This window comes from Podarcis erhardii (assembly GCF_964252035.2).
Source record: "Podarcis erhardii genome assembly, chromosome: 13".
NCBI lineage: Eukaryota > Metazoa > Chordata > Lepidosauria > Squamata > Lacertidae > Podarcis > Podarcis erhardii.
In genome coordinates, this window is record NC_138502.1 from 45,547,646 (window position 1) to 45,832,839 (window position 285,194).

At 44.8% G+C, this 285,194-nt stretch overlaps 7 protein-coding genes across 19 annotated transcripts; 3 read left to right on the top strand and 4 right to left on the bottom strand.

Moving 5' to 3' along the window:
* The first annotated feature begins 1,752 nt into the window (after window positions 1-1,752).
* LOC309327212 (uncharacterized protein) lies at window positions 1,753-8,761 on the top strand. The gene is made up of 4 exons (XM_081836385.1): window positions 1,753-1,936; window positions 5,620-5,736; window positions 7,833-8,206; window positions 8,681-8,761. The coding sequence occupies exons 1-3, from the start codon at window positions 1,864-1,866 to the stop codon at window positions 8,177-8,179; spliced, it is 537 nt and encodes a 178-aa protein (XP_081692511.1). The 5' UTR covers window positions 1,753-1,863; the 3' UTR covers window positions 8,180-8,206; window positions 8,681-8,761.
* Window positions 8,762-16,497: 7,736 nt separating this feature from the next.
* CDKL2 (cyclin dependent kinase like 2) lies at window positions 16,498-45,795 on the bottom strand. 3 transcript variants are annotated; one of them, XM_081836318.1, is made up of 14 exons: window positions 45,708-45,795; window positions 43,570-43,666; window positions 41,012-41,209; window positions 38,575-38,769; window positions 37,061-37,239; window positions 36,311-36,423; window positions 35,628-35,767; window positions 34,042-34,130; window positions 32,870-32,993; window positions 30,319-30,611; window positions 25,685-25,778; window positions 21,390-21,507; window positions 19,901-20,007; window positions 16,498-17,235 (listed from the first exon to the last, which is right to left on the bottom strand). In XM_081836318.1, the coding sequence occupies exons 3-14, from the start codon at window positions 41,177-41,179 to the stop codon at window positions 17,176-17,178; spliced, it is 1,680 nt and encodes a 559-aa protein (XP_081692444.1). In that variant the 5' UTR covers window positions 41,180-41,209; window positions 43,570-43,666; window positions 45,708-45,795; the 3' UTR covers window positions 16,498-17,175. The 3 variants fall into 3 exon arrangements, with proteins under 3 accessions (XP_081692444.1, XP_081692445.1, XP_081692443.1); XM_081836319.1 differs by having other exon boundaries at window positions 21,399-21,507; window positions 43,570-43,718; XM_081836317.1 differs by having other exon boundaries at window positions 43,570-43,718.
* A 6,589-nt stretch (window positions 45,796-52,384) lies between these two features.
* G3BP2 (G3BP stress granule assembly factor 2) lies at window positions 52,385-95,311 on the bottom strand. Of its 2 annotated transcripts, XM_081836336.1 has the most exons (12): window positions 95,102-95,308; window positions 85,127-85,245; window positions 76,538-76,619; window positions 72,672-72,845; window positions 72,109-72,199; window positions 68,261-68,363; window positions 65,976-66,156; window positions 64,009-64,107; window positions 60,841-60,943; window positions 59,167-59,295; window positions 58,883-59,001; window positions 52,385-55,299 (listed from the first exon to the last, which is right to left on the bottom strand). In XM_081836336.1, exons 2-12 carry the CDS (start codon window positions 85,219-85,221, stop codon window positions 55,027-55,029), a joined length of 1,449 nt encoding a protein of 482 aa, XP_081692462.1. In that variant the 5' UTR covers window positions 85,222-85,245; window positions 95,102-95,308; the 3' UTR covers window positions 52,385-55,026. The 2 variants fall into 2 exon arrangements, with proteins under 2 accessions (XP_081692462.1, XP_081692463.1); XM_081836337.1 differs by lacking the exon at window positions 64,009-64,107 and having other exon boundaries at window positions 95,102-95,311.
* A 2,688-nt stretch (window positions 95,312-97,999) lies between these two features.
* Window positions 98,000-152,179, top strand: USO1 (USO1 vesicle transport factor). Of its 4 annotated transcripts, XM_081836276.1 has the most exons (26): window positions 98,000-98,190; window positions 102,561-102,647; window positions 102,771-102,835; window positions 103,585-103,664; window positions 106,025-106,036; window positions 112,984-113,084; window positions 114,278-114,380; window positions 118,056-118,111; window positions 119,866-119,986; window positions 121,125-121,303; window positions 121,496-121,636; window positions 122,357-122,445; window positions 124,788-124,942; window positions 125,497-125,708; window positions 127,461-127,481; window positions 132,441-132,551; window positions 134,422-134,540; window positions 135,963-136,144; window positions 137,327-137,448; window positions 139,398-139,536; window positions 142,859-143,022; window positions 144,629-144,721; window positions 146,763-146,852; window positions 147,129-147,239; window positions 150,040-150,255; window positions 150,847-152,179. In XM_081836276.1, the coding sequence occupies exons 1-26, from the start codon at window positions 98,125-98,127 to the stop codon at window positions 150,931-150,933; spliced, it is 2,922 nt and encodes a 973-aa protein (XP_081692402.1). In that variant the 5' UTR covers window positions 98,000-98,124; the 3' UTR covers window positions 150,934-152,179. The 4 variants fall into 4 exon arrangements, with proteins under 4 accessions (XP_081692402.1, XP_081692404.1, XP_081692403.1 ...); XM_081836278.1 differs by lacking the exon at window positions 127,461-127,481 and having other exon boundaries at window positions 98,001-98,190; XM_081836277.1 differs by lacking the exon at window positions 106,025-106,036 and having other exon boundaries at window positions 98,001-98,190.
* A 3,840-nt stretch (window positions 152,180-156,019) lies between these two features.
* On the bottom strand, window positions 156,020-175,630 carry LOC309327211 (uncharacterized protein). Of its 3 annotated transcripts, none has more exons than XM_081836384.1 (7): window positions 174,133-174,546; window positions 166,540-166,602; window positions 164,622-164,672; window positions 162,822-162,860; window positions 162,040-162,063; window positions 161,406-161,492; window positions 156,020-157,364 (listed from the first exon to the last, which is right to left on the bottom strand). In XM_081836384.1, the coding sequence occupies exons 2-7, from the start codon at window positions 166,591-166,593 to the stop codon at window positions 157,017-157,019; spliced, it is 603 nt and encodes a 200-aa protein (XP_081692510.1). In that variant the 5' UTR covers window positions 166,594-166,602; window positions 174,133-174,546; the 3' UTR covers window positions 156,020-157,016. The 3 variants fall into 3 exon arrangements, with proteins under 3 accessions (XP_081692510.1, XP_081692508.1, XP_081692509.1); XM_081836382.1 differs by lacking the exon at window positions 174,133-174,546 and adding an exon at window positions 172,678-172,765; XM_081836383.1 differs by lacking the exon at window positions 174,133-174,546 and adding an exon at window positions 175,540-175,630 and having other exon boundaries at window positions 156,026-157,364.
* SH2D4A (SH2 domain containing 4A) lies at window positions 161,442-209,636 on the top strand. 2 transcript variants are annotated; one of them, XM_081836340.1, is made up of 10 exons: window positions 161,442-161,584; window positions 176,091-176,306; window positions 181,205-181,364; window positions 184,109-184,289; window positions 187,863-187,943; window positions 190,317-190,437; window positions 201,523-201,742; window positions 203,274-203,404; window positions 205,136-205,356; window positions 207,746-209,636. In XM_081836340.1, exons 2-10 carry the CDS (start codon window positions 176,141-176,143, stop codon window positions 207,836-207,838), a joined length of 1,374 nt encoding a protein of 457 aa, XP_081692466.1. In that variant the 5' UTR covers window positions 161,442-161,584; window positions 176,091-176,140; the 3' UTR covers window positions 207,839-209,636. The 2 variants fall into 2 exon arrangements, with proteins under 2 accessions (XP_081692466.1, XP_081692467.1); XM_081836341.1 differs by lacking the exon at window positions 161,442-161,584 and adding an exon at window positions 175,553-175,683.
* Window positions 209,637-210,021: 385 nt separating this feature from the next.
* Window positions 210,022-245,568, bottom strand: CSGALNACT1 (chondroitin sulfate N-acetylgalactosaminyltransferase 1). Of its 4 annotated transcripts, none has more exons than XM_081836330.1 (9): window positions 245,002-245,568; window positions 229,819-229,930; window positions 226,380-227,282; window positions 222,860-223,076; window positions 218,901-219,002; window positions 215,211-215,389; window positions 214,046-214,140; window positions 211,632-211,713; window positions 210,022-211,090 (listed from the first exon to the last, which is right to left on the bottom strand). In XM_081836330.1, exons 3-9 carry the CDS (start codon window positions 227,002-227,004, stop codon window positions 210,807-210,809), a joined length of 1,584 nt encoding a protein of 527 aa, XP_081692456.1. In that variant the 5' UTR covers window positions 227,005-227,282; window positions 229,819-229,930; window positions 245,002-245,568; the 3' UTR covers window positions 210,022-210,806. The 4 variants fall into 4 exon arrangements, with proteins under 4 accessions (XP_081692456.1, XP_081692455.1, XP_081692458.1 ...); XM_081836329.1 differs by having other exon boundaries at window positions 244,779-245,568; XM_081836332.1 differs by lacking the exon at window positions 229,819-229,930 and having other exon boundaries at window positions 245,199-245,568.
* Between the last annotated feature and the right edge of the window lie 39,626 nt (window positions 245,569-285,194).

Genomic DNA, 285,194 nt, shown 5'->3' on the forward strand with positions numbered 1-285,194 from the left:
TAAGGGATAACTTGTGAAGATTTTTTATGGTAAAAGTAAGTGTGATAAAAAAAAATGGTTAAAAATTATGTTATATGTAAACTGCTAAAGATGAGGTAAAATGAAAATCAGATACGGGGGACTTGGGGAAGCCCACCTAACAATGTTTAGAAGAAATAAGGATAAGACAAGAATTTGTTTGTATTGTTTGTTTTTCTGTTTATGTTGTTTATTTGTGTTATAAAATAAATAAATTTTTTTGGGGGGAAAGAGTTGCACAGTATTTTAGACACAATCCTGGGTGCCTGCTTGCCTGGGTGCAGGCTCATTAAATACAGAGGTGCATACTTCTGGGTAAACAATTTAAGGAGGATATTGAGAAACTGGTGTGTGTGTGCAGAGGAGGGTGACAAAGATTGAAGGGCCATAAGGAACCCCCCCCCCCCAACGGCCTTTCTGAGAAAGGAGAGGTCCGCTGGCATTGCCAATGTTATGTACTGAAGTTCTCACCCTGGGCCAGCAGGGGGATACTGTAGATAGTTATGCAAATTAGGGATCGAAAGTAACGTTCAGTGATTGGATAGTTTTAGAAAGTTGTTACAGTTACGCTGTACTGGAGCTTTATATAAGCAGGCTGGCTGAACCCTTCAGTTCAGTTCTGTTCTGGGCCTGTGAATAAACAAGAGTTGTCTGAAGAATCTCTACGTTGTCTGATATGTTCACCCACAACCTAACAGCCAATGCTGGCATGGAGGGGCCTCTCAAATGTTTATTCAAGGTTGTAAAGAGATAAGGAGGACTCAGGAATCCACATGGCGTGGTGGAGCTGGTGGGGCCATTGCAGGAAGGAGGGGGGCAATGCCCATGTAAGGACATAGAAACTTACTATAATTTTCGATTTCCCAGGAATCAGGTGGTTTACAAGAAATCAGGTGGTATTGTATTCTGAAAATGTATAAAAAGCTGGCATGCTCAGAACTGAGAGAGCAGATTGCGAGCTTATTGCGCTGCACCTTTGCTATGCATATGCATTTCAAATAAACCCTGTTGTATCCTGCAAGGTCGTTTGTGTGAATCTGTGCTCCGGGGACCCGATAGCAGATATGGAACAGGTCCATCAAGAGGATTAAGGGTCTGGAAACCAAGGCTTATGAGAAATGGTTGAGGGAGTTGGGTATGTATTAAAACACAAAAAACCCACAAACATTAAAAACTTCCCTGTACAGGCCTGCCTTCAGATGTCAAGTACTGTATTTTTTGCTCTATAAGACTCACTTTTTCCCTTCTAAAAAGTAAGGGGAAAGTGTGCTTTCATTGCGCAGCGATCCCTCTTGCTGTTCTGGCTTCTGAGATGCAGAATATTTTTTTTCTTGTTTTCCTCCTCCAAAAATTAGGTGCGTCTTGTGGTCTGGTGCATCTTATAGAGTGAAAAATACGGTAGATTTTTATTTCTTCACATCTGATGGGAAGGCATTCCACGGGGCAGGCGCCTCCTGAATGGAGTTGAGGAAACTTGCTGCCCCAGGTTACAGACTCCCCTTGACCTAAACTGTAACTGGCTGGTGGAGCCTCAAATTAAGCTGTCAGCCATTTGCCCTCTTTCTGTAGAGCGTCCCATTCTCTGTTACCAAGGTGAAAACAGAGGTATTCAATAAATGTAAACATTGCTCCTGGAACACGCTTCAAAAAAAAATTTCTATCCAGACAAAACTGGTGGGGTGGGGTTGCTCTTTAAGACTCTGATTCAAAGCAGGAAGGCAGCGCTCTTTACCTTGTGGTCCACTTTGCAAACTTTGCAAACTAATCCAGCACAGAGCTGTGCCAGGCCCTGACTCATCCCCTCTTCTTAAAGGCAGGGTTGCTGAGATGCTCAGAGCGTAGAAAATGTCTCTCAAGCAAACCGGTGGCTTCTCCTGCAGGTGGTTGACTTTCTGGATAGCTCTGTCCATTGTGGAAGGTAAGTCTTCTGTGGTTTGTGATATTTTTTCAGTTGCAGTTCAGAATTCAAGAGCGTATGTGTGTACAGTGATGCATGAGGGACAGCTGTACAGCAAATGTTGTTATGGTCCAGCTCTCACTTCCATACATCACTACTGGAAAAACCATAGCTTTAACTATACGGTCTGTTGCTGGCAAGGTGTTGTCTCTGCTTTTTAAGATGCTGTCTAGGTTTGTCATTGCTTTTCTCCCAAGAAGCAGGCGTCTTTTAATTTCGTGGCTGCTGTCACCATCTGCAGTGATCATGGAGCCCAAGAAAGTAAAATCTCTCACTGCCTCCATTTCTTTCCAGATATTAAACAGTCAAATATCAGTAGTTACAGGTAGGTAGCCGTGTTGGTCTGCCATAGTCAAAAAAAAAATATTAAAAAAAATCCTTCCAGTAGCACCTTAGAGACCAACTAAGTTTGTTATTGGACACTGTGTTACACTGGCTTTTCATATGCTTATTATGGAAATAGATGTTTGCAATGGATCTCAAGAAATGACAGTGGGACATAGATAGCTGCACAAAATGGCATATGAGTCTGGGACCAAGAGCAAAACTTGATGAAGTGTTCATTGTCTGAATGCAATTGACATGCATTTTGGGGGTTATATAAATTAGCAGCTAATGGAGAAGCCGAGACAATCTCTGGGCTCCACAAGGTGGGAATGCTTAACTTATTGCCCTTGCCATGACCCTGACAAAAACTGGCCCCCCAAAACTACCTGAATTTTTATAGCAGCTCCCATCGGTACCAGTGGAGACTTGCCCAAAACTGGAAATAGCAGCCTGGGAAAGATGGTTTTTATCCCCCTTCCCCACCCCTCTAGTCCTAAGGCTGCTCAGGCTTCCTCACAGCTGGTATTTACATAACATGTGTATACTATTTATTTACCACAGTATTTCAAATGTATAACCCACCCTTCCTGCCCAAAGGGAGCCCAGTGCATTTCGTGATAATAAAATCACATAAAAGCAATTTAAAGCAGTACAGTAACATATTGCAGACAACAGTTAAAACGAGCAGTGCAAAAAACTTAATACAGCTTGCAGCCAAAAGTCATCCATGCAATTTACCTCATGCCTCAGTTTACTCAGTTTAGCAGTTTACTGGTGGATGCATGAATTTGGGTGTTTCTGTTGTCACCTGGTCACCCTCAGAGCAGCTACAGGTGCTGTTCATAATCAGCCTATTATGTTTCTTAAAGGCTGTTTGTTTCCCAGGTATTTACAATCTGTGCGTCAAAATTCATTCTGCAAAGTTTCAAACAACAAAATTGGTGTGCTTCGCTGATTCAGGCAAATCCACATTATTTCATGCATTTGAAGTGAGCTTGCTTCAAGGAAGTAAATTTTAAATGCTCTTAACATCTTTCTTTCTAGTTTTTGGCACATACTTTTTATCCACATAATTATAATTGAGTGTTACTTCCGTGGACTGGTAAATAGCAGGTTATACCCAACTACTGCGGCATCAGGAGTCTGTGTTTAGCATACAGTGTAGCTGAGCGACTTAAATACAAATTCCACGAAGAAAACAGATACTGAAGCACTATAGAAATGTTGGTAGCTTTGGAGAGCTTTGCCCGAAAGCTATATTCTGTAATGTACCATCTTCTATGAAAACGCTGTAGCAGAATGGACAATGTGATCACAAGACACATCTTCCCTTTGAAATACCGGGATGAAGGGATTAGAGCAGCCTTTCTCAACCGGTGGGTCCCCAGATGTTGTTGAACTACAACTCCCATCACCCCTCGCTAGCAAGGCCAGAGCTCAGGGATGATGGGAGTTGTAGTCCAACAACAACTGGGGGCCCACAAGTTGAGAACCACTGGATTAGTGCGTCCACCGCAATTCCATGCAGGCTAGACACCTAATTGCTCCTGGCATAGCTCAGTTCTTAATCAGAGAGCACCAAAAACACATGGGTGTAACCAGGATTTTTGGAGGGGGGGCAGAACCTGTTACCTATTGATTTTTATTGATTTGGGGGGGGGAGTAGATGCCCCTCACTGCCCCCCCCCCGCAGCTATGCACATGCTTCTGCGTGTGGTAAATTTTGCAAGTCAGCCGCTTCTGGTGACAGCCCTTACCCTGAAGAGAGTCAACAGCCAGACTGCTATAGAGAATTTGTAAATGCATGAATACAGTGTTATTATGTTCAGTTCAGTTCCTAAGCTTATTGTTCCAGCAAAAGGCCAGGGCAAACACGTAGCAATAGTATTCATAAAATAATACAGAACATACTGTACATCCATAATGTACCGTATTTTTCGCCCTATAAGACGCACTTTTCCCCCTCCAAAAATGAAGGGGAAATGTGTGTGCGTCTTATGGGGCGAATGCAGGCTCCTTGGCTTCAGCAATAGCAACGCGAAGCCTCCGAAGCCTGCGCTCCGGAGGCTTCGTGTTGCTTCTGCTGCAGCCAGGAGAGTCTGCTCTTTGAGGCTGGCGGTGGGGGAAAGCAGCGCTTCCCCCATCGCCAGCCCCAGAGGATGGAGGGCAGTGGGAAGGCGCACGAAGCCTTCCTGCTACTCTCCAACCCGGCTTGGAGTCTGGCGGTGGGGAAAGCAGGCTTTTCCCCAAGGAGGGAGAAGGGATGGACTGGCGGAGTCCGTCCCTTCTCCCTCCTGTGGGCTTTTGCGGGAGATGGGGGAATTCCCCCACCTCCCGCAAAAGCAGGCAAAAGCCGGGCGCTCTTTAAAGCGGCTGTGTAGCTTCTGCTGGCTTTTCTACAAGGTGGGGGAATTCCCCCACCTCGCAGAAAAGCCGGCAAGAGTCGCGCAGCCTTTAAAGAGCGCGCAGCTCTTGGGGGCTTTTCCCCAAGGAGGGAGAAGGGACGGACTGGCCATTTCAGTCCCTTCTCCCTCCTGGTCGAAAAGCCCGCAGGAGTCGCGTGCGGCTCCTGTGGGCTTTTGCGGGAGGTGGGGGAATTCCGCCACCTCCCGCAAAAGCAGGGAGAAGGTCTTGGAGTAGCGCACAGGCTGCGTGCAGCCTGTCCGCTGCTCCCAGAGCTGCGGGGTGGAAATCATATTTTTTCCCTTGATTTCCCCCCCTGAAAACTAGGTGCGTCCTACGGGCTGGTGCGTCCTATAGGGCGAAAAATACGGTAAGTCGACATCCATCAGCTAGCTACTGTCTGAGCCTAGCCTACCTAAAAAAAGGAAAGTATCGTGTCACAGCCCAGGTCTGTCCTCTTTGCCCCATGCTTACAACACTCTTGCAGATAAATCTAATTTCTGCTCCTGCTGGGGGGCAAAATACTGGGATGGCACAATTCCTGACTCATTGCACCACTGTGTATGACTGAGAAGCAGGCACCTCTTACTCCTTGTAGAAGCATGGGTAGGCAAACTAAGGCCCGGGGGCCAGATCCGGCCCAATCGCCTTCTAAATCCGGCCCACGGATGGTCTGGGAATCAGCGTGTTTTTACATCAGAATGTGTCCTTTTATTTAAAATGTATCTCTGGGTTATTTGTGGGGCCTGCCTGGTGTTTTTACATGAGTAGACAGTGGACCGGCCCCCTGCTGAAAAAGTTTGCTGACCCCTGTTGTAGAGTCTGAGGCTAAATGCACTGGCAAAATGGGCACGTCATGGTGTCTGCGTGCTTTTCCTGGCACAGTAAACTAGTTTAGGCTCTAATCTTTCTAGGGAAATATTCAAGTCATTTCTCTGGTGAAGAAAACCAGGATGTCACTGTTGAGCTGCCCACGGCAGATGATGAGCGCATTGACAATACTGAGTTCCCAGTGGGATGTGGCCCAAGAAGTAAGTATGAGAATGAAATAAGGAAAACGTGTGGATGTCCTTTACAGGCCAACAACAAGGGCTTCGGGGAAATTTATAGGCTAAGTCTACCCTACAGACTATGAGGGACGCGAGTGGCGCTATGGATTAAACCACAGAGCCTAGGGCTTGCCGATCAGAAGGTCGGCGGTTCGAATCCCCGTGACGGGGTGAGCTCCCATTGCTCGGTCCCTGCTCCTGCCAACCTAGCAGTTCGAAAGCACACCAAAAAGTGCAAGTAGATAAATAGGTACTGCTCCAGTGGGAAGGTAAACGGCGTTTTCAATGCACTGCTCTGGTTTGCCAGAAGCGGCTTAGTCATGCTGGCCACATGACCCGGAAGCTGTACACCGGCTCCCTCGGCCAATAAAGCAAGATGAGCACCGCAACCCCAGAGTCGGTCATGACTGGACCTAATGGTCAGGGGTCCCTTTACCTTTACCTTTACCCTACAGACTGCACAGGCTAAGTCTACTCTAGAATGTTACATACAGTTTCAGGTTTCAGGTGCAGTGGTACCTCGGGTTAAGTACTTAATTCGTTCCGGAGGTCCGTTCTTAACCTGAAGCACCACTTTAGCTAATGGGGCCTCCTGCTGCTGCCGCGTCACCGGAGCACGATTTCTGTTCTCATCCTGAAACAAAGTTCTTAACCTGAGGTACTATTTCTGGGTTAGTGGAATCTGTATCCTGGAGCGTATGTAATTCGAGGTACCACTGTATCTGGTAAAATTCTACATCTAACACACGTGCATCACAATTAAATTTAAATAAATGGGAGTTATTTTCCATATAACTGGACTGGATCATAAATATCATATATATATTAAAGATCTCCATACAAAGAGTGAAATCCCATTATCTCAAGGATGTGAGCACACATCCAATTTGGAACAAGAGACAGTGGACGTAAATGCACTCTCTGGGGGATTAGAGCACCTTTCCTGTCACAAAAAGGTGTGCTTTGAGGGTTTGGAATAAGACACCCCTGAAATGGAAGCACAGCCTTCAAGGGCAACAAAAAGGAGCTTCCACCCTAAGCCTCACTTCTTCCTTAACATCATCCAGGTGGCGTTAGACAAGCCGCTATCCCTCAGCCTCCTTGCAAACTCCAGCAGGGGCACATGGATGTTGGCTTGCCTTTCAACAGGGATGGAGAAGCTGGTTTTGGACTACAGCTCCCATCATCCCTGACCACTGGCCATGATAGATGGGGAAGATGGATCCGATGATCTCTATCCCTGCCTTGTTGTAAGCAAAAGCATATATGAAATTCTTGCATCGCTCTGAAGTGCAATATAAATATGATTATGTTACTATTAAAATGCAGGCACCATGTGCAACGATTTGGCGCCTGACCTAAACCACTCCTCCCTAGTTGTGCAGGAAGGCCTTAACAAGGTCCTAGGGCTTGTGCTCGGTCCCTGCTCCTGCCAACCTAGCAGTTCAAAAGCACGTCAAAGTCCAAGTAGATAAATAGGTAATGCTCTGGTGGGAAGGTAAATGGTGTTTCCGTGCGCTGCTCTGGTTCACCAGAAGCGGCTTAGTCATGCTGGCCACATGACCCGGAAGCTGTCCGCCAGCTCCCTCGGCCAGTAAAGCAAGAAGAGCACTGCAACCCCAGAGTCATCTGTGACTGGACCTAACGGTCAGGGGTCCCTTTACCTTTTCCAGTGGTACCTCAGGTTGCATACGCTTCAGTTTACACATTCCGCTAACCTCGGGTTAAGAACTTTGCTTCAGGTTGAGAACAGAAAATGTGCTCCGGCGGCGTGGCAGCAGCAGGAGGCCCAATTAGCTAAAGTGGTGCTTCAGGTTAAGAACAGTTTCAGGTTAAGAATGGACCTCCGGAACGAATTAAGTACTTAACCCGAGGTACCACTGCATGTATATATATATATTATAATATATAATATTATTGATATCTTTCTATCATCTATATCTATCTATCTATCTATCTATCTATCTATCATCTATCTATCTGTCTGTCTGTCTGTCTGTTGTTGGCTCAATCTGCAAGAAATGTTCCTATATAATCAAATAGGATCAGACTTTCCTAACTAACTCCATTTGCAACAGGGTTGACAAAACGGTCCAGGGCCTTTGGTGTGCCGCGGCTCAGCAGGCTGGAGAGGGAGGAAACCGACTGCCAAATTTTCCCCTTAACAACACCAACATCGCCGACCACCAAAGCAAGAACCACAACCCCAAAAACCAGGAAGGTGAATACTCACCGTATTGTGGCGGCGGCCGCCGCACCTCGGCTGATATATTGGAGGCCTTTTTACCTACCCAGACAGCCCACTTTCTATCGCGCTTTCGTTCCCTTTAACAGACATGCCCGTCATTGGAATGGCAAATCCGTCTTTGGAATGCCCTTGTGGAATGGCAGATTCCAAAGTGAGGACTCCTCGGAAGAGAAGTGAAGGAAAAGAGACACACAACAGAGCGATGTAGGGATGATCGCGGAGTGGGCAGTGGGGTCCAGAGGGAGCACACTCCCCACCAGCAGGCAGCCTCAGCCTGCCTGCACACATGACCTTGGGGTGCGGAGCACACACACCCCTCACAGACAAAGCCACAGCTGTCTGAACATTGTTCCCTCTGTCTGACCTTTTGCAGTCTCAGTAGTCTGCGGTGTCCTGTATGTAACCTTTGTCTCTGAGACCTTTTGTCTCCTTCGTCATACACTGTGCAAGGGGAAAATGACGCGGTGGAAACAGCTGCCAAAATAACTTTGCACCATCCCACGATCTCGGGACCGGAAGATGTGTAAAGGCCATAGCCCAAAATGTATCTGCCTGGTTTGCATATTTGTCTCAATAAAAGGAGGCTCCACAGGGCTGGCCGGCAGCTTGCATGCAGCTCACCTGTGTGCAGCTCACCTGATGATCAACACCTGTCTTGTGCCTTCACTTCAGAGCAAGGACGCCCTGTGGGATTGAGCAGTACTAAGTCCCCCCACCCCTTAGCCACAACAGAGAACACTTTAAAGCAACAAATTTAAATCCTGGGTTAGCAGAAAAGGGCAAATCTGCAGGTGGGCTTGCCCAGTTTCTGAATCTAGGATAAAGATCTACTTGTGAACAAGTAGGTGAGCAAGATTCCTTTCGGATGGAGTTGGGAAAGGGTCTTCGTAGCAAACGGTTATGTTTCTCCCAAAAATCTGAAATTCTATAAGGAAACTACCTGGGATTCTGTAAGGTTTGATCTCTGGTAAAGAGGCAAATATAACGAGTTTGTTTTTTCGCTACTGGCTTCTCTCGTGCTGAATTTCACTGATTCTGCCCCCTGGTCTTGCCCAGTTTCAGAATTTCTGAAATCAGAAGTTGGCAACGAGACCACAACAATTTATTTGAGGCTTGGGTTTGCATACATGGGCAACTCCTTGCCAGAGGAAGAACTGAGATGCTTGTCCAAACCTATCAGGACTTTTAGACACTGTATCATTACACGGAAATAGTCTTCTGAAAATACTTGCGGTTTTGAAATCTACACATTCTTATCATGTAGAGCTGATGTCAAAACAGCCGCTGCCAAATCACCGTGCTGCGTATTCTAACAGAAGGGACTGCAAGCTGCTCAAATAAATGGATTCTGTTACACAGGTTCTTTTAGATAAATTATCCAAATAGTGATCAAAGCCAGACAGAAATTTGATTAAGGCTTTTATTTACAAGAATGAGATGTACATGTCTGAACATTGCAAAGCCACAGCGCTCAGAAATTACAGGTTATTAAGCAAGCGTTGAAATCAAAATGGTATTTTTGTGGTAACACTTTTGAGGGGAGAGGTATATATTTGTATAAAGATGATGCTACTTCATGTATGGGACGTGGGTGGCGCTGTGGGTTAAACCACAGAGCCTAGGACTTGCTGATCAGAAGGTCAGCGGTTCGAATCCCCACGACGGGGTGAGCTCCCGTTGCTCAGTCCCAGCTCCTGCCAACCTAGCAGTTCGAAAGCACGTCAAAGTGCAAGTAGATAAATAGGTACCGCTCCGGCGGGAAGGTAAACGGCGTTTCCGTGCGCTGCTCTGGTTCGCCAGAAGCGGCTTAGTCATGCTGGCCACATGACCCGCAAGCTGTACGCCGGCTCCCTCGGCCAATAAAGCGAGATGAGCGCCGCAACCCCAGAGTCGGCCACGACTGGACCTAATGGTCAGGGGTCCCTTTACCTTTACCTTTACTTCATGTCACCTTGGAGAGGGTTCAGGTGTAGAATAAGCACATCTTACAATCCACAAAGGAGTTAAACAGAATTTATTACATATATACTGAAGGTTTCACCATAAATCCTGACAGACGTTTCACCTGGCAAAGGAAGTTTCCTCCCACTCCACAAGGAAGGCAGAGTTATTTCTGGCACAAATAGTATTGATTTTTATTAGCTATGAGCTGTAACGGCAGCATCAAAAACAAACATCCAGCACATGTAAAAAGCATGTTGCCATCAGTAATTTAAAACAACAACAACCACCACCACCTCGAAACAAAATTCAGTATAAAAAGGTTCCTGTGACAGGAGATTACATTTAAAAATATACACCCATTTTAACAGACCAGTGACAAAAGTTTTTCAAAATACAGTGGTGCCCCGCAAGACGAATGCCTCGCAAGACGAAAAACCCGCTAGACGAAAGGGTTTTCCGTTTTGGAGGCGCTTCGCAAAACGAATTTCCTATGGGCTTGCTTCGCAAGACGAAATGTCTTGCGAGTTTTTCCGACTCCCCCCCCCCTTTTTCTAAGCCGCTAAGCCGCTTATCTGCTTATCCGCTAAGCCGCTAATAGTGCTAATCCGCTAAGCCGTCAATGGCCATCGCGGAACGGATTATTTTCGTCTTGTGAGGCACCACTGTAAGAGGCAATAGCTCATGTCAGTTAAAGGGGCCAGGACTGAAGATAAGACTTCCTAGAACAGGCTTCCTCAACCTCGGCCCTCCAGATGGTTTGAGACTACAATTCCCATCATTCCTGACCACTGGTCCTGCTAGCTAGGGATGATGGGAGTTGTAGGCCAAAAACATCTGGAGGGCCAAGTTTGAGGAAGCCTGCCCTAGAAGGTAGGAAGAATTCCAATAAACATGCTAGTACTTAACATTTGCCTTTATTTGTTCTTAGGTAAAGGTAAAGGGACCCCTGACCATTAGGTCCAGTCATGACCGACTCTGGGGTTGCGGCGCTCATCTCGCTTTATTGGCCAAGGGAGCTGGCGTACAGCTTCTGGGTCATGTAGCCAGCATGACTAAGCCGCTTCTGGCGAACCAGAGCCACGCACGGAAACGCCATTTACCTTCCCGCCAGAGCGGTACCTACTTATCTGCTTGCACTTGGTGTGCTTTCGAACTGCTAGGCTGGCAGGAGCTGGGACTGAGCAACGGGAGCTCACCCCGTTGCGGGGATTCGAACTGCCGACCTTCTGATCAGCAAGTCCTAGGCTCTGTGGTTTAACCCACAGCGCCACCCGCGTTCCCTTATTTGTTCTTAGCACTGCACAAATAATCTGGCTACAATCCTTACAACCCTGCAAAGTAGTTCAGTATTACTGCCCCATATTGCGGATGGAAGCTGAGTGAAACAATCTAGCGAGTTCATGTCAGAGGTGGGATATGAACGGGGGTTTTGTAGTATCAGTTTTCTAGTTTTCCTAGTCCTACTACAGCAGCTCTTTATCCACCCTAAACATTATTTAGCTCCCATTTTTTATCATTCTAGTTTCCATTGGTGTAGTTTCCATGCAGACTCCATGAATTTCTCCTACTTGTTCTTGCCGCCTGCTAACTTGGGATATTTAGTGATTCAGGGGCAATGGTGCCCCCTTCTATTTCAGCTCCTAAAATATGGACCCGAACCTTCATCATGAACTCGAGTCCTTGCTCTTACGTCAACCCCATCTCTAGACCCCCACATAATGGGATATCCAGCATAATTGTTATTTTCCTATCCTAGTTGCTTGAAAGGGTGAGCGGAGAGACGCACAATCGCTGGTTTAGGCTGCTGTTCTGTGTTCACATTTAGCTTAAAACCATTGATCAGGGTTCGTCTTACCTTCACATTGCCACACTTTTGACAAAGCAGGCTAGGTCGAAAGAGAGTGATTTGCCCAAAGTCCACTTTCTTCCAAAAAACAGGCTGCTGGTACTTATGAGCAGTAATAATAATAATAATAATTTATTATTTATACCCCGCCCATCTGACTGGGTTTCCCCAGCCACTCTGGACGGCTTCCAAGAGAATATTAAAATAGAATAATCCTTCAAACATTAAAAGCTTCCCTAAACAGGGCTGCCTTCAGATGTCTTCTAAAAGTCTGGTAGTTATTTTTCTCTTTGACATCTGGTGGGAGGGCGTTCCACAGGGCGGGTGCCACTACCGAGAAGGCCCTCTGCCTGGTTCCCTGTAACTTGGCTTCTCTCAGTGAGCGAACTGCCAGAAGGCCCTCGGTGCTGGACCTCAGTGTCCAGGCTGAACGATGGGGGTGGAGACGCTCCTTCAGGTATACTGGGCCGAGGCCGTTTAGGGCTTTAGAGGTTAGTACCAACACTTTGAATTGTGCTTGGAAACGTACTGGGAGCCAGTGTAGGTCTTTTTTCTGGGGGAACACATGGGTACGCACACCCCTAAACATTTTGTGAATCTAAGATTGGCCTCACTGAGGGGCAGTATTTCAATGCGAGTAGGAAAATGAGAGTACCCCTAAACTTTTTTTTCAGAAAAAAAGCACTGCTTATGAGTGCAAGTTGTTGATTAAAGAGTTGGTCACAAGTTGAACAGGTCAAGTGTGGTGACTTGCAACTCTTGCAACCCTTTCTTTTGGTAAAGCAATTCCACTCAACCAGCATAATATCAACCACACTGGCACTCTGGGTACCATTCTTGCAATACGTCCAATAAACAAACCTTGACATGCATTATTCCAATTTCCCTGTCACGTCTGAAGGAATGCACATAGCAAAACAATAGTTCCTGGTGGGCAAAGCCTATAGACACTGACACACAGATCAAAGTTGCTTTATAAAACCAAATGCTACCGCAGATTCATCAATCGTTTAAAATTTGCAATAAAAAGTGAGTTTGATAATGGAGACAATTACTCTAAGAAGACAAAATAAAGTAGCAGAAATGTAGAACAAGGGACATATTGCATGGTGATGTGTGCTTTCCAAGCCATATTTGTTTCAATTCTACCAAGAGCGGCCAATTAGGAATTATGTTAAGAAAGCTGGGTTTATGACTTGGCTGCACCACGATAGTCCTTGTTTATTATTTAAAAATGTTGTTTCCATCCTATCTTTTCAATAAAACAGTTGGGAACACACCGTTAACAATGTAATACTGAGAACAAATGAGGTACAATTTTGTTTTTCCAAATTTGCTGCCTTGAAAGTAGTCAAGCAAGCAGCTTCCATGATTAAGATCCTAAGAAGCTTTAGAAAATAAAACACCGCTTGCTCATTTAAAGCTAGCCTTGTTAGCTGCATTGCCGAATGACTTGACTGCATAGCAATATGATCCACATGTTTTTTTGTTTCTCCTAAAAGTGGAGACCAGATCACTCCAACAGGAAACACAAATGACATTTCTGTACTGTAAAAATGTATTGGTTTTATACCAGTTTAACCATCACAGCTTCCCCCAAAGAACCTGGAAACTGCAGCTTGTGTACAGCGTTGAGAATTCGCTCTAAAGAATTCTAGTTCCCAATTTATCTGGTGGTGAGAAGGAATCACTATCAAACCAGTTTAAATTTGTGTTGTAGATATAAAATGCTACATGTTCTGTTATTATTGTCCCACCAATGTATACAGTGCTTTATAGCATCACATATCTATACACTTAAAACGTCAACAGCGCCCAGAGCTTGCAAACGTGCTAAGAAGGGTGAGCTACAAAGAAAAGCACTTGCAGATACAGATTATTTACAGACAAGAGTTTTCCAACTTCATGGATGAGGTTTCTCAGATAAGCTTTTTAGAAAGGCCTATTGTCAATTCACATTATCCGGGACAGGGGACGGGGGCGGGTGTACATTCACCAGAACTCATGTAGAATGTGCACATAATCCAGCCATAAAGCAGGAGCTCTGCACATTTCCTGGTCGATCATACATAATCTCCAACAGGCCTTGGGAAATGTGCATATAATCAACTGAATTTTTATACGTTCTTCAGCCATCATACATAATCTCTAACAGGCTTCGGGGAAAGTGAATATCTCAAATGCATTTTGTGCATTCGCTGGGTTATAAACACATTCTCCAGTCAGTATGCAGATTCTCCAAGAAGCATGACCTATAAAGCCTTAAAAGGCTCCAACCTGCCATACCTCAAGAATCGCCTCTCCCCATATGAACCTACCCGGACCCTGAGATCATCCTTTGAGGCCCTTCTTTGTGTGCCTCCTCCATGAGAGGTCCGGAGGGTGGCAACACAAGAGCAGGGCCTTTCCTGCAGTGGCTCCCCACTTGTGGAATACTCTCCCCAGGGTCGCTGAGCTGGTGTCTTCGTCACCTATCTTTAGGCGCTAGGCAAAAACATTCCTCTTCTCCCAGGCCTTAGCCAATCTATGGCCTTTTAAATTATGGAGCGGGGTAATTTTTGTTTGTTTGCTACTGTTATCTATTTTTGTGTTTTTATATTGTAAATCGCCCTGTGATCCTCAGATGAAGCGTGGTATAGAAATTCAATAAAAATTAATAATAATAAATAAAAACATGCCTTTCCTCCCTACATCTCTTGTCCAGAAGCGTGTAATCTGCACCCTGAAGTGTAATTTGGTGTGTGATCTGGCCCCCTGTCTAACCTTACATTCTTATAATCGTACCCTCCAACTGAGCAATAAGAAGGGGTGGGGTTCCAGCTAAATATTAATCCCACCCCCGAAGTCGAGCTCTCTTTTCAGCACAGCTTCTAAACCTTCCCTCCTTCTTTCACAATTGTGATGGAAATCTCCCCCGCCCGCCCCCCCAATGCCTCTATTAAGAAAAGGGCTGTTGGAAGATTATGCATACAGACCAGGAAATGTGCACAATTCCCTCTATATGGCTGGATTATGTCACACGGATGGCATTTATTTCAATTTACACAAAAATATCCATGAGAAAAATCAGGACCAGGATAAAATAGGCATCATGCTTGAGCTACAAGCCTAGGATGAGTGAAGGGGAAAATGAGGAACAAGGCCGACTCCATATGTTTTTATTTATCTAACAAAATGTATATACCGCTTGATTATAATGAAACGTCTAAGCGGTCCACAAGAAGTGTGGAATTGAATTGAATCTATGCAATATTACCAGGAAACATAGATGTACGTATACAGTGTTAGGATTCATTCCCCGTGTTGCAGTCATGGGATTATTTTTATCACATGACCGTGTATGTTTTCATTCTACATTGTGGGAAGTGACGGAGACAGGATGTTTTTATGACTGTGTTTCCGTGATGTAGGACATTTGTCCTTTGTTCTTTCTCTTTGCTGTCTGATGCTGAAGAGGAAGGAGCTGTGTTACGAATTATTATAATAATAATTTATTATTTATAATATATATTATTATTATATTATAATAATAATTTATTATTTCTACCCCGCCCATCTGGCTGGGCTTCCCCACCCACTCTGGGCGGCTTCCCAAAAAATATTAAAATACTGTAATACATTAAACATGAAAAGCTTCCCTAAACATAGGGAAATAAACGTATACGTAAATAAACGTAGTTGAGCCAAAATGCTGTGCTACTGAGTCTGAACGCTGACTGCCTATACTCTGTTGATCCTGAAGTGTGCTGATGCCTCTGAGGCATAGCTGTCAACTTTCCTTTTCTTGCGAGGAATCCTATTCGGAATAAAGGAATTCCCCTTTAAAAAAGGGAAACGTTGACAGCTATGCTCTGAGGTATCAGTCGCTGTGATGTTTGGGCTGGAGAAAGCTTTTGAATCTCCCGAACAACCAACCAGGAGGAAGAGAACATGCCAGTCGGGCATGTGTCTCTGCCAGGGTCCTACTCGTGTGTAGGAACTCCTGACATACATAACTGCTACAGAAGATTTCAGGTACTCTTACTATCTGAGCAGCAATCAGTATACACATCTTATTATGGTTAGTGGGAACCCGAGGAGAACTACTTAGAAGTAGTTACAGATAGGTAGCCGTGTTGGTCTGCCATGGTCAAAACAAAATAAAAAAATTCCTTCCAGTAGCACCTTAAAGACCAACTGAGTTAGTTCTAGGTATGAGCTTTCGTGTGCATGCACACTTCTTCAGATACACTGAAACAGAAGTCACCGGACCTTTCTATATAGTGAGAAGGTGGGGAGGGGTATTACTCAGAAGGGTGGTGGGAATGGGTGATTGGCAGATAGCTGCGATGAGCCTGTTGACGACTCTTAACGACTGCAATAGGTCTAACAGGAAAAAGCAAGGGGTGAGAAGGTGAAAAATGGCTTTGTCATGTATAATGAGATAAGAATCCAATGTCTTTGTTCAAACCAGGTCTCTCCATAGTTTTAAGTTTGGTGATAAGTTGCTTAGAAGTAATCTGTTTTGTAGCCATCACATGCACAAGTCAGCACTGACAACAGTTAAAATCCTTTCTTTCCTTTAGAGATTGCAAAAACTATATGATCTAACATTGCAGCGTCATGCAAGCTGTTTCTGACAAAACTACTCCTGTACCACTGGCCTCACGGATGAATATATCTATACTGCAGGTATGAAATATTCATTTCTCGTAAGATGAAAGAGGAATTTGCAAAGGCCGTTTTTAATATTGCGGAGTTCTTAGGGCTTTGATCTGCACATTATACAGAAAGGGAGTTTGCTGTGTACGCAGTGGGATTCTAGAATTGAAGCAAGAAATGCACGTTTGCAAAACACCAAAGCAGACTCCCCATGAGGGAGTTGAGGCAGGATACCAGCACATCATGCTTAGCAGTTTACAAACACACATTTCCACCTCTCACTTGACAATATTTGCATGTGACAAAAGATTCTTTCCTGGAGAAAGTGTAACGAGTGCCAGGGAGTCGTTCAAGTACTGAAGCGTTTCACATTTGTACTAGGATTCTGAAAAAATAGCGACGTTACTCCCAGACCTCTTTCGGAAAAAGACGCCGGGCAGTACTTAAAACTCATAAAAGCCCGACACTGCCATGACTGGTATCGTTTCTCCCAGACGCACTGAAATAATTCATTCCAGATGACATTTTATATACATTATAGTCTTATAGCACCTTGGCAACTGTAAAGAAACTGGGAATGTTTGTTTCCTTTTGCTGCCATTACCTAGAATGTGGTGAAAACACACGCCCCTGCTCCCATGTATATCCTCCTCAAAGGGATTCTGTACTTCCCCAAAGGCAACAGGGGTGTAGAAGCATTGCAGACACTTGCAGGATCGAGACCCTTCCGTCTCACTTGACGTTAATGCTCTACTCTGGGGAAAGTGGCGTCTGAAGCGTCTTGCAGAGATATTCCAGATACCTGCAAATTGAGTAAATTTTAATTGGGTTTCCATCAAACCACATCTGTCTGTGGCAACTGATATTCAGAGGTATTTCCATAAACCACTTGGAGGCCCTCTTAAAATATTATCTCTCAATATGGAAGTGCCATACAAGACAGCTAATAGCCATTGAAAGACCTACTCTCTAGATCAGTGGTGGCGAATCTTTTAGAGACCGAGTGCCCAAACTGTAATGCAAAACCCACTTATTTATCACAAAGTGCCAACACCGCAATTTACTGTATTTTTCTGTTGGGGGGGCTCCTAATTAAGATAAGGGGGGGGGGGAAATCACCCAGAGTTCTTGAGGTTTTTTTGGGTGGCCTGGATCCACTCCACCACACACGTGCACAGAGAGTAGCTGACAGGCAGGCAGGCAGGCAGACACTCAGCAGCAGCAGCGACAACACAATCATTTTAAGAAAGGGACTTATGAACTCTGGCACCCTCCTCCATACATCCACATCAAACACACGGGCTCGCACACTCCCTTCCTCCCTCCCTCCCTCACACACGCACACACACATACATACAGAGAGCCGCCCTCTCGCATTCCCTCACGTTATGCACAGCAAAAATCTCAACTACCCGTCTTCATCAGACACACACACACACACACACACTTGCAGTGTGCATGGGCGCAAGCGTCCCCCAGGAGCCTCCTACAGCTCCGTTTCAAGATGGCACAAGGGCTGAGATCGCCATTTCACTCAGTGCTGGGGCGACAGTGCGCGTGCCCACAGAGAGGGCTCTGAGTGCCACCTCTGGCACGCGTGCCATAGGTTCACCACCACAGCTCTAGATGGATGAGAGACAGGGAAATGTTAGTCTCCCAGGGTGAGAGGCTGGGAGGGGAAAGGAGAGACTCCAGGTAAGAACTGGGATCAGCTACTATCCTCTGTGGGTGGCAAGAGCTAATAATTACTTCTGAGAGAGGCCTCAATTTTCTACTTATTTTCTACTTATTCCTAAACATTAGGAAGAACTTCCTGACAGTAAGAGCTGTTCGACAGTGGAATTTGCTGCCAAGGAGTGTGGTGGAGTCTCCTTCTCTGGAGGTCTTGAAGCAGAGGCTTGACAACCATATGTCAGGAGTGCTCTGATGGTGTTTCCTGCTTGGCAGGGGGTTGGACTCAATGGCCCTTGTGGTCTCTTCCAACTCTATGATTCTATTCTATGATTCTATGTATTTTTGGTAGTGGCAATTCTACTGTATTATGGAAATTTTAAAATAAAAATCTCATTCTAAAAACAAAAAGACAGACCTACTCCCTGTGAATTTAAATTTCTTTTACATAACCCCCTTAAAAATAAGAACAATTAATTATTATTTATACCCCACCCATCTGGCTGGGGTTCCCCAGTCACTCTGGGCAGCTCCCAACAAAAGATTAAAAATACAATAAAACACCAGTCATTGAAAACTTCCCTTCAGATGTCTTCTAAATGTCAGGTAGTTGTTTATTTCCTTGACATCTGGTGGGAGGGCATTCCACAGGGTGGGTGCCACTACTGAGAAGGCCCTCTGCCTGGTTCCCTGTAACCTCACTTCTCGCAGTGAGGGAACCGCCAGAAAGCCCCTTCAGGCTGAATTATGGGGGTGGAGAAGCTCCATCAGGTATACAGGGCCAAAGCCTTTTAGGGCTTTACAAGCATGTAGATATGCATGATTCAGTAGAGATTATACACTCTGGCTTCCAAAAAACTTTTGACAAAGTCCCTCCCTCAAAGTCCCTCCCAGTACGTTTCCGAGCACAATTCAAAGTGTTGGTGCTGACCTTTAAAGCCCTAAACGGCCTCGGTCCTCTATACCTGAAGGAGCGTCTCCACCCCCATCGTTCTGCCCGGACACTGAGGTCCAGCACCGAGGGCCTTCTGGCGGTTCCCTCATTACGAGAAGCAAAGCTACAGGGAACCAGGCAGAGGGCCTTCTTGGTAGTGGCACCCGCCTTGTGGAACGCCCTCCCATCAGATGTCAAAGCGATAAATAACTACCTGACATTCAGAAGACATCTTAAGGCAGCCCTGTTCAGGGAAGTTTTTAATCTGTGATATTTTAGTGTATTTCTGGTTTTTATGGAAGCCGCCCAGAGTGGCTGGGGAAAGAGGGCCTTCTCGGTAGTGGCACCAGCCCTGTGGATTGCCCTCCCACCAGATGTCAAAGAGAAAAATAACTACCAAGCTTTTAGAAGACATCTGAAGGCAGCCCTGTTTAGGGAAGCTTTTAATACTTAATGCTGTATTGTTTTTAACACTCGATTGGGAGCCGCCCAGAGTGGCTGGGGAAAGTCAGCCAGATGGGCAGGGTATAAATAATAAATTATTATTATAATTATAGGCTCTGTTGCTTTCTAAAAGGCAGGGCAAGGCGAATGAAAGTTGGCATATCAAAACACTACAAATCACCATCTCTATTCCCAAGAGTCTCTAAGCAGGGGTTTCTCAGAAGCCAACAGGAGTCACATGGCACAAGGGCCAACTGGGTTCAACCTGGACCTCTGTGGTTTGGGCACTTCTCTAAGGCACACCCTGCATCCTACGAGCCCCGTGGACTGCGGGGACAGGCATCTCACAAGAGATGCCTTACTAGCTCAATAGCTGGAGACTTACCCTCTCCTTCCCAAACTCTGAGCAATTTAGTACCTGGTGCAGGGCGAGGCTCGGGTTCTGAAGGTCTATTGTGGTGAGAGACGGCATGCGAGACTCAGAAACAATTTTGTTTTCTTTCTTCAGAAATCTGGGATTCCGAGCTACGGACAAAGGCAACCCAATTTGTTTTCATATCATCTTATCGTCATTCTTTCCTTGCGAAAGTAGTCTCTCCTTCCTGTGGCTTGCAGCGTGACACATTTTCCTTTTGATTTGGCTTATGCAAACATCAAAAGCTATTTTGATATTTATGTTCGGTTATCTGAACGTGGTTCACATCTGCTTAGCTGGTCTCCCCCCCCCCCACTCCGCCCCCAGTTCCACGCCCTTTTTTTTTTTATAGAAGTTTGACCACAAAAAGCAGGGATGGGAAAACATGGACTCTTGCCAGTTAAGCAGGCTGGCACCGTGATTCCTCACAACTGCTGTACAAGCCGATGGGTGGATCATTATGGGCTGAGCATTTGTACACATGCATCAATTAGCGCATTTTTGGAATGAACTTATCTGTGCAAGTTGGAAGCACATCAGTAATTCCAAGAACTATCCCAGGAATGTAAAACATCAAAGCTGAATCTAAGAACATGTTTCTCTCAACTGCTTATTCACAACTTTTGTGTGCCTGGCTAAGGGCATGGCAAAACTTCATACACTTATATACGTACTTTTATTTTCCTATGGGCAGTATAATTTCATAAAGTTCATTCGTGGTTCATGTTTTTCCCATTTCTTTTTTTAAAAAAATTACAGTGGTACCTTGGTTTTCGAAACAGCTTAGTTCAAAAACAACTTGGAACCCGAACGCTGCAAAACCGGAAGTAGGTGTTCCGGTTTCCGAACTATTTTTCAGAAGCCGAACGTGCTCCATTTTGAGTCCCCCTGTGTTTCCTGTTGCGCTGCTAATTTGTGTCCCCCCCCCCCCGCCATTGTAATTCAAGCCTTCTGTTTCTGATTGCAGTGTTCTGAGACGTTATTTGGAGCTTATATTTGGTGCTTTTATTTTTGCTATTTATTTTGCGTTTTTTTGTTTTGAGGCTTTTTCAGTTAATTTGTTTTTGTGACTGTATGGATCCCAGTTCAGTTACTGATTGTGACTGCAGAAATGGATAAAAGCCACCCATCCAGACAATGACTATGATCAGTGCAGGTAAGATTTTTTTTTTAGTTTTTATCATCTACAATACTATTTTATTTATTTTATAGTACAGTACATTGTTTATTGCTTTCATTTATGGATCAATGGTCTCGTTAGATAGTAAAATCCATGTTGAATTGCTGTTTTAGGGGTTGTTTTTAAAAGTCTGCAACGGATTAATCCATTTTGCATTACTTTCTATGGGAAAGCGCACCTTGGTTTTGGAATGCTTTGGTTTTGGAATGGACTTCCGCAACGGATTAAGTTTGAGAACCAAGGTATCACTGTATCATTATTATTTAGCTGCTAGATCCCATAATTGGTTGAATATCCATCATGAACTCTTACCGTCCACACCTTTGAGTTCAGGGAGATAGCCGTAGTTAAGCTCTGGCAAACGTACATCTGTTTTGGAAAACTCCCATCTTTTCTTGTTTGTCTGAAGCACGTTGTTTTCATTCGAGACCTGTTACCAAGCCGTTAATTGGAGAAAACATGAAGAAAAAGTTGCTTTTGAAAAACAACAACCCTAATCCATGGTCTACATTTAGTACTTTTTTAAAGGCCACTTTCCATAACATACAGAGATTATACAAATTACCAACATCCACTATCTCTGGGCTCCCTATCAGCCCTCATCGGACTGGCCAAAGCAGGAATGGTTAAACACAGAGTTTCATTCAGATATGCTAAGCTCCAGACAGGATCTGGACCAAGAGAGATACTATTCAAAAGCATAGCTGTCAACTTACAGATTTGAAAATAAGGGACCAGCGGCCTCGAAAATAAGGGATCAGAAGCCAAAATAAGGGATTTTCAGAGCAAAAGGTATGTTCGACTTCTGAGCCCCTCTGAGCCAAAAGCAGAAAGCCCAGCCAGCAGCCAAACGAAGCCTCAAGCGGTGGTTCCCACAGTGCAGCAACCCAGCAAAGGGGATGCAGCAAGGAAAACCACACCGTCACCTCTCCGCTGGGAAGCGCTGAGCAAAGGCGAGTCCCCAGGCAAGGCGGCCGATTTGATCGGCACAAGGCATGCAAGCTCCACCCCCCAGTCGTTCTTACACTCCTTATTGGGTGAGCAACGCAGCCAAGCAACACAGTTGGAGCCTCCCTCCTCCCTGGCCGGCAGGGAGGGAGGGAGAGGAGCTGCTTCCTTTGAAACCCGGGAAATTTAAGGGACATCATCAATAAGGGACAGCAGCGGGACACGGCGCTGGGATAAGGGAGTTTCCCGCCAAATAAGGGACGGTTGACAGCTATGTTCAAAAGCAGTCTAGATTTTGAAAGCAAATCAGCCCAGTTGGTGCGATGTCTCCTGAGGCTGCGAAGGGGGAAGCGGTGGAGAAGGGAGTCAGTGGAGATATCCAGTACCGTTTCAGATGGGGGTCTCTCCCAGTCCTGCCTGAAAATGCTGGGACCCTCCTACATGCACTCTGACATTGAGCCGTAGTTCTGCCTGTTATAGGAATTCTAAGGTCTCAAATATAGAATAAATGCTGTCTAAATATATACAGTGGTGCCCCACAAGACGAATGCCTCGCAAGACGGAAAACCCGCTAGACGTCTTGCGAGGCACCACTGTATATATATATTAAAAACTGTCCATTTATTTTATTTCTTTTATATATTTCAATTGCGTCAGACCAACCTACTTGAATCCAGAATAAACGCTGGTAATTGCACACACACATACCATATTTTTCTGTGTATAACACACCTCTGTGTATAAGACTTTTGGGGGACTCCAACTTAAGGAAATGGGGGCAGATTGCCCAGAGTTTTTGATCTTTTTGGGGGGGGAGTTGCCGGAAATTGCTCACGCTCACCCATAAAAGCCACCTATTGTCTGTCCCCTCGCCGGCAGAAGCCGCCCATTGCCCACTCAACTGCCGCAGCGACAGCAAATCAACACCAGTCCTTGCCACAGCCACCAATAACATGCCTCTGACAATCTCCGGCTAGCAGAAGCAACCAGTCCCACGTCACCACTATGCACTGATCGTGTATAAGACGCCCCTACCCCAATTTTTTAACGTCATTTTAAAAGAAAAGGCCATCGTCTTATACACGGAAAAGTACAGTAGGTATATAAGCTGCATGTCTAGGCAGAATCCGAGACCAGGGAGAAGAGTTGGTGGAGGAAGATTGGAAGAAATTTAAAGACTATTTACAGAAACATTGTAAAATTAATAACTGTTAGAAGGATGTTGGAATGATATTATATGATTTTAGCAGGAATGATATAAAGGATCTGGGAAACTGACTGTTAATTGGTGAAAGGAGGAAAAGTAAAGTTACATTATATTAAGATAAATTACAGGACTATAACTATAAGAGAGGGAAAGGATTTGCTGAAATGGATAACTGGTCTAGAATACAAAAAAAGGGAGGTGTGAGGAGGTCAAGGAAATAAGCTAATGAAAGACAAGTAATGAGCAAATTTGCTGCATTTTTCTTTGTTTTTTGTTTTTATTTTTTCGTCTTTGTTTAATGGATCTTATTTTTTTGTTTTTTCATATTGTGAAGTGTTGTTTTATGTGGTATTTTTACTTTTTATTTTTTCTTTCTGTAACTTGTAAAACTTTAATAAATATTTTATATATATATATATATATATGCTTTCGTAGATTTTCACGGGTACAGGAATGCAGGTTTTGGTGTCCTCGGGTGTCTTCCCGTGTAAAAGTTGGGGTGTCTAGGCGACGTTTCGACGAGGTCTCACTCGTCATCTTCAGGCTGGTGCTTTCGGCTTCTTGTTACTGGAACAGAGCAGGATCTCAGTGTTTGAGTTCCTATAAATACTGTAGAGGGGGTGTGGTGTATAGCCTCCAATGTTCTGGGCAGAGAGGAAGTTCCCAGGCTTCAAGAAGTTCTCAGGCTTGAAGAAAAGGCACACTAGCCTGGGAACTTCCTCTCTGCCCAGAACATTGGAGGCTATACACCACACCCCCTCTACAGTATTTATAGGAACTCAAACACTGAGATCCTGCTCTGTTCCAGTAACAAGAAGCCGAAAGCACCAGCCTGAAGATGACGAGTGAGACCTCGTTGAAACGTCGCCTAGACACCCCAACTTTTACACGGGAAGACACCCGAGGACACCAAAACCTGCATATATATATATATATATATATATATATATATATATATATATGCCGCATGTCTAAAATAATACAGAGCAATCCAAAGTCATCTTGGCTTTCCTAAAGACTCTCAGTATTTCCTCTGCCTCCTTCTTCCCCCTTGCTTGAGAACACTTAGGCAGAGAGCAACCAGGGGGAATTCCAGAAGGGATTCCTCTCCTATATCTAGGAACCTCCTTTGTATTAATTGTCATTGTTTTCCCAGGTGCTCCTCATTGAGGGATGTCTGAGGGGCATCTCGATGGTCTTATCCAGGGGTCAGCAAACTTTTTCAGCAGAGGGCCAGTCCACTGTCCCTCAGACCTTGTGGGGGGCTGGACTATATTTTGAAAAAATGATAATGAATGAATTCTTATGCCCCACAAATAACCCAGAGATGCATTTTAAATAAAAGCACACATCCTACTCATGTAAAAACACCAGGCAGGCCCCACAAATAACCCAGATATGCATTTTAAATAAAAGGACACATTCCACTCATGTAAAAACACGCTGATTCCCGGACCATCCACGGGCCGGATTTAGAAGGCGACTGGGCTGGATTAGGCCCCCAGACCTTAGTTTGCCTACCCATGGTTTTATCATATGCTAATGTTTTGTGTAAACTGTGTCTGGAACTATGTAAAACTTGCTAAATCCTCAGGAATATCACCCCTTGGCCTGTCTCAGCCATAGTAACCCCACCTTAGGTGTGATGCAATATCTGAATTTTTGTAGACGGGATGTCCTCCTTCTCTACGCCAAAATGAAAACCCTTAAAAGAGAGGTTTTCTTCTGGATTCTGGGTCTCTCTTGCCTCCTTGCCAGGAGGGGAGGGAACTCTGTTGCAACAGAAAAATAAAAATCTGCCTTGCTTTCACTGTCTCCTGCCTCCATCCATTCATATCTGAAGGAGCGTTTCCACCCCCATCGTTCTACCCAGACACTGAGGTCTAGCTTCTGGCGGTTCCCTCGCTGCGAGAAGCCAAGTTACAGGGAACCAGGCAGAGGGCCTTCTCGGTAGTGGCACCCGCCCTGTGGAACGCCCTCCCACCAGATGTCAAAGAGAACAACAACTACCAGACTTTTAGAAGACATCTGAAGGCAGCCCTGTTTAGGGAAGCTTTTAATGTTTGATGCATTACTGTATTTTAATATTCTGTTGAAAGCCGCCCAGAGTGGCTGGGGAAGCCCGGCCAGATGGGCGGGGTATAGGGGTATATTATTATTATTATTATTATTATTATTATTATTATTATTATCTCTAACCGATCATGGACTTAGGGGAATCAGTCCCTTGGGGAGCTGGGGAGCAAAAGCTATTGTTTTTATATCATGCACTTCAAACAGAACACACTTGCTTGCATTAGGACGTTAGCCAAGAATTGCAACACAACCAACTCTCAGACAAAGAGAAAGGAATTGAATTCAAACCTAGGGCTGGCATTAAGAACAAGGCGTCCTGTGACAGAGTCTCTGAAACATTCTTGCTCTCACTAGAATTTTTTTTTTAAGAGCTTACCGATGCAGCCAGGTTGATGCTATAGTGTCCTACTGGTGATTTTTTCCCTTGCTTTAGGAAAGGGTTGAGGTATCTTTTAGACTTCTCATCAATCCTGAAAATGCAACACACACAAAACCCAGAGAAATTATTTAAAAAAACCCATTTCCAAACATTGCATCATGGCTAATAGACAGAACTATTTCTGGGCATGGCTGGGAAACACACATCGTGCAGAAACGCTGCTGAAATTAAATACAGTTGTACCTTGGGCTAAGTACTTAATTCGTTCTGGAAGTCCGTTCTTAACCTGAAGTACCACTTTAAACTAATGGGGCCTCCAGCTGCTGCCGCGCCGCCGGAGCACAATTTCTGTTCTCATCCTGAAGCAAAGTTCTTAACCCGAGGTACTATTTCTGGGTTAGCAGAGTCCAGGGGCGCCGACTTATAAAAAATATTGGGGGGGCGGGGGCCCATACCGACTTATAAAAAATATTGGGGGGGCCCAAGACCTCCAAACCGCTGCTGCTAGGGGAACGAAAGGGGCGAGCCCCGGGCTGCCCCGACCTTAAGTGAACCTGTGAGGGCCCGCCCTTTGCGGCAGCCGATTGGCTGCCGCCGTGGGCGGTGAATATTAATGAGCTAGGGGGAATCCCCGCTGATGGGTCGAGAGCCCGCAACCCCACCCCCTCTCTAGATCGGGAGTGGCTTTGTTTTAACTCATTACTGAATGTATTTTAAAAGGTAACTATCGTCAAACAAGGAAAATAAAAAATACCAACATAATTTTGTGATTTTACAAAGCATAATATAACTAATAATTTTCTTAAATTATTGGGGGGCGGAGCCCCCCCAAACGAATTTTTGAGGGGGCTCGGGCCCCCTCAGGCCCCATGGAGTCGGCGCCTATGGCAGTCTGTCACCTGAAGCATATGTAACCCGAGGTACCACTGTACTAGGCAGAAAGCCCAGGGCAGAGTTATGAAGATAGGGGCTGCAGATAGGGCCTCTGGCTTGGTTCAAAGAGTTGCAGGGCACCTAAAAGACTGGAAGATTTATCGTGGCATAAGCTGTTGTGGGCCACTTCCCTAAAAATCACACGGGTTCCTCAGCCCTTTGTGTCAAAGAGTGGAGCAGGTTGGCTAGGACTGAGGAAGACCTGTTTGTTTGCAAAAGCCTTTAGAGGAGCAAAACGGAAAAAAGAATGAGCTCCACTCTGAATCCAGCATTTACCAATCAAATCAAAAGTCGTATCTCGAGAATACCATCCTGTTTCCCCCAGTGGCCAGCCAGATGCCTCTGGGAAGCGAACAAGCAGGAAGTTATAAGCTTACTTGGGCTTAATTAGGCCACTTAATTAGCAAATGGAAGTTGTGTCAACATGCTACTTTAGCACAGTTAATGGGAAGAACTCACACAAAAAATCCACGATAGTGAATATGGGATACTGTTAAGTACCTATTCAGGACATGTCCTGTGGAAAACAGACCTAACTTTGTGATAAAAAGGTATACTAAGGACTCAGAAATCCTGGAACCCAGAAAAGCCAACCAAAAGCCATGAATCACCGGGATTGATCCATTAAATTCAAAGAAGCTGTGTCAAGCCCTAACTCAAATCTCGCCTCAGTCACAAACGTACCCAGTGGTTTTAGGACCGGCAAACTCAAGCCCTCGATCCCCATTCCCTTTCTGTAACGCAAGGATAATATATTAAGAAGAAGAAGTGAAGAGAAGAGTTTGGCTTTGATATCCTGCTTTATCACTACCCAAAGGAGTCTCAAGCGGCTAACATTCTCCTTTCCCTTCCTGCCCCACAACAAACACTCTGTGAGGTGAGTGGGGCTGAGAGACTTCAGAGAAGTGTGACTGGCCCAAGGTCACCCACCCAGCAGCTGCATGTGGAGGAGCGGGGAATCGAACCCGGTTCCCCAGATTACGAGTCCACTGCTCTTAACCACTACACTACACTGGAGACACTGAAAGCATGCTGACTATTTTATCAGAGCACTGTAGAAAGTGCTAAGCAATATGGACTGTTTCGCACAACAATATCCTCGGCTCCAACCATGCAGGTTGGTGCAGCCAATCACAGCTCCCTAACGAGCTACTCGTTAGGATACTGATGTTCCGTTCCACCTTAAAAGGAACAGGAATGAATGTTGTGTGTCACATGCCTGTTTACAGTCCAGCACAGCTTGCTGGGAACTTCCATTGTGTTTAGCTTTTGTTTTATGCTGTTTGCTTGGACAGGAAGAGTAGCAGACATGCTTTTCATAGAATCATAGAATCACAGAGTTGGAAGAGACCACAAGGGCCATCGAGTCCAACCCCCTGCCAAGCAGGAAACACCATCAGAGCACTCCTGACATATGGTTGTCAAGCCTCTGCTTTCCTTTCTTCTAATGCTGAATAAAGGTAAAGGTACCCCTGACCATTAAGGCCAGTCATGGACGACTCTAGGGTTGCGGCGCTCATCTCGCTCTATAGGCCAAGGGAGCCGGCGTTTGTCCACAGACAGTATCCAGGTCACGTGGCCAGCATGACTAAGCCATTCTGGTGAACCAGAGCAGCGCACGGAAATGCTGTTTACCTTCCTGCCGGAGCGGTACCTATTTATCTACTTGCACTTTGACGTGCTTTTGAACTGCTAGGTGGGCAGGAGCTGGGACTGCGCAAGAGGAGCTCACCCCTTCGCGGGGACTCGAACCGCCGACCTTCTGATTGGCAAGCCCTAGGCTCTGTGGTTTAGACCACTGAATAAAGTAAAGGTAAAGGGACCCCTGACCATTAGGTCCAGTCGTGGCCGACTCTGGGGTTGTGGTGCTTATCTCGCTTTATTGGCTGAGGGAGCCGGCGTACAGCTTCTGGGTCATGTGGGTCATGTGGCCAGCATGACTAAGCTGCTTCTGGCGAACCAGAGCAGCACACAGAAATGCCGTTTACCTTCCCCACGGAATTATTTATCTACTTGCATTTTTTGGCGTGCTTTCTAGGTTGGCAGGAGCTGGGACCGAGCAACGGGAGCTCACCCCGTCGCAGGGATTCGAACTGCCAACCTTCTGATCGGCAAGTCCTAGGCTCCGTGGTTTAACCCACAGCGCCACCCGCATCCCACTGAATAAACGCTTGTAAATATGCTTACATGTGTCTCTGTCCGCTACTTCTGCTGCAAAGAGTTCTTATCTCTGCTGGCTTGCGTGCTCAGTCTCTAATGGTCTCTGAGGCTTGAGTTACAGTTTTGATGCTGTTCTGAGAACTGGACTGCGCCCAGCTGCTGGCCGGTCTGCTTTAGCCAGCTGGGGGCCTGCCAAATGCCCCCACCTCCCCAAACGCATCCCAACACTACTATTCTTGTTAAAATATTTACCGTATTTTTTGCTCTATAAGACTCGCTTTTTCCCTCCTAAAAAGTAAGGGGAAATGTGTGTGCGTCTTACGGAGCGAATGCAGGCTGCGCAGCTATCGCTGAAGCCAGAACAGCAAGAGGGATTGTGTGGACAGGCGGAGTCCCCAGATCCCGAGTGGTCCCCCCCGTCATGTGGAATAACGACTCTAGACAATGTGCTATGGGATTAAATTGGCCACAACTTTATTAAATTTCAAATGTGGGTAGACCTTGGCTCAGGCATTGGGCGTTCTCCCTCCCTAGTCCCCAGCCGGGGACCTAGGGAGCATCAGGGTTATCCAGTGTGTGTGGGGGGGGATGGGCCGGCTCTGGAGAACATATGTTCAAGCAGAGATAGCCGCCCCCGTTACGCCGCCGCAGGGGAGAGCAGTGACGACCTTTCGGCGTACGGCCAAAGCCTCCCTTCAAAAACCCCTTTAATGGGGAACCCTGGTATCGCCGCCGCAAAGAGGAAGATGGACTAAAGGATTCCGCCCAAGGCCTGATACCGCCAAAGTTGTGACGTTTTGCTACGGGAAAGGCGAAACCTGCCAATGCAGGGAAATTCCTTTCCGGCCCTTTAACAGCGACCTTATCGTAGCAGCGCCCGCATACCTGTGGAGACAGGTTAACCTGCAAAACCTATGAAGAAAAGTTAACCTGGAAAAGAAGACATTAACTGAGGGTGGGTAGGGTGGGAGAAGCTCTGGAGCCAAGTGAGGATTAACAATTAAGATCCACCCTCTATTGTGTGGGCAGGTAATCCCTCCCCTTACCTGGGCTGGTTTCCCTGGCAACGCTTCCCCCAGGTGGGATTGGACAACTCACTGGGGTAGGCGGGGACCTCCAGGTATCCCACCTGAGGGAAGGCAAAGCCTATGCTGATGGGGCCACTCCAGATCCAGGGCTGCACGCGTCCACGCAAAAGGCGCCCCCCGTTTTAAGTGGGGAGCGGTCATTGCTGCTTTCGCTGCACAGCGATCCCTCTTGCTGTTCTGGCTTCTGAGATTCAAAATATTTTTTTTCTTGTTTTCCTCCTCCAAAAACTAGGTGCGTCTTGTGGTCTGGAGCGTCTTATAGAGTGAAAAATACGGTACATGGTTAAAAAAGTGTAATTATTCTTGTATAATTATAAATGTAATGTGTGAAGTAGCTCTTAGCTTGAATTAGGCAAGATGCAAGGACATCTGCATGCTCAACACACAGCGCCAGAACTATGCTAGAATGAAGCAGGGAGCCCTGAAAGGTACTTTGTTATTTTACTTTACCTGTAATTATGCATTCCCAGTTTCGACCCCAAACCAGGGTTTCCACCGATGCTGGAGGATATGGTGGAATAATTCTGTGTAATGGGAGGGATCACCGTGCCGGGATTTTTCACATAATCCAGGCTGCTACTGGAATCTTTCAAAGTTGTCGAGGGATTCGCCTTGACCTGCCCAGCTCCACTCTCATAAAGGAAACTCGCATTTGAAGATCTGTCCGATTTCTCGGGGTCGACCTTGGACAACTTCATTCTGAACAGCTTGGAGTCTTTCAGCTTGGATTCCACGCCCAAGTCCTGTTTCAAATCCAAGAATTGTAGTGTTAAATAAATGAATGGCAGGTTGCTTGGGGGAAAGCCCTGGAGAAGAGGGGATGGGGGACTTTGGGGAGAAGGGGAATTTCAGTCTCTGTAACTGATTCATGGGTCCAGAACGACTGGGGATAAGCTGCTCAGGCCTGACAGCTAAGTCTGCGGATATCGTGTTGTTATAAGAATTCTAAGGTCCCAAACATAAATTAAACATTCATAAATGTACAAGGCAAACACATACATAATTAGAAATTACTTATTGTAACCGTTGAGTGGATTTCTGTTTAACTTTTATATGTTGATATTCAACAGTATAAAATAATAATGTTACTTTTTTATGTAGGTTGCTTATTTTAAAGTTCTGTTTCATTATCACATTTTTGAATTGCATTAGATTGTTATAAGATGCACATTTTGTTTCTTCAGCTTGTAAATCACCTTGAGTATTGTTAAGATAGAAAGACGATGATGAAAATGATGAAGTACATAAACCACGTGTCTGAAATAGTACAGGAGAGCAATCCTGAAGCCATTTTGATTCGCCCAAATTGACCTCAAATATTTCTCTGCAAGGAGAAAGGAAATGGGAAAAACCTCCCCGCTGTCTTTTGCTTGCAAATCCTGTCTTTAGGGCATATTTTTGTATGAATAGGGCGAGCCTGTGTCCTGCATTCAGGAACTAAAGCAAGCATAGGCAAGCTTGGCCCTCCAGATGTTTTGGGACTACAATTCCCATCATCCCTGACCCCTGGTCCTGTTAGCTAGGGATGATGGGAGTTGTAGTCCCAAAGCATCCGGAGGGCTGAGTTTGCCACCACCAAAGAATGGCCAGGCTGCCCAGGTAATGCAACCAGCGACCATTAACAGGTATCCTGGCAGACAGGATTTCTGCTGTAGACCCACCTCCTTCTGTGATGCATGTATGATGTTTTAGGGGGGTGGTCTTGGGCTACAGGGTGGGCAATTTCAAAAGTCTATATAAGGGCTTGCACACCATTGTTCTGGGTTACTCTTACCTCCTTCGTGTGATGAGTGGGGACCCTGTTGCAACAGTTTAATAGAGATCAGGCTTACTAGCTGCTTTGCTTCTCAATATTCTCTGGTTGGCCTCTGTTATTTTCTCCTGCCAATAGGGAACCCGCTTAAGGACTCTATACGGGCTCTTGGATACCCCATAAGGGGAAAAGAGCACTTTCCCCCCCTTATACAGTGGTGCCCCGCAAGACGAATGCCTCGCAAGACGGAAAACCCGCTAGACGAAAGGGTTTTCCGTTTTGGAGACGCTTCACAAAACGAATTTCCCTATGGGCTTGCTTCGCAAGACGAAATGTCTTGCGAGTTTTTCCGACTTTCCCCCCCCTTTTTCTAAGCTGCTAAGCCATTTATCAGCTGACCCGCTAAGCTGATAAGCCGCTAAAAGCCGCTAAGCGCGCTAATCCGCTAAGCCGTCAATGGGCTTGTTTCGCAAGACGAAAAAACCGCTAGACGAAGAGAATCGCGGAACGGATTCTTTTTGTCTTGCGAGGCACCACTGTAACAGTGTTTTTGCTAACAAAGAGTTAATTCCAACTTTGAACAGTGTGATTTACTGCCTGCTGGCATCTATCTTATAGAATCATAGAATCATAGAATCATAGAGTTGGAAGAGACCACAAGGGCCATCGAGTCCAACCCCCTGCCAAGCAGGAAACACCATCAGAGCACTCCTGACATATGGTTGTCAAGCCTCTGCTTAAAGACCTCCAAAGAAGGAGACTCCACCACACTCCTTGGCAGCAAATTCCACTGTCGAACAGCTCTTACTGTCAGGAAGTTCTTCCTAATGTTTAGGTGGAATCTTTTTTCTTGTAGTTTGGAACCATTGCTCCGTGTCCGCTTCTCTGGAGCAGCAGAAAACAACCTTTCTCCATCCTCTATGTGACATCCTCTTATATATTTGAACATGGCTATCATATCACCCCTTAACCTCCTCTTCTCCAGGCTAAACATGCCCAGCTCCCTTAGCCGTTCTTCATAAGGCATCGTTTGATAAGACTTCTTGCATGGCATGAATTTGCTAGTGGCATCACCAACAATTCTTCTTCCTAATCAGGAACTATTCTCGTTCCTTCTTGTTCTCCTCCATTCTCAGCAACTTTTAACTTGAGAACTTCATCAGCAGAGACAAGACCAGGGGAGATGGTCTGACTCAGAACATGGCATTACAGATAGGAATACAGAAGAATAAACCAAGTTCCACATACCTGGATTACAAGCGTTTTCTTTTCATCACCGGAATCGTCTTTGTCTTTCCTGCTTATTTTCGATTTCTTGGGCAAAGGGTGGTCTCTTTCTTTCTGGATCTTTGCTTTAAGTTCCTGGGTGAACCTTTATTTTTTGTGTTTGAAGAAGAAGAGCACATGTACAAAATGAAACCTTTTTAAAATTAATTGCTCTGTAGACAAAATTCTGAACACACTGAAGGCAGCCCTGTTTAGGGAAGTTTTTAATGTTTAATGCTGTATTGTGTTTTTAATATTTGGTTGGGAGCCGCCCAGAGTGGCTGGGGAAACCCAGCCAGATGGGCGGGGTATAAATAATAAATTATATTATTATTATTATACTGGAATCCTCTCCCTTGCAACAAGGACTCTGGATAATATGTTCTGCCCCAACCTTAACATCACCACAAACTTGTAAGGTAAATGAACAGCGAAACCCAAAGCGACCCTTGGACATAAAAAAGGAAGAAGAGAAATTTGATAAGACTTCAGCATCTTAGGAGGGGAAGGAAAAGAGATCAGAACAAAAAGCATGCATATAATCTGCAGACCCATGGCATGGGTAGGCAAACTAAGGCCCGGAGGCCGGATACGGCCCAATCGCCTTCTCAATCCGGCCCATGGATGGTGCAGGAATCAGCATGTTTTTACATGAGTAGAATGCGTGCTTTTATTTAAAATGCATCTCTGGGTTATTTGTGGGGCATAGGAATTCGTTCACACACACCCCCAAAAAAATAGTCCGGCCCCCCACAAGGTCTTGAGGAACAGTGGACCGGGCCCCTGCTGAAAAAGTTTGCTGACCCCTGCCTTAGGGGGAACCGCCCTAAATCTGGCAGTGGTACTTCAAAATTTGTGTTCGCTTCCGACAGCAGGGAGTGGGGGTTTGCAGTGAAGTAGTCAAAGGAGAACCAGAGAGTACTAAACCTTTTCTCTGCACCTCTTCCCTGGAAAGCTTTCGTTTCCCAAGATGGGCTCTGAGATCCAGTATGTAAATTTAAAGCCCACTTGAAACACATTCTTCCCCTCAAGGAATTATGGGCACTGACAGAGTTATAGGAAACCCTTAACTGACTGCAATGCCCAAAAATTCTCAGTACTGTTTCCTTTTAAGGCCCAGCCTTAACAAGCCTAAACAAGGAAAAGCCACACACCTTTCAGTGAAGGAATCTTTGTTGAACAGATCACACTGCAGCAGCTCAGTACAGGATGGTCTTTTGTCCGGATCAGTCTGCAGACATTGCTAACATAAGATCAAAATTTTTCTTGTAAATACAGTGGAGGGGGGGGGGGAGGAAAATCCCAAAGGTTGAATTTCATTGATATTTGCCGGGATCCGAAGAACAACGCAAGTAGTTCTGCACCCGCAAGGCAAACCATAGCTACTCTCCCCATACCACATAACAATCAACGTTTGAAATCGTGAGGGCTTTTAAAAACAGTTTTCAATGTTATGGGGTTGTAGGACACTGCAAGGGGAAAAATCAACTAAGCATCTTCAAGCATGCTTAAAATAGCTTTCTGGGTCCTGTCTATTAAGTCATGGAAGGAAGGAAGGAAGGAAGGAAGGAAGGAAGGAAGGAAGGAAAGAGAAATGATTTACCATTGACTTTTAGAGAAAGAAAATGAAGCTTTCTCTAGGCTAGGGTCTCACTATCGGTCACAAACTCTATGGCTGAGACGTAACTACACATACGACATTATGTGCCCACTGGTGAAACTGGTTAGGCCGACAAGCACATGAGATTACGGGGCCTTCTTGATGGTGGCCCTGCAGTTCTGGACCTTTCGGGCCTTAAAACCACAACTTTTTGCTACTACCTCTCCTTAAAGGAACTGTGGCTCTCTAATTCCGCAGCTGTCATGCCCCGGTTTGTCTCCATTCACTCAGTGCTTCATGCGTTGCCTGAAGTTCTGTTGCTTTATTTCTGTCTCTCCACTGCTTTGTGAGGACTTGACCCTGATAAGCAGCTAATAAATAACTGGAATATATAGTGTGTTACATGCGTATCACAGCTTATAATGTGCGTATGCGTGACAGAAGTTTGAGAGCAGCAAACAGAGAGGTACTGCTCTGCTGACCAGGCAAGGAAAGGTTAGGCTTCAGGTATTTATACGAGGGGATGCGGGTGGCCCTGTGGGTTAAACCACAGAGCCTAGGACTTGCTGATCAGAAGGTCTGCGGTTCAAATCCCCGCAATGGAGTGAGCTCCTGTTGCTCCGTCCCTGCTCCTGCCAACCTAGCAGTTCGAAAGCACATCAAAGTGCAAGTAGATAAATAGGTACCGCTCCGGCGGGAAGGTAAACGGCGTTTCCGTGCGCTGCTCTGGTTCGCCAGAAGCGGCTTAGTCCTGCTGGCCACATGACCCGGAAGCTGTACGCCGGCTCCCTCGGCCAGTAAAGCGAGATGAGCGCCGCAACCCCAGAGTCGGTCACGACTGGACCTAATGGTCAGGGGTCCCTTTACCTTTATTTATACAAGGCCTGGCTAATTTAGGGGCTTTATACTTCCTGCCAATCTCAGGGGCTGATACTGGAGAGCTGTATTCCTTTCTGTGTCTGAAAAGGCCTCTAGCCCCTGAACAAAAGCAAATCTGGCTAGCCTGACTCAGCTCCCAGTTAAGTTCCCACTGATTTCAATCTCCCTAACTCATTATCAAGGGCTGGCTGCTGAAAGCAAACAGAAGGCTTTGCCAACAGGAACAAAATGGAAAGCTACGGAATCGGCAAAGGCACGTACCTTAGCAAATTCTATGATGGCAACAGAGAGTCTGGGATATCGTTTCTCAAGAGGTTCAAGTTCCTTGACTTCAGGCAACCGCACTCCAGCAAAAAGAGGGTTTTTGTAGAACAACTCTTGGTGCCTTGGGATTAAGTTACCTGGAATTAATAATCATTTATAAGACTGTTCAGTTTTCAGAATGCAAAACCACAGACAGCGGAAGTCAAATTATTTGATCCCTGATTTTTCTGCTACTTCCCTGCGCTTGGCTTTGAACCTGGTGTTTTAATCCACTGTTTCCGATTACCTTGCTTTAGGATAGCTGTGTAGTTTAACTTTTATTTGCTTTCTTTAATTCTGCAAACCGATTGTGTGTGTCCTGGAGACAAACAGGTTACTGCTGATAATAAATTACTCCTAATCACGAATTATGATTACTAATCATAATCCAGTTGTGCTACATGGATCAGACCTATTGCACTCTGCCATCCTTAATGGCATGCAAAATCTCTTGCTGTCAACTCATAGAAGGGCCATCTGGATTTACAACCCAGGACCCTGAAGGATTTAGGAACTAATCAACATAATCTCATTCAAGAACGCTAAGTATTTCAGGCTCTCTTTCTTCTGCTTTCGCTATCAGCTTGAAGGTTCCAAATCTCTGCTGGCTGCACAGAGGAAAACAAGGGATGCTTTCTCACCCAAACATTTCATAATGTGGTACAACTGGTCAATATCCGAGTCTCCAGGGAAAAGCGCCTCTCCAGTAAGCATTTCTGTTACCAGGCAGCCAATGGCCCACACATCAACAGCCCTGGGGAGGGAAAACAGGCACCATATTTAGAGACAGCTCCACCAAAAATACGTTTTACAACAATGACAGGCAGCTGATTGTGACTGGCTACACCTGAGGCAGCTTATATTCATTATGGTCTCGACCCAGTATACCTGAAGGAGCATCTCCACCCCCATCGTTCAGTCTGGACACTGAGGTCCAGCTCCGAGGGCCCTCTGGCAGTTCCCTCAGTGCGAGAAGTGAGGTTACAGGGAACCAGGCAGTGGGCCTTCTCGGTGGTGGTGCCCGCCCTGTGGAACGCCCTCCCACCAGATGTCAAGGAAATAAACAACTACCAGACTGTTGGAAGACACCTGAAGGCAGCCCTGTTTAGGGAAGTTTTTAATGTTTGATGTTTTATTTTGTTTTTAATATCCTGTTGGAAGCCGCCCAGAGTGGCTGGGGAGGCCACTTGTAATTAATTAATTGTAATTAATAATAATTACAAGGATGGTGCCAAAACCAGCCTCCCCCCAGTGAACAAACCTTGCTTTGGCTGCAATTTATCACCCCCTGAGCTTGAACAGCAACATTTCTGTTGTCATTAATAATAATAATAATGATCTATTTCTGAAAATGTAGGGGAAACCCAATAACGTATTCTACGATTCCTTACTTGCCATATTTGATATCTCCAACAAGCAGCTCAGGAGCCCGATACCATCGCGTTGCCACGTAATCTGTGTAAGCTTCGCCAGGGGCTGCCAGGGTTCGAGCAAATCCAAAATCGCAGAGTTTGATAATTCCAGAATAGGAGACCAATATATTCTCAGGTTTAATATCTCGGTGTATGATCTTAAAAAAAAAGCAGCATGCATGTGTTTAGATTAGCCCAGGTTCTTTGAACTTAAGCACCAAGGTGGCCAGCTAGTCCACATGTAAACACTCATAATTTGATGACTGCAACATCAAGCGATGATTTGCAATTACTGGCAAAAAACCCTCCATCTATATCACATCACACACCATGTTTTAAATATATCAATGCAAATTGAAGCACACTAATAAGATCATAATATAGATTTGCTACAACAAGGCAAAAAAGCTGAAGCAATTCCTTTTTATCCATTAACATGTACGGAATGAAGTAAAATTTCATATGTACTGTCCCTGCACTAAAAGCTCTCTCCACACAATCAGAAATATTGTTTCTCAGGCTTCCCGATTATGCAGAGTGTTTTTAAAACACTGCATTCCTGATCCTAGAAGCAGATTTTTTGAATGTTGAAGAAGAGGAGACTATGAAAACTGTTACCTTACATGACCATAAAACCTACATACAAAAACGTTCATATGCTATCATCTATGCCTATTTTCCAGAGGAATCCATATTGTGCCATAAGGCTGAAGTTATATTGCATCTTAAATTATGAGGCCAAACCATTTTTCCTTGGCAAAAAAGATGGCAAGATATTTAAGAACCCCAGTTTGTTCTATACTGAGGTTATCAGTCTAGACTGTAGTGAAAACCCTGAAATTAGACCACAAAATTCCTAAATTCTCAGAAATTCAAAAGCAAATGTATTTTGAGTAAATGGAATCGGCACATCTAGCAAACATTCTACCCAGCTAACACTCAAAATCAGATTTGTTGCAATGTTAATTCCCATGAACTTGGATAATTTGAACTAACTCTTACTACTGTGACATATAGGTAAAGGTAAAGGGACCCCTGACCATTAGGTCCAGTTGTGATCGACTCTGGGGTTGCGGCGCTCATCTTGCTTTATTGGCCGAGGGAGCCGGCGCACAGCTTCCGGGTCATGTGGCCAGCATGACTAAGCCGCTTCTGGCGAAACAGAGCAGCGCACGGAAACACCATTTACCTTCCCGCCAGAGCGGTACCTATTTATCTACTTGTACTTTGACGTGCTTTCGAACTGCTAGGTGGGCAGGAGCAGGGACCGAGCAACGGGAGCTCACCCCATAACGGGGATTCGAACCGCCAACCTTCTGATTGGCAAGTCCTAGGCTGTGTAGTTTAACCCACAGCGCCACCCGCGTCCCTTACTGTGACATATATTTGAAACTAAAAGCTCAGATCCTTGAATCGATAAATCTGATGTGTTCGACCAAGAACAAACAGCACAGCAACACAAATAACTAAGCAGACATTAACAGCTTACTTACATTATGACTATGGCAAAATCCTATCCCTTTTATAATCTGAAATAAGTATTTCCGAACTCTGTTGTAATCCAGGCCATTTGGAAACATCTCAAGATCATCAAGGACGGTGTGGTCCACGAATTCAAACACCAGATACCATCGTTTCTTCTTCTTACAGACTTCCAGCAGGTTCACCAAGTTCTCGTGCCTTAATTGCTATCAGGAGACAGCAAATGCGTCACAAAACTACAGCAGACAGAGAGTCTGAAAACACTCACTATAATTGCCCCTTGAATACATACAACGCTAAGGAAACAGAGAATAATATTTGCAGCCTGATCCTGTGCATGTTTACTTGGAAGCAAGTCCCTCTGTGTTCCACAGGGCTTACTCCCAAGTAGACATGACTAAAAATTGCAGCTTTTGTTTTCACACGATGCTTTTTAAAATCACTCAAAATGCTTCAGTAATCCTGACAAACGCTCTCATATAGTTTATTCCACGGTACTAGAATTGCAACCTTTAATATGTACAGCTAAATGTAATGGACAAAAGAGGTTGAAAGTTAAGAACTGCCCTGGTTTTGGTTGCTAACTTGTATAAGGGAATTTGGGGAGGGAAGCCTTCTTTGCCTAACAATGTTTATAACATAGTGGCTTCTTTGAATTTAATGCTAAGCAATACTGCGGCTGAACACGAAGAAGCAAATGTGTGGGTAAGGTAAAGGTAAAGGGACCCCTGACCATTAGGTCCAGTCGTGGCCGACTCTGGGTTGCGGCGCTCATCACGCTTTATTGGCTTTATGTGGCCAGCATGACTAAGCTGCTTCTGGCGAACCAGAGCAGTGCACAGAAACACTGCTTACCTTCCCACCAGAGTGGTACCTATTTATCTACTTGCACTTTGACGTGCTTTCGAACTGCTAGGTTGGCAGGAGCAGGGTACTCAAGCGCTAAAATTGTGGCGACTTTGTGCCTGCCCTGGTTCTGTTGCTACCGTGCTACCCAGAGCTAAGCCACAGTTTGCTTTAGTGCTGCATGCAGGCCAAAGCTTATGATGGTTTGTCTCCCCCAGACAACCCACAAGCTGTAAGCCAAGAACAGACCTTGGTTACTTGTGGCTTGCTGGGAGTGAGACAAACCATGAGCCTGGGTTTTCATGGAACGCTGAACCAAACCATGACTTAGTTCTGGGTAGTGCTGCTGCGGCAAAGCATTGCATCAGATCTGGTATAAATGGAAGTTAATGCAAACAAGTTTCATATTAACCACAACAGTCAGTTTCAAAGTCTAATTAAGATGAAACCCTGGTTAGCACTTATTGCAGAAGAACCAATTAACCATGGTTAAGGTGAGCAAGGGGGTTTCGTTCTGGAGAGTGGAGGTGTTGGGGAAAGGGAACACATAATCCTGTACCCAATCTTTCAAGTACAGATTAGAATGCATGCATTTACTGTATTTTCCCACCTATAAGACGCCCCCATGTATAAGACGCTCCCTATTTTGGGGGACTCCAATTTAAGAAAATGGGGAGACATTTATCCGTGTATAAGACGCCCCCAAATTTTGGACACTATTTTTTAGGGAAAAACCTACTATTATACACGGAAACATACGATATATGTGCCCAATATTAGCACTATGATTGCCCAGGCCATGTGGGAAGCTGTATCAAAAAAAATCTTCCCATATGGAGTTACAGAAACCAGCAGTAGCCACCCGTAAAGTTGCCTAAACGTATAAAATCAGAGCCGAGCTGCAGAATGAATGCAGATAAAATGCGTTCCCAGAACAACTTTGCACCTGCCTGCTCCTGTCTACCTTCAAAACGGCATTGCATTCTAGGGGAAAGGGGGACTGTGGGGAAAAAATTCCACCTAATTCTTATTGTGGGGCTAAAGAGAGCTGAGAGCAGAGGCCCATTCAAAAATACCTCCTACGGAAGTTATTTAGAATCATGTTTGTTTCTTAAAACATATATGACATTACTGTTATATAATGCAGTTAGGTAAAGGGACCCCTGACCATTAGGTCCAGTCGTGACCGACTCTGGGGTTGCGGCGCTCATCTCACTTTATTGGCCAAGGGAACCGGTGTACAGCTTCCGGGTCATGTGGCCAGCATGACTAAGCTGCTTCTAGCGAACCAGAGCAGCGCACGGAAACGCCGTTTACCTTCCCGCCGGAGCGGTACCTATTTATCTACTTGCACTTTGTGCTTTCGAACTGCTAGGTTGGCAGGAGCATGGACCGAGCAACAGGAGCTCACCCTGTCATGGGGATTCGAACCACCGACCTTCTGATCGGCAAGTCCTAGGCTCTGTGGTTTAACCCACAGCGCCATCCGCGTCCCATATAATGCAGTCAGATACTGGCAATTGTTCTGCGCGAAGCCAGGAAGCTTATACTCATTAAAGAAAAGATCTACACGTCTCTGAAGATCCCCAGTAGTAAGCTCACCTTGAGAAGCTTGATTTCTCTCATGGCGATTTTTTTAACCATTTTGTCATCCTCGCTTTCCAGAAACTTCTTGACGGCAACGACTCTGCCATTCTCCTTGTTCCGGCATTTCATCACCATTCCGTAGCTTCCTTCTCCCACCAGCCCAAGGATCTCATACTTTTCCATTTGGATTCAAGCAGCTGATGAATCGCTTGGCTACGAGAGAGAAATCAGCGTCACCGTGTGCACAACGAAGCCGCTCGTTATCTTTTTTTAATGAGGCATTTCAGCTTGACATTCAGGCTGAAGACAGAGGCTGTCTACTCCATGGCAGTCTAGTTACCAGGAGCACAAACCTGGCTTTGCAGCCTGCCTTGCATGCCACAAAGTGGGTTCTCCTTCATGGAGAGCACGTGTTGTGGTGGGAGCAGTGGCGTAGCGTGGGGGGGGCGGGGGGGGGGCCGGCCGCACCGGGCACAACATCTGGGGGTTAGGGTTAGGGGGCGCAAATACACGGGTTAGGGGGCGCAAATTACTTGGCTTGCCCCGGGTGCTGACAACCCACACTACGCCACTGGGTGGGAGCAACCATGACATTCCCTGTTGCTGGGCAGGTTAGTTTGGATGGCCACAAATTTGATTGGGCACCTCCAATGTTGCTGGGGGAAATCACACAGAGGAGGGAGAAAGGTTGTTTTCTGCTGCTCCAGAGAAGCGGACACAGAGCAATGGTTCCAAACTACAAGAAAGAAGATTCCACCTAAACATTAGGAAGAACTTCCTGACAGTAAGAGCTGTTTGACAGTGGAATTTGCTGCCAAGGAGTGTGGTGGAGTCTCCTTCTTTGGAGGTCTTTAAGCAGAGGCTTGACAACCATATGTCAGGGGTGCTCTGATAGTGTTTCCTGCTTGGCAGGGGGTTGGACTCGATGGCCCTTGTGGTCTCTTCCAACTCTATGATTCTATGATGGTTGCAATTTAATTTGATTGATGGGGGTGCTATATAGGTCCCTGTGTGCAGCGTTGAGCTTCTTCTTTTCGCTGCACACATCGGATTACCCACCCTCCCTCTCTTTATTTAGCTTTTGTTCGCGCTAACCTTTGCTATGCCTGTCATGGGGTCTTCTGCTTTAGAGCAGGGGCCTGGTAGGAATTTTACCATTTGGCTGGTGCCATTTGGGTTTTGTCTACTGCATAGCAAATTGTCACAACCTGTAAGGTTGCAGTTAAAAGGTAAAGGTACCCCTGCCCGTACGGGCCAGTCTTGACAGACTCTGGGGTTGGTGCGCCCATCTCACTCAAGAGGCCGGGGGCCAGCACTGTCCGGAGACACTTCCGGGTCACATGGCCAGCGAGACAAGCTGCATCTGGCGAGCCAGCGCAGCACACGGAAACACCGTTTACCTTCCCGCCAGTAAGCGGTCCCTATTTATCTACTTGCACCCGGGGGTGCTTTCGAACTGCTAGGTTGGCAGGCGCTGGGACCGAGCAGCGGGAGCGCACCCCGCCGCGGGGATTCGAACCGCCGACCTTTCAATCAGCAAGCCCTAGGCACTGAGGCTTTTACCCACAGCGCCACCCGCGTCCCTAAGGTTGTAGTTAGGCTTTGGTTAATTTTGGTTGATGGAGGGGATGTGGTTGGCTGTGCCTGCCCCTCCAATGCTGCTACTGCAAGGGTATTCCAGTAAAGGAATTCAGGGGTTTGTCATGCTCTTTTCCAAACCCCTGGCAAGGGGCTAGGGCCACGCAAGAGCCCCTGGGAGCATTTGGGGAGAGGTGAGAGCCTGGCGCCCAGCTCTATTCTCTCCCCAAAAATGTTTTCCCTTACTGACTTCTGCAGGCTTGCGGTTGTCAATTCTGTTCCTACCTCTATGTGGGAACAGATAGTCGCTAACCAATGCTTAAGCAACCACTCACTTACTGTAATTCAATAAAGTTGTGGCCAAAATTATGCCAAAAACCAAAACAAAAATGTTGTGGGAACTGTGTCTTTATTCAGGGGTGTCTTGGGGGTCCTCAACACGCAACAGGATGTTTGAAAAACACAGTCCAAAAGTTGTCTCCAGTAACCAGAAATTTAATTCAGGCAACCAACTGGGATAGTCTCCAGTACGCTTCCATCGCAAGAGGAACGCTTTTTCTTTTTTTTTAATTAATAAATTTTCTTTAAGATTCGACAATAACAATAAATCAACAATAACTAACACATCAATTCGCTATTCGCTATGGCGAACCATCTTTAACAATAGTTAACAAACTATTCGCTTTGAATTAGTCAACTTTTCATATTTAGCTTTGTCTCTTTCTTAGCAGGTAAGAAAGAAAAGAGACCAAAGCGAAGAGGGGAAGAGAAAAAGGAGGGAGAGAAAAAAGTGAGAAGAGAAGAAAATCATGAAGAAAAAAGGAAAAGGAAAAAAGAAATCAATAATGAAAAGAATAAAAAGAAATAATAAATACATTTAACTTCCGATTAGACTCATTGTATTATTTCTATTGTTCTTTCACACACAGTTCCAAATACTATATTGCATTTCTTTGTTTTTATCAAATAACTAGAAACACATGGTTCATACTTACTATTAAAACAGCAATGCAGCAGGTGTGTATGGAAAAAGCTGTAACTAAACAAGCAGATGGGTGCATCTCCAATCCTTCTTCCCACTTTCCAACAACACTATAAGACAGCACAAATACACTACCACCTTGCAGCAGCTAACGAGCAAATCCTTCATAAAATAAAATAAAAAATATTTATATAAGCTGCTTTCCAACCCCCTTCAAAGTAGCTTAGACGTTAGAACACAGTGCATAAAATTTAGTAATCGGCTGTGCTTTTCTTCTGGGGGGTACTCAACAGTAATTATAATAATCATAATAAAATTTTATTTATATCCCGCCCTCCCCAGCCGAAGCCGGGCTTAGAGCAGCTAACAACAATAAAAGTAACACAGTTTACATAAAATCACAATCAGTTAAGCAGAATCAGCACCATTTTCCACCCAATTTTTAAAAGTGTGGCACTTGGCTGGCTAAACAAAGAGGCAAGCACCTGTAGCAAGATAATAAAAATTATTACCAATCACCACCACTTCACCCCTTGGGAGAGGAGGTAAGAATAGCTGTCAACATTTCCCTTTTCTTGAGAGGAATCCTATTTGGAATAAGGGTAAGAGGTAAAGGGACCCCTGACCATTAGGTCCAGTCGTGACCGACTCTGGGGTTGTGGTGCTCATCTCGCTTTATTGGCCGAGGGAGCCAGCGTACAGCTTCCAGGTCATGTGGCCAGCATGACTAAGCCACTTCTGGCGAACCAGAGCAGCACACGGAAACACCGTTTACCTTCCCGCCGGAGCGGTACCTATTTATCTACTTGCACTTTGATGTGCTTTCGAACTGCTAGGTGTGCAGGAGCAGGGACCGAGCAACGGGAGCTCACCCCGTCGCTCGGATTCGAACCGCCGACCTTCTGATCGGCAAGCTCTAGGCTCTGTGGTTTAACCCACAGCACCACCCGTGCCCTCGGAATAAGGGAATTTCCCTTTAATAAAAATGACACGTCGACAATCACAAGGTCCATTTAGTCCACAGCCCCCTGTAATGCAAGAATCCTTTGCACAACATGGGGCTCAAATCCATAAGCCTGAAATTCTGAGTCCCGTGCTCTACCAGCTGAGTTATCCTAATAGTCCTGCAGCAGCCTCTGGAATTCTCCTATTAGGCTTGATCCAAACAAGAAGAACTACAGTGGCACCTCGGGTTGCATACGCTTCAGGTTACAGACTCCGCTAACCCAGAAATAGTACCTCAGGTTAAGAACTTTGCTTCAGGATGAGAACAGAAATTGTGCTCCGGCGGCGCAGCGGCAGCAGGAGGCCCTGTTAGCTAAAGTGGTGCTGCAGGTTAAGAACAGTTTCAGGTTAAGAACGGACCTCCGGAACAAATTAAGTACTTAACCCGATGGGGGGCACTGTACACAAATCTTACAGGTTGTGTGTGACTCTTTTTCACCTGGCCACCCTACTGCCGCCTGAGGTTCCCTGTTTGTCCCTTCTCTGTACCATTGCATCTTCCACTCATCACCTTCCCCTGGACCCAGGGCCGGCCCAAGATATTTTGGCCCCTGAGGGGAACCACAAATCAGGCCCCCCTCCTCCTCACCAGGAAAAAGGGGTGAGGGAAGGAACGAGGAACAAAGATGGAAGGAAGCTACTGCGAAAATAGCTCAGTCGGTAGAACAGGAGACTCCGAATCTCAGGGCTGTGGGTTCGAACCCCACATTGCAGGGGGGTTGAGCTAGATGACCCCTGGGACCCATTCCAAGATCTATGCCAGAATCTGCTGCCCCTGTAGAACCTGCCTTAGCCGGCCTCTGCCAGTTGGCTTTTTGGGCAGCGCATCCAAGGGGCGATCCAGCCCCCTTGCGCCCCATCCTGTGGGAAACAGAGGCAGGGCAGAGATGGCAGGAGGCTCTGCTGGCAGCGGCTCCGACGTGCGAGGAAGGGAGGCGGCTGCGAGGCAGCCTCTGGGGTGGCACAGACTGGCATACTGTCGAACATAGGTGCCGACTCCCTGGGTGCCCGAGCACCCACAAAATTCCCCATGAAGGGGCCGGGCACCCACAGAGGTCGGTGCCAGGGCCGTGCACCTTGCATGGCACCCACGGCTCCGGGCATCCACGGTCGCGGGGCCCAGCTGGCACCGCCCCCCAAAAATACCTTTGCTGCGGCTCCTGGGAGGTGGGTACCCGCACCTCCTCCTTGAAAAGCACACGCAGCACCGGGGGTCCCGGAGTTGGCACCTGCCACTCACCTGCCGCCCTCCACGAGCCGGGGCGAGCCCTCTCCGCCGTGCCCCCGCCAGCAGCGCGCCCTCCGACGGCGCAGGGACTTCTTTTGGCAGCTGCAGGAGCGCGCGGGGGCGGGCGGCGCGCGAATGGAACGTCGGGGCCCGGGCGGTAACCAGGGGCAACGGCCAGTCTGCCGCTTGCACAACACGTTCTCTCTCTCTCTCTCTCTCTCTCTCTCTCTCTCTCTCTCTCTCTCTTGCGCGCGCGCACCCAGCACACGCCGCCGGTAGAAGGTTGGGCGGGGGCGCGCGCGCGACAAGGGGCTGCGGCTCCTGCAGCAGCTGAAGGTGGTGTGGTTAATAATAATAATAATATTAATAATAATAATAATATTTATTATTATTATTATTATTATTATTATTATTATTATTATTATTATTATTATTATTATTAAGGCCGTGCTCAGGGCGGCTAACAAGCAATAATAAAAATAAGTTGAATGAATACAACTTAAAAACAACATTCAAATACAACATTCAAATATTGAAGCACTAAAATGTAGCCTCATCGCAGGAGGAGAAAGGAAAAGAAAGAGGGGGAGGGAATCAAATTGGCTCCAAGCCAAAGGCCAGGTTAGAGTCCCACCCCGCCTTGCTGCTGCCAGCCTGTGCGGGAGTGAGGGGCCCTCCCCGCAATGGGCACGGCGCTGTTGCGTGCCTGCATCACGCTGCACAGCCTCCGACGGAACTCCCAGCGACTTTGGTAGTGGTAGCCGTCGCTGCAGATGGCACAACCTTAATGGCAGAAAGTGGGGAGGAATTAAAGACCCTTTTAATGAGGGTGAAAGAGGAGAGCGCAAAATATGGTCTGAAGCTCAACATCAAAAAATAACGAAGATCATGGCCACTGGGCCCATCACCTCATGGCAAACAGAAGGGGAAGAAATGGAGGCAGTGAGAGATTTTATTTTCTTGGGCTCCATGATCACTGCAGATGGTGACAGCAGCCACGAAATTAAAAGACGCCTGCTTCTTGGGAGGAAAGCAATGACAAACCTAGACAGCATCTTAAAAAGCAGAGACATCACCTTGCCAACAAAGGTCCATATAGTTAAAGCTATGGTTTTCCCAGTAGTGATGTATGGAAGTGAGAGCTGGACCATAAAGAAGGCTGATCGCTGAAGAATTGGTGCTTTTGAATTCTGGTGCTGGAGGAGACTCTTGAGAGTCCCATGGACTGCAAGAAGATCAAACCTCTCCATTCTGAAGCCCTGAGTGCTCACTGGAAGGACAGATCGTGAAGCTGAGGCTCCAGTACTTTGGCCACCTCATGAGAAGAGAAGACTCCCTGGAAAAGACCCTGATGTTGGGAAAGATGGAGGGCACAAGGAGAAGGGGACAACAGAGGACGAGATGGTTGGACAGTACTTTCAAAGCTACCAGCATGAGTTTGACCAAACTGCGGGAGGCGGTGGAAGACAGGAGTGCCTGGCGTGCTCTGGTCCATGGGGTCACGAAGAGTCGGACACAACTAAACAATAGCCATTGCTGCCTCCAGCAGCAGCAAGTTCCGCAGTTTAACTATTCACTGAGGACATCGGAGAGAACGTTCTGGCGGCGAGTGCCCTTTGACTGTGGAACGGTCTCCCTCGGGAGGTGATGGGCTCTTCCCCTTCCCAGGAGGTTTTTCAGCAGAGATTGGATGGTCGTCTGTCAGGGATGCTTTCCTTGAGATTCCTGCATTGCAGGGGGTTGGGCTAGAAGACCCTTGGGGTCCCTTCCGCCTCTACGATGCTATAATTCTATGGTGCCCACTGTTCTATAGGTGGCAGTAGGCAAGGCATAGGATTATAGAATCGCAGAATTAGAAGGGACCCCGAGGGTCATCTAGTCCAAACCCCTGCAATGCAGGAATCATTTGCCCATGGGGCTCCAACCGATGACACTGAGATTAAGATTCTCATGCTCTACAGCAGGGATCAGCAACCTTTTTCAGCAGGGGGCCAGTCCACTGTCCCTCAGACCTTGTGGGGGGCCAGACTATATTTTGATGGGGGAAAATGAAAAATGAACGAATTCCTATGCCCCACAAACAACCCAGAGATGCATTTTAAATAAAAGCCCACATTCTACTCATGTAAAAACACCACTCAGGCCCCACAAATAACCCAGAGGTGCATTTTAAATAAAAGGACACATTCTGCTCATGTAAAAACACGCTGATTCCCGGACCATCCGCGGGCTGGATTTAAAAGGCGATTGGGCCGCATCTGGCCCCCGGGCCTTAGGTTGCCTACCCCTGCTCTACAGGCTGAGGTGTTTTGTTGAACTTTTGAGTTGCAATACCTAGAAAACATAAGATTATAGAATTATAGAGTTCGAAGGGACCCCAAGCAATGCTGAAATCCTGGGTTGGCTCCAAGCAGCAACCTGCTGGTTAATAGCCCTGGCCCACTGTGGCTCCGATATTGACAGGAAAATGGTATTGACTCGAAAAAGAAAAAAACCATTACCAAAATGGATGTTAAATTCACATTGGTAATGGGTTTATGGGCTTTTCCCCAAGAAGCTGAAGGATGAGAAGTCAGCGTATGTTGAGGAACGTCAACTGGCAGAAGACAGGAGGCAGGTGATGGAAGTTAGAAGCGCTAGACTGTACAGCTGCCCACTAGGTGCTTGATTATTTCCATTCCTGCTAGCAAAATCCACTTGGGTCTCAGTGTGCGAAAGTAAAGCACTGCAAAGCTGGAAGAAAACCCTACATGAAATCCTGAACAGCCACTGCTACTCCATGTGGATAATACTGAACTAGATCTGTGTTAGAAACACATATATATAAGCTAATCGCCAAATAGCGCCTTAAACCTGGGTTATGGCTGCCGCAACAGAATGCAGTGGCGTAGCGTGGGGGGTGCAGGGGGGGCCCAGCTGCACCGGGCACAACATTTTGGGGGGCGTGCTCGCACTCGCAGCTCTCTGCCCCTACCTGGCTCACTCACTCCCTCTCACTGCAGTGCTGGCTGTGCAAATCCGATCCGAGCTGCCGGGTCGCCGCCCACTGTGGAGGGGGAGGGTGCCAGGCGTGCATTGCGGTGCGGAGCGGAGAGAGAGAGCGAGGGAGGGACTATCTGGGGGAGGGACAGGGCAGCGGCCGCCCAGCACAGCGCTGAGCGCGGGAGAGAACCACACCCGACCAGCCCAGGCAGCAGCAAGAAGAAGCTGGCAGCAGCGGCAGGTTAGGGGTTAGAGGCGCAAATTACTTGCCTTGCCCCGGGTTAGGGGGCGCAAATTACTTGCCTTTGAAGGTGACTCGGAAACTACAACTAATCCAGAATGCGGCAGCTAGACTGGTGACTGGGGGCAGCCGCCGAGACCACATAACACCGGTCTTGAAAGACCTACATTGGCTCCCAGTACGTTTCCGAGCACAATTCAAAGTGCTGGTGTTGACCTTTAAAGCCCTAAAAGGCCTCGGTCCAGTATACCTGAAGGAGTGTCTCCACCCCCATCGTTCTGCCCGGATGCTGAGGTCCAGTGCCGAGGGCCTTCTGGCGGTTCCCTCATTGCGAGAGGCAAAGCTACAGGGAACCAGGCAGAGGGCCTTCTCGGTAGTGGCACCTGCCTTGTGGAACGCCCTCCCATCAGATGTCAAAGCGATAAATAACTACCTGACATTCAGAAGACATCTTAAGGCAGCCCTGTTCAGGGAAGTTTTTAATCTGTGATATTTTAGTGTATTTCTGGTTTTTATGGAAGCCGCCCAGAGTGGCTGGGGAAACCCAGCCAGATGGGCAGGGTACAAATAATAAATTATTATTATTATTATTGCCTTGCCCCAGGTGCTGACAACCCACGCTACGCCGCTGACAGAATGTCTAGGCACCCAGAGATGTCTAGGCACCAACCATGGGATTTATTTTTATTTTTCATTTCATTTCTATACTGCATTATAAAGGGGGGGGGGAATCTCAAAGTGGTTTACAAGACAATAAATCATCAAAACAGTCCACAGTAAAGGAAATTCAAACTTCAAGGAAAATATTTCAGATCCTTCTCCAAGTGACATTTTGCTTTCCCCATATTTACCTACTTGATTTAAACAGCTGCCCCATCTCAGGAGGACGCCTGGAAGGCAGTGCGGTGTGGTGGCTAGTGTTGGACTAGGACAGGGGTAGGCAACCTAAGGCCCCGGGGTCCGGATGCGGCCCAATCGCCTTCTCAATCTGGCCCGTGGATGGTCCAGGAATCAGCGTGTTTTTACATGAGTAGAATGTGTCCTTTTATTTAAAATGCATCTCTGGGTTATTTGTGGGGCCTGCCTGGTGTTTTTACATGAGCGGAATGTGTGCTTTTATTTAAAATGCATCTCTGGGCTATTTGTGGGGCACAGGAATTCATTACAGTGGTACCTCGGGTTAAGTACTTAATTCGTTCTGGATTAATTAGTTCGTTTCAGGTTTAAGAACCTGAAACTGTTCTTAACCTGAAGCACCGCTTTAGCTAATGGGGCCTCTCACTGCTGCCGCACGGCCAGAGCACAATTTCTGTTCTCATCCTGAAGCAAAGTTCTTAACCTGAGAAACTATTTCTGGGTTAGCAGAGTCTGTAACCTGAAGCGTATGTAACCCAAGGTACACTGGATTCCCCCCCCCCAACAATATAGTCCAGCCTACCACAAGGTCTGAAGGACAGTGGACCGGCCCACAGCTCAAAAAGTTTGCTGACCCCTGGACTAGGACCCGGGATATCAGGGTTCAAATCCCCACTAAGGCATGAAACGCACTGAGTGAAACCTTGGGCCAGCTGCAGCCTTTTAACCTACCTCACAGGGCTCTCGTTGGGATTAACGGAGGAGGAAGGTGAACTATGTACAGTGGTGCCCCGCAAGACGAATGCCTCGCAAGATGAAAAACCCGCTAGACAAAAGGGTTTTCCGTTTTTCAAGGCGCTTCGCAAGATGAATTTCCCTATGGGCTTGCTTCGCAAGACGAAAACGTCTTGCGAGTCTTGCGATTTTTTCCGCCTTTCCCCCCTTTTCGTAAGCCGCTAATAGCCTTTTAGCCGCTAAGCCTTTAATAGCCGCTAAGCCGCTAATAGCGCTAATCCGCTAATCGGGTTGCTTCGCAAGACGAAAAAACTGCTAGACAGAGAGACTTGCGGAACGGATTATTTTCGTCTTGCGAGGCACCACTGTACTCCTTGAAGGTGGGATATAAATGCAATAAGCAAGCTCTTCTGCTTTGTTGCTGAAGAAAGCTGGAGAGGCCAGCCAGCCTAGCATCCGGAGACCTTGTTGCTTTCAGCCAGAGAAATGCAGAATCTATGAATGACTCACAAGAGAGCTGCAGTGAACACACATTGACTTGTACAAGTCAGACTAATGGGCCACCTGGCCTCTAGTCTCACCTAACTGGCTGTGGGTTAAACCACAGAGCCTAGGGCTTGCCGATCAGAAGGTCGGCGGTTCAAATCCCCGCGACGGGGTGAGATCCCGTTGCTCGGTCCCTGCTCCTGCCAACCTAGCAGTTCAAAAGCACGTCAAAGTGCAAGTAGATAAAGGTACAGCTCCGGCAGGAAGGTAAACGGCATTTCCATGCGCTGCTCTGGTTTGCCAGAAGCGGCTTAGTCATGCTGGCCACATGACCCAGACGCTGAACGCCGGCTCTCTCGGCCAGTAAAGCAAAATAAGCACCGCAACCCCAGAGTCGGCCATGATTGGGCCTAATGGTCAGGGGTCCCTTTACCTTTAACTGGCAACAGCTCCAAGGTTTCAAACAGATCGGGCACTGAACCTGGGACCTTCGCCATGCACCAAGCCATGGGCCCTCTGCTGGAGTGCAAAAGACTTTTATCATCACTGCGCAAAATAACCAGCTGTCTGCTGAACTAGCCGCTTGTGACAAATAGAAGTCAAAGTGTTGCTGGCATCTGTCTCGGGAGACCATGGAAGTGTACAGGTACAACAAAACAATTTTTCATGCTGTCTTAAGGTCTATGAGCTGTCAAGTCTTGAGTTGCCCACACATGCATCAAAATGCCACTGAGTGGTACAGTCCAGGGATAGTTTCACCTCTTCATCAGCTGCCTGCATGAACCGGACCTCAAGATAGAATATACAAATTCAGTTTGAAAATTTCAACTTTTCCGTAAGTGACAGGCTTACGGTGAAGCAGCGGCAGTGGAAGAATAGCCTTCGCCTTAGAGAGCGAGAAGCGGAACAAGAGAATTCAACAGCAAAGGCAATAGATAGTGCAGTACATGTGATTTGATAAGTTATGCTTAATGCCCTACAATAAAGACTCTGCTCTTCTGCTGGCATAAAAGATCTAGTAGGTTTAGAAAGGGCCATGGGTTCAGCATGTGTGATGGACAATTACAACTGCGTCACCGTGCATATTTTTCACAGCAGCTACAACACAAAGAATTTTGACATGCAGATTGACAGCTTAAGATGCAAGTTGTTGCAAGGTGCAGAATCCACTGCTAGTTAAATTATCAGATCAACAGCAATTTTGGGATCAACAACACCGGCACGATTGCCTTTCCATGTAGATAACTGCCACGGAGGAACACCAGTTCCACTGAGAAGAGAATTCGGGACCATTGATGAATGCTGCAGACATCAGTAGTTTATTGGTATGTTTAGTCAAAACACATTCAAAAATGGAAACTTAAAAAGTAAATACTTTCCACCTGCAACAATTAAACTAGATTCTACTAGCATATAATGCTCAACACATTACAGCAATAAAGATGGTAGTCCACTGTCTTGCATACCTACTAAAGCCAAAAGATGGTTAAAGCAAGTTTGTTGAAATAGGACTGCAATTATAGCAATACTACCCCATTGTCAACAAATCAGCAGTTTATAACAGGTCAAAGGAGATCTGTTGCTTTTTTCTTCTAGAGGTACAGTTATTGAAAGGAGGGACAAGAACACTATGAGTCCACAGTACAATAGGCGAACAGTCACCATGTAAACTTCTGTGTATGCTTCCAATATTGTTAATTCATGGCATTTAAAGAAGCCGGCCGGATAGCTGAATGGCTCAGTAGCTCCTCTAATTGTCAGTTACGTATTTTTCTGATTATTTCTCCAGTGCCATTTGCCTTTTAAGAGGTTTTTTTTTTTAAAAGATCGCAGGGCAATACCATAGCACTAAAAAAAAAAAAAAAAAGTCAAGGAACACAAAACACTGGTAAGCAAACCGCTTGCTGAGAAGAGCAGTTTAAAGAAAGGCTTTCATCTTAAAGGTTTATGTTTTGTGGTGAGGCATTCAAGTACATTTTCCAGGCATCATCTGAAAATGAAACAGTTCAACACAAAACACCCCCCCCCCAAATATAACCATGGAAAGAGAGAAATGTGTCCCAGAAAGTGTATGAAAATAGTGCAAGACTTACTGTCAAACATGGAAGACCTCAATTATTATTATTATTATTATTATTATTATTATTATTAGGGGGGGGAAATGATGCAAACTCACTCCCCCTCCCCCTTAACACACAGGCAAGATTTTCCACATTCATAGGAAACAGCAAATGGTCACTTTTAACCAAATGCTCCTTGCATTAGGCATTTTTGTTACATTAAAAGAAGTGAGGTCTTCCATGCTTAGAGCCGCTCTGAGTGGTCACATATTTTTGCCTCCCCTCCTCAAGAGTAATCCCGAGGCTTACTGAGCTGTCCAGCGTGAAGCCGGGGGAGCATCGTTTTGCTACATTTGCAGTTTTCTGGAATGTGCGATCTATGCAAACAGGAACCTGGAAACAGCAAGCCTCTCACCAAAATTCAAGACGCTCTAAAAAAAAAAAATCCAAATACACAAGAGGAGGTCCTCCCTCCATGTACAAATCTGAGCTGTGTGGGCATCAAAGTCGCTTCGAGGTTGTGCAAAATGGGTGACGACAGTTCAAAACCCGGAAATAGCAATTACTTTGAGCTATTCTCCTGCCCTGTGAAAATTGCAGTATCCTTGAGTGTAACAAGTTTTATGTTAAATATGCTTATCCGAAGTATACTTGAAACAAAGGTACGTGCTTGATTAACTTTGGACTTGTCTATGCAAGAATGCACACACGCTTTCACAACTCCATTTCTGTTAAAAATGCAGCCATTTCTTTCCTCCCTCCTTCAAAGGCTTCAGAAACATGTCAACGGCAGAGCTAGGCAAATAATATTCCAGTAACCTTTACCGATTTAAAGATACTGCAATTTTTATACAATGATTTTATAAACATTTTTTTTTTTACAGCTGTTAAAAGTTTTGCAGCACAGCCATTCATACCACTATACTGTACAAAATCACCAGCAACACTGGAATGATGTATTTAATAGAAGGCACCATCATGCTTATTACATTACCAGAGACCTCAATACAGTAGAGACAATTTTTCACTGTACACTGCTTACAGAAAGGGGAAAGGGGAGAAGGAGTGTGTTGAGCGGTTAGCCATCCCTGTTCTGGAGAAAGGCGGGGGAGCTCATTAAATCCTTTTTTTAAAAAAAAAAAAAACAAAACCAAACTTGTTTCGTATTCAGGACTATGATTTTTTGAAGTTTTTACATCTGTGTTTACAGCTAAATGGTTTCCTTCTGGAACATACTTGTAGTCTCGTTAAGGTTTGTGTGTGTGTACATATATTGGTCAGAGCAAAGCAGAGCAGAGCAGATGCCTGCATCGTTTCACAAGCTACTTTTTCCTTGCTGTTTTCAGCAGATGTCAACGTAAAAGGAGTCAAATACCCATTAGTGCGCTTTTTGAGTTCATAAAAACGTGAGTTTTTTGGAGCCAAGTGTTCTATAAGGGGGGAAAAGGGTAAGCTTCTCCAATTGCAAAGATTGCACTAGTTGCGTTTCCAACAGTAATAGGCAGAAACAGTAACACTTACACAAAATGTGTAGTAGGAGGGTGCTTTTTTTGTTGTTTTGTTTTACTGAAAGGACCTTAACTCAAATTAGGCACGCCCTTGTCCTTTTTTTTTTTTTAAGTTGCTGCTGCAGAAAGTTTAAATGGTCATTTCTCAGTCCTTAATCTCCAAGTCTAAGTTATACGTTAACAGTGTGACTTCTTTGTGAAATTGGGGAAAGAACGTCCACCTCAATTTAACTGGTAACCAAAGGATGTTTCTCACATCAAAGAAATGATCAAAAAGGCTGTGTTACATTCCAAAGCCAGAAAATTAACAAGAATGCAAACACGACGAATAATGTATCACTGCCAAGACTGCCTGCCAACATTTGGGTCTTCAACGACGTTGACCTGTGAACCGGCCTTCCATCTGCCCAGTTCCTCTTCCGGAGCCAAGTTTGTGGGCCATGCCACCCCTTAGAGGAGGCCCTCTTCCATCGCGGTCTCGCATCATTCCACCACCCACAATGCCACGTGGACCCCCTGGACCTCGGTCGTTGCGCCGGATATCTCTGCGGTCATCGCCACCACCTCGGGTCTCCCTTTCACGAGCAGCTCTGGTCTTTTTTTCTTCTACGTTCAAGCGCACTTCACCACGAAACATAACAGGCTTGAAAGGGCAGGAGAAGATAAAAGTGTTAATACCAAAAGCTTAGCTAGTTTTATAGTGTCCAAAGAGGTTCATTAGCTCACTTAGTAGAACATATATATTTAGCGTATTTTTGGTTTTTATGGAAGCCGCCCAGAGTGGCTGGGGAAGCCCAGCCAGATGGGCGGGGTACAAATAATAAATTATTATTATTATATGCAGAAGGCTCCCAGAGTGTCTGGATATAATCATCATCATAATCATCATGCAACATTAGAGCACTGAGTGTGCATAGCTAACCTAACTGCTGACAGTCATTGGCAGACCAGATCAGAACGCATCGTTTCTTTAGAGTGTGTCAGTCACAATGCTAGTTAGTATTCAGGTGTCTTATATCATTAGCAATTCTTATTACTGTTATCTTGCTAGCTACAATACACAGACCCAGTGGACGTTATTTTGCACCGCCTGTGACAAGGTTGTTTGTATGGATGGCAGAAATCTATAACAATAATAAATTTTATTTATACCCCGCCCTTCCCAGCCAAGACTGGGCTCAGGGCGGCTAACAACCAATAATAAAAACAAGTTAAAATACAACTTTAAAAACAAGATTAAATACAACATTAAAACATTAAAATGCAGCCTCTTCACAGGAGGAGAAAGGAAAAAAGAAAGAGGGGGAGGGAATCAAACTGATTCTAAGCCAAAGGCCAGGTGGAACGACTCTGTCTTACAGGCCCTGCGGAAAGAAATCAGATCCTGAAGGCCCCTGGTCTCATGAGGCAGAGCGTTCCACCAGGCTGGAGCCAGTGTCGAAAAGGCCCTGGCTCTGGTTGAGGCTAATATAACTTCCTTAGGGCCCGGGACCTCTATGGTGTTGCTATTTATGGACCTTAAGATCCTCTGTGGGGCATACTGGGAGAGGCGGTCCCATAGGTACGAGGGTCCTAGGCCGTGAAGGGCTTTAAAGGTTAAAACTAGCACCTTAAATCTGACCTTGTACTCCACTGGGAGCCAGTGCAGCTGGAAAAGCCCTGGGTGAATATGCTCCCATGGCAGAGGCCCTGTGAGGCAGAAGCTGCCATAGTTTGAACATTCCTTACAAAACTCCACTTTAGAAGTAATGCATATTCTTAGTTATCCCAGATCACTCCTTTCTTCAGGTCTAGGAATCTGGGTGCAAGGACGGCCAATTCTCAATTGAGCTGATTATCCAAACACAGTAAGCAACTGGTCATTTTAAAAAAAATTAAATTACAAGAATATGACTTCCCGTCAGGGTCTGTCAGCCAGAACTCAGTTCTGGCACTTCTCAGGTATGTGCCATTCCCATTCTAAGAGAACGAGGGAGGTGTTTGTCGTGAGTTCTGGCACCTCTTTTTTCTAGAAAAATAGCACTGCTTCCTGTTATCTTGAAATATTGGGCAGTTATTCTCTTGCCACTTTCTACTGTACACAGTAATTCTGTATGCGTTCTCATCAACCGTTTTGTGCCGCATCTAAAGTTATGCCCTCAAATCTCTATCCTGATTCACTTCTTTCAAGAGCGGTAATTTTCAGTAATAACACTTTGCAATTTAGAATACTCTCGGTATTCAATGGTGTCGCAAACAAATAGCTGTGATCTATTTTCGGATAGGAGAGGATTATTTTCACTATTACATTAACTAGGGACTGGTTTACACTGCAGTTTGCCTCTCATCAGTTCAGCTATCACTTGCTATGCCTTAACTGTGACCTCTTCATAAACCTTCAATTCAAATCCTTCTTCTAATTGAGGTCTGGATTGCGGAGTTAGAGAGATTCCCGTTTGTTTGTTTTAAAGCCACTACAATAAATGTGCAGTGGGGAGGAAGGAGAGGAAGTGCAAAACTTGTTCCTGGACTTCACTGTGAAGTATTGATCTACAAAAGGCAGGCAAGGGCCATCTGAACAGAACTACAGCCAGATCCTCACCCTGTTGAGATTACACTCCTTCTGAGCTGCAGATATGTGGGATTGTTACCATATTTTTTGCTCTATAGGACGCACTTTTCCCCCTCCAAAAATGAAGGGGAAATGTGTGTGCGTCCTATGGAGCGAACGCAGGTTTTCTCTGAAGCCTGGAGAGCGAGAGGGGTCGGTGCGCACCGACCCCTCTCGCTCTCCAGGCTTCAGGCAGCTATCTGCAAGCCTTCGGAGAAGCCTGAAGCCCAGGGAGCGTAGTGGGAGTTGGCGCTGCACTCCCCGGGCTTCAGGCAGCTATCCGCAAGCCTTCGGAGTGCGGCGGGAGTTCCTGCCAGGCTCCGAAGGGTTGCGGATAGCTGCCTGTTCTGGGGTCAGGGGGAGCTCGGGCTTCCCCCGTCCCCAGCCCCACAAGCTCCGGGAGCGGCGGTGAGGTTGCACGCAATCTTGCCGCCGCTCCTGGACCTGTTTTGGCGGCTGGGGTCGGGGGAAGCTCGGGCTTCCCCCGCCCCAGCCCCGTGGCTAAAAACGAAGCCGCGTGCAGCCTCTCCCGGCTGGAGAGGTTGTGCGTGGCTAAAGAGGAAGCCAAGACAGCCAGCGGGATGGATCCTGCTCGGTGTCTTAGCTTCTTTCCTCTTTGGGGCTGGGGGGGGAAGAATAATTTTTTTTTTCTTTATCCCCCCCCCCAAATCTAGGTGCGCCCTATGGAGCGAAAAACACGGTACACATCACATGTCTGTTTACATTCCAGCACAGATTGCTGGCATGAGCGGAACCTCCGCTCTGTACAGTGGTGCCTCGCAAGACGAAATTAATCCATTCCGCGAGTCTCTTCGTCTTGCGGTTTTTTTGTCTTGTGAAGCACGGCTATTAGCGGCTTAGCGGCTATTAGCGGCTATTAACGGCTTAGCAGCTTTTAACGGCTTAGTGGCTTTAAGAAAAAGGAAACAAACTCGCAAGAACTCGCAAGACGTTTTGTCTTGCAAAGCAAGCCCATAGGGATATTCATCTTGCGGAACGACTGAAAAAACGGAAAACTCTTTCGTCTAGCGAGTTTTTCGTCTTGCGAGGCACCACTGTATTGCTTTTTTCTCTCTCTCTCCAAGAAGAACAAGGAGAGAACAAGGCCATGTTTTTCTTTGTCCTGATTTATGTATAATAAATGCATAGCTTAGTATCATATCCATGCCTCGGGCCTGATTCTGTTGTGTGATTGCTGAGTAATGGGTGCTCAAGCATGTACTGCAACTTGAGTCACAGAAGCACGTCGGAGAAGGGTGACTGATGGATCTCCACAGGGGCAAGGCTGAGAGGGGAGACAGCCAAGCCAGTTGGCTTTTCATCCCCCAGTTCCGACACTCCCCACCCCCCCTGACAAAATGGACTCTTATCACTTCAGGCTGCAGGTGGGAAATTGCATTATTAAGCTTTTTCCACACAGAACACTTGCCTACAAAAAAAACCCCCCATAGCACCTAAAGGAGAAAGGCTTTTAAGCCAGATCTTTCACTGTCTTATTCCTGGTTCACAGTAATCCATTGATGGATGAATGTGAAGTGGGTGGGGACTTACAAAAGTCTAAGACAGCAGAATTCAATGTGTCATAATGAAAACAGAATCTAACACTAGTTTATCACATGGTGACTAGATTACTTACTTTTGCCAATAAAATCTTCTGAACTGGCTCAGAGTCATCAAACACCACAAAGCCAAAGTTTGGGAGTTTTCCTCCAACACCTTTAGTATTGATGCGAAGTTCCACAACATTCCCAAAGCCTGTGAAAGCAGGGTGTAGATGGTTATGGGGAAATGTATAACATCTATTAAAGAGCAAGTCAGTTTACTCAGAAGGCAATTTCAGCAATGCTAATTAGAGAGGTAACTTAATATGTGACTAGCAAGAATCCCCACCACCTCAAGCTTCACTTATGTGTCACTTACTCATGAAAAACTCTTTCAGTTCATTCTCGTCAATATCATGTGGTAAATTGCCAACGAAGAGCTGATGACTGTCCGGATAGCGAATTATTCGTCGATTGTCTGATTCGTTTTGATCCATATCTCCTCGACCTGCATTCATACAAAACCAGGACGCAAACAGCAGTCAGCTTACAAACACATGGAATGCTTCTGCTGGCGAGAATGAACTCTGGATTCAATCCCATGTTCCCATGTTCAGTTCTATTTCATAAAATGGATGCTGTCTTTGCTTATTATCTGTTGTAACCAGGAATGTCAAAATTTGGCCAGGAACTTCACAGGAGAAAACGAAGCCTAAAAGGTTTAAGGGAAGGCAAGAGAGAAACCTAACAGGTATCAGCGACTAGAAACTTATCCTGGATTCTATTCCCTTTCTGGCAGGCTAAAAGGTTAGGAGAGAAAGTTGAAGTAACATTATATAAATACAGTGGTACCTCTGGATGTGAACGCAACCCGTGTCTGCGGGGGCCGCGATTCGCCACGTCTGCACATGCGCGTAACGTCATTCTGAGTGTCTGCGCATGTGCGAGCGGCGAAACCCAGAAGTAACCCATTCCGTTACTTCTGGGTTGCCGCGGGACGCAACCAGAAAAGATTTAACCAGAAGCGTCTTTAACCCGAGGTATGACTGTATATAGGGACACGGGTGGCGCTGTGGGTAAAACCTCAGTGCCTAGGACTTGCTGATCGTATGGTCGGCGGTTCGAATCCCCGCGGCGGGGTGAGCTCCCATCTTTCGGTCCCAGCTCCTGCCCACCTAGCAGTTCGAAACCACTCCTAAGTGCAAGTAGATAAATAGGTACCGCTTTATAGCGGGAAGGTAAACGCCGTTTCCGTGTGCTGCGCTGGTGCTGGCTCACCAGAGCAGCTTCGTCACGCTGGCCACGTGACCCAGAAGTGTCTCTGGACAGCGCTGGCCCCCGGCCTCTTAAGTGAGATGGGCGCACAACCCTAGAGTCGGACACGACTGGCCCGTACAGGCAGGGGTACCTTTACCTTATGACTGTATATATATACATGGGGGGGGGAGGGAGAGAGACGAGGGAATTAAAAAGAGCAAATATAGAGCCCTGAAGTACTATAAAAGGGGCTGGAGCACTGTGGAAGTTAGAGAGCACACTTGGAAGACTGCAAATGGAACTAGAAGAGGAACTCCAGCAGAAATGGAAATGCCTATTTATTAACTTAAGATAGGTAAATAGTCAAGTTCAGATTTAGCTGGATGTGTTTTCTTCTTGTTCTTATAGGAAAAGAGGTGGGCTTTTTTTAAAGAACGTATTTTCAGAAACTGTTCACTTGTTACTTGGCAAAAACCTTTGGGAAAAAGGCCTCTCTCTGTGTGTATGTGTGTATGTGTGTAATTGTCATTTACCTTCAAAGCCATAAGGGCCTTTCACATTCAAATTTAAAGCCAGAGGACTTACGGTAGGCCACAGAATCATAGGATTGTGGAGTTGGAAGTGTCCCAGAGAGTCATCGAGTCCAACTCCTGGCAATGCAAGAATCTCAACTAAAGCATCCATAACAGATGGCCACCCAACCTGTCAAACCAGGTGAATGACCTGATTTTCTAAGGAAAACCCAGAAAACCCACTGTAAGCCAAATTTGCAATACTGGTGCTTGGATTTTCTTACCTGGTCTGGGGCCCCTTGAAGGAAAGCTTGGCCGCTCCCGCGGACGCTGTTCACGCACACGAGGAGGTTGAGACTGGGTTTCAGGTTTTGTTTCTACTCTTTGCTGGAACGAGAAAAGGCACGGTTAGCAAAAATTCTAAAGGTAACTTGGACAGCCGAAGCAGAGCAACTCATAAATACAGAATAAAGCTGTTGGGGTTTTTTTTTTTGTTTGTTTTGTAGCTGGAAAAACATTCCACTTATGAATTCCTCTGTACCAATCCAGGACTGTAGGGCTTACTTTTTGTTATAAAACAAAAAAGTTGAGTTCTGAACTACATCTTATTCAGACTAGCTAAGGCCCAAAGCACTGGTGGTGATGAGGGTTTTTAAGGGTTGGCCCCTGGCAACCCTGAAAAGCCCCCCCCCCAAATGTCAGGGGCCTTCTTAAGCACCATGCCATGAGAGCTACTATCAAAGAGCAGCTTAAGCTCTGGGAAAGTTGAGAAGCAGAGCTCCCCCCATTGGCTCTGCTGCGAAACGCCAGCTGCATCAGGCCTCCTCTTCCCTCAGCTGTCATCTGTGGACAGCCATTTCATCAGGGTGCCTTGGTGGGAGAGACAGGAAGCCGGGTTCAAGGCATCTGCTTTGCTGGAGGCCAAGCTCCATCAGGGACCTCCTGCCACTGAGCTATGAACTAAGCCAGCTGGTCAATATAGGAACAACTGCCGAGAAATTGGGGCCTGGGTTTCGAATTTTGTATTCCTCTTCCCCCCTCATCCCTTTTCCCTTGTGTGCTGTATCTTTATTGTTAGACTGTAAATCTTGGGAGTATAGGGACGCGGGTGGCGCTGTGGGTTAAACCACTGAGCCTAGGACTTGCCGATCAGAAGGTCGGCGGTTTGAATCCCCGCAACAGGGTGAGCTCCCGTTGCTCGGTCCCTGCTCCTGCCCACCTAGCAGTTCAAAAGCACGTCAAAGTGCAAGTAGATAAATAGGTCCTTCTGGCAGGAAGGTAAACGGCATTTCCATGCACTGCTCTGGTTCGCCAGAAGCGGCTTAGTCATGCTGGCCACGTGACCCGGAAGCTGTACGCTGGCTCCCTCGGCCAATAAAGCAAGATGAATGCCGCAACCCCAGAGTCATCCGCGACTGGACCTAATGGTCAGGGGTCCCTTTACCTTTACCTTTTAAAGCTAGGGAGTGTTTGTTTTTAAATGGATTTATTATTGTTATTTATTTCTACAAGCCAATACCTCTCTCTTATTTCTCAATGACCCAACTTTGGCTTCATTCCTGTTGGTATGCAGTGTTGATGACAATAAAACATGTGGCTTCTTTCTACACTAACTAACCAACCCTACCGACTCATTAGTGGGAGAGGCCATGTCCAGGCCAACTTGAGTAAAATATTTTGAGGGGTGGGCAGGTAATCCCCACCCCACATAATAAATCACTTGACATGACAGACACACACCATTTGAATGGCAGTGCCCATCAATTTTGGGAGGGGGGTGGCCCCCTCAAATATTTTATGACATGGGCATAGGAGCCAACTCTTATGCCCATGTCAATGGATGGTTTTACACACAATGATTTTAACACTCGGGAAAACTATACATCTTATATACACTGCCAGCAATGTTTTACTGTAAAGGCTTTCAACCTTTTTGAGTCCACGGCTCTCTTGACAAACTACATTCTATCTGTGGCACCCCTGTGGGGCTCACCCCTTGCCTGAAGAGCTGGCAGCCCCTCACCCTTTTTCAAACACCCTTCCTTGTGGAGTGTTCCCTCAGCCTCCTCTCCCCTCTCCTTGGGAGTCCTCTAGGCAGCCGCTGCTGCTGCCCCTGATCTCTGAGCTGCCCCCAAAGAGAAGTCCCTCTTTACATTGGGGCGTGGGTCTGTCCATTTCCAACGGCAAGGGCTGGCGGACTGGCTGGCTGGGCTCCCTGAACTGCTTGCTTGCTCCGAGGCCGCCTCAGCTCCTGGTAACCAGCACCCCCCGGCCAGCCCCAGAGGCACCAATCGCTTGCGGAGCTTGTAGCCAGGGCTGCTGCAACAAACAGCTGTGCAAGCCTTTGGGAGGCAGAGACACGAGAGGACATCAGAGGAGAGGGGGAAGGAAAGAGGGACAGAGGCCAGTGTTGCCCGCGGCAGCCCTGACCATCATTCAAGGCACCCCAAGGTGACACAGCACACTGGTTGAAAACCACTGCCCTGCTCATTTCAACTAAGCTTGCAACAGTGGGCTGTGTCAAAGGGTCTGATTATGCTGCTAGTGTGACATCTTTAAATGTCTACTACCAGAGCTGGGTTCTTCACCTTACGTCTTGGTATGGTAGCTGTGTTTACGCAGATTTGCTAAGTTTTTTTTTAGGGGAAAGCAGCAGCATTGTGCTTAAACCTATCTCCGTGTCCTCCACGAAACATTCTCTAGTAATTTTAAGGGGCAGAAAGATGAACTCAACTACCTTTTCAACTACCCATGGCTCACTCTGGGATAATCTGTTAAGACGGAGAGCAGAAGACCCTTAACTGCTATAATCAGCTCTAAGCTATTGTACAAACCTGCTTAATGTTTGACTGTATCATTTATTTTGCATATGAATGGAATGTTTCTTGGGGGTGGGGGTATATAGGGATTGTTTATTATATGTATTTTTTGAAACAGAAAAATAGAGAAGTTTTTTTGTTTTAAAGAAAGTAACTGGGTATGATATCCTGAATATTGAAATATGCACACATACACTTCTCAGATTTTCAAAATACGGTTCAAACGAAAGTGTGGATGATCCCCAAGGGATCCCTTCTACACCTTTGTTCCAGACAACTTATATATCACACTGCCATAAACATTCTGGAAATAGGAGTAACAATAGTACTGGTAAGCAGGGCTTTTTTCAGCCGGAAGTTGCCAGAGCTCAGTTCCAGCACCTCTCAGGTGGGCACCAGTGCCATTATAAGAGAACAAGGGAGGCGTTCTTTCCTCTTTCTCTAGAAAAAACATCACTGCTGGCAAGAAATGAATGAACCAGTCTACAAAACAGTCATAAGTTGGTACAGGGTGCTGGGATATATATTAAGCAGCCAATTGGCATAATTCGAGGAATTGTAACTTGCTTTGTTAGCGAAGCAGTTTGTAGATGTAAACAAGCAGACAATCTAAGGTGTTCACAGACTGGTTACCTGTGAGACTGGTGCTTTAACATGGGGTGGAATTCCAGAGGAAGAAACAGTACCACTAGGAGGCAGGTTTTTACTGGTCACTGAAGCCCAAGAGAAAGCCTGCAGGAAATGCAACAAACCTGGGCTGCTCATCATGGAAAACCACGGACATTTCTTATGGGAAAACTAGACCAATAGAAAGATTTGTTCTACGGCAAGACAGTCTCAGAATTAAGTGCAATCATAATACGATGCCAGCAAAACAGATTGTGAATGTTTTTACCATTTTAGTTATCTATTCATTTCAACAGATCATGTTCATCACCTTAGCCTGCAATCCTATACTCACTTAACCGGGGGTGAAAGAGAGGGCAGTTATGCATGAGTAAGTTTTTCATGCTTTATCCTTATTTGGGGGCTACTACAGACTTAATATTCCCAGAGACTGGAAACAGGAAAAGGGTAGGGCACTATCCACAATCCTTTTGCTCTCAGGACCAAATTCCCTCACACTTTCCCTGTCAGTCTTAACTGTGGTAGCATTCAATATCATTTTTGACATTAACTGCAATTAGGACCAACTAGGGTCTTCCCTAACTAGAAGAAGAAGAAGAGGAGTTTGGATTTGATATCCCGCTTTATCACTACCTGAAGGAGTCTCAAAGCGGCTAACATTCTCCTTTCCCTTCCTCCCCCACAACAAACACTCTGTGAGGTGAGTGGGGCTGTGAGACTTCAGAGAAGTGTGACTGGCCCCAGGTCACCCAGCAGCTGCATGTGGAGGAGCGGGGAAGCGAACCCAGTTCACCAGATTACGAGACTACCGCTCTTAACCACTACACCACACTGGCTCTCAGGACCACACTAGGACCTCTCCCCCCTAGAAAAGAAAGTTCTGTTTAGAGATGCTACTGGGTTCTGTTCTCAATTTTCACGACCCAGTGGCATCTGCAGCATGAAGTGCCTTTTACCAACTTGGGCTGGTTTGCCCGCTATGATCCCACCAGAAAGGAAATAGGCAGATCCGCTTGGTAACTTCCCATTTAGACTACTGTAAAGCACTGGATGTGCTTTGAACAGTCAAAAGCTTCAGATGATTCAAAACAGGCTAGTATACTGACTGGGACCAGTTATATGGAATTTACCTTGTCTGTTTTGAAGCAGTTAAAACTGATTGCTGGTCCACTGAGAAGCACAATTCAGGAGTGTTTGAACTGTGCTCGTCAGTGGACCAGGAATTACTTTAACTATTTCAAATGTTGCCTTTATGACTTGGACTAAAGTATCTCTGAAGGTCCACCTCTTCCAAATGAACCTATCTCAACTGATCCAAGATCCTTCTACAGGTGCCCTTATAGCAGAGGTTAGGTAGGCACAATTAGGGAACCGGTCTAATTGGTTGTGATCCCTATTTATAGAATGTTCTCATCCAGAGGCACCAAACATGATTACTTTGTAATAGCTAAGTATGTCATAGCTAAAAAGCAATAGGTGTAAGTACTCAAGATCATAACTTTGTGGGTAAATTTATTTGTGACTTCTTCACAAAGCTCTCAAATTAATAGGCTGTCATAACAGAGCACAGTGCCTGCAATATTTTCCCCTTCTACTGGGAGGGAAGGGAATCATGAAACTAGAAGCATTTCACTTTACATTGTAAGAAAGCAGTAAAGAATCAATTATGTTAAAAACTTGCTGCCCTATATCAACAGTACTAATGAGTTTTGATTTTTAAGAAGGTTCTTAAAATACATTTACTGGCCTCAGTACCCATTAGAAACATTTTTCATTTGGCTTTGGACTATAAGTAATGTGAATGTCCTTTTGTATGGATGGGGCAATGGGAACACTCATTTATACTGAATACTCAATGCAAAAAGCTACTTCCACCTGTTCTGTTTGTGATTATAGCTACCCAAGTTTCCTGACAATCCAAGTTTGATAGCCATCTTCAGTCTAGTTACACAAAGCATCGAAAATTAACCAACCTTTGGTGGTTCTTGTGGTAGAGAAACTGTTTCTGCAGGAGGTGGGGATGGAGACTTTTCTTCTAGCTCTTCAATATTTTTTTCTTCCGCTTCAGGTTTTAGTTCCTCAGCTTTTGATTCAGATTCCAGCTCAGGCTCAGGTTCGTGAGTAGATTCTTCCAACGTTTCTTCTATTCCATTACTAGAAGAATTGGATGCAGCTAAATTAATTCTAAAATGCTAACAGATAGCAGAACCAGATATACTGACATAATATAATAAATAATAGTAATAGTAATAGTAATAATAATAATAATAATAATAATAATAATAATAATAATAATACATTTTATTTATACCCTCGGCCAGAGCCTGACTCAGGGCGGCTAAGACCAATAAAATCACAGTAAAGACATAATGGGGGGGGAAGGGGGGGGAGAACTCAATTTAAAATACAGGTTAAAATGCAATTTAAAATGCAGCCTCATTTTAAAGTACCGGTAGCTGATAAATCAAGACCATAAGGGAAGGGAAACATAAGGGTCAGACCAAGTCCAAAGCAAAGGCCACGTGGAACAGCTCTGTCTTGCAGGCCCTGTGGAAAGATGTCAAGTCCCACAGGGCCCTAGTCTCTTGGGATAGAGCGTCCCACCAAGTTGGGGCCAGTGGTGAAAAGGCCCTGGCCCTAGTTGAAACCAATCTAACCTCCTTGAGGCTCGGGACCTCCAAAGTTTTGTTATTTGTGGACCTTAAGGTCCTCCGCGGGGCATACCAGGAGAGGCAGTCCAGTAGGTACGTGGGTCCTAGGCTGCATAGGGCTTTAAAGGTCAAAACCAGCACCTTAAACCTGACCCTGTACTCCACCGGGAGCCAGTGCAGTTGGTAAAGCACTGGATGAATGTGATCCTGCGGCAAGAACCCCGTAAGGAGAACCAGTGTGGTGTAGTGGTTAAGAGCGGTAGTCTCGTAATCTGGGGAACCGGGTTCGCATCTCTGCTCCTCCACATGCAGCTGCTGGGTGACCTTGGGCCAGTCACACTTCTCTGAAGTCTCTCAGCCCCACTCACCTCACAGAGTGTTTGTTGTGGGGGAGGAAGGGAAAGGAGAATGTTAGCCGCTTTGAGACTCCTTAAAGGGAGTGAAAGGCGGAATATCAAATCCAAACTCTTCTTCTTCTTTGTGCACCCACTGGAGTTTCTGGGTCAGCTACAAGGGCAGCCCCGCATAGAGCGAGTTACAATAATCAAGCCTGGAGGCGACCATCGCGTGGATCACTGTGGCCAGATCAGGGCGATGAGCAACGGTAGCTATCGGTGGGGAAAGCTGATTGTACATCATACCAGCCTTTGCCCCATGTTGCATATGCATCTCAACCATCCTGCAATCCATGATTTTGCTAAACTCTTTTCTGCTGAAGCACAATTTCACTAGCACCTTAAAGTCTGACTACTGGTAGCTGGACAAATCCATCATTCCTATAGTGCCATAAAAAAACTACATAGCCATTCTTCAACTAGTGTGCTCACCAAGAAACACAGTTTAACAAATTAATTTCCTTCTGAGATGATTCCCAAGAATTGCCTTAAGTTTGCCTTATCAATTACCTCATCCCCTTACAGCCCTAGCACTTACTGCTTGTATACATAAGCCAGTAATTTTTGGTTACAAGTAAAATTAACCAAAAGAGAAATACATTTTATTTTATATATGTATCTCAGTCACACCCTTTCTCCCCAAAGCCCAGGGCAGCTCACACACAAGTGACAAAACATCTAAAAAAACATCTCCAGTGAAGACGCAGAGTGGGAAAGATCTCTACTTAAAATGGATTTCAAGTAGGCACTTAAAATGGATTTCAAGTAGGCACTTTGTCACACACAAGTGACAAAACATTTTAAAAAAACATCTCCAGTGAAGACGCAGAGTGGGAAAGATCTCTACTTAAAATGGATTTCAAGTAGGCACTAAAAAGACAACCGAGACGACATCTGCCTAATATTTAAAAAGAGGGCTACACATTAATGCCTCACATAAATTCTATTCTGATTTCTCTATACACTACAAGAATCACTGTAAGGCAATGATCCTTATGAAAATCTTCCAGAGGTAGTATGTTGTTGCTCAGAAATACAACGTGAACAATCTTTCAACGCCTTTTGATTATAAGTTCCATACATTAGATTACATCACAGGCTAAAGACAGAAGACCTGAAAACAGGATGTCTCAATATTGTTAAAATGGGATTTGTATAATTTTAAAAATGAAACGCATTTGGTTGCAATGTAAGAATACAAAGTTGCCTTACGTTACAGGGTGATTATCGTAGTAAGTACTGCTTGCATTCTCTTGAGCAGGCTCAGGGGATGGCTGCCTTACTTCATGCTCCTCTTCTACTTCATCTTCTGACTCTAAAACATTAGAGAGAAAGTCCTTTTAACTATTGGCAATTAGGTAGGAGAACAGCACTTTTAAAGGAATATGCCTCTTTACTGACGGCAACAACGTTGTATATACAGTCATACCTCGTGTTACAGGCGCTTCAGGTTGCATTTTTTCAGGTTACAGACGTGCCAAAACCCGGAAGTACTGGAACGGGTTACTTCCAGGTTTCAGCATTCGCGCATGCGCAGAAACGCTGAATCACACTTTGCACATGCGCAGAAGTGCCGAATCGCAACCCGCACGGGCGCAGACGTGGCGCTGCGGGTTGAGAATGTGCCTCCCGCATGGATCACGTTCGCAACCCGAGTGTCCACTGTAATGTGGAACAATGCAGACTGAAGTAGAGCAGCTATGCTTAGTTAGTTGGATTAACATATTAAAGTCTTTTAACCAATGAACACTCCTTCATGGATCACTGCCTTGTCATGGCGAAGGCGCTTGAATAACTCAGAGAAGCTATGACCTATGCCATGGAGGCATTATGGTGCTGGAGGAGACTATTGAGAGTCCCATGGACTGCAAGAAGATCAAACCTCTCCATTCTGAAGGAAATCAGCCCTGAGTGCTCACTGGAAGGACAGATCCTGAAGCTGAGGCTCCAATACTTTGGCCACCTCATGAGAAGACTCCCTGGAAAAGACCCTGATGTTGGGGAAGATTGAGGGCACAAGGAGAAGGGGACGACAGAGGAAGAGATGGTTGGATAGTGTTCTAGAAGCTGCTAACATGAGTTTGACCAAACTGCGGGAGGCAGTGGAAGACAGGAGTGCCTGGCATGCTCTGCTCCATGGGGTCACGAAGAGTCGGACACGACTAAACGTCAACAAACGAATGACCAAGTACCCTCCAAGTCACAGAGCTGCAAAATTTGGTAGGTAAGGAGGCTAGGCAATTTTTTTTGCACCTCAGAGACATCAAATGCCCCCTAATTCAAAGTGGACTAGACAATCCCCCACCCAACCCCTGAGCTTTGAACTGAAAGCTCCATCTTTCATAACCATGAGCTGTGTGTAGAGTGCCTCTCAAGATCAGCAAGCTGGCAGTGACAAGGCCCCACCCCAAAAGCTGGGAAGACCAGGGTTGTCATGTCCATGTCAACTTTAGGCTGATTACCAGAGCCAACCAAAGTATTTCAATCATGTGCATACGGGTCTATAGAGTTTGAACCACCCAGTTAATAGGCACCAAGCAAAATCATATTCGATTGTTCACTTTAAATGACCAAAGGGAAAGCTATAATTGAGGGCTGGATTCAACCAAGTTGCCGCCTGCACAGAACGTGGCCTGCTCACACGGTGGTACTTTCTCCCTTCTCCTCCTTTTGTGCACCCCCTAAATCTGCACCGGAAGGGTGGAGGAATAGAACGCGTATGGGGACAGGGGGTCTTATTGTGTGAGAAGTCCTCATTTTCCACATGCACAGCCCAGGGACTTGGCACTATGTTGAATTCCACCCACAGCTTTCACTGGTTGTACATAGGTTTGTAATCCAGAATAGATACACCTGCTGTGCATTGTATTGCTGTAAAAAAGAGGAGCTCTATTAAGATCAAGGCACTTTCATTTGCAACTATAAGATCAATTAAAAAGGTCAGGGTACCCCTGACCATTAGGTCATTGAGTCGACCATTGGACGACTCTTGGATTGCGGCGCTCATCTCGCTCTATAGGCTGAGGGAGCCGGCGTACAGCTTCCGGGTCATGTGGCCAGCATGACTAAGCCGCTTCTGGCGAACCAGAGCAGCACACAGAAACGCCGTTTACCTTCCCGCCAGAATGGTACCTATTTATCTACTTGCACTTGAGGTACTTTCAAACTGCTAGGTGGGCAGGTGCTGGGACCGAACAACGGGAGCTCACCCTGTCACGGGGATTCGAACCGCCGAGCTTCTGATCAGCAAGCCCTAGGTTTAGACCACAGCGCCACCCGCGTCCCTTCATAAGATCGATTACAGTACACTAACTGAATAATCTGCCACAAATTCCGAAAACCGTCAAATTAAGACGAATCCACCACAATGCAGCTGGATACATAAATGCATCCTAAATGGTACTCTTTATATGTCAGTCACATGCTCTATTTCAGAAATCCTTCCCATTCAAAAATAGCTGATATTCCTTTATTTCTTTGCCTCATCAAGCCTTTCTTTGCATTCAGCCAGTCTAGCCTCCAAACTGACAAAGTGGAAAGTAATTTAGTTTGGAAGTAGCCGACTCGATAGCAACAAGCACAACTGTGGAAATAAACTGTTTACTGAAGAGAGGAGTCACAGAACATTGCAGTTCTCTTTGGCTCCACCTCCATCACTGTAAAGTCACCGCTCCCTTTACTCGTTCATCTTTCCTGAGGAACATGTGCTTGGTCTCTGAATGAAATCTGACTCACACAGCACAATACTACTGAAATGCTCAGCTTAACCACCCCCACACCACTGCATGTCTGCACATAGGAGACTTGCTCTTTTTTAAACAGACAATTTTTCCCCCAACTACAATTTATTCCTAACAGCCACCTCTCTGATCTTTCCTTACTGGAAACTGAAAGAAAGAATTCTGGTCAAGTTGATAGTTATATGAAAGGGTAACAGAACGGTCAGCCCCCTGGGGTCAACAACAGCCATGATAATATCAATCAGATCCATTCAAATGTCATTTAAATTGCCCTTTGTGGGAACTGGCTTAGGATAATGACAGGCAAATAACTGTCAGGTTAGAATCTTTAATAATCTAGTTGGGCCCTGCCAAGTGCAAAATTGCTTGCAGGGCTTGTTATCAGGCTGGATTGTGGCAACAATAACCCAAGTACAGTGGTGCCTCGCAAGACGAAATTAATTCGTTCCGTGAGTTTTTTCGTCTTGCGATTTTTTCATCTTGCGAAGCACGGACTTTGGAAAAGCTTCAAAAATACCAAAGTCTTCAAAAACCTCAAAAAAGGCTACCACACCGCGTGCTATGAGTTGCTCCTTGAAGTGAATGCACGGTTTTAAGAAAAAGGAAACAAACTTGCAAGACAAAGGAAACAAACTTGCAAGACGTTTTCATCTTGCGAAGCAAGCCCATAGGGAAATCCGTCTTGCGAAGCAACTCAAAAAACGAAAAACCCTTTTGTTTTGCGAGTTTTTCGTCTTACGTGGCATTCGTCTTGCGAGGTACCACTGTAGGATTAGGCCACACCGGCACAGATACTAACCTGAGCAGCACTCAGATAAGCATACTTTTATTCAAAGGCTAGGGTGTTATCCCTTCGACCTGGAGCACAAAATGTTTGTGGAAATATGTGCTAGCTCAGCTTGGATTGCCTTTAAAATGGTACCTCTAGTTGTGGACACGCTCCGTTCCGGGGTGCCATTCGCACCCCAAAAAGTCTGCAACCAGAGCGGTGCTTCTGCATGAAGCACACAGAACATTTCTGCGCATGCGACGAAACCCGGAAGTATATACCTCCGGGTTTGCCGTGTATGCAACCCGAAAATTCACAACATGAAGCGAACGCAACGAGAGGTATAACTGTATGCAGTTTCCACAGTGAGTTGTGCTCAGGTTCATCTCCTGAATTTCTCAGTTCCAGCATGCTGCTCCCCTCAAGTCCTGCTTTTGGACTTCCTATAGGTATCTCGTTTGGCTGCTGGGAGAACAGAACGCTGGGTCAGAGAGGCCTTTAGTCTGAGCTAGCAGGGCTTCCTACGTTCCAACTCTGACTGATTCCCTTACCTTCATCTAGTTCAGCTTCAGAGTCACCAAATACTTCATCTTCATAACGGAATATGTCGTTGTGTACATAAAACTTATTTGGAACAGATCCCTGTAAAAACAAACACACCATGGGTAAAAACAACAACAACAACTCAACTGTTGATTAACTAACTCTCTGGCAATGCTACATATTGCTTTCAAATCCAGTTGTCCTTTCCCTTTTGTATTCAAGTAATGACACGAAAAGTACGACTTCTCAGCCATAATGTTCAATTCATTTGGAACACTTGGCATCATTCATATATATATATATATATATATATATATATATATATATATATATATATATATATACACACACACACACACACACACACACACACAGTATACGAATGGCCCTTACCTGGAAGCTATAATTGCAGCTATGTACACCTAGATAAGATTGCTGGTGGAGGTACCAAAGCAAGCTTGCAGAAATAAGTGCTATGTTTAGTCTAGGAAGGTTTCTGAAGTGAGGGCCATCGTTTGGGATCACCTCGTGTTTAGGGCCCTGCTGCTTGAAGTTCACGGTGGTTACTTACTTCTGGAGCCAGTACGAAGGTTTGCATGAATTTCCTCATCGGCTGCCCATTATTTGTCAACTCCCCCATGACTTGCACAACTACTCCATCGTTCAAAGTTGCATGAGCGTCCACATGGCGGATCTTAGTGCGGCATTCACTAAACTGCAGGGACATCACCTTCTTGTGTATGTCCTAGAGACAAAATAAAAGAAACTTGAATCCCACTTAGCCAAAAATGAAAAACAAAACCCCAAGCTCTCAGTACCTGATTTTGATAACTACACTCATACCTCGGGTTAAGGATGCTTCAGGTTGAGCGTTTTCAGGTTGCATTCTGCGGCGACCCGGAAGTAAAGGAACAGGTTACTTCCAGGTTTCGCCGCTCGCGCATGTGCGGACGCTCAAAATGACGTTGCGCGCATGCGCAGAAGCGGCCAATCGCGACCCACGCAGACACAGGTTGTGTTCTGCTCAGGATGCGAACTGGGCTCCGGAACGGATCCTGTTCGCATCCAGAGGTACCACTGTATAGATGTTTTCCTTTGTTAGGTAGGACCTCTTAATACTGAATGCATTGCTTTAAAAATGCTGAGTATGGAAATGCTTTTCCTTCAATGTAGACAGCATGTGAGACACATTCTTACTTTTCTATCTGTACAAGCGCTCTCTCTCTCTCTCTCTCTCTCTCTGTGTGTGTGTGTGTGTGTGTGTGTGTTTTGGTCAATGACCGGTAGATACAACCTACTTGATAAAATTCCATATTGCTACGTAGCTTCATAACTAAGTTTAACATAAATTAAAATGTGGTAGAGTGAAGATGTGACTCTTTAAGGTTCTCTCCCTCTTCCAAGGTGCCTGCTCACCTGTACAGCCACTGACCTACTGCCCTGGTGCCTCACTCTATGGCTACAGCTAAGTCTGCTGCAATGTTCCATTGAATGCATTTGAGAGAGAGCCACGCAGCTGGTTACCTTGGCCAAGGGTGGCACTATCCTGACAAGCAAACAAAGCAGCCATTCTAGCTATCCAGATCCACCTCCAATAAACTTTTCTCAGTACAGGCCAGGGAAAGGTTGCAGCAGTACAGTGGTGCCTCGCAAGACGAAATTAATTCGTTCCGCGAGTCTCTTCGTCTTGCGGTTTTTTCGTCTTGCGAAGCACGGCTATTAGCGGCTTAGCGGCTATTAGCGGCTTAGAAAAAGGGGGGGAAAGGGAAAAAACTCGCAAGAACTCGCAAGACGTTTTCGTCTTGCGAAGCAAGCCCATAGGGAAATTCGTCTTGCGAAGCACCTCAAAAACGGAAAACCCTTTCGTCTAGCGAGTTTTTCGTCTTGCGAGGCATTCGTCTTGCGGGGCACCACTGTACTTGCAACAGCAGTGCCTGAATGGTGGAGCCTGGTTAAAGACTAGAAAAGAGCAGGAAAAGGGTCCTAAGGAAGCAAGGTAGTAAGGGGGAGGAGGAGGAGGAGGAGGAGGACACACATACACTTTCACTCACTAGGAGGTTTCGGAAAGGATGGAGTGAAGAAGGAAGGGGCAAGGATTTTTGCCTGAGCCTCCATGAAATTCCACAGGCCTTTCACAAGTAATTTTGTGAAACTCTGAACCTTTTGCTTTGGCCCCAGCCATGAGCAACTCAAACTGCCTACATCTTCTCTGCTCAAAGAATCTAAAGGGGAAGCCAAGAAATTCTTAGACATTTCTGCACATCAGATGATGGCAACATAGTTCAACAGCTATTGTGCCACATTATGCTGGTGAAATGCACTTCTGATAATTAATAATAAATAATAATAATGATGAAAATAATAATATAGTCATACCTTGGGTTGAATGTGCTTCAGGTTGAGCGCTTCCGGGTTGCGCTCTGCAGCAACCTGGAAGTAACGGAGTGCGTTACTTCCGGGTTTCGCCACTTGCACATGCGCAGATGCTCAAAATGACATCGTGCGCATGCATGGAAGTGGTAAAATGCAACCCGCGCATGCGCAGATGCGCCATCACATCTTACGTTCCATTCAGGATGCGAACAGGGCTCCGGAATGGATCCTGTTCACATCCCGAGGTACCACTGTAATAATTTTTAGAGCATGCTACAGTGTTTTCAAGAAAACCCAAAGCTCATCCCCATGGCTAATTTTCTTTATTTTCCAGTAAAAACTAGGTATATTTTTTATACTTTTATTTACATAATTAATACAAGGAGGATTCTGGCTGCAGGCCAACGGACTACACTGCAGCTCTTTCATGTGGTCATAAACTTAATCTAGTATTTTAAAATCGGTGGGGGGGGGGGAGGAGGACATGTAATTGGGCTAAGTTTTGCTTTAGATGTTTTTTTTTAAGTGTCTAATTAGGAAAGCAAGAGAACAATGCAATAGTCTTTAATGTAGTTTTGAAAGCATGTGCCTCAGGGCAGCAACCATGAAATCCGGGATCCCGGGCTGTCTTAAAACATTTCAAGGAACGGTCTGGCCATTTCCCTGAAAATACCAAATCTGGATGACAACAGAGAAAAACAGAAAGCTACAGGTGTGCAACTACATCATCTTCATAGAAAATGCGTCAATTCGAATGTGCAATATGCAGCTATCCCAGCAAGCGCTGAATATTTTGAAACTCTGGGTGCATCTTTTAAAGACTGAAGCATGTTCTACTACATCACAACTGTATCACTGCTAGGGCACAGGTGGAGAGTCTGTAGCCCTCCAGATGCGGTTGGATTAAAACTCCCATTACCCTGGACCACTGGCCAACGTCCAGAAGGCCTAAGATTCCCCCATCCTTTTGTTAAGAGCATATTACATGGATACAAATACATGGATTACTATCTTCATGTCTTGATGCTGGTTCAAGGCTAGAGCTCTTTTTCTGGCAGTTGATGAAGTAAAAAATCAGGTTCTATTTTAAAAACGGGGATCATCTATTGCTAAAGAAACAGAAATGAAAGAAAACGGAAAAAATGCATAGACATCCAGTACAGTATTACCAAGAACACTGAAAACCAAAAGCCCTAGGCACTTGATAATCTCTATGCTGCCTTTTTAAATAGGTCACTATTATTCATTTTTGCATAGAAGCCTCTGAAGTGCATAAATAACTGACCTGACCCAATGTCTCCCACATCCAAGCCCAATATTTTCTGTTGGATATCAGCCTCTTACATTAGCACTGCCAAGCAAGAAACTCTATGGGAAATCAAATGTATTTGAAACTTTTCAGAAGACTTGTTCTGTCTTTTCCCAACTTTAACAAACCTACCCCCACGAAGGCTCCAGATAATCGTGCCTACCATCTTTGTTTTTTCACATTCCTATGTGTGTTCTATGGCACAGCACTCTGGGAAACAAATATGGCGGACACAAATGTCCACACCTTTACTTTGGAGGACACCCTCTCTGTTAAAAAAATAAGGTAGGGGAAATGTTAAATGCAACAGGATGTGCCCCATCTCTTGACCCTAGTGTAGTTCAGGGTAAAAAATTAATCAGGATTCACCATTTCTGGAGTTCTCTCTCAATGTCCATTTATATACTTATTCCTCCTTGAAATTTGATTGTATGGTATATCAGCCATATCCCATATTTTTACACACGGCAGGGGATAATTGTTTCCAGCATCTGGCAACTAAGGGTTGCATCCAACTAAGCCAAACTCAGAGAAGGCCTATAGAAATCAGCATACATGACACAAAAAAGCCCATAGGTTTCGGCTCTGCATTGGAAACAACCCTAATATGTTTCCTGCTGCAAACAAATGGCTATGCTCTCTCTGGATTACTGCTTGATCCAATGGAAACACCATATTTAACATTATGTATTGCCAAAGGCTATGCCTTTATTTATTGTGACTGAACATGATAAAATAATTGGTTAGGTACATACAGCCTGGCCATACACTGCTTCCTGTGGTTTGCCACTGGCATCCAGTCCACCATGCACATAAGAAGAATTCCTGCCATAAAACCTGCAAAGACATTCAAGCATGAGGTTTAGGACAGTCATATAGGAGCACATCTGGTTTTCAGCAAATTAAAAAAAAAAGCTAATAAGTTTAATGTAAGCTTTAGATAAGAGGACTACAGTGGTGCCCCGCAAGATGAATGCCTCGCAAGATGGAAAACCCGTTTTGGAGGTGCTTCGCAAAACGAATTTCCTATGGGCTTGCTTCGCAAGACGAAAATGTCTTGCGAGTTCCTGCGGGTTTTTTTCCCTCCCCCCCCCTTTTCTAAGCCGCTTATCCGCTAAGAGCGCTAATCCACTAAGCTGTCAATGGGCTTGCTTCGCAAGACGAAAAAACCGCTAGACGAAGAGACTCGCGGAACGGATTCTTTTCGTCTTGCGAGGCACCACTGTATATGGTTTTTAAAACCTGGTATAATCAATAAAATTCTGATGCAGTTCAAAAGCCCATAGCAAATAATAAGAATAAGAATATGAATAAGAATAATGTTATAAGTTAACGCTAAATCTGGTTTGTATCCAGTTTTGGTATCTAGGCACCTTACAAAAGTTTTAAAATATATCCCACCCTTCTTCCATAATGGTACCCAAGGTGACATAAGTGGGTATTGGTTTATTTTGCTTTTGTTTTATTATGTATTCTGTGTTTCCATTTTGTATTGTTATGTTGTGAACCACCCTGTGATCTTCGGAAGAAGGGTGGTATACAAGTTTAATAAATTAATACATAAAATAAAAACAAATGGTTCTCAAAAATTCTCCTGTGAAACTGACCAGACCTTGACCTGCTTAGTTTCAAGGGAAACTACTGGGGTGTTCAGGGGGTTGCAACTTCACCCAAAATCCCTTTCCAGGGGCAATAATGCTACATGGATGAAACAAACTGTGTTTTTTAAGGATCAGTGTACATAATTCCAGGTTATCTGTGGGTACAGTCCTAAAGGAGATCACTTAATATGGTCAGAGCCAGAACAATTTCAACTGTAACCATGAGAGCTCTTTCTGCCTTTAAGTCATTGAAATACAATGCTGATATCTACAGTTCTGAAATCACTAAGGATTATTTTTTGCTACTTGTTCTCTGTATTAAAATTATGATTACTTATTAAATTTAATATACCTCCCTTCATCAGATGTCAGGGCGGTTCACAAGATAAAAAATACCAGGAAAGAAGCATAAAATAGTTAAAACAAAAACAAAACAATAACCCCACCTCCCACAAACACATTTCAAAGGCCACATCAGCCAAAGGCCTGTATAAAGAGGAAGGTTTTTGCCGGGCGTCTAATGATGTTTAACAAAGGCGCCAGCCAGCCCTCATTGGAGAGCACATTCCACAAGCGTGGAGCCACTGCAGAAAAGGCCCTTTATTGTATTGCCACCCTCTGGACCTCTCATGGAGGAGGCACACGAAGAAGGGCCTCAGATGATGAATAGAGTCCAGATCAGTTTATATGCCTTTAAATTGGAAATATTTTTTATTTATCACTAAATAAAACAATTAAAATACAGTACTTTGAAGCTCTAATACAATCTCCCTGATCTCCCCTGCCCACATCCAACCACAAGGCACCAGTAATTTCAAAGTCATTACAATGGTACCTCGGGTTACAGACGCTTCAGGTTACAGACTCCGCTAACCCAGAAATAGTACCTCGGGTTAAGAACTTTGCTTCAGGATGAGAACAGAAATTGCGTGGCGGCGGCGTGGCGGCCCCATTAGCTAAAGTGGTACCTCAGGTTAAGAACAGTTTTAGGTTAAGAACGGACCTCCAGAACAGACTTCCGGAGGCGGCGCAAAATGGTAATGGCTGCCCTCTTCTAACCGGGAGAGGGTAGCTCCGCTGAAAAGGGTTGTCCGCTACGGCGAAGCGGAGACCCACATTGGAAAACCGCAGGCGGCAGAAGCCTGCGGTCTTGGGACCCGGCGGGCGCCAGGAGCTGCCCCCCAAACGCTGAAGGAACCCCGTAAGGGGCTCCGGATCGCGGAGGGGGTAGCGGCGCTGAGGGTCGTTCCGCAATCATCGGAGCGAAGCCGCGTAGCTGTTGCCAGTGAGCGCCGACCTTTCTTCCTGAAATTTTTGCTCTGGAAACAACAACCCGTGAGTAAACAACAGACTTTGTACAATTTGGACCTTAAAGTACTGAATTTGGCTGAAAGCGGAGTGACGAAAAACAGGAAGTCCGTCTTCCGCTGTCGTTGAACTTGAACGCAAAGAGCTGGAGGAGTGGAGGCAAAGAGAGATCTTTTAAGCTAACTGATCTGAGCACCCATTGAACTTTATCTTATGTGGAACAATAATTTCATGTGCTGGACTTTATGAGTTTTAGCTGCATGGGGATACCTTTCTTCTCTTGGAGCTACATTCTGAGTTAAAACCCCAGGTGCTGGAGCTGCCTGAGAAATTGAGCTGTCAGTTTGCAGTTTGCAGTTTGCAGCTTGGAAAAATGACAAAAAGTTAGGGTTCCAGGTGGAGAAATCGAAGTTAGAAACAGAATTGTTAGAACCAAAGACTAAGGTACTATCTAGAATGTATAACTTGCTGTTAAAATGGAATACACAAGACGAAATGGTTAAATCGGCTATGATAAAGTGGGCGCAGGACATTGGGCATAACATTATGTTTGAGGATTGGGAAAGGTTGTGGACCATTGGGCTGAACTTCACCGCATGTAATGCTCTGAAGGAAAATATTTTTTTTTTTTAAATAATTTTTATTAATTTTACAACATAAACAAAAAACAAACAAACATAACGCGACTTCCCCAAACCTCCCCTTCACTGCATCCTTATTTTAAATTTTTTTTAGCAATCCTTCATCCCTTTTTATATTTAATTCTCTTTAGAGCTTTTTTCTAAATTTCAATTTTTACAGCTGTAATTCTTTATATCTAATCCCTTGACATCTTTAACATTCCTAAATTTTACAACAATTTTTAAGATAGATTTTGAATTTTTTCCAGTCTTCTTCCACTGTCTCTCTCTTCTGGTCACGGATTCTGCCGGTCATCTCTGCCAGTCCCATAAATTCAGTCACCTTGGTCTGCCATTCTTCCAGAGTAGGTACTTCTTTAGTCTTCCAATACTTCGCCAAAAGAATTCTTGCTGCTGTTGTTGCGTACATAAAGAATGTTCTATCTTTCTTTGGAACCGTTTGGCCCACCATGCCCAAGAGAAAAGCCTCTGGTTTCTTTATAAATGTCCACTTAAGGATTTTCTTAATTTCATTATAGATCATTTCCCAGTAGGCCTTAATCTTCGGGCAGGTCCACCAAAGATGATAAAAAGTTCCTTCGCATTCATTACACTTCCAACAATTGTTATTGGGCAAGTGATATATCTTTGCAAGCTTGACTGGGGTCATGTACCACCTATAGATCATTTTCATTATATTCTCTTTCAAGGCACTACATGCCGTAAATTTAATACCTGTGGTCCATAACTGCTCCCAGTCAGCAAACATAATATCATGTCCAACATCTTGTGCCCACTTAATCATAGCTGATTTAACCGTTTCATCCTGTGTGTTCCATTTTAGCAGCAAATTATACATTCTAGACAGATTCTTAGTATTGGGTTCTAGCAATTCTGTTTCTAACTTTGACCTCTCCTTTTGAAATCCTAGTTTCCTGTCCTGCTTAAAGGTTTCATTAATCTGGTAATAATGTAACCAGTCTCGGACTTTAGGTTTCAATTTCTCAAAACTCTGTAGTTTCAGGTTTTCACCATCATATTCTATAATTTCACAATATTTTGGCCAATCTGAGTCCATATTGAGTCTTTTTACCGCCTTAGCTTCCATTGGTGACAACCACCTGGGGGTTTTACTCTCTAACAAATCTTTGTATCTATTCCATACATTATACAGTGCTTTCCTGACAATATGGTTTTTAAAGTTTCTATGTACCTTTACCTTGTCATACCATAGATATGCATGCCAACCAAAGTTGTTATCATAACCTTCCAGATCCAGAATATCTGTATTCTCAAGAAGTAGCCATGGTTTCAACCAGCAGAAGCTGCTGCTTCATAGTAAAGTTTTAAGTCCGGCAGGGCAAAGCCCCCTCTATCCTTTGCATCGGTCAAAATCTTAAATTTTATTCTGGGTTTTTTGCCCTGCCAGACAAATTTAGATATATCTTTCTGCCACTTCTTGAAACAATCCATCTTGTCTAAAATTTGCAATGTCTGGAACAGAAATAACAATCTCGGCAGTACATTCATCTTGATAACAGCAATTCGGCCTAACAAGGAAAGTCTCAGCCTAGACCATATATCGAAATCTTTCTTCACTTCCAACCAACATTTCTCATAATTATCTTTAAATAAGTTCACATTCTTAGATGTTAAGTTCACCCCCAGATATTTTACTCTTTTTGCAATTTCCAAACCAGTTTCTCTTTGAAAGCTATCTTTTTCCCCCATCGTTAGATTTTTTTCCAAGACTTTTGTCTTTTGTTTGTTTAATTTAAAACCTGCTACTTGACCAAATATTTCAGTTAGTTCCAAGCTCTGAAGGAAAATATAATGAAAATGATATATAGATGGTACATGACCCCAGTCAAACTTGCCAAAATATACCATTCGTCTGATAATAAATGTTGGAAATGTAAAGAAAATGAAGGAACATTCTTTCACCTCTGGTGGACATGCCCTAAGGTGAAGGCCTTCTGGGAAATGATATATAATGAGCTGAAAAAGGTATTTAAGTATACCTTCACTAAGAAACCAGAGGCTTTCCTCCTGGGTATTGTCGGCCAGAAGGTGCTAAAGAAGGACCGAACATTCTTTATGTACGCAACAATGGCAGCAAGGATACTCATCGCAAAAAACTGGAAAACTCAAGATCTACCCACACTGGAAGAGTGGCAGATGCAGCTGATGGACTATATGCAACTGGCCGAGATGACTGGCAGAATCCGAGACCTGGGAGAAGAGAAGATGGAGGAAGACTGGAAGAAATTTAAGATGTATCTACAAAAATATTGTAAATTGGCTGAATGTTAAGAAGGATGCTAGATTATAAAAAATCGGCCACCACTAAATTAGAATTAAAATTTGATGATAAGTGAGATCAAAGAAAATATAAAATTTTTTGGAAGAATTGCTAGATCATATTTGAATGACTGGACATGAGATTTGTAAACAAGTTGATAATTTGTTTGGAAAAAACTTTTAACGATGTAAATGGGAGCGGGAGACGTGAGGGAGTCCAAAGAAGTGATGAAACTATGTTTGTGACAGAAGTAAGATTGTTTATTATTTGTGCATTTATATTTAAAAACTTTAATAAATATTTTTTTTTTAAAAAAAAAAAGAACGGACCTCCAGAACGAATTAAGTTCTTAACCTGAGGTACCACTGTACTGTAGTAACTTTTTAAGTGGAGCCAACAGAATACAAAACTAATCAAACAATATATTGGTCTCCAAGAGCAGCCTGAAAACTGGAAGCAGCTGTAAGGAGTACATCAATATGCATTTATGATTCAGCATTTCTTGCTCACGAAATTCTGAAAGCTTCCAAGATGCTAATACCATCAAATCTAATGGTAAGAGATGCAATAAGAGAAGCAGTGACTCCTGAACTACTGCCCAAGTTCTTCACACATTCAGATTGCGACCCAAATCCTAAGACAGAGACAGAATGCTAGGTCATCATCACAGTAAAGGGGTATGTGATGACCCTTGACGTTCTTAATTTTCTTGAGCATTGTGCCAGCCACCACTATGTTGAAGTAAAGGTAAAGGGACCCCTGACCATTAGGTCCAGTCGTGGCCAACTCTGGGGTTGCGGTGCTCATCTCGTTTTATTGGCCAAGGGAGCCGGCGTACAGCTTCCGGGTCATGTGGCCAGCATGACTGCTTCTGGCAAGCCAGAGCAGCACACGGAAACACCGTTTACCTTCCCGCCAGAGTGGTACCTATTTATCTACTTGCACTTTGATGTGCTTTCGAACTGCTAGGTTGGCAGGAGCAGGGATTAAGCAATGGGAGCTCACCCCGTCGCGGGGATTCGAACCGTCAACCTTCTGATCGGCAAGTCCTAGGCTCTGTGGTTTAACCCACAGTGCCACCCGCATCCCTTTGTTGAAGTACAGACCTACTAATCATTTGATTAGCAGCAGACTACCCCAGTGGAAAGGAAACCCGCATCCATGTTAGTTGTATGCATTTTCTAGGATAATTATGATGCACATTTATCTCAACACTTATCAATGGGAAAGAGATGCTCCATTTCACAGTTCAAAACTGTTGCTTGAGGACCTCACTGCCCATGTTGAATTTTTTACAGCACTTGTTGTTCTCCATAACTGTGTGGCACAGGAAGCCGAGAAACCACAGTTGAGACGCTTAACCATTTACAGTTCACTCTCATAGGCTGTTGTCAATAAGCAGCTCTTTGGTCAGAATAACTTAAATCACTTCAAGGTATCCAGGATGTAACAGGTCTTCTATTGCTTCTCAGCTATGCATCATGGAGAATGAGCTACTAAATGGAAATCTCAGGACATACCAACAAAGGAAGAGTGGATTTGTAAATTTAGTGAGTATATAGAATTGGCAAAATTAACTTCAATTATAAGATATCAATCAAATAAAAAGTTAAGAATGGAGTGGAAGTATTTCGGATATTATATGTCAAAATATTGTTCTAAAAATGACATGTTAATAGGCTTAGAATAAAAAATGTAAGCAATAACAAAACAAAGAAAGAAAGAAAAATCAAAATTTAACGAAAATAATTTATTACAGAATGCAAGGAAAAAAGGTAGAAAGAAATATACAGAAGTTGAATTGCTGTGGAGGGAAGTAGAGGGTGGGTGGCTTTATAATTAAGTGTATAATTATGCAACTGTTGTAATTTAGATATTATATTTTATGTGAGGGAATCATTGGGAATTTTGGTTATTATGTATATATTAAGTTTCAATAAAGATCTTTGAAAATTAAAAAAAAGAGAGAATGAGCTTTATTGCAAGGAGTTTTCTTGCAACAAAAGATTTATCTGGCGCATATAACAGAAAATCATGGCAATAGAAAAGAAACTATGGCTACTGGAGAGTAACTGAAAAGCTACATCACAGTGTTATAATCCTGTCAGTCAACAGGAGGGTATTTTCAGTCTCTGCTGTTGGTAGGCAAACTCTGAAGTAGCTTTTTTGAAAACTGGTGCAATAGTGGAGAACCTTTGCCCCGCAAGTGGGAGTCCTAATTTGTCCCACAAGGCTGCTTTCTCCAAACTATACCCACATGTTCCACATCCACCATCATGGAAACAATTCGGAGCCTTGGGCAAACAAGGCTTGCTGTAAATGTTGATCAGCTGATGACTACTGACAGCAAGCTCCACTGTGATCAGCTGCGGTATGGAATTCCCAATCAAAATATTTGTTTATTGCATTTATGAGATCACTCAAAATAACTTCTCTACGTCTCTTACATGTAAACAGAATATGTGTATGCTTAATTTGGCATCATTTGGAACATGAGATTGGCTGATGACCGCTTGTCTTTGTAGCTACCTACCCATATATTTAGATCCTCAATGAAGGACCTCTTGTAAACGTCTCTCTAACGTAATGGGGGAGGGTATGAGAAGACTTCTCAGCAGTGGCAACTACAGCGCAGAACACTATCTCTAGAGAGGTTTGCTTGGTCTCTTACCTTAACATCTTTTCAGCACCAGTAAGGACCTTTTTATTTTTCCAGCTTTTAAAGAAACAATTTTAATCTTGCTGTATCATGCTGCTTTTATGATTTGGCAGCTTTTTCATTTGCTGTATTTTCTTGCATCCACACTGTAATTGTTTTTGCAAACCACCCTGGGAGTATAATTGTATAATACTTTCATAGAGTTGTATCTGGGTAAGCCATGTCCAAACTAGGCCCACTGAAATCAATGGAATTGTTAGTCATGAGCAACTGAAGTCCAATGATTTCAGTGTGTCAATAATAAATATGACTTAGTTGAACAAAGCCTTCAATAAATAAATACACAGGAATAGGAGGCAGGGTATCAGTGCTCTGTTTCTTCTCTCAATGCTCCCAATTTGCGTTGTTCAGCTGCTTTTTCAATTGCTTCTTCTTTATTAATGAAGCCCACAATTATTATTTTTTTAAAAAACCACTTCAAATTTAGATAGAACAGCTGTTTTAGTCAGAACCTAAATTAAAACCACACTTTGAAATATAATTTTTTATGGCTTGAAAGGGTGGGTTTTCTTTGTGCGTGAAACAAATTATGGGACACAAAATAAACATAGCCCATGTTGGCTATGCTTGTTTATTTAAAGAACACCTATGTAATTTAAAGATTTTAAAGCCACCCTTTAGTAAACTATAAGGGCTGCATACAATGAAATAAAAACATCAAGGCAGAACTAGTCCATACAGTCGAGTTAGGCTGTCCATAAGAAGATAGACAGTTACATTTGGAGGAAGTGGGGTCAATTCAACTTGCTACTTTTGTCAAGACAACACCAGCTATTGATATATTTAGAAGTTACCTGTGTAAGAAGTCGGGGGCTTTATTTAGCAGGGTATAGTACTGCCTCACGAACTCCCGCCCTACAAGCAGCGGACTTGGCTTCTCCATCACCATTTCTTTGGTAGACAGTGTCAAAGGCTGTAATACAAGAGAACACACACAACGTGAGATGAAATGTACAGTACTCTATTGGATGATGAACATTAAATGCAGTAGAACCTTATAACTGCAGGGAGGGAAAGAACTACAGTATTTCCTATCCAGCAAAATTCAATTTCAAAAGAATTTAAGGTTTCTGTAATTTCCCCTTCCAAGTGTTCTCTTCACTTACATATGACTGATAAAAGCATAAAAGCTGGGATAGGCAGGTACAGCTTTTATAAGCAGCAGCTGCAGTTCTTTATTTTAAAATATTTGTCCGATATCCTGAGTCCCCTTTGGACTCAGAACGCGAACTGTTCTGAAAGTTTGACTCATACAGCAGCCCAGCATGAGTCTACAGGTTACAAGCCATTAAAGAATGGCAGAGTACTAAGATACATGGCTAGGCTTAACTAAGATTTGATCCTACACTTGACGTGCCCCCTGCCCTCTAGGTCTGAAGACTGAAGCAGGCACATTCGTCCCAAGCCTTGGGACTGAGAAGCAAATGGGAACTCCTCTGTAGAGGCTGGGCATATATGGTCTGCTTGCACCAGCCCTGTTGCCTCTGCATCCTCGGAGATGACACAGCCAACTCACAGGGGAGTTCTCTTAACTTTCAGGGTACGGTGCTGTTGGAACCACCTCCACAGCTGGTGATGTATGGCTTGGGAAGTCCATCTCTGACAAGCCACTAGGCCCTTCTGCTGAATCTGGATCCCCTCCTCCCAATCCACTGGCCATTTCCCTAGGGCTGCAAGTTCTCAACCCACTAGAACCTTCCCTTGGGTTGGCCTCTCCCAATTCTCATCAACATCTGACCACCCTCTCCGTGTCATGTCCATGGGACACACATCCTGCGTGGAACTTGCACTATTTGGATATACAGTTTCAGGAATGTACTACTTTGATGCCCAACGTTCTGACCCAATGCATGTTTACTCCAGGGTAAGTTCCGCCATGTTCAAAATGGCTTATTCCCAGGACTGCAGGTTTAGAATCTAAATCAGGAATGGGAAACATGTGGTCCTCCAGATGTTGCTGCATTACAGCTCCTTGATCATTGGCCACACTGGCTGAAGTTGAAGGAAGGTGGAGTAAAACAACATGGCTTTGGCAAAGTGCAGTCCTGCGCTGCCTTGCCAACCTTTCATTTTCTACAATCATAATCATTTATTATTGAATTCTTATATACCACCCATTTGACTGGGTTGCCCCAACCACTCTGTGTGGCTAACAAAAAATTAAAGCATAATACAACATCAAACATTTAAAACTTCCCTGAACATGGCTGCCTTCAGATGTCTTCTAAAAGTCAGATAGTTGTTTATTTCCTTGACATCTGATGGGAGGGAATTTCACAGGGCGGACGCCACTACCGAGAAGGCCCTCTGCCTGGTTCCCTGTAACCTCACTTCTCTCGGTGAGGGAACCACCAGAAAGCCCCTCCAGGCTGAATTATGGGGGTGGAGAAGCTCCATCAGGTATACAGGGCCAAAGCCTTTTAGGGCTTTACAAGCATGTAGATATGAATGATTCAGTAGAGATTATATACTCTAGCTTCCAAAAAGCTTTTGACAAAGTACCTCACCAAAGTCTTCTGAGTAAATTAACCAGTCATGGAAGAAATAACAGAGATTCATTAATTTGCTAAAGAACAGGAAGCAAAGAATTGAAATAACATAAAATTATTTCAATGATGGGAAGTACAATGAATAATTATATAAGATACTGATACTATTACATTTGTTCATAAATGATCTGGAGACAAAGAGTGAACACTAAAATGGCCAAGTCTGCAGAGAACAGCAAATTATTCAGGTTGCCAACTAACAGAAGCTCAAAAATCTCTCCCAACTGCATGAATAGTCAATGAAACTTAGGTTCAATGCAAGTTAAGTGAAAACTGATACACGTTGGAGGGGAAAAAACCTGTATATTGATGAGATCTGAACATGCGGTGACTAAACAAAAAAAAAAAAATGTATATTACAACCACAGTGGATATAGCTCTGTGAAAATCATTAACTAAGAGCATGGTGGTAATGGAAAAGGAAAATACCGTGCTCGGAATTATTACAAAAGGAATTTAAAATGAAGCAGTTGTTATCATATCACGTTTATATAAATAAACCTATAAAGCACTTGCATTTGGAATACTATCTACAATTTCAGTTCCTCCAACACAAAAATATGATATAGAGTTGGAAAAGATGTAAAAAGGCGCAGCCAGGAAGATGACAGGGTTGAAGCACGCTACTAAGAAATGCTCAAGTACTGGGGGCTTGTCAGTTTATCAAAGAGATGGCTAAGGGTGCAAGCCTATATTTATGCTGGCTGGAGAGCTTTAGGGTTTGATGTTATGCCCCCTGCATCAATGCACTACCCAAGCTAAACCACTGCTGACTCCACCACCCCATGCAACTAGTCAATTGTTATTGGCATCTGTCTGTGTCAAGAGAATTAAATGCACCTCCGGGGGGGGGGGTCCTGAAGTCAAACCGCTGCCCTATCTTCTTGACCCCCACTGTGTCTCCCTTTAATCTTATTTTTTTCCAGGCTAAACATACCCAGCAACTTCTGTCCAGCATGTGTTTCCATACTGACCATTCTAGTCATCCCCCTCTGGACAAACACCAGTTTGTCAGTGTCTTCCTTAAATTTGGTATGTAACATAATTAATACAATTCAGAACAATTTGAATAGATACAATACTCTGGAATAAGGTGACTGTAGGAAGCAGTGGCGTAGCGTGGGTTGCCAGCACCTGGGGCAAGGCAAGTAATTTGTGCCCCCTAACCTGTGGATTTGCGCCCCCTAACCCTAACCCCCAGATGTTGCGCCCGGTGTGGCCAGCCCCCCCCTGCACCCCCCACGCTACGCCACTGGTAGGAAGCACACTTATTTGTTTTTTAGACATGATAAAGTTCATATGTTAACATTTGCAGTGCCTTCATCCCTCCTCTGCCACAGAAAGAAAGTGTATTTTATTGAATTCTTAAACCTTAAATTATTTACAAATATTCCAATAAAAATAATTTTCAAGTGAAGTTTTGAATCTGCTTGAATACAACGTTTCAAAGTACATTTGAAGCACCGGGGGGGGGGGGGGGGACGATGACAAATTTGAGTTCTAATACTTAATACTTATGAATATTGGAAAACCTTCGGAGATGTTCATACAGCATGTAAAATTAATACAGCACACATTTAATAAAAATAAAAAGTAAGTCAAACAAATGCGCCAAATCAGAACTCAAATGCCTTAGGGCAACATAATTTTTCCAGTCCAAAATTTTCTGGAAAACCTGTACCACTGGGTTTCACCTTGCTGGTGGGAGCTATGCAAGGACAGTAGTTCAGTGGTAGAACATCTACCAGTCTGAAAGATCTTCATTGGCTCCCAGTACGTTTTCGAGCACAATTCAAAGTGTTGGTGCTGACCTTTAAAGCCCTAAAAGGCCTTGGTCCAGTATACCTGAAGAAGCATCTGCACCCCCATCATTCAGCCCAGACACTGAGGTCCAGCTCCGAGGGCCTTCTGGCGGTTCCCTCGCTGCAAGAAGTGAGGTTACAGGGAACCAGGCAGAGGGCCTTCCCGGTAGTGACGCCTGCCCTGTGGAACACCCTCCCAGCAGATGTCAAGGCAATAAACAACTATTTTACTTTCAAAAGACACCCTGTTTAGGGAAGTTTTTAATGTCTGACGCTATATTGTTTTTGATATTTGGTTGGAAGCCGCCCAGAGTGGCTGGGGAGACCCAGTCAGAGGGGCGGGGTATAAATAATAAATTATTATTATAACTTCTAGGTCTCAAGCAATTCCAGGTAGCATGGTGAGTGTGGTGGAGAGGCTCCCTCCTAAACACAGGAGAGCTCCTGCCAATTGGTGGAGACAGTAGGTGAATCAACGATCTGGCTCAGTATAGCACAGTACCGTATGTTCCTAAAGTGAAATAATAATAATAATAATAATAATAAGTTGGGCACTTTCCACAAAAAGCTTATCCTCTAAATAGCATTATGGGTACCTCTAAATAGTATTATATGGGAACTCCAATGCAACAGGAACTGCTGCTCTGTTACCCCAGCAAGGGAGGAAAGGACAAGGCACCCCACAAAACCAAGCAAGGGATAGGAGGTAACATGCTTACTCAACAACACCTTTTTGGTTAAACTTTTTGCATTACAAAGCCTTCCTCTCCCAAAGCTAGTAATGATGTCTCCATGCAAATCTGAGTACACACAATTAGTGGGGTGGGGGGTGGGGTAGTGACACAGACTCAGGTGCAGGTAAGTTTTGTGTTGCCACTACTGCTAGTGTCAGCCAAACAATCATCATTCCCTTTGCCTTCCAGGATCACAGTCTGAAAAAAGTAGACATTGCACAAAGAACTCCACAGCAGCTCCCCACAGGAAAAAGAGCAAGTACTGTCTCGGTGATAGCTTCTGAGACTAGCTAGAGCCTATGTTGCCGATTCCTGACCATTGCTCATTAATATCCCCAACTCTTCTTGGCTCACAGGCAGCCCTCTAAGGACAGTTCCTACTAAGACTACACAATAGGACTACAATGTTAGTAAGAGCAGTGACCGGTGCTATTCCTTGTGTTTTGCTGACTTTCCTGTTCTACTAAGCCCCTGTATTTTTTTGTAAGCTGCTTGGGAGACTGCTATGTATTGTTGAAGCCCTAGCCAACACAGAGATGGAGCACTAAGGAGCAGTACACCTGTTCCTTTGCTGTTGGCCACATAGCAAAGGCGAAGGAGCCCTGCTGAGACAAGGTGACTGGCAGCTATGTTCATATTTTCTGCTTCCAGATCTCATTCCGCTTTGTTACAGCTGCCACTTCTGTGTTGATGGGGTTTAGGAGCCGAGGACCCTTTCCCACCAGTGTTAGAAACTGGGATAGAAAAGCTAGGAGCCAAATGGCTCCTGGGACCTGGGTTGTGGGTGCCAAAACAGAATATCTAGTTGCAATTAGGGGTGGGTCCAGCAACACTTTCTATTTATTATTTTGATAAGCATGAACTAATATGCAATTCACATAAGTGACACATTGTTAATATCCCATTTTAAAAAGAAATACATGTTTAATTTGGTGTTTACAATAAAATACTGGTACCAGACTTCAGTTTTCAAAACACTCTATACTCTACATTAAACTCCTTAATGTACTGTCTATTCTTAACATATGCTTTCAGGCTTCAAAGCACATACATTTCAGTAATCCTTGAGTGTCATCCAAGTGCAAAAAAATGGAACCCAGACCTTTTGCAGTGCTCGTAAATGGAGTATCTTTAGGCGCAAAATGTGCCTGGCGCCCTGCTAATTTCAAACCCTGCTTCCCATGCCTGCTGGTTCTTATTCACAGGATCTCGTGTCAGGATAGAATTATGAAGAGAAAGGGGCTCAAAGATTTCTTTTCCACCAGGTCTTGGTGTAGTTTATTCCTTCTTTGGCCATTTGAATTCCAGTGAGGCAAGGGGGTTGAGACCCCTAACAGTTGAAAAGCCTCCTGGTTACTTCTGATGTGATGAATTATGCAGAGGGCATGTGAAGCAATGAGTAAGTCTGTTGTTAAGGGGAAAAAATTGGGGACATGTCTTTCCTCAAGACATAGTGAGGAAATAACAGCAGTACCAGACAATAATGCATATGAACATGTGGAATAGTGTGGCTAGGTTATATGGCAGGGACTGAGTGCTGCAAAAGCAAACTGGGTCACGTGGAAGTCATACAATTGACTGATGTGGTATTTCCTCTGAATGGCTCAAGACTCTGCATTCACCAAGACATCCTAGGTATACAAAGTCCTTCCAGAATTTTCTAGTGGGAAATGGCAGTCAAGGTTTGAACTTGGGACCACTTGTATGTGAAACCTGGGGTTCCTGGTGCAACCCTCTAGGTGTTTGCTGGGTCAGGAAGCTGTGCCCCATAATATACCCTCCTGCTGTACCTGAGTGGTTGGAAAACTGTTTGGGGAGAGTGAAGGTTGGATTGCAGTTTTGCTTGCTTCTCCCTTCCCCACTTATCTTTTGGCATGACCACTTGTTGTCTGACATGCAAAAGGTGAATCTGGCCCCAATTCAAATACTTCCCTCATGGGGGTTTGTGCCTAATTCACCCATTTCCTGCCCCTACGCCCTATCGGAAGAGCTAGCAAGAGGCTTGACCCTGTTAATGAGTTTGCAGCCTAGCCTGGCCCTTCATAGACTGCTAAGTAAAAGTAGCCCACACTCTCCTCTTCATCTCTGCTTGGGGTTTTTCCATTAGCATTTGGTTAGCTACAATGGAAAACAGGATGAGGAACTATATGGATCTTTTAGCATGCATACATGCAGTAAAGCTGCTTTTTTTCTGAATGGAAGGAAGATCTATTTTTGTCTCTAGGGTATTTGCATATGAATGCATTGGAGTAAACATTAAGGTGGCTAGGGTAGTGTTCAGAACTATGATAATACATCTTAAGGGAATTCTATTTTTTATTATCCTTTTAACCCAACGGAGCTTTGTTTTCAAATCAGGTCTAGGACCAGCTATAATGCACAGTAAATAAGTACATCTGTCAACAGGTAAAATAAAAGGTTAAAGCAATTTGTTATAGTGGGGTTGACAAGCTCAGCAACCCTTGATGTGTCAGTAGGGACAAGACAGGTTCACAGCACCCATTTTCACATGTGAAATGGAAGCTGATATAGCATACTAGCTAAGTGTTATTAAACAGGAAATCCCCACTTAAGATCTTACCCACTGCAAGTCACTTTCACTCTTGTAAGATCTTAAGGGGAGTCAGCTGCAACAGGCCAGTGCCTTATCTAGTCCAGCACCTTGTTCTCACAGCAGTTGACCAGATACCGATTATGGGAAATCCACAGGCAGAATTCAATCGCAATAACCTTTTCCCCCTCCTGAATCTTCCAGCAGCAACTAGTAGCAACTAGAAGCTTGACAGCCTGCAACTGCAGAGGCAGTGAATATCCATCATAGTTAGTGGCCTTTGATAGTCCTCTTCTCCACAAATTTGACTAAATCCTTCTTGAAAGCCATCTAGGTTGGGCGACCATCACAACCTCTGCTATGGGAGTGAGTCTGTCATAGCCTAACCATGCACTGTGTGGAGAAGTACTTTCCTTTCCCATCCTGAGGCAGGGGTTGTACTAGATGACCCCCAGGGTCTCTTCCAACCCAACCATTATATTATTCCTAACACTCATACTACCTGGAGGTCTACACGCTTCCAGCAGTGCCACCCCTACCTTACAGGGCTGTTTTTGCCAGGAAGCATGTTATTCTGGTGTGCTGGGAACTTGAAAGGTGCCACATGAGCGCTAAGTATCTGGGATTTGTCACTGAGCCCACAGTGAAGGAAGCTGTGTGTGTATGTGTGCACATATGGGGACACACATAACTGTACATGCACACATTAGAGAGAGAAAGAGAGTGAGTGAGAGACGTGCAAACTCACAATTTTACTCTTTCAAAGGCGGGTTTGTGTACCATAGAATCACAGAACCGAATAGTCAGAAGTGGCGCCCGGGGGGTCATCCAGCCCACCCCCTGCCATGCAGGGAACCTCAGCACGCGTTTCCCTCCCCCACCCACCCAGTCTGAACCCTGCTTAGCCTTGCAAACGGGCTAGCGGTTTCGTAGCTGCAGATGTTGCCGCAAGCTGCGTGGGCACCTAAAAGAGGACTTATTGCACATTATTATTATTATTATTATTATTATTATTATTATTATTACTGCCACTACTTTTACACACACAGAGAGAGAGAGACCTGCACACTCACAATCTTACACTTTCAAAGGCGGGCTTGTGTACCATAGAATCACAGAACCGAATAGTCAGAAGGGGGCCTTCGGGGGGTCATCCAGCCCACCCCCCCCCCGCCATGAAGGGAACCTCAGCACACGTTTCCCCCTCCCTCCCACCCAGTCTGAACCCTGCTAAGCACTGCAAACGGGCTAGCGGTTTCGTGGCTGAAAGCTGCGTGGGCACCTAAAAGAGGACTTATTGCACATTATTATTATTATTATTACTGCCACTACTTACACACACAGAGAGAGAGACCTGCACACTCACAATCTTACCCTTTCAAAAGCGGGCTTCTGTACCATAGAATCACAGAACCGAATAGTCAGAAGGGGGCCTTCGGGGGGTCATCCAGCCCACCCACCCCCCGCCATGAAGGGAACCTCAGCACACGTTTCCCCCTCCCTCCCACCCAGTCTGAACCCTGCTAAGCATTGCAAACGGGCTAGCGGTTTCGTGGCTGAAAGCTGCGTGGGCACCTAAAAGAGGACTTATTGCACATTATTATTATTATTACTGCCACTACTTACACACACAGAGAGAGAGAGACCTGCACACTCACAATCTTACCCTTTCAAAGGCGGGCTTGTGTACCATAGAATCACAGAACCAAATAGTCAGAAGGGGGCCTTCGGGGGGTCATCCAGCCCACCCCCCCCACCATGCAGGGTACCTCAGCACACGTTTCCCCCTCCCTCCCACCCAGTCTGAACCCTGCTAAGCATTGCAAACGGGCTAGCGGTTTCGTGGCTGAAAGCTGCGTGGGCACCTAAAAGAGGACTTATTGCACATTATTATTATTATTATTACTGCCACTACTTACACACACACAGAGAGAGAGACCTGCACACTCACAATCTTACCCTTTCAAAGGCGGGCTTGTGTACCATAGAATCACAGAACCGAATAGTCAGAAGGGGGCATTTGCGGGGTCATCCAGCCCACCCCCCGCCATGCAGGGAAACTCAGCGCGCGTTTCCCTCCCCCTCCCACCCAGTATGAACCCTGCTTAGCCTTGCAAACAGGCTAGCGGTTTCGTAGCTGCAGATGTTGCCGCAAGCTGCGTGGGCACCTAAAAGAGGACTTATTGCACATTATTATTATTATTATTATTACTGCCACTACTTACACACACACAGAGAGAGAGAGAGAGAGGGGGGGGGGAGAGAGACCTGCACACTCACAATCTTACCCTTTCAAAGGCGGGCTTGTGTACCATAGAATCACAGAACCGAATAGTCAGAAGGGGGCCTTCGGGGGGTCATCCAGCCCACCCCCTGCCATGCAGGGAACCTCAGCCCGCGTTTCCCCCTCCCTCCCATCCAGTCTGAACCCTGCTAAGCATTGCAAACGGGCTAGCGGTTTTGTGGCTGCAAGCTGCGTGGGCGCCTTAAGAGGACTTATTGCACATTATTATTATTATTATTATTATTATTATTACTACTACTACTGCCACTACTTACACACACACACACACACACACACACACACACACACACAGACCTGCACACTCACAATCTTACCCTTTCAAAGGCCGGCTTGTGTACCATAGAATCACATACCATAGAACCGAATAGTCAGAAGGGGGCCTTCGGGGGGTCATCCAGCCCACCCCCTGCCATGCAGGGAACCTCAGTCCGCGTTTCCCTCCCCCTCCCCCCAGTCTGAACCCTGCTAAGCCTTGCAAACGGGCTAGCGGTTTCGTAGCTGCAACCTGCATGGGCACCTAAAAGAGGACTTATTGCACATTATTATTATTATTATTATTATTATGACCTCCTTGGCCCATTTCCCCCTCAGGGCCAGGCCGGAGGGAAGAAGGTCGCGCAGCCCCGGGCCCCGCACCCCTCTGGGCGCCCAGGGAAGGGGCCTGCGGGGCTGTTGACAGCCGCCTATCCTCCTCCTCCTCCTCCCGCTCTCTGAGGAGAAGCTGCCCCGCTTCCCCGCTTCCCCCACACCCCCTCACGGGGGAAGGCGGGAGGGAGGCCGGCCTTCCCCGCCTGGCCCGGCCCGGCCCGGCCCTCTCCCCCCCGTTACCTAGACGCTCTTCTTTCTCCGTCTCAGGGTCCGGGGTTCGCTTCCCGGCCGAGGGCGCGGGGGGGGGGGAGGAGCGACTGAGGCAGCGCGTCCGTCCGTCTCTCTCTCTCTTTCTCCCTCCCTCCCTCACAAGCACGGATTCGGGGCGGAACCGGATGTCTCGTCCGCTCTCTCGCTCTCTAATAAGGAGGAGGGGTTGGGAGGGGGGGGGAAAAGGAGGAAGGTGGCGCGCGCGCAGCTTCTGGAAGATCGGCCCGGACGTGGGCGGGGTCAGAGGCCGCCGGAGCAGAAAGCGCACGCGCGTGCGCACGCGCACTCGGGCTTTTTTTTTTTTTTGGTTAGGCAAGGCCAATGGTAGCTTTTTCGAATTTTGGCCGGAAGTGGCGGGTTCGTCTCTATGGTTTCCGCCCGCCCGCTTCCTCCCGATTGCGTTTCCCAGGTCAAAGGGAAACAGCGCCGTCGCAGGACGAGTGACGAAGAGGCGCGCCGAGTGACGACATTCTAAATTAATTTTAATTTGGATTGACTTCATTAATTTAAATTTAATTCTAAATTATGTACTGGAAACGTGGGAGGTTACAAGGGGTTAAAAAATAAATAAATGGATGTGTATTGGAAGCAAAAAAACTTGTCTTGATGAATTGGAAGAGCCGCAAAAAGATCCCATTGAGCACATGGATTGACAATATTGACAGACTAAATACCTACGAACGAACTGCATATCGACGCAAATTAAGAATGGATAAATATGAAGAAATCTGAAAGGAATACTTAAAGTGATAAGGGGTGGGAAGAAAGGGCAGGAGAGGTGGGGAAATATTGTTTAAAAGGTGTAGTTATAGGTATATCAGTACTCAAATCGGAATTGTTAAATTGTGTTATTAGTGTTATTGTGGTTTTTGTTGTATATATATTTTTGGTTGTTGTTTGTATTGAAAAAATTATTATTATTTTTTAATACATTCTTTCTTTCAAGAAAAGGAAAGCGTTTCCGTTTCTACCACACTTCCGGCCGCTGTCAGAGCCGGTCTTGAACCTGGGTGGACTCTACACACGTGTTAAAAAGTTGTGAAAATGCTTTTTTAAAAAAATCATCGTTTTGAAAAAGGCATTAAATTTGCTTTAGCTCACAGTCGCCATCTAGTGTCACAAATTGTATATCGCACTGTACAACACATTCAAAATGCTTCGTTTGCAGCTGTATAGCTGAGTCCCTGGGCACCGCATTGGCTGCGGCGTTTAGAAACATAATCATCAGTATTATTATTTTATTTTATAGCTATATGCCGCTCTTCAGCCCTATAAACGCCCCCCCCCCCAGTTTAAAATACCATTGTTGTTGTTTAGTCGTATCCGACTCTTCTTGACCCCATGGACCAGAGCACGCCAGGCACTCCTGTCTTCCACTGCCTCCTGCAGTTTGGTCAAACTCATGCTGGTAGCTTCAAGAAAAGTGTCCCACCATCTTGTCCTCTGTCATCCCCTTCTCCTTGTGCCCTCCATCTTTCCCAACATCAGGGTCTTTTCCAGGGAGTCTTCTCTTCTCATGAGGTGGCCAAAGTACTGGAGCCTCAGCTTCAGGATCTGTCCTTCCAGTGAGCACTCAGGGCTGATTTCCTTAAGAATGGATAGGTTTTATCTTCTTGCAGTCCATGGGACTCTCAAGAGTCTCCTCCAGCACCACAATTCAAAAGCATCAATTCTTCGGCGATCAACCTTCTTAATGGTCCAGCTCTCACTTCCATACATCACTACTGGGAAAACCATAGCTTTAACTATACGGACCTTTGTTGGCAAGGTGATGTCTCAGCTTTTTAAGATGCTGTCTAGGTTTGTCATTGTTTTTCTCTCAAGAAGCAGGCGTCTTTTAATTTCATGATTGCTGTCACCGTCTGCATAAAATACCAGATTGTTTTAATTAGCCAAATGCCTGGAAGAAGAGGAATGTTTGTGCCCAGTGCCTAAAGATCTATTTGTGATCTTATAAATGTGTACACTATTTGACTGCAAAAAAGGCTTCAGAGCAGCTTACAAAAGTTAACAGTAAAGCCAAGAAAAAAACAACTTCAAAAGTTAAAATACCAAAACAAGTTGAAATTATTTCAACTTTCTAAGCATATCTTGCATTCCACACTCACCAGGAAGGTAACCCAATTTATTTTGCTGAGTGGGTGCTGGGAAAGAGGCCGGGGAAAACTCCAAGTGTTCTGTGTATGTTGACAGTTTGACGGACATTGCGAAAGGCAAAATAGGGTATCTGAGAAAGAAAGAAAGCTTTAAAAAAAATAGCAGGGAACTAAATTCACAATTGTGGGTGGGAATGGGCTATTCACATTTAAATGCATGTATTTCATGACTAAAATACTATTTATGTGTGTTTAGTACAACCCGTTTTTTAAAATTCTTTAAATGAAATATCTGTTCCGGCAAGCTCCATTCTGTTTATGTGGGACCAAGTGAAAGGGGTAATAAACGTATACTATTTCAAGGGTTTCTCTAGCACATAGCATTGTTTATTTTTATCGTTTCATTCCATCCTTTACACTGTTAGCAAAACAAAACCAATTAAAAAAAACCAACCTTTTTAAACGCTTTTAATGTAATGAAATAATAACTGAAGCCAAGCCATGCCTTCTGCATGAGGAGGGCTGCCCCAAATCACAGCCTGCGCTGGAAAAAAAGAAAAAGCCCTCGATTTCCCTTCCATGGGCTGGTTTCTATTCCTAACCTGGGGGAGAAAAAAATATGAAAAAAGATAAGTAAGGCTACAGAAGCCGGAAGTTGAGGCGGTGTGTCACTCTACCAGTTTCCTCTCTCTAGGGTGGCTACCTTTGTGCCCGACACCGGAAGTTCAGGCGGGGTGTCTCTCCGGCGCCTCTCTCCGTAGGATGGCTACCTTTGTGCCACGTCTTGGCGCAGGCGCACTGGCGGCGCTGCTGGCTGCTGACGGGAGCTGACGCGGCCCGAGGAGAGGAGCCGCGGCCTAGCGAGCCTGGCGAGGCGGGGAAGGCCGGCCGGGGAAGATGAACTTCTTGCGGGGCGTCATGGGCGGCCAGAGCTCCGGGCCCCAGCCCTCCGGAGCCGAGACGGTGAGTCCTCCGACGGGGAAGTTCGCTTAGGTCCCCCCCCCCGGCGGCGACGCGTGTCGCCCTTCCCCGACGAAGTCCCTCTCTCTTGGGGCGCCCGGTTGCCTGACGGCCGGCTCCCTGTTCCACTCGCCCTTCCTCACCGCCCATCATGTCATCGGGTCTGATTCACACGTTACGTGTAACACGCGTGTTTGGGGCTTGCGTGTACACAGCCTGTTTGTCACTATGCTTTTCAATGTGGTTTTTAATAACAGTGATTCTCGGGGGAAGGGCGGTACGTAGGCTTGATATATGGCGATGGTGTTATTATTTTATTTCTGTATTGGGCTGATGAACATCTTGTTGTTTAAACAAAATAAAAAAATTCTTTCCAGTAGCACCTTAAAGACCAACTAAGTTAGTTCTTGTTGTTTAGTCACGTCCGACTCTTCGTGACCCCCTGGACCAGAGCACGTCAGGCACTCCTGTCTTCCACCGCCTCCCGCAGTTGGGTCAAACTCATGCTGGTAGCTTCAGGAACACTGTCCAGCCATCTCATCCTCCTTCGTCCCCTTCTCCTTGTGCCCTCCATCTTTCCCAACATCAGGGTCTTTTCCAGGGAGTCTTCTCTTCTCATGAGGTGGCCAAAGTATTGGAGCTTCGGCTTCAGGATCTGGCCTTCCAGTGAGCACTCAGGGCTGATTTCCTTCAGAATGGAGAGGTTTGATCTTCATGCAGTCCATGGGACTCTCAAGAATCTCCTCCAGCACCATAATTCAAAAGCATCAATTCTTCGGCGATCAGCCTTCTTTATGGTCCAGCTCTCACTTCCATACATCACTACTGGGAAAACCAGAGTTTGAACTATACGGACCTTACATCCTTTCAGAGGTGTTGGGAGCGTGGTTATTAGTTTGTTCTTCTTCTTTTTCATGTGTTCTTGTGTTTTTATTCTGTGAGCCAGCCTGCGATCTTTGGGTGGAAGGCAGTATGCAAATTAAATAAATAATGCCACTTTGCCATTTACGAACCGCTGTTTGACCTCATCTGCTTTTTCAGACTTGTCGTCCCACCCACTTTCATGTCCACTTAGTTGGTGTGAAGTATATTTGTAGTCCGTATACTTTACCAGGCCTTTCCATTTAATAAGAGAGAGTTTTGGTAGCTAGATCTTTGCTAGCTCTACGCTACAGTCTGCTAAAATGCTTTCTATGTCAGTACAGTCATACCTCGGGATAAATGTGCTTCAAGTTAAATATTTTTGGGAGCGCACTACTTTCGGGTTTTGCCACGTGCGCATGCGCATACGCGGGTTGCGTTTGCATCAAGATGCGAACAGAGCGCAACCCAAAAATATTTAACTTGAAGCACATTTATCCCGAGGTATGACTGTACTGACATAACTTGAATACAAAATAATTTACCAGACTGACTTCTTGTACATTGTTGTGTAACTTGTTTGTGGGAGTTTGGATTTATGTCACACTATAAATGAGGGTTTAGTAACCTGTGATTCTGTGTATGATGCACACCCAGAACACTTCATATGTACATCAAATATGATACCAATAACTCCCCAAGAAAGTAGTACAATCGAAAAATGGGGGGGGGGTCTATAAAAAGGTCCACAACTTTCAGATTTTCCTTAAAAAAAGCTGAACAATTAAAATCTCTTCAACTTTCGGGTGCCCTGGTTTTTACTTTTTGGAATATGGCAACCCTCTTGTTGGATGATTTGTGAAAGATTTCTGATTCCCAGTTGTTTAACAACAGTGTGGTTTCCATACTTGCAAAGGAGGCAAAGTCATTACAGTAGGGCCACAGATTTTTTGTTGCCCAAGAGCTCTCACCCTTAGCATCTTAGCTTGTTCAGTTCTTCACCATGTTTCAGACCAGGTGAGTATTTCTCAACTGCAGGAATCTCCTTTCCATTCAGAGCTATATGGAAGTTATCTCAGTGCAGAGGCTGCAATAAAAGATGATGTTTTGTGGCCTTTGATCGAAGGAGAAACAACTCCCTGCATTTTCTGAGTGTTCCCAGTATGTATCACTTTGTTTCTCAGATATGCTGCCAGGAAAGTAGCCAACTGCTTTGCTGTGCTAAAAACTTTTACGTGCATCTTCATATTGAGTACTAAACAAAAACCTATTGTCTGCAATTAATAGTATGTGGGTGTAGGTCTTAACTTGTTTCACTGAAAAATCAACTATTTGAGACACAAAATACACATTATATAGAGCTCCATTTGCTTTCCTCTGTTTTCTTTTAAAAAGCTATTTGAGTATTGATAGGCTGCAAGTCTGAGAGAAGGATGCATCGAGAGAGCTTATTTTAATCATCTCCCCCCACCAGTTGCTTATCAGTTTATAACACACCCCAAAAAACCCAGCTTTGTTAACCTGTGTGAGGAAAACATATGGGTATCCTGTAACGCCCCTCCCCACTGTTAAGAGTTGAGCTGAAGCAGGGCAAAGTGTTAATCGTCTTTGCCTGCTTGTTTATCTTTTAAGATTTGCAGCATGCCCAGATTGTTTTTGCTTTGTATTTTAAAACAATATGGAAAGACGAGACTTCATGTCAAGCCTAAAACGCTACAATATGCTATTATAAGGAACAGGAGAACTTTGTGATGGATATAAGAGTGGAGCAAAACTTTAGGGCCATAGCTCAGTGGCAGAGCACCTTATTGTATGCAGAAGATCCCATATTGAATCCCAGGTAGGGCTGGGAGATCTGCTGTCAGTCATTGTGGACCAGTGTTCTTTAGCCTTGGGTCTGCAGCTGCATCATCTCCAGCAAACGTACCTAATGCTCAGGGAAGATGACCGCTGAACAGTGTTTACATTGGTGTTTATTGTGTATATGCACACATATACAGATGCATACATACACACATAGGAACTAGGGCTTGCTCATCAGAAGGTCGGCAGTTCAAATCCCCATGATGGGGTGAACTCCTGTTGTTCAGTCCCTGCTCCTGCCAACCTAGCAGTTCGAAAGCACGTCAAAGTGCAAGGAGATAAATAGGTACCGCTCCGGCGGGAGGGTAAGCGGCGTTTCCGTGTGCTGCTCTGGTTCGCCAGAAGCAGCTTAGTCATGCTGGCCACATGACCCGGAAGGTGTCTGCGGACAAACGCCAGCTCTCTCGGCCTGTAGAGCAAGATGAGCACACCAACCCCAGAGTCGTCCGCGACTGGACTTAATGATCAGGGGTACCTTTACATACACACACATGGGCATAACTTATATGAGCAAGCTATATTATTAATAAGCATAACAGGAAGACACCTGAGGGAGTGAAAATACTTTGTAGAAATATATGCTTCTAATATCTTTAAAATAAAAAACTTGTAGTCTACCTTGGTTCTAGATCTAGATCATCTTTTCAGTTGGCACATGCTGTTGAGTAGTTGATGCTTTAACAAAACAAATGAGTCTTGGCACGTGCAAGTTCAAAATTTATTTTTAAAAATTATTTGGATGAAAGGTAAAGGTACCCCTGACCGTTAGGACCAGTCGCGGATGACTCAGGTTGTGTGCTCATCTCGCTCTATAGGCCGAGGGAGCCGGCGTTTGTCCGCATACAGCTTCCAGGTCATGTGGCCAGCAGGACTAAGCTGCTTCTGGCGAAACTGGAGCAGCGCACGGAAACACCGTTTACCTTCCCGCCGGAGCAGTACCTATTTATTATCTACTTGCGCTTTGATGTGCTTTCGAACTGCTAGGTTGGCAGGAGCTGGGACCGAGCAACGGGAGCTCACCCCATCGTTGGAATTCAAACCGCTGACCTTCTGGTCGGCAAGCCCTAGAGTTGGGACCAAACAATGGGAGCTCACTGTCATGGGGATTCGAACCACCAACCTTCTGATCGGCAAGCCCTAGGCTCAATGGTTTAGACCACAGTGCTACCCGCATCTCACAGATGTGGGTTAAGCATTCCTAACTATAATTCTAGGTTTGCCCCTTTTTTCCAGAGTCTACTGGTAGTATTCAGCTAAGTTTTACTCAGAATAGACCCACTGAAATTAATGGGCCTAACTTAGCCATGGTCATGCATTCAGTGGGTCTACTCTCAGTCCAACTTAGTTGAATGCCACCTTGGGGGTGGGGGGGAGAAGGGTTGTAGCACAGTGGCAGGGCAGATGTTATGGATACAGAAAGTTCCAGGAGTCAGATTTTTGCATTTCCAGGAAAGGCTGAGAAGGACTCCTGCCTGAAACTGACCACAGTCTGACCTTGATACTTGCGTTTGCATGAGGCTGATGGAACAGTTGGAGCTTCAACTCGGGTAAAGTTTTAGCAGTAGAACAGATCAAAGATGAAGTGAGGAGAAGATGTTTATAAGCAACAGAGAACGTTTTGAAATAATTCCATTTTATTTCTCTTATAGATTCAGAAATTATGTGATAGAGTAGCATCTTCAACCTTACTTGATGATCGCAGAGATGCTGTACGTGCACTAAAATCTCTTTCAAAGGTATGTATGTTTTGTCCCTTACCTGAAGTTTCAATTGTGTATGACACCTAGTAGTACTTGGTGGCAACTTAAGAATTCTGTAATTTTCTTTTAGTTGTTAACTTCTGTTCTTCAATTTCACAGAAATATCGCCTGGAAGTGGGGGTTCATGCTATGCCTCATCTTATCCATGTTCTCCAGACAGATCGGTAAGAATCTTACGGAAAATCTAAAAGTATCCAAGCAACTGTTCCGCATTAGTCACTTTTTCTGTCGTGTAGCATGAGCTGCAATTGAATTTAAATGAATGTGAAAATTATGAAATTGCATGGGTTTTTAAATAAGAATGCATTTACCAAAGTCCAAAACAGCCTCATCTGTTTATTTTCAGTTAACCTCAGCAAGTCCAAAAAGCTTTTAAAAAATATCAGTTTTGTATTTGGAAAGATGCAGAACAATAATGGCCAATCAGACGGGGTAGGCAACCTAAGGCCTGGGGGCCGGATGGGCCCAATTGCCTTCTCAATTCGGCCCACGGACGGTCCGGGAATCAGTGTGTTTTTACATGAGTAGAATGTGTCCTTTATTTTAAATGCATCTCTGAGTTATTTGTGGGGCCTGCCTGGTGTTTTTACATGAGTACAATGTGTGCTTTTATTTAAAATGCATAGGAATTCGTTCATTGTTCCCCCCCCCCAAAAAAAATATAGTCTGGCCCACCACGTGGTCTCAGCGATGGTGGACCGGCCCACAGCTGGAAAAGGTTGCTGACCCCTGAATAAGACAGTCACAGCCTCATAAGAGATACCATATTTGGATCTTTGCAGCCTTACATCAATGCTACAGCCTTTTATTTTGCTGCTGCTAATTAGGCCACTTTTACTATTTGTGTGGATGATTTTATTTTTTGGAATGTTAGTGCTTTTCATTCAGTGAGAGATTGTGCTTGTATTCACAGTTCAGATTCCGAAATAATTGGCTATGCTTTGGATACGCTCTACAATATCATTTCGAATGATTTGGAAGAGGAAGAACAAGGTATACACTTACTTTTTTATATTAGCTTCTTAACAACTAGATGAATAAGCATGCCCCATTTTTGGGTTATCTAGAGCTCAGTAAGCTTGTCAGAACACATATGCCCACTTTCTGAATACTTGAAATAAGCAGGACAATGAATGCTCTTTCCATCCATATGGTAAAACCAGCAGCTGCTTGGTTGCAGCTGTTGGATTTGTAGCAACACTCTGTGGAGCACTGTAAAGTTACTGATCTTCAGACAGAAGGACACAGATTTAGCTGACCTGATCATTTCAGAAGTCAGTGAAGGACATTTCTCAAAAGGCTGAGTGAGAGCCCTTCATAGGTTACACAGAAGGACAGGTTACACATAAGAAGGATAGGTTACACATAAGACAGAAGGAAACAAGTGACTTGTACCACAGGAGGTTTTTTTTGCTTGTAATTGTGGAGTAGACTTTGCAGATCTCTCCCAAGGTCATATTCCTGAGATCCAAATGATGGCGCGTTATGAATGAGATTATGAGTTTCTCCACTAAAGAAGTGGGACAAGAGGAGTTGAAATTGCTACTGCTTCCTCTCACAGTTTGCTATGATCTAGGGATTGCATTAACGTGTTACAGGACCAAATGTGGCCACCCACTCTTCTGTACCTTGTCCCTATCTACCGTTCAGACCCTTTGGTCGTGTTCTTAGTGCTAACTTACTGAGAACTACTGTACTTCCTAAGACCTGTACTAGGTGCCAGGTTAAAAAGGTAAAGGACCCCTGACAGTTAAGTCCAGTCGCAGACGACTCTGGGGTTGTGGCACTCATCTCACTTTACAGGCCGAGGGAGCCGGCATTTGTCCACAGAGAGTTTTTCCGGGTCATGTGGCCAGCATGACTAAGCCACTTCTGGCACAACGGAATACCAAAACCAGAGCAGTGCACAGAAATGCCATTTACCTTCCCGCTGGAGCGGTACCTATTTATCTACTTGCACTTTTTGGTGTGCTTTCGAACTGCTAGGCTGGCAGGAGCAGGGACCGAGCAACGGGAGCTCACCCCGTCGCAGGGATTCGAACCGCCAACCTTCTGATCAGCAAACCCCAGAGGCTCAGTGGTTTAGACCTCAGCGCCCCCCGCGTCCCTTACAGGTGCCAGGTTACACACCACCAAATATTTTTCATGTGCCTGCTGATCCTCCAAATGTGTACAAGTACAACAGTTTATGGCAGGCATAGGCAAACTCTGGCCCCCCCAGATGTTTGGGACTACAATTCCCATCATCCCTGACCACTGGTCCTGTTAGCTAGGGATGATGGGAATTGTAGTCCCAAGCATCTGGAGTGCCAGAGTTTGCCTAGGCCTGGTTTATGGGCTGACTTGGGCAGGAGGAGCAACTCTGGAGGATCACGAGTTCTTGCAGGACTTTTAATGCTTTTCCTGATGAGTTGGAGGTCAGCTAGGTTTTTGAAAAGCTATACAATGTTTACAAAATAAAAGGAAGAAAATCATGATGAAAATAGCTGTACAGAGCTTCTTACTTTTTACGTGAATTCAAGATAGAAATGCTTGCAGGTAGTTTTCTAGAATATTTCATTTTATGTGGAACAGTGGAATATGCATTGACAGAACTTTCAATTCGGCCTCGTTGCACTGTAGATATATTTGAATGTGCCAAAATATTTACTTTCATGAGTATATCTTGCTGGTTCTGTTATTGATTCTTCATAAGTAATTTTCTGAACTTTTAGCTAATAGATTGTGAAATGTAAACCGAGGAAGGAATGTTGAGAATACCTTATATATTCTGCGAGCAGATGATAATTTATTTGCTAAATGCTCAAAATTGAACTCGGCTTTGAACCACCAGAATGCTTTACAGAACAATAAAAGAAAGAAGGGACATAGGCAAACCAGTGGATTCAGTTATGTTACAGTTATATACTACCCAGATTGGAATGATAACTTTTACAGGCAGTCCAGGGAGGGAAGAAACAAGGGGCAGTTGCCCCCAGTTAGGCCAATTTCGGAGAGGGCTATGCCAGCATATTCGCCATCAGGAGGGCTGTCTCCTCACTCTTGATGGCGAATATGCTTTGATGACAGGTGGCCATCCCATGGGAGGTGGGGAGAACAGGGACACACCTGTTTCTTTAGAGAGTGTAGAAGCATCAAGGTTTAGGGAGGACAAGATTGTGGAATCTTTGTTTTTAACTACATTTGTTTAGGGGAGCCTGAGTTAAACTAATCAGGTAACCACTGTAGTGAGCATTGATCTGTAGTTCTTCCTTTTGAAATCAATTTTATGCCATTAACCGATCTTTTGTGCGGTACTAAATTGAAATCTGCTTCATTTTTGAATCTTTCTCTCTTCTTGTCTGCCTTTACAGATGATTCTGAAGGTAAAGCAACTTGAATTTATATTAGCATGGTGTGTCTAGCTATAGTTCTAAGCATTAACTGACTCACAACACCATTAATCGGTTTTTAAAAGGATACTGTGTAGACTTTTGCAAGTGTTTTAGCCCTCTCTTCTTAACACTTAAATTTTGCATCTGTTTTGACCCTTCTCATGTCAAAGGGGAGCCGTGTGACTTCTCAAATTGATAACTGATGGAGAGAAATGTGTCTTGTAACGTTAGATACTGAATTAAAATACCTGAAATACTTTTCCATTTGTTACTAAGATTGCTAAGTTCATTACGAAGGGGGCAATATGAACACCCAGTGTTCAGAAATAATTGCTGGATTTCAATTATTTTATAGCAATTGACATTCAAAAGTGTATTTTTTGCAGTGTCCTTTTTAAACAACGCTGAGTACATGAGCATGCATCTTAACAGCACTTTGATTCCAAGGTCCACTTGGAATCATGTTGCAAGGCATCTTCCGTAATAAAAACATTTATATCAAATGGCTAATCTTAAAATACTTCGTTGTACTAATGATGCCGAATACATTGTAACCTGGTTAATAGCATAATATTGATATGCATATGAGGCTTTCTTGCTATTAACATATTATTTTGCCTGTATCCTTTCCTGGATTTCCTCTGTCAGTTTATTTTAACATTTTGGAAGATAAGGAATATAATGTTGGAATATGCCATTGGCATATTGGTTGGGTTTTAGCCAGTGCTAGTCCAACTCAGAGTAGACCCACTGAAGTTACTTTACATGACTAACTTAGGTTGATTAATTTCACTGGGTCTATCCGTGAACAGAACTTGGTTGGCTACAACTCACTGGATGATGTCAATTTTGATGATCAGTGTCCTCAAAGCTGGGAAAAAAATTGATGGCATCAGGTAATTTTAACTTTCAGATTGGTGTGTCCAGTGGCACAAATGGACAAATTTGCATGCTTCCATTGTGGCTGTGGCTGCCAGTACTGTCTTCACTCTCCTCCTCTGGCAGCCCCTTCCTGGCTTTTCCCTAGCCCTTACTCCTACAAACAGAGCGACTTGTGAAGTGGAGCAAATTGAAGAGAGGCTTGCCCTTCTGAGGTCAAAGGAGGGTTATGGCCAGCAGGAAAGATTTGCCTGAGGAATAGAGGTTAAAAGGAGCTAGAGGGGATAAGGAGGAAAATAGGATGACGGCTCCTCTGGAACCTGGTGCGACTTAGAATAGCAGAAGATGGGACTTCAGAGGAACAGAGTCTGCCTAACAAGTCTCAAGGTGAACTAGGTAGAGATGTAAAAAGGTAAAGGGACCCCTGACCATTATGTCCAGTCGTGACCGACTCTGGGGTTGCGGCGCTCATCTCGCTTTATTGGCTGAAGGAGCCGGCGTACAGCTTCCGGGTCATGTGGCCAGCATGACTAAGCCGCTTCTGGCGAACCAGAGCAGCGCACGGAAATGCCGTTTATCTTCCCGCCCGAGTGGTACCTATTTATCTACTTGCACTTTGACGTGCTTTCAAACTGCTAGGTTGGCAGGAGAGGTAGAGATGTAGCCCAGCAAAAAATAAGGAAGTAGAGACACTGGGCAAGCCAAAAGGGAGAGGTCCACTTTCCTAACTCCTGGAAAGCCTATCTCTGAAGTTGCCATTGGAAGACCAAAGTCCCGCAACTAGACAAGAAGGCAGTAGCTAACAAGAGGACTGAAAAAAGCTATTGCTTGAGGGAGGAGTACATACTTCTTGAAGTAAATACGCTGTCTAGAAGCAGACAACTTACCTATAACAACCTGCAAGAAGAAATAAAAGCCCTCAACACTTCAGACTCGATTCTCAGGTGTGCTGGCTGGGAGCCAGTGGGCCTGGTCTTCATAATTCTTATGTATAAATTCTGAACGCCTTATTTGGAAAGGTTACACCAGCCTTCTCTGATTCTGTACGATTTGTTGTTGTTGTTTAGTCGTTTAGTCGTGTCCGACTCTTCGTGACCCCCTGGACCAGAGCACGTCAGGCACTCCTGTCTTCCACTGCCTCCTGCAGTTTGGTCAAACTCATGCTGGTAGCTCCGAGAACACTGTCCAACCATCTCGTCCTCTGTCGTCCCCTTCTCCTTGTGCCCTCCATCTTTCCCAACATCAGGGTCTTTTCCAGGGAGTCTTCTCTTCTCATGAGGTGGCCAAAGTATTGGAGCCTCAGCTTCAGGGTCTGTCCTTCCAGTGAGCACTCAGGGCTGATTTCCTTCATAATGGATAGGTTTGATCTTCTTGCAGTCCATGGGACTCTCAAGAGTCTCCACCAGCACCATAATTCAAAAGCATCAATTTTTCGGCAATCAGCCTTCTTTATTGTCCAGCTCTCACTTCCATACATCACTACTGGGAAAACCATAGCTTTCACTATACGGACCTTTGTCGGCAAGGTGATTTCTCTGCTTTTTAAGATGCTGTCTAGGTTTGTCATTGCTTTTCTCCCAAGAAGCAGGCGTCTTTTAATTTCGTGACTGCTGTCACCATCCGCAGTGATCATGGAGCCCAAGAATTACACATGGTCAAAATGTGTATTGTTTTTAATACTGATTGGGAGCCGCCCAGAGTGGCTGGGGAAACTCAGCCAGATGGGCGGGGTATAAATAATAAATTATTATTATTATTATTATTAAAATGGAGGCGTTCCCCTTCCATATTGAAGATCATGCTGCTGTTTCTTCTCTACTGAGAATGAGGAATTAGCTGACACAAATGGGAAGCTGTGACTAGGACAAGCCACAAGTATAGCATTGTCCAAACTGCATAAAATATTTGGGCTTAGTTTAATGATATATTACGGCTGAACCAAGCCATTCTGTCATTTGTGTACACTCGTTTATGGAGGGCTGTCCCCACCAGACTTTTATGATACAAATCTCACTATTTTCTTTTCCTAGCAAGATACACATGGAATGGGATAAGGTTAAAGTCAAAGGAGTCTTGGATTCCTCTTCCAGTACCAGAGGAAGAGTATAGCGCAGTAAACCACAGGAGCTAATAAATGGGCAGTTTTTCTTGCACCCGTTTATTAAAAAAACACAAGAGAATGTTTCTCCGATGCTTCAAGAATAAAGGAAGTTCTACAAATTGGGAATGTTCTTTACTCATGAACATGTATCCAAAATGTGAATCCTATGGCAAATAGGATATCACTTCTGTATGGTAGTTTCTCCTTCACGTGGAGTCCCACATGCGTGTTTTGTGCCTGCATGATGCAACATTTGTAATCTGGGCAATGAAACGCTTTGGCAGCACGCCTGTCCCCAGCCACAGCTCATACCATGGTTGCTACAGTGGTAGCATTGTCAGAACTTTCTCTTCATTTTGAGCTTTTTTTTAAAAAAAAAAAACTTCCCCTCTTTTTTATTTAAGCTTTCTCTCTTTCATTTTGCATTTTACTTTACCTTGGTACCATGTGCCTGCTGTGATAGTAAGTTCACCGTTTCCTCAGATCACAGCTGTTATCTGTTCTGTCTGGGGTGGTGGATAAAGGTAAAGAGACCCCTGACCATTAGATCCAGTCGTGGCCGACTCTGGGATTGCGGCGCTCATCTCGCTTTATTGGCCAAGGGAGCCAGCATACAGCTTCTGGGTCATGTGGCCAGCATGATTAAGCCGCTTCTGGCAAACCAGAGAAGCACACGGAAACGCCGTTTACCTTCCCGCCGGAGCGGGAAAAAAGGGGCAAACCTAGAATTATAGTTAGGAATGCTTAACCCACATCTGTGAGATGCGGGTAGCATTGTGGTCTAAACCACTGAGCCTAGGGCTTGCCGATCAAAAGGTTGGCGGTTCGAATCCCCATGACAGTGAGCTCCCATTGTTTGGTCCCAGGTCCTGCCCACCTAGCAGTTTGAAAGCACATCAAAGTGCAAGTAGATAAATACTTCCAGCGGGAAGGTAAACGGCATTTCCGTGCACTGCTCTGGTTTGCCAGAAGCGGCTTAGTCATGCTGGCCACATGACCTGGAAGCTGTATGCGGACAAACGCCGGCTCCCTCGGCCTATAGAGCGAGATGAGCACACAACCTGAGTCATCCGCGACTGGTCCTAACGGTCAGGGGTACCTTTACCTTTCATCCAAATAATTTTTAAAAATAAATTTTGAACTTGCACGTGCCAAGACTCATTTGTTTTGTTAAAGCATCAACTACTCAACAGCATGTGCCAACTGAAAAGATGATCTAGATCTAGAACCAAGGTAGACTACAAGTTTTTTATTTTAAAGATTTTAGAAGCATATATTTCTACAAAGTATTTTCACTCCCTCAGGTGTCTTCCTGTTATGCTTATTAATAATATAGCTTGCTCATATAAGTTATGCCCATGTGTGTGTATGTAAAGGTACCCCTGATCATTAAGTCCAGTCGCGGACGACTCTGGGGTTGGTGTGCTCATCTTGCTCTACAGGCCGAGAGAGCTGGCGTTTGTCCGCAGACACCTTCCGGGTCATGTGGCCAGCATGACTAAGCTGCTTCTGGCGAACCAGAGCAGCACACGGAAACGCCGCTTACCCTCCCGCCGGAGCGGTACCTATTTATCTACTTGCACTTTGATGTGCTTTCGAACTGCTAGGTTGGCAGGAGCAGGGACCGAACAACAGGAGCTCACCCCGTTGCGGGGATTCGAACTGCCGACCTTCTGATCGGCAAGTCCTAGGCTCTGTGGTTTAACCCACAGCGCCACCTGCACCCCACTGGGGTGGTGGATACTGGCCACAAATTCATGAGACAGGCATGCTGTGCTAGTGTTGGGCAATGCTATGGGAGCAGGCCCTCTCTCTGGTAGACACAGGCCCCTTTAGTGCTACCTAAGTGAATGTGCCCTGTTTTGGCATCACTCTTTTTATTACTGACAATTGAGGCAGTGATCTTGGCCTGTCTGGCCATTTTACAAGCTTCCAGGCCAGTTGCAGGTGCCATGGCAGTTTCCCCTGAGGCTCTGCACCTGTGTCCTTGATATAGAAATGCTTGTTGTTGTTTTTTTGTGAATTCCAGAAGCCAGCCAGCCTTTTACAGTTGTACCTTGGTTGTCGAACACCTTGGTGCTCAGACGTTTTGGCTCCCAAACGCTGCAAACCAGGAAGTGAGTGTTCCGGTTTGCAAATGTTTTTTAGAAGTCGAATGTCTGGCGCAGCTTCCAGTTGAGTCCTGGAAGTTCCTGCAGCCATTCAGAAGCCGCGCCTTGGTTTTTAAACCGTTCTGGGAGTCAGATGGACTCCCGGAACGGATTAAGTTCAACAACCAAGGTACAAGTGTGTTCATTTTTCCTCTCTGAAATTTTTTAAAAAAGCAACTGTTCCAAGATAGGCTAGATTTTCATACTTCACTGCAGGGAACTGTACATGTGATCTCATATTAAAGGTATCATCCTTTGAGAGGTTGAAGGAAGTCAAAAAGGGAAAATATGTGACAAATTTAGATTGGATATTATAAATGTATGTTGGAAAATTTAAGAAAAAAAGAAAAAAAAGAGTATGGTTCTGCTTTGAGCATGAATATACATTTCCCTCATATCTGCTATGTAAAGCATTGCACATCTTGAATAATTGTGTTTGTCACGAACATGCAATTATTATCACGTTGCCTCTGAGGAAGCAAAGTGGAAGCCTCAGATTTTCTTTCTGCATGTCACACCACTGAATACATATGCTATTTATAAAGCTTTTGGGGAATAATGTAGAAAATAAATGACTGGAGTGGACAAAAATACAAAGCTCTTGTCAGGGTGATATAAACCAGGCATGTCCAAAGTCTGTTTCGGGGGCTTAATGTGGACTGCCGATCGATTTAATCTGGCCCCTGTGGCAGTATATGTCCTGGTGCAAAATCTTAAACTTCAATCCCCAAAAAAGTTCAACAACTGTGGTCGGCCCTCACGCATGTTCAAATCGGGCCCGCTTTGAAAATTGTTTGGGCACCCCTGTAAACAGTTCGAAGGGAATAAAATAATACTACAGTGGTGCCTCGCAAGACGAAAAGAATCCGTTCCGTGAGTCTCTTCGTCTAGCGGTTTTTTTGACTTGCGAAGCAAGCCCATTGACGGATTAGCGGATTAGCGCTATTAGCGTCTTTTAGCGTCTTTTAGCGGCTTATCGGCTTAGCAGATAAGCAGATAAGCGGCTTAGAAAAAGGGCTGGGGAACCCGCAGGAACTCGCAAGAAATTTTCGTCTTGCAAAGCAAGCCCATAGGAAATTCGTTTTGCGAAGCGCCTCCAAAACGGAAAACCCTTTCGTCTAGCGGGTTTTTCGTCTTGAGAGGCATTCGTCTTGCAGGGCACCACTGTACCTAAGTGTGCAAAGTACATTGCTAAACAAAACCCTTGACCTCTTAGAGGCCTTTTTCTTGATGTGAGCTCCCCCTGCTGCCACCTGATGTGAGATTCTCCCAAATTTGCTGTCAGTGGTGGGTCAGACAGCAGACTCCTACCAGCTAAGTTTCTAGCAGATTTGCTAACAGGGGATGAAGGCTTGGAGCAAATATGCTTTGGATTCATAAATAGATGCAACATATGCCACAGTAGTAATATTGCCATGGTTGATGCCTTATTCCTAAATACCCATATGGATTTTTTTTTTTTTTAAATATTTAATGTTTTCAAAGAGCAGGCCCAGTGAAATTAATGTGAACATCTGGAAGGATAGCTGGGATAGAAATACTTCTATTAAATAATGAACAATTTATTGGTAAATATAGCTCTCTCTTGACTGGCTGTTTTCAGCATATTTTACCAAGTCCATGTTAACTTTCACGCCTGAAGTTGTGAAATGTTCTAGTGCACATTAAATATGTTCTGTAACATTGATTGGTGGATGACAATTATTTTTTAAGCTAATTTTTTTATTATGTTTACTCAAATAGTACTTGTTGGCAATTATCGAGCTGATTGAAGCTTTGCTGTAATTGAACCTTTGTTAATGTTACAGAAGAAAATTCGCAGAAACAAACAGAAGACCTTGGAAGTCAATTAACAGAGCTGTTCATTAAACAGCAAGACAATATCACTCTTCTGCTGACCTATTTGGAGGTGAGAACTGTTACTCTTTAGTCATAGAATAAGCATACAAATTTGTTGGCTGATATTGCTGTGAACAAAGCTGTATTAATCTGGGGAGGGTGAGTCTTGTCCGCTCCTTTTTACTGCTGTCTCCCTACTTGACCAGCAAATCCAGTCACAGAGCCAGGCTAGGGTAAAAGCATCATTTGAAGGGTTTTAGAGGAAGTGATGTTTACCTAGGACTTGGGAAGTCAGGGTTCCCATCTTCATTCAGATGTGACGCTATCTGTGGGGATTGACTCAGTGTCACGTGGGGATAACATGGAAGAGAAGAGCCCTGCTGGTTTGAGCACCTGGGAAGAAAGGCAGGATATAAATGTAAAAAACAACCCTTTCATTTAAGTAGCATAGCAACTTGTTCTCAATTTCCGTGCATGCCTTCAAGCTTTGTTAGATCAGTCCAATGTTTAAAGTAGAGTACCCAGGAACAGTAATTGTATTTTCAAAATTATACATTAATTGCACTAAAGTGGCTAAGCTATGAACCAGAAAGTCCCTGCTGCAAATTTTGCCCCTGTTGTGAGCATACTAGGTAAAGATAAAGGGACTCCTGACCATTAGGTCCAGTCGTGACCGACTCTGGGGTTGCGCGCTCATCTCGCTCTATAGGCCGAGGGAGCCGGCGTTTGTCTGCAGACAGCTTCCGGGTCATGTGGCCAGCATGACTAAGCCGCTTCTGGAGAACCAGAGCAACACATGGAAACGCCGTTTACCTTCCCGCTGGAGTGGTACCTATTTATCTACTTGCACTTTGACGTGCTTTCGAACTGCTAGAGGAGCAGGGACCAAACAACGGAAGCTCACCCGGGGATTTGAACCGCCGACCTTCTGATCGGCAAGTCCTAGGCTCTGTGGTTTAACCCACAGCGCCACCCGCGTCCCTCAGCATACTAGATGGCTGAAACGGGAATAATACTGGCCTGCCTTGCAGTAAGGATTATTGATTATGTGTATGAAGTTCTATACAAATGTTGGTGATGTTATGATTATCTTAATTTGGCTGTCATTTAGACCAGAAAGTAAACTTCCTTTGACAGAAGCAGAGCATATCATTTTGTGGCTGTTGTTGTTGTTTTTGGTAAAATAATAGCACAAATATTGGCCAGAATAACCGTAAGCAATGAGATACAGTGGATTTTAATGCTACTGATGTTGACTTGCAGGAGTTTGATTTTCACGTCCGGTGGCCTGGAGTGAAACTTCTTACAGTGCTATTAAAACAGCAGGGCCCCCAAGTGCAGCAGATAATACTAGTCAGCCCCATGGGTAAGTATTTATTTTATTTTAAAACATTTCTATACAGATTTTCAGATGTAGTGACCTCCCAAAGCAGTTTACAATAAAAAAAATCCATAAAAATCCATACAATAAAGCAAGGAATGACCAGCAAAAGAAAAACTTCTTAAGAACCAAATAAAGCCATCCATCAAGGCATTCTAGCCTGGACACATGAAAAGATTTTCATCATCATAAACTTTATTGCACTAGCCAAAGGCCATGGCATCATTCACAAAGGAAACAAAAAGAAAAACAGCAATAACCATAAAAACACCAGGCATTGCAAATACAATAAACCACAGTCACGTCTGCTAGAAATGATTTGTTGCATACGATAGAATAGCAGGTGGATCTCAGATAGAATGGGCCAGCTTAAATATCCGAATCAGCTTTGCAATTGACTAGTAGTTTATCTAGTTCTTTTCTCCTGATCTTCTTAGCTGCCAACACATATACAGTAGTGCTACTTTATAAGTTATGAAGTCGTCAGTATCCTTCAGCAGCCATTTCACCCTTTCCACCCTGTTCAAGTGTGTTCCATTCGTAAGCAGGGGTTTTATAAATCGGCCTCTTGGTTCTATATATAGCGGGCATTGCAATAAATAGTGGTACAGGTCCTCTACGCAAGGTTGCCCACACAGACAAAGTCTCTCCTTGTACTGTACTTTGCCGTACCGACCATCCACCACCACCAAGGGCATTGATGGGAATCGTAAGTCTGTACAGTGGTGCCTCGGGTTACATACGCTTCAGGTTACATACGCTTCAGGTTACGGACTTCACTAACCCAGAAATAGTACCTCGGGTTAAGAACTTTGCTTCAGGATGAGAACAGAAATTGTGCTCCAGCGGTGCGGTGGCAGTGGGAGGCCCCATTAGCTAAAGTGGTGCTTCAGGTTAAGAACAGTTTCAGGTTAAGTATAGACCTCCGGAACAAATTAAGTACTTAACCCGAGGTGTGTGTGTTTGGAGGAATATTGTTTGTTAGGGGAATATTGTTTTGCTTAATAATAATAATAATAATAATTTATTTATACCCCACCCACTAAACATAAAACAGTGGTACCTTGGTTCTCAAACTTAATCTGTTCCAGAAGTTCGTTCCAAAACCAGAGCGTTCTAAAACCAAGGCGTGCTTTCCCATAGAAAGTAATGCAAAACGGATTACCATATTTTTCACCCCATAGGATGCACCGGCCCATAGGACGCACCAAGTTTTTTGGGGGGGAAATAAAGAAAAAAAAAATTATTTCCCCCCCCAGGCGCTTGTGGGGCCGGCAGCGGAGAGAAGCGCTCTTCTCCCCACCGCCCGCCCGCCTGCAGACCAGGTCCGGGGACAGCGGGAAGACGCGCTGCGCCTCCCCGCTGTCCCCCGACCTTGTGGGGCTGGCGCTGCGCACCAACCCCTCTCGCTCTCCAGGCTTCAGCGAAAGCCTGCATTCGCCCCATAGGACGCACACACATTTCCCCTTCATTTTTGGAGGGGAAAAAGTGCGTCCTATAGGGCGAAAAATACGGTAATCTGTTCCAGACTTTTAAAAACAACCCCTAAAGCAGCCATTTAATATGAATTTTACTATCTAATGAGACCATTGATCCATAAAATTAAACCAATAAACAATGTCCGGCAGTCACACAATCAATCAGTCAGTAGCTGAACTGGGTTCGAGACAGTCACAAAAACAACAAAAAAGAGCCGCAAAAACAAAAACACAAAATAAATAGCAAAAACAGACAGACCTCAGTGTAACACTCAAAATGGAAGTGTAACACTCAAAACGGAGCATACCCAGATTCCAAAAAAAGTTTGCAAACCGGAACACTTACCATATTTTCCGCCCTATAGGACGCACCTTTTCCCCTCCCAAAATGAAGCGGAAATGTGTGTGCGTCCTATGGGGTGAATGCAGGCTCCTTGGCTTCAGCGATAGCAACACGAAGCCTAGGAAGCCCGCCCTCCGGAGGCTTCGCATTGCTTTTGCTGAAGCCAGAGGAGTCTGCTCTTTGAGGCTGGCGGTGGGGGAAAGCAGCACCTCCTCCATCGCCAGCCCCACAAGCTGGGTCGAAAATCCTGCAGGAGCGGCGCGCTCTTTAAAGGGGCTGCACAGCTTCTGCTGGCTTTTCTACAAGGTGGGGGAATTCCCCCACCTCGTAGAAAAGCCCGCAGGAGCCGCACAGCCTTTAAAGAGCGCGCTGCTCTTGGGGGCTTTTCCCCGAGGAGGGAGAAGGGACTGACTGGCCGTTTCAGTCCCTTCTCCCTCCTGGTCGAAAAGCCTGCAGGAGTTGCGCGCGGCTCCTGCGGGCTTTCGCGGGAGGTGGGGGAATTCCGCCACCTCCCGCAAAAGCAGGAAGAAGGTCTTGGAGTAGCGCACAGGCTGCGTGCAGCCTGTCCACTGCTCCCAGAGCTGCGGGGGGGGGGGGGGAATCATATTTTTCCCTTGATTTATAGCCCCCCCCCCTAAAACTAGGTGCGCCCTATGGGCCGGTGCGCCCTATAGGGAGAAAAATATGGTACTTCCAGGTTTGCAGTGTTTGGGTTCCAAGTTGTTTAAGTACCAAGGCGTCTGAGAACCAAGGTACCACTGTATACACCATGGGTAGGCAAACTAAGGCCCGGGGGCCAGATCCGGCCCAATCGACTTCTAAATCTGTCGTGCTTTCCCAAAGAATGTAATGCAAAACGGATTAATCTCTTAAAAACTTTTAAAAACAACCCCTAAAACAGCAATTTAACAAGAATTTTACTATCTAACAAGACCATTGATCCATAAAATGAAAGCAATAAACAATGTACAGCAGTCACACAATCAATCAATCAGTAGCTGAACCTGGGTTCCACACAGCCGCAAAAACAAAAATGCAAAATAAATAGCAAAACCAGACAGACTTCAGGGTAACACTCAAAACAGAAGTGTGGCACTCAAATCGGAAGGACAACACTCAAAACAGAGCACATTTGGCTTCCAAAAAAAGTCTGCAAACCGGAACACTTACTTCCGGGTTTGCAGTGTTTGGGTTCCAAGTTGTTTGAGTACCAAGGCGTTTGAGAACAAAGGGACCACTGTAGTTGTTTTTGTTGTATATGTGAGCCACCTGGAGACTTTTTGTATGGCAAATAAGTTGAATAAATAATAGCAACAGCAATAATAATAATACTGTATTTTCTGGCGTATAAGACTACTTTTTAACCCAGGAAAATATTCTCAAAAGTCGGGGGTCGTCTTACACACTGGCTACAGCAGCAGCTCCTGCAGCAACTCCCCACCAAAGGATAAAATGACAACAAATTAAATCAGAGGACTCCAAGCTCTCTAGATGAAGCAGAAATACACTCGAAAATTGGCCCCAGAAGCCCCCGGCCACTGGGAAGTGGAGCGGATTTCCGAGCCGGACTGGAGACTGTTTTTTTTTTAATTTTTATTTTGTGTGCGTTGGAAGAGGGGTAGTCTTATATGGCGAGTATATCCCAAACTCTATATTTAAACTGGAAAAGTTGGGGGGGGGGCGGTCCTTATACACCCAATCTTCTTATACACCAGAAAATACGGTAGTAATAATAATAACAACAACAACAATAATAAATAAATTGCATACATTTTAACTTGCGTTAAGGAAGCGTTATATGCCTGGGCATGACAATATTTTGTCACGGTTCTTGTTTAGGCGTCTCAAGGCTGATGGACCTGCTAGCAGATTCTAGAGAGGTCATACGGAATGATGTAAGTAGAAAATAACAGAGTGTACAGTTGTATCTAATCATATTTTCATTTTTATTGCAAGTACAACAGATAAAAATAAGAGCAACACATCAGTCCTAATTTATATATCGATATAAGCAGTCCATATGTCCAAATAGGTACCCAAACTAGATTATTGATTGTAAGATATTTTTTCAAGTTTAGAAAGCGCATTAAGATCTCCAGGGCATTGCATAATGGATAGTGGGTGTTGATCCTTCCAATCCTGACAGTCACACACACAGCAGCACACACCGGGGCTCGTCTGATTCTGCTGGGTGGGACCTTGCTCACTTGAACATTGGTATATCATTTAAAGCATGGGTAGGCAAGGTAAAGGTAAAGGGACCCCTGACCATTAGGTCCAGTCGTGGCCGACTCTGGGGTTGCGGCGCTCATCTCGCTTTATTGGCCGAGGGAGCCGGCGTACAGCTTCCAGGTCATGTGGCCAGCATGACTAAGGCGCTTCTGGCGAACCAGAGCAGCGCATGGAAACGCCGTTTACCTTCCCGCTGGAGTGGTACCTATTTATCTACTTGCACTTTGACGTGCTTTCGATCTGCTAGGTTGGCAGGAGCAGGGACTGAGCAACGGGAACTCACCCCGTGGCGGGGATTCGAACCGCCAACCTTCTAATCAGCAAGTCCTAGGCTCTGTGGTTTAACCCACAGCACCACCCGTGTCCCCATGGGTAGGCAAGGTAAAGGTAAAGGTAAAGGTACCCCTGCCCATACGGGCCAGTCGTGTCTGACTCTAGAGTTGCGCGCTCATCTCGCTCAAGAGGCCATGAGCTGGCGCTGTCCGAAGACACTTCCGGGTCACATGGCCAGTGTGACGAAGCTGCAGCTGGCGAGCCAGCACCAACGCAGCACACGGAAACGCCGTTTACCTTCCCGCTATAGAGCGGTACCTATTTATCTACTTGCACTTAGGAGCTGGGACCGATGACGGGAGCTCACCCCGCCGCGGGGATTCAAACCGTCGACCTTACGATCAGCAGGTCCTAGGCACTGAGGTTTTACCCACAGCGCCACCCGCGTCCCTTATGGGTAGGCAAGGTAAAGGTAAAGGTACCCCTGCCCGTATGGGCCAGTTGTGTCCGACTCTGGGGTTGTGCGCCCACCTCACTTAAGAGGCCGGGGGCCAGCGCTGTCCGGAGACACTTCCGGGTCACGTGGCCAGCGTGACGAAGCTGCTCTGGCGAGCCAGCACCAGCGCAGCACACGGAAACGCCGTTTACCTTCCTGCTATAAAGCGGTACCTATTTATCTACTTGCACTTAAGAGTGCTTTCGAACTGCTAGGTGGGCAGGAGCTGGGACCGATGATGGGAGCTCACCCCGCCGCGGGGATTCAAACCGCCGACCATACAATCGGCAAGTCCTAGGTGCTGAGGTTTTACCCACAGCGCCACCTGCGTCCCATATGGGTAGGCAAACTAAGGCCCAAATCCAGCCCATTCGCGTTCTAAATCTGGCCCGCGAACGGTCTGGGATTCAGCGTGTTTTTACATAAGTAGACTGTGTGCTTCTATTTAAAATGCATCTCTGGGTTATTTGTGGGGCATAGGAATTTGTTCATTCCACCCCCCCCCAAAAAAAATATAGTCCGGCCCCCACACAAGGTCTGAGGGACCGGCCCCCTGCTGGAAAAGTTTGCTGACCTCTGATAAAGAAACCATTTTTTCCCAGAGTTAAAGTTTTGCTGGTCACTTCTGTCTGCCTCTTTCTCCCATAGGGTGTCTTGTTACTTCAGCAGTTGACAAAAAGTAATGCAGCCATCCAGAAAATAGTCGCTTTTGAAAATGCCTTTGAGAGGTTGTTGGATATCATAACGGACGAGGGAAACAGTGACGGAGGTATGCCTTGAAAGATGTGCTCTATCACCATAGCTTATGCAGCACTGAATGTCAAACATGAACCTGTTCAGTTTCAGATCTGGGTTAAGGAATCCTGGTTAACCCTTTCCCTACTTTCTTTCTTGCAATGTCTTACTGAATTCTAGGGAACAAAAGGGGGAGAAAAAAAGAACTTGAACAGCTTGTGGATCAAAGCCTAAACCTTATTACCTCCTTTTGTGGTGGGATAATGAAACTTAATTTTAAATAGCCAGTATAACACAGTGCTCATAGCTTCCTTCATAGCCTAAAAGTATGATGGGGAAGCCATTCGGCGGCGTGTCTGAGACTAGTTCTTTGACCCGTTCATTCTACTCCTAAATTTCTGTGCTTAGTCCTTTCTGACTCCCTGATCCGTTGAGCTGCATGAGAGCTATTATCCCAATGGCATTTAATTAAGGTATTGTGGTTTTAATTTTACACTCTTTGCTCTTCTTGCTCTTTACCTTGCTAAATATTGCTTTAATTGTTTTTTTAAAAGGTCTTGACTGCTTTCAGGATCCTTGTTCTTATAACTGAAATAAATAAATAATCTAGACAGATGGGCTCCGTACATCATAACATAAGAATTGGTTCTAAAATGTATTTACGTAATGAAGCCTTTTAGTATCTCATAAAATTTTAGTGCCACAAAATACTCATTCTGCATTTGTCAGAAATCATTCTTTTAGTGTGTCAGCCCCCACACTTTGGAGCTCCCTAACTCTTGATAACAGATGCCTTCACTGCAGTCTTTTCTGTGCCTAGATGATAGCAATACAGTGGTACCTCTAGATACGAATGGGATCCGTTCCGGAGCCCCATCCACATCTAGAATTAAACGTAACTAGCGACGGCATGTCTGCGCAAGCGTGCATCGCTTTTCGCCGCTTCTGCGCATGCGCGTGACGTCATTTTGAGCGTCTGTGCATGCGTAAGCGGCGAAACCAGGAAGTAACGTACTCCGTTACTTCTGGGTTGCCGAGGAGCGCAACTCGAATGCTCTCAACTTGAAGTGTATTCAACCCGAGGTATGACTGTAGTATTATGTGGCACTAAAATTTTACGGAGTAATTCTGACTGTTAAAACTAATGTGCTTCGACGCTTCTGTCCTTTCAGGCATAGTTGTGGAGGATTGTCTTCTCTTGCTGCAAAATTTGTTGAAGAACAACAATTCCAATCAGAATTTCTTTAAGGAAGGTTCCTATATTCAGCGTATGAAGCCGTGGTTTGAAGTTGGCGACGACAATTCTGGGTGGTCAGCTCAGAAAGTAACCAATCTTCATCTGATGCTCCAGGTAAATGCTTCTCAGCATAATGTAATGTAGCAAAGTGACTTGAGTTTGGATCTGTGGTGTTCACCTCTATATCATTATGAAGGTGTGTTTTGACTTTCATGTAATTTTGCAAAGTTCTGTCTTGTGAAAAAGAAAAGTTCCTTGGGTGGATTTTTAGCATGTGTATATGACGCTATATGAAATCCTTTTCAGCTGGTCCGAGTGCTGGTGTCCCCCACGAATCCCCCTGGTGCCACGAGCAGTTGTCAGAGAGCCATGTTTCATTGTGGGTTGCTGCAGCAGCTTTGTACAATCCTGATGGCAACTGGAGTTCCTGCTGATATTCTTACTGAGGTAAGGGAGTAGAAGGAAAGTGGTGCATTTAGTAACAATAAACTCTGTAGCTGAGAACAGATGTTCCAAGATCTGATCAGGCAAAGAGAGGATGACATGGATTTGCATGCTTTTAAGAGCAGGTCATGGACGTGGGTGGTCCTGCGGTCTAAACCACAGAACCTAGGGCTTGCTGATCAGAAGGTCAGCAGTTTGAATCCCCACGATGGGGTGAGCTCCCGTTGCTGGGTCCCTGCTCCTGGCAACCTAGCAGTTCAAAAGCACAAAGTGCAAGTAGATAAATAGGTACCGCTCCAGCGGGAAGGTAAACGGCGTTTCTGTGCGTTGCTCTGGTTCGCCAGAAGCGCCTTAGTCATGCTGGCCACATGACCCAGAAACTGTATGCCGACTCCCTCGGCCAATAAAGCAAGATGAGCGCCGCAACCCCAGAGTCAGCCGCAACTGGACCTAATGGTCAGGTCCAGTCTTTCGTGCTTTCGAACTACTAGGTTGGCAGGAGCTGGGACCAAGCAACGGGAGCTCACCCCGTCTCAGGGATTCGAACCGCTGACCTTCCAGTTGGCAAGCCCTAGGCTCTGTGGTTTAACCCACAGTGCCACCCATGTCCCTGCATGTTTTATAGCATTGCATAATTCTGAAGATCTGAAGCTGGGACCAGTTCATTGTACTGCTCTCAGTTCTGATGGTTCAGTAACCTGCTTTTGTTTTGTTGCCTTCTAGACCATTAACACTGTGTCAGAGGTCATTCGCGGGTGTCAAATGAATCAAGACTACTTTGCTTCAGTAAATGCACCTTCAAACCCACCAAGGTAGGGTAAGGAAAATTTTGATGCCCTTTATTGTAAACATAAACAGCAAGATGTTTGCAACTGGAATTGATTGGTGTAAAACCAGAAATGTGATCAGAAATGGGCAAAAACAGAAGCCTCTGGCGTTTCATGAAGCTTAATTTCCAGCGACCTTGTGAAGCTATTTCCATGACAAAGCTGACCATTGATCCATATAGCTCATTGTTGTCGGGCCCTTTGGCTTTATACCTCAGGAATGAGAACTAAGAGCGTTTTGTTTCCTGACATAAGTTATATCCACCAGTGGCACCGCATTGCCATTTCCTTTTTCAGTTAGAAGGACTTGGGATTAAAGGTTGGCACCAGTTCTGATAAGTTTTATCAACTTGCAGAAGCTTTCCAGGGCCCCTTGGCAGGGATCCATCTTAGATCTGCTGCCTGAGAGCTTCAACTGGGGCAGCCAGGTATTGAACCGGGGACTTCTGAAGGTAAATGTGCTCTGCTGCTGAGCTGGGGACCCTCCTCCAGTTTCTGTATAGCCCATCCTGGATCACCTCCTCTAGCTTTCACCTAAGAGTGTAGCTCACTCTTGTGGTTTGGAAATGCAAGCAGGGGCACTGGCTGCTTAAGCAAAGCTCCTTGCAGGTAAGTGTGCCAGCTTCATGTTATGAGCATAGCTACTTGGGTGGAAGAAAAGCAATGACAAACCTAGACAGCATCTTAAAAAGTAGAGACATCACCTTGCCAACAAAGATCCGTATAGTAAAAGCTATGGTTTTCCCAGTAGTGATGTATGGAAGTGAGAGCTGGACCATTAAGAAGGTTGATCGCCGAAGAATTGATGCTTTTGAATTCTGGTGCTGGAGGAGACTCTTGAGAGTCCCATGGACTGCAAGAAGATAAACCTATCCATTCTGAAGGAAATCAGCCCTGAGTGCTCACTGGAAAGACAGATCCTGAAGCTGAGGCTCCAGTACTTTGGCCACCTCATGAGAAGAGAAGACTCCCTGGAAAAGACCCTGATGTTGGGAAAGATGGAGGGCACAAGGAGAAGGGGACGACGGAGGACAAGATGGTTGGACAGTGTTGTCGAAGCTACCAGCATGAGTTTAACTAAACTGCGGGAGGCAGTGGAAGACTGAAGTGCCTGGCATTCTTTGGTCCATGGAATCACAAAGAGTCGGACACGACTAAACAACAACAACAACTTGGGTGGAAAGTCGACTTGGCATGTGTACTTGGAGTGCGCAGACAGAGAATCCCTATATGCAAGGGGGGAAGAGCTTAAGGAAGCATTTTCTTGCCAGCTAACGAAACACCAGCAGCGAAATAGATTTCTCTTTGATCCCTAAGTGGGTTAACATTGCATTCTAGCTTTGAGTGCTGTTAGCATTTGATCTGAGCTGTTACAGTTGTTCCTTGGAAGAACTTTGGAACATAAGAAGGTGCGTTATATATACCAAGACCAGACCACTGATCCATCTAAGTCAATTTTTTCTATGCTCACTGGCAACAGACAAAGGTCCCTTCCTGCCTTACCTGGAGATTGAACATGAGACCTTTTGCATGTAAAACATGTGATCTACCACCGAGCAACAGCCCTTTGTGAAAACAAAGGAGAATCAAGACGTCATTTGATGGCTGGTGGGGAATCAATGCTTCTCCTGTTTTCTAATGGCAAGGCTGGCATCTCATTGAGCTGAAACTTTATAGCTGTACAGACAGGCCACTTTGGGTCTAGGGGTGTTGTTGTTATTTTGTAGTCCTCTTAAGTCGGAGTAGCCACCCTGGTGCCCTCTGGATGACGTTGGGTTCCCCATTCCCATCTACCCCAGCCAAGGTAGCTAACGGTCCAGGAACATGGGCGCTGTAGTCCACTGCCATCTGAAGTGCATTCTGTCACTTACCTGTGCTCTAATTTCTGCAAGACTTCCTTTCAGTCTGTAAGAGAGGACTTCCATAAGCACCTGTTACAATCAGCGTAACTGTTTCTTTGCTTTGCATAAGAATCTAGTGCTGGGGTTTTTATTCATTTGTTTATTCAAATGTATTTTGTGTCCTCATTTTGTGTTTTTATGTTTTGAACTGCCCTATGATCTTCAGGTGCAGGGCAGTATACAAATTTAATAAGTAAAAATAATAATGGATGTGCTTATTGTAGAATCACATGGTTGAGCAGCCTCCGATGTCTGCTCTTAGCTGATGTTTCAGTTTGTTGGAAGCCACCCAGAGTGGCTGGGGGGGGGGACCCAGTCAGATGGGTGACATATAGATAAATGATTATTAAGTATTATTGTTTTTAATACTTGCATACATTTTTTAAAAACCCAAGCTAATAGATTTTCTTCTTTTAAACTTGACAGGCCTGCAATTGTAGTGCTACTTATGTCGATGGTGAATGAAAGACAACCATTTGTGCTGCGTTGTGCAGTCCTGTATTGTTTCCAGTGCTTCTTATACAAGAACGAGAAGGGCCAAGGAGAAATTGTGTCAACACTTCTACCTTCAACCATTGATGGTATAGAATTTTAAATATGTAGCTGTAGTTTTATGAGTGAGGTTTTTCAAATGTTCTTTGGAAGCCGAACGTCCGATGCAGCTTCCAATTGACTGCAGGGAGCTTCTGCAGCCAGTCGGAAGCTGCGCCTTGGTTTTCAAACGGTTCCAGGAGTCAAACAGACTCCTGGAATGGATTAAGTTTGACAACCAAGGTATGACTGTACTTGACATGTTTCGGATGTACAGCGGTACCTCGGGTTACATACGCTTCAGGTTACATACGCTTCAGGTTACAGACTCCGCTAACCCAGAAATAGCGCTTCAGGTTAAGAACTTTGCTTCAGGATGGAAACAGAAATCGTGCTCCTGCGGCGCGGCAGCAGCAGGAGGCCCCATTAGCTAAGGTGGTGCTTCAGGCTAAGAACAGTTTCAGGTTAAGAACGGGCCTCCGGAACGAATTAAGTACTTAACCAGAGGTACCACTGTATTTTAAATGAACTCCCAGGGATTTAGTTTTTTTATACATAATTTAAATACATTTTTTTTTGTTTCCTTGTGTGCCTGCTACTGCAGCTACTGGGAATTCCGTCTCGGCTGGCCAGCTGCTCTGTGGAGGACTCTTCTCTACAGACTCTCTTTCCAACTGGTGCGCGGCTGTGGCGCTGGCTCACGCCTTGCAAGAAAACGCCACTCTGAAAGAGCAGCTGCTAAGAGTGCAGCTGGCAACTAGTATTGGCAACCCTCCAGTGTCCTTACTCCAACAATGCACCAACATTCTGTCTCAGGTACAGTGTTTACGTTTTGTGTGTCTCACAATAATAGTTCTCTTGTTCAGCTGGGAAATAACGCTACTTTATACCAAGAAGGAGGCTGCTGGTCATTTTAAATTTCATGCTAATTGTTTCTGTTGTAACAAGTCAAGGTGCCTAGTGAATTATCCCGGACCCAAGAGGTTGCACACGATCTCTTTCGGTTCCTGTTGAATTGCAGTTAGCGTGCTGGGCGTAATAGGATGAGTAAAGTCAGGCTCTCTGGTGTAACAAGCAACATCTGCAGCTTATACAGTGGTGCCCCGCAAGACGAATGCCTCGCAAGAGGAAAAACCGCTAGACGAAAGGGTTTTCCGTTTTGGAGGCGCTTCGCAAAACGAATTTCCCTATGGGCTTGCTTTGCAAGACAAAATGTCTTGCGAGTTCCTGCAGGTTTTTACCCCTTCCCCCCCCCTTTTCCTAAGCCGCTAAGCCGCTTATCAGCTGATCTGCTGATAAGCCGCTTCACAGCTGATCCGCTAAAAGCCGCTAAACCGCTAATAGCGCTAATCCGCTAAGCTGTCAATGGGCTTGCTTCGCAAGACGAAAAAACCGCTATACGAAGAGCCTCACAGAACGGATTAATTTCGTCTTGCGAGGCACCACTGTATAACACAAAGAGCGGCGGGTTGCTGAGAACTAAATAATGTAGTCACGTGGATCTGCAAGCCTTCAACAGAACTGGCAATCAAAATATGCATAATAGATTGGGGGCTTGGGCAGTATTAGCATTTGAGTTGCTTTCTGACAAGACACCAAGAATTGTGCGGGTACACCAATTCCTGTGTTAACTCTGTACATTGCTAAACAAGCGGAGGCCAAACAGGTTTGCATTCTTCCTGATGTCCCCCTCGCCCCCATCGCCCATTGCGAAAGATAAATCTGCTCCACTTCCCAGTGGGGAGGAGTTGCAGCGGACCGCATGGCTACCCACTCCCCATCGGGGGAGGAGGACTTTGTCCCCCGTTGCCCAGGGGATCCCGGCCACGTCAGAGCCCGGCCGGCCAATCCGCTGGCTGGGGGGGCGTGGCCGGGGCAGTTTAAACCGAGGAGGATCGTTTCCTCCCCCTACTGGTGGTTTACCCTTACCGGACTTCCTTCACAGCAGGCAGGAGTCAGGTATAGTCTGGTCCAATCAATGCCTAAGCCAATACCACTCACATTCTGTAATTCAATAAAGTTGTGGCCAGATTTGCCCAATAACATAAACTTAATATTTGTGTCCTTGGGTGAGTTATTTCCCAACGAGGGGGTGGCTGCTGGGTCCCGACACGCAAGTCTGTTCCTCAATAAGCCTTGAAATGGGCTTTTCAGGCTTTTCTCTTGCTTGGTATGGAGCGCAATAAATCACAGTTGCCTACTTATGTAATGAGCAATATCCTGTTTTGCATTTTGGGGAAACAGCATGGGTAGCTGCTTGCATACAAGTTCAATACGATCCCCGTGAGTCAGATTTGACTTATATAAGCTGCAGAGTCACCAGACCTCTGGGCTCCTTGCGCTGCCTTTCATCTCATGCAAAATAGGGTATTAATCAGGCTCTACCAGAAATGGCCACTGCTAATTTATTTAATTTTAATCTGTATGCCGCCTGTGATATAAATATACATGGGGCAGCTCCCATCAGTGAAAATAAATACAAAACATTTAGAAGTCAACCCTGCATTGTGTAAGTGTATATAATAGACCTATAACATTCCCTTATCATTCTTAATGTATGATTCACAGGGTGATAAGATCGACAGACGGGTATGTATTGGTTCGCCTGGAGCTTGGATCACACTAGGGTGTTTCTGCTATCTTAGCTTTGCCGTGTGTTTTATGAAATAACTGCTTTGAAGTTTTTCCCCTTCCCTACTTAACAGTTTGGTGTTGCTGCCCAGTTTTATTTCCAGTAACCAGCTCTCTTTCTCTACTGGTGCTCTTGGGAACTGTGGTGTGGGAAACTTTGTTGTTACGGTGCTTTCTTTCTCCACAAGCGGAGGCTTTGCAAAGCCATGGGTAAACGGCTTTCTCAGTGTGGATTTAGTGTGACTGTGGCGATCACACAGGGTCCCCGGACGTTTGACGGTCTATTGATCCCTGTGCCACCACTATGATCACTTCTTCGCTGCCACCAACCCATTTCTCTCGGGTACACACTGAGTCCAGACAGTTGTCAACATTAAAACAAATAATCAAGTTTATTTTATAAGCATGAACAAGTTTATGGTTTCAGATAATTTTTCTTGTCAGTTTCTTATCCTTAGTTTCTATACCGATACGATACGATACAATACAATATCTTTATTGTCATTGTCCCTTGCAGAAAAATGAAATTGAAAACTACATAAAACTACATAAAAACTACATAAAACTACTACAAAACTACATAAAACATTCAAAAACCCCTAAAAACTCTAAAACCCCATTTTAAAATACACTATACTACAGAGATCCCTTATGCTGCGTTTAGAACCAGAATTGCATTAGCGTAGAAACTGTTTTTCAGGCGGCTAGTCCTGGCCTTTATAACCCTATACCTTCTTCCAGAAGGCAGAAGCTGAAAGAGATCATTTCCGGGGTGCGTACTATCATGTGCTATCTCTGCCGCTTTCTTATGGCACCTGGCAGCATAGATTTGATCTAAGGTGGGAAGAGTGCACCCAATAATTCTCTCTGCAGTCTTTACAACCCTGGATAGCATTGTTTTTTTCCCTGGCCGTGCAGCTCCCAAACCACATGCACAGACCATAAGTTAGTACGCTCTCCACAGTGCAATGGTAGAATGCCATCAACAGGTCCTTTGAGAGATTGTTTTTCCGGAGGATTCTCAGAAAATATAACCTCTGCTGTGCTCTCTTCACCAGGTCTTTGCTGTTCTCTCCCAAGGTTAGGTCGTTTCTCAACTCCATTCCCAGAAATCGAAACACTGAGACCTATTCCACGCACTTCCCCTCAATAATAAGTAGCTGAATATTCAATTTACATTTCCTAAAGTCCACAATGATCTCTTTTGTTTTCTTTAAGTTAAGCAGTAAGTTGTTTTTCCTGCACCACTCCCCCAACCGCTCAACTTCCTTCCTATAGGCTGTCTCCCCCTCTCCAGCCGTAATTAAACCAACCACCGTTGTATCATCTGCGAACTTAATGATCTTATTACTGGGGTATTTGGGGGCACAGTCAGCTGTACAGAGCGTGTATAAAAGCGGGCTCAACACGCACCCCTGCGCCGTCCCCGTGTTCGTGATGAGATCCGCAGAGACGTGGGAACCCAACCTGACCCTTTGGGAACGGTTTGATAGAAAGTCTAATATCCACCTGCACAAACATGGTGGAAGTCCCAGGTGTAATAATTTCGGCACCAATCTATGCGGAAAAATAGTATTAAATGCAGAACGAAAGTCTACAAATAAGAGTCTCGCGTAGTTCCCTTGCTTCTCCAAATGAGTCAGGACAGCATGTAAAGTGGATTTCTTTGCCTTGTACGCAAACTGGTAAGGGTCAAGTCCCACTGGCAGACAAGATAAGATGCGCTTCCTCACCAGTTTTTCGAAACATTTCGAAAATTTATAATGGGTGTCAGCGCCACAGGGCGAAAATCATTCAGACTGTCTATCTTTGATGTTTTTGGCAGGGGTATAAAGGTAGTGGATTTCAGACAGGGTGGAACAGTGGCTTGGGACAGAGACTGGTTAAAAATCTTCGTAAAGATTCCTGCCAGTTGGTCCGAACAATCTCTTAGCACCCTGCCAGCCACCCCATCCGGGCCCTTAGCCTTCCTCATGTTTACCTCCTTTAATATTCGCCTCACTTCTCCCTTTTGTGCCCCCCCCTTTTGTTTTAAAACAAAGTGTGAAACTCGCCTCCAACCATGGTTTTAAAATCCAGCTTAAAGCTATCGAGATTGTTGTTCGACTAGATGCAGGTGGAAGACTCATCATAGCAACTGGAAGGAGTAATTTGAAGGGAAACAGAACTCATTAACCTAAGGGGGTCTGCTAGTTGCTTAACCATGGTTAAGAAGCTGAGGGACTTTACATTTGAACCAAGACTGGAAGGTAGTGTTCGTTAACTTGGTCATTAATAGGCTTATGCAAAGTGTTGCAGGGTATGTCTGGTGCGCAGGTGTCACCTGAGCCTGAGGGACCTGAAAAAAGACAGGAGACCATGCTCTGATTTAGACTTGACTTTTGTATGCAATATTCATATTATTCATTAATCTATTTATTTTGTTTTTAAACATTTAAGAGGGTTAACCAGCTTACATGCATGCGGCTTCTGCACGCAACTGAGTATTTGGTCTGACCTAAGAGGAAGGTTTGCAGAGGCAATTTGATCTTTGCCGCGATCCTGAGAGGTACGGAGAATTTTTGACTGGGAGCTGAAACCAACCGCGCACCCAGCTTTTGTCCTCCAGCAGTAAAAAGGGCTGCTCCTCTCTAGCCAAGCCCTCAGCCTGAATATGACAAGAGTTGTTGTATTTTCTGTTTCTCCCTCCAATTTAAGCCGTCTCCTACCTCTGAGCAACCCTGCAGGGTTGCCTTAAACCACTCGGAGCCTGGTCTGCAGTATTCAGTGTGTGAACTAAACCGCATGGATGTCACACGCCACTCTTTCCCAGTAACAGCCCATTCTAACCAGTGTGGGGACAATGAATTGCATTTGCACCGGGAACTGTTTTGCACTGAATAGCAATTGAGTTAGAGTGAATTGGAATTATTTTCCTTTCCTGTATCTCTTATTTGGGTGTGTGTGGATGAGCACACTTGGTATCCAATCACAGCTGTGCCAAGATACTTGATTTCTTCTTTGATATCTAAGGACAGCTCTCACCTCCATCTCTGGGAACGTTCAAAAGCAGCCTCTCAGTGCGAATCAGTAGATGACTGATCCGGACAATAATATGATTCTCTTTTCTTTTCCTTTCGTATATGTGTGTCTCTTTTCTGCATCCTCCTGTACTCCTGTTTATCTCAGGTGAGGAAAGAGGAGGAAAGGGAGCACAGGGTGATGGCGAAAGATACACACACACACACACACACACACACACATGTTTAGCTGATCAGAAGTGTTTTTATGCTTCTTGGGTTGCTGCAGCTGCATTCTCGTTTTCACCAGCTACCGTATTTTTCGCTCTATAGGACGCACTTTTTCCCCTTCAAAAATGATGGGGAAATGTGTGTGCGTCCTATGGAGCGAAGACGCCATAGCCCCGCGACCCTCTCCCGGCTGGAGAGGTGACGCGTGGCTATGGAAGGAGCCTCTATAACCGCGCGTCACCTCTCCAGCCGGGAGAGCGCGCGTGGGGAAAAAAATGATGCGCGGCTATGGCAGGAGCCTCTATAACCGCGCGTCACCTCTCCAGCCGGGAGAGCGCGCGTGGGGAAAAAGAAGCCCCCCGCGACCCTCTCCCGGCTGGAGAAGTGACGCACGTCTATGGCAGGAGCCTCTATAGCCGCGCGCCACCTCTCCAGCTGGGAGAGTGCGCGAGGGGCAAAAGAAACTATAGCCCCGCGACCCTCTCCCAGCTGGAGAGGTGACGCGTGGCTATGGTATGAGCCTCTTTAGCCGTGCGTCACCTCTCCAGCTGGGAGAGCGCGAGCGGGGCAAAAGAAGCCATAGCCCAGCTGGAGAGGTGACACGCAACTATGGCAGCAGCCCCTCCGCTTTGCCTTTCCGCTGCTCCCTGACCTGCTCTTTGGGGCTGGTGGTGGGCTTCCCCCGCCAGCCCCAAAAAGCAGGTCGAAAGGAACCTGAAGCCTGGAGAGTGAGAGGGGCCGGTGCACACTGACCCCTCTCGCTCTCCAGGCTTCCAAGGTAGCCGCCTGAACGGCACCTTGTTTTAGAGCGGGAAAACAAGAGGGGGAAAATTCTCCCCCTCTCTGCGCAGCGCCTCCTGCCGCTCCACTGAAGGGGCACTGGGCAGAGAGGGGGAGAATTTTTTTCTTGTTCTCCCCCCTCTAAAACAAGGTGCGTCCTATTGTCCGGTGCGTCCTATGGTGCGAAAAATACGGTACTTTCCGCCAGGAAATTCCACTCCCTTCTCTCTCCCCCACTTCAACAATTGACCCAACATTCTGTGGCTACTGCCTATGTTTGGTCCTCATTTACCATATTTTCCACTCTATAAGACACACCAGACCACAAGACGCACCTAGTTTTTGGAGGAGGAAAACAAGAAAAAAAATATTCTGAATCTCAGAAGCCAGAACAGCAAGAGGGATCACTGTGCAGTGAAAGCAGCGATCCCTCTTGCTGTTCTGGCTTCTGGGATAGCTGCGCAGCCTGCATTCGCTCCATAAGACGCTCACACATTTCCCCTTACTTTTTAGGAGGGAAAAAGTGAGTCTTATAGAGCAAAAAATACGGTAGCTGTTTTGAGGGGTTCTCCCCATCCCAGCCCTTAAGATCTTGTTTTCTAACAACAACAACAACAACAACAACTGTACTTCTGCATACTTCAGTTTTCTTCTCTCCATCTCCCGGGTGTTCTCATACCTCCCTCTTGTGTGTGGACTTTGCCAGTTTTGCTACATAAGGATTCACACGCACTCCTAATAGAGGAAATGGTTGAATTTTAATAATTGTATAAAAAGTGCCCGTCTTGTTCTGGACACCCAACATTTAAGACTGCTGCAGGCTTCAAAGTAGAAACAACGCGTGGAAGAAACAGAAAAGCTGTAAATACAAGTAAAAATTTGTTGTTTGTTTGTTTGTTTCTTCCAGGGAAGCAAAGTGCAGACAAGAGTTGGATTATTAATGCTGCTTTGTACTTGGCTAAGCAACTGCCCCATTGCTGTCACACATTTTCTGCACAATTCTGCCAATGTTCCATTTGTATCCTTTTACACGTTAGCAATTAATGTCTCTGAATTATGACAGGAAATGTTCTTTAGGAGTGCAAGTTTCTGTATGCGAGTTCAAAGTAAGGAGACTCCACACCTTAGCGTTGCAACGCAGTATTTACCTCCTTCTTAAATACATTCTTTCTTGGAACTCAAGGTAGTATATGTGGTGTTTCCTGTAACACAGGTATCTCAGTAAGTGTACATATTGCCCACATTTCACATATTTGGTGCAGGAAACTGTTATACCTGTAGAAATAATATTTTCTGCATAACCTACAGAGCTGCCCCAACACTTTAGGTCACAGGTGGTTTTTATCCTTTACAGGCTAAAGTTGAAAAGTGGGTGCAGCCATTCACCTTTTGGTCTTTTACAGTCATGTAAGGTGATGACTTTTGGGACTTCAAAGCACTGCCTGGGGCTTTTAAAAAGCTGCATGGTGCTTTGAAGCGCCGCTGATCAGCAAGCTTGAAGTCACCACCTGTCTGATGGAAGTATTGTCATTGAAATTCTACTCAGTATTGATCCAGAGTAGATTCCAATATACAGTTAGCAGAATAAAAACTTAAACACGTTGCAGGGTTCACAGTACAGTGGTGACTCGCAAGACAAAATTAATCCGTTCCGTGAGGCTCTTCGTATAGCGGTTTTTTCGTCTTTCAAAGCAAGCCCATTGACAGCTTAGCGGATTAGCGCTATTAGCGGTTTAGCGGCTTTTAGCGGATCAGCTGATAAGCGGCTTATCAGCGGATCAGCTGATAAGCGGCTTAGGGCTTAGGAAAAGGGAGGAAAAAGGGGAAAACCCCCGCAGGAACTCGCAAGACATTTTCATCTTGCGAAGCAAGCCCATAGGGAAATTCGTTTTGCGAAGTGCCTCCAAAACGGAAAACCCTTTTGTCTAGCGGGTTTTCCGTCTTGCGAGGCGTTCGTCTTGCGGGGCACCACTGTAAATAGACCAGAGGCAATTATATTTCATCCAGCAGAGCTTTGCTGAAGGCAAATGAGCATAATAGTCACAAATTCAATACACTTAGAATTGGCCCTGGTCCATAAGAAATCCAGTTGCAGCAGACTTAACCTAAACTTATAACAAGACTAAACCTTAACACTAAGCTTACTATGTACAGAACACCACACCAGAAGAGAGACAGAAAAAGAAAGTGTGAAACTCAGGCTCCTTCTGGCCCTACTATTATAGTCAGCATGACCTTGACAGAAAGATAACAGACCCAGTTTAAGCCAGCTGTGCCTATCTTCTCTGAAGGAATAACCCAAATATCATGCACCTTCTGCTTGCTTCTTTCACACAGAGAATCTTCCAGAACCCTCTTGAATTAAGTAGAATAAGGAAGAACTCTACACATCAGATCAATACTTTCTGTACTAAGAAATGCAAACTGACAAGTGTATGTAAATTCCTTAAGGAGTCTTTGATAGGTATAGGCTTGAATGTGTGGATAAACTCACAGAGATTTTAATTTTGAATGTGCACTTGTAAACTTTAATGGAAAGACAAGTTTTGTAATCCTGCAAAAGATAAGTTTTTATTTAACAGTTGTAACAGACGTTTCAGATTCTGACATTCTTTAGAATCTGGTCATTATCTTTCAAGGGAGCTCAAAAGTCTCATACTTTGATCTCTCCTCTCAGCCATATGCATATAAATAGCACATTCTTTACTTAAATTCTATTGATATTTTAATGTTTGCCACCCTGGGCTCCTTTGGGAGGAAAGGTGTGGTAGAAATAAATATACTTGTGCTTGATTAAGCTAGTATTAGTAAAAGCAAAAAAGTATTGTACAAGAATTAGAATTGCTCTGTCTATGAAATGTCTACACATCCTTAACTCAATTTTTTAGCTGACAGGACAGATAGCGGAGAACCTTGGAGAAGAGGAGCATTTAGTCCAAGGGTTGTGTGCTCTCTTACTAGGAATTTCCATTTATTACAATGACAACTCGCTCGAGAATTATAAGAAGTGAGTACTTGGAAGGGTGAATGGGAAACTTGTGTCATGGCCACAGATACCAAGTATCTCCTATGTCAAAAAAAAGAGAGGGATACACCTTCATTCCTCTGCCTACAAATGTGGTCGGTCTATTCCATGGGTAGGCAAACTAAGGCCCGGGGGGCCGGATCTGGCCCAATCGCCTTCTCAATCCGGCCTGTGGACGGCCCGGGTTATTTGTGGGGCATAGGAATTTGTTCATTATCCCCCCCCCCCCCCGCCCAAATATAGTCTGCCCCCCCCAAGGTCTGAGAGACAGTCGACCGGCCTCCTGCTGAAAAAGTTTGCTGACCCCTGGTCTATGCTAATATAATTTTCAGGGCAAAGACTAGGAAACAGATTAACACCCCCCCCCCATATAGTTAAGCCAGAGAAAATTAGACACAGACTTAAACTTATTTTATTATTACAAACTTTGGTAGGGTCAAATGTTTTCCGCCATAATTAGCAGCTAGCAAGTTGTCCATTAGCATGATGAGTCATATTTCTCTTACACGACTGAACGTTGAGTCTCAACATTAAAATGAAAACCAATCCTGTTCATTTTCACTATATTCTCCCTTCAGCTCATTATTTCCAAGCTCTTGAAACAGTGCTTTTACGGTTTTGCAAACTCGTCTGTTCTCCATTTCGCCCTCTGCACTCCATTCAAACTGCCAAATCTGAGGGCACATCTGTCCCTACCACTTTGTACTGTCAGCATCGCCCTTGAGCCAGTGTCACCAACTGGACTCATCCACTTCAGCCCCGACTGGGCTAGGCAAGCTGGGTAGCACTTCCAGAGACCCACCTTCTGCTCAGGAACAGGTCAAAGTGCTGTGGACTCACAGCTTAGAGTTGTGAGCACCGGATTCACTTCCACAATACAGTCGTTGCGCAGCAGAGTATAGCAGAGTCTAGCAGTGTATAAACAACTCGGAGAGCAGCTCTGTAAAATATCTTCTTTTATTCTATAACTACAATACAAAACTATATACAGAGCTAAATAGGTCTAAGCATAAATGAATGCTGCACTGAGTGTCTGCAGCTGATCTTAGCAGCAACCTTATCTCTACACACGATCTCTAACACTCAGTCTCTCTCTCTCTCTCTCTCCAACACACTGACTGACTGACTGACTGACTGACTGTTTGACTGATGTGGTGCTGGAGCTGAATAAATAGAAAGCAGAACACTGCTCCTCCTCTCTGGAGAATCAGCAGACTCATCAGGAGATTCTTGGATATGGGAGGGGTGAAATCTCATGTACTACTCTCTGTTGCCTTTGATATAACTGATATAACTATTTGTTAAATAGGAATTTGCTGGGGGTGGACTGGTGGGGTGAAACGGAAAAGAGGACATCTTTGTGCATTTTGCAGTGGTTTTACGTGATCCGTCTCTCACCCCCAGGGAGAAATTAAAGCAACTGATAGAAAAGAGGATTGGCAAGGAAAACTTCGTTGAGAAATTGGGATTCATCAGCAAACACGAATTCTATTCCCGAGCAGCTCAGAAACCTCAGCCAAGCTTTTCTAGCCCGGACCATATGATGTTTGATCATGAATTTACTAAACTGGTAAAGGAGCTAGAGGGTGAGACATGTTACTTCGCTTCTCTTGAGTTTTGTGTTTACAGTGGTACCTCGGGTTAAGTACTTAATTCATTCCGGAGGTCTGTTCTTAACCTGAAACTGTTCTTAACCTGAAGCACCACTTTAGCTAATGCGGCCTCCTGCTGCTGCCACGCCACCAGAACACAATTTCTGTTCTCATCCTGAAGCAAAGTTCTTAACCTGAGGTACTATTTCTGGGTTAGCGGAGTCTGTAACCCGAAGCGTATGTAACCTGAAGCGTATGTAACCCGAGGTACCACTGTACTACTTAAGACAATTAGATTTGAAAGGTTTAGAGCCTTTCCTTTTCAGAATTGGATATAAAGTTAATTAAGTTATACCTTTCAAGGTTTTTAATTTTTTGCAACCCTAAAGCATGTTATGACGCTGGAGGCAAACAATTTTACACAGGAAGTACAATAGGTTTGTTATGTTCACGGTGTGCTATAAGACCAGTTAATCTGCCTTCTTAATATTTGAGGGTTTGTTGCATCATGTGTGTTTACTTTGGTGAGAAGGTGGTGGTGCAATTGGTTTACAGCACAATGAGGCTTACCTGCTGAAAGTCTTGGTAACATGTTCTGATCCATTCTGCATCTGAGAATATGGTTTGTCATTCATTTTTCCTGGCAGCTAGTAGATTTGCTCTTACAAAATTAGGCTACATTATCTGCTGTAAAGGTTGTAGTTGATCTATTAAATAGTAAAATTGCTATGCACCGTACAAAGATTTGCAAAATAAGATGGACCATGCCTGTGGACTTGCAGTCTATAGATAAATAGATGACACACTAGGGAGGAAGAAAAGGGAAAGTGAGCAAGGATCAATTGAGAACAGCAACAATGAACAGAAGTATCTTATAGAGGGGCTTGGGCTTAAAAACCAGGAAGATGTCCGTTGGAAAGGCATTCCATTGATTGGGAGCTAAGAAAATATGCAGAGGTCATACTCTCGATTTACTGAAGTGCTTGCTTACATAAGTGATTTTTCCATACTACAACAACGCATTTATTGCATCTTGAATGGCTTTTTCGATGATAGAATCCCTAAAATGGCTAACTCCTGTTAAACTTCTATATCCGAACAGGCATTGGGATTGCTTCAAAACCATGTGGCTTAGAATGTCTAATAAAAGAAATTATTATTATTTTTTTAAAACAGGCATTATAACAAAGGCAGTTTATAAGTCTAGTGAAGAAGATAAACAGGAAGAGGAAGTGAAGAAGTCCTTAGAACAACACGACAACATAGTGACACGCTACAAAAGCATCATTAGAGTTCAGGTAAAAAAACCAAACATCTTAGCTTCATTTGCACTAGTGGGCCCTGTATCTGCTTAAGGTGGTATATATTAGGGCCAAACTACCCATTACTGTAATCGTGCTATTTAAGAAATATTATTAGAACTTGCAGCCCTCTCAACAAAAAGCAGCTTGGGGGTGGCACTGATTCATTGCACTCTGGGTGCGCTGACACCTGTGAATTCCCTAAATTCTAGAAATAAGCAGTTTTGTTTGTATCTGGGAACGTTGCACTAACTGCTTATACCATAAAATATATCACACAATGCTACTAGTTTAATGCAAAAGGGATGCGGGTGGCACTGTGCCTTAAACCACAGAGCCTAGGTTCCAGAAGAAACCAGAGGCCTTTCTCCTGGGCATAGTCGGCCAATTGGTGCGAAGGGAGGATAGAACCTTTTTTATGTACGCCACAACAGCAGCAAGAATATTTATTGCAAAGTATTGGAAATCACAAGATATACCCACCCGGGAAGAATGGCAGACGAAGGTGATGGAATATATGGAACTGGCTGAGATGACTGGCAGAATCCGGTACCAAGGAGAGAAGTCGGTGGAAGAAGATTGGAAAAAATTTAAAGTTTATCTTCAAAAATATTGTAAAATTAAGGATTGTTAGAAAGATGTTGGAAAAAGAAAATTATGTGGTTTTGGTAGAAATGATATAAAGGATTAAGTAAAAATGAATTGATGAAAGAGAGAACATAAAATTACAGTATATTAAAACAAATTATTAAGATAAAAACAAGGTTGGAAGGATTTGCTGAAATAACAATTTGAACTAGAATAAAAAATGGGAGGTGTGAGGAGGTCAAGGAAATAAGTAAAGGAAGAAAGCTATGTAAAGGTTTAATTTGTTCTTTTTCTTTTTTAAATGATTGTATTTTTTCTGTCTTTTTATTATTATTTTTCTTTTTTTTCTTTTTGTAACTTTCAAAATTTTGAATAAATATTATTTAAAAAAAATAAACCACAGAGCCTAGGACTTGCCGATCAGAAGGTCGGTGGTTCGAATCCCCGCGACAGGGTGAGCTCCCGTTGCTCGGTCCCTGCTCCTGCCAACCTAGCAGTTCGAAAGCACATCAAAGTGCAAGTAGATAAATAGGTACCACTCCGGTGGGAAGGTAAATGGCATTTCTGTGCGCTGCTCTGGTTCGCAGGAAGCGGCTTCGTCATGCTGGCCACATGACCCGGAAGCTGTACGCCGGCTCCCTCAGCCAGTAAAGCAAGATGAGCACCGCAACCCCAGAGTCAGTCACGACTGGACCTAATGGTCAGAGGTCCCTTTACCTTTTTACTAGTTTAATGCACTGGCAAACACAGACACCCTATGCAAAAGCACAGGCATGTGCAAGCATTATTTTAGACCAGTGGCATTGTGTGGCACTCTGTATAGCATAAGCAGTTAGAGCTAAGTTCCTTTGCAAATGTCTGTAGGTAAATGCCTATGGGTGCTTAATTTTTGTGGTGATTTTTTTTTAAAAAAAAAAAAACAGTAGCAATCAACAGAATTAAAAAAATGAATGTAAGATACCATTACAGTGGTGCCTCGCAAGACGAAATTAATCCGTTCTGTGAGGCTCTTTGTATAGCGGTTTTTTCGTCTTGCGAAGCAAGCCCATTGACAGCTTAGCGGATTAGCGCTATTAGCGGTTTAGCGGCTTTTAGCGGATCAGCTGATAAGCGGCTTATCAGCGGATCAGCTGATAAGTGGCTTAGGGCTTAGGAAAAGGGGGAAAAGGGGGAAAAAAGGGAAAAAACCCCGCAGGAACTCGCAAGACATTTTCGTCTTGCGAAGCAAGCCCATAGGGAAATTCGTTTTGCGAAGCGCCTCCAAAACGGAAAACCCTTTCGTCTAGCGGGTTTTCCGTCTTGCGAGGCGTTCGTCTTGCGGGGCACCACTGTAAGTAGATTCTTATTTTATTTTCCAGGATCAGGAGCTTGAGGAATTGAAGAAACAAGTAGAATCTATAAAAGCTCAAAACGAGCAGCTTCAGACAACAGTCACCCAGCAAATGTCGCAGATCCAGCAACACAAGGACCAGTACAATCTCCTTAAAGTACAGCTAGGTAGGACTGCTAGCTGTGTCCTGTCTAAGTTTTGCTGTCAAATGCAGATTGCTGCGCATTTTCAGACCATGGAATTCCACATTTTACTTTGAAGCAAATTGTTTTAGCAGCCCTGGGAAATGCGTGAAACTACTACCAGTTTGTATCGGGTTTCTGGGACGTATAAACTGAAACAAGACAAGGGACTGGGAGTGGTGAGAAAAGCTGTGAAAACCTGCTGAGGCAGAAGAGTTAGTAAGGTGTCAACCTGGAATTGTAGGAACAAAAGACGCAGTGAATGGACAGGTATCCTGGTCTTGGAACTTCACTGGAATCCTATCCATTACTCCCACAGAACTGGCATTAAAACTGTGGTTGAGTGTATTTCTTCCTTTTCCACAATCGCTGCATTCAAAGGTGGGTTCGCAAAAGATAACCCGCTGAATGGATGCTTACCATATTTTTCACTGTATAAGACACACTTTTTCCCTCCTAAAAAGTAAGGGAAAATGTGTGTGCGTCTTACGGAGCGAATGCAGGCTGCACGGCTAAGCCAGAAGCCTCCGCAGGGCAGCTGGGTTCCTTCATTCCCTTGCCCTGCGTAGGCTTCGCGGGCTATCCCAGAAGCCAGAACAGCTAGAGGGAGCTCCCGCAAAAGCTAGCAAGAGCTGCACGTTCTTTAAAGAGTGGTGCCTAGCGTGTGTGCAGCTCTTGCGGGCTTTTCCCCAAGGAGGGAGAAGGGCAGCCCATCACTGACAGGCTATCCTTCTCCCACCTTGTAGAAAAGCCCGCAAGAGCCGTGCTCCCTTTAAAGAGCGGGTGGCTCTTGGCTGGCTTTTGTGGGAGGTGGGGGAATGGCATCCTGATCAAATTTGCAGATGACACCAAACTGGGAGGGGTGGCTAACACCCCAGAGGACAGGATCACACTTCAAAACGACCTTGACAGATTAGAGAACTGGGCCAAAACAAACAAGATGAATTTTAACAGGGAGAAATGTAAAGTATTGCACTTGGGCAAAATAAATGAGAGGCACAAATACAAGATGGGTGACACCGGCTTGAGAGCAGTACATGTGAAAAGGATCTAGGAGTCTTGGTTGACCACAAACTTGACATGAGCCAACAGTGTCACGCGGCAGCTAAAAAAGCCAATGCAATTCTGGGCTGCATCAATAGGAGTATAGCATCTAGATCAAGGGAAGTAATAGTGCCACTGTATTCTGCTCTGGTCAGACCTCACCTGGAGTACTGTGTCCAGTTCTGGGCACCACAGTTCAAGAAGGACACTGACAAACTGGAACGTGTCCAGAGGAGGGCAACCAAAATGGTCAAAGGCCTGGAAACGATGCCTTATGAGGAACGGCTAAGGGAGTTGGGCATGTTTAGCCTGGAGAAGAGGAGGTTAAGGGGTGATATGATAGCCATGTTCAAATATATAAAAGGATGTCACATAGAGGAGGGAGAAAGGTTGTTTTCTGCTGCTCCAGAGAAGCGGACACGGAGCAATGGTTCCAAACTACAAGAAAAAAGATTCCACCTAAACATTAGGAGGAACTTCCTGACGGTGAGAGCTCTTCGACAGTGGAATTTGCTGCCAAGGAGTGTGGTGGAGTCTCCTTCTTTGGAGGTCTTTAAGCAGAGGCTTGACAACCATATGTCAGGAGTGCTCTGATGGTGTTTCCTGCTTGGCAGGGGGTTGGACTCGATGGGCCTTGTGGTCTCTTCCAACTCTATGATTCTATGATTCTAAGGGACAGAGGGCAGCTTAGCTGCGCGCAGCCTCTTCCAGGGAGGGGGAGCCTTCATCCCGCTGTCCGGGAGAGGCTTTGGCGGCTATCCCAGAAGCCAGAACAGCAAGAGGCGATCCCAGCAGCCAGATCCCTCTTGCTGTTCTGGCTTCTGGGATTCATATTTTTTTTTTCTTGTTTTCCTCCTCCAAAAAACTAGGTACGTCTTAACGTCTGGTGCATCTTATAGAGTGAAAAATACGGTCGCTTAATCTTGTTGGGTCTGGCTTTTGCACAACCATAGTGCTTAGAAAAGGCCCAGCAGGATTTAATCACTGCTGCTTTGTCACATCTGAAGTGCAGTAAAAAAGAAGAAGGGGTGTGTGTGGCTTCGTTCCTCCCAGGGAGGTGGCATGTCTCTTGAAAGAGTCTTTGTTGGCTGAAGGGATAGCCAGTACCAGTCATAGTTCAGAGTCCAGGTTCTATCCTTCCCTGCTTGTCCCAAGCTAGGAAAAAGTTGGCACCATGCACATAAGTAGCCGTCTCTTTGTGTTTGTGTAAACTTTCTCCTGCCCCACCCAATTATCCCTGATCGACTCGGCAGGCAGAAATTAGTAGGGAAGAAGTCTTCTATGATAATAGATATATTTAATAGTCCAAAGACTTCTACACTACTGATCCCTGACTGAGAGAAAAATGGTGTGCATACAAAATGATCTATATGTCCCTCAAAGAAAATGCAGAAATCTTTGTAGAACCTGTGCCTGAAAGCATTATTGGTGACTGATTCTAATAACTGTGCAGTCCTAGTTTTTGTCAATATATTCCCCATCAGTTTGTGTGTGTCTTTTTTAAAAATGCATATTCATTGTCTCTTAACAGTTAAGGTGCAACTAATCCTACCCTGGAAATACATTTTACTGAAGGTGTGGGATATAAATTGCATCAATAAACAAATGTATATAAACGGATCCTCGGTGTACATACTGTTGCTTAAGAGCAGGAGTGCTGTGCAGGATCAGACTAAGGGCCATTTAGTGCAGCATTATTGATAAGACTACCAGCAGCCAATTCTCCGCTCTCTGCCCACTCTGACACTAAGTGACAGTGAGACATAATTATCCATATGTACCTAGCTCATGGGGACGAGGGTGGCGCAGTGGGTTAAACCACAGAGCTTAGGGCTTGCTGATCAGAAGGTCAGCGGTTCGAATCCCCACAACGGGGTGAGCTCCCATTGCTCGGTCTCTTCTCCTGCCAACCTAGCAGTTCGAAAGCACGTCAAAGTGCAAGTAGATAAATAGGTACCACTCCGGCGGGAAGGTAAATGGTGGTTCTGTGCGCTGCTCTGGTTTGCCAGAAGTAGCTTAGTCATGCTGGTCACATGACCCGGAGGCTGTACGCCGGCTCCCTCAGCCAGTAAAGCGAGATGAGCGCCGCAACCCCAGAGTTGTTCGCGACTGGACCTAACGGTCAGGGGTCCCTTTACCTTTACCTAGCTCATAGTACCATTTCTAAGGAAGGAAAGGTTTTAAGTGAGTTTGGGATGGGTAATATTTGTGGAAATTTGTCCCAGAACTCTACAAATGGGTCATTTTCAATTCTGACTACTAGGAAAAGACAATCAGCATCATAGTTCCCATGGCGATGTGGCTCAAATGAATGGCGTTCAGCCGGAAGAAATCAGCAAATTACATGGAGAGATAGAAGAATGGAAACACAAGCTTGAACTGTTGCAGGAACAACTGAAGGAACGAGATTCTTTGATTGAAAGCTTGGTGAGTACCTGAGTGTCAGCTATTGATACCTGATATGAAAATTCCAGTCCATCTTTTTCTAGGGTAAAATGCTGATCAGAAAAGGCTTGTTTTCGTGCTCTCAGATCAGAAGGCAGGCAAGTTCCTGATACCAGGGGAAGAAGGCATTGGTCCCCTTGTCACTTTTAATTCCTTAGTTGAACAGAGTGGTTAATGGGAAAGAACGTGACTTGCAGTATGGATATGTTTGTTTGTAAGACTTTTATCCCATCGTAATGCACATAGCCTCAAGGCGGTGGCTTGCGATAACGAAAGGAAAAAATAAAAACAGCTGATAAAACCTCCTTGAAACACCAGTACAAAGAAATGCATTTAAATGGGCTTTGGATGTTTTTGAAAGCTATTTTGTTAAAGGCAAAAGAGAAGACAGATTTCATTGACTGCCTAAAAATAGTAAAGAAGGCACAAAGCATGCATGTCTAGGTTGGGATGTCCAGGGTTTGGGTACCATTGCTATAAAGAGCCTTTTTCCAAAAGTGGTCTTCAGATGGGACTCTGTGGCAGATCTTAACTGCTGAGACCTACAATTGCCTATTATTTTAACTGCTATCATAACCTGTTGGTTGTTCACAGCCATTATTGAAGTTTTTTAAAAATGATTTTCAGTCCACTATTGTAAGTGACTTCCATACATATGTACTCACAAGGCTAAAATGGATATGCTGACCTAATAACCTTATGAGTGTCAATATCTGAATTGTAGGGAGGCACATGTAGTAAATGCTTCCAACTTTATAATTATAGTCACTGATTTGTTGCAGCATTTCTCTGAATGGTTGTTAAATAATGGAGGCAGTGTAGTCACAAGCAATATGTAAAATCTGCAGTACTGCTTGTTCATTGGCAAACTGTCAAGTATTGGATCGGGATGGAAAAGGCGTTACAGTGGTGCCCCGCAAGACGGAAAACCCGCTAGACGAAAGGGTTTTCCGTTTTGGAGGCGCTTCGCAAAACGAATTTCCCTATGGGCTTGCTTCGCAAGACGAAAATGTATTGCGAGTTCCTGCGGGTTTTTTCCCTCTTTCCCCCCTTTTCCTAAGCCCTAAGCCGCTTATCAGCTGATCCGCTAAAAGCCGCTAAACCGCTAATAGCGCTAATCCGCTAAGCTGTCAATGGGCTTGCTTTGCAAGACGAAAAAATCGCTATACGGAACGGATTAATTTCGTCTTGCAAGGCACCACTGTATTCCTTCCTCTTATTTTGGTTTTAAATACCTATACCAGAGCTGGCACAACAACAACACCTGCATGGAAAATTGAGTTCTATGCCATGTATGTCAGTTTGATTATATTGCATATTTTGTATCTGCTGTTCGGGGCAGAGTGGCAATGGTCTATACTACATCCTGAATGCTTCTGATCACTGAAAATGCTGCAGAGTATCTTCTTGTTTCAAAGACGGCATCAGGCACTGCCACAAACTTGGCAGCCTATAACTGAAGCCAAAAGTTTGCAGCCTATAACTGAAGCCAAATAGCATCTCAGGATGCTATTTATGGAAGTGCTTTGTTAAAAATCCTTATCCTGTTAAAATTAATGTTTCCTTCGTTAATATCCGATATTTGCAGAAGCTTTCGCCTGCAGCAGGAGGAACAACAACAGAGCAGTCTTCACAAACGAACAAACCAAGTGGCCCTGAGGCTGACAGAGAACTATATAAAGTAAGAATTCCTATTGCTTCCATAAGATATTCTGTCGTGACTGCTGCTGTTTGAGAACATGGTTCCTCCCCAGTTGCAATCTGTGAAGGTACCCTTAGTAGGAAACCTGATCGAAAAGTAGCATTATATAACATATTTTTCGCTCTATAGGAGGCACCAGACCATAGGAGGGGGATAACAGGAAAAAACAAAATTCTCCCCTTCTCTGCTCAGCGCCCCTTTAGCGAAGCGGCAGGAGAAACAGAGCCCCTTCCATTTCTCCTCCTGCTTCACTGAAGGGGTGCTGCACAGAGAGGGAAAACTGCAGCGCCTCTCAAGCAAAGCGAAGCCTGGAGAGCAAGAGGGATCGGTGTGCACCGACCCCTCTCGCTCTCCAGGCTTCAGGCGGCTATCCGCAAGCCGTCGGAGCATGGCGGAAACTCCTGCTGCTCTCCGAAGGCTTGCGGATAGCTGCCTGAAGGCCCCGGAGTGCAGCCTTTGAAGCCTCCACAGAGCAGCGTGGTGCCTTCACCCCGCTTCCCTGCGGAGGCTTTGTGCAGCTAACCCCAAGCTAGAACAGCGAGCCTGTTCTGGCTTTGGGCTTAGCCGCGCAGCCTGCCTTCGCTCCATAAGATGCACACACATTTCCCCTTAATTTTTGGAGGGGGAAAAGTGCGCCCTATAGAGCGAAAAATTCGGTAAATCTTTTGTTTTCTTTTCCTGAGCTTGTTATTTCTGGTGGGAGAAGTGTCCATCCTATTTCTCCCCCCTCCACCTCCCTCACGTTCCTAGCCCTGCTCTGCGACATGGCTTATTCAGAGATTTAGGGCTTTTAGCAGCACAGTTTGTTTTGCCCAGGCTTCCTCAAACTCGGCCCTCCAGATGTTTTTGGGCCTACAACTCCCATGATCCCTAGTGATCAGGACCAGTAGTCAGGGATGATGGGAATTGTAGTCGGCAAATATCTGGAGGGCCGAGTTTCAGGAAGCCTGGTTTTTCCCCTTTCCTCTGGATGAGGTAATTAGGATGGGAAGAGACCCAGCCTTACCTTTGTTACATTTTTGGCACAATCCTTAATTGCCCAGCCGAATACGCAACAACAAGAAGGCAGCTGATCTGCAGAGGTCAGGAAGCTTATGCTTCCTCCATTAGGAAAGCTTTGGAAGGACAGCAAGCCATAAAGAGGCCCCTGTCCAGAACAATGCTCCAAGTCATCTATGTAGTACAAGTTCATTGCTGTCTTTATTTAGCCATTCTTTCTCAGAGTAGGGGGATAATTCCACGCTTTGGGTCATTGGAGGCAGTGCTTATCATTTAGGAGCCTACTTATACAGTGGTGCCTTGCAAGACGAAATTAATTCGTTCCGTGAGGCTCTTCGTCTAGCGGTTTTTTCGTCTTGCGAAGTAAGCCCATTGACAGCTTAGCGGATTAGCGCTATTAGCGGTTTAGCGGCTTTTAGCGGATCAGCTGATAAGCGGCTTTGGAAAAGGGGGGGGGAAGGGGAAAAAACCCGCAGGAACTTGCAAGACATTTCGTCTTGCGAAGCAAGCCCATAGGGAAATTCGTTTTGCGAAGTGCCTCCAAAATGGAAAGCCCTTTCGTCTAGCGGGTTTTCCGTCTTGCGAGGCGTTCGTCTTGCGGGGCACCACTGTACAATAACCCTGGTGGGGCTGCACGGCACCAATTGAAAAATGGCGCAAGAGGTATAAAGATAGAGGTAATCTACACTAGACACAACAGTACAGAAAGATTAAAAACTATGAGGTCTCAGAACAAAGGAAGTCAGTATGTGTATATGTACATAATGATTAGTATGATGATATGGTTTTCTTTGTAGATGTGATTTTTCTTTTTGTTTTCTTTCTTTTCTTTTTTGTTTTGCTTTGCTTTGTCTTGTTTGTTCTGCTTTGTTTTTAAAAATAATAAAAAAGGGGAAAAAAATGAGTTGTGTGCATTGGTGATGCCCTCCAAACCTCTGGAAAATTCGCTTATCCTGCTTCTGTTTGCAAACAATGCTGTTATCTTAGCAGCAGAATTGATTTATTTCTTCCCCCTTCACAGGAAGTTGAAACCCTGAGGGCCCAAATCCAGTCACAGTCCACAGACATTATTAAACTTCAGAGTGAAAAGCAAGAACTGCTTCAAAAACTGGTAATATAAGACTTTCACTCTTATCTTTTCGTCCTTGTATTGTTTCTGTGGGATGTAATAAACAGCAGTAGTCTTCTTGTCTCCTTCAGCTGTCAAGCATAATCCATAAAAAGCCAGTCTGTTCTTATACCACATAAACTCTAGTGGCCCACGTTCACACAGATTGTCTGATTTGTTGCGTTAGCTGTACTTTGCCGTACAGAACACCTTGCAGGTGTAGGGACAAATATATCTCCAGTACCCTGTCAGTCTTATTGAGTCTTCTTTGTTTTGCAGAGCGTAACCCCAGTTCCTGTATCAGGAGACAATGGCACCATTATGGTAGCAAAGACAGCCGACTTGGAAAGAAGGCTCTCAACGCTCTTGCAAGAGAATAAAGAACTAAAGGTTGTTTCCTAATCAAAAAATGCTACGTTTTTAATTTAAGTGTTTCAGTTAAGATTTGCTAAACTGGCAGCCTAATCCTTGCTCAACTCAACATTGGGGTTGGAAAGGGGCAGATATCACAAATTAGAAATGTTCCCATAGGAAATAATGGAAATCGTGGACTCATTATGCAAACGCTCACCTAACAAAAGATTTCCTGGGAGCGTATTGTTTTTTGATAAGCGGGACTTGCATGTTCACATTCAGTGGATTGTATAATCACCCTGAGATACTTGATTTTCAAGAGCCATAGCTCACTGGTAGAACAATTGCATGAGATCTCCAAGTTCAACACCTCGATTAAACAAATCGCTATCCACTGCTGGGAGACCCCTTAGCTGGAGACAGCAGAACCGCCTTAACAAGTTCTGTTGCTTAGACTAAATAGTTTCCATGTTGTTTAGTCGTTTAGTTGGGTTCGACTCTTCGTGACCCCATGGACCAGAGCACGCCAGGCACTTCTGTCTTCCACTGCCTCCCGCAGTTTGATCAAACTCATGCTGGTAGCTTCAAGAACACTGTCCAACCATCTTGTCCTCTGTCGTCCCCTTCTCCTTGTGCCCTCCATCTTTCCCAGCATCAGGGTCTTTTCCAGGGAGTCTTCTCTTCTCATGAGGTGGCCCAAGTATTGTAGCCTCAGCTTCAGGATCTGTCCTTCCCGTGAGCACTCAGGGCTGATTTCCTTCAGAATGGATAGGTTTCTTAAGAATGGATAGGTGCTACACTCAATATGCCAGCAAGTTTGGAAAACTCAGCAGTGGCCAGAGGATTGGAGAAGATCAGTCTACATCCCAATCCCAAAGAAGGGCAGTGCCAAAGAATGCTCCAACTACCGCACAATTGCACTCATTTCACACGCTAGCAAGGTTATGCTTAAAATTCTACAAGGAAGGCTCAAGCAGTAGGTGGACCGAGAACTCCCAGAAGTGCAAGCTGGATTTAGAAGATGTCAAAATAAACTGATATAATAGAGATGTCAAAATAAACTGGTAAAGTGTAACTTCACTACTGAAGGATTTTTGGCATTCCTTGGGGAATATTTTGGAAGGCTATCATATGTTTTTCATGGTGGTATAGTCTGTCCAATCCAAATTTTTAAGAGAGAATTTTTCTGTACCACCTTGTGTCCCAAACACAGCATTACAACTGGAGGCAAGTCTTCCCTCTGTAGAAGCTCGGTCCTGGCAAAGAACTCTTAATTATTGGCTCTGTCTAAATCTAAATCCACCCGGTCTACTGCCCTTAGTGACACAAGACCCCCATAAAAGTGTGTGGTCTAAAATTGTGCACGAAAAATTCCTCTCCTGTGGACTCCACCCACATCAGCTTCTCACAATGGGCTTTATTAAAGCAAAAAGGCTAATTGGACAGCGTCTGAACAACTTAGAGCAACAGAACAATCTGACCACTATAAAGAAACTCTGTCCTTGGTATGCCTCCCCCCCCCTTCTCAGTTTGATTCCCTGGCACCATATTTGTATAAATTAACTATCCCAAAATACAGAGGTGCCTTCACACTGGCCAGATTGGATGTGATGCACTCTGCCCCTGTGGAGATGGCAATCTGGAAACTGGTTCATATTCTCCTGTCCTGTTCCCTTTATAAAGATCTGAGGAATGAGATCATCACCCCACTCTTACTTACCATCCCAGGCCGCCCATCTGTGGCCACATTGTTCTTTCTTTTATCAGATCAAAATGATCAGACAACAGTAAAGGCCGCTAGGTTTATCGAGAGTGCAATGAGATTAAGGGGCGCTATCTGAACAATAATCTTGGTCATTTGATTGCCCTTTTTACCCATCGTTGTCTTTTTAATTGTATATATTGCTTGTTTTATGTTGCTATGGCCGTTGGCTAATGCGAATAAAGTTTATCTATCTATGGTGGTATAATAAGGGCACATTATCTTCAAACACCAACCTTCCTCTAGTTCCGTGGTTCCCAACGTGGGACACACGCTCTACAGGGGGGCAATTTGATTTTTGGGGGGAGCAATTCGAGAATGAGTTATGGACCGTTAATGGCCTTTTAGGCTTCCTCCATGTTAATAGGAATTCACTTTTTGAATAATAAGAATTATATTATTAGAGAAAGTGCCTTTAGAAAGCTTACACTGCACATGAATGCTATCTGCACATTTTTAAGGAAGATACTCGGGTAATCTGGTGGAGGGTGGGTTTTTGGGTGTAATCATATTATAAATTATTCTTCCCATTATGTACGGATCCGGGCAGGGGGGATCTCGTTACATGTTCTGCCACACTATTTGGCTTAAACACTACAAGTTTTAGATTACTTTCACAGTGGCATTGTTTGCTATAGCCTCTGAGAAACTCTGTGTGCATTTTCTGACAAATTTATGACTAAGCCGAATTGATTCACATAGCCTATTGAGGGAGTAGATGCCAAATCCAGTGTACTGTACAATCAGGGTAAATAATTCCAGTCTGAACTGTCTGACTTTGTAGAAGGCAGCTTCATATGTTTATAAAATTCCTCACCCAAAATGTGAGGAAAGAATTCCTTGGTGCTTGTCCTTGTATCAAATCTGTGTCCATTTAGCTCCATATGGATTGAGCACGGAGGGAAGGGAAGTGAGGATTCTGATTACAGCGGGTCACTTTTATTTTTTAAAAGCCCCTTGTTTGGGACATCCAGGATAGCTTTCATATTAAAGTACTGTTTTGGTACCAGCTGGGTGGCGTTAGCCATTGTAGCAGTGATGCATGCTAATATTTCCCCCTCCCTCTCCTGCCAGAATGAAATTGCGGCCCACGGCGAGGAAAAGGCTTTGCTGAAGCAGCAGCTGGACTCATCCAACAGTACTGTGGCTATTTTGCAAAACGAGAAAAGCAAATTGCAGAAAGAAGTCGCAGAATCTAAGAAGGAACAGGATGATCTGCTGGTTCTTCTGGCTGATCAGGATCAGAAAATAATTGCGTTAAAGGATAAGCTCAAGGAGCTTGGGGAACCGGTAAGACATTGGGTTTGAGCATTTCATTTTTCCAATCATGGAAAGCAAACAGCCCAAGTTTTAGTCTGGATTGGCAACATTTTTGCTGCTCTGATGATGAGCAGAGCCAGAAGTATTTTGGATTAAATAATTTGGAATAAAGGCTGTTCTGCTTCAGTTTTCATTGACTTTGGTACTGTATGCATGTTTTGTAGCAGACAGGCTCCAACCACCTCAGAGGAGGGTTTCACCCTCCTCTTCTCATCCACGGTTTTGCAAGTATTTATGTCAAAAGCAGTTTTAACGTACGTTCTAAGTTTTTAGTAAACGTCTTATTTTTGCAAAACATTTCATTTACAGTTAGAACAATTTATTTCTATTTATGTAATGTGCATATCACCCTTCATCCATAGATTTCAGGGCGGTTTACAATATAAAAATACAAGATAAAACACAAAATACGTAACAAAAGCACCCACACCCACCCAGGAAATTAATGCCATTTTTAAAATAAAATGCCATTTAAAAAAAATCTGTCCAGTTAATTGTTGGACATGGAGAAGACTTTTTAGTCCGTTAACTAAATGCCGCAACCCCTTTTTTATTTTAAAGGTTGAAGATGATGATGAACTAGAATCTGGCGACCAAGGTGAGGAAGATGAAGGGGACGACGAGGAAGACGACGAGGAAGATAATTAAGCTTTATTGTGTCAAATATGGGAATCCTGTACTGCATTATAAGAATAAATGTTGATGGCCTTGTGGTGCAAAATACCTGGTTAAAGAAGCGGAAGGATCACTAGAACTAGTCCTGAGTTTCTGGTGTGAAGTTGGGAAATGCTTTGTAGCTGAAACAGAAGTCTGCCGTTTTAAGTTTTACATGCACATCCGAACTGAATTGTTAACACACTAGAAGCTGTTTTAGATGCTTTCCTGAAGCATTGGGAGGTAACAGTTTGGTTAACCAAGCGTGTTGGCATTTGCATATGTTCCGTGTGTTTGTCATTACTTATCTAATTTGGATCTTCGGTGTGATTAAATATGGTATGTATATGGTTTAACATCTGTCGAATGAAATCATTGCTTCCTGTATTCAGCATGGAGAGACCTCGGACTCTTTCTTGCTACTTCAAAACAGAAATTATTACTGAAGTGTATGGGACTGGCAAATTAAGGGGTTTTTACCTTTTGGCTGCTTGTTGGTGGGTTTCAGATTGAGAGGAACTGTAGAGCATTGCGTGCCTTGCGCCTGAAACGGCTGCATTCTGTACCTCAGAGGAAAAAGAGAAACCGAAACAATTTGGGAGGGATTTCCGTAGACAAATAGCAGCGTTTGGTAGCATATTAAAACAAAATTTTATTTTTAGCAAAAACCCATGCAGAAGTTTTAAGATGCTACCAGATTATCACGTTAAAAACAAGCCTTTTGTTCTGTTATTAAAATCACATACTGATCGATTATAATTTATTGACTTTTGCGCCCAATAGGTAAGATTTTTAAAAAGAGAAATTAAGTGCAGTTGCTGCATCAACTTGCTGTTTTGGTAATAAAAATAGATGCTATAACTATTTAGTATTCATTTACTTGGTTTACTTCTGACTGCTTTAAATCACGTTTCTTGAATGCTGCTGTATTTGGAATAGTCTTAATTTTTTTTTTTAAAAAAAAGATTGACTTGTTAAAGTGCTATCAAACGTGGCATCTATCAGGGAAACGTGGCAAATTGGTGAAGATGTTTGCAAAATTTGTAGAGCTGTTTCTGTTCATTCCAATTATTGACTCAGCTTACAGAACAGTTACTTCTTAACTCTAAAGTAAGTAGGATTGGGGCCAATGCTATACAAAAATGTATTTTTAGATACTCTATTTTGTACTTACCAGTTTGTCAAGATACAGGTTAACATAAGCTGAGTTGCAGCAAAATAAATTGGAATGCTACCTCGATATTGTAATCCCTCTTTGGAAATATGGATATTCCATGTGCAAAAGGCTTTCTGCTGTCCAACATGGGTTGTTTTTGGCTTTTTTAACCAATATATCTGCTTCTATGTGCAAGGAACAGGAAGGGTTACACTTCAATATTGCAAACTGTAGGAACTAGTTGCCCACAGAACTCAGTTAACTTCAGGGACTGACGTTCAGCAGCCCTAATTCACAGTGGCAAGTTATGGTAAAAAGGTAAAGGGACCCCTGACCATTAGGTCCAGTCGTGACCGACTGTGGGGTTGCAACGCTCATCTCGCTTTATTGGCCGAGGGAGCCGGCGTTCAGCTTCCAGGTCATGTGGCCAGCATGACTAAGCCGCTTCTGGCGAACCAGAGCAGCGCATGGAAACGGCGTTTACCTTCCCGCCAGTGCGGGAAGTGCTATTTATCTACTTGCACTTTGTTGTGCTTTTGAACTGCTAGGTTGGCAGGAGCAGGGACCGAGCAACGGGAGCTCACCCCGTGGCGGGGATTCGAAGTGCCGACCTTCTGATCAGCAAGTCCTAGGCTCTGTGGTTTAACCCACAGCGCCACCCGCACTTTCACCAAACTTTGTGTTGTAGCAGCTCTTCAGTTCCACCAGCAGTTGTCTTTCCCAGCCCTTTTAAACTTTCCCCAGACCTCTTTTTAACTGGAATAATTTTTTAAAATGCATTCATAACTAGCAACAGGTTGTGCAGAAGTTTTAAAGCTATTTCATAGGAACAGAATATGCACGTGTATAATTGCATGCAAGGTTTTTAAAGTTGGCCCCTTCCCAAATAATAATTTAATTTCAAATTACCACTCAAAGAATCTTCCTTGCCTCTGTGTAATTTGTCTAATTACAAAGGTGTAATCTGCCCTTCTGGGGGAGGGCATGCTTCTTAAGACACCTACCCCATGCAATTCCATCTCCCCCCCCCAAAAAAAAATAGGCAGTTCCATTTAGCACATGAGCCGGCATGATTATGTAGCTGGTCATGACTAAGGTAGCCCTTCCATAATAATAGTATTATTATTATTATTATTATTATTATTATTATTATTATTATTATTATTATTATATTTTATATCCTGCCCTCCCCAGCCAAAGCCGGGCTCAGAGCGGCTAACAACAAAAAAGTAACTCAACATTCTAAAATCCATTCATTCTAAAATCAATTCAAAATCCAATTAATGGCAACCATTGGGCTAGAGTTCTATGAGGATTACCAAAGGAGGGAGTCAGGCTGTGCCCTGGCCAAAGGCCTGGTGGAACAGCTCTGTCTTGCAGGCCCTGCGGAAAGATGTCAAGTCCCGCAGGGCCCTAGTCTCTTGTGACGGAGCGTTCCACCAGATCGGGGCCACGGCCGAAAAAGCCCTGGCTCTGGTTGAAGCCAGCCTAACCTCCCTATGGCCCAGGACCTCCAAGATCTTATAATAATAATTTATTTACGGCTATTAGCCCATAAAATATGTACAAACATAAAAGCACAGAAACATAAAAACCAATACATCTAACAACAGAAGGGGAACACCACGATGCAAGGGTGGGTCATTGAGCAGTGACAAATAACAGCTTGAGGCCCGGAAAGATCCAAGGGACGGTTCACAGAAAAAGGAGAACTGGAGACGAGATCCGTCATGCACTCTCATCATAACTGTCCGATTAGTTTTTGTTGTTGATGTTGCTCCAAGATCTTTTTGTTTGAAGACCATAAGGTCCTCCATGGGACATACCAGGAGAGGCGGTTCCGTAGGTACGAGGGTCCTAGGCCGTATAGGGCATTTAAAGGTTAAAACCAGCACCTTAAACCTGATCCTGTACTCCACCGGGAGCCAGTGCAGCTGGTATAGCACCGGGTGAATATATCTTGCAGTGAGGACCCCGCAAGGAGTCTCGCTGCGGCATTCTGCACCCGCTGGAGTTTCTGGGTCAGTCTCAAGGGCAGCCCCACGTAGAACGAGTTGCAGTCTGGAGGTGACCGTCGCGTGGATCACAGTGGCTAGGTCAGGGCAAGAGAGGTAAGGAGCCAACTGCTTAGCTTGGCGGAGATGAAAAAATGCTGCCTTTGTTATAGCTAGAAGATACAGATATAGCTATAACTAGAAGGAACACTGATCCTCAACCTTCCCTGCCTTGCGGGATATCTTCGGGAGAAGAAAAGACTAAGGAGTAAACCCTACACAAATTGAGAGTGGGGTCCCTAAGACGGTTGGTTGGCACCTTGTACGCCGCCTCCTGTCAACTCCTGCAGCCAAGCTGGTGCCAAATGTATCATTCTGCTTTCCTTTGGACCACATCAGCGAGGCCAAGAGGATGGTCTTACCATCTGGGCAGCCCAGGACCTCCAGACGCGCTTGTGCCTTGGGGAGCTGCCTAACACAGCTATTTTATCATCATCATCATCATCATCATCAAACCTTTTATTGGCATCACATCCAAACATCCAAAACAAATCAATACAAAATTACCCCTTCCCCAGTGGCACAAAACATTTGCTAAAAGCAAAGAGGCAGAGCAGTCTAGCGTCACATCTCTTGGTCTCCAGGGAGATCAGACGTCTGCAGTATATTTCGACGACAAAAAACCAAATAGAGATATTTAGCCACTAACTTGGTGAGCTCCTGATCATTCCCCAGTAATAGAAAATGTATGACCTCCAACTCTAGTTTCCATTTGGGGATGCAGAGTTGACTTAGAAATTGCTGACGGAGACCAGCATATAGTTCACAATTGAGAACCATGTGTGTAAGGGTTTCCACCAGGTGGTCTTCACATGGGCAAGTTCGTTCTCCTTCCACCTTGCCTGAAAACCTTCCCCAAAGGAGATCTGATGAATATGAATTAAACCTGGCCAGCAAAAATGCCCTTCTTTCTTGAGTAGCAGAAATTCAAGGTAATTGTGGTTAGTTTCATGTGGCCAAGAAAGTTGACAATAAAGAGGGGAGCATGTTTTCTCTGCTGCTACTGTTAGTTCCTGGCGTTCAATATCCCACAACCTAGTTTTTATTATAGCCTTGGCAGATGGTAGGGACATGATTGCAAAAGTTCCACTGACAGCCCAAGTTGCTGTACCTTCTTGTTAAACTGTTGTAGCCCTGGGGAAAGAAAGGGGTCTAACCAAACTTCGCTGAGGAGAGGATCTTTATCTGATGTAAGGCAGATGTTTAACCAGCATAGGAGAAATCTCGCCCAGGCGATAATCTCTACCTTGTGTTGATCTCTCTTTAGATACAAGGCTGCATAGGGTACACAGTGTGAGAAGTAAAAATCTTGAAGAGGAAAGCTGTCTGCACTCGTTCTACCAACTGGGTAAACCCTGGCAGCAAGACTGGAATACTATAGAGCAACTGAGCTATAATTCTGGCGTTGAAGACCTTAAGGGCAGAAGGGATATGCGTATTACCTCGTTATGAAAAACCGCATTATGGCCTGCATAGACATCTTACTGACATTCACCGAATGCAGCTATTTGACTTCACCCCGTTGGCGCACTCCCTTGTCTCTTGAGACAGGCACATGCCAATAACAGTTGGGGCAGAAGTCGTCAAAAGTGACAAGGCCACAAAACAGTGTTTCTGGTTTCTCTGCTGAAAGGCCTGCGCACTTTTAGAGATATTTGCCCTATCCAGTGAAACACCAATTACCCAATTTCCCCTGGTCAACAGGTGGATTACTGTATTTTTCGCTCTATAAGATGCACCAGACCATAAGACGCACCTAGTTTTTGGAGGAGGAAAGCAAGAAAAAAAATATTCTGAATCTCAGAAGCCAGAAAAAGAAGAGGGATCACTGCGCAGTGAAAGCAGCGATCCCTCTTGCTGTTCTGGCTTCTGGGATAGCTGCGCAGCCTGCATTCACTCCATAAGACGCACACACATTTCCCCTTACTATTTAGGAGGGGAAAAGTGAGTCTTATAGAGCAAAAAATACGGTAGTTATCATACCAAAATGAACAGAGCACTGTTGCTTATTGTGGCAATAGTATAATAATACACTTGAGTGTCTTTCGCTTTTTTTATTTAGGAAAGATTGAAATTGCAAAACATCACCAATATGTCACTGTGAGAGAACTGACCAGCACAGAAATGAGGGATGAGATATCTGTGGCTTTTCAGATGGGCACTGTGCCACTTTTCAGACGGACTCCCAACTCCCTTCGGCTCCTGCCATGGTGTCAGGGATGATGGACACTGCCGTGTAACAACAACTAGACGGCCCATCCTTGGCTAAATTAAATGCATAGTTTCCTATTGGGATGTACTTAAGAGAGATAAAATAGGAATAAATGGATATAATGAATGGGTGGGAAATCTTGCTGTCAAATCATACAGAGGACAGACAGGAGACAAGACTCACACATTTCCCCTGCTGCCGCCGTCATCACCCTGCGTTTTCCTGTGTCAGGAGTCCCATGTTTTTCAATGAAACAACATAGTACTGAGGACAGAATTCCTTTTCCCGAGAACCCCAGCTCCCCACAAGTTTCTAGTGGTTAAACTGATCTTGCGCTCCAAACTGTGAGCAATGCCTGCTGAAATTTCAGAAGCCTGATGGGTGGCTGAGGAAGAAGGAATAGTGGTTAACGGCAGAGCTTCATAGCTTGCATAGTTCTATTACTGGGAGAATTGGAATAAACAATGCAAATTTTCTCAAGTTGCATGCATGTCATTTGAACCTGATTAATGGGCTTGCTCTGTTCCCTCCACATTTTCTCTGGAATCGGCTGCAAATCACACCAGAAATGTTCCTGGGTATTAGCTGTCTCTTCAGTTCCAGGAGCCCAGTTATATATGGGCTGTTTGTAGAACCAGGATGCCTGGATTTCTGGTTAAGCATCCCCTCTGGGTTCTTTCGTGGTATGAGAGGTGGAAGGTGTTGTAGCTAGGCTGTCTAGAGGAGACTCACTCGTCGTAATCGCTGGGTAGTCACTTCCTCGGGTCTCTGAATCGGGTCCCAAGGGCTTGGCGTGAGGGAATGCAGCAGGGATGCTACTAGGCCGAGGCAAGTAGCTAGGAGAGTGGATCTTCAGAAAAGTAAATGGTGATGTGGCTCCAAGAAGGTCTACTCTTACACCCGGCTTGATCGTGCTGGATGCTGGAACGCTTGGGGCCTTCATTGCCAAGATGTCTGTTTGCCTTCTGGGGATTTTTGCCATTGTGTGGAGCCGTTGGCTGGGCTGTGAAGAAAATGCAGGAACTGTGAACACACTGGACTGAACCTTTTATGGTGAGAGTTGTCAGCCAATAGAAGCCAACTTACTCAAACCAACTGGCTCATCAAATCAAGAGTTTGCGTATTAGCAGTTGGCTACAGCATGGTGCTGGTGACATTCAAGGTTGCAGGTTCAAACTTCATTGGGGAAAGTTATATATTCCGGCATTGCACGGGTTGGACTAAATAATAATAATAATAATAATAATAATAATAATAATAATAATAATTTTTATTTATACCCCGCCCTCCCCAGCCAAGGCCAGGCTCAGGGCGGCTAACAAGCAATAATAAAAACAAGTTGAATGAATACAACTTAAAAACAAAATTAAAATACAACATTAAAATATTGAAACATTAAAATATTAAAATGTAGCCTCATCGCAGGAGTAGAAAGGAAAAAGAAAAAAGAGGGGGAGGGAATCAAACTGGTTCCAAGCCAAAGGCCAGGTGGAACAACTCTGTCTTACAGGCCGTTGGCTGGGCTGTGAAGAAAATGCAGGAACTGTGAACATGCTGGACTGAACCTTTTATGGTGAGAGTTGTCAACCAGTAGAAGCCAACTTACTCAAACCAACTGGCTCATCAAATCAAGAGTTTGCATATTACCAGTTGGCTACAGCATGGTGCTGACAACATGCAAGGTTGCAGGCTCAAGCCTCATTGGGGAAAGTTACATATTCCTGCATTGCAGGGGGTTGGGACTAGATGACCCTCAGGGTCCCTCCAAACTCTATAGTTCTATGATTCCATGATGCAGCCTTAATATAGACGCCTGTTCAAAGCAAACGAGCTGAGGAAATGGAGCTATGAAACTGAAAAGTCTCCAGTGCAAGTGTTGTCTCTGCCATGAACTCACTTTGATGCACTTAGGCAAGCTATTCTTCTCTCAGCCTTAGCCCCCATTTGCAACAGGGGTGGTAATGTTGATCTGCCTTACAAATAGAATTGCCAAACATTGTAATGCAGTGGTCCCTCAGGTTAAGTACTTAATTCGTTCCAGAGGCCCATTCTTAACCTGAAGCTGTTCTTAACCTGAAGCACCACTTTAGCTAATGGGGCCTCCTGCTGCCGCTGGAGCAGGATTTCTGTTCTCATCCTGGAGCAAAGTTCTTAACCTGAGGTAATATTTCTGGGTTAGCGGAGTTTGTAACCTGAAGCGTATGTAACCTGAAGCACCTGTAACCCGAGGTACCACTGTGTACGACTTAAAATCGTTGCTCATTGAAGGAGGGAAAAGCCATCTTTAATATATATCTTTAATTCTGCACGGCAGTAAACACACCAGAAGTAAAATGGCCTCTTAAGTAAGACACTTAACAGCCTCCTTGATTATTAAGTTTCCTTTAATCCTGCAGCCCTTTGTCTACCCTCCTCATACACTGGGATTTGGGACAGTTGGGATGAAAATGCTCTCTGCCTGTTCTGCTGAGGTATTCTGGAATACAGATAGAATCAACTATCCCAGCTTGCATACCCCGAGTATATAACACACTTCTCAGGTGTATGGATCCAGGCCACTCTTGCAGCTAGGAGCAAAGGATAATGATCTGCTCCAAAGCATCACTGCGGTTTGAAAGAATTCGCCGCTGAGTATAGCCATCTCAAGAGCTTTTCAGCACATTTTTAGTGGTTATATTCAACCTAACTTCCCACAAGGTGGCACTGTGTTTCTGAGAATACGCTACAATTTTAAGAGCTGGGAAAATGCAGTACAGTGGTACCTCAGGTTACATACGCTTCAGGTTACATATGCTTCAGGTTACACACTCCGCTAACCCAGAAATAGTGCTTCAGGTTAAGAACTTTGCTTCAGGATAAGAACAGAAATCGGGCTCCGGCGGCATGGCGGTAGCAGCAGGAAGCCCCATTAGCTAAAGTGGTGCTTCAGGTTAAGAACAGTTTCAGGTTAAGAACAGACCTCTGGAACGAATTAAATACTTAACCTGAGGTACCACTGTACAGCCATACCACGTTACGTTTGCTTCACGTTGCGGCTTATCAGGTTATGAACACGGCAAACCCGGAGGTGTTTACTTCCAGGTTCGCCGCGTGCGCAGAAGCGATCTGCACACTTTGCGCATGCGCAGTAGTGACACTCTACTTACTGACTTTTGGGGGTGCAAACGGCACCCCAAAACAGATCGCGTTCGTAAGTAGCGGTACCACTGTACTTTTCGCTCCAGCACTGCCTTCAATACTGTTCTAAATCGCAATGTGTGGCTTGCGGTTAGGCAAATGTCATCAGCAATTGCTGGATGCAGCGCGGGTCACGATTCGCTTCCAGGTCGCCGCGGGGCGCAACTCGAAAATATTCATCTTGAAGCATATTTAACCCGAGGTATGACTGTAATTTGTACCTATGGGACTGCCTCTCTTGGTATGCCCCACGGAGGACCTTACGGTCCACAAATAATAACATATTGGAGGTCCCGAGCCTCAAGGAGATTAGACTGGCCTCAACCAGGGCCAGGGCCTTTTTGGCTGTGGCCCCGGCCTGGCAGAACGCTCTGCCACAAGAGACCTGGGCCCTGCAGGATTTGACATCTTTCCGCAGGGCCTGCAAGACGGAGCTGTTCCTCCAGGCCTTTGGTCGGGGTTTGGTCTGGCTCCCCCTTCCCTTTCAGAACAATGGCCTCCCAATTTCTCTCACAGCCCATATAAATTCAGCACAAACAGTTGGGCCTGGTGAGCATTGCAGGTCCCCAACCCTAATCTGTGGGTTGCCATCTGATTGGATTTTATTCTGATCCTGATCTGATTTTAGGATGTATTTTAATTGATTGCCCAGGTTTATGCTAATGTGTTAACACATTTGATGTTAGCCGCTCTGAGCCCGGTTTTGGCCGGGGATGGTGGGGTATAAATAAATTAATAATAATAATAATAATAATAATAATAATAATAATAATAATAATTAATTTCCTTCTCAGCAGGGCTTGCTCCCAAGGCTTGCATGCTCCCCACTGGGAAGATGTTAAGAATCTTACTTCAGATCTGTTCAAATACGCCTAGCTGTGTGTAACATTTGAATTTGGAACACATGACCCCCCCAAAAAAAAAATCCTGGGAAATTTAGTTTTCCCCTCACAGAACCCTTGACAAACTACAGTTCCCAGATTCTTGGTGGGAGTCAATAGCTTTAAACGGATGGTGTGTATCCAGGCTTTGTGTGCTCAAATTGCCTTTATCCCTTCACAGGGCAGCAATGGCTACTTTTTTCTTTTTCAGGTTGAAAACCTTCCCAGGTTTGCCTTGTTTCCAGGTAGCCCCAACACCTGCCCTCAGTGCTCCTTTTATTATGTATGCCATCACAATTTTATATCCTGTGCATTGCATTATAAATCACAACACGGTTCTGAGCCCCATTGATTGTTTTGTCCTATTGGTAATTTTCAGTGCAGGTGAAATAATAAATCGGGAGCCTTGTATTAAAATAAAAAGTCACCTGTTTAGGAATCTTACAGGCGTAGTTATGAGAAGTGACTTAAAAACAGGAAGCTGGACCCAAATCTCAAATTGCTTGATTTTTTCCCAACCAGACGTGAGGGCAGCTGAGCAAATATTAAAACAGTGAGGAAGGGATGGATGTTGCTGTGAAACACACAGGGAGTATTCAGCAAAGTTTGGAAACTTAAATCACTGAAATCAGCAGAGCTTGCTTAGTGATGTTCATTCGCTTCAGTGGGTCTACTTTGAGTAAAACTTAGTTGAACGCTGCCCCCGCAGGGGGCTCTTCTGGTGGCAGGGACATTATTTTCTCACTTCCTTCTTTTTTCCCTTATTATTAAAGATTTTCGTGATTTACAAATTTTCTCAGTTTCTGACACACACACCCTTCTCTCTAATTTCGTCTTCCTCCTCACCCAGGAGGCTAGCAAGGGAGGGACAGATCCTGCTCAACGCATGATCCCTTTTTAAAGTAGGCCAAACAGCAACGTGCCGCATTAAGCCCTCGGGTTGCCCATCCCTGGGCGAGACAAAAACAAGTTTACGGGTAAATTACCAGTCTCGGGAACGTGCAGCAACTTGCCCTGTAGCCTAGGCCACCGCTGCTGTCACTGCTGTCTGCAAAAGGCAGGCGAGATCCACTCTGTAGGGGAGAGACAGAGGAACAGAAAAGTCAGGATTCATGCCCCCTTCTCCAGATGGATCTGGCATGACGTCTAAAATCTGCAAAACAAGGTACTAGTTCTCATTTTCCCTCCCGTGAGTTTGGAAAAAGAAACATCAGTGCTCTCCGATTGCTGCCCCGAGCAAGTGAGCAGTACCGTATTTTTTGCTCTATAAGACTTACCTTTTCCCTCCTAAAAAGTAAGGGGAAATGTGTGTGCATCTTGTGGAGCGAATGCAGGCTGCGCAGCTATCCCAGAAGCCAGAACAGCAAGAGGGATGGCTGCTTTCACTGCGCAGCGATCCCTCTTGCTGTTCTGGCTTCTGAGATTCAGAATATATTTTTTTCTTGTTTTCCTCCTCCAAAAACTAGGTGCGTCTTGTGGTCTGGTGCGTCTTATAGAGCGAAAAATATGGTGTATTTCATGAACATTGGCTTCAAATCTAAGATAGCAGCAGACTTTTAATTTTTAGGAAAGGGCTGAGCAGCTTTTCTGGGGGGAGTTTGGAGATTAGCAAACACTTACGCAAAGCTGTTGAGGCAGGATCACCTATGGGAAAGCAGAAGAAAGGGAAACATAAAATACTGGTCAACCTTATTTCCCTTTTCTGCCCTGCTAATACTGCCTCCATTTTCGGTGTCTGCACCCTAAGGGGGTATTTACACCTTCCACTTCCTAAACAGACCGAAATCCTGCTTTATTTCCCCACCGCCGCTTGTATTTTTGTGTGGGATTTATTATTTTATGTATTTATCCATCGTTTCCACATGCACCTCTCTCAGGGTGAGGGAGGTATAATATACAGTGGTGCCCCGCAAGACGAACGCCTCGCAAGACGGAAAACCCGCTAGACGAAAGGGTTTTCCGTTTTGGAGGCGCTTCGCAAAACGAATTTCCCTGTGGGCTTGCTTCGCAAGACGAAATGTCTTGCGAGTTCCTGCGGGTTTTTCCCCCTTTCCCCCCCTTTTCCTAAGCCGCTAAGCCGCTTATCAGCTGATCCGCTAAAAGCCGCTAAACCGCTAATAGCGCTAACCCGCTAAGCTGTCAATGGGCTTGCTTCGCAAGACGAAATAACCGCTATACGGAGAGCCTCACGGTACGGATTAATTTCGTCTTGCGAGGCACCACTGTATAGCCAAAACAGTTAAAACCCAAACAGAAAACAGTAACTGGGGGGAAAGACAGGCAGGTTTATCAGTAAAACTGTTCTGTAGGTATGATCTGAGCCGTATCTCGGAATACATTGCAAAATTCCAATTTGCTTTCATCCCAAACTAGCAGTGATTGGTGTAAGAGATTCATTATACCTGCTGCGGGAAAGGTTTGTAGCTGTTGACTCTTGAGACCTGTGGAAGGACAAGGGAAGAGAAGGTTATTTTCACATATCCATGTTTAAACAGAGGTATTTTGAGGGCCCATGGCTGCTGACATCAAAAAAATCTATATATTTATCTTTTGCTTATTTCTTAAATTTGCATTCCCGCCCTTCGTCCGAAGACCTCAGGGCAGTTCGCAGCAGAAAAATGCAAGATAAAAACAATAAAAACATAATAAAAACAAGGATAAAACGAGCCAATAACTTCCCCCACCTCACATTTTTGATTGGCACCTAAATGAAAGCACAAGGCAAGACTCTCCAGGGAGAGTATTCCACAAACCGAGAGCCACCGCGAAAAAAGAGGTAGTTTTTGGCAAAACTTATAGGAGCAATAAGGAAACAAGAGGGAGGAAAAACTTTAGAAAAGATGGGGGGAAATTCGTGGGCTATCTGAAATGTTATTGTACACATAGCAGGATTAACTTAAACCAAACAGTTAAAATTAATGTTAAAAGCTAACTAGGGAGTAATTATTAATTGGAGTAATGAAGGAGATGCAGTGTTATAAATTAAAAAAATATATAAGAAACCACAAAAGGAGTGAGGAATCAAAATATTATTATTATTTATATTATTAATAATTATATTATTAATAATTATATTATTATTATTATTATTATTATTATTATTATTATTATTATATACCACCATATACCCAGAGGGTGGTTCACAGAATAAAATCAAAATATAAAACCACAAAATACATAATCAAAACAACAACAACCCAATCACGTTATATTTTTGTGAAAAATATTGGATTGTATCTATGTCAAAATATTATGGGAAAATAGAAAAATAAAATTCATTTAAAAAACAAAAGAGGTAGTTTTACCTCTTAATATGACAGTCTATATCAGCTAACAAAATATATGTCTTTTACCAAATCACATTCTTTTATTTGCATACATTTGCAGGACTGAGGGGAGTGTGTGTGTGTGTGTGTGTGGTCTGATGAGCATGAAAACAAGTTGCAATACTTATCAAATGCCCCTAAATTAACAAGTGTCTACAGCCTGAAGCCCCTTTTCAGCATGAGGTCCTGGCCAAATGGCGCCCCCCCCCTCTGCCCTGTGTTTAAACATACAGATGTTTCTATGCACTAGGCGCACATGTAAAAATAATGTCTTTGTGATTATCTGCAGGGGTTTTTTTTGCAACACACGCACTCTATTTCTGTACTAGTTTTCAGAGTGGCACGGGTTTTAATTCATATTTCCTTACACAGCAGGTCACAGTTTAAAAGCAGCAAATACCTGCCTTCAGAAGGGATGCAATATTTTGCATAGTTTAAAGCTCTGGGGTTAATGGACTATACATCATTTCGCTGCTTTATTGCTGAAGGCCTGCAGTCCAGAATGACAATGGTCTGGCCAGTATGGGAGGCGGAAAAAGCTTGAATGGCTCAAAGAAAGATAAAAATTTTGCTATGCAGTTTATCTTGTGCATAATTAGGATATTATAAGAAGCATTATTTCCCTTGATGAAGTGTAATTATACTTGAAACATGTTTCACAACATCTCTTTTGATGTTGACCTCCACGTTTCGTTAAGGGAGTTAAAATGCATATTCATTAATGCTAATTGAAAGTTAATTTAATTGTGAATTGAAATTGAATTTTAATGTATTTAATTGCTCGATCAATTAATTTTAATTAAAATTTCAATTCTAATTAAAGTGTGTATTAACTTTAACACAACAACAGCACCAGCAGCTGAACTTTGCACTTACCAGTTTTGCATAGTGAGCCCCGTGGTTTGAAATGGGATGGGTTGCCACAATCTGCCCAAGAAATAGAAACAGAATATATAATCACAAATTTATTGCAAGATGTCAATATGTGGTGATCATTAGGGATAGTGCTATTTTTCTAGAAAAAAGAGGGGCCAGAACAGAGTTCCAGCTGGAAAAAAGCTCTGATTAGGGGCATCCATCCTGCCCAAGGCATTTTGGAATATCTGATGCACTTGGGCAGAGATGGCTGAGCCATTATTATGTTTACCAATTAAATGTAAAGACATTAAGGTTCTTTGATGGGTCTTTTAATCCATTTAATCTGGATTTACCCTTTCTCAAAGAAGTTCAATAAGCAAAAACAAAAAACCTGTAGCTAATTTTTCATTTCCAAAGGAAGACCCCTTTCTTGCAGATACAGTTGTACCTTGGAAGTCAAACAGAATCCGTTCCGGAAGTCCGTTCAAGTTCCAAAATGTTCGGAAACCCAAACACAGCTTCTGATTGGCTGCAGGAAGCTCCTGCAGCCAATCAGAAGCTGCGGAAGGCCCGTCAGATGTTCGGCTTCCGAACATCGTTTGAAAACTGGAACACTCACTTCCAGGTTACGATCATTCGGGAGCCAATTTGTTTAGGAGCCAAGGCGTTTGAGATCCAAGGTACGACTGTATACATTATTATCTTATTAATAAGCTTATTAATCATCTAATTAATAACAGCGTAGCCTGCTGCTCCTGTTAAGGACTTTTAACGATTTCCTACCAATACCGGCCCTACCATTAGGCAGTGTGAAGCAGAACCCACAGTCAGTAAATGCTGGAGGAGGTGGGCACATGTACCTTGCGGCCTGCCCTACACCCCCTAAGTGAGTCTGCTGCCCTCAGGAAGATGCTGTCCTGTTGTCGAGAGGACACTAAAATAATCAGTGAGGTTTATTGACAGGTTGATAAAAAAAAAAATCAGTGTGGCACAAGCAAATTTTTATTCTGAAAGTGGCATGGACAAAAAAGTTTCAGCACCACTGGCATTACGTCCAATTACCCATCTCAGAGTCCTACTTGCAAGTAACCATGCTACAGGCTTTGAACTGAAGCATCTCCAGCCCTTTCTCCACTGCTTGATCAGTAAAGGTAAAGGACCCCTGGACGGTTAAGTCCTGTCAAAGGCGACTATGGTGTTGCGGCGCTCATCTCGCTTTCGGGCTGAGGGAGCCAACGTTGTCCACAGACAGCTTTCCGGGTCATGTGGCCAGCAGGACTAAACCGCTTCTGGCGCAACGGAACACCGTGACGGAAACCAGACCACACGGAAACGCCGCTTGCTTTCCTGCCGCAGTGGTACCTATTTATCTACTTGCACTGGTGTGCTTTCGAACTGCTGGGTTGGCAGGGACAGGGACAGAGCAACGGGAGCTCACCCTGTTGCGGGGATTCGAACTGCCGACCTTCCGATCGGCAAGCATAAGAGGCTCAACGGTTTACCAGGGGTCAGCAAACCTTTTCAGCAGGGGGGCCAGTCCATTGTCCGTCAGACCTTGTGGGGGGCTGGACTATATTTTGGAAAGGAAAAAAATGAATGCATTCCTATGCCCCACAAAAAACCCCTTTTAAATAAAAGGACACATTCTACTCATGTAAAAACACGCTGATTCCCGGGCTGTCCGTAGGCCGGATTTAGAAGGCGTTTGGGACAGATCTGGCCCCCGGGCCTTAGTTTTCCTACCCCTGGTTTAGACCACAGTGCCACCCGCTTCCCCTTGCTTGATAATTAGGACATATAGGAATTGCAGAGGAAGCTGCCACGTAGCTCAAGTATTGTCTACACTGACAGCAGCTCTCCCGGGTTCTGACTGGACAGGCGTCTCTCCAAGCCCTAACTAGAGCTACTGAGGACTGAAGCACTGAGGAATACGTACCACAGGAGAAAGAATAATTCCAAGGAGAAAATGCAGATCCGTGCACTTCATCATTGCGAGGAGCTGTCAACGAAAGAGCAAAGCGGTATTTTGCCATTTCATTGGCTCCCAGTACGTTTCCGATCACAATTCAAAGCATTGGTGCTGACCTTTAAAGCCCTAAACAGCCTCGGTCCTGTATACCTGAAGGAGCGTCTCCACCCCCACTGTCCAGCCCAGACACTGAGGTCCAGCGCCGAGGGCCTTCTGGTGGTTCCCTCACTGTGAGAAGCCAAGTTACAAGGAACCAGGCAGAGGGCCTTCTTGGTAGTGGCCCCTGCCCTGTGGAACGCCTTCCCAGCAGATGTCAAGGTAGTAAACAACTACAGTAATACCTCGGGTTAAATGTGCTTCAGGTTGAGCATTTTTAGGTTATGCTCTGGGGCGACCTGGAAGTAACGGAGCGTGTTACTTCCGGGTTCTGCCGCTCGCACATGCGCAGACGCTCAAAATGACGTTGCGCACATGCGCGGGTTGTGTTCACTTCAGGATGCAAACAGGGCTCTGGAACAGATCCCGTTCGCATCCAGAGGTACCACTGTATTTTACTTTTAAGAGACAACTGAAGGCGGCCCTGTTTAGGGAAGTTTTTAATGTCTGACGCTGTATTGTTTTTAATATTCGGTTGGAAGCCGCCCAGAATGGGTGGGGAAACCCAGCCAGATGGGCAGGATATAAATAATATACTATATTATAAATTATTATACCGAAGAAGCTGTTCATTGGGCTCAGGATTCTGGGTCTGCTGTTAAGGGGAGAGTTGAGATCTTCCTGTTGCCCCCTGTTCAATATCACCAAGTGAAATATTTGTAGGAGGGGAGCATATCTGGTTGGCACACTTTCTACCTGGGAGAGCATTCGGCCATTTGCCCCTCCACAGACACACTTGCAGACAGAACTGATGTAGCCTATTTGTTTATTTTGTAACACAACGAAATCTTGAACAAAAACTGTTTTTTTTAAGAAAAGTGATGTCGCCTGGCAATAATAGCTGTTTACTGTTCCTCTTCCTAGAAGGAACTTGGCGCTTGGGGTTTTAAACCTACCAAAAACATCTATTTAATATTTGCCAATGCTTGTAAACTTGCTTGCTTGTTGGATGGTTGAACCAGTCAGGCAAAGTGGTGGTGGTGAATGTTTTATGGGTAGAAAAGCAAGGTATCGATACATGACTTAACTTCACTGTGGGCCGACATTGGGTAAACAATAATGTCTACTGTATAATCATAATCAGACTGTTTTGCCTGAGTTAGCCACAAAAGAAGAGCAAATGCCTGTGGGGAAACCAGGAAATAGGACCTGAGAACCAGGGGAAAGATTCCTGGGTTCCCAGAAACTGGTATTCAGAAACGTTGCTGCCTTTGGCCTTCCAGGAAGGAACTAATTTGTGCAATTTCTGTATGTCTAACATACAATGCACCACCAAGTTTCTCAACACCTCTCCCCTTTGTGGGCCACCTTACTAAGAGACATTTCCAACCATATTTTTAGAAGGAGCAGAATATGGGGCAGTGCCCATATCTTTAACCCTTTAATCTCCTGGGACAGATATTACCAATCTCTTGGTAACAGTTCCATTGACCCAGCAGCATTCTGACAGACGAAAGTGTCCAAAAAAAACCACACCCTTTATTACAGTCGGGCTGCACAATAAATAAAGTTGGTGTCATGTTAGCAGTCAAGCCCTCTCAGTACCAGCCCCCCCCCCCAGGAAAACCACTAAATAGAAGTACTTAATTTTTAAACCCCCTGTTGTTTTGTGAATGTTACAGGGGGCAATAGGGATGCGGGTGGCGCTGTGGGTTAAACCACAGAGCCTAGGACTTGCCGATCAGAAGGTCGGCGGTTCGAATCCCAGTGATGGGGTGAGCTCCTGTTGCTCGGTCCCTGCTCCTGCCAACCTAGCAGTTCGAAAGCACGTCAAAGTGCAAGTAGATAAATAGGTACCACTCCGGCGGGAAGGTAAACGGCGTTTCCATGTGCTGCTCTGGTTCGCCAGAAGCGGCTTAGTCATGCTGGCCACATGAACCAGCCAATAAAGCGAGATGAGCGCCGCAACCCCAGAATCGGTCACGACTGGACTTAATGGTCAGGGGTCCCTTTACCTTTACAGGAGGCAATGGAATCTAGGAAAGTGACTCTCTCTCTGTATTACAACTTTGATTCCCCCAGCCCCTTTTACCACTGCAACTGTTGACAAATGCTTTGTCACATCTTGTTTAAAACATGATAGGTTCATGACCGAAGGCCGCATAAAATGGCTTTGGAGACCAAAACCAGCTTGTGGGCCACCTGCTGGCATTCCTATCCTAGGACCAAGCATCTTGATATGGTCAATAAAAGGTAAAGGACCCCTGACAAGTTAAGTCCTGTCGCAGACGACTCTGGGGTTGTGGCGTTCATCCCACTTTACAGGCCAAGGGAGCCGGCGTTTGTCCACAGACAGTTTTTCCGGGTCACGTGGCTAGCATGACTAAGCCGCTTCTGGCGAAATCAGAGCAGCGCACGGAAATGCTGTTTACCTTTCCACTGGAGCAGTACCTATTTATCTACTTGCACTTTGACATGCTTTCGAACTGCCAGGTTGGCAGGAGCTGGGACCAAGCAACAGGAGCTCACCCCGTTGCGGGGATTCGAACCGCCAACCTTCTGATCGGCAAGTCCTAGGCTCTGTGGTTTAACCCACAGCGCCACCCGCATCCCTAATATGGTCAATAGTCTTCCCAATTGCCTGTGTTCAGCATGCCTGGCAATGATGTACCTTGAGGTGCCAATGGACCTCTGGAAATGTGGAATTAATTTATTTAGGGCAGGGATCTTTCCCAACATGGAGCTACCCGTTCCACCTGCAGAAAGTGAAGGTGGGCAGAAGCTGGAGGCCTGCCAGCCGTAGTCCATGGAAAGCGCCCAAATGGGGCACCCTGGAGGAGGAGGAGAAGCGCTGAGCTGGCTCGGGACCCACTGGATCCCATGCCACCTGCACTTCCGTGACTTGAAGCAGTGGCACCAATTGCTACACAATCTCCAAGTTGGCACAGCCCAGAGCAGTCTTTTGCCTGCTTCTCCACCTTCCTCCCTGGGAGGAACCAGGTGTGATGGTGGCTTTGCCACCCCATCACCCCCATCGGCTCTCCTGACCAGGGCTTGGATTGTGCAGTTCTTTTTCATTCTCTCAACCCTGCCCATTTCACCAGAGAGACCCAAGGCCGCTAACAATCAGTAGTCAAAACAGATTAAAACAAGCATAAAGGTAAAGGGACCCCTGACCATTAGGTCCAGTCATGGACGACTCTGGGGTTGTGGCGCTCATCTCGCTTTACTGGCTGAGGGAGCCGGCGTACAGCTTCTGGGTCATGTGGCCAGCATGACTAAGCCGCTTCTGGCGAACCAGAGCAGCGCACGGAAATGCTGTTTACCTTCCCGCTGGAGTGGTACCTATTTATCTACTTGCACTTTGACGTGCTTTCAAACTGCTAGGTTGGCAGGAGCAGGGACCGAGCAATGGGAGCTCCCCCCCGTTGCGGGGATTTGAACCGTCAACCTTCTGATTGGCAAGTCCTAGGCTCTGTGGTTTAACCCACAGCGCCACCCGCGTCCCAGAAAAACAAGCATAACCTGTACCTAATTGGTTTTAGAGGTTTGGGTATTAAGACTGTGTGTCTGGATTCATTCTTGGCTGGGAGGTTTTTTTAATGTAACCTGCGCAGGGTGAAGGTTATAATATAAATGTTAAAAAGTAAAGGTAAAGGAACCCCTGACAGTTAAGTCCAGTCGCGAACAACTCTGGGGTTGTGGCGCTCATCTTTCTTTACTGGCTGAGGGAGCAGACGTTTGTCCGCAGACAGTTTTTTCGGGTCATGTGGCCAGCATGACTGAGGCACTTCTGGCAAAACCAGAGCAGCGCACGGAAATGCTGTTCACCTTCCCTCTGGAGTGGTACCTATTTATCTACTTGCACTTTGACGTGCTTTCGAACTGCTAGGTTGGCAGGAGCAGGGACTGAGCAACGGGAGCTCACCCCGTCGCGGGGATTCGAGCCGTCGACCTTCTGATCAGCAAGCCCTAGGCTCAGTGGTTTAGACCACAGCGCTACCCACATCCCGTAATATAAATGTTAGTGATAAGTAAATTAAAACCCAGTGTATGTCCAGGGGAATACATTAACATACAAATATGCATCCATGCATAATTTTATTTCTATGCTGCCTTTCCACAGTTCAAACCATGCTCTAGGTGGCTTACATTAAAAATACATAACTACTGCATAATACAAGAGACGCGGGTGGCGCTGTGGGTTAAACCACAGAGCCTAGGACTTGCTGATCAGAAGGTTGGCGGTTTGAATCCCCGTTACGTGGTGAGCTCCCGTTGCTCGGTCCCAGCTCCTGCCAACCTAGCAGTTCGAAAGCACATCAAAGTGCAAGTAGATAAATAGGTACCACTCTAGCGGGAAGGTAAATGACATTTCCGTGCGCTGTTCTGGTTTGCCAGAAGCGGCTTAGTCATGCTGGCCACATGACCCGGAAGCTGTACACCGGCTCGCTCGGCCAGTAAAGCGAGATGAGCACTGTAACGCCCAAGTCGGTCATGACTGGACCTAATGGTCAGGGGTCCCTTTACCTTTACCTTTACTGCATAATAAAAGTAGTCATAGACAGCGGCGTAGCGTGGGTTGTCAGCACCCGGGGCAAGGCAAGTAATTTGCGCCCCATAACCCGGGGCAAGGCAAGTAATTTGCGCCCCTAACCCCTAACCTGCCGCCGCTGGGGGCACGGTTGCAACGCAGTGTGGGGAAGAGAAGAAGAGAAACTAGCAGGAGAACCTTGATTTCCCTCTGCAGCTCTGTGGGGAAGGAGGGCGCAGACTGGGCTCCTTCCTCGCCACAAGATCCTGGCTGCGGGGCGCAATTCGGGAGGCTCGGCTGGCCGGGCCCAGGCCCTGCGGGGCTCCTCCGCGCTCCCCTCCCCCGGCCGGCGCCTGCAAAGGCTGCGGGTTCCGCTGCGCCTCCGTCTCTCTTTCCACTGGTAGCGAGAGTGGGTGGGAGGAGGCCACCCGGGAGCCGGAACCGGGCGCCAAATAAGGGGAGCGGGGCGGGCCTGGATCCTGGCCTTGTTTGGTGCTTCCCCTCGGCCGGCGGCCCAGCCAAGCCCGCGGCGGCGGCGCGGCGATGCCTGCGCAGGGGGGCGCCCACCCCTCGGCCCCCGCCCAGCGCTGCCGCCCCAGCACCTGCCCGCTCCTCCCAAGGGGCCTCCTCTCCCTCCCGCCTCTTCGCAGCAGTCCTCGCGGGGGGGACAGGCTCGACTCTCCCCTCCCTCTTGCGCCCCGTCCTGCGCGCGATCCTGGCCAGGCTCCGGCTCCGGAGCTCCTTGCTGGCGCCTGCTGCTCCCCCTGGTCGCCCAGCCTGACCCCTCCTCCCAAAGGAGCTGAGCCCCGGGGCTCTTCGGCGACTCTGGAGGCGGCGAGTGCGCCCCCCCAGATGTTGCGCCCGGTGCGGCCGGCACCCCTTGCACCCCCCACGCTACGCCACTGGTCATAGATAATAAATGAAATGTTAAAAAATACACAACCATACTGAACAATTTCCACATATATCACAGCAAAATCTAAAATAAAGATTTAAAAAAAAAATCAACACCAACAGCAGCAACACACACACAAAATTCATGAAAACTCATTGATATAACACTATTCACATAGAACCACATAGCTGGAAGAGACCGTGACGGTCATGTAGTCCAACCCCCTTCAATGCAGGAATATTTTGTCCAACATGGGGCTCAAACCCATAACCCTGAGATTAAGAGTCTCATGCTCTACCAACTGAGCCACTCCAGTTTCACATCTTTGCCAGGAAACGACTCAGTATCACATGTACAAGATCCAGGTGTGTGTGTAGACAGAAATATAGAAACAAAATCAGATCATCGGTCCATTTAGCTCATTATGGTCTGCACTGACTGATATGTTAGAAACTTAGCTTTGAGTTCTTTAAGATGCAATACTGGAGAGAGACAAGAGAGTCACAGTCCTGTTGCAAACACCAGGCACCCTTTCTAGTGTGCAAGCAAAATCTGGTGCAATAACCGAATCTGTGCTTACCAAGTGCATCTCTTCCATGGACCCTCAGCAAGGCAGTGTTCTCTTCCCAAAAACTGTCCTCAAACAGATCCACAACATGTTTTCGCCAAAACTCTTGAATTATATTGTTGTTGCACAGTTGCAGCTATTACTGTTGGACGGGGGCAAGGGGGTGGGGGAACAGGACCCAGCCAATGCGAAGGGCACTTTTAAGCGCTTAAAAATAGCCAAACAACTACCCTAACTCTAACCACAGTATTCCTCATGTAAGGTAGTGTATAATTATCTCCCTGTTTGTTAGAGGTGCACTTTCTTATGTCTGCAGATCAGACTGAAGCCCTTCTACATGCTAGGGAAATCAGCAAGGACTCAAAACATATGAAATCATAGGCTGCTGTCCTAATGCAGACTCACCTGGTCCTATTTAGACTCCATGGTTTGCTGCATAAAAAGGTGAAGACTAATCTGAGTGATCTTATTCAGCGTTCCAGTCTTCCTCTCGTTCTGTCCTCCAGGACATTCTAACGTTTTAGGAGCCATTATTATCAACTAGCAATTATTGTCTGTGACTCCTGGGCTCACTCCTCATTGGCCTGGTCTTCTTGTTTTTATTCCTGCTTTCCCTTTATGCCTCCCTTGGTTTTAAAATATATATTGCTTGTCTGCATGTATCTGGGTTCCCCTAAACAAGAGGGTCCGTATAGTTAAAGCTATGGTTTTCCCAGTAGTGATGTATGGAAGTGAGAGCTGGACCATAAAGAAGGCTGATTGCCGAAGAATTGATGCTTTTGCATTATGGTACTGGAGGAGACTCTTGAGAGTCCCATGGACTGCAAGAAGATCCAACCTCTCCATTCTGAAGGAAATCAGCCCTGAGTGCTCACTGGAAGGACAGATCCTGAAGCTGAGGCTCCAATACTTTGGCCACCTCATGAGAAGAGAAGACTCCCTGGAAAAGACCCTAATGTTGGGAAAGATGGAGGGCACAAGGAGAAGGGGACGACAGAGGACGAGATGGTTGGACAGTGTTCTTGAAGCTACCAGCATGAGTTTGACCAAACTGCGGGAGGCAGTGGAAGACAGGAGTGCCTGGCATGCTCTGGTCCAGGGGGTCACGAAGAGTCGGACACGACTAAACGACTAAACAACAACAACAACAAACAAGAGGATACCACCCTCTCTCTATTTTTTGCTCAGTGCCCCATTTTGGCTCCAGTCCTGAGTCCACTGTTGGAGAAAGCGACAAAAACTCACCTGCGACAAAATGCTGCAGTGCAGTTGTCGCCCCAAAGCTCTGGGGAGCACCAGGATGACAAAGGCAGCTGTGATGCATAGATCACTTCTGCTTACTCTCCAAGCCTATTAGCGATGCTTTATTTCCACATTTTCTCCCCGTTTTCCATTCCCCCACCCTCCTCAATCAGTCAATCAATCAGTCAGTCAGTCAGTCAAGGTGTTATGTACTGAAGTTTTCACCCTGGACCAGCAGGGGGATACTGTAGATAGTTTTCACTCAGGTCCACATATGCAAATAAGGGGATTGAAAGTGAAAGTGGATAGTTACAGAAAGTGGTTACTGTTGCGTTGTAGTGGAGCTCTATATAAGCAGGCTGGCTGAACACTTCAGTTCAGTTCTGGCCTGGCCTGTGAATAAACAAGAGCTGTTTGAATAATCGCTGTGTCGTCTGATATGTTCACCCACAACTTAACACAATCAATCAATCAATCAATCAACATTCCATGCTCTTTGCCTATGCTCAGTCCACTTCTTGCTGGGCTGTTGCAGGAGCTGCCCCTTTGGTTCTTTTACCCAAAATATTTTTTTGTTCTTCTGAAAACCTTCAAGTTGTCCCCAAGCCTGCTGGGACTTGAGACCTCCCTCTTGCCTGTGGATCACCTCTTGAATGCTATGATATATATGATGTGTGTGTGTGTGTGTGTGTGTGTGTGTGTAACGTGTCTCAGCCTATGATTATTTATTTACAAAGTATTTGATAATTATACTTCTTCCTGGGTGTGCTTTTCTGTCAAGGGTAAATATTAATTGTCTAAAATTACCTTCTTCTTTCTATGCCCAGGTACTGTGGACAATTTTCTAGACATGGGCGGGTTTCATATTTGAATCATTGGATTAGGGAAAAAAAGGTGTGCCCCCATCGCTACCCCATGATTAAATTTGAAACTCTCTTTTTTAGACGTATTAAAAACTTTGTGTCCTACTAGTGGTTTTGATAACTCCACTTAACCTCTCACCACCTCCCTTTTTGAGCTTGTCTTCGCTGGAGTTAGTTTACATTGGGCCAAACTCATTGCGGCATTACCGTATTTTTCGCTCTATAAGATGCACCAGACCATAAGACGCACCTAGTTTTTGGAGGAAGAAAACAAGAGAAAAAAAATTCTGAATCTCAGAAGCCAGAACAGCAAGAGGGATCGCTGTGCAGTGAAAGCAGCGATCCCTCTTGCTGTTCTGGCTTCTGGGATAGCTGCGCAGCCTGCATTCGGTCCATAAGACGCACACACATTTCCCCTTACTTTTTAGGAGGGAAAAAGTGAGTCTTATAGAGCGAAAAATACGGTAATTGTGTTGATGCAATTAAAATGTGCATTGTTTAAAAATGTAAACAGCAGCCACGGGAGCAGGGCAGCAAATGGACCAGTGGGTCGGGAAGCTACACACACACTCCCCACTGCAGTCCCAAAATCTCCCCCCTCCAGCTGCTATTTACATTGGGAGGGAAGGCCTTGTTGGCGCAAGAAATTCCACCAGTCACAAATGCTGGGAACTGACATGATTGCACCCATGTGCCTGCCAGTTTGCCATGAAGAATAATACCTCTCTTCTTTCCGTTGGTGTTTACTCATTGCCACTATCACTTTTACCTGTGGGCATGCCCTCTTCTGCCATTGGCCAGAGATCCATTTCTTAAGATTTGAAGTGAGGAGAAAGGTTACGGTTCGCCTCTCCCCGAGGTTGATACATTAACTTCCTGGTTTCCTAACAGCAGGGTTTGCTGAGTCAGAGAGGTAAGCCACACCTGTGACTTTAGCTATGAAGGGAGTGCTTTGACACAGGCGTTCTTGTCAGCTCAAAGCATCCTCTGAACCTGGCTGTTGCTTTGTTCACATGTACGGATAGAGAGATGGGTAAAAGTGCTGCTTAGCTCCAGATGCTGAGTTTCCATCCGAGGGCAGCCAAGTCCTTGATTTATTTGTTTCCTCCGTGAGCTCTCTGTTTACTTTTGAAGTCCTTGCAGGAAGTCGGAGCTAAAATAGGTGCAGCTATTTGGGAGTGTGTAATTGCCATGTGGACAGCCTACATTCCTGCTGTGTCTCTTGGGTGGAGAAAAGGTTCTGCTTCTCCTTGGGCCACCGAGGTGGTTGTCCTGGCCAGGTGAGGAGAGTGACTCTTCCTCTCTCTTTCGTGGGTTCAGTCTTGGCACCACAGGTCTCCTCCGTCCATGCCCAGGAGCATTCTGCAGCCATGCTGAAGCAGATCTTGGCAGACATGTACGTGGACCCGGAGCTCCTGGCAGAGCTGAGCGAGGCGCAGAAGCAGATCTTGTTCTTCAAGATGAGGCAGGAGCAGATCAGAAGATGGAAGGAAAGAGAAGTCGCGGTCACTTCGCTGCAGCCCGCAGTGAAGAAAGGTCAGTGAACAAGCGGCTCTGGTGGTGCTTAGGCATTTGAGATCTAGTGGGAAGAAAATGAGCGGTTGTTGTTGTTATTTGCATTAATTATTGAGATTTCTATGGTGCCCTTCAAGCATGTTTTCAGGGCAAATGAGAAGACAACACAATAAGTGAAGCTTTGGGGTAGGGTGTAAGAAAGTACTTCCCTACAAAAGGAAGTTAATACCAAATATTATACAGTGGTACCTCAGGTTAAGTACTTAATTCGTTCCGGAGGTCCGTTCTTAACCTGAAACTGTTCTTAACCTGAAGCACCACTTTAGCTAATGGGGCCTCCTGCTGCCACCATGCCGCCGGAGCACGATTTCTGTTCTTATCCTGAAGCAAGTTCTTAACCCAAGGTACTATTTCTGGGTTAACAGAGTCTGTAACCTGAAGCGTATATAACCTGAAGCGTATGTAACCCGAGGTACCACTGTATGCAAGTCTTTAGATCACTAATAATCATAAGAAGCCTATTATGCAGGTCAGTAGTACTATTACAGTGGTACCTCGGTTTACATACGCTTCAGGTTACAGACACTTCAGGTTACATACGCTTCAGGTTACAGACTCCGCTAACCTAGAAATAGTCCCTCGGGTTAAGAACTTTGCTTCAGGATGAGAACAGAAATCGTGCGGTGGCAGCGGGAGGCCCCTTTAGCTAAAGTGCTGCTTCAGGTTAAGAACAGTTTCAGGTTAAGAACAGACCTCCAGAACGAATTAAGTTCTTAACCTGAGGTACCACTGTATTCCTAAACTGGAGAGGGGAGAAGTCTGTGTGGATGGAGGGGGGAAGGAAGGCTGAGAAGCAGAGACAGACAGAGAGAGCTACAGTTACCTGAGGCCACCTGGTGAGATCATTGCAGAGGTGAGATTTGAGGTGAGGACTTTGTTTCAAACAGCAGCTGTCTCTCCCTCTCACCTCAGTCACTATGCCTCACTAGCTACCGTATTTTTCGCTCTATAAGACGCACCAGACCACAAGACGCACCTAGTTTTTGGAGGAGGAAAGCAAGAAAAAAAATATTCTGAATCTCAGAAGCCAGAACAGCAAGAGGGATCGCTGCGCAGTGAAAGCAGCAATCCCTCTTGCTGTTCTGGCTTCTGGGATAGCTGCGCAGCCTGCATTCGCTCCATAAGACGCATACACATTTCCCCTTACCTTTTAGGAGGAAAAAAGTGAGTCTTCTAGAGCAAAAAATACGGTACATTAAACACACAAGCATCAGGCTGTTCAGTAAATTTATTTTGAAGTGGTTCAGGTAGGTCCAATTCCTAGTAGATCACTCATAGGGAGAAAATCCTCAGCTGTCGCACACAGCTCTCCTTTCTCATGGAAATGAAGTAACTCTGTCTACCTTTTCCTCTAATAATAATAATAATAATAATAATAATAATAATAATAATAATTTATTTATACCCCTCCCATCTGGCTGGGTTTCCCCAGCCACTCTGGGCGGCTTCCATAGAAACCAAAAATACACTAAAATATCACACATTAAAAGCTTCCCTAAACAGGGCTGCCTTAAGATGTCTTCTAAAATCTGGTAGTTATTTTTCTCTTTGACATCTGGTGGGAGGGCGTTCCACAGGGCAGGTGCCACTACCGAGAAGGCCCTCTGCCTGGTTCCCTGTAACTTGGCTTCCTGCAGTGAGGGAACCTCCAGAAGGCCCTCGGCGCTGGACCTCAGTGTCCGGGCAGAACGATGGGGGTGGAGACGCTCCTTCAGGTATACTGGACTGAGGCCGTTTAGGACTTTAAAGGTCAGCAGCAACACTTTGAATTGTGCTCAGAAACGTACTGGGAGCCAGTGTAGGTCTTTCAAGACCAGTGTTATATGGTCTCGGCGGCCGCTCCCAGTCACCAGTCTAGCTGTCTCTGTATTATTTGTTAAATTTCTATACCTCCCTTCTCCGAAGATCACAGGGTGGTTGACAATATAAAAACACAACAACGCATAACATAATAACAAACAAAAGCAATACCCACACACACAGTTTAAAAGGCCAGATTGTTTAATTAGCCAAAGGCCTGGTTGAAGAGGAATGTTTTCACCAGGTGCCTTAAGTTATGCTACATAGGCACCAGACGAGCCTCCCTAGAGAGAGCATTCCACAACTGGGGAACCACCACGGAAAAGGCCCCGCTCTCATGTTGCCACCCTCCAAGCCTCTCATCGAGGAGGCACACAAAGAAGGGCTTCAGATGTCCAGGTCGGTTCATATAGAGACAGGCAGCCCTTGAGGTATTGCAGTCCTGACCCATTTATGGCTTTTTAGGTCGGCACCAGCACTTTGAACTGGGCCTGGAAACGAAATGGAAGCCATTGCAGTTGTACCACCACCACCACCTGGCAATTAATATCTACTCTGAGTAAAACTACCACCCTTGGTTTCTCAGTGGAGCTATCTTGCCCTTCAGTTCTGAAGAACTCCCAGGGTGGCTTACAATGCATGGAATCCAAGTAACAGGAATACAATTGTGTTCATGTCAATGCATCAGATCAATAACAGTAATCAGGGTGTGTTTCATTGGAGGAACAGGAAATCCCAGTGATGAAATCAACCATAGCCTCTCGTGCAACGGGCGAGACGGCACTTTTTCTTCTCACACCGTTGGATCCGCTCTCACTAAGATAAATTGCCCCCACCTCACTAAACACCCCTTTAACCGAAATATTATTTTCCTTTCCTCTTAAAATTCTAACCCAGAGTATCCTGCGGGGTACCTTTGTGAGGGGATATTTAGTACAGTGGTACCTCAGGTTACATATGCTTCAGGTTACAGACTCTGCTAACTCAGAAATAGTACCTCGGGTTAAGAACTTTGCTTCAGGATGAGAACAGAAATCGTGCGGCGGTGGCACAGTGGCAGCGGGAGACCCCATTAGCTAAAGTGGTGCTTCAGGTTAAGAACAGTTTCAGGTTAATAACAGACCTCTAGAACGAATTAAGTACTTAACCTGAGGTACCACTGTAAGTTGGAGTCTCAGACAGGTTTTCTTTAAATAAACAATAAAGATTTACTTAAGGCAAGATAGTATATAACACAAATGGATTAAACTTAGGTTACTGCAGGAATGGAATGCGATTTCACTTTAATTCACTCTCAGTTGTTTTTGGCATTACAGTGGTGCCTCGCAAGACGAAATTAATTCGTTCCGCGAGTCTCTTCGTCTTGCGGTTTTTTCGTCTTGCGAAGGACGGCTATTAGCGGCTTAGCGGCTTTAAGAAAAAGGGAAAAAACTCGCAAGAACTCACAAGACGTTTTGTCTTGCGAAGCAAGCCCATAGGGAAATTCGTCTTGCGAAGCACCTCAAAAAACGGAAAACTCTTTCGTCTAGCGAATTTTGCGTCTTGTGAGGCATTCGTCTTGCGGGGCACCACTGTATAGGTTTGGTTCCTTTGTATGGTGATTCTTTCAGTTATCCACCCCCCTTTAACAATCCTGCTCCTGAGGTACTTTAAGTAATAGACCAAAGGGCTCTCCACACTCCCTCCCTTCCCTGGGTTTTGGGAGTTTCTTCTTTTGCCTGGAAGAGTCTCTCTCCTCCAGACTAGATTTGAGTCCCAGGTAGGCTGTTCCTTTCCTGCTCCTACTTCTGCTGGCTCAACCTCTGCCTCCCAGTGAAATTCTGGTCTATTCCTCCTACAGGACACCGCACACTGTCCGTCACAATACACTCAGAGTGGAAACTGTTTTTTTCTTTCCACCTTTTTCTCGCATTCACTTTTTCTACCTCAACCTGTTTCCCTACCTATCTCCCCAACCTCTATTCCAACACACTTCAACCAACTCTCTCCTCATTCTCTCTCCTGGAACCACGGCCAATCAGAGACTGCCATTCACTAACCATTTGCTGGCAGGGAAAGAAAGAAAAAAACGAAACACTTTTTGATCCAACCGGTCCAGCAAAACCAACTTTTTCGTCACATCTCATTCTCCACTTGGCAAGCTCCCTTATGGTAACTGCAAACCTGCAAACTACCACATCTAAACAAACGTGGGCCATTTTGTGTACATTGCTGGGCTGCTTCCAGATGGGAGATTACTGTGGAAACTGTTTGCATGAAACACACAACGTCATAATCAGACACTCAGAAGTAAACCTGGTGTGTTCTGGTCAAAGAAACTGGGATAACTAAGGAGCTGGAGAGTCGCACACCCCCAATTTGTAGAATAAGATCACTGGTGCATCTAACCTAGGGTTGTCTGTTCTGCCAGCCCATCTCAGAAGACAGAGGCAGGTCTTTCCCAGGTCTGTTAAATGAAAATTTTAACTGGCTGCTAAGGGCCAGTTGGGACGCGGGTCCCAACATAGGACTTGCTGATCAGAAGGTCAGCGGTTCAAATCCCCATGATGGGGTGAGCTCCCATTGCTCGGTCCCTGCTCCTGCCCACCTAGCAGTTCGAAAGCACGTCAAAGTGCAAGTAGATAAATAGGTACCACTCCAGCGGGAAGGTAAACGGCGTTTTCGTGCACTGCTCTGGTTCGCCAGAAGCGGCTTAGTCATGCTGGCCACATGACCTGGAAGCTGTACGCCGGCTCCCTCGGCCAATAAAGCGAGATGAGCGCCGCAACCCCAGAGTCGGTCACGACTGGACCTAATGGTCAGGGGACCCTTTACCTTTACCTTTAGGGGCTGAAAATGGGCTCTCATTATGCCAGCCATTCACTTTGCCAATGAGCTATGAAAACACACACTCCATCATGGGGTGTGCTGGAATGAGGTCTGTGCAGTAAGGACTGGACTGGTCAGTGTGTTGGCCTAGTCAACACACTGTGTATCATTGCCCTGGCTGGGAGGTCCTTGGGTCACATGCCCCTTCTCATGGGGCCTTCCTACTGAACCTTGTTTTTTTTGTTTTGCAGTCCATGGGAAATCCGTTCAGTGGAAGCTGGGAGCAGACGGTGACGTCTGGGTGTGGGTGATGGGTGAGCATTCTATGGACAAGCCATATGACCAGCTCTGCAGTGACCTTCTTGCTGAAAAAGTGAAGCAGTTGTCGCTTCAAGAAGCAGGGGCAATAAGGTTGGTATGGCTTTCCAAACATTCAGAACAATACTCAAAAATCTGGCGCAACCGGTCGGGCCAGCTGGTTTTTCCTGACAGACGAAGGGATCAGGCACTGACTAGTACAAACTGGGAACCTCTCCGTTCAGATGGAAGATTCTCCAAACCATGTTTGCCTTTTAAAGACCTGCCTTTGTCAGTTTATGCTGTGTGAGTGTGAAATCCAGTTCCAAATGCACTTTCCTTGACTACCCAAAATATTAATACTGTAGTGTTAAAAGGTTTTTTGGGGGAGGAGGAACAAGGATCCCCTCAACTCCTGGGTGCTAGATGCTCCCCATAATTCCTGGATTTTGTAAAAGTTAGAATTAATGGAGGTTTGATTAAACTGTGCCAAACTCTGCTGGATCTAGTTTATGTTGGCATAGCTAGTTGAGTGTGGGTCATTGGAGGAACAAAGCTAATAATGGTCTCACCGTTAACCCATCAAGAAAGACATTAGGAAGAGGAAGACTATGTCAGACAAGGAAGATAGGTTCTGTCCTGTAGCTATGTGTTAGTGGGTGGTGACAAAAGGGTTTTAAGCAGGGGTCAGCAAACTTTTTCAGTAGGGGGCCGGTCCACTGTCCCTCAGACCTTGTGGGGAGCCAGACTATATTTTGGAAAAAAAATGAACAAATTCCTATGCCCCACAAATAACCCAGAGATGCATTTTAAATAAAAGCACACATTCTACTCACGTAAAAACATGCTGATTCCTGGACCATCCACGGGCCAGATTTAGAAGGTGATTGGGCTGGATCTGGCCCCCGGGCCTTAGTTTGCCTACCCATGGTTTTAAGAGTGTAGGATTTCATTTTGGATTACTGTATGTAACTGAACATGAGGCAGGATGTCTGTTTTATGCAGCAGAGAGGGTCAGACATGATGTCTGGGGTCTCTTGAAATCTGAGGCTGGAAAGAACAGGGCCCTCTTGGCATGTGGATGCTCTGTACACACTCCATCAAGGCACAGGTATATATATATATATAGATGTGCCAAGAAACCATATGTCATAAAGACACCACAGTTTCCGCTGTGCCTCATTGTCCCCAAAGGGAACACAGAACCTGGCAAGCTTGCCTGGTACCCCTGGTACCTTTGCACCGCTTGGAGACTGGGGTGGAGTTTAACAAAAGAAATAACAGGGAAACGGTGTAGTTCTGAGTATGGCTGTCAGTTTCAAGACCTTTATTTCCACTAGCGAAACCCAGAATGGCCATCCTGCATGTCATAGGAACATAGGAACCTGGCAAACTAGACCAGCTTAATGCTGTCTACATCGACTGGTAACAGCTCACTAGGGTTTCAGGCAGGGATCCCAACCCTCCGTGGAGATGCCAGGGTTTGAACCAGGCAGAGTGAATGCTTGTCCACTGAGCTACAGCCTCCCCGCCTCCGACACTAGCTGGAAGGCAGTAACCTGCCTCTGGCCCTTTCTTGAGATGTGCTGCAACTTTGTAAGTTGACAAACACATCCATCCAATGGTCCCCAGTTCTGATTTTCTGATACTTGACCCTTTATTTATTTGTTTGCTGAAGACTTCTAGGCTGGTTTTTTAGAGAGCCCTACACTCATAATGGTCAGGGATCTCTTTACCTTTACCTTACACTCATAAAAGAGACGCGGGTGGCGCTGTGTTGTAAACCACTGAGCCTTGGGCTTGCTGATCGGAAGGTTGGCAGTTCGAATCCCCGTGATGGGGTGAGCTCCCGTTCCTCAGTCCCAGCTCCTGTCAACCTAGCATTTCGAAAGCACGCCAAAAAGTGCAAGTAGATAATAGATACCACTCCGGCAGAAAGGTAAATAGTCTTTCCGTGCGCTGCTCTGGTTCAGCAGAAGCGGTTTAGTCATGCTGGTCACATGACCTGGAAGCTGTATGCCGGCTCCCTCAGCCAGTAAAGCGAGATGAGCGCCGCAACCCCAGAGTCTTTTGCGACTGGACCTAACGGTCAGGGGTCCCTTTACCTTTACCTTACACTCATAAAGGGACGCGGATGGCACTGTGGTGTAAACCACTGAGCCTCGGGCTTGCCGACCGGAAGGTCAGAAGTTCAAATCCCCGCAACGGGGTGAGCTCCCATTGCTCGGTCCCTGCTCCTGCCAACCTAGCAGTTCGAAAGAACATCAAAGTGCAAGTAGATTAATAGGTACCATTCCAACGGGAAGGAAAATAGCGTTTCTGGTTTTTCCAGAAGCAACTCAGTCATGCTGGCCACATGACCCGGAAAAACTCTCTGCGGACAAACGTCGGCTCCCTTGGCCAGTAGAGCAAGATGAGCGCCGCAACCCCAGAGTCGTTCGCGACTGGACTTAACTGTCAGGGGTCCTTTACTTTACTTTACACTCATAAAATGAAACAGCTTACGGGAGCTGTTTAAAACCCTGGTGCACTACTGTGGCTTCAGGGCAATTTCTTGAAGGCAGGGAGGAAGCCTTTTAAAAACGTTGCTAACATGACTTGGTAAGTTGTCCATCTTCAGGTTTGAATGTTAGGAATCCGCATGATGGGGTTGTTGAGGGTAGGAGTGCATGTGTTTTGCCTCGTCCACATGTACGCACTGCATGCTAATGTGCGTTCAGTGTGAGACAGTGTGCCTTATTTGGGGGTACACATGGCATCATCTCCCTGTCATCAATGCCCCACCCAATTTGTTGATCTAAAGCTCATTCTATTTTTTTCGTTTCGTTTCCCAAAATCCTCTTTTGGTCCATTTACAGAAGAAACCTAGCGGAAGGCTTCGCTGAACATTCTGCCTCGTCACCTCTGCATTATCCATCAGACACCCAGTTTGGATCAGAATCGCAAGGAGGCAGCAAAAACCTTGCAAACTGGGATGTGTACAAAGCTGTGAAAAAAGAACCAGTTCCTGAAAATGCCAGAAATCAAGAATATGTCCAGGTAATTTTCTGGTCTTATGTTACTACTCAAACGTTAAGATGAAGGTTCAACTGAAATTGAGGGAGATACACTGTGAATTGGATGGTCCCTTCATAAAACCAAAGCTGAAGGGGGTCAAACTACACATGAATGGAAATGTATGTGCTCAGATCTTGTCATATTTTTGGAAGACTTTAAAGCTGCCATGGGGAGCATCAAACTGGATCAGAGCTATAACCCTGGGGTAGAGGGTTAACCCTTTCCCAGTTTCAGCTATTCTGCTTCAAATCCTCCCATTTAAGTCAAAAGACAAAGAGCTTCTGCTGACCATTGCCAAATGTAGCAATTCTCTGATAATTGTACTGGCTCAATGGGAAAACTTTAGAATATAAAATCACTCCAGTGATGGATTTTCACCATTGCAACGTTGTTCTACTCAGAAGGAAAATGGCTAGCAGCGGAGGAGCTTGGGACCTGGGAAAGGTAAAGGTACCCCTGCCCGTACGGGCCAGTCTTGCCAGACTCTGGGGTTGTGCGCCCATCTCACTCAAGAGGCCGGGGGCCAGCGCTGTCCGGAGACACTTCCGGGTCACATGGCCAGCGTGACATCGCTGCTCTGGTGAGCCAGAGCCGCACACGGAAACGCCGTTTACCTTCCCGCTAGTAAGCGGTCCCTATTTGTCTACTTGCACCCGGGGGTGCTTTCGAACTGCTAGGTTGGCAGGCGCTGGGACCGAACGACGGGAGCGCACCCCGCCGCAGGGATTCGAACCGCCGACCTTTCGATCGGCAAGCCCTAGGCACTGAGGCTTTTACCCACAGCGCCACCTGCGTCCCACGTTGGGACCTGGGTAGGGGCATCCATAATCCCTGAAGTGTTGTTGTTGTTTAATGCAATCCCTGAAGTGAGTGGGTGAATCGCTGGCATCCTGGCACCTGTGCCAGACAGGTCGTCATTCCAAGAACAATCCAAACCCAACCTCAATGGATTGGGGTCTCAGTCAAGACAAAGGGTGTGTTTAACTTGGCTGGCGAAACAGGAAAATGTAAATACTTTCCTTTGTTTCACCTAAAGATTGGAATCTGGAGGTCATGTGAGGGAAAGGGCAAGCCTGGCTGGTGCTCAAGTATCTGTCCGAAGACCCCCTCCCAGTTTATATCATAGTTATGACAATTTCCACCCTCTCTTCCCCACAGGTGGGCGGGGTTTGCGGCACCGAGTGGGGGCTCACCTGGGCAGGTACCTCCCACCTGTTTGGGCTGGCCTTTGACCCGCCCTCGGCCAGGGAGGACAATGGAAAAGAGGCTGACCCAGAGGGGCATCCTTTGTTCGGGGCTTCTCTCGTGCTTCTTCCAAGTGGTAGTTGGAAGTCTTGTTGCAACAATAAAGATCAGGCCTACTGGCCACTGTCTTGCTTCAGTCTCCTGGCTGAAGTCTCTTGCTTGTGATCCCTGACTTGTGTTGTAAATAAAAATTGCCCTTTCCCCTTATGGGGTATCCATATAGAGCCCATATAGAGTCCTTACATAGGTTCCCTATTGGTAGGAGAAAATAACAGGCCAACCAGAGAATATTGAGAAGCAAAGCAGCTAGTAAGCTTGATCTTTATTGATCTGTTGCAACAGGGTGCTCCCCTCACACGCAGGAAAGGAGGAGGAACCCCAAAAAATGGCACGCAAGGCCTTATAAAGACTTTTGAAATTGCCAACCTGTAGATTAAGACCATCCCCCAGAAACGTCATACATACATCACAGAAGGGGTGTAACCTAAGACCACTCCTCAGATACATCACACCTACATCACAGAAAAGGTGGTCTAAAACAGAAATTTGAAGGTTGTATTTCTCCTGTCTGGCAGGTTACTTGATTGGATTTCCTGGGGAGCCTGGCCAATCTTTTGTAATGATAAATACTTTGTTCCTGGGCCAGGTCACAGGCTCACACCCTATTCATATCTTAAATGTGCCCTTAAGACAGGACCTTGCAGAGAAAACATTTGCTCAGTTTAGGAATCAAAATGGTTCCAGGTTGGCCTTCCTGTGCTGATCTATGTATGTGCTTGGTTGGTACACTTATGAACATTACCCTATATCTAAGACCATAAAATTCCTATCACACCTGAACCTATGGAAGCCAAGGTTCGGCAATTGTGGGGTGCCCCAAAGACTCCCAGTACGAACGCAACTTTGAATGAAATTGGATTCACTGTAATCTTTCTTGCTTGAGAGCAAGTAATTTACTCCCTGCCGAGTTTTCTCTTAAAAGTTTTGAGAGCTGAACGAGTCTGTCTCTGTGTTAATATGTAATGGGAAGGAATGTTTGTTAAGTAGGCTGGTCACCAGGCAGGAGGATGGGAGCTCTCCTTACTGCATTGACTGAGGTGCTTAAATCAGAATTTGAAGGTCAAATGTGGTAACTAGTCACTGGCCCTTCTTCTGCACCTTGGGTTAAAAAAAAGCAGTTGGCTTCATTAAACACACTTTTAGATCTTCACTTGCACAATTAGCTGTGGGAAATGGGACTCGCTCACCACATTAGTACTTTGGTCTACAACTTAGCAGTGACTATGGAGCTGCTGCTCTTAGCAACATTAAATATTCCTAGATGCAGGAGAGCGTTTTTCTATGACTAAGTTCTGCGCTTTGCCATCTTTGTGGAAGGGTGGGATAACCAGTCTCGTATCACCAACGTGCTTAAGTCCAGTGAATGCATGAAGGGGTTAATACCATAGAGTAAGCTGTCCTGCCAGGCTTAGCTATGTCAGTTCCCCTTACCTTGGAAGGAAATGGGTAATCAAGCCTTTGATCACCCCTAGTCTACAGAAATGTGAGACGCCCCATCAGTCTTGGCATTCTGCCTGCTCTTGTTTAGGCAACAATTCCCCTGAATTTGAACTTCCTTGTCCCAGTTGAACTGTTTTGATGGTTATACCTTTTAACTGGGGTGGGTTCTTTTGGTATATTTTCATTATGTGTGGCTTTTAAGATTGATTTTATACTTGTAAACTGCTTAAAAGCCATTTTGGTACATAATACAGTGGTACCTCGGGTTACAGACGCCTCAGGTTATGCATTTTCAGGTTGTGCACCACGCCGAACCCGGAAGTACCGGAACAGGTTACTTTCAGGTTTTGGCGCTCGCGCATGCGCAGACACGCTAAATCGTGCTTTGCGCATACGCAGAATCGCCAAAGCACGACCTGCATGTACGCAGACGTGACGCTGCGGGTTGCGAACGTTGCAGGTTGCGAACGTGCCTCCCGCATGGATCACGTTCGCAACCCGAGGTTCCACTGTAACTTGGGTGAGGTATGCTAGACTGAGCAATAGTGACTGGCTGAAAATCTCCCTGTGAGCTTCACAAGCGAGTGAGGATTTGAACCCAGGTCTCCCTCATTTTACACTCTCTCCATTCTGTTACACCACTGTGAAGCAAAATATGTATCTCCTCTGTGGGCCTGAAAATCCAAGAATTCTGATCTTGACTGTGGGCGATTCTTCAACCTGTATGTTTTGGAACACAATTAGATTTGAGGTTTAGAGTCAGGGTGTGAAAAGCTTACAATCCTGTTTTTCTGTTTGGTTGGATTTTAGGCTCCCACCAGTAAGCCAAGAGGTATAGAACAGATGCTGGCAGACTCTATCAATCATTCAAGGAAGTACGGCTTGCGGCAGGTAAGGAAACAGTGTGGGTTTATGGAAGCAACTGCATTTTGCCTGTATTCTCTGTTGTCTCCTGGTCTCAGAATCATGGAATTGTAGAGTTGTAGGAATCGTCTAGAGATATAAGCCATGCTTCTGAATGCAAATCAAATCATGAGACAAGTGTGATCTTAAACACCCCCCACCCCAAGGCCCTTTAATTGGGATGCTGCACAATTAGCAAACCAGAAAACTAGTCTGCTACACGATGTAGGTAAATTGTGTCAATGCTCAGTGCTCAGCCGTGGCAGGACTTTGGGGCGAGGCCACTTCTCAGAGATTTCCACTTTCGTTTAAAGAAGAAGCAGAAGCCCTGGAACAGACTAGCTTCTCACACTTAGTAGACCATGGGTAGGCAAACGAAGGCCCGGGGGCTGGATCCGGCCCAATCGCCTTCTAAATCATGCCCGTGGACGGTCCAGGAATCAGCGTATTTTTACATGAGTAGAATATGTGCTTTTATTTAAAATGCATCTCTGGGTTATTTGTGGGGCATAGTAACAACAACAACAACAACAACAACAACAACAACAACAACAACAACAACAATTTATTATTTATACCCCGCCCATCTGGCTGGGTTTCCCCAGCCACTCTCGGCGGCTTCCAACAAAGATTAAAAATACATAAAAATGTCACACATTAAAAACTTCCCTGAAGAGGGCTGCCTTCAGATGTCTTCTAAATTGTCAGGTAGTTGTTTATCTCTTTGACATCTGATGGGAGGGTGTTCCACAGGGCGGGTGCCACTACTGAGAAGGCCCTCTGCCTGGTTCCCTGTAGCTTTGCTTCTTGCAGTGAGGGAACCGCCAGAAGGCCCTCGGAGCTGGACCTCAGTGTCCAGGCTGAACGATGGGGGTGGAGACGCTCCTTCAGGTATACTGGACCGAGGCCTTTTAGGGCTTTAAAGGTCAACACCAACACTTTGAATTTTGCTGGGAAACCTACTGGGAGCCAATGTAGGTCTTTCAAGACCGGTGTTATGTGGTCTCGGTGGCATAGGAATTCATTCATTCTCCCCAAAAAAATATAGTCCAGCCCCCCACAAGGTCTGAGGGACAGTGGACCGGCCCCCTGCTGAAAAAGTTTGCTGACCTCTGCAGTAGACCGGAGCAACATGGAATGGTTGGTGTCAAGCAGTTGGTGCCAAGCTATAACCTTTTGCAAAATCACTGTTAAAAGTGGCGTATGAAAGGCATAATGCCCCCTGGTGTGTTCATTCCATTATCCAGTTTATTAAAGTAGTTTTGTAGTATGCCCAATAGCCTACAAAATCTGTTTTGACCAGACAGTGCGTGTGTGCGCGTGCATGTTTATATGTGCACCCTGAGAGCAAACCTGCCACTTTATGAATAGTTTTTAAGAAATCTTATAATGTCATCTGTCACCAAATCCTTTGTATCTGGAGTGGTTTCATTTGTTTGCAGAATAGAATCCTAGAATTGCAGAGTTGGAAGGGTTTTCCAACCCCCCTGCAATGAAGCTGCTGAATAGATATTATATATTTATCTTCCCCGACAGGGACTCGAGGCAGGTGCCAGACAAAAATAAGAACAGCTAAAAAGATTAAGAGAAAAAACACAATCCTAAAAAAAGAATTAAACACGGATAGAATTAAAACTCCTGTGTGTGTTGTAACAGACAGACAGACACAACCAAAACAGCCCAGCACCAGCCCCCTCGTTAAAAGCATTCAGTTCCCAAGAGTCTATTGGAACAGGAAAGTCTTCAGCTTCCAGAGGAAGGAAGGACAGCAAGGAGGGAGCCAGTCCAGCTTCTCTCGGGAGAGAATTCCAAAGTTTGGGAGCAACCACCAAGAAGGCCCTATCCCATGTCCCCGCCAAGCATGCCTGGATAAACCTGTCCATCTAAAACTGAAAATTATCCCTTATTTCAGGGATAGCCAACATATTAGAGTAACTTCCATCAGCCCCTGCTTGCATGGTCAGTGGGGCAGGGATGCTGGTCGTTCGCAACCACAGCATGTTGGAGGAACCATGTTGGCAGGCCCTGTTTTATTTGCCAGACGCCTGCCATTAAAAGTGCAGCTCAAGGGGAAAGATATTCCAGCATCCTGTTGCATTTCTGAATCATAGAGTTGGGCAAAGGCTCGTTTACACGGTTGCTCAACTGTGTCCCTTGGCCCTAAAGATTAGTCAGGCGACAAATTTTGATCGGTGACTAAAGCGTTTGTCGACACATCTGCCAATCACCTTATTAGAATAAGTTTATGACCCTTATCAGAGGTATTGCTGAACTGCCCATTACCTGTAAATATGATTGCCATGCAGGAAGTAGATAGGTTCACACTAAACAAAATACTTTGTGTGTGTGTGTGTATGACAGAGGAAGGAAGAGGAAATGAATACAATCGTGAATGACAGCAGAGCACAAGAAGTGACCCTAAATCGCACCTATGAGTCAATGGAGAAGTTGGAGAAGGAAGATCCTGTCTGGTTGGAAACTCGTAAGCCCCTGTTAGATCTCTTATGTGATGATGCCTATCAGATTAAACTTAGGACCCACTTGCACGATCCATTCAAAGCAGTATCATTCCACTTTGCACACACCTGGCTTTCCCTAAAGAATCCTAGGAACTGTCATTTGCTAAAAGCTACAATTCTCAGAATGGCTGAACAACCAGCCTCTCTTTCCAGGAGTTTTAAGAAGGCAATGTGTACACAGGTTCCTGTTTGTTCTTTTTGCTTATTTGCAAACTAGCAGCGCAGAGATCAGAAACGGAGACATAAAAATATGAGCAAGCCTTTGCTGAATAACTTGTACAGTGGTACCTTGGGTTAAGTACTTAATTCATTCCGGAGGTCCGTTCTTAACCTGAAACTGTTCTTAACCTGAAGCACCACTTTAGCTAATGGGGCCTCCTGCTGCCGCTGCGCCGCCGCTGCACGATTTCTGTTCTCATCCTGAAGCAAAGTTCTTAACCTGAAGCGCTATTTCTGGGTTAGCGGAGTCTGTAACCTGAAGCGTATGTAACCTGAAGCGTATGTAACCGAGGTTCCACTGTACAGTGGACATTTGGGTTGTGAACGTGATCTGTGCAGGAGGCATGTTCGCAACCTGCAGAGTTCACAACCAGCAGCGCCGCGTCTGTGCACATGCAGGCCGCAATTCGGTGCTTCTGCGCACGCACAAAGCGCGATTTAGCACTTCTTCGCATGCGTGAGCGTTGAAACCCGGAACTAACCCGTTCCGGTACTTCCAGGTTTCGACGTGTCCTTAACCCGAAAACGTGCAGCCTTAAGCGTCTGTAACCCGAGGCATGACTGTACTAAAATACTCCACTCCTGTCACCAACCTTTATATTACAAAAGGAACAAAAGTCTATCCTGAATTTAATCTGGCGAGAAGCTGCTGGTGTTTCTCAGCCTCAGGCTTGCCCTGGTTCCGTTGCAGCTGTTCTCTCTGGCTCCACCTCTTCCATCACACACACTGCTGCCACACGCTGTTGTTTTTTCCTGTATGCATTTCCTGAATCCTGGGGAAATTCCATTGCGAGGTTACCTTGGTCTGACTGGAGACAAGGAGAGGGACTTGAAAGTCGCAGAGAAGTTACTTGTTTGCAACCTGCAACCTGTTGTACCTTCGTGCTTACCAAGTCACCTAAGAGATACAGTTGGAAATAAAAGCACAATATTCGAAATATTTTTAAAAATGCGGAGTAACAGACCTGCAGCGACAACAGCCATTGCAAATTCTTTTGTCCCAATGTTAAACAGAGGTCTTGAAACAACTACAAAAACCTGCCAAACCAGAGTCAAAAGTGAGTGCTTGCGCCATCCGTTTTTTTCAAAACACCTTTCAGGCAGGCAAAGGTCTTTCTCTGGCTTTTCCTTCCTCCTTGAATAATTTTGCCAGCTTCTTCTGCATCGCCCGGGAGGCGGCGCTAAGGCGTGAGCCCCATCATTGCAGGCAGCAATGCAGACAGACGAGGAATGAAGAGACTAGATTTAGGATATCGGAATGTGAAAAAGGCCGCAGCTTTATTGACTGGCACGAAGATCTAGCAATTTAATGACATTAAATTCCTGTTTGAATAGCATTTCAGCTTATTGCTGCCAGACTGGAATTGGCTCGATACTGGAGAGATTCGAGTCGATTAACAGGGGAGAGCTGGTTATAGCAGGCTCTGGAGAATTGCTATAGCTGGAAAAATTAATGCATAACTAAAAGGTGGCCTGGGGGTGTGTGTGTGCTAGATTCCTCCACTGAATAGTTGAGCCTTATTCAATAAACTAGGAAACATGGATTGGTCTTGACACCTACTGACATCGTTTCATGGGCTCTGAGGGACAGAGCGATGGATGTGCAGGGCTCTGCATTGGCAGGATCAGTTAGAGATACGAGTTGGTGATCTAGAGGTGAAATCTGTTTTGTGCTAGATTGGGCATTCAAATTCTGTGATGTTTTCTCTCTGGGCTTGTAATAATTTCACTGAATTGTGGGAGGAAGTGAGTGTAGACTGGAATTGATCCCTGGACATAGTTTATTTCCCTTCCTTCTGATTTCTTCATTGTTATACAGTGGTACCTCGTAAGACGAAAAACTCGCAAGAAGAAAGAGTTTTTCGTTTTTTGAGTTGCTTCGCAAGACGGATTTCCCTATGGGCTTGCTTCGCAAGACGAAAATGTCTTGCAAGTTTGTTTCCTTTGTCTTGCAAGTTTGTTTCCTTTTTCTTGAAACCGTGCATTCAGGGGGTGCAGTTGCCACTTGACTTCGAGGAGCAACTCATAGCACGCAGTGTGGTAGCCTTTTTTGAGGTTTTTGAAGACTTTGGTGATTTTTGAAGCTTTTCCAAAATCCGTGCTTCGCAAGACGAAAAAAATCGCAAGACGAAAAAACTCGCAAGACGAAAAAACTCGCAAGACGAAAAAACTCGCAGAACAAATTAATTTCGTCTTGCAAGGTACCACTGCGAGGTACACTGTACCACTGTACAGTGGTACCTCGGGTTACGAACTTACTGTATTTTTCGCTCTATAAGACACACTTTTCCTCTCCTAAAAAGTAAGGGGGAAAGTGTGTGCGTCCTATGGAGCGAATGCAGGTGGGAGGCTCTGCTCAGCGCTCCCTTTAAAGAGCCGCGTGGAGCATGTGTGTGGCTCTTGGGGGCTTTTCCCCAAGGAGGGAGAAGGGCTTATGGGATAGCCGCACGCAACCTCTCCCGGACAGGGGATGAAGGCTCCCCTTGCCCGGGAGAGGCTGCGTGCGGCTATCCCATAAGCCAGGACAGCAAGCAGGATTGCTGCGCAGCAATCCCGCTAGCTGTTCTGGCTTCTGGGATTCAGAATTATTTTTTCTTGTTTTCCTCTTCCAAAAACTAGGTGCGTCTTATGGTCTGGTGCATCTTATAGAGCGAAAAATACAGTTTTTAGTTCTGGAGGTCCGTTCTGAACCTGTTCTTAACCTGAGGTACCACTTTAGCTAATGGAGCCTCCCACTCCATTCTGTTCTCATCCTGAAGCAAAGTTCTTAACCTGAGGAACAATTTCTGGGTTAGCAGAGTCTGTAACCTGAAGTGTCTGTAACATGAAGCGTCTGTAACCCAAGGTACCACTGTATATGCTGAATATGTATATATATGGGGTGTGAGTACCTCTGCTGGGGGACACATTGTGCTCCTTCTCGGGTCGTTTGTCTACCTTGGTCCCCACACTGCACTCAGCTCTCACCTGAGTCTCAAACCCTTGGTGCGTGGGGTGAAGGGAGTAGCTGTCCAATGTTGGCCTCTCTGTTGACTAAGTCCCATCCCATGAGCTACCCTCACCTAGCTTAGCCAGCCAGTCGAAGCCTGCATGCTTCTTGGAGGCTGAATCTGTCACCTCTTCAGCAGCCCACCCATCCCATGCCATCTCTATATCTCTTGGCAAACAGGACATGCTACTGGACTCCTCCCAGCCTTGTTCCCAATGCAGATCTTTATTCCCCCCTTTTTCCTGGTGTAGATCTTTATTCCTTCTTCCCTGGTAGCGGGAAGGCACCATTTTGTGGTATAATAATAATAATAATAATAATAATAATAATAATAATAATTTATTATTTATAGCCCACCTATCTGGCTGGGTTTCCCCAGCCACTCTGGGTGGCTTCCAACCAAATATTAAAAACAATACAGCATCAGACATTAAAAACTTCCCTAAACAGGGCTGCCTTCAGATGTCTTCTAAAAGTCAGATAGTTGTTTATTTCCTTAGCATCTGGTGGGAGGGTGTTCCACAGGGCGGGTGCCACTACTGAAAAGGCCCTCTGCCTGGTTCCCTGTAACTTGGCTTCTCGCAGTGAGGGAACCACCAGAAGGCCCTCGGCGCTGGACCTCAATGTCCGGGCACCTCAATGTCCGGGGGTGGAGACGCTCCTTCAGGTATACTAGACCGAGGCCATTTAGGGCTTTAAAGGTCAGCACCAACACTTTGAATTGTGCTTAGAAACGTACTGGGAGCCAATGTAGGTCTTTGAAGGCCGGTGTTAATATGGTCTCGGCGGCCGCTCCCAGTCACCAGTCTAGCTGCCGCATTCTGGATTAGTTGTAGTTTCTGGGTCACCTTCAAAGGTAGCCCCACGTAGAGCACATTGCAGTAGTCCAAGTGAGACATAACCAGAGCATGCACCACTCTGGCGAGATAGTCTGCGGGCAGGTAGGGTCTCAGCCTGCGTACCAGATTGAGCTGATAAACAGCTGCCCTGGACACAGAATTGACCTGTGCCTCCATGGACAGCTGTGAGTCCAGAATGACTCCCAGGCTGCGCACCTGGTCCTTCAGGGTCACAGTTACCCCATTCAGGACCAGGGAATCCTCCACACCTGCCCGCCTCCTGTCCCCCCAAAACAGTACTTCTATCTTGTCAGGATTCAACCTCAATCTATTAGCCGCCATCCATTCTCCAACCGCCTCCAGGCACTAACACAAGTTCTTCCCTGGTAGCGGGAAGGCACTATTCTGTGGTATAATAATAATAATAATAATAATAATAATAATAATAATAATTCATTATTTATAGCCCGCCCATCTGGCTGGGTTTCCCCAGCTACTCTGAGCGGCTTCCAACCGAATATTAAAAACAATACAGCATCAGACATTAAAAACTTCCCTAAACAGGGCTGCCTTCAGATGTCTTCTAAAAGTCAGATAGTTGTTTATTTCCTTGGCATCTGGTGGGAGGGCATTCCACAGGGCGGGTGGCCCTCTGCCTGGTTCCCTCTAACCTCACTTCTCACAGTGAGGGAACCAACAGAAGGCCCTCAGCGCTGGACCTCAGCGTCCGGGCAGAACGATGGGGGTGGAAACGCTCCTTCAGATACACTGGACCGAGGCAGTTTAGGGCTTTAAAGGTCAGGACCAACACTTTGAATTGTGCTCGGAAACGTACAGGGAGCCAATGTAGCTCTTTCAGGACCGGTATTATATGGTCTCAGTGGTCGCTCCCAGTCACCAGTCTAGCTGCCGCATGCTGGATTAATTGCAGTTTCCGAGTCACCTTCAAAGGTAGTTGCACGTAGAGTGTATTGCAGTAGTTCCCCACAGGTGCCAAAATGTCTTTGACCAGATCTAGGCAGTAATAATAATAATAATAATAATAATAATAATAATAATAATAATTTATTTATACCCTGCCCATCTGGCTGGGTTTCCCCAGCCACTCTGGGTGGCTTCCAACAGAATATTAAAATACAATAACCTATTAAACATTAAAAGGTTCTTTAAACAGGGCTGCCTTCAGATGTCTTCTAAAAGTTTGGTAGTTATTTTTCTCTTTTCTTTTAGGCTTGATTGTTGCCAACATGTGTCTGTCCAGCCTTTGCTTGTAGACTTCCAGAGAGGCAGAGCCCACCGCTCCTCTAGGCAATTATAGAACTATACAATACAGTGGTGCCCCGCAAGACGAATGCCTCGCAAGACGGAAAACCCACTAGACGAAAGAGTTTTCCGTTTTGGAGGTGCTTCGCAAAACGAATTTCCTATGGGCTTGCTTCGCAAGACGAAAATGTCTTGCGAGTTCCTGCGGGGTTTTTTTCCTTCCCCCCCCCTTTTTCTAAGCCGCTAAGCCGCTTATCCGCTAAGCCGATAAGCTGCTAAAAGCCGCTAATAGCGCTAAGCCGCTAAGCCGTCAATGGGCTTGCTTCGCAAGACGAAAAAAACGCTAGACGAAGAGACTCGCGGAACGGATTCTTTTTGTCTTGCGAGGCACCACTGTAATAGAGTTGGAAGGGACCCCGAGGGTCATCTAGACCAACCCCCTGCAATGCAGGAATCTCAGCTAAAGCACCCATGACAAATGACCATCCAACCTCTGCTTAAAAATCTCCAGGGAAGCAGAGCCCGCCACCCCTCGCGGGAGTCTGATCCACTGTCAAAAAGCTCGCACTGTCAGAAAGCTCCTCCTGATGTTTAGTCAGAATCTCCTTTCTCGTCACTTGAAGCCATGGGTTCGAGTCCTACCCACCGGAGCAGGAGAAAACAAGCTTGCTCCACCTTCCATTCGACGGCCCTTTAGATATTTGAAGATGGTTATAATATATCCAGGGGACGCGGGTGGCGCTGTGGGTTAAACCACAGAGCCCGGGACTTGCCGATCAGAAGGTCGGCGGTTCAAATCCCCGCGATGGGGTGAGCTCCCGTTGCTCAGTCCCTGCTCCTGCCAACCTAGCAGTTCGAAAGCACGTTAAAGTGAAAGTAGATAAATAGGTACCGCTCCAGCGGGAAGGTAAACGGCGTTTCCGTGCGCTGCTCTGGTTCGCCAGAAGCGGCTTAGTCATGCTGGCCACATGACCCGGAAGCTGTACGCCGGCTCCCTCGGCCAATAAAGAGAGATGAGCGCCGCAACCCCAGAGTCAGTCACAACTGGACCTAATGGTCAGGGGTACCTTTACCTTAATATGTATATTGGGACACGGGTGGCACTGTGGTCTAAACCACAGAGCCTAGGGCTTGCTGATCAGAAGGTCAGCGGTTCGAATCTCTGCGACTCCCGTTGTTGGGTCCCTGCTCCTGCCAACCTAGCAGTTCGAAAGCACGTCAAAGTGAAAGTAGATAAACAGGTACCACTCCAGCGGGAAGGTAAACGGCGTTTCCATGCGCTGCTCTGGTTTTGCCAGAAGCGGCTTAGTCATGCTGGCCACGTGACCCGGAAGCTGTACACCGGCTCCCTCGGCCAGTAAAGTGAGATGAGCGCCGCAACCCCAGAGTCGGTCACGACTGGACCTAATAGTCAGGGGTCCCTTTACCTTATAATATCTCCAGTGATTCGATCCAGTGGCAGATTGGCACATTTTTTTGTCTGTGCTGCTGCCCCCTCCCTTTCCTGCAGGTTTGCGCAAAGGCTTCCTTCTCTTGGCACAGGCAGCCCTGGTGTGAGGAGGGGACATGAAGGGGAGAAAGTCTTTCCTAAATGTGCTGTAAATGTTTGATGTGTACACAGCCTGATTATGCCCCAGAATGTCTGTGTGTATATGTAAGTCTCCCACTTCCCCAAGAAAAGGGGGGACCCCAAAGGCTGTACAACTTCGTGTTGTTTAGTGTACCGCCTCCCTTCCCCTGGTGTGTGAATCTGAGCCTCAGAGTCTTGGCACCAAGAAACGCCCATATTAAAAAGCCCTGAGCAAACAGCTGTGCAAACAGAGGGGAAGCCAACTTTCCTTTCTCAAGCTGAAGGAGGCTCAGAAACACACCTCAGTGGGTTCAAACACAGCAACAAACTGGCTGTTGAGTTGCGCTCCAACCTGCTCCTCAAAATGATGCCAAATCTCTCTTTCTCTCTCTCTCGTATTAAATTTTCTGCTTTACAATTTAAAGTACTCATTTTACATCCTTAAGATATCAACGACTCCCCTTCTTCTCTTTCTATGGTTCAATTTACATATCATAAATCCCTGCATATTTTACAAAAACTATACCAATCAGTATTCCATTATTGCATCCATCAACACTTATTTACACTGTTGAATTTATCTTAACGCTGCCAGCGTTTTCACCTGTACACAATTATTTCCCATATATTCAATACACACTTCCCAGTCTTCTTTAAACATATGTTCTTCTTGTTCTCTTATTCTGTATGTTAAATCTGCAAGTTGTGCATATTCTGTCAGCTTAAGTTGCCATTCTTCTTTGGCTGGGACCTTGCTCGTTTTCCATTTTGGGGCTAACAAAATGTGGGCCGCAGTTGTGTTGTTGTTGTTTAGTCGTTTAGTCGTGTCCGATTCTTCGTGACCCCATGGACCAGAGCATGCCAGGCACTCCTGTCTTTCACTGCCTCCCGCAGTTTGGTCAAACTCATGCTGGTAGTTTCGACAACACTGTCCAACCATCTCGTCCTCTGTCGTCCCCTTCTACTTGCGCCCTCCATCTTTCCCAACATCAGGGTCTTTTCCAGGGAGTCTTCTCTTCTCATGAGGTGGCCAAAGCATTGGGGCCTCAGCTTCAGGATCTGTCCTTCCCGTGAGCACTCAGGGCTGATTTCCTTCAGAATGGATAGGTTTGATCTTCTTGCAGTCCATGGGACTCTCAAGAGTCTCCTCCAGCACCACAATTCAAAAGCATCAATTCTTTGGTGATCAGCCTTCTTTATGGTCCAGCTCTCACTTCCATACATCACTACTGGGAAAACCATAGCTTTAACTATACGGACCTTTGTCGGCAAGGTGATGTCTCTGCTTTTTAAGATGCTGTCTAGGTTTGTCATTGCTTTCCTCCCAAGAAGCAGGCGCCTTTTAATTTCGTGGCTGCTGTCACCATCTGCAGTGATCATGGAGCCCAAGAAAATAAAATCTCTTAATGCCTCCATTTCTTCCCCTTCTATTTGCCAGATACCGGTAACCTCTTCTGACACCTGGGAATTTCAGTCTGAATTATCCCCAACAGAAAGGATTCTGGGTATTTTAGGAAAGTACTTTTAAACCCCGCCCCCAATTCATTATAGATCTTTCCCTATTACTCTTTTACATGTCCACCACATTTGAAAGAACATTGCCTCCACCTCTTTTTATCTCCAGCACTTATCTGATTCTGTTCTGTACATCTTAGCAAGCCTACGTGGAGTTAAATACCATCTGTGAATCATTTTCAGGTAGTTCTCCTTCAAAGAACAACATGCTGTAGATTTCAAGTTTCTTTTCTGGAGTTTTTCCCAGAGGTCAAAATCTATATTGTGTCCTATATCTAGCGCCCAGTGTGTCATTGAGGCTTTAAGAAGCTCATCTTTTGTTTCTCATTCTAATAACAGATTATACATTTTAGACAAAAGTTTCTCTTTGTTCTGTAGAAGTTATTTTTCCAGTTGTGAGCTTTGGTCCGAAAAACCATTATTTCTAGCTTAATTTAAACATTTCATGCAAGTGATGGTATTGTAACCAATCTATAACATTATAAATGGTGCCAAATGGTGCAACTGATGGTATTGTAACCAATCTATAACCTTATAAATGGTGCCAAAAAATCTAAGCCCAAGACCAGGCACCCACCTTCACCACCAGGGACCCACTGGTTTTTCTGAGACTGAAGAGTTTGATGTGCATGCTTAAATAGCCTTGTAGTGGGGCGGGAGAGCAGAAAATAATATATTTCATTCAAAAGCAGATTCTCACACATTCCATTTCAAGCCCGTTTGTGTGCCTGCAGTTGAGAGGTACCAGATTCAATGGACCACATTCTCTTAGATTGCCCTTTACACAGCAGACCTCACCAACTGATGCTGAGCAAAATGTTGGACCTCCGGCCCACAACTCCGAGAAGAAACCAAAGAAGCTGTCTCCTGGCAGATCGGGACAAAGATATTACTGCTTTAGTAGCTTCCTTTTTAGCCACAATCTTACCCAAAAGGGTTCCCAAAGAACTATCCTTTCGGGAAATAGACAAGGTGTAGGTAAACTCGGCCCTCTAGATGTTTTGAGACTACAATTCCCATTATCCCTGACCACTGGTCCTGTTAGCCAGGAATGATGGGAGTTGTAGTCCCAAAACATCTGGAGGGCTGAGTTTGTCTATGCCTGGATAGCCAAATGCACACAACCATAGTGTGACCTTGATAGCTTCACCCTTGTCTTTTTAATTATCCCAGTTACTTGAAACGTTTTATACTGTGATGCCAATAAAGACATTTGATTGGTTGGTTGGTTGGTTGGTTGGTTGGTTGGTTGGTTGGTTGAATATATTTCACATCTGGCAACCAATATGCCCCATTGGTTTCAGATAAGTACATGGGTAGATGAGTCTAGAAAACCTCAGACACAAATTTTCACAGCCTTCCAACAGCCTTCTATGGTGGTTCATTTACCAGAAGTACAGTGGTACCTCGGGTTACATACGCTTCAGGTTACAGACTCCGCTAACCCAGAAATAGTACCTCGGGTTAAGAACTTTGCTTCAGGATGAGAACAGAAATCGTGTTCCGGAGGTGCGGAAGCAGTGGGAGGCCACATTAATTAAAGTGGTGCTTCAGGTTAAGAACAGTTTCAGGTTAAGAACGGACCTCCGGAACAAATTAAGTACTTAACCCGAGGTACCACCGTAATGTATTCAGCATTAACTTGGGGTGTGTCTACTTGATTCTGACTAAACTAAGCCTCCATGGGCTTCGTTCATTCCTTGATGTCTCCAACCAAAAGGATAGCAGATAGCAGAGCTGGGAAAGACCTCTGGAGAACTACCACAAAACCACAGCAGTCAGCACCAAGCTGGGTTCAGTGCGAATCCCCATTCTCGTTGCCAAATCATGCTTCAACTGTTATTTTGCTCTGTCTGCCTTTCTTCCCCCTTTTGTGCGTGTTGAGATTTCAGAAGTACCAGAAATATATATATATTTTAAATTACAGTAGGTTTTTTTGAATAAATAGTAACCAAAATTATGACTTCCTGGAAAGTTAAAAGTTTAATTTGTATTTGTATTTGCCACCAAATGTTTATATGTCCAGATGATTTACTGGAGAACATAATGGTAGAATTTCATATTTACGACTATACATTCCAGGCTGATGTACTCTAGGGGCATTAATGTATTAGATCCCCTTTTCTCTTGTTTTGTTTTGTTTTTTGCTGTATTTCATACTTATGTTAAACCTGCCAGGCATCGTATTACTAAATTGTACCTATCAAATAGATAATATATTTAATATGGCCAATAAAGATACAATTTTTTCCCATTAAAAAAAAGAAAAAAATAAGTACCAGAAATGCCTCTGGACCTAGTGGCGGAAGAAGCTGCTCGGGCGCCTGGGTGAGGCGAGCTGCCCATAGGGGCGGGGCGCACCACGGGGCCTCCGGAGTCTGCCTGCCTCCTCTCACTCAGCCGCCCTACAGCTGGGGGGGAGGCAGCGGGCGGACCATTTGGGCAGCGCGGAGCGTGCGCGTACCCAAGCCACCACGTCTCTCCCAGGAGAGATGCGTGGCTCGGGCGTGCTGCAGGCCCCGTGGTGAGTGCCGCCCGGCATTTTGTCACTCCCCTCAGTGGTGACACCCGGGACGGTCCATACCCACCTTCCTCCGCCCCTGTCTGGACCTCCATTCAAGAGCAAATAACAACCTTCTTTTTCCTGTTTCAGTGGAGCGGGCAAAAGCAGCCGATGAAAGGCGGCGCTCCCTCGCCAGACAGGCCCGGGATGACTACAAGAGGCTGTCGTTGCAAGGCACCCGCAAAGGAAAAGTGGCGGGAGTTTCCACGGTTTTCAAGACAGGGGAGCAGAAACGGCCGCTTCCTCCTCCTCCTCTGCCACCAAAACCTAAGCATCTCAGTGCCGGAATCACCAACGGCAAACCAGACAGGTTAGTAACCCTGAAAGCTTTGACTATAGGGTGAGGAGGTGAGAAGGGGAAGGCCAAGGGAGAACTCAGAAAGGAAACCTGAATTGTTCTTCCACCTGTTGAGTCCTTTCCTCCTGACCACATTGCACTCTGCATATATCTATATGGATACTGAAGCTGTTGAAATTGTGCAATTGGTCTTTTAAAATGCAATTCTGGGACATAAAAGGTAAAGGGACCCCTGACCATTAGGTCCAGTCGTTACCGACTCTAGGGTTGCGGCGTTCATTTCGCTTTATTGGCAGAGGGAGCCGGCATACAGCATCCGGGTCATGTGGCCAGCATGACTAAGCCGCTTCTGGCAAACCAGAGCAGTGCGCGGAAATGCCGTTTACCTTCCCGCCGGAGTGGTACCTATTTATCTACTTGCACTTTGACATGCTTTCGAACTGCCAGGTTGGCAGGAGCAGGGACTGAGCAACGGGAGCTCACCCCGTCGCGGGGGTTCGAACTGCCAACCTTCTGATCGGCAAGTCCTTGGCTCTGTGGTTTAACCCACAGCGCCACCCGTGTCCTGGGACATAGTTCAGCTATATCAGGTTTGAACGCACCTGAATGTGACTAGCTGAGGTGACTGATGCCTCGCATGTGACTAGCTGAGGTGACTAGCTGAGGTGAATGTGACTAGCTGAGGTGACTAGCTGAGGTGACTGATCCAGCAGGAGTGTTCCTGTGCGAAAAAGGCCAGTGGTAGTTATTTTGACGCGGCCTGGCACACTTCCTAGAGTTATACAAAAAGCCACAGTAGACCATATGAAGGAAAAAACAGCTATGTTGGCAGAGGGCTGGTGATGAGGGGGCAGGCTGGGTTTTTCCTGGAGCACGTTTAAAACACACAATGTTTACGTGTTAATGACACACAATTAAATGCCTATGAGACCTAACTGAATCCAATATATATATAAGGAAAATCAAAGCCAATAAAAAACCTTAAAGGGGAATGAGAATGTTTCTTAGCTGAAGTAAATTGGGGGACGTGTTGAACAGTCTTTACTAACCTGCTGCCCTCCAAATGTTTTAGGGTATAGCTCCTGTCAATCCCAGCCAGAATGAGCACTCTTTGAATCTTTGGGCTTACTAGTGGTGGCCCCATGCCTGCTGCCAACTCCTGCAGCTCCCTGGAAATGCCGCCCTGACCCTTCTGGGCCTTATGGAAGGGAGCAAGGAGAAGGGTCAACTCCCTTTGCTTGCCTCATCTTCTTATTGCTTGGCTGGACAAATAGATGGGTCCCAAATTAAAGAAAGGAAGCAAGGGGTCATTGGTGGTGGTGAGAAGCCAGGAGAGAGTTTGGTTCAGCCCTTGTGACAAGACTCCTAGAAGGGCATCTGGCCCAAGTATCCTCCGAAACATCTTTAACGGGCACAGTTTATTCTAAATCGTGATTTGCATTATTGTAAAGGAGGTTATCTTTGCAATGGCACTGAACTTAAATCCAGTGCAAAGATCGTAACCTGCTCCCTGCTTCTTTCTCTCTTCTTATTGCGACAACAGGAAGCAGGCAGTACAAAGGACTGTCTCCACTTCTACTCAGGAGGCCATCATTCGGTGGTTCAAGGAAGAGCAGCAGCAGCTCCGAGCCGGTTTTGAGAAATCCACGGGCCAGGTAGCACCTTGGTTCCATGGTGAGTACCTGGTCTTCCTGCCTTTCATAGGGCAAGGGAGTCCAAGCTAAGGACCACTGTGTCAGGAATGAGCCAGCTCCAAGCAAAGATTTACAGCCAACTGCAGTAAGCAGCCAGGAACAGAGAGGCTCAGATGTTAGTCAGGCAGGGGAGAGCCAACAGCTGCAGACTTTGGCTCTTTCTGACCTTGACGAGCAGACTGATAAGACAGTAGGGGAGAGCAGGCTAGAACACAGTCAAAGCTCACAGGAAGCACAAACAGGAGTGAACAGATCCAGAGATAGCCTCTCAGAACAAGAAGAGGATGGGGCTGAGCCCCTAAGTCCGAGGAGTTGGCGAATGGGAGGGCTGCTAGATTGGAAACAAAACAAGAGATGTAAGAGTCATAAGTTCAATGTATTCTGTCACAGCCGGAAGGAGTCTTCAGAAGGGTCATCTTGAGTAATGATGCCAAAGGCTTTGTCAGAGCCATCTGGAGCTATCTGTTTGTTTTTGCAATAAATCCTCCTTTTTAATTACCTATGCTTACTGTGTTATCAAGCTGGGAATCTGGACACACTGCAAGATGGGGCATTTGTGGGTTTCTTGATACTATCATATGCTCAGCCTTCCTTAACCCTGTGGCCCAAATGTAGGCTGTGAGCTCCTTGGGGTAGGCACATCTTTTTCGCTTATATTACACCATAAATTAAGTGCCCTGGACACTGCATCGATGAACGATCCCAGATAGCCTCTGTGAACTATTCTCTCAGCTGACCTGCCTCTCGTGGGATTCCCATGTATTCATTGGTTCATCAGGAAGTTAGGGCGCTCGCTTTCTGCATAAGAATTTTGGGATGGGAACAAATCCCATTAACAGTGTAGCCGTGTAACACATGGTGAACTAACAAAAAAAAAGGTGGGATTTCATTAAGTATTCCTTGCTTTCATGTTTGGGTTCCAGAGATGACCAACCAGACTCAGCAGGGATCTTGGAAGTGGTCAAAATTATGAGCCAAGGGTTCCTCCAGATTTATCATCGTGGGAACAAGGTGTTCTCTCTCTTGTTTGGGAAACAGCAAGGGAAGCAGCAAACCGCAAACCCTATGGCACCCCATTTTGTTTTTCTGTCCAGCAGGTGTATTGACACACATAGCTTTGACTAAATCCAGCAGTGTTTAGGGAGGCCACGAAAGAGGTTTTTCAACAGTAGGTAGGTGCAGAGTTAGGGACGCGGGTGGCGCTGTGGGTTAAACCACAGAGCCTAGGACTTGCCGATCAGAAGGTTGGCGGTTCGAATCCCCGCAACGGGGTGAGCGCCCATTGCTCAGTCCCTGCTCCTGCCAACCTAGAAGTTCGAAAGCACGTCAAAGTGCAAGTAGATAAATAGGTACCACTCCAGCGGGAAGGTAAACGACGTTTCCATGCGCTGCTTTGGTTCGCCAGAAGTGGCTTAATCACATGATCCGGAAGCTGTACGCCGGCTCCCTCGGCCAATAAAGCGAGATGAGCGCCGCAACCCCAGAGTCGGTCACAACTGGACCTAATGGTCAGGGGTCCCTTTACCTAGGTGCAGAGTTAAGCTGGGAAAAGGGGTCTGATGACTAATGGCATCTTGAGCCCGCCAGGTCACTGAATAGGCTGGAAGCTGGTCCACTATATTAGAGAAGATTTGACAGCATCTTTCCAATGTGCAGCAAGCCGGCAAATACTTTTCTCTTGTTTAGCTCTCACCTTTCATTTTTGGGACAGGCATTTTAACCACCAAGAAAGCAGAAGAACTTCTAAGCGGTTTGGCACCTGGGAGCTTTCTGATCCGGGTCAGTGAAAAGATCAAAGGCTACGTGCTCTCGTATTTGTCGGCCAAAGGCTGCAAGCACTTCTTGATAGATGCTTCCGGCGATTCGTACAGCTTCCTGGGTGTGGATCAGCAGCAGCATTCAACGTTGGCTGACCTGGTTGATTACCACAAGGTGCGCCTCTCGTAATGCTCAACTTCCCCACCACCACCTCATTCTATGACTATGTTGAAGCTTCTTGGTGCAGAAAATGTTATCCTGCAGGACATAATGCAATGTTAGGCGCCCTGTAAGTGTTATTGGTTGGGACGTGGGTGGCGCTGTAGTGTAAACCACTGAGTCTTGGATTTGCCGATCAGAAGGTTGGCGGTTCAAATCCCACGACGAGGAGAGCTCCCGTTGTTCAGTCCCAGCTCCTGCCAACCTAGCAGTTCGAAAGCACGCCAGTGCAAGTAGATAAATAGGGACCGCTCTGGCAGGAAGGTAATGGGCGTTTCCGTGCACTGCTTTGGTTTGCCAGATGTGGCTTAGTCATGCTGGCCACATGACCCAGAAAAACTGTCTGCGGACAAATGTCGGCTCCCTCGGCCAGTAAAGCGTGATGAGCGCCGCAATCCCAGAGTCATTTGCGACTGGACTTAACTGTCAGGAGTCCTTTACCTTTTCAAGTGTTATCAGAATGTAAGGACAAAGAACGATGCAACATTTTAAGGAGCTGGGCCCGGTCTAGGATTATCCTCAATGTTGTGAATACAAATAAAGTGGTACCTTGGGTTACATACGCTTCAGGTTACAGACTCCACCAACCCAGAAATAGTACCTCGGGTTAAGAACTTTGCTTCAGGATGAGAACAGAAATTGTGCTCCGGTGGCGCGGTGGCAGCAGGAGGCCCCATTAGCTAAAGTGGAGCTTCAGGTTAAGAACAGTTTCAGGTTAAGAGCGGACCTTTGGAACGAATTAAGTACTTAACCGGAGGTACCACTGTATGCCCTTTTCTGCTCCAAGGCTACTGAACCAGATCTAGATGAGAAATGCAAAGTGCCCCTGCCCTGGAGGGTGGCCTTGCTTGCTGGCTTGCTCCCCCAGTACCTGTTGGTTGGCACTTGTGATGATATGGACATACTATACAGTGGTGGCCCGCAAGACGAATGCCTTGCAAGACGGAAAACCCACTGGACGAAAGGGTTTTCCGTTTTGGAGGTGCTTCGCAAAACGAATTTCCTATAGGCTTGCTTCACAAGACAAAAATGTCTTGCGAGTTCCTGCGGGATTTTTTTCCTCCCCCCCCTTTTTCTAAGCCACTAAGCCGCTTATCAGCTCATCCGCTAAGCCGCTTAACAGCTGATCCGCTAAGCCGCTAAGCCGCTAATAGCTAATCCGCTAAGCCGCTAATAGGGTTGCTTCGCAAGACGAAAAAACCGCAAGACGAAGAGACTCGCGGAACGGATTCTTTTCGTCTTGCGAGGCACCACTGTATTATATTACTCCCCCCCCCCTCCTTTCACTAGGGCGGTTCTGCAACTGCTTTTTAAAATGTTTCCGAATTTATTATCTTTGGGGCAAAGCGAATGATGAAAACTGAAAGAGAAGAATGCCTGTGCACCACTTTTATGTAAAACAATACCCACCCACCCCACAAAAAGGAGATGTAGATCTCCAGACACACAAAGCAAAAAAGCATGGCTGCTAGTTTCTTCCAGGATTTCACTTGAGGGAATGTAGATGTCCTGTGTATATGTTGTCTTAAAGCTGAGCTCAAATCCACTGAGCAAAGAGCCCGCCATGATTGCTGTTTGAAATCAGATTTCTCTTTACCCCAAGCTATACTGATATCAACTGATGGTATGCTCAGCTACCTTAAATGCTGCTCATCTGCCTCCTTTGATAACCAGCCTGGATAGCTCAGTTGGTTAGAACATGGTGTTGATAATGCCGAGGTTGCAGGTTTGATCCCCATAAGGGGCAGCTGCATATTCCTGCATTGGTTGGACTAGATCAGGGGTCAGCAAACTTTTTTAGCAGGTCCACTGTCCCTCAGACCTTGTGGGGGGCTGGACTATTTGGGGGGGGGGATGAAGGAACTCCTATGCCCCACAAATAACCCAGAGATGCATTTTAAATAAAAGGACACATTCTACTCATGTAAAAACACACTGATTCCCGGACTGTCTGTGGGCTGGATTTAGAAGGGGATTTGGCTGGATCTGGCCCCCGGGGCTTAGTTTGCCTACCCATGGACTAGATCAGTGGTGTCCAAACTTGTTTCAAAGAGGGCCAGATTTGATGAAGTGAAGGGCCATCAGGGCCAACCAAAGGGCCAACCAAAGTTGTTGACCTTTTAGGTTTTTTTAGGATTTTGCCCCAGGAAATAAACTGCTACAGGGGCCAGATTAGGCCCCCGAAACGGACTTTGGACATGCCTGGACCAGATGATGTTCAGGGTCCCTTCTTCCAGCTCTAGAATTCTATGGTTCTAAACTGATTGACCAGTTTCTAGTAGGAAATGAGTGGCTGATTTTAGACCTCTGGAACCTAAATTTGTACTGGCTTTCTTCCTGTTAGGAGGAGCCCATCACATCTTTTGGAAAGGAGATTCTGCGTTATCCCTGTGGCCAGCAAGGGGAGGAGCCAGACTACCTTGATCTTTTCGAGTGATGCCTGACATTTCTGTCCTCTACCATGTGAAGAACTTCTCTTGAATGGACAGATGTGGAGCAGGCGGAAGTTGACCCAGCTCCCTTCAGCTTTTACAATACCCTCGGAAACGGCGAAGTGATGGTGCGAGTACGTTTGGCTAATCGAGAAGTGAAATCTGGATAGCTGCCAGCAAGCGACAAGCAGATACAAAGGAACAGGAAGCAGAATCATAAAAGAAAATAGCAAAAGAATAAATCTATTTTGAAAGATAATTACAGCAATTAAAACTTTCCATAGACACCTTTGTTCAGGCTGAATCCTGCCCTTGTGTGTTCCTGTTCAATCAGGAGACATAGAACATTTCCAAAGTGTAATTCACATTTCCTGTAAATACTTGAAAGGGTTGTATTATTATTAGCGAAAGCCACAAATGCAGAAATACGGTTGTTTTCAGAATGGTGGGCCCTCTCTGCTCCCATTAGCAAGTGAGTGTTGTCAAGAGCAGTAAGGCCACTGTTCGTATCTTCAAACTGCCTCCATTTCCTGCGATCAGACCCTGTGAAATCCCTGGCTTATTGCCGTTTTGTCTTGGGAGTTGTTGTTGGGGTGCCTTTAAAACCTGCCAGTGTGTCACATCCATGCAGGATAGTTCTCCTAGCCCTCTCCAGAACTCGCTAGAAGCTCAGTCTCTGCAGGTGGCAGGTGCTAAGTGAAGCCAAGTGACTCCAGCGTGCACGACGGAAAATTTGTCCCCACGCTACACTGCTACCGTTTTCCTTTCGTTACTCCACAGCCGCCCAGACAGACATACTACCTGTTTCAGCACCCACTGCAGAGTAAATGACCAGCAGATAAAGAACCGTCCTTCGCAATGGATGCTCTTGTGTTGCGGATGCAACGATGGGGACTTTGAATGCCGACTCTTGATATGAAAATAGGGCTGCTAAAAAGGGGTGTTGCTGTTTTTTGCTAGGAAATGTTAGGAGAAATGTTGTGGGGGGTTTTAACCAAGCCCTCTCTCTGTAAAGGAATGGACTCATCCATTGCCTGGATCCCATTTTAATTGTGTTCTTCAGTTCACTGTGGAGGGCCACCCTTTTTAGACTCACGCGTCCCCTGGGCCTAGAAAGCAGGGTCTGTGTAGTTTTGCATTTGCCCCACTGCTTTCCCCCAGAAAATCCGTGGTTTAGCACTGAATTGGGGGGGGGGGATGGAAAAGTGTGGGGGTTGGGCCCCCATTGTGCCTTCATGATTTGTGCTCATGATGGGATTGGAGAGGTTGTACTTGATTCCACTTCCAATACTGTTTGTGCCTTCAAATGTTTCAGGGTGAACACACTGCTTCCTTTCCAATCAGTGCACGTCCTGTAACTTTCTCCCGAAGTCCTGTCACTTTTTGTACCAGAAATGTTCCAGTTTATTCTTTGTCCTGCCTTGGTAGAGCTATAATACAAAGAGTGCCCTTCTAGACAGCAGCACTGCAGTACCATTGAGGAAGCATCGCAGAACGAATAATAAAGTGGAATCATGTGTGCATGGTCCAGTATAAATCCATCACTAAATGCACTATTATTGAGTCAACAACATGTTGCAGAACAAAAATACCGCTTGTCTGCAGGGGCCTGGAGTGAGAAACTCTGGATCAAGATTTGCCAAAATGAAAGGCAAAGTGGCTGAAATTTTAAAAGAGACTATTTGCCTTCTCTGTGCAGAATCTGGACAAGGCTCCACTATACAGCCTTGCTTTTCAGTTATCAGTATTATCTAATTGTTTGTACAGCTAGGGATGTCAGGAAATATATACCTTATATTTTCATCTGTGTCTGTATTTAAATGATGCTCTGTTTTAAAGGCTGGGACCTCAAACACGTAAGGGTAAGAAGAAAGGAGAATCCAAGTCAGCAAATATTAATGTCAAGTCAGACAAAATCATTGTCTGCTAAATCCATCTGTCCTTAATGTCTCCAAACTGTATGAGGTTCAGTGCAAGTCAGAACTGGTGCTTCTAGCTAAAAGCCCCTCTTGGCTTTACTGACCAACCCACCTGACGACCTTAGATCTATTCACAAAAACATTTCACCATTCCGTTAAACTGTGCTACATCTCAGCAGCTCTTTGCATGTTAAGTGTGCGCAACGGGACACAAAACCCAAAGTGCGCTGTTGAGGACAAGCAAAGAATGATAATTGATAGCACTCAAGGACAAGTGACCATATTATCTTTACCGACTCCACAGAAGTTCAGAAGATATGGCTTTGTGAGGCGTGTGGGTGGGTGTATATGAGAGAGACAGAGAGAGGGGGGGAATGAATTGTGATAATGGTGTTGGCTTCCATATAGAGCTAATACATTCAACTTTCATTGTTCGCTTTCTAGCTGCTAGGAGTCATTAGATAAACATCTAAATGCTCATCTGGCAAGAGAGCCCTGACCCACGCAATTGATCTGGATCCCAGTCCTTCTGTTATGGTGCTTATCTGATAACCCCCATTGAATTGGATTGGCGGCGCACATGGCCCAGATATGTGTGTGCATTCCCTATCTAGGGCCACTGGTTACTCACAACAACAGAGTCTAGAAAAAACTGGATCGGGGCTATCATCAGTAACCTCATTTCAACATTGCAGGCTCCACTCTGTAAAGATCTCCCTGGGATTTCATCCAGTTCAAGCTTATGAGCACCTTGCTACCCATTTGATAAAATGTAAAGCTTTGTGTAATCCTATTGTAGCGTCAGTCAAAGTTGGAAAACCACCTAGTTTGTCCTTCAAATATCAAACTGTTGAGGGGTTGGAGGGGAAGCTATTCTCCATGCCACAATGACATCACCCCGTGCTGCAGTGTGGCCACAGAGAAAAGACTACGGTGGTATCAAAAGCCCTGCAAGCAAATAACCAAGAGACGCATTTCCTCCCCTGCGAGTGTGGTTTTGGGAACACCCTTCTGAGTCAAATTTTGAGGTTCTTGGTTTTTATCTCCTTTGGCTTCAAGACTTCTTATTGCTTGCTTTCTGCTTGCGCCGATGAGCCTCGATCTCCCTCCTGAAGAACAGCATCCCCAGCTGGCCGTGAGAGGCTTCATTCATGGCCTTGGACTGAATGCACATTTTGTACTGCTCTGGGGTCAGCTCATCCAAGCAGTGCTTTTCATGCCAGAGGTGGAAGAGGCCCCGGACAGGGGTCCTGACCACAATGAGGTTGCTGTGAAGGTATTTGCGGTACAGATGCACATCTTCTCCTCCCCACCCTTTTATGTCGAGATCAAATCCTCCTAAGGGGGAAAAAAAAGACAGGTTTCATGCGATTGTGGCACAGAGAGAGAGAGACCTGTGGGCCCAGGAACTGAGGGGAAAGCCTTTCAAGAGAAATCAACTGCGCTGACAGTCAATGCGTTTCTTTACTTGCAGAGTCTTTTGGATCAGATCAGGATATGACTCAATATTTTAAAATATACAGTGGTACCTCTACTTGCGTTCCCCTCCAGTTACGTATCCTTCAGGATAAGTACACGGCAAACCCGGAAATATTTTTCCAGGTTTCGCCGTGCGCAGAAGTGCTAAACCGCGCAGTGCACATGTGCAAAAGCAGCACCTCCAGTTGCGGAAACCTCGGGATCTGACCGGAGCTCCAGAACGGATCCTGTCCACAACCAGAGGTACCACTGTATTCCCAAAATGGCTTGGGAGCCTTAAGGGTCCAGAGAAGAGGCTTGCTTGTGCCCCACATAAATGTAACACTAATTTGGCATGGTGGGAGCCAGCCTTGATTGGATTTAATATCTAAATTAATATTCATTTGATTTCATTTCTTACCAATGTTGATATAATCAGAGCGGTATTGGCAAGTCATTCCGAAACCAAAGTCTCTCCAAAACCCTGTCTCCTTTTTTATAACCTGGAAGAAAGAAAGGTCCATTTATCTGTGTATGTGTGCGTGCATATTATTTCACATAAAGATCATTTATCCCTGTGCGGTGGCTGCTTCCAGCTGCAGTCAGTTAACACTCCCTTATCTCTCACCTTTGCCGTTCTTTCATATTCTAAGAGCTGCATTGCACATGTTAGAATCAGATACAGTGGTGCCTCGCAAGACGAAATTAATCCATTCCGCGAGTCTCTTCGTCTAGCGGTTTTTCCGTCTTGCGAAGCAAGCCCATTGACAGCTTAGCGGATTAGCGCTATTAGCGGCTTAGCGGCTTTTAGCAGCTTATCGGATAAGCGGATAAGCGGCTTAGCGGCTTAGAAAAAGGGGGGGGGGAGGAAAAAAAACCCCGCAGGAACTTGCAAGACATTTCGTCTTGCGAAGCAAGCCCATAGGAAATTCGTTTTGCGAAGCACCTCCAAAACGGAAAACTCTTTCGTCTAGCGAGTTTTCCGTCTTGCGAGGCATTCGTCTTGCGGGGCACCACTGTACACAATAAGGATTTAGCATGTCTTCAGGTGGTCCACAGTCCTTGTTTTTAGCTATATCCATACCAAATAAATCTGCCACCGGATCTCTCCTTGAAACTGTCATGCTGCTATAGACATATTAAAAAAAAGTAGACTGACACTTCCATCATCTGGAGACAAGGCTTCTTAGTGATGCTTGAAATCATGGAGATATCCAGGATTGGTCAGCATTCACCAGCACCACCAAACAAAGTAGAAGCAAAGACTCCTGGACTCTTGACTTTTATTTTGTATGAAAAAATGTGGCCTTGTGGAGTTTTAAAACATTTTTTAGTTTTCCCCACTAATACAAATGCAGCCCATTGCTATTATCCCCACCCTGCAGCCTGGGGAGGCTACAGAGAAAGAATGTCTCATGATAGCTCTGGAATGTAATAGTCCATTAATTGGGTCCTCCCTTAAAGAGGACAAGGGTGGCACTGTGGGTTAAACCCCAGAGCCTAGGACTTGCCGATCAGAAGGTTGGCGGTTTGAATCCCCCTGTGTTGTGGGTGGGTACTATCAGTCAACCACAATACCCGATTGGTAGGTTCCTCGAAGCTGGGTGCAATCTGGCCAATGGGACGCAGTCTAAATGGATCAAGGGACCTATTTATGCCCATGCACATGACCCAGAGCTTCCTCTTTTGGCATGTGCATTCGGAACACCCGCCCACCTCTCCCTACTTTTAGGGCTTTGCGCTTGACCTTGCTATGCCGTTGTGTGTCGTCTGTCATTGAGACAGGGGCCCGGCAGGAATTTCCCCCACTTGACCAATTGGCTGTTGCCATTTGGGTTTCACCTGCCGCGTAGCAAATCATCACAACTTGTAAAGTTGCGGATAGGCTCTGGTGCAGGTGATAGGGATGGGAGAACACTCTTGCCATCCCTATGTGAAGGGTATTCCGTTAAAGGAATCCAGGGACTCGATGGTTTGGTCAACCCCTGAGAGGGAGTTGTGCCCATGCCTGAGTCCAGGGGGGACATTTGCGTGGCAGAGTTAGCCCATTCCCGCCTTTCCGCTTATCCAGGTGTTCACCCTTGGCTGACCTATGCTGGAACCCTGGGTCAGCGCTCCCTGCATGGCAGGGAGCTAGTCAAACAAGAGCCTATGCAACCAGTCACTTTCTGTAATCAATAAAGTTGTGACCTAAATTCTGCCAAAAACGAAAACCAAAATTTGAGCCATGTGTGAATTTATTTAGAGGGGAGGTTTCTGGGTCTGAACACGCAATTCATATTTTTGCTGATTTCAGCTGAGGTTTGGGATTTGAATACTAAAGCCGCTTTCAGATGATACCATTACTGCGTGTTCATCCTGATTTGTTTGCAGGGAGATTAGATGATGTTGCCTCTTTAATGAGCATTTATTCTGATTTATCTGGGGGTGTTAGCTGATGCTGCATTGAAGCGAGCCTTATCCCAAACTTCCCAATGCATTTCCGCATCATGCCCCCTTGTTGCAAAAAGTCCAGTTTTTGGGGGGGGAAGCAGGTTTGTTGCACAAGAGCTCCCAATGAACTATAATTGCACAACATGAATTTGCTGGTGATCGAATCTCACCTGAAAATAGAGACCAATCCAAAAGTTCCCTTGCTGCCCTTTCTCAGCATATTCATAAACCACAGTCCTAAGCTCCTTTGCCTTCTAATTGGTGCATCACAATTAAAAAAAGATTTTGAGCCGAAACGGTTCCATATTTTAGGCAGGATAACGTTTAAGTGTGCCTTTTTTTTTTTTTTTAGTATATATGGATTTAGAACAACATTTAAAGCCATTTAACCCATTTACTTACCAACTGCTGTTCTACAGGTGGAATGGAATCGTGGTGTCCATAAATTAGGCCTGGGTTATACTGGCTGAAAAGAACTGGGTAAAACACCTTCTTCCCTAAAAATGAGAGTGTGTTGAAAAAACTGGGTTATTTGTGCTAAGTTTGCATCTATGTTTTTTTATCCTGGAATGTGTTGACTTTTATGTTCATAGCCTTAGATTTAAGTGCCCTTGGGGGGCGGGGGTTTGTATCCTTTTGTAGAAAAAGAATCCAACTTTTTGGAGTTGCTTTGTTCTGTTGATTAAAGTGGTATCATTTTGATAGCAACTTTGCTGTCGAGTTCATGGGATCCTAGCTATCTTGCACTTGTGTCACAGAGGCTCTAACCTAAGGCTCATCCAAACTTCCATTTGCCCCACCACTTTCCCCTGGGGAAGCCCATATTTTAGCGCTGAATTGGCGGGGGGGGCAGTCGAGTTTCCTGCTGATTGCCGTTTGTTCCAATTTAGCACTAAAGAGTAGGTTTTCCAGGGGAAAGCAGCAGGGCAAAGGCATAGCTGTCAACCGTCCCTTATTTGGCGGGAAAGCCCCTTATCCCAGCGCTGTGTCCCGCTGCTGTCCCTTATTGATGATGTCCCTTAAATTTCCCAGGTTTCAAAGGAAGCAGCTCCTCTCCCTCCCTCCCTCCCTGCCGGCCAGGGAGGAGGAAGGCTCCAACTGTGTTGCTTGGCTGCGTTGCTCACCCAATAAGGAGTCTAAGAACAACTGGGGGGTGGAGCTTGCCTGCCTTGTGCCGATCAAATCGGCCGCCTTGCCTGGGAACTCGCCTTTGTTCAGCGCTTCCCAGCAGAGAGGTGATGGTGGTTTTCCTTGCTGCATCCCCTTTGCCGGGTTGCTGCGCTGTGGGAACCACCACTTGAGGCTTCGTTTGGCTGCTGGCTGGGCTTTCTGCCTTTGGCTTGGAGGGACTCAGATGTTGAACATACCTGTTTCTGGAAAATCCCTTATTTTGGCTGCTGATCCCTTATTTTCAAGGCTGCTGGTCCCTTATTTTCAAATCTGTAAGTTGACAGCTATGGGCAAAGGTAAAGCACTTCAACCCATGCTTTCTCGGCACGGGACAAGCATGGATGAGTGCTCTATGCTGGCGAAACAGACCAAGGTCTAAATCTAAAGATAGCTATACCTGGTTGTGTGTTCAGTCTACATGTGTTGAGGAATTCTGCCGTGAAGTATATATCTACGTCACAGAAGAAGAGGACAACATTGCTTCCTTTCCAAAACCGTGCACCCACGTCCAGGCCTTTCCCTCTTGAGAACTCTTCGTTCAGCTGGATGAAGGTATAATTCTTGAAGTTGGCTGATCTGTATAAGGAGGAATGGCAACATAAGCATTATTTGGCCTCTTTTGTCTTTAGGAAGACAAATAAAGAGTTAAAATAAGCAGAAGCAGCAGCAACAACAACAACAACAAAATCCCCCCGAAATAGGGGAAAGATCTAGAAGTTAATATACAGGAGAATACCGAGAACTGAAAAGGAAATAAAAAATAAATAAAACTCTGATATCAGTAAATTTGATTCTTTAAGACGGGGTATTTATTGTATTTAATCACCCACAAATTGAAGCACTTGTAAAGGATGCCCTATGATTAATGCTGGAGAATATGGGGCAATTAAGTGCAGAGCTTTTGGTAATGTCACCATGTTTTTAAAATGGTGCATAATTCTGGGCAATATTCAGGAAGTTGTGGGATATTGCTGTAAAATCCAATAATCATTGCTACATAAACATATCCTACAACTATAATCATGCAAGAGAAAACGTAACAATATATTTAAATAGAGTTACTGAAATATGGGTGGTTTTTATTGCCTTTTGGAATCAAAGATTTGGGGAAGGCATTTGACCTTACTCCTTATTTTTTGTTAAGTTTAATGTAACAGTACCTTCTGCTGATAAGACAATATAATGTCTTTTTTGAATTACTAAATAATACATTGGGAAAATAAAAGGAACCAAAAAGCAAAGAAGAGGTATGAATTGTGCACCGAACAGGAGCATTTGTCACAAGTGAAGAGAGTCTTGTGGCACCTTAATGACAAACAGATTTGTTGTGGCGGCTGCTAGAATGGCCTGGAGTCCTGAATGCTAAGTTGGCTGATCTGGATTTTGCCGGTTTCTGGCCTTGATAAGAGACCACATCACAAAATGTGCTTTGGGAAATATAGTAGAGTATTTCTTTATTTAAATTAAAACTTTTTTTGACTGCCCTTCACATCAGTCTCGAGCTGGTGAATGACAATCTTAAAATACACACCAGCATCACAAAAGACTGAAAGCAGCTGGTAAATCAGGGCAGCTTTAAAGAGTATAGTATCTTGCCAGAGAGGGATGTGGGTGGCGCTGTGGGTTAAACAACAGAGCCTAGGACTTGCCGATCAGAAAGTTGGCGGTTTGAATCCCTGCGATGGGGTGAGCTCCGGTTGTTCAGTCCCTGCTCCTGCCAACCTAGCAGTTCGAAAGCACCTCAAAGTACGAGTAGATAAATAGGTACCGCTCCGGCGGGAAGGTAAACAGCATTTCCGTGCGCTGCTCTGGTTGGCCAGAAGTGGCTTAGTCATGGTGGCCACAGGACCCGGAAGCTGTACGCCGGCTCCCTCGGCCAATAAAGCGAGATGAGCGCCGCAACCCCAGAGTCGGCCACAACTGGACCTAATGGTCAGGGGTCCCTTTATCTTTACCTTTATCTTGCCAGAGTCAAGCACCAGCCAAGGCTTGAGAGCACAAATGTGTTTTTAATAGACACCGAAGTGTCATAAATGTTGGCACTTGCTCAAGCTCAGAGGGAAATGGTTCCACTCCCACTATTCACAATTCCACATGCTAGAAGGGTCAGCTACATTTGACAGATCTTGCAGGATGGGGGGTGGTTCCTGACAAATTCTGAAATGAGTTTATCTAGTGCAGGAATTTCCAACAGGTTGATTGCGATCTACTGGTAGATCCCCGTGAGGTTTTCGTAGATCGTGGTCGATCTCTGGCTCCCTTTCCTTAGCGTCACTAAAACTGACTCCTGCCACGCTGCCTCGCCCTGCCCTCCATTGTTGTTTGATCTCTGGAAGAGAAGACAGAGCTTTCTCTGTGCTGATGTTTTCATCCATAGTGATCTTTTTGTGAGTGATTTTACCCTTTAAAAGGTAAAGGTAAAGGGACCCCTGACCATTAGGTCCAGTCGCAGATGACTCTGGGGTTGCGGCACTCATCTCGTTTTATTGGCCGAGGGAACCGGCATTTGTCCGCAGACAGCTTCTGAGTCAAGTGGCCAGCATGACTAAGCCACTTCTGGCGAGCCAGAGCAGCGCACGGAAACACTGTTTACCTTCCCGCCAGAGTGGTACCTATTTATCTACTTGCACTTTGATGTGCTTTCAAACTGCTAGGTCGGCAGGAGCTGGGACCAAGCAACGGGAGCTCACCCCATCACGGGGATTCGAACCGCCGACCTTCTGATTGGCAATTCCGATGGTCTGTGGTCTAACCCACAGCGCCACCCACATCCCCCCCTTGCCTTTAACCCCACCCAAAAAAACAGAAATGGGGCTTTCTTCCTCCCCCAAAAAGCTCAACAACTTTGAGCTGAACCCCTAAAAAACAGGGGTAGATCACTGCCAGTTTTTAATTCTGAAAGTAGATTGCAGTCTCTTGAGAGTTGGCTACCCCTGTGGATAGTAATAATAATATTAACTGGAATTTCTCTTCTTAACAGGGAGCTGAGTTTGATCCCAAGTATGCAGCTGACCATCTTTCAGGTCTAGAAAGGCTTTTGAAACTTCCAGCTTTTGATGCTCCTGAGCTACTGCCATTAGAGCAGATATATATAGAGTTTGGATTTGATATCCTGCTTTATCACTACCCAAAGGAGTCTCAAGCGGCTAACATTCTCCTTTCCCTTCCTCCCCCACAACAAACACTCTGTGAGGTGAGGGGGCTGAGAGACTTCAGAGAAGTGTGACTGGCCCAAGGTCACCCAGCAGCTGCATGTGGAGGAGTGGGGAATCGAACCCAGTTCACCAGATTACGAGACTACCACTCTTAACCACTACACCACACTGGCTCTCTTTACTGATATTTATGAGCATTTCTAACTCCTTCATATGACAGAAACTAAAGTGGTTAACAAAACAAAACCTTTAAAAAAAGTCTTTTGCCAAATCGCATCTCTTAGTTGCTTAAAGTGGCAGCTCTAAGATGACAGTGTGTGTCACATTTTAGTCCGGGAAGCATTAAAAGTGTCTAAATCTGATGCCCCATTTGAGCTTAGAGCCAAGGCCATTAAGCTCTCCTGCTCCCTCCCCCTCTGTCTGGCCCAGGTACCCAGTTTCAGAAACTATTGTTAGGGTAACATGTGATAAGATGCTCCTCTGAGCATGTAGACACAACGAAGTGGGTTTCCTCTTTCCACTGAAAAACCACAGTCATACAACATTGCTGGTACAAAACAGGCCTTTCAACCCAAATGAAAACATGGCTTTACCACTAATGAGATGAGATGGGAAGTGTTATGTACTGAAGTTCTCACCCTGGGCCAGCAGGGGGATACTGTAGATAGTTATGCAAATAAGGGATCGAAAGTGACGTTCAGTGATTGGATAGTTTTAGAAAATTGTTACAGTTACGTTGTACTGGAGCTCTATATAAGCAGGCTGACTGAACCCTTCAGTCAGTTCTGTTCTGGCCTGTGAATAAACAAGAGCTGTTTGAAGAATCGCTGTGTCGTCTGATATGTTCACCTACAACTTAACAGGAAGGGGAGCCCAACAAGCGTTTGCCCTTTGATTTCTGACGAAAGAACCGCATCTGTGGTTGTACTCACCTGGATGTGTTTTCAAGGATTCCTTTGACCTCGCTCATTTGTTCTTTCCCAAAGTAAACAATAGTGAGGTGAATTCTCCTGTCCTGCTGTATACCCATTTCCCTGGAAGAGAAGTAAATGCGTAAGCTTCCTTCCATTATGCATGTCCTGGCCACATTGACACACACCTTAGTTCTGCTACTGGTTTTATAATAACAATAATAATAATTTATTATTTATACCCCGCCCATCTGGCTGGGCTTCCCCAGCCACTCTGGGCGGCATCCAACAAAATACAGTGGTACCTCAGGTTACATACGCTTCAGGTTACATACGCTTCCGCTGACCCAGAAATAGTGCTTCAGGTTAAGAACTTTGCTTCAGGATGAGAACAGAAATTGGGCTCAGGCAGCGCGGCAGCAGCAGCAGGCCCCATTAACTAAAGTGGTGCTTCAGGTTAAGAACAGTTTCAGATTAAGTACAGACCTCCGGAATGAATTAAGCACTTAACCTGAGGTACCACTGTATTAAAATACCGTAATATATCAGACATTAAAAGCTTCCCTAAACAGGGCTGCCTTCAGATGTATTCTAAAAGTCTGGTAGTTGTTATTCTCTTTGACATCTGGGGGGAGGGTGTTCCACAGGGCGAGTGCCACTACCGAGAAGGCCCTCTACCTGGTTCCCTGTAACTTGTGTGGTTTTCATAGTTTCAACTTGAGTATGTTATATCATGTGTTATATGATGGGGGGGATGGAAGGGCAGGGACGCTCTGTGTGCATTTATGTGCATGCACCTCCCTGGATGTGATGCAGGTGGCGCTGTGGGTAAAAGCCTCAGCGCCTAGGGCTTGCCGATCGAAAGGTCGGCGGTTCGAATCCCTGTGGCGGGGTGTGCTCCCGTCGTTCGGTCCCAGCGCCTGCCAACCTAGCAGTTCGAAAGCACCCCCGGGTGCAAGTAGATAAATAGGGACCGCTTTCTAGCGGGAAGGTAAACGGCGTTTCCGTGTGCGGCTCTGGCTCTGGCTCTGGCTCTGGCTCTGGCTCTGGCTCTGGCTCTGGCTCTGGCCAGAGCAGCGATGTCACGCTGGCCACGTGACCCGGAAGTGTCTCCGGACAGCGCTGGCCCCTGGCCTCTTAAGTGAGATGGGCGCACAACCCCAGAGTCTGTCAAGACTGGCCCGTACGGGCAGGGGTACCTTTACCTTTTACCTTTACCTCCCTGGATACGAATGGTTAAAACTGGATTTTGGGACTCGGACATTTCCGCAGTAGCTGGAACGCTCTGCCTCATGAGACCAGGGCCCTGCAGGATCTGATTTCTTTCCGCAGGGCCTGTAAGACAGAGTTGTTCCGCCTGGCCTTTGGCTTGGAGCCAATTTGATTCCCTCCCCCTCTTTCTTTTTTCTTTTCCTTTCTCCTCCTGCGATGAGGCTACATTTTAATATTTTAATGTTTCAATATTTTTATGTTGTATTTTAATTTTGTTTTTAAATTGTATTCATTCAATTTGTTTTTATTATTGTTTCTTAGCCGCCCTGAGCCCAGCCTTGGCTGGGGAGGTGGGGTATAAATAAAAATTATTGTTATTATTATTATTATTGACCCCACATGGTTTGCTCTGTTTTCATCCTGTACAAAGTTTTGGCCACGAGATGCCAAGGAATGAAACTGGGGCCTTTGGCATGAAAAGCATGTACAGTCAAACCTCGATTGTCGAACGTACAGTGGTACCTCGCAAGACGAATGCCTTGTAAGATGAAAAACTCGCAAAATGAAAGGGTTTTTCGTTTTTTGAGTTGCTTCGCAAGACAGATTTCCCTATGGGCTTGCTTCGCAAGACGAAAACGTCTTGCAAGTTTGTTTCCTTTGTCTTGCAAGTTTGTTTCCTTTTTCTTAAAACCGTGCACTCACTTCGAGGAGCAACTCATAGCACGCGGTGTGGTAGCCTTTTTTGAGGTTTTTGAAGACTTTGGTGCTTTTTGAAGCTTTTCCAAAGTCCGTGCTTCACAAGACGAAAAAATCGCAAGACGAAAAAACTCGCGGAACAAAATAATTTCGTCTTGCGAGGCACCACTGTAAACCGAAGCACAGCTTCCGGTTGGCTGTGTTCAGGAGCCAAAAACAGGGGCTTAGGAAGGGGTGTGTGGCGTGCGGTCCGCCCCGGGTGTTACCCCTGAGGGGGTGACAAAATGGCACACCGCGGGGGCGGCACTTACCGCGGGGCCTGGCCTGCAGTGCACCGGAGCCACACGTCTCTCCTGGGAGTGATGTAGCTCAGGGAACCGCACTGCCCGAAATGGCAGCGTAGGGCTTGTGTCCGCCAGGCAGACTCCATGGGCAGCTCGCTTCTCCGCCCCCCTAGGCGGATCACCCCACTCCCGCCGCTCCGGGTCCTGGAGCAGCTAGCTATGCCCCTGGCCGAAAAATTCTAAAACGGAGGCATTCAGAGACCGAGGTTTGACTGTTTTCTTCCACTGAGCTAGGGGATAAGGGTAAGGTAAAACCTAAAAGAAACTTAATAAAATTGTAAATAATTAAAGCGAAACTAAATATACAGCCTTGCCTGTGCTGATGCTCTGTGTTATGTATTGAAGTTCTCACCCTGGCCACCAGGGGTATTGTGTACAGTGGTACCTTGGCTTACATACGCTTCAGGTTACAGACTCCGCTAACCCAGAAATAGTGCTTCAGGTTAAGAACTTTGCTTCAGGATGAGAACAGAAATTGCGCAACAGCAGTGTGGCAGCAGCAGGAGGCCCCATTAGCTAAAGTGGTGCTTCAGGTTAAGAACAGTTTCAGGTTAAGTACAGACCTCCGGAACGAATTAAGTACTTAACCCGAGGTACCACTGTATATAGTTTTCACTCAGGTCCACATCAGTTAATTTAGGCGGGAAACCCTGGGGTGTTGTTGTTACAATGTTGACAGCCGGCTGCCTATAAAAGCAGACCGGCTGAGCTGTGTTCAGTTCAGTCCAGTTCCAGCCAGCGGCATAGCGTGGGTTGTCAGCACCCGGGGCAAGGCAAGTAATTTGCGCCCCCTAACCTGGGGCAAGGCAAGTAATTTGCGCCCCTAACCCCTAACCTGCCGCCGCTGCCAGCTTCTTCTTGCTGCTGCCTGGGCTGCTGCCATGGGGCTCTGCTACAGCCTGCGCCCGAGGCTCTTCGGCGACTCCGGAGGCGGCGAGCGCGCCCCCCTGATGTTGCGCTCGGTGCGGCCGGCACCCCCTGCACCCCCATGCTACGCCACTGGTTCCAGCTTACTTGGAGAAATCTCTGTGTCATCTGCTTTGTCAACTCACTACTTAATACTCTGCTTGCATACAGTGGTACCTCGGGATGCGAACGGGATCCGCTCCGGAGCCCCGTTGGCATCCTGAACAGAACGTAAGACGGGACTGCGCATGCGCGTGGCGTCATTTTGAACGTCAGCACATGCGCGAGCAGCGAAACCCAGAAGTAACACGCTCCGTTAATTTTGGGTCGCCGCGGAGCGCAACCTGAAAATACTTATCCTGAAGGTATTTATGACTGTATTGGGACGCGGGTGGCGCTGTGGTCGAAACCACAGAGCCTAGGACTTGCCGATCAGAAGGTCGGCGGTTCGAATCCCTGCAACGGGGTGAGCTCCCGTTGCTCTGTCCCTGCTCCTGCCCACCTAGCAGTTCAAAAGCACGTCAAAGTGCAAGTAGATAAATAGGTACCACTGCAGCGGTAAGGTAAACGGCGTTTCCGTGCGCTGCTCTGGTTCGCCAGAAGTGGCTTAGTCATGCTGGCCACATGACCCGGAAGCTGTACGCCGGCACCCTCAGCCAGTAAAGCGAGATGAGCGCCGCAACCCCAGAGTCGGCCATGACTGGACCTAATGGTCAGGGGTCCCTTTGCCTTTACCTATGACTGTATTTGTAAGAAAAGCCAAAGTAGAAGGATTGGGGCACAGCTGTGGGGAGGGCAGCGAGAGCATGCAGCTTTACTAACCTGAAATTCTGCATGAATTGTCGGAACTTGTTGGCTCTTTTAGCCAATGGGACTATGACATTGATAAGGGTGTCGGCCATATTGAGGTTTTCATTCTTAACTTTCATGATGGGGCCAAATGGTCTGAATAGGACAATTCGCTCAAATTCGTATGCTTTGCCTCCCTTGAATATCAACTCATACAGGGTGCCTTTATCTCTTTCTATCCGACGAAGGCCTGTCGGGGAAACAAAGGGGAAAGCAGCAGTTAGCAAGGAATTTCAGAAGTGAGTGCAGATTTATACTTTGCTGGTTTTTTCTGCTCACGTGGAGAGAAAATGTAACACTCGGGGCTTGTTGCAAGACTCATTTTGCATTCCCTTGATTTTGTGATTTTGTAGGGAAGGTTTTCATCTCCTCCTCAACTTGAAGTTATTTTCTTTTAAAAATTGTTTTCTTGTGAATCTCCTAGGAAGATGAGCTGAAGTTCAAGCTACTGAGAATGTGGAAAAATATGATGTTTAAGGGAAGAGTTAATCAAAGTCCTGTTTTGCTTTTTCAAATACTCTTCTCTTCAGCCCCAACGGCTCTTCCTATTTCATTTGATTCACATAAAGTAGGCAGCTAATTAAGAGAGAAATTGGCTGGTTATTAAATATTTGTGATGCAGGCTGCTTGCCAAGGGCTTGCCAAGTGGAAGGTTGGCGGTTTGAATCCCCGCGATGGGGTGAGCTCCCGTTGCTCGGTCCCTGCTCCTGCCAACCTAGCAGTTCGAAAGCACGTCAAAGTGCAAGTAGATAAATACCGTATTTTTCGCTCTATAAGACGCAGCAGACCACAAGACGCACCTAGTTTTTGGAGGAGGAAAACAAGAAAAAAAATATTCTGAATCTCAGAAGCCAGAACAGCAAGAGGGATTGCTGCGCAGTGAAAGCAGCAATCCCTCTTGCTGTTCTGGCTTCTGGGATAGCTGTGCAGCCTGCATTTGCTCCATAAGACGCACACACATTTCCCCTTACTTTTTAGGAGGGAAAAAGTGAGTCTTATAGAGCAAAAAATACGGTAGGTACCACTCTGGTGGGAAGGTAAACGGCGTTTCCGTGCGCTGCTCTGGTTCTCCAGAAGCGGCTTAGTCATGCTGGCCACATGACCCAGAAGCTGTCTGCGGACAAACGCCGGCTCCCTCGGCCAATAAAGCAAGATGAGCGCCGCAACCCCAGAGTCGTCTGCGACTGGACCTAATGGTCAGGCGTCCCTTTACCTTTACCTTTACCTTCATTAGGAAAGCTGCACACTTTTAAAAACATGTTTCAACAAAGCCATTGCAGCAACTGGTGTGTTTTCTTAATAATTCCCCTTCTCATGAGTCAAAGTCCTAACCCTGAAGCAAGGAACTGCCACTGAAAGAGTTAAGAAATGGACTAACTTAGAAGCTGTGTTGTTATTCTGTTCTGTAGGAATGAAGATGACTCTGCAGCTAGAGGGGTTGCATCAGATGAGACGAATGTGCTCTGCTAGACTTTCAGGAGACCATTAAGCAGTTTTGCTATTGATATGCAAGCCAGGAGAGTCTACCCTTTGCTTTGTTTTTTCTAAAGAAGGCTGCCTATGAGTGCTGAGTGGAAAGAAAATCAGTCAAAATCGCTTCTTAGGCAACTGTGTGCAGCAGAGAAGGTTGAAGTTGTGCTGGACATCTGCCAAACAATTTTCCAAACAGCAGTGGATTGATCAAATTTGGGATGCAGTGATTATATACAAACTTACTCAGCAAGTACAGAAAGGAAGGTCTCCAACTGTTTATTTAAAAAAGCTGTTAAAGATGCCATGATTTCCCTTTTTCTTGTATACAGAAGTCTTCCAAGTTTCTGATCACATTCCAAGCAAATATAGATGCTCATTTCCCCTTATGATTCAGCTAAATAATTTACACACCCAAACTTTGTCAACAGTTACTTCGCTCCTCAGTTTCCCATTCCCTTTCATTTTCCTCCAAAATATCGACCTTGCTATTATTTTTATATTCTTCCTTTTCATTGCCTGTATTTTAAAATTTTATTGCAAGTATCAAAAATGAAATACAAAAACTGGTTGCTGCACTTAGCAGAAATTACCGTATATATACCTAACATGGCTCAGTAGGACGTGGGTGGCGCTGTGGGCTAAACCACAGACCTAGGGCTTGCCGATCAGAAGGCTGGCAGTTCGAATCCCCACGACGGGTGAGCTCCCGTTGCTCGGTCCCTGCTCCTGCCAACCTAGCAATTCGAAAGCACATCAAAGTGCAAGTAGATAAATAGCTACCGCTCCAGCGGGAAGGTAAACGGCGTTTCCATGCACTGCTCTGGTTTACCAGAAGCGGCTTAGTCATGCTGGCCACATGACCCGGAAGCTGTACACCGGCACCCTCGGCCAATAAAGCGAGATGAGCGCCGCAACCCCAGAGTCGGCCAGAACTGGACCTAATGGTCAGGGGTCCCTTTACCTTTAACAAGCCTTAAATGATGACAGTAGGCCCTTTAGTTTAAACCTGTGGCTGTGGCTTTCTCCCCCAAAGCTTCATTTTCGTTGTCATCCTGCCCTGGGCTAAGCTGGGTTCCAATATCTGAAAGAATACTACCTGGGAGAAGACATCTGGGGTTGGCTAGGGGGTTGATAAGTAGTGGACGGGGGTAGCGGGTGGGAATTTTGCTAAAGCAAAAACAGATACTGCATTCGCATTTTATGTGTTATTGTTATATGTGGTGTGGTGGTTAGAAGGCTGGACCAGGATTGGGGAGTCCAATGTTGAAATTGCTGCTTAGCCACAAATCCCACTAGGTGTCCTTGGGCCAATCACAGTCTCTCAGCCTAACCTACCTCACAGGGTTGTTGTCAGGTTAAAAAGTGGGGAGGAAGAGAACCAGATATGCCACCTTGAGCTCCTTGGAGCAGCCTTTCTCAACCTGTGGGTCCCCAGATGTTGTTGAACTACAACTCCCATTAACCCCTAGCTAGCAAGGCCAGAGCTCAGGGATGATGGGAGTTGTAGTCCAACAACATCTGGGGGCCAGCAGGTTGAGAACCACTGCCTTGGAGGAAAGATGAGACACAAATGTAATAAATTTATTTTAAAAGCAAATTTTGCCTCAACCAGGCCTTCTTCTGTCATCAGAGTGTTTGTATAAGTGTTCTGGTTTCATTTTCACTAAAACCCATTCCACACATTAAGTCTTTTAGGTATTTACCTAAGATGTTTGGGAAGAATACACCCCCAAAATGTGATTTGTGAATTAAACACAGATACAGATTATCTGGGGAAAGTAATCGGAGAGATTGGCGCCAGGTAGAATAGGCCCTTTGTTTACCGTTCAATTTCTAGAGTCTTTCTGTATTTTGCTACTGATCTTTACCAAAGGGACATTGGAACACTAGCACTTTTAATCCCATCCAAGCTTAGCTCGGCTTCTACCTGAGGACAGAAAAGGAGTCTCCCACCTTGTCTAAGGAATCCCATCCAAGAAACTCCCACACCAATCCCTGAGTGACTCCCAGGAATACACACCTTCTATGAAGTCAGAGGGGGAATATGCCCGGCGGTTTGTGTTGCTGTTCCTCTCCGGGCTGTTCAAAGTCTCCAAGCCCAGCTCAACAGCCTCCGCCAACTCATCTCGCTTGTCCTTCCGCACCGGCTTCTCCTCTGGGTGACGCGTCAAACCCATCTCTAGCTGGTACACTCTGTGAAGGGTGAAGCTCTCAAAGGGCACCGCGGCATACTCATTGGGCAGCTTCATTCCCGTGTGCACCTCTGCTTTGTCCACCTGGGAATGCAGGAACTGCAAGAGGGCTTTTTGGGGCTTCTCGGGGTCCCTCCGGTCTATCCCCACTCCCAACGAGTCCGTGCCTTGGATGTTCTTCAGCTGCTGGCTCCTTTCCTGGAGCTCATCCTTCAGCTCTGCAATCTGCCTCTTCAGACTGCTGATGTAGTCCCAGTGGTGTTCTTCCCTTTCCTGCAAGATTGCTTGGTACTCCTCTTTCCCCGTTGGGCTGTTGGCTCTGGGGAAGGCAAGCTGCTGGTTGTCACCTCGCGGGGTGCAGGCCAGCATGTAGAGCACAGACACCGCACAACACAGGACCACCAGCAGAACGGCCCCCCGAGGGAGCCATGCCACGATCCCTCGACGAACCATGTTCTGCTAAGCATCTGGCGGCAGCGCCCACATATTCCTCCGGTGCCAGGTCTAAGGTTTGCAGCCGCTTTCCCCAGGACCCAGTTTGCAAGCTGCCTGCATGGGCACACCTGGATTCGTTGACGAATGCTCTCTTAGCGGCATGCAGGCAACATGGAGGGAACGGGAAAGCATTGCATACATCAAAAGGCAAGCACAAAAGCCAACAGTGTGAGGCAACTCAATGGCATCAGCTGATGGTGTTTCAGTCTTGTTGGCTGGAAGCAGTGGAGAGCGATCTGAAAGGCAAATTAGATGAATACACTGTGTGAGGAAATTCATCTTCAAAAGAGGCCGTTTTACTCATGTCTGACTCATTGCAAGATATGATCTGTGGAAATGAAACCTGATCAACAGTTTGCTAGGGCCTGGTGTTTAATAGCTTCCTCGGGTTAAGAACTTAATTGGTTCAGGGTGTCCGTTCTTAACCTGAAACTGTTCTTAACCTGAGGTACCACTTTAGGTAATGAGGCCTCCTGCTGCTGCCACACCGCCGCCTCCACAAGATTTCTGTTCTCATCCTGAAGCAAAGTTCTTAACCCAAGGTACTATTTCTGGGTTAGAGGAGTCTGTAACCTGAAGCGTCTGTAACTTGAAGCAATAATAATAATAATAATAATAATAATAATAATAATAATAATAAATTATTATTTATACCCCACGCATCTGGCTGGGCTTCCCCAGCCACTCTGGGCGGCTTCCAACAGAATATTAAAATACAATAATCTATTAAACATTAAAAGGTTCTTTAAACAGGGCTGCCTTCCAATGTCTTCTAAAAGTCTGGTAGTTGTTGTTCTCTTTGACATCTGGTGGGAGGGCGTTCCACAGGGCGGGTGCCACTACTGAGAAGGCCCTCTGCCTGGTTCCCTGTAACTTGGCTTCTAGCAATGGGGGACCACCAGAAGGCCCTCGGCGCTGGACCTCAGTGTCCGGGAAGAACGATGGGGGTGGAGACGCTCCTTCAGGTCTACTGGACCGAGGCTGAGGTACCACTATTGTATTGTATTGTATTGTATTGTATTGTATTGTATTGTATTGTATTGTATTATTTTAAATGTAGGTTGATTGTCTGGGCTCTCTGTACGTACTTAATGAGCCAATGTAGCCTTGGGTTTTGCATTGGGGCCTTCCATGGATGGTACTCTTTGGTTCATGTTATGTGACGTTTGAATTAAATGACTGGCCTTCGCTTGGAGAGGAAGTCTAAGCTAGCCACAATGTACTTCTCGGACCTCAGTCCATGTCAGCTGCTGCCCACATGCGAGCAGAGCCAATGACAGGCAGAGCTTCCAGTTTTGCCCTCGCCCTATGGCTGCTGAGTTCTACGTGGGAAACGCTGAGGTGAAGATATAAATTTATATGCTACGCTTCCTCCTCTCAAAGGAGCCCTGGGCAGTAGACATAAGAGTGACAAAACAATTAAAAGCAATTCCAGTACAGTGGTACCTTGGGTTACGTACGATTCAGGTTACAGACTCCGCTAACCCAGAAATAGTACCTCGGGTTAAGAACTTAGCTTCAGGATGAGAACAAGAAATCATGCTCCGGAGGTGCGGAAGCAGTGGGAGGCCCCATTAGCTAAAGTGGTGCTTCAGGTTAAGAACAGTTTCAGGTTAAGTATGGACCTCCAGAACGAATTAAGTTCTTAACCCGAAGTACCACTGTACAGGTACAGGACCAGGGAAAGTCCTTACTTGTCGAAAGAGGATGGTCTTCAGCAAGCATTGAAAACACTACAGTAACAGCGCTTGCCTAATATTCCAGGGGAAGGAATTCCAAAGGGCAGGTGCTGCAACACAAAGGTTCGATTCCTATACTGTGTGCAAGAGGCTTCCTGATAAGATGATATCTATAGGATGCCCTTGTCAGATCAGTTGTGTTAAGTTGTGGGTGAACATATCAGACGACACAGCGATTCTTCAAACAGCTCTTGTTTATTCACAGGCCAGAACTGAAGGGTTCAGCCAGCCTGCTTATATAGAGCTCCAGTACAACGTAACTGTAACAACTTTCTGTAACTATCCAATCACTGAACGTCACTTTCGATCCCTTATTTGCATATGTGGACCTGAACTATCTACAGTATCCCCCTGCTGGCCCAGGGTGAGAACTTCAGTACATAACAAGTTGCATACATCAAAGGTGAGGCGATCTTTTAGTCAGGGGTCAGCAAACTTTTCCAGCAGGGGGCCACTGTCCCTCAGACCTTGTGGGGAGCCGGACTATATTTTGAAGGCAAAAAATGAATGAATTTCTATGCGCTACAAATAACCCAGAGATGCATTTTAAATGAAAGGACACATTCTACTCATGTAAAAACACGCTGATTTGCAGACCGTCTGCAGGCCAGATTTAGAAGGCGATTGGGCCGGATCCGGCCCCCAGGCCTTAGTTTGCCTACCCATGTTTTAAGGAATGAGAGGCTGAGAGGCAATGCCTAGTCTGGTTGTGGGGTGGGGCTGGGGGCTGGCTGACAGTAGACTGAGGTTGATGGAGCAGTGCTTTCTCTGCCCCAACGAATCAGCCTCCAGTGACCACAGTGACATAATGAAAGCTCAGCCTTGACGTGTTAAAAAAGGGAAAGGCAACGTGCTGTGCAAGTGTTTCCCCCCACCTCCATGCCCTGTTCAAGCTTAGCACCTAATTTTTGAATGTTTTACCCAAGTCAAATTAGGTTTTCACAATAAGGATGCTTGAAAGATTTTTCAATTCCAATGTTCCTTTCACATGGCGGCAAATAATTTACATTGATATCATGGACATGGTCCTTACCTTGTAAAATTCTTATTCTTCATCCCTGGGGCTGCAAGGGGTGAGCATGACTCAGCAACCTCTGAAAGGCCCAAGTTCCTTGGCACATCCAGTTAAAAAATGAGGTGGTGCCCTAAAAGACCATATCACAGATTACATACCCAGCCTATTACTATACTCTGCATCTTCTTACCAGGAGGTCCATTCTATGTGATGCAGGAATCAGTCCACTCTCTGGAATTCGTTCCCATTACATATCAGATAAGTGCTGTCTCTATTCTCTCTTTGGTGTTTGCTGAAGACCTCCTTTTTTCAGCAAGACTTTCAAGTGGAGATTCTTATCTCAGCCTGTATCTCTTTGGATTTGCAATTGTTTTATTGATGAGTGTTTGGGGATGTTTCTGCTGGTGGAAAGCCAATACATTTCCTTATATTGATGATAATTTTAGAAATGTAATGAATGTGAAGGAACTTTCTATCATCTTTGGTGGACCTGCCCAAGGGTTAAAGCCTACTGGGAAATGATCTATAATGAAATTAAGAAAGTCCTTAAGTGGACATTTGTAAAAAAACCGGAGGCTTTTCTCTTGGGCATGGTCGGCCAATTGGTACCAAAAAAAGATAAGATCTTTTTTATGTATGCAACTACAGCAGCAAGAATACTTCTAGCAAAGTATTGGAAGATGCAAGAATTACCTACTCTGGAAGAATGGCAGACGAAGGTGACTGAATTTATGGGACTGGCAGAGATGACCGGCAGAATCCGTGATCAGAGGAAGGAGACAGTGGAAGAGGACTGGAAAAAATTTAAATCATATCTTAAGAACTGTTGCAAAATTTTGGACTGATAAAATGTCAAGGGTTAAGAAATAGAGAATTATAGTTGGAAATATTTAAGTTAAGAAAATCATGAAGGAAATCAAATTTTGAAAAGGAATGAAGGATTGCTAAAAACTTTGGACACAGGGGTGCAGTGAAGGGGAGGCATGGGGAAGTCATGTATTGTTTGTTTGTTTGTTTAATTTTGTGTTTTTTTGTTTTATGAAAATTAATAAAAATTATTTATAAAAAAAAAAAAAGATAATTTTATTATTTACACCCCGTCCATCTGGCTGGGTTCCCCCAGCCACTCTGGGCAGCTTACAGAATATATAAAACATAATAAAGAATCAAACATTAAAAACTTTCCAATACAGGGCTGCCTTCAGATGTCTTCTAAAAGTCAGATATTTGTTTCTTTCCTTGACATCTGAAGGGAGGGTGTTCCACAGGGAGGGCACCACTACCGAGAAGGCCATAGTTCACAGTTAATGCATATGTTACTTTGAACCACCAGTGGGCACTGTTCATCTAGCAACCCAGCCAGCACTTGTTTGTAAGCCTCTAGGTCTAAGTTAACTTCACCCTAAACAGCTGAGCCTTGTTGCTGCTGTCTCCAGACAAAATGTCTGCTATTGCCCTCCCTTCTGTCTCCACTCACCACTCATCCTATAAATAGTTCCTGCATGCATAAAGCCTTTGAACTCCAGAAACTGTAAGTGCTTGTTCCAATCTAGTTCACCCAAGCTGCAAGGTCTGCTAACAGTTTTGTGGGAAGCCATTCATATAGCAGATGACCCTCTTCCTGAGCCTAAAGAACCACTGCCGGCCAGTGTAAGCTCGGCATACGGCGCCTTCATGTGTTCATCCCTCCGGGTTTGTTAGCACTTATAAATGCACTGTGTGGATGTTGACTGGAAAATCTGTTTTGAGTTGTTCTTGCAGTATTACATCATCTTTACTTCATATTTCTTATGGCTACTTATATTCGTTTGAACATCCATTTTTAAGCATATGTCATTTGCTTGGCCCCGAGGATTGCCCATGGTTGGAATGCATTGGGCATTCTTAATAAAAAGACAAGCTACTGAGTTTTAGCACCAGGTTGAGGCCTGCCTCTCCCTCCATTCTTCCCGTATCAGTGTCAACAGCTTAACACCTTTCCCCTCTTTTAGGCATTTCCCAAATGCCTATACCCTCCAGTCTCCCAAGTGCAAAGTGGCTTCTGACAGATAGCTATTCATCGAAGGAGGTCCACAAGGCGTATGAAATGCAGCTGTGTCCCTACACTTCATTTCGCACAATTACGCCTTTGACGGCAGTGATAGAAGCCGTGAAAGGATTAGTTGTGTGCTAACAGTATAAACTAAAATTACACCTTACCAATTTAGATGAATACTCCTGTTTATTTCTTAAAGCAGCAACAACCTTCAAGACTTTGGTCAGAGAGCTCTTCAAACAGCAACTGTCAAAAAGTTCTCAAGAGCAATACTTTCTTAAATATACAGGCCCTTATTCAGAGATCCTTCCCTACTGCACCGGTCATCCCCCCTCGTTTTGGAACTTATTTTGGGGGGATATTCAAGGAAAGGTCAGGGGACATTCAATGGCAGGGGTGCTGCTAGATTCTTAAAAGGTCCACGGCATAAATTTGCATACAATTTCCATATGCTAATTTGTTTTCTTGTAACTACACATTTAGGCCTTTGAGCGATTTAAGGTGGGAACACAACAAAGTAAAAGTACTGAAAATAAAGAATCCATCCCTAATGACTACTACACAAGCCCCAGGATACTGTGTATAGCTTTTCTCAAGTGAGTTGCATCTTTTTCCATAATAACCCCCGTTATCTCATGTGTTATTTGTTGTCTAAATTTCCAGAGGGGTAGCCAGAGTTAGGTGGTTGGAACAAAAACAGCAAAGAGTCTTATGACCCCTAAAAGGCAAAAACTTTGATGTTATCATCCAAAAGCATTTCACAAAATTCAGTGTTATGGGCTGCTCATTCTCATATAAGGCAATCCTGTTTTTCCTGTTTGTTTAGGAGATGGGAATATAAGTCAAAGGACACTAAAGAGGCAAATTGTTGAAATTCTACCTGCTTTGTAAATCTTTGGTAGTTAGGTAGTACAGTTACTTAAATTTGCATGAATCTGTTTGGTTTTCTTTGGTTAGGAGGTGGTAGCATGGCTGAGGTTGTACCTCGTGGGGAAAGAAATCTAACTCATGGTTTGTTGAATGCTCATTATCCTTCACAGCACTTTAAGACAATGTTGTCTGTAGCTCTGTCCTTTGTCTCCTAAGTTGATCTCTTCACTCACAATGGTGAAGAGATATTTCAAAGTAGTAGACATGGGCAGTTTTAGTAAATTATGCTAGTTCATTTTGGGGAGCAGAACAGGTTATTATCAGCGGCGTACTGTGGGTTGTCAGCACCCGGGGCAAGGCAAGTAATTTGCGCCCCCTAACCCAGGGCAAGGCAAGTAATTTGCGCCCCTAACCTGCCGCCGCTGCCAGCTTCTTCTTGCTGCTGCCTGGGCTGGGGTATTTACGGTAAGGTAGCCACGGCGGCGGCGGGTCCATGTCAGGTGATCTGAGGCAAGTTGCCGCTGGCGCTGCCGCCCAAACGACGCCACTTGCCCGGAGGAGGAGGGCAGAGAGGCGAGGAAAATGCAACATGGCCCAGCAGCTGCAGCTGCAGCAGCAGCGGCGGCAGCGGGGCTGTGAGGAGGGGCTGCCTGGCGCGCCCTCCGCGGCCCTGACGCGTGGGGACCATGGTGAGCGCTGAGAGCCGCTGCCTGCCGGACGCCTTCAGCCCGGATGCGCGCACAGCTCGTCGGTTCCGCGAGACATGGGGCTCTGCTACAGCCTGCGCCCGAGGCTCTTCGGCGACTCCGGAGGCAGCGAGCGCGCCCCACCCAGATGTTGCGCCCGGTGCGGCCGGCCCCCCCTGCACCCCCACGCTACGCCACTGGTTATTATCATCATCATCATCATCATCATCATCATCATCATCATCATTACTACAATTTGTATACTGCCCATCACCTATAGATCTCTGGGTGGTTCACAACAGGCTCCCCTGCATATATGAAGCTGGTAATTGGAAGAAATATGTATTTACTGCCTCTTAGCAGAAGAGCTAATGTGGTATAATAGTTGAAATGTTGGACTTCCACAACATTCAACTCCCTGATCAGCCATGATGTTTGCTGGATGACCTGGCTTGCGTGACAAGATAAGCTAAACTATAGTTTACAAGGATTGTGCCAATGTGCCAGCTCCCAGAGAGGAGTCTTGATGGCACACTAAGCCAAAGATTGGCTTAATACAGTGTAAAGGTAAAGGTAAAGGGACCCCTGACCTTTAGGTCCAGTTGTGGCCGACTCTGGGTTTGCAGCGCTCATTTCGCTTTACTGGCCGAGGGAGTCGGCATACAGCTTCCGGGTCATGTGGCCAGCATGACTAAGCCGCTTCTGGCAAACCAGAGCAGTGCACAGAAACGCCGTTTACCTTCCCGCAGGAGCGGTACCTATTTATCTACTTGCACTTTGACGTGCTTTCGAACTGCTAGGTTGGCAGGAGCAGAGACTGAGCAACGGGAGCTCACCCCATCATGGGGATTTGAACTGCCGACGTTCTGATCGGCGAGTCCTAGGCTCTGTGGTTTAACCCACAGCGCCACCCACATCCCTAACGCAGTGTACATGGGAGCAAAAAAAGACCAGGGAGCAGGACCGGCCCATCCATGAGGCAAGGTGGGCCGACTGCCTCAGGTGGTAGGATCCACAGGAGCAGCAGATTCGGCCTCCAAGGAATGCATTATCATCTGACAGGGTTTCGAGGGCTACAGAACATTCCTTTGAGGCCAGATCTGCTCCCTTCCTTGGCACTCCCCCCCCCCCAGCTGCCTCCACAGTGGCCTCTTGGCAAATAGGAGGCACTGCCCCCCCCCCCGCCTGACAACCGTTGATTCCCACTTCAACTATTGGCTAAGGTAGATTTTCTCCTGTCTCGCAGGTTTTTGCAGTCCTGCTAAGCCGCAGTTTGGCTTACTGGCATCTCATCTGCAAACCAGATCGTTATATTGCAGCCTTATCTTAAACCAGATCATTATATTGCAGCCTTATCTTATTCAAACAGCTGTTAACAAGGATAACATTGTGGGGCTGCAGGTAGGAGGGAAGAGGCTGTGCCCATTGCCTTGAGGTACTTGGAGAAAGTGTAGGATCAGAAAGTACTGGAAAAATAACATCTACTATAACATCCGAGCAGAAAGTTCCCAGTAAGTTGGTAATTTTGCATTCTGTTAATTTAAACAGTGTTGTTCTACTCCTAGATAATTAGGAATCTCAACTGTTACGGTATATATTGGAAGCTCTGTTGCACAACGTCTCTCTCCATGTGCATATATAGGACATAAACTTGTGTCCCACAACTATATCCCTCTACTTGAAAGTAAGGTACCTGGAAATCAATAGGGCTTACTTCCAGGTAAATAGGTACCGTGTAAATTGTTCATTTTACACTGCCCGGTAACATGCTCTCAATTTAAACTCTAGGAAGCTTTGTTAAACAGCTTAACACTGCATATTATTATTTTGCGTAGACAGCGTCATCTGTATACATGAATGGAATGGCCAAAAAAAGAGAAATGAGTCTCTGTCCCAAAGACCTTACAATCATAATGTCAACAGTGGGGGTGACAGGAAAAGGAGAGGAGGAAAAGGAGAGGCCCGAGCAAAGGCGAGTGTTGCTTTTAGTTTCGTCCAAATAACACATGCTAACAGTCAGAGAGAGAAGAGAAAAACTTACAGGAAAGGTTATTCTGTCCGCCTCAATCTTTCTTTGCAGGGTCCTTCAGCAAAAGGAATTATCAGCAGGCGGTTTTGCACTTTCTTCTAATGTCCAAAGGCAGGGGGAACTCTGAGTGCTGAGGGATTCTGCCTCCTCCCACTGGCCATTACATCATTCTACTCCTTTAGGTAACTTCCAGGACTACCACCACCACCCGACCTCCTCCCCCTATTTATATTACAGCATTTCACATTATGCTTTCTGAATGAAATGACTTTTTTCACTGAGGTTGCATGAACCCAGCATGCTAGATTTGCATTCAGCATAATGGATCGAGTTTCCTTTCCCAGACATGAGATCACAACTGAAGACTTTCCCAGTCACTCCTTAGTATTTTCTGCTGCTAACTTAATTCCACTTCCATTAAGGCGATTGGGCTGTAACTTTATCAAGGCTTCATTGTCTGTCGCAGAAGATAAGACTGTTCCGAGACAGGAAGCATTTGATGATGAGAATCTGCTACAGTGTTTATTACAGATGTTTAAAGGAAACCCACAGCTTCTGGGTTCTGCTTTACAGGGAAAGAAACAAATGAGGAAGCAAAGCTTGATATAATTTCAATCAATCAGACTTAAAGGGCCCAGTATATATAGTTAATTAACAAGTTTTGTGGCCAGGCTGTATTGTTTTTATCCGAATACAAACTGAAGAGTGCGCAAGCCTGGACAAAAGCTTCCATCAAAAGGTATAAACAGAGCTTCAGTTGCATCCAGAATAAACCTCTGTGCATTTTCCAGCAGACTTTGTAGAGTACTACTACAGCAGACAGGGACGTGGGTGGTGCTGTGGGTTAAACCACAGAGCCTAAGACTTGCCGATCAGAAGGTTGGTGGTTCGAATCCCTGTGACGGGGTGAGCTCCTGTTGTTCGGTCCCTGCTCCTGCCCACCTAGCAGTTCGAAAGCACGTCAAAGTGCAAGTAGATAAACAGGTACCACTCCAGCAGGAAGGTAAACGGCGTTTCTGTGCGCTGCTCTGGTTCACCAGAAGCAGCTTAGTCATGTTGGCCACACGACCCAGAAGCTGTACGCCGGCTCCCAATAAAGCGAGATGAGCGCCGCAACCCCAGAGTCGGTCACGACTGGACCTAATGGCCAGGGGTCCCTTTACCTTACTACAGCAGCTATTGTGGCTAATAAATAACCATTGATAACTCTATCGCCTTCAATGGTCTTCCTAATTGCTTTTAAAAAGTATGCCAGTACACACCACCACATCTTGAGAGCATCTCAAAGCTCATCACCACTGTCAGAGTCACCCGTGGTCCCAGCTCACAAGAGACCAAAGTCCACTCCAGCTTATGTACAAAAGCTTTTATTGAAGAACATCAGTAGCTTTACATCCGAGGTCCGTGACCCTACGTCTGTTACCCTTAGACCGCTGAAGTCCCCTCTGAGTCACTCCCGCCTCGACACCAGTTTAAGAGGCTTGTACTGGTCCACCTCTTTCTCTCTTTCCTTTTCCGCAGGGTCTTTCTGCCCCCCTGTGTTCTCTCCCTTCGGGACTCTCCAGAGGCTGAATCCTCTGCCGCCTCCTCCCCCCTCCTTCGGGCTTTGGGACCAGGCTCCTCCCCGGGACTCTCTTCATTTCCGCGCGCCTCCCATTTTGAACTTGGCGCGCTTACGTTGCTCCTGACCTTCCTTTTGACAGTTACACTCCCCTCAATACTACTTTCCTCCCCTTCCGGCAGGACGTTTTGCCCTGATCTCCTTCCCCTCTCTGCTTCCTGTTCTGCTCCTTCTGACACACTGGTCACTCCTCCCCCCTCACTCCGTTCCAGCGGAGCAGCCGGTCTCGCTCTCCAACTCCCACTGGGGGTTCCCCCTTCGTTTCCCTGCTCCTGACTGCTTCCCCCTCTAGCTCCCCTTGGCTTGACCAGAGGGGCTCCCTTTTGGGAGTCCTCCGATTCACTGGACGGACTCATGGACAATCTTGGGTCATTGTCATCCTCTTCCTCGTCAGTCTGGAATCCTTCCCCCTCACTCTGCGTCTCTCTCCCTGAACCCCTGACAACCACCATCCCTAAAACCATCTGCTTTGCTTTCAGGCATGATTGTATCTGTTGCTGACCATCCCAGACAAAACTCTTCAGTTCTAGTTACAGATAGGTAGCCGTGTTGGTCTGCCATAGTCAAAACAAAAAATTCCTTCCAGTAGCACCTTAAAGACCAACTAAGTTAGTTCTAGGTATGAGCTTTCGTGTGCATGCAAACTTCTTCAGATTCTTCACGGTATCTGAAGAAGTGTGCATGCACACGAAAGCTCATACCTAGAACTAACTTAGTTGGTCTTTAAGGTGCTACTGGAAGGAATTTTTTGTTTTTTCTTCAGTTCTGTGAGCCTGGGCCATATCAGATGAGTTCTCTATTTCACTGTGGTTGTTGTTGTTGTTTAGTCGTTTAGTCGTGTCCGACTCTTCGTGACCCCATGGACCAGAGCGCGCCAGGCACTTCTGTCTTCCACTGCCTCCCGCAGTTTGGTCAGACTCATGTTTGTAGCTTCGAAGACACTATCCAACCATCTCGTCCTCTGTCGTCCCCTTCTCCTTGTGCCCTCCATTTTTCCCAACATCAGGGTCTTTTCCAGCGAGTCTTCTCTTCTCATGAGGTGGCCAAAGTATTGGAGCCTCAGCTTCACGATCTGTCCTTCCAGTGAGCACTCAGGGCTGATTTCCTTAAGAATGGATCGGTTTGTTCTTCTTGCAGTCCATGGGACTCTCAAGAGTCTCCTCCAGCACCATAATTCAAAAGAATCAATTCTTCGGCGATCTGCCTTCTTTATGGTCCAGCTCTCACTTCCATACATCACTACTGGGAAAACCATAGCTTTTACTATACGGACCTTTGTTGGCAAGGTGATGTCTCTACTTTTTAAGATGCTATCTAGGTTTGTCATTGCTTTCCTCCCAAGAAGCAGGTGTCTCTTAATTTCGTGGCTGCTGTCGCCATCTGCAGTGATCATGGAGCCCAAGAAAGAAAAATCTCTCACTGCCTCCATTTCTTCTCCTTCTATTTGCCAGGAGGTGATGGGACCAGTGGCCATGATCTTCGTTTTTTTGATGTTGAGCTTCAGACCATATTTTGCACTCTCCTCTTTCACCCTCAACAAAAGGTTCTTTAATTCCTCCTCACTTTCTGCCGTCAAGGTTGTGTCATCTGCATATCTGAGGTTGTTGATATTTCTTCCGGCAATCTTAATTCCGGCTTCGGATTCATCCAGCCCAGCCTTTCGCATGATGAATTCTGCATATAAGTTAAATAAGCAGGGAGACAATATACAGCCTTGTCGTACTCCTTTCCCAATTTGGAACCAATCAGTTGTTCCATATCCAGTTCTAACTGTAGCTTCTTGTCCCACATAGAGATTTCTCAGGAGACAGATGAGGTGATCAGGCACTCCCATTTCTTTAAGAGCTTGCCATAGTTTGCTGTGGTCGACACAGTCAAATGCTTTTGCATAGTCAATGAAGCAGAAGTAGATGTCTTTCTGGAACTCTCTGGCTTTCTCCATAATCCAGCGCATGTTTGCAATTTGGTCTCTGGTTCCTCTGCCTCTTCTAAATCCAGCTTGCACTTCTGGGAGTTCTCGGTCCACATACTGCTTGAGCCTTCCTTGTAGAATTTTAAGCATAACCTTGCTAGCGTGTGAAATGAGTGCAATTGTGCGGTAGTTGGAGCATTCTTTGGCACTGCCCTTCTTTGGGATTGGGATGTAGACTGATCTTCTCCAATCCTCTGGCCACTGCTGAGTTTTCCAAACTTGCTGGCATATTGAGTGTAGCACCTTAACAGCATCATCTTTTAAAATTTTAAATAGTTCAGCTGGAATACCATCACTTCCACTGGCCTTGTTATTTGCAGTGCTTTCTAAGGCCCATTTGACTTCACTCTCCAGGATGTCTGGCTCAAGGTCAGCAACCCCACTACCTGGGGTGTACGAGACATCCATATCTTTCTGGTATAATTCCTCTGTGTATTCTTGCCACCTCTTCTTGATGTCTTCTGCTTCTGTTAGGTCCTTACCACTTTTGTCCTTTATTATGGTAATCTTTGAACGAAATGTTCCTTTCATATCTCCAATTTTCTTGAACAGATCTCTGGTTCTTCCCATTCTGTTGTTTTCCTCTATTTCTTTGCATTGCTTATTTAAGAAGGCCTTCTTATCTCTCCTTGCTATTTTTTGGAAATCTGCATTCAATTTCCTGTATCTTTCTCTATCTCCCTCGCATTTTGCTTGCCTTCACTCCCCCGCTATTTGTAAGGCCTCGTTGGACAGCCACTTTGCTTTCTTGCATTTCCTTTTCATTGGGATGGTTTTCGTTGCTGCCTCCTGTATAATGTTGCGAGCCTCCATCCATAGTTCTTCAGGCACTCTGTCCAGCAGATCTAAATCCTTAAACCTGTTCCTCACTTCCACTGTGTATTCATAAGGGATTTGATTTAGATTGTATCTTACCGGCCCAGTGGTTTTTCCTACTTTCTTCAGTTTAAGCTTGAATTTTGCTATAAGAAGCTGATGATCTGAGCCACAGTCAGCTCCAGGTCTTGTTTTTGCCGACTGTATCGAGCTTCTCCATCTTTGGCTGCAGAGAATATAATCAATCTGATTTCGATGCTGCCCATCTGGTGATGTCCACGTGTAGAGTCGTCTCTTGTGTTGTTGGAAAAGTGTGTTTGTGATGACCAGCTTGTTCTCTTGACAGAACTCTATTAGCCTTTGCCCTGCTTCATTTTGCTCTCCAAGGCCAAACTTGCCAGTTGTTCCTTTTATCTCTTGGTTCCCTACTTTAGCATTCCAATCTCCTATAATGAGAAGAACATCCTTCTTTGGTGTCACTTCTATAAGGTGTTGTAAGTCTTCATAGAATTGGTCAATTTCAGTTTCTTCCGCACCAGTAGTTGGTGCATAAACTTGGATTACTGTTATGTTAAAAGGTCTGCCTTGGATTCGTATCGAGATCATTCTATCATTTTTGAGATTGCAACCCAGTACTTCTTTCGCAACTCTTTTGTTGACTATGAGGGCCACTCCATTTCTTTTGCGGGTTTCTTGCCCACAGTAGTAGATATGATGGTCATCCGAACTGAATTCGCCCATTCCCGTCCATTTTAGCTCACTGATGCCCAGGATGTCAATATTTATTCTTGCCATCTCATTTTTGACCACATCCAACTTACCCAGGTTCATGGTTCTTACATTCCAGGTTCCTATGCAATATTTTTCTTTACAGCATTGGACTTTCCTTTCGCTTCCAGGCATATCCGCAACTGAGCGTCCTTTCGGCTTTAGCCCAGCCGCTTCATCAGCTCTGGATCTACTTGTACTTGTCCTCCGCTCTTCCCCAGTAGCATGTTGGACGCCTTCCGACCTGAGGGGCTCATCTTCCAGCGTCATAACTTTTATATGCCTGTTGTCTTTGTCCATGGAGTTTTCTTGGCAGGGATACTGGAGTGGCTTGCCGGTTCCTCCTCCAGGTGGATCACGTTTGGTCAAAACTCTCCACTATGACCTGTTCATCTTGGGTGCCCTGCTCGGCATAGTTCATAGCTTCTCTGAGTTCTTCAAGCCCCTTCGCCACGACAAGGCAGTGATCCATGAAGGGGCAGTGATCCATGAAGGGGCAGTGATCCACTTCACTGTGGTAAGTTTGTACAAACAAGGCACTTACTTACACTGGCCTGTTGGAATGAGAAGCCAGACGAGTGTTCCTGGACTTCCTTGGTGACATTCCAGATCTTCCGTAATAAGCGTTTTTAATTACTTGAGTTGGCACTTAGCCTGGTGCAAAAGTAATTTCTATGCTGAAGCAAATATACATAATTCAGTGTTAGAAGTATGTTGTGTCGGTCGTAGATATGATGGCAAGCACCTGTGAGGAGTACTGAGAGGAAATATAAGCAAAGCCCAGCTGATTGAGCATTTCTCTCCCTGCCACTGTTGAAACAAAACCGCCTCCTCTGAAGCTGCTATTTGCATTTAAAGGGAAGCGACTTGGTTTTGCATGTCTGTAATGATGTTTGGGCGCTGATATTGGATCCTCACTGATATGGCGCTGATATTAGGAGGAATGAAAGAACCTTTTATTGAGGGTGAAAGAGGAGAGTGCAAAATATGGTCTGAAACTCAACATCAAAAAAACGAAGATCATGGCCACTGGTCCCATCACCTCCTGGCAAATAGAAGGGGAAGAAATGGAGGCAGTGAGAGGATTTTACTTTATTGGGCTCCATGATCACTGCAGATGGTGACAGCAGTCATGAAATTGAAAGACGCCTGCTTCTTGGGAGAAAAGCAATGACAAACCTAGGCAGCATCTTAAAAAGCAGAGACATCACCTTGCCGACAAAGGTCCGTATAGTTAAAGCTATGGTTTTCCCAGTAGTGATGTATGGAAGTGAAAGCTGGACCATAAAGAAGGCTGATCGCTGAAGAATAGATGCTTTTGAATTATGGTGCTGGAGGAGACTTGAGAGTCCCATGGACTGCAAGAAGATCAAACCTATCCATTCTGAAGGAAATCAGCCCTGAGTGCTCACTGGAAGGACAGATCCTGAAGCTGAGGCTCCAATACTTTGGCCACCTCATGAGAAGAGAAGACTCCCTGAAAAAGACCCTGATGTTGGGAATGATGGAGGGCCCAAGGAGAAGGGGACGACAGAGGACGAGATGGTTGGATAGTGTTCTCGAAGCTACCAGCATGAGTTTGACCAAACAGCGGGAGGCAGTGGAAGACAGAAGTGCCTGGCATGCTCTGGTCCATGGGGTCACGAATAGTCGGACACGACTAAGCGACTAAACAACAACAACATGGGATCCTCAGTAATCCAGGAAGGCCAGTGCTTGTGAGCCCAGGCAGGGCCGGCCCATCCGTGAGGCAAGATGAGGCAACTGTCTCAGGCGGCAGGATCCACTGGTGCAGCAGATCCCAATGCCAATATTTATTAGCCCTTGTTCCTGATGTAGATCTTCCTTTACTCCTCCTACCCTGGCATAGAGGGGGCTGCCATTTTGGGGTCTGCCTCAGGTGTCAGAATGTCTCGGGTTGGCCCTGGGCCCCAGAGAGTAAACACACCTTGCATTCCAAATGCATTATTTGTTTGGCACCTGTGTGCCCCTTCACTCAGACCCCAGTCCTGCACTTTAATACATGATTGTACATACAGGCATAACTCGGGTTACAGACACTTTAAGTTGCGTTTTTTTGGGTTACAGACACGCTGAAACTCGGAAGTACCAGAATGGGTTACTTTCGGGTTTCAGTGGTCACGCAGAAGTTGCGAACGTGCCTCCCGCACGGATCACGTTCGCAACCGGAGCGTCCACTGTACTGGATTTGAAAGACACAGGTCTGTTGTTGTCATCTGAACCTGTGTCACCAGTCTGGCAGGTTTTGCATGTGGGCTGTATACATATGCACAACTCAAGACGTGCATTTGGCAACATTTTCTGATTTAGTTTAGTTAGCCCTGCTGCAAAGCAAACATTCATGTTATCCTTCACTTCAGTATCCCCAGGCTTCGTACAACACACATGTCAATCAGCACACCAGTCTCCTAAAGTAATACAGTGGTACCTCAGGTTAAGTACTTAATACGTTTCGGAGGTCCGTTCTTAACCTGAAACTGTTCTTAACCTGAAGCACCACTTTAGCTAATGGGGCCTCCTGCTGCCGTCGTGCTGCCGTCATGCGATTTCTGTTCTCATCCTGAAGCAAAGTTCTTAACCTGAAGCACTATTTCTGGGTTAGTGGAGTCTGTAACCTGAAGTGTATGTAACCTGAAGCATCTGTAACCTGAGGTACCACTGTAATAGAAATTACAAAAACAACAAAACCCAGACTCGTGCAGTATCTTAAAGACTAAATAAATTTATATGCTGCAGCAGACTGACAGAGCTACTCCCCCTTATCTCTCTCTCTTTTTTTTCAGGGTTTCCTAAACTTTGGTCTCCAGCTGGTTTCGGACTACAATTCCCATCATCCCTGACCACTGGTTCTGCTAGCTAGGGATGATGGGAGTTGTAGTCCAACAACAGCTGGTGACTCAAGTTTTGGAAAGCCTGATACATCATTTCCTTCAAATTTGAATCATAAGTACCTCACCTTAAAGACAAACAAATTTATGATAGAAGAAGCTTTTGTGGGCTAGAGATATCACTAAATCAGATGCACAAAATGCAAGAAAAAATAAAATTAAAACCACCTACTTGGTTGCCAATATCTCTCCTGATTAAAAAATCCTGTATTTTTATGTTACTTTCAAACTTCTACACTGCACTTTCTTTTGAGAAATTAAGTCACCTTCAAAACATACCATTCTCTTTGTCCTTATAAATACTGCTATGCGCTCCAGGCTTTGGGGATATGGCAGACTGCCCAGGTGAAAGTAAATATATTTGGTATGGGAACTTGGCAGCCAAGAGCCCATTTCTAAAATATTCCTTCCCTAGCACAGGGTCTAGTACGGTCTTTTTATGCTTCAGAGTTTCCAGGTCTCTGAGATTTTGGTGGTCATATACTCAGGGACTCTGAGTGCAGAAGTTAAAATCTTAGGGTGGAGAGTCAGAGGGTGTGCTTTTTGCTCTGCTCCTATCCCTAGCAGTTCAAAAGCACATCAAAGTGCAAGTAGATAAATAGGTACCACTCCGGCGGGAAGGTAAACGGCATTTCCGTGTGCTGCTCTGGTTTGCCAGAAGCGGCTTAGTCATGCTAGCCACATGACCCGGAAGCTGTACGCCAGCTCCCTCGGCCAATAAAGCGAGATGAGTGCCGCAACCCCAGAGTCAGTCACAACTGGACCTAATGGTCAGGGGTCCCTTTACCTTTACCTTAAGAAATGCACAAGGTCTGCTTTGAAACAAAATAAGTTCATACACTACTGGAAAATCCCCACAAGGTGCAATACTTTACGTTATGCTTGTCTATCTTCTTTGACATCCTAAATTTGCTAACTCATACACAAAATCCATTTGCCACCGCCATGCTGAAGGAGATCTGTCTTCTCAACAGATTATTATTTTTAAGCAATTTCATATAATTTCATTGTTATAATTGATAAATATCTGGGGGTTTTGATGCAACCATCCTAAACACACAAACTAGATAGGGACGAAGCCTTATTAAACACTCAAGTTAGCTGCAAGTAAGATGTTGAAATCCATAGTGTTGGGTTTTTTTCCCATGCATTTAATTTTAATTGGCTTGCAGAAATGGCAACGAACAACATTGTAAATGCAGCCCAGTTGTGAACAGTCATGTCTTTTCAAGATATGCTTTCTAATATGAGAGAAGAGAACAAGGAACTTACCTCTGTCAGAGGTTAGAGAAAGGAGTATTTTCTTAGTCTGCTTTTCCTTTAAAAAGTGCACTGCTGTTTTGATCAAATAAAAAAATTTAAAAAGCCAAAGCATTTCAGATAAATGTCTACCGTACCATGCAAATACAAGTTACAAGGAAATTACTAGGCAGGTAAGGAATTCAAAAGTATACATCTTCCAAAACTGTCTGTCCTAAAATTCTTTGTTACTTACAAAATTGTAAGCAAGTATCCTACATGTACTCTTCCATACTGCTGGGCATTGCTGTCTTCCGTGAGGTGCAAGACATAACTTTGTTCCAACTTTCAAAATGAGGATAATTTATTATCTTGCATAAGACACACTGGAGATCACGGAAGACTTCTTTAAAATGCAAAGATTTTTTTAAAAAACCCACACTTAACGCTCACCAGCTTTTTAATTCCTGAGCATTGCTAACTTGCCACCGAGTTAAAAACACCCCTTGCTAGGGCAGCGCTTGGCTGTCAAATGGTCAGGAGTTCAGCCGCAGATCTGCAATGAGAGCCTTGTGTTCCTTTCCAGTTTCCTGACAGAAAACAGGAAGGTGAGTGTGTGTTGGGAGGCGAGGAAGAGAACTCAGCCTCATGGAATGAACTGGTCAAGAAGATATCCTCACATAAACTTGCATCTGAAGAGGGAAAAAAATCACAAACCCAAATTGTCCAGGCAGGTTTAAGAGGAAATGGGGGCAGGGGGTGGACACACACACACAGGAGAGAACAGTTTTCTGTTGCGTCAAAGAGCCTAGTGTGCAAATCGGAACAGGGAATGGAGTTGTTAAACTGGCCAGCCCTGGCTGAAGACAGCTTTTCAATATGCTCTTGGCATAGTCTATTTTCCGCTGGCTGGAGGCTAGCTTTGCTCTCTCCCCTGCCCCCTCCCCCCTTATCCTTTAAAAAACAACAACAAAACAAAACAAAACCCAGATGATCTCTGTAGAATTCCCACATGGACACTACTTGCTAGATGAACAATTGTCTGAGGTATAGGGAGGCAGGTCCCCCCCCACTCAGGAAACTGAAGAGCGGAAATGCAGTTCATACTTCCTGCAAGATTAAGAATTCCACAGACACTCAGTAAGATCAGGCTGAGATTGAATCCTGGTAAGACAGGGGCAGTTTCTGGCCTCTGTCTCTGCAATGATCCTGTAGAAATCTGGTACATCATCACCATGCTACAGATGTAGAGGGCTGTTGAGAGACTGCCTAAGGCCACCTGAGTTTTCTTGCACTAACATTTCATGAAAATAGAGACTTATTTAATGTGCTGGCTGAGGCCGGTGAGAGTTACAAGTCCAAAATATCTGGGAATGGAGGAGGGCAGCACGACACTCAGTTAGCACTCAGGGCCAGCTCAAGACATTTTGCTGCCTGAGGCGAAGGACAAGGTGCTGCCCTCTCCTAAGGCACATACAGAAACCAACCGGACCAGTACTTGCTTACTGCAATACTCGTGAAAGGATAGTGTCTTCTACTGGAGGGCAGGTGGCTAGCATAGAGGGAACACGACAGACCACATGGCACTCATAGCACAGTCCACAACCTGCCCTTCAGCATCTGCTGCCTGAGGCAGGTGTCTAATCATAGGGCTCGCCCTGTTAGTACTGACAGTACGAACTGTTCTACATTGGAACAGTCTCCCTCAGGGGGTTGTCTACTCTCCTTCCTTGGAGCTTTTGAAGCTGAGGCTCCAATACTTTGGCCACCTCATGAGAAGAGAAGATTCCCTGGAAAAGACCCTGATGTTGGGAAAGATGGAGGGCACAAGGAGAAGGGGACGACAGAGGACGAGATGGTTGGACAGTGTTCTTGAAGCTACCAGCATGAGTTTGACCAAACTGCGGGAGGCAGTGGAAGACAGGAGTGCCTGGCGTGCTCTGGTCCATGGGGTCACAAAGAGTCGGACACAACTAAACGACTAAAAAACAACAATGGATGGCTATCTGTCATGGATGCTTTAGCTGAGATTTCTGCATTTCAGGGGGTTAGACAAGATGTCCCTTGGGGTCCCTTCCAGCTCTAAGATTCTCTGATTCTTTGTTGCATTTGAGAGTCCTGCCACTTAAACCTCTGAGCTTTAGATTACTTGTATTATTTAATAATCACCTTAAGGTAAAGGTAAAGGGACCCCTGACAGTTGTCCAGCCATGCCTGACTCTGGGGTTGCGGCGCTCACCTCGCTTTATTGGCCGAGGGAGCCGGCGTACAGCTTCGGGGTCATGTGGCCAGCATAACTAAGCCGCTTCTGGCGAACCAGAGCAGCGCACGGAAACACCGTTTACCTTCCCGTTGGAGCGATACCTATTTATCTACTTGCACTTTGACGTGCTTTCAAACTGCTAGGTTGGCAGGAGCTGGGAACTAGCAACGGGAGCTCACCCCGTCGCGGGGATTCGAACTGCCGACCTTCTGATTGACAAGCCCTAGGCTCAGTGGTTTAGACCACAGCGCCACCCGCCTTAGGAATCCCTAAAAGAGAGATTGAGAGATCTTTAACTGCCTTTGAGAAACTTAAAAAAAAGTACTATGTTTGATAAATCTGGCTTTATGCAGAGATAAATGATATCCTGAGTCATTAGGGCGAAACTGGCTAAACACATGCATGCACATGCTTACAGACCTGAGACAGACCGAAAGATCCACAATATCATTCTTACAGAGCACAGGCAGGAGTAAAAACAAAGAGGTTGAAGTGTTTTTCCCCACAGCTGACACAAACAAGTTTCCACTGTGATGACTGGGCTAAGGTTATGGCCGGATGTACAGTCCAAAGAGGGAATCTAAAGAGGGAGCCATCTTTTATACGATGGCGATACTTAACACCTGCAGACACAGAATATGCAAAGGCTCATATAACAGATCCCTCCATTAGCATGAAATGCCCCCCCCCGCCCAATCTCTGGTTTTAAAAGGCAAAGAAAGGCAAGTATCATAAGCTAATTGGAAATGCCACCTGTTTGGATCTTCCATAGAGAGACCAGAAATATTTTTTGCTGAAAAACAGCTCAAGGCTGCAAATCTGATGGTTGAGCTGGAACTCTCATGCATCTTCATTAACAGCCCTCGTCAGAAAGCATAAGGCTAAAGACAGCAAGTCACAATAAACAATCCTGCTGTAACCACAATAGCTTGACCAGCCATAACATGCTCAAGTTCTTTTAGAGTGCTGAATTGAATTAACTAACTTCAGTAGATAAGATTTTGAAGTACACCCTCCTTCCATCTTTTTAGAAGGTTGTTTTAAACTGTTTTTAGACGTTTTAATTGTATTCCTATTGAAATGTTTTCCTGGGCTCCTTCTGGGGAAGGTGCAGGGTTATAAACTAATAAATTAATTATTCTTATTACTAATTAAAAACTGCAGCTGCATAGAAACTTGTCAACATGAATGGATAGCAGTTATGGAATGAATGAGGATAATAAGCAGAAGCTTCAGCCAGACAAAATGGAAGCTGGGAGTGGTCTGGATGGAGTTGCACCGGAGGCAGTTTGCCCACGCTAGGCACAAAGCTGCCTCATAGACAGGCTGGCCCTGTTTCTTGCTATCCACAGCAACTGCAGCCTGAAGGTCTTTTGATCATTGATATGGAGAGGCTGTTGGGACGCGGGTGGCACTGTGGGTTAAACCACAGAGCCTAGGACTTGCCGATCAGAAGGTCGGCGGTTCGAATCCCCGCGACAGGGTGAGCTCCCGTTGTTCAGTCCCTGCTCCTGCCAAACTAGCAGTTCGAAAGCACATCAAAGTGCAAGGCTCAAAAAAAGCTCAATATGGAGGCCAAATGGCCGAAATATTGGGAAATTTTGGAACAAGAAGGAGACAGATTAAAACTGCAGAGTTTTGAAAAACTAAAAAACAAAGTACGAGATTGGCTTCATTATTACCAAATAATGGAGACTTATAATTTGGATAAGAAAATTGGTTTTCAGGTGGAAAAATCAAAATTGGAAATAGAACTGTTAGAACCTAAGACTAAGAATTTGCCAAGAATGTATAACTTGCTGTTGAAATGGAATACTCAGGATGAAACGGTTAAATCTGCTATGATTAAATGGGCACAAGATGTTGGACATAACATTATGATGGCTGACTGGGAACAGTTATGGACCACAGGTATGAAGTTTACGGCATGTAATGCCTTAAGAGAGAATACAGTGGTGCCCCGCAAGACGAACGCCTCGCAAGACGGAAAACCCGCTAGACGAAAGGTTTTTCTGTTTTGGGGGTGCTTTGCAAAACGAATTTCCCTATGGGCTTGCTTTGCAAGACGAAATGTCTTGCGAGTTCCTGCGGGGTTTTTCCCCTTCCCCCCCCTTTTCCTAAGCCGCTAAGCCGCTTAACAGCTGATCCGCTAAAAGCTGCTAAACCGCTAATAGCGCTAATCCGCTAAGCTGTCAATGGGCTTGCTTCGGAAGACGAAAAAAACGCTATACGAAGAGCCTCACGGAACGGATTAATTTCATCTTGCGAGGCACCACTGTATAATGAAAATGATATACAGGTGGTACATGACACCAGTCAAGCTTGCAAAAATCTATCATTTGCCCGATAATAAATGTTGGAAATGTAAAGAGACCGAAGGTACATTCTTTGGCCTTTGGTGGACATACCCAAGGATTAAGACTTTCTGGGAGATGATCTATAATGAAATGAAAGAGGTATTTAAATATACCTTTCAGAAGAAACCAGAGGCCTTTCTCTTGGGCATGGTTGGCCAACTGGTGTTAAAGAAGGATACAGTGGTGCCCCGCAAGACGAATGCCTCGCAAGACGAAAGACCCGCTAGACGAAAGGGTTTTCCGCTTTTCAAGGCGCTTCGCAAGACGAATTTCCCTATGGGCTTGCTTCGCAAGACGAAAACGTCTTGCGAGTCTTGCGAGTTTCCCCCCCTTTTTCCCCTTTTCCTAAGCCGCTAAGCCGCTTATCAGCTGATCTGCTGATAAGCCGCTTAACAGCTGATCGCTAAAAGCCGCTAAACCGCTAATAGGGCTAATCCGCTAAGCTGTCAATGGGCTTGCTTCGCAAGACAAAAAAAACGCTATACGAAGAGCCTCACAGAACGGATTAATTTCGTCTTGCGAGGCACCACTGTATATGGAACTGGCAGAAATGACTGGCAGAATCCGAGACCAAGGAGAAGAGTTGGTGGAAGAAGATTGGAAGAAATTTAATGTTTATTTACAGAAACATTATAAAATTAAGGAATGTTAGAAGGATGCTGGAATGAAGTTATGTGGTCTTAGCAGAAATGATATAAAGGATTAAGTAAAAATAGATAGTTAACTGGTGAAATGAGAGAGTGTAAAATTACAGTATGTTAAGATAAACTATTAGGATAAAAAATTTCCGCCGGTTAAGTTGCTGAGGACTGATTTCTTGTCCTGTGATAAAAAGCCTTCTGTTTCGACTGCCAAACCTTACAGGGGAGCATTTGCAAGCTTTTGGCACCATTTTTGAGTGAATTGTCAAAAGTCAGATTTTTGCTGGGGAAAAAATTCCGCCGGGTAAGTTGCTGAGGGCTGATTTCTTGTCCTGTGATAAAAAGCCTTCTGTTTCGACTGGCAAACCTTGCAGGGGAGTATTTGCAAGCGTTTGGCACCCATTTTTGAGTGAATTTCCAAAAGTCAGATTTTTGCTGAAATTGTGACCCCGCCGGGGCTTAGGGATTTTTTCAAAAAGAAAAATTCTGCTGGTTAAGTTGCTGAGGGCTGATTTCTTGTCCTGTGATAAAAAGCCTTCTGTTTTGACTGCCAAACCTTTCAGGGAGCATTTGCAAGCTTTTGGCACCATTTTTGAGTGAATTGCCAAAAGTCAGATTTTTGCTGAAAAGGGGCTTAGGGATTTTTTCAAAAAGAAAAATTGTGCTAGTTAAGTTGCTGAGGGCTGATTTCTTGTCCCGTGATAAAAAGCCTTCTGTTTCGACTGCCAAACCTTTCAGGGGAGCATTTGCAACCTTTTGGCACCATTTTTTTTTTAATAAATATTTATTAACAATTTTTGAATACAATACAAAAGAAGAAACAATATAACATGTATCTTAACATAATTTCTTAACTTCTTTGGACTTCCTCACATCTCCCGCTCCTGCGTTCCTCACACAAAAATTTTTTTTCCAGCAATTTATCGCCTTGTTTCCAATCTTATTATCTAATTTTCCCATGTTTTTTCTCTAATTTTAGATATCCTTTGTTCAAATCCTAAAAATTTAAATGTAATCTAATAATTATCCAAAAAATTATCTTTTCTTAAATCTCACTTATCTTCATAACACCATCTAACTTAGTGGTGCCAGATTATTTATGATCTAGCATCCTTCTTAACATTCATACAATTTACAATGTTTTTGTAAGTAAATCTTAAATTTCTTCCAATCTTCTTCAACCGTCTCTTCTCCCAGGTCTCGGATTCTGCCGGTCATCTAAAAATATGGAACGCTTCACGAATTTGCGTGTCATCCTTGCGCAGGGGCCATGCTAATCTTCTCTGTATCGTTCCAATTTTAGTATATGTGCTGCCGAAGCGAGCACCCTTTTGGCACCATTTTTGAGTGAACTGCCAAAAGTCAGATTTTTGCTGAAATTGTGACCCCGGGGCTTAGGGATTTTTTCAAAAAGAAAAATTCTGCTGGTTAAGTTGCTGAGGGCTGATTTCTTTTCTTTTTTTTTTAATAATATTTATTAAAGTTTTTAAACAATAAAAAAAACATACATAATAACATAGTCTTTTCAAATCTCCACATTTCATTCTCATCTTTGGACTTCCTCACATCTTTTGTTCCTGCATTCTGAACTCATAAATTTTGCTAGCAAATTATTTGCTTGTTTCAATTCATATCATATAATTATCCAATATTAAATCTCAAATTTTAGAATTTAATTCACACTTTTGAAGTCTTAGTTTTGAAATATTGTTTATCCAAAATTTGTCTGTTCTTTCAATTACGTTCAAATTTATATTCCTTATTACTAATTTGTTGGAGCCGTATTATTACAAATCTTACATCTTTCTTAACATTCATACAGTTTACAATGTTTTTGTAGATAATCCTTAAATTTCTTCCAGTCCTCCTCCACCAGTTCTTCTCCCAGGTCTCGGATTCTGCCAGTCATCTCAGCCAGTTCCATATAATCCATCAGTTGCATCTGCCATTCTTCCAGTGTGGGCAAATCTTGAGTTTTCCAGCATTTAGCGATGAGTATCCTTGCTGCTGTTGTAGCATACATAAAAAAAGTTCGATCCTTCTTTTGCACATTCTGGCCGACAATGCCTAAAAGAAAGGCCTCTGGTTTCTTAGGGAAGGTATACTTAAATACCTTTTTCAGCTCATTATATATCATTTCCCAGAAAGCCTTCACTCTAGGGCAAGTCCACCAGAGGTGAAAGAATGTTCCTTCAGCTTCTTTACACTTCCAACATTTATTGTCAGACAGATGGTATATCTTTGCGAGCTTGACTGGAGTCATGTACCACCTATATATCATTTTCATAATGTTTTCTTTCAAAGCATTACATGCCGTAAATCTCAAACCTGTGGTCCATAACTTTTCCCAGTCAGCAAACATGATGTTGTACCCTATGTCCTGTGCCCATTTTATCATAGCTGATTTGACCGTTTCATCCTGTGTATTCCATTTTAGCAGCAAGTTATACATTCTTGAAAGTATCTTAGAGCTGGGTTCTAACAGTTCTGTTTCTAACTTTGATTTTTCCACCTGAAAACCAATTTTTTATCTGACTTAAAAGCTTCTTTGATCTGAGCATAATGTAACCAATCTCGCACTTTCCCCTTTAGTTTCTCCATACTCTGCAACCTCCAATTGTCTCCATCTTTTTCTATTATTTCCCAATATTTCAGCCATTTGGCCTCCATATTGAGTCTTTTCGGGGCCTTAGCCTCCATTGGTGATAACCACCTTGGGGTCTTGTTTTCCAATAAGTCCTTATATTTTGACACTGCTTTTCTGACAACATGATTCTTAAAAGCCTTGTGTATTTTAACCTTGTCATACCACAGGTATGCATGCCAACCAAAAGCATTGTTAAATCCTTCCGAATCTAAAACATCAGTGTTTTCAAGAAGCAGCCAATCTTTCAACCAGCAGAAAGCTGCTGATTCACAGTACAGCTTTAAGTCTGGCAGGGCAAAGCCCCCTCTTTCTTTAGCATCAGTTAATATCTTAAACTTAATTCTGGGCTTTTTGCCCTGCCAGACAAATTTTGAGATATCTCTTTGCCACCTCCCAAAACACTCCATTTTATCCACAATCTGCAAAGTTTGAAACAAAAACAACATTTTTGGCAATACATTCATCTTAATAGCAGCAATACGTCCTGACAAGAAAAGTTTCAGTCTTGACCAAACATCTAGATCCCTTTTAATTTCAGACCAACATTTTTCATAATTATCTTTAAATAAATTCATGTTCTTCGCTGTTATGTTTACCCCTAGGTATTTTACTTTTTTAAACCACATTTAATTCTGTCTCTTTCTGAAACCTTTCTGATTCTGAAGAAGTCAATTTTTTTTTCCAAAACCTTGGTTTTTTGCTTGTTAAGTTTAAATCCTGCCACCCGACCAAACTCATAAATCAGTTGCAATACCCTTTTAGTACTTGGCTCTGGCTCCTGTAAGGTCAATACTAGGTCATCTGCAAATGCTTTAAGTTTATACTGTTTCGCTCCAACCTGAATACCCTCCACCAACCGGTCTCCTCTGATCATATTTAGAAGCACTTCCAGGACAGATATAAATAACAAGGGGGAAATAGGACAGCCTTGTCGTGTTCCTTTTTCAATTTTAAACTCTTCCGTCACCACATTGTTCACTATCAGTTTTGCCTTCTGCTCCGAATAAATTGCCTCTATCCCATTCTCAAACCCCCGCCCCACTCCCATTCCTTCCAAATTTTTCTTCATAAACTTCCAAGAAATATTGTCAAAGGCCTTCTCCGCATCTATAAATATCAACACTGCTTTTGTATTAATGTTTGTTTGCAAGAGTTCCAAAATATCAATAATATTCCTTGTATTTGCAAACAAATGTTTACCTGGGAGAAAGCCTGCTTGGTCCTTATGAATCACTTCATTTAACACTTTTTTAAATCTACTTGCCAAAATGTCTGCAAATATTTTGTAATCCACATTCAGGAGGGAGATGGGGCGGTAGTTCTTGAGTTGTGTCTTTTCGGTTTCTAGTTTGGGTATCAATGTGATGAAAGCCTCTTTCCACGACTCTGGTGCCTTCTTCCCTTCCATAATTTCATTGCAAACCTCCATTAATGGATGTAACAAATAATCTTTCAATGTCTTATAATATTTGGAGGTGAGCCCATCTGGCCCTGGAGACTTGCCCTTGTTCTGAATGGCTTCATCAATCTCTTGTTGTGTTATTTTGTAGTTCAGGATTGTTCTATTTCGCAGGGACAACCTTGGTAGACCATTCTTCTTTAGAAATTGTTCTATCTCCACTTCGTTTTGCGGCCCTTGTGTATATAATTGTTTGAAATATCTCTGGAAACACTTTCTAATCTCCACTGGGTTCTGGATGTTTCTTCCTTCAATTTCTAAATTTGTTACCGTGTTCAGTTTTTGTCTCTTTTTCAGCTGCCATGCTAGCAGCTTTTCACATTTATTTACTGATTCAAAGGATCTTTGTTTCATTAATTTAACTTTCCATTCCACCTCCTGATTTATCAATTTTGAATATTGTGTTTGATAAAGTTTAATTTCTCTTAGAATCTCCTTTGATTTCGGTCTCGATCTTAACTTCTTCTCACCTTCTTTAATTTTCTCCAAAATCTTATCTTTTTTCTCATTCTGTGCTTTTTTCTTTATAGTGTTCTGTTGTATCAGAAACCCCCTCATAACAGCCTTACTTGCGTCCCAGACAATTCTTTTTTCCACCGTGGTGTTCAGATTTATCTCAAAGTAGTCCTTCAAAACTTTTTGGGCCTTTTTAATGATCTCCTGATCTCTAAACAAATTGTCATTCATCCTCCATCTAAAGGAGCCGGTTGGGGTTAGTCTCATATCCATCTTTACAGCGTTATGGTCGGAGCAGGTCTTTGGGCAGATTTCCACTTTTTTTATCTTGGGTGCCAGGCCTCTAGTTGTCCATATTTGGTCGATTCTTGTCCATGTCAGTTGGGCTTCAGAAAAGAATGTTCCTTGTCTTCCTAGAGGGTTCTTTGTTCTCCAGATGTCAATCAAGTCCATGTTGTCAGTCAGTTCAAAAAATGTTTTAGGTAGTCTACCTTCTTTTGTTACACTTTGGCTATGTGACTTATCCATGTTAGTTGATACCACACCGTTCATGTCTCCCATCATAATGATGTTATCATAGTTCAGATAGTCCAGCATTATCTCATGCAGCTTCTTGTAAAATTCCGATTTTCCGTCGTTTGGCGCATAAATTCCTAATATCAAAAACTTTTCTCCTTGAGTCTGGATCTCAATTGCCAGGATTCTTCCTTGTTCATCTTTAAATAGAAATTTTGGTGACAGGCTCTCTTTTGCATATATCACCACACCTCTTTTCTTAACTCGATCCGAAGAGATAAATTCTTGGCCTAATCTTTTATTTATTAACACTTTTCTATGTAGCCTAGTCACATGTGTTTCTTGCAAACAAATAATGTCCAATTGTTCTTTTTTCAAAATATGAAATATCCTTCTCCTTTTCTCGGGGATGTTGACGCCATTTATGTTCCAGCTCAGAAGTTGCAGAGACATCCTGGATATATCTGTTATTGCCCTGGTGGTGGTGTCTTTTTGTCCTGGTCTTCAGACCCCAAAGGTGTAGGTATAGATACAGGCGATGGTCCAGCCCCTGAAGGTTCTCCAATCCCTTTCTGAAGGTCCTCTCCGTAGATATTCAAAAATTTATCCCTATCTTCAGCTGTTTTAATTTTTACCTTCTTCCCTCTGAACGTGAAAGATAGTCCTTGTGGAAATTCCCACCTGAAGATAATTGAATTGCTCCTCAGCAGCCTTACTAGTTCAAGGTAGGTGGATCTAAGGTCCAGAAGTTGTTTAGGAATATCCTTATAAATCTCTGCTCTTTTGTCCAAAATTTCAAGTGACTTTCCGTAGTGTAGTCCTAGTATTTTGTCTCTTTCCTCCTTGGATCTCAAAGTAATCAAACAGTCTCTGGGCTTGTCCTTCCTTGTTACTTTCCCAAGTCTAAAAGCAGTCACAATTTTAAAGTCTTTTTCCTCCTCCAAAAGCCACCACTTGGAGAATTCCTTTGTCAGAAACTCAATTAAGTTCCCTTGTTCGGGTTCCAGTTCTGGTATGAACCTCAATTTTAAATTGTTTTCCCGGGCCCGAAGTTCGATCATAGACAGATAGGCCTGCTGTTCCCCAACCTGCTTGTGGAGAGGTCTTACCTCCTGCTCCAGGGCCTCAGTTTTCTGGATGGCTTCCTCTGCCAATTTCCGATTTTCTACAGTAGATTCAGCTAATTTGCCAATTGCTTGTGCGTTCGCAGTGACTTGTTCAGTTAACTTATTAACACAGTCTCTAGTCTGATCAATCTTAGCCGTTTGTTCATCCACTTTTTTATCTAGGCCTTCCAATTTTTCCAGTATTCTGTCTAATACTGAAGCAGATCCCCCTGATGCCATATCTTCTCCCAGCAGCTGCTCACTTTCCTCTAGTTCCAAAACATCAGGAACAGATGATCTGCACGGCTGTGAAAGTAAAGTCAAAGTTGTTTGCCTTTTTCCTCTAGCCGCTCTTGTTTGTCTTCCGGTGCCACTCATTCCAATTCTGTCTGCTAGTCAAGGTCAAGTTGAATATGTTCCCATGGGAATCCACAAGCCCATAAAGTAAACTTTTAGGAGGAAGGGAAACCGAAAGGAAAGTCACATATAATTGTAAATCCAGAGCCCACTAGAGGGAGCCCACTTTTGTTATAGAGAAGAAGTCAAATTATTAATATCACTTATTTAAATCTTCAAAGTTTTCCAAATTTCAATATTTAGCTCTGTCCAAACAGCCTTTAATTTCCAAAAGAGCTTCAGTTTAATTGTATTTAGCAGTGTTGGTCTCCGAGTATGACAATGTCTCAATAAGTGCAGGATGTATCAGTTCAGTGTAACAGTTCCACTAAAGCTCAGCTAGTAATAACTCCAGCAACAAAGTGTCAAAGTCTTGCAAGCTGACAGTTTTGTTATCTAGGCAGTCCGACTGCCTGGGATTCTTTGTCAATTTTTAAATCCAACAGAGCAGGTAACAAACAGTTCATATTCCAAAATAAAGCTTTTAAAAAGTTAAGTCCTGAAACACTTAGATGGATGTAAGAGTTGATTGCCTTTTAACGCCTCTTCAAAGACTCCAAAGATCAAAGTCTTTGCTTTAAATCTTAAGTGGCAAGAGACGGACTTCCTGGTTACGTCTCTCGCTTTTAGCCGAATTAGCAGAAATTTACGTCCAAATCTTTCTTTCTTATCTTACTCACGAGTTGTTGGTTTCAAGCCGAATGTTTCCAGGAAAAGAGGACAGCGCTCACCGACAGCAGCTACGCGGCTTCACTCGCCAGAAAGAGCGATTGACTGAGCACCGCGCCAGCCCTTCCACGTTCCGGGACCTCTTACGAGGTCCCTTCTACGTTTCGGGGGGCGCTCCTGGTGCCCGCCGAGTCCCACGGCCACAAGCTTTCGCTGCCTGTGGTTTCCCGATGTGGGTCTCCGCTGCGCCGTAGCGGACGACCCGTTTCTGCGGAGCTCCCTCTTCGCAGTTAGAAGAGGGCAGCCATTGCCGGACGCGCCGCCTCCGGAAGGGCTGAGGGCTGATTTCTTGTCCTGTGAGAAAAAGCCTTCTGTTTGAACTGCCAAACCTTTCAGGGGAGTATTTGCAAGCTTTTGGCACCGTTTTTGAGTGAATTGCCAAAAGTCAGTTTTTTGCTGAAATTGTGACCCCGCCGGAGCTTAGGGGTTTTTTCAAAAAGAAAAATTCTGCTCGTTAAGTTGCTGAGGCTGATTTCTTGTCCTGTGATAAAAAGCCTTCTCTTTCGACTGCCAAACCTTTCAGTTGGGCATTTGCAAACTTTTGGCACCGTTCTTGAGTGAATTGCCAAAAGTCAAATTTTTGCTGAAATTGTGACCCCGCCGGGGCTTAGGGATTTTTTCAAAAAGAAAAATTCTGCTGGTTAAGTTGCTGAGGGCTGATTTCTTGTCCTGTGATAAAAAGCCTTCTCTTTCGACTGCCAAACCTTTCAGTTGAGCATTTGCAAACTTTTTGCACCATTTTTGAGTGAATTGCCAAAAGTCAGATTTTTGCTGAAATTGTGACCCCGGGGCTTAGGGATTTTTTCAAAAACAAAAATTCTGCTTGTTAAGTTGCTGAGGGCTGATTTCTTGTCCTGTGATAAAAAGCCTTCTCTTTCGACTGCCAAACCTTTCAGTTGAGCATTTGCAAACTTTTGGCACCGTTTTTGAGTGAATTGCCAAAAGTCAGATTTTTGCTGAAATTGTGACCCCGGAGTTTAGGGATTTTTTCAAAAAGAAAAACCCTGCTGGTTAAGTTGCTGAGGGCTGATTTCTTGTCCTGTGATAAAAAGCCTTCTGTTTCGACTGCCAAACCTTTCAGGGGAGCATTTGCAAGCTTTTGGCACCATTTTTGAGTGAATTGCCAAAAGTCAGATTTTGGCTGAAATTGTTTCACCTGAGGTTAGGGATTTTTTCAAAAAAAAAACAACCACCGGGTAAGTTGCTGAGGGCTGACTTCTTGTCCTGTGATAAAAAGCCTTCTGTTTCGACTTCACAACCTTTCAGGGGAGCATTTGCAAACTTTTGGCACCATTTTTGAATGAATTGCTAAAAGTCAAATTTTTGCTGAAATTGTTTCACCGGAGGTTAGGGATTTTTTCAAAAAAAAAACAACCACCGGGTAAGTTGCTGAGGGCTGACTTCTTGTCCTGTGATAAAAAGCCTTCTGTTTCGACTTCACAACCTTTCAGGGGAGCATTTGCAAACTTTTGGCACCATTTTTGAGTGAATTGCCAAAAGTCAGATTTTTGCTGAAATTGTGACCCCGGGGCTTAGGGATTTTTTCAAAAAGAAAAATCCACCGGGTAAGTTGCTGAGGGCTGATTTCTTGTCCTGTGATAGAAAGCCTTCTGTTTAGACGGCCAAACCTTTCAGGAGAGCATTTGCAAACTTTTGGCACCATTTTTGAGTGAATTGCCAAAAGTCAGATTTTTACTGAAATTGTGACCCCGGGGCTTATGGATTTTTTCAAAAAGAAAAATTCTGCTCGTTAAGTTGCTGAGGGCTGATTTCTTGTCCTGTGATAAAAAGCCTTCTCTTTCGATAGCCAAACCTTTCAGTTGAGCATTTGCAAACTTTTGGCACCGTTTTTGAGTGAATTGCCAAAAGTCAGATTTTTCCTGAAATTGTGACCCCGGAGTTCAGGGATTTTTTCAAAAAGAAAAACTCTGCTGGTTAAGTTGCTGAGGGCTGATTTCTTGTCCTGTGATAAAAAGCCTTCTGTTTTGACTGCCAAACCTTTCAGGGGAGCATTTGCAAGCTTTTGGCACCATTTTTGAGTGAATTGCCAAAAGTCAGATTTTTGCTGAAATTGTGACCCCGGGGCTTAGGGATTTTTTCCCCCCAAAAAATTTCGCCCGATAAGTTGCTGAAGGCTGATTTCTTGTCCTGTGATAAAAAGCCTTCTGTTTCGAGTGCCAAACCTTTCAGGGGAGTATTTGCAAGCGTTTGGCACCATTTTTGAGTGAATTGCCAAAAGTCAAATTTTTCCTGAAATTGTGACCCCGGGGCTTAGGGATTTTTTCAAAAAGAAAAATTCTGCTCGTTAGGTTGCTGAGGGCTGATTTCTTGTCCTGTGATAAAAAGCCTTCTGTTTTGACTGCCAAACCTTTCAGGGGAGCATTTGCAAGCTTTTGGCACCATTTTTGAGTGAATTGCCAAAAGTCAAATTTTTGCTGAAATTTTGACCACGAGGCTTAGGGATTTTTTCAAAAAGAAAAATTCTGCTGGTTAAGTTGCTGAGGGCTGATTTCTTGTCCTGTGATAAAAAGCCTTCTGTTTCGACTGCCAAACTTTTCAGGGGAGCATTTGCACACTTTTGGCACCATTTTTGAGTGAATTGCCAAAAGTCAGATTTTTGCTGAAATTGTGACCCCGGGGCTTAGGGATTTTTTTTAAAAAAACAATTTCTGCCGGGTAAGTTGCTGAGGGCTGACTTCTTGTCCTGTGATAAAAAGCCTTCTGTTTCGACTTCACAACCTTTCAGGGGAGCATTTGCAAACTTTTGGCACCATTTTTGAGTGAATTGCCAAAAGTCAGATTTTTGCTGAAATTGTGACCCCGGGGCTTAGGGATTTTTTCAAAAAGAAAAATCCACCGGGTAAGTTGCTGAGGGCTGATTTCTTGTCCTGTGATAAAAAGCCTTCTGTTTCGATTGCCAAACCTTTCAGGGGAGTATTTGCCAGCGTTTGGCACCATTTTTGAGTGAATTGCCAAAAGTCAGATTTTTGCTGAAATTGTGACCCCGGGGCTTAGGGATTTTTTCAAAAAGAAAAATTCTGCTGGTTAAGTTGCTGAGGGCTGATTTCTTGTCCTGTGATAGAAAGCCTTCTGTTTAGACGGCCAAACCTTTCAGGAGAGCATTTGCAAACTTTTGGCACCATTTTTGAGTGAATTGCCAAAAGTCAGATTTTTGCTGAAATTGTGACGCCGGAGCTTAGGGATTTTTTCAAAAAGAAAAATTCTGCTCGTTAAGTTGCTGAGGGCTGATTTCTTGTCCTGTGATAAAAAGCCTTCTCTTTCGACTGCCAAACCTTTCAGGGGAGCATTTGCAAACTTTTGGCACCGTTTTTGAGTGAATTGACAAAAGTCAGATTTTTGCTGAAATTGTGACCCCAGAGTTTAGGGATTTTTTCAAAAAGAAAAACTCTGCTGGTTAAGTTGCTGAGGGCTGATTTCTTGTCCTGTGATAAAAAGCCTTCTGTTTCGACTGCCAAACCTTTCAGGGGAGCATTTGCAAGCTTTTGGCACCATTTTTGAGTGAATTGACAAAAGTCAGATTTTTGCTGAAATTGTGACCCCGGGGCTTAGGGATTTTTTCAAAAAGAAAAATTCTGCTCGTTAAGTTGCTGAGGGCTGATTTCCTGTCCTGTGATAAAAAGCCTTCTGTTTTGACTGCCAAACCTTTCAGGGGAGCATTTGCAAGCTTTTGGCACCTTTTTTGAGTGAATTGCCAAAAGTCAGATTTTTGCTGAAATTGTGACCCCGGGGTTTAGGGATTTTTCCCCCCCAAAAAATTTCGCCCGATAAGTTGCTGAAGGCTGATTTCTTGTCCTGTGATAAAAAGCCTTCGGTTTCGAGTGCCAAACCTTTCAGGGGAGTATTTGCAAGCGTTTGGCACCATTTTTGAGTGAATTGCCAAAAGTCAAATTTTTCCTGAAATTGTGACCCCGGGGCTTAGGGATTTTTTCAAAAAGAAAAATTCTGCTCGTTAAGTTGCTGAGGGCTGATTTCTTGTCCTGTGATAAAAAGCCTTCTGTTTCGATTGCCAAACCTTTCAGGGGAGTATTTGCAAGCTTTTGGCACCATTTTTGTGTGAATTGCCAAAAGTCAAATTTTTGCTGAAATTGTGACCACGAGGCTTAGGGATTTTTTCAAAAAGAAAAATTCTGCTGGTTAAGTTGCTGAGGGCTGATTTCTTGTCCTGTGATAAAAAGCCTTCTGTTTCGACTGCCAAACTTTTCAGGGGAGCATTTGCACACTTTTGGCACCATTTTTGAGTGAATTGCCAAAAGTCAGATTTTTGCTGAAATTGTGACCCCGGGGCTTAGGGATTTTTTTTAAAAAAAACAATTTCTGCCGGGTAAGTTGCTGAGGGCTGACTTCTTGTCCTGTGATAAAAAGCCTTCTGTTTCGACTTCACAACCTTTCAGGGGAGCATTTGCAAACTTTTGGCACCATTTTTGAGTGAATTGCCAAAAGTCAAATTTTTGCTGAAATTGTGACCCCGGGGCTTAGGGATTTTTTCAAAAAGAAAAATCCACCGGGTAAGTTGCTGAGGGCTGATTTCTTGTCCTGTGATAAAAAGCCTTCTGTTTCGATTGCCAAACCTTTCAGGGGAGTATTTGCCAGCGTTTGGCACCATTTTTGAGTGAATTGCCAAAAGTCAGATTTTTGCTGAAATTGTGACCCCGGGGCTTAGGGATTTTTTCAAAAAGAAAAATTCTGCTGGTTAAGTTGCTGAGGGCTGATTTCTTGTCCTGTGATAAAAAGCCTTCTGTTTCGATAGCCAAACCTTTCAGGGGAGTATTTGCAAGCGTTTGGCACCATTTTTGAGTGAATTGCCAAAAGTCAGATTTTTGCTGAAATTGTGACCCCGGAGTTCAGGGATTTTTTCAAAAAGAAAAACTCTGCTGGTTAAGTTGCTGAGGGCTGATTTCTTGTCCTGTGATAAAAAGCCTTCTGTTTTGACTGCCAAACCTTTCAGGGGAGCATTTGCAAGCTTTTGGCACCATTTTTGAGTGAATTGCCAAAAGTCAGTTTTTTGCTGAAATTGTGACCCCGGGGCTTAGGGATTTTTTCCCCCAAAAAAATTTCGCCCGATAAGTTGCTGAAGGCTGATTTCTTGTCCTGTGATAAAAAGCCTTCTGTTTCGAGTGCCAAACCTTTCAGGGGAGTATTTGCAAGCGTTTGGCACCATTTTTGAGTGAATTGCCAAAAGTCAAATTTTTCCTGAAATTGTGACCCCGGGGCTTAGGGATTTTTTCAAAAAGAAAAATTCTGCTCGTTAAGTTGCTGAGGGCTGATTTCTTGTCCTGTGATAAAAAGCCTTCTGTTTCGATTGCCAAACCTTTCAGGGGAGTATTTGCAAGCTTTTGGCACCATTTTTGAGTGAATTGCCAAAAGTCAAATTTTTGCTGAAATTGTGACCACGAGGCTTAGGGATTTTTTCAAAAAGAAAAATTCTGCTGGTTAAGTTGCTGAGGGCTGATTTCTTGTCCTGTGATAAAAAGCCTTCTGTTTCGACTGCCAAACTTTTCAGGGGAGCATTTGCACACTTTTGGCACCATTTTTGAGTGAATTGCCAAAAGTCAGATTTTTGCTGAAATTGTGACCCCGGGGCTTAGGGATTTTTTTAAAAAAAACAATTTCTGCCGGGTAAGTTGCTGAGGGCTGACTTCTTGTCCTGTGATAAAAAGCCTTCTGTTTCGACTTCACAACCTTTCAGGGGAGCATTTGCAAACTTTTGGCACCATTTTTGAGTGAATTGCCAAAAGTCATATTTTTGCTGAAATTGTGACCCCGGGGCTTAGGGATTTTTTCAAAAAGAAAAATCCACCGGGTAAGTTGCTGAGGGCTGATTTCTTGTCCTGTGATAAAAAGCCTTCTGTTTCGATTGCCAAACCTTTCAGGAGAGCATTTGCAAACTTTTGGCACCATTTTTGAGTGAATTGACAAAAGTCAATTTTTTGCTGAAATTGTGACCCCGGGGCTTAGGGATTTTTTCAAAAGAAAAATTCTGCTAGTTAAGTTGCTGACGGCTAATTTCTTGTCCTGTGATAAAAAGCCTTCTGTTTCGAGTGCCAAACCTTTCAGGGGAATATTTGCAAATGTTTGGCACCATTTTTGAGTGAATTGCCAAAAGTCAGATTTTTGCTGAAATTGTGACTCCGGGGCTTAGGGATTTTTTCAAAAATAAAAATTCTGCTGGTTAAGTTGCTGAGGGCTGATTTCTTGTCCTGTGATAAAAAGCCTTCTCTTTCGACTGCCAAACCTTTCAGTTGAGCATTTGCAAACTTTTGGCACCGTTTTTGAGTGAATTGCCAAAAGTCAGATTTTTGCTGAAATTGTGACCCCGGAGTTTAGGGATTTTTTCAAAAAGAAAAACTCTGCTGGTTAAGTTGCTGAGGGCTGATTTCTTGTCCTGTGATAAAAAGCCTTCTGTTTCGACTGCCAAACCTTTCAGGGGAGCATTTGCAAGCTTTTGGCACCATTTTTGAGTGAATTGACAAAAGTCAGATTTTTGCTGAAATTGTGACCCCGGGGCTTAGGGATTTTTTCAAAAAGAAAAATTCTGCTCGTTAAGTTGCTGAGGGCTGATTTCCTGTCCTGTGATAAAAAGCCTTCTGTTTTGACTGCCAAACCTTTCAGGGGAGCATTTGCAAGCTTTTGGCACCATTTTTGAGTGAATTGCCAAAAGTCAGATTTTTGCTGAAATTGTGACCCCGGGGTTTAGGGATTTTTTCCCCCCAAAAAATTTCGCCCGATAAGTTGCTGAAGGCTGATTTCTTGTCCTGTGATAAAAAGCCTTCGGTTTCGAGTGCCAAACCTTTCAGGGGAGTATTTGCAAGCGTTTGGCACCATTTTTGAGTGAATTGCCAAAAGTCAATTTTTTCCTGAAATTGTGACCCCGGGGCTTAGGGATTTTTTCAAAAAGAAAAATTCTGCTCGTTAAGTTGCTGAGGGCTGATTTCTTGTCCTGTGATAAAAAGCCTTCTGTTTCGATTGCCAAACCTTTCAGGGGAGTATTTGCAAGCTTTTGGCACCATTTTTGTGTAAATTGCCAAAAGTCAAATTTTTGCTGAAATTGTGACCACGAGGCTTAGGGATTTTTTCAAACAGAAAAATTCTGCCGGTTAAGTTGCTGAGGGCTGATTTCTTGTCCTGTGATAAAAAGCCTTCTGTTTCGACTGCCAAACTTTTCAGGGGAGCATTTGCACACTTTTGACACCATTTTTGAGTGAATTGCCAAAAGTCAGATTTTTACTGAAATTGTGACCCCGGGGCTTAGGGATTTTTTTTAAAAAAACAATTTCTGCCAGGTAAGTTGCTGAGGGCTGACTTCTTGTCCTGTGATAAAAAGCCTTCTGTTTCGACTTCACAACCTTTCAGGGGAGCATTTGCAAACTTTTGGCACCATTTTTGAGTGAATTGCTAAAATTCAAATTTTTGCTGAAATTGTTTCACCGGAGGTTAGGGATTTTTTCGAAAAGAAAAATTCTGCTAGTTAAGTTGCTGAGGGCTGATTTCTTGTCCTGTGATAAAAAGCCTTCTGTTTCGACTGCCAAACCTTTCAGGAGATCATTTGCAAGCTTTTGGCACCATTTTTGCATGAATTGCCAAAAGTCAGATTTTTGCTGAAATTGTGACCCCGGGGCTTAGGGATTTTTTTTAAAAAAACAATTTCTGCCGGGTAAGTTGCTGAGGGCTGACTTCTTGTCCTGTGATAAAAAGCCTTCTGTTTCGACTTCACAACCTTTCAGGGGAGCATTTGCAAACTTTTGGCACCATTTTTGAGTGAATTGCTAAAAGTCAAACTTTTGCTGAAATTGTGACACCGGAGGTTAGGGATTTTTTCGAAAAGAAAAATTCTGCTAGTTAAGTTGCTAAGGGCTGATTTCTTGTCCTGTGATAAAAAGCCTTCTGTTTCGACTGCCAAAATTTTCAGGGGAGCATTTGCACACTTTTGGCACCATTTTTGAGTGAATTGCCAAAAGTCAGATTTTTACTGAAATTGTGACCCCGGGGCTTAGGGATTTTTTCAAAAAAAAAAATCCACCGGGTAAGTTGCTGAGGGCTGATTTCTTGTCCTGTGATAAAAAGCCTTCTGTTTTGGCTGCCAAACCTTTCAGGGGAGCATTTGCAAACTTTTGGCACCATTTTTGAGTGAATTGCCAAAAGTCAGATTTTTGCTGAAATTGTGACCCTGGGGCTTAGGGATTTTTTCAAAAAGAAAAATCCACCGGGTAAGTTGCTGAGGGCTGATTTCTTGTCCTGTGATAAAAAGCCTTCTGTTTCGATAGCCAAACCTTTCAGGGGAGTATTTGCACGCGTTTGGCACCAATTTTGAGTGAATTGCCAAAAGTCAGATTTTTGCTGAAATTGTGACCCCGGGGCTTAGGGATTTTTTCAAAAAGAAAAATTCTGCTGGTTAAGTTGCTGAGGGCTGATTTCTTGTCCTGTGATAAAAAGCCTTCTGTTTTGACTGCCAAACCTTTCAGGGGAGCATTTGCAAGCGTTTGGCACCATTTTTGAGTGAATTGCCAAAAGTCAGATTTTTGCTGAAATTGTGACCCCGAGGCTTAGGGATTTTTTCAAAAAGAAAAATTCTGCTGGTTAAGTTGCTGAGGGCTGATTTCTTGTCCTGTGATAAAAAGCCTTCTGTTTCGACTTAAAAACCTTTCAGGGGAGTATTTGCAAACTTTTTGCACCATTTTTGAGTGAATTGCCAAAAGTCAGATTTTTGCTGAAATTGTGAGCCCGGGGCTTAGGGATTTTTTCCCCCAAAAAAATTTCGCCCGATAAGTTGCTGAAGGCTGATTTCTTGTCCTGTGATAAAAAGCCTTCTGTTTCGAGTGCCAAACCTTTCAGGGGAGCATTTGCAAGCTTTTGGCACCATTTTCGAGTGAAATGCCAAAAGGCAGATTTTTGCTGAAATTGTGACCCCGGGGCTTAGGGATTTTTTCAAAAAGAAAAATTCTGACGGTTAAGTTGCTGAGGGCTGATTTCTTGTCCTGTGATAAAAAGCCTTCTGTTTCGACTGCCAAAATTTTCAGGGGAGCATTTGCACACTTTTGGCACCGTTTTTGAGTGAATTGCCAAAAGTCAGATTTTTGCTGAAATTGTGACCCCGGAGTTTAGGGATTTTTTCAAAAAGAAAAACTCTGCTGGTTAAGTTGCTGAGGGCTGATTTCTTGTCCTGTGATAAAAAGCCTTCTGTTTCGAGTGCCAAACCTTTCAGGGGAGCATTTGCAAGCTTTTGGCACCATTTTTGAGTGAATTGACAAAAGTCAGATTTTTGCTGAAATTGTGACCCCGGAGTTTAGGGATTTTTTCAAAAAGAAAAACTCTGCTGGTTAAGTTGCTGAGGGCTGATTTCTTGTCCTGTGATAAAAAGCCTTCTGTTTCGAGTGCCAAACCTTTCAGGGGAATATTTGCAAATGTTTGGCACCATTTTTGAGTGAATTGCCAAAAGTCAGATTTTTGCTGAAATTGTGACTCCGGGGCTTAGGGATTTTTTCAAAAATAAAAATTCTGCTGGTTAAGTTGCTGAGGGCTGATTTCTTGTCCTGTGATAAAAAGCCTTCTCTTTCGACTGCCAAACCTTTCAGTTGAGCATTTGCAAACTTTTGGCACCGTTTTTGAGTGAATTGCCAAAAGTCAGATTTTTGCTGAAATTGTGACCCCGGAGTTTAGGGATTTTTTCAAAAAGAAAAACTCTGCTGGTTAAGTTGCTGAGGGCTGATTTCTTGTCCTGTGATAAAAAGCCTTCTGTTTCGACTGCCAAACCTTTCAGGGGAGCATTTGCAAGCTTTTGGCACCATTTTTGAGTGAATTGACAAAAGTCAGATTTGTGCTGAAATTGTGACCCCGGGGCTTAGGGATATTTTCAAAAAGAAAAATTCTGCTCGTTAAGTTGCTGAGGGCTGATTTCCTGTCCTGTGATAAAAAGCCTTCTGTTTTGACTGCCAAACCTTTCAGGGGAGCATTTGCAAGCTTTTGGCACCATTTTTGAGTGAATTGCCAAAAGTCAGATTTTTGCTGAAATTGTGACCCCGGGGTTTAGGGATTTTTTCCCCCCCAAAAATTTCGCCCGATAAGTTGCTGAAGGCTGATTTCTTGTCCTGTGATAAAAAGCCTTCGGTTTCGAGTGCCAAACCTTTCAGGGGAGTATTTGCAAGCGTTTGGCACCATTTTTGAGTGAATTGCCAAAAGTCAAATTTTTCCTGAAATTGTGACCCCGGGGCTTAGGGATTTTTTCAAAAAGAAAAATTCTGCTCGTTAAGTTGCTGAGGGCTGATTTCTTGTCCTGTGATAAAAAGCCTTCTGTTTCGATTGCCAAACCTTTCAGGGGAGTATTTGCAAGCTTTTGGCACCATTTTTGTGTGAATTGCCAAAAGTCAAATTTTTGCTGAAATTGTGACCACGAGGCTTAGGGATTTTTTCAAACAGAAAAATTCTGCCGGTTAAGTTGCTGAGGGCTGATTTCTTGTCCTGTGATAAAAAGCCTTCTGTTTCGACTGCCAAACTTTTCAGGGGAGCATTTGCACACTTTTGACACCATTTTTGAGTGAATTGCCAAAAGTCAGATTTTTACTGAAATTGTGACCCCGGGGCTTAGGGATTTTTTTTAAAAAAACAATTTCTGCCAGGTAAGTTGCTGAGGGCTGACTTCTTGTCCTGTGATAAAAAGCCTTCTGTTTCGACTTCACAACCTTTCAGGGGAGCATTTGCAAACTTTTGGCACCATTTTTGAGTGAATTGCTAAAAGTCAAATTTTTGCTGAAATTGTTTCACCGGAGGTTAGGGATTTTTTCGAAAAGAAAAATTCTGCTAGTTAAGTTGCTGAGGGCTGATTTCTTGTCCTGTGATAAAAAGCCTTCTGTTTCGACTGCCAAACCTTTCAGGGGAGCATTTGCACACTTTTGGCACCATTTTTGAGTGAATTGCTAAAAGTCAAACTTTTGCTGAAATTGTGACACCGGAGGTTAGGGATTTTTTCGAAAAGAAAAATTCTGCTAGTTAAGTTGCTAAGGGCTGATTTCTTGTCCTGTGATAAAAAGCCTTCTGTTTCGACTGCCAAAATTTTCAGGGGAGCATTTGCACACTTTTGGCACCATTTTTGAGTGAATTGCCAAAAGTCAGATTTTTACTGAAATTGTGACCCCGGGGCTTAGGGATTTTTTCAAAAAAAAAAATCCACCGGGTAAGTTGCTGAGGGCTGATTTCTTGTCCTGTGATAAAAAGCCTTCTGTTTTGGCTGCCAAACCTTTCAGGGGAGCATTTGCAAACTTTTGGCACCATTTTTGAGTGAATTGCCAAAAGTCAGATTTTTGCTGAAATTGTGACCCTGGGGCTTAGGGATTTTTTCAAAAAGAAAAATCCACCGGGTAAGTTGCTGAGGGCTGATTTCTTGTCCTGTGATAAAAAGCCTTCTGTTTCGATAGCCAAACCTTTCAGGGGAGTATTTGCACGCGTTTGGCACCAATTTTGAGTGAATTGCCAAAAGTCAGATTTTTGCTGAAATTGTGACCCCGGGGCTTAGGGATTTTTTCAAAAAGAAAAATTCTGCTGGTTAAGTTGCTGAGGGCTGATTTCTTGTCCTGTGATAAAAAGCCTTCTGTTTTGACTGCCAAACCTTTCAGGGGAGCATTTGCAAGCGTTTGGCACCATTTTTGAGTGAATTGCCAAAAGTCAGATTTTTGCTGAAATTGTGACCCCGAGGCTTAGGGATTTTTTCAAAAAGAAAAATTCTGCTGGTTAAGTTGCTGAGGGCTGATTTCTTGTCCTGTGATAAAAAGCCTTCTGTTTCGACTTAAAAACCTTTCAGGGGAGTATTTGCAAACTTTTTGCACCATTTTTGAGTGAATTGCCAAAAGTCAGATTTTTGCTGAAATTGTGAGCCCGGGGCTTAGGGATTTTTTCCCCCAAAAAAATTTCGCCCGATAAGTTGCTGAAGGCTGATTTCTTGTCCTGTGATAAAAAGCCTTCTGTTTCGAGTGCCAAACCTTTCCGGGGAGCATTTGCAAGCTTTTGGCACCATTTTCGAGTGAAATGCCAAAAGGCAGATTTTTGCTGAAATTGTGACCCCGGGGCTTAGGGATTTTTTCAAAAAGAAAAATTCTGACGGTTAAGTTGCTGAGGGCTGATTTCTTGTCCTGTGATAAAAAGCCTTCTGTTTCGACTGCCAAAATTTTCAGGGGAGCATTTGCACACTTTTGGCACCATTTTTGAGTGAATTGCCAAAAGTCAGATTTTTACTGAAATTGTGACCCCGGGTCTTAGGGATTTTTTCAAAAAAAAAAATCCACCGGGTAAGTTGCTGAGGGCTGATTTCTTGTCCTGTGATAAAAAGCCTTCTGTTTTGGCTGCCAAACCTTTCAGGGGAGCATTTGCAAACTTTTGGCACCATTTTTGAGTGAATTGCCAAAAGTCATATTTTTGCTGAAATTGTGACCCTGGGGCTTAGGGATTTTTTCAAAAAGAAAAATCCACCGGGTAAGTTGCTGAGGGCTGATTTCTTGTCCTGTGATAAAAAGCCTTCTGTTTCGATAGCCAAACCTTTCAGGGGAGTATTTGCAAGCGTTTGGCACCATTTTTGAGTGAATTGCCAAAAGTCAGATTTTTGCTGAAATTGTGACCCCGGGGCTTAGGGATTTTTTCAAAAAGAAAAATTCTGCTGGTTAAGTTGCTGAGGGCTGATTTCTTGTCCTGTGATAAAAAGCCTTCTGTTTCGATTGCCAAACCTTTAAGGAGATCATTTGCAAACTTTTGGCACCATTTTTGAGTGAATTGCCAAAAGTCAGATTTTGGCTGAAATTGTGACCCCGGGGCTTAGGGATTTTTTCAAAAAGAAAAATTCTGCTGGTTAAGTTGCTGAGGGCTGATTTCTTGTCCTGTGATAAAAAGCCTTCTGTTTCGACTTAAAAACCTTTCAGGGGAGTATTTGCAATCTTTTTGCACCTTTTTTGAGTGAATTGCCAAAAGTCAGATTTTTGCTGAAATTGTGACCCCGGGGCTTAGGGATTTTTTCAAAAAGAAAAATTCTGCTTGTTAAGTTGCTGAGGGCTGATTTCTTGTCCTGTGATAAAAAGCCTTCTGTTTTGACTGCCAAACCTTTCAGTTGAGCATTTGCAAACTTTTGGCACCGTTTTTGAGTGAATTGCCAAAAGTCAGATTTTTGCTGAAATTGTGACCCCGGGGCTTAGGGATTTTTCCCCCCCAAAAAATTTCGCCCGATAAGTTGCTGAAGGCTGATTTCTTGTCCTGTGGTAAAAAGCCTTCTGTTTCGAGTGCCAAACCTTTCAGGGGAGTATTTGCAAGCGTTTGGCACCATTTTTGAGTGAATTGCCAAAAGTCAAATTTTTCCTGAAATTGTGAACCCGGGGCTTAGGGATTTTTTCAAAAAGAAAAATTCTGCTCGTTAAGTTGCTGAGGGCTGATTTTTTGTCCTGTGATAAAAAGCCTTCTGTTTCGAATGCCAAACCTTTCAGGGGAGTATGTGCAAGCGTTTGGCACCATTTTTGAGTGAATTGCCAAAAGTCAGATTTTTACTGAAATTGTTACCCCGGGTCTTAGGGATTTTTTCAAAAAAAAAAAATCCACCGGGTAAGTTGCTGAGGGCTGATTTCTTGTCCTGTGATAAAAAGCCTTCTGTTTTGGCTGCCTAACCTTTCAGGGGAGCATTTGCAAACGTTTGGCACCATTTTTGAGTGAATTGCCAAAAGTCAGATTTTTGCTGAAATTGTGACGCCGGAGCTTAGGGATTTTTTCAAAAAGAAAAATTCTGCTGGTTAAGTTGCTGAGGGCTGATTTCTTGTCCTGTGATAAAAAGCCTTCTGTTTTGACTGCCAAACCTTTCAGGGGAGCATTTGCAAGCGTTTGGCACCATTTTTGAGTGAATTGCCAAAAGTCAGATTTTTGCTGAAATTGTGACCCCGAGGCTTAGGGATTTTTTCAAAAAGAAAAATTCTGCTGGTTAAGTTGCTGAGGGCTGATTTCTTGTCCTGTGATAAAAAGCCTTCTGTTTCGACGTAAAAACCTTTCAGGGGAGTATTTGCAAACTTTTTGCACCATTTTTGAGTGAATTGCCAAAAGTCAGATTTTTGCTGAAATTGTGACGCCGGAGCTAAGGGATTTTTTCAAAAAGAAAAATTCTGCTTCTTAAGTTGCTGAGGGCTGATTTCTTGTCCTGTGATAAAAAGCCTTCTGTTTTGACTGCCAAACCTTTCAGTTGAGCATTTGCAAACTTTTGGCACCGTTTTTGAGTGAATTGCCAAAAGTCAGATTTTTGCTGAAATTGTGACCCCGGGGCTTAGGGATTTTTTCAAAAATAAAAATTCTGCTGGTTAAGTTGCTGAGGGCTGATTTCTTGTCCTGTGATAAAAAGCCTTCTCTTTCGACTGCCAAACCTTTCAGTTGAGCATTTGCAAACTTTTGGCACCGTTTTTGAGTGAATTGCCAAAAGTCAGATTTTTGATGAAATTGTGACCCCGGAGTTTAGGGATTTTTTCAAAAAGAAAAACTCTGCTGGTTAAGTTGCTGAGGGCTGATTTCTTGTCCTGTGATAAAAAGCCTTCTGTTTTGACTGCCAAAACTTTCAGGGGAGCATTTGCAAGCTTTTGGCACCATTTTCGAGTGAAATGCCAAAAGGCAGATTTTTGCTGAAATTGTGACCCCGGGGCTTAGGGATTTTTTCAAAAAGAAAAATTCTGACGGTTAAGTTGCTGAGGGCTGATTTCTTGTCCTGTGATAAAAAGCCTTCTGTTTTGACTGCCAAACCTTTCAGGGGAGCATTTGCAAGCGTTTGGCACCATTTTCAAGTGAAATGCCAAAAGTCAGATTTTTGCTGAAATTGTGACGCCGGAGCTTAGGGATTTTTTCAAAAAGAAAAATTCTGCTGGTTAAGTTGCTGAGGGCTGATTTCTTGTCCTGTGATAAAAAGCCTTCTGTTTTGACTGCCAAACCTTTCAGGGGAGCATTTGCAAGCGTTTGGCACCATTTTTGAGTGAATTGCCAAAAGTCAGATTTTTGCTGAAATTGTGACCCCGAGGCTTAGGGATTTTTTCAAAAAGAAAAATTCTGCTGGTTAAGTTGCTGAGGGCTGATTTCTTGTCCTGTGATAAAAAGCCTTCTGTTTCGACTTAAAAACCTTTCAGGGGAGTATTTGCAAACTTTTTGCACCATTTTTGAGTGAATTGCCAAAAGTCAGATTTTTGCTGAAATTGTGACGCCGGAGCTTAGGGATTTTTTCAAAAAGAAAAATTCTGCTTGTTAAGTTGCTGAGGGCTGATTTTTTGTCCTGTGATAAAAAGTCTTCTGTTTTGACTGCCAAACCTTTCAGTTGAGCATTTGCAAACTTTTGGCACCGTTTTTGAGTGAATTGCCAAAAGTCAGATTTTTGCTGAAATTGTGACCCCGGCCGGGGCTTAGGGATTTTTTCCCCCCAAAAAATTTCGCCCGATAAGTTGCTGAAGGCTGATTTCTTGTCCTGTGATAAAAAGCCTTCTGTTTCGAGTGCCAAACCTTTCAGGGGAGCATTTGCAAGCTTTTGGCACCATTTTCGAGTGAAATGCCAAAAGGCAGATTTTTGCTGAAATTGTGACCCCGGGGCTTAGGGATTTTTTCAAAAAGAAAAATTCTGCTGGTTAAGTTGCTGAGGGCTGATTTCTTGTCCTGTGATAAAAAGCCTTCTGTTTTGACTGCCAAACCTTTCAGGGGAGCATTTGCAAGCGTTTGGCACCATTTTTGAGTGAATTGCCAAAAGTCAGATTTTTGCTGAAATTGTGACGCCGGAGCTTAGGGATTTTTTCAAAAAGAAAAATTCTGCTTGTTAAGTTGCTGAGGGCTGATTTCTTGTCCTGTGATAAAAAGCCTTCTGTTTTGACTGCCAAACCTTTCAGGGGAGCATTTGCAAACTTTTGGCACCGTTTTTGAGTGAATTGCCAAAAGTCAGATTTTTACTGAAATTGTGACCCCGGGGCTTAGGGATTTTTTCAAAAAGAAAAATTCTGCTTGTTAAGTTGCTGAGGGCTGATTTCTTGTCCTGTGATAAAAAGCCTTCTGTTTCGAGTGCCAAACCTTTCAGGGGAGCATTTGCAAGCTTCTGGCACCATTTTTGAGTGAATTGCCAAAAGTCAGATTTTTGCTGAAATTGTGACCCCGGGGCTTAGGGATTTTTTCAAAAAAAAAAATCCACCGGGTAAGTTGCTGAGGGCTGATTTCTTGTCCTGTGATAAAAAGCCTTCTGTTTCGATAGCCAAACCTTTCAGGGGAGTATTTGCAAGCGTTTGGCACCATTTTTGAGTGAATTGCCAAAAGTCAAATTTTTCCTGAAATTGTGAACCCGGGGCTTAGGGATTTTTTCAAAAAGAAAAATTCTGCTCGTTAAGTTGCTGAGGGCTGATTTCTTGTCCTGTGATAAAAAGCCTTCTGTTTCGATTGCCAAACCTTTCAGGGGAGTATTTGCAAGCGTTTGGCACCATTTTTGAGTGAATTGCCAAAAGTCAGATTTTTACTGAAGTTTTGACCCCGGGGCTTAGGGATTTCTTCGAAAAGAAAAATTCTGCTAGTTAAGTTGCTAAGGGCTGATTTCTTGTCCTGTGATAAAAAGCCTTCTGTTTCGACTGCCAAACCTTTCAGGGGAGCATTTGCAAGCTTTTGGCACCATTTTTGAGTGAAATGCCAAAAGTCAGATTTTTGCTGAAATTGTGACCCCGGGTCTTAGGGATTTTTTCAAAAAAAAAAAATCCACCGGGTAAGTTGCTGAGGGCTGATTTCTTGTCCTGTGATAAAAAGCCTTCTGTTTTGGCTGCCAAACCTTTCAGGGGAGCATTTGCAAACTTTTGGCACCATTTTTGAGTGAAATGCCAAAAGTCAGATTTTTGCTGAAATTGTGACCCCGGGTCTTAGGGATTTTTTCAAAAAGAAAAATCCACCGGGTAAGTTGCTGCGGGCTGATTTCTTGTCCTGTGATAAAAAGCCTTCTGTTTCGATAGCCAAACCTTTCAGGGGAGTATTTGCAAGCGTTTGGCACCATTTTTGAGTGAATTGCCAAAAGTCAAATTTTTCCTGAAATTGTGAACCCGGGGCTTAGGGATTTTTTCAAAAAGAAAAATTCTGCTCGTTAAGTTGCTGAGGGCTGATTTCTTGTCCTGTGATAAAAAGCCTTCTGTTTCGATAGCCAAACCTTTCAGGGGAGTATTTGCAAGCGTTTGGCACCATTTTTGAGTGAATTGCCAAAAGTCAGATTTTTACTGAAGTTTTGACCCCGGGGCTTAGGGATTGCTTCGAAAAGAAAAATTCTGCTAGTTAAGTTGCTAAGGGCTGATTTCTTGTCCTGTGATAAAAAGCCTTCTGTTTCGACTGCCAAACCTTTCAGGGGAGCATTTGCAAACTTTTGGCACCATTTTTGAGTGAATTGCCAAAAGTCAGATTTTTGCTGAAATTGTGACCCCGGGTCTTAGGGATTTTTTCAAAAAAAAAAAATCCACCGGGTAAGTTGCTGAGGGCTGATTTCTTGTCCTGTGATAAAAAGCCTTCTGTTTTGGCTGCCAAACCTTTCAGGGGAGCATTTGCAAACTTTTGGCACCATTTTTGAGTGAATTGCCAAAAGTCATATTTTTGCTGAAATTGTGACCCTGGGGCTTAGGGATTTTTTCAAAAAGAAAAATCCACCGGGTAAGTTGCTGAGGGCTGATTTCTTGTCCTGTGATAAAAAGCCTTCTGTTTCGATAGCCAAACCTTTCAGGTGAGTATTTGCACGCGTTTGGCACCATTTTTGAGTGAATTGCCAAAAGTCAGATTTTTGCTGAAATTGTGACGCCGGAGCTTAGGGATTTTTTCAAAAAGAAAAATTCTGCTGGTTAAGTTGCTGAGGGCTGATTTCTTGTCCTGTGATAAAAAGCCTTCTGTTTTGACTGCCAAACCTTTCAGGGGAGCATTTGCAAGCGTTTGGCACCATTTTTGAGTGAATTGCCAAAAGTCAGATTTTTGCTGAAATTGTGACCCCGAGGCTTAGGGATTTTTTCAAAAAGAAAAATTCTGCTGGTTAAGTTGCTGAGGGCTGATTTCTTGTCCTGTGATAAAAAGCCTTCTGTTTCGACTTAAAAACCTTTCAGGGGAGTATTTGCAAACTTTTTGCACCATTTTTGAGTGAATTGCCAAAAGTCAGATTTTTGCTGAAATTGTGACCCCGGGGCTTAGGTATTTTTTCAAAAAGAAAAATTCTGCTTGTTAAGTTGCTGAGGGCTGATTTCTTGTCCTGTGATAAAAAGCCTTCTGTTTTGACTGCCAAACCTTTCAGTTGAGCATTTGCAAACATTTGGCACCGTTTTTGAGTGAATTGCCAAAAGTCAGATTTTTGCTGAAATTGTGACCCCGGGGCTTAGGGATTTTTTCCCCCAAAAAAATTTCGCCCGATAAGTTGCTGAGGGCTGATTTCTTGTCCTGTGATAAAAAGCCTTCTGTTTCGACTGCCAAAATTTTCAGGGGAGCATTTGCACACTTTTGGCACCATTTTTGAGTGAATTGCCAAAAGTCAGATTTTTACTGAAATTGTGACCCCGGGTCTTAGGGATTTTTTCAAAAAGAAAAATCCACCGGGTAAGTTGCTGAGGGCTGATTTCTTGTCCTGTGATAAGAAGCCTTCTGTTTCGACTGCCAAAATTTTCAGGGGAGCATTTGCACACTTTTGGCACCATTTTTGAGTGAATTGCCAAAAGTCAGATTTTTACTGAAATTGTGACCCCGGGGCTTAGTGATTTTTTTTTAAAAAAAAATTTCTTCCGGGTAAGTTGCTGAGGGCTGACTTCTTCTCCTGTGATAAAAAGCCTTCTGTTTTGACTTCGCAACCTTTCAGGGGAGCATTTGCAAACTTTTGGCACCATTTTTGAGTGAATTGCCAAAAGTCATATTTTTGCTGAAATTGTGACCCTGGGGCTTAGGGATTTTTTCAAAAAGAAAAATCCACCGGGTAAGTTGCTGAGGGCTGATTTCTTGTCCTGTGATAAAAAGCCTTCTGTTTCGAGTGCCAAACCTTTCAGGGGAGCATTTGCAAGCTTTTGGCACCATTCTCGAGTGAAATGCCAAAAGGCAGATTTTTGCTGAAATTGTGACCCCGGGGGTTAGGGATTTTTTCAAAAAGAAAAATTCTGCTGGTTACGTTGCTGAGGGCTGATTTCTTGTCCTGTGATAAAAAGCCTTCGGTTTCGATTGCCAAACCTTTAAGGAGATCATTTGCAAACTTTTGGCACCATTTTTGAGTGAATTGCCAAAAGTCAGATTTTTGCTGAAATTGTGACCCCGGGGCTTAGGGATTTTTTCAAAAAGAAAAATTCTGCTGGTTAAGTTGCTGAGGGCTGATTTCTTGTCCTGTGATAAAAAGCCTTCTGTTTTGACTGCCAAACCTTTCAGGGGAGCATTTGCAAGCGTTTGGCACCATTTTTGAGTGAATTGCCAAAAGTCAGATTTTTGCTGAAATTGTGACCCCTAGGCTTAGGGATTTTTTCAAAAAGAAAAATTCTGCTGGTTAAGTTGCTGAGGGCTGATTTCTTGTCCTGTGATAAAAAGCCTTCTGTTTCGACTTAAAAACCTTTCAGGGGATTATTTGCAATCTTTTTGCACCATTTTTGAGTGAATTGCCAAAAGTCAGATTTTTGCTGAAATTGTGACCCCGAGGCTTAGAGATTTTTTCAAAAAGAAAAATTCTGCTTGTTAAGTTGCTGAGGGCTGATTTCTTGTCCTATGATAAAAAGCCTTGTATTTTGACTGCCAAACCTTTCAGTTGAGCATTTGCAAACTTTTGGCACCGTTTTTGAGTGAATTGCCAAAAGTCAGATTTTTGCTGAAATTGTGACCCCGGGGCTTAGGGATTTTTTCCCCCCAAAAAATTTCGCCCGATAAGTTGCTGAAGGCTGATTTCTTGTCCTGTGATAAAAAGCCTTCTGTTTCGAGTGCCAAACCTTTCAGGGGAGTATTTGCAAGCGTTTGGCACCATTTTTGAGTGAATCGCCAAAAGTCAAATTTTTCCTGAAATTGTGAACCCGGGGCTTAGGGATTTTTTCAAAAAGAAAAATTCTGCTCGTTAAGTTGCTGAGGGCTCATTTCTTGTCCTGTGATAAAAAGCCTTCTGTTTCGATTGCCAAACCTTTCAGGGGAGTATTTGCAAGGGTTTGGCACCATTTTTGAGTGAATTGCCAAAAGTCAGATTTTTGCTGAAATTGTGACCCCGAGGCTTAGGGATTTTTTGAAAAATAATAATTCTGCTGGTTAAGTTGCTGAGGGCTGATTTCTTGTCCTGTGATAAAAAGCCTTCTGTTTCGACTTAAAAACCTTTCAGGGGAGTATTTGCAAGTTTTTGGCACCATTTTTGAGTGAATTTCCAAAAGTCAGATTTTTGCTGAAATTGTGACCCCGCCGGGGCTTAGGGATTTTTTCAAAAAGAAAAATTCTGCTGGTTAAGTTGCTGAGGGCTGATTTCTTGTCCTGTGATAAAAAGCCTTCTGTTTCGACTGCCAAACCTTTCAGGGGAGCATTTGCAAACTTTTTGCACCATTTTTGAGTGAATTGCCAAAAGTCAGATTTTTACTGAAATTGTGACCCCGGGGCTTAGGGATTTTTTCAAAAAGAAAAATTCTGCTTGTTAAGTTGCTGAGGGCTGATTTCTTGTCCTGTGATAAAAAGCCTTCTGTTTTCAGTGCCAAACCTTTCAGGGGAGCATTTGCAAACTTCGGGCACAATTTTTGAGTGAATTGCCAAAAGTCAGATTTTTGCTGAAATTGTGACCCCGGGGCTTAGTGATTTTTTTTAAAAAAACAATTTCTGCCGGGTAAGTTGCTGAGGGCTGACTTCTTGTCCTGTGATAAAAAGCCTTCTGTTTCGACTTCGCAACCTTTCAGGGGAGCATTTGCAAACTTTTGGCACCATTTTTGAGTGAATTGCTAAAAGTCAAACTTTTGCTGAAATTGTGACACCGGAGGTTAGGGATTTTTTCGAAAAGAAAAATTCTGCTAGTTAAGTTGCTAAGGGCTGATTTCTTGTCCTGTGATAAAAAGCCTTCTGTTTCGACTGCCAAACCTTTAAGGAGATCATTTGCAAACTTTTGGCACCATTTTTGAGTGAATTGCCAAAAGTCAGATTTTTGCTGAAATTGTGACTCCGGGGCTTAGTGATTTTTTAAAAAAAAAAACAATTTCTTCCGGGTAAGTTGCTGTGGGCTGATTTCTTGTCCTGTGATAAAAAGCCTTCTGTTTCTACTTCACAACCTTTCAGGGGAGCATTTTCAAACTTTTGGCACCATTTTTGAGTGAATTGCCAAAAGTCATATTTTTACTGAAGTTTTGACCCCGGGGCTTAGGGATTTCTTCGAAAAGAAATATTCTGCTTGTTAAGTTGCTGAGGGCTGATTTCTTGTCCTGTGATAAAAAGCCTTCTGTTTCGAGTGCCAAACCTTTCAGGGGAGTATTTGCAATCTTTTTGCACCATTTTTGAGTGAATTGCCAAAAGTCAGATTTTTACTGAAATTGTGACCCCGGGGCTTAGGGATTTTTTCAAAAAGAAAAATTCTGCTGGTTAAGTTGCTGAGGGCTGATTTCTTGTCCTGTGATAAAAAGCCTTCTGTTTTGACTGCCAAACCTTTCAGTTGAGCATTTGCAAACTTTTGGCACCGTTTTTGAGTGAATTGCCAAAAGTCAGATTTTTGCTGAAATTGTGACCCCGGGGCTTAGGGATTTTTTCAAAAAGAAAAATTCTGCTTGTTAAGTTGCTGAGGGCTGATTTCTTGTCCTGTGATAAAAAGCCTTCTGTTTTGACTGCCAAACCTTTCAGTTGAGCATTTGCAAACTTTTGGCACCGTTTTTGAGTGAATTGCCAAAAGTCAGATTTTTGCTGAAATTATGACCCCGAGGCTTAGGGATTTTTTGAAAAATAATAATTCTGACGGGTAAGTTGCTGAGGGCTGATTTCTTGTCCTGTGATAAAAAGCCTTCTGTTTCGATAGCCAAACCTTTCAGGTGAGTATTTGCACGCGTTTGGCACCATTTTTGAGTGAATTGCCAAAAGTCAGATTTTTGCTGAAATTGTGACGCCGGAGCTTAGGGATTTTTTCAAAAAGAAAAATTCTGCTGGTTAAGTTGCTGAGGGCTGATTTCTTGTCCTGTGATAAAAAGCCTTCTGTTTTGACTGCCAAACCTTTCAGGGGAGCATTTGCAAGCGTTTGGCACCATTTTTGAGTGAATTGCCAAAAGTCAGATTTTTGCTGAAATTGTGACCCCGAGGCTTAGGGATTTTTTCAAAAAGAAAAAGTCTGCTGGTTAAGTTGCTGAGGGCTGATTTCTTGTCCTGTGATAAAAAGCCTTCTGTTTCGACTTAAAAACCTTTCAGGGGAGTATTTGCAAACTTTTTGCACCATTTTTGAGTGAATTGCCAAAAGTCAGATTTTTGCTGAAATTGTGACCCCGGGGCTTAGGGATTTTTTCAAAAAGAAAAATTCTGCTTGTTAAGTTGCTGAGGGCTGATTTCTTGTCCTGTGATAAAAAGCCTTCTGTTTTGACTGCCAAACCTTTCAGTTGAGCATTTGCAAACTTTTGGCACCGTTTTTGAGTGAATTGCCAAAAGTCAGATTTTTGCTGAAATTGTGACCCCGGGGCTTAGGGATTTTTTCCCCCCAAAAAATTTCGCCCGATAAGTTGCTGAGGGCTGATTTCTTGTCCTGTGATAAAAAGCCTTCTGTTTCGACTGCCAAAATTTTCAGGGGAGCATTTGCACACTTTTGGCACCATTTTTGAGTGAATTGCCAAAAGTCAGATTTTTACTGAAATTGTGACCCCGGGTCTTAGGGATTTTTTCAAAAAGAAAAATCCACCGGGTAAGTTGCTGAGGGCTGATTTCTTGTCCTGTGATAAGAAGCCTTCTGTTTCGACTGCCAAAATTTTCAGGGGAGCATTTGCACACTTTTGGCACCATTTTTGAGTGAATTGCCAAAAGTCAGATTTTTACTGAAATTGTGACCCCGGGGCTTAGTGATTTTTTTTTTTAAAAAAATTTCTTCCGGGTAAGTTGCTGAGGGCTGACTTCTTCTCCTGTGATAAAAAGCCTTCTGTTTTGACTTCGCAACCTTTCAGGGGAGCATTTGCAAACTTTTGGCACCATTTTTGAGTGAATTGCCAAAAGTCATATTTTTGCTGAAATTGTGACCCTGGGGCTTAGGGATTTTTTCAAAAAGAAAAATCCACCGGGTAAGTTGCTGAGGGCTGATTTCTTGTCCTGTGATAAAAAGCCTTCTGTTTCGAGTGCCAAACCTTTCAGGGGAGCATTTGCAAGCTTTTGGCACCATTCTCGAGTGAAATGCCAAAAGGCAGATTTTTGCTGAAATTGTGACCCCGGGGGTTAGGGATTTTTTCAAAAAGAAAAATTCTGCTGGTTACGTTGCTGAGGGCTGATTTCTTGTCCTGTGATAAAAAGCCTTCGGTTTCGATTGCCAAACCTTTAAGGAGATCATTTGCAAACTTTTGGCACCATTTTTGAGTGAATTGCCAAAAGTCAGATTTTTGCTGAAATTGTGACCCCGGGGCTTAGGGATTTTTTCAAAAAGAAAAATTCTGCTGGTTAAGTTGCTGAGGGCTGATTTCTTGTCCTGTGATAAAAAGCCTTCTGTTTTGACTGCCAAACCTTTCAGGGGAGCATTTGCAAGCGTTTGGCACCATTTTTGAGTGAATTGCCAAAAGTCAGATTTTTGCTGAAATTGTGACCCCTAGGCTTAGGGATTTTTTCAAAAAGAAATATTCTGCTGGTTAAGTTGCTGAGGGCTGATTTCTTGTCCTGTGATAAAAAGCCTTCTGTTTCGACTTAAAAACCTTTCAGGGGATTATTTGCAATCTTTTTGCACCATTTTTGAGTGAATTGCCAAAAGTCAGATTTTTGCTGAAATTGTGACCCCGAGGCTTAGAGATTTTTTCAAAAAGAAAAATTCTGCTTGTTAAGTTGCTGAGGGCTGATTTCTTGTCCTATGATAAAAAGCCTTCTATTTTGACTGCCAAACCTTTCAGTTGAGCATTTGCAAACTTTTGGCACCGTTTTTGAGTGAATTGCCAAAAGTCAGATTTTTGCTGAAATTGTGACCCCGGGGCTTAGGGATTTTTTCCCCCAAAAAAATTTCGCCCGATAAGTTGTTGAAGGCTGATTTCTTGTCCTGTGATAAAAAGCCTTCTGTTTCGAGTGCCAAACCTTTCAGGGGAGTATTTTCAAGCGTTTGGCACCATTTTTGAGTGAATCGCCAAAAGTCAAATTTTTCCTGAAATTGTGACCCCGAGGCTTAGGGATTTTTTGAAAAATAATAATTCTGCTGGTTAAGTTGCTGAGGGCTGATTTCTTGTCCTGTGATAAAAAGCCTTCTGTTTTGACTTAAAAACCTTTCAGGGGAGTATTTGCAAGTTTTTGGCACCATTTTTGAGTGAATTTCCAAAAGTCAGATTTTTGCTGAAATTGTGACCCCGCCGGGGCTTAGGGATTTTTTCAAAAAGAAAAATTCTGCTGGTTAAGTTGCTGAGGGCTGATTTCTTGTCCTGTGATAAAAAGCCTTCTGTTTCGACTGCCAAACCTTTCAGGGGAGCATTTGCAAACTTTTTGCACCATTTTTGAGTGAATTGCCAAAAGTCAGATTTTTACTGAAATTGTGACCCCGGGGCTTAGGGATTTTTTCAAAAAGAAAAATTCTGCTTGTTAAGTTGCTGAGGGCTGATTTCTTGTCCTGTGATAAAAAGCCTTCTGTTTTCAGTGCCAAACCTTTCAGGGGAGCATTTGCAAACTTCGGGCACAATTTTTGAGTGAATTGCCAAAAGTCAGATTTTTGCTGAAATTGTGACCCCGGGGCTTAGTGATTTTTTTTAAAAAAACAATTTCTGCCGGGTAAGTTGCTGAGGGCTGACTTCTTGTCCTGTGATAAAAAGCCTTCTGTTTCGACTTCGCAACCTTTCAGGGGAGCATTTGCAAACTTTTGGCACCATTTTTGAGTGAATTGCTAAAAGTCAAACTTTTGCTGAAATTGTGACACCGGAGGTTAGGGATTTTTTCGAAAAGAAAAATTCTGCTAGTTAAGTTGCTAAGGGCTGATTTCTTGTCCTGTGATAAAAAGCCTTCTGTTTCGACTGCCAAACCTTTAAGGAGATCATTTGCAAACTTTTGGCACCATTTTTGAGTGAATTGCCAAAAGTCAGATTTTTGCTGAAATTGTGACTCCGGGGCTTAGTGATTTTTTTTAAAAAAAACAATTTCTTCCGGGTAAGTTGCTGTGGGCTGATTTCTTGTCCTGTGATAAAAAGCCTTCTGTTTCTACTTCACAAGCTTTCAGGGGAGCATTTTCAAACTTTTGGCACCATTTTTGAGTGAATTGCCAAAAGTCATATTTTTACTGAAGTTTTGACCCCGGGGCTTAGGGATTTCTTCGAAAAGAAATATTCTGCTTGTTAAGTTGCTGAGGGCTGATTTCTTGTCCTGTGATAAAAAGCCTTCTGTTTCGAGTGCCAAACCTTTCAGGGGAGTATTTGCAATCTTTTTGCACCATTTTTGAGTGAATTGCCAAAAGTCAGATTTTTACTGAAATTGTGACCCCGGGGCTTAGGGATTTTTTCAAAAAGAAAAATTCTGCTGGTTAAGTTGCTGAGGGCTGATTTCTTGTCCTGTGATAAAAAGCCTTCTGTTTTGACTGCCAAACCTTTCAGTTGAGCATTTGCAAACTTTTGGCACCGTTTTTGAGTGAATTGCCAAAAGTCAGATTTTTACTGAAATTGTGACCCCGGGGCTTAGGGATTTTTTCAAAAAGAAAAATTCTGCTGGTTAAGTTGCTGAGGGCTGATTTCTTGTCCTGTGATAAAAAGCCTTCTGTTTTGACTGCCAAACCTTTCAGTTGAGGATTTGCAAACTTTTGGCACCGTTTTTGAGTGAATTGCCAAAAGTCAGATTTTTGCTGAAATTGTGACCCCGGGGCTTAGGGATTTTTCCCCCCCAAAAAATTTCGCCCGATAAGTTGCTGAAGGCTGATTTCTTGTCCTGTGATAAAAAGCCTTCTGTTTCGAGTGCCAAACCTTTCAGGGGAGTATTTGCAAGCGTTTGGCACCATTTTTGAGTGAATTGCCAAAAGTCAAATTTTTCCTGAAATTGTGAACCCGGGGCTTAGGGATTTTTTCAAAAAGAAAAATTCTGCTCGTTAAGTTGCTTAGGGCTGATTTCTTGTCCTGTGATAAAAAGCCTTCTGTTTCGATTGCCAAACCTTTCAGGGGAGTATTTGCAAGCGTTTGGCACCATTTTTGAGTGAATTGCCAAAAGTCAGATTTTTACTGAAGTTTTGACCCCGGGGCTTAGGGATTTCTTCGAAAAGAAAAATTCTGCTAGTTAAGTTGCTAAGGGCTGATTTCTTGTCCTGTGATAAAAAGCCTTCTGTTTCGACTGCCAAACCTTTCAGGGGAGCATTTGCAAGCTTTTGGCACCATTTTTGAGTGAATTGCCAAAAGTCAGATTTTTGCTGAAATTGTGACCCCGGGGCTTAGGGATTTTTCCCCCCCAAAAAATTTAGCCCAATAAGTTGCTGAAGGCTGATTTCTTGTCCTGTGATAAAAAGCCTTCTGTTTTGAGTGCCAAACCTTTCAGGGGAGTATTTGCAAGCGTTTGGCACTATTTTTCAGTGAATTGCCAAAAGTCAAATTTTTCCTGAAATTGTGAACCCGGGGCTTAGGGATTTTTTCAAAAAGAAAAATTCTGACGGTTAAGTTGCTGAGGGCTGATTTCTTGTCCTGTGATAAAAAGCCTTCTGTTTTCAGTCCCAAACCTTTCAGGGGAGCATTTGCAAACTTCTGGCACAATTTTTGAGTGAATTGCCAAAAGTCAGATTTTTGCTGAAATTGTGACCCCGGGGCTTAGTGATTTTTTTTAAAAAAACAATTTCTGCCGGGTAAGTTGCTGAGGGCTGACTTCTTGTCCTGTGATAAAAAGCCTTCTGTTTCGACTTCGCAACCTTTCAGGGGAGCATTTGCAAACTTTTGGCACCATTTTTGAGTGAATTGCTAAAAGTCAGATTTTTGCTGAAATTGTGACTCCGGGGCTTAGTGATTTTTTTAAAAAAAAACAATTTCTTCCGGGTAAGTTGCTGTGGGCTGATTTCTTGTCCTGTGATAAAAAGCCTTCTGTTTCTACTTCACAACCTTTCAGGGGAGCATTTGCAAACTTTTGGCACCATTTTTGAGTGAATTGCCAAAAGTCATATTTTTACTGAAGTTTTGACCCCGGGGCTTAGGGATTTCTTCGAAAAGAAATATTCTGCTAGTTAAGTTGCTAAGGGCTGATTTCTTGTCCTGTGATAAAAAGCCTTCTGTTTCGACTGCCAAACCTTTCAGGGGAGCATTTGCAAGCTTTTGGCACCATTTTTGAGTGAATTGCCAAAAGTCATATTTTTCCTGAAATTGTGACCCTGGGGCTTAGGGATTTTTTCAAAAAGAAAAATCCACCGGGTAAGTTGCTGAGGGCTGATTTCTTGTCCTGTGATAAAAAGCCTTCTGTTTCGAGTGCCAAACCTTTCAGGGGAGCATTTGCAAGCTTTTGGCACCATTTTCGAGTGAAATGCCAAAAGGCAGATTTTTGCTGAAATTGTGACCCCGGGGCTTAGGGATTTTTTCAAAAAGAAAAATTCTGCTGGTTAAGTTGCTGAGGGCTGATTTCTTGTCCTGTGATAAAAAGCCTTCGGTTTCGATTGCCAAACTTTTAAGGAGATCATTTGCAAACTTTTGGCACCATTTTTGAGTGAATTGCCAAAAGTCAGATTTTTGCTGAAATTGTGACCCCGGGGCTTAGGGATTTTTTCAAAAAGAAAAATTCTGCTGGTTAAGTTGCTGAGGGCTGATTTCTTGTCCTGTG

Coding starts and splice junctions, on each gene's coding strand:
- LOC309327212 (XM_081836385.1), top strand. CDS start 1,864: ATGTCTCTCAAGCAAACCGGTGGCTTCTCCTGCAGGTGGTTGACTTTC. Junction 1,937..5,619: donor AGCTCTGTCCATTGTGGAAG/GTAAGTCTTCTG, acceptor TAATCTTTCTAG/GGAAATATTCAAGTCATTTC. Junction 5,737..7,832: donor AGTGGGATGTGGCCCAAGAA/GTAAGTATGAGA, acceptor CATTTGCAACAG/GGTTGACAAAACGGTCCAGG.
- CDKL2 (XM_081836318.1), bottom strand. CDS start 41,179: ATGGAAAAGTATGAGATCCTTGGGCTGGTGGGAGAAGGAAGCTACGGA. Junction 36,424..37,060: donor GGAGATATCAAATATGGCAA/GTAAGGAATCGT, acceptor TTCCCTCCCCAG/GGCTGTTGATGTGTGGGCCA. Junction 35,768..36,310: donor CCACATTATGAAATGTTTGG/GTGAGAAAGCAT, acceptor TATTAATTCCAG/GTAACTTAATCCCAAGGCAC.
- G3BP2 (XM_081836336.1), bottom strand. CDS start 85,221: ATGGTGATGGAGAAGCCAAGTCCGCTGCTTGTAGGGCGGGAGTTCGTG. Junction 66,157..68,260: donor TACGATAATCACCCTGTAAC/GTAAGGCAACTT, acceptor CAATTCTTCTAG/TAATGGAATAGAAGAAACGT. Junction 64,108..65,975: donor TACCACAAGAACCACCAAAG/GTTGGTTAATTT, acceptor CATTTCCTGCAG/GCTTTCTCTTGGGCTTCAGT.
- USO1 (XM_081836276.1), top strand. CDS start 98,125: ATGAACTTCTTGCGGGGCGTCATGGGCGGCCAGAGCTCCGGGCCCCAG. Junction 122,446..124,787: donor GCACCTTCAAACCCACCAAG/GTAGGGTAAGGA, acceptor TAAACTTGACAG/GCCTGCAATTGTAGTGCTAC. Junction 132,552..134,421: donor ATTCTGCCAATGTTCCATTT/GTATCCTTTTAC, acceptor TCAATTTTTTAG/CTGACAGGACAGATAGCGGA.
- LOC309327211 (XM_081836382.1), bottom strand. Junction 162,064..162,821: donor ACAAACCTTTCCCGCAGCAG/GTATAATGAATC, acceptor GCTTTCCCATAG/GTGATCCTGCCTCAACAGCT. Junction 161,493..162,039: donor TCCTGCCTCAACAGCTTTGC/GTAAGTGTTTGC, acceptor TCTCCCCTACAG/AGTGGATCTCGCCTGCCTTT.
- SH2D4A (XM_081836340.1), top strand. CDS start 176,141: ATGCTGAAGCAGATCTTGGCAGACATGTACGTGGACCCGGAGCTCCTG. Junction 187,944..190,316: donor GGAAGTACGGCTTGCGGCAG/GTAAGGAAACAG, acceptor TGTGTATGACAG/AGGAAGGAAGAGGAAATGAA. Junction 205,357..207,745: donor ACCTGGTTGATTACCACAAG/GTGCGCCTCTCG, acceptor TCTTCCTGTTAG/GAGGAGCCCATCACATCTTT.
- CSGALNACT1 (XM_081836332.1), bottom strand. CDS start 227,004: ATGGTTCGTCGAGGGATCGTGGCATGGCTCCCTCGGGGGGCCGTTCTG. Junction 214,141..215,210: donor TAGACTGAACACACAACCAG/GTATAGCTATCT, acceptor TCTCATTTTTAG/GGAAGAAGGTGTTTTACCCA. Junction 211,714..214,045: donor CACCTGTAGAACAGCAGTTG/GTAAGTAAATGG, acceptor TCTTTCTTCCAG/GTTATAAAAAAGGAGACAGG.